The sequence below is a fragment of the Rhipicephalus microplus genome, chromosome 6 (assembly GCF_043290135.1).
Source record: "Rhipicephalus microplus isolate Deutch F79 chromosome 6, USDA_Rmic, whole genome shotgun sequence".
NCBI lineage: Eukaryota > Metazoa > Arthropoda > Arachnida > Ixodida > Ixodidae > Rhipicephalus > Rhipicephalus microplus.
This window is the reverse complement of record NC_134705.1, coordinates 84,095,448-84,378,512: the sequence shown is the minus strand read 5'-3', so window position 1 is coordinate 84,378,512 and position 283,065 is coordinate 84,095,448. Positions and strand designations below refer to the sequence as shown.

The 283,065-nt window shown below is 57.2% G+C and overlaps 1 protein-coding gene, 1 long non-coding RNA gene, 17 other non-coding genes and 14 pseudogenes across 20 annotated transcripts; 15 read left to right on the top strand and 18 right to left on the bottom strand.

The window, feature by feature from the left end:
- Window positions 1-355: 355 nt before the first annotated feature.
- LOC142766270 (U2 spliceosomal RNA) lies at window positions 356-538 on the bottom strand. Its single transcript, XR_012884453.1, has one exon. It is a non-coding gene; the product is annotated as a U2 spliceosomal RNA (small nuclear RNA).
- A 6,575-nt stretch (window positions 539-7,113) lies between these two features.
- On the bottom strand, window positions 7,114-8,759 carry LOC142765347 (uncharacterized). Its single transcript, XR_012884198.1, has 2 exons — window positions 8,698-8,759; window positions 7,114-8,401 (listed from the first exon to the last, which is right to left on the bottom strand). It is a non-coding gene; the product is annotated as an uncharacterized LOC142765347 (long non-coding RNA).
- Window positions 8,760-10,772: 2,013 nt separating this feature from the next.
- On the bottom strand, window positions 10,773-10,964 carry LOC142766195 (U2 spliceosomal RNA). The gene has a single exon (XR_012884433.1). It is a non-coding gene; the product is annotated as a U2 spliceosomal RNA (small nuclear RNA).
- Window positions 10,965-19,416: 8,452 nt separating this feature from the next.
- On the bottom strand, window positions 19,417-19,611 carry LOC142766379 (U2 spliceosomal RNA). Its single transcript, XR_012884509.1, has one exon. It is a non-coding gene; the product is annotated as a U2 spliceosomal RNA (small nuclear RNA).
- Window positions 19,612-28,626: 9,015 nt separating this feature from the next.
- On the bottom strand, window positions 28,627-28,799 carry LOC142766157 (U2 spliceosomal RNA; annotated as a pseudogene).
- Window positions 28,800-37,000: 8,201 nt separating this feature from the next.
- Window positions 37,001-37,175, bottom strand: LOC142766194 (U2 spliceosomal RNA; annotated as a pseudogene).
- Window positions 37,176-45,555: 8,380 nt separating this feature from the next.
- On the bottom strand, window positions 45,556-45,729 carry LOC142766151 (U2 spliceosomal RNA; annotated as a pseudogene).
- A 13,684-nt stretch (window positions 45,730-59,413) lies between these two features.
- On the bottom strand, window positions 59,414-59,588 carry LOC142766397 (U2 spliceosomal RNA; annotated as a pseudogene).
- Window positions 59,589-74,295: 14,707 nt separating this feature from the next.
- Window positions 74,296-74,468, bottom strand: LOC142766156 (U2 spliceosomal RNA; annotated as a pseudogene).
- An 8,194-nt stretch (window positions 74,469-82,662) lies between these two features.
- LOC142766269 (U2 spliceosomal RNA) lies at window positions 82,663-82,845 on the bottom strand. The gene has a single exon (XR_012884452.1). It is a non-coding gene; the product is annotated as a U2 spliceosomal RNA (small nuclear RNA).
- Window positions 82,846-89,850: 7,005 nt separating this feature from the next.
- Window positions 89,851-90,039, bottom strand: LOC142766252 (U2 spliceosomal RNA). Its single transcript, XR_012884441.1, has one exon. It is a non-coding gene; the product is annotated as a U2 spliceosomal RNA (small nuclear RNA).
- Window positions 90,040-101,387: 11,348 nt separating this feature from the next.
- On the bottom strand, window positions 101,388-101,578 carry LOC142766427 (U2 spliceosomal RNA). Its single transcript, XR_012884521.1, has one exon. It is a non-coding gene; the product is annotated as a U2 spliceosomal RNA (small nuclear RNA).
- Window positions 101,579-103,907: 2,329 nt separating this feature from the next.
- LOC119184442 (U2 spliceosomal RNA) lies at window positions 103,908-104,096 on the bottom strand. Its single transcript, XR_005111440.1, has one exon. It is a non-coding gene; the product is annotated as a U2 spliceosomal RNA (small nuclear RNA).
- Window positions 104,097-127,221: 23,125 nt separating this feature from the next.
- Window positions 127,222-127,403, bottom strand: LOC142766441 (U2 spliceosomal RNA; annotated as a pseudogene).
- Window positions 127,404-132,522: 5,119 nt separating this feature from the next.
- On the bottom strand, window positions 132,523-132,705 carry LOC142766268 (U2 spliceosomal RNA). The gene has a single exon (XR_012884451.1). It is a non-coding gene; the product is annotated as a U2 spliceosomal RNA (small nuclear RNA).
- Window positions 132,706-142,017: 9,312 nt separating this feature from the next.
- On the top strand, window positions 142,018-256,488 carry LOC142765346 (uncharacterized). 2 transcript variants are annotated; one of them, XM_075866124.1, is made up of 2 exons: window positions 142,018-142,200; window positions 256,025-256,488. In XM_075866124.1, exons 1-2 carry the CDS (start codon window positions 142,081-142,083, stop codon window positions 256,349-256,351), a joined length of 447 nt encoding a protein of 148 aa, XP_075722239.1. In that variant the 5' UTR covers window positions 142,018-142,080; the 3' UTR covers window positions 256,352-256,488. The 2 variants fall into 2 exon arrangements, with proteins under 2 accessions (XP_075722239.1, XP_075722240.1); XM_075866125.1 differs by lacking the exon at window positions 142,018-142,200 and adding an exon at window positions 170,935-171,439.
- On the top strand, window positions 142,194-142,378 carry LOC142766308 (U2 spliceosomal RNA). The gene has a single exon (XR_012884484.1). It is a non-coding gene; the product is annotated as a U2 spliceosomal RNA (small nuclear RNA).
- Window positions 151,077-151,245, top strand: LOC142766249 (U2 spliceosomal RNA; annotated as a pseudogene).
- On the top strand, window positions 159,941-160,109 carry LOC142766198 (U2 spliceosomal RNA; annotated as a pseudogene).
- Window positions 168,512-168,702, top strand: LOC142766532 (U2 spliceosomal RNA). The gene has a single exon (XR_012884572.1). It is a non-coding gene; the product is annotated as a U2 spliceosomal RNA (small nuclear RNA).
- On the top strand, window positions 177,072-177,249 carry LOC142766190 (U2 spliceosomal RNA; annotated as a pseudogene).
- Window positions 185,726-185,894, top strand: LOC142766200 (U2 spliceosomal RNA; annotated as a pseudogene).
- LOC142766561 (U2 spliceosomal RNA) lies at window positions 199,591-199,780 on the top strand. The gene has a single exon (XR_012884587.1). It is a non-coding gene; the product is annotated as a U2 spliceosomal RNA (small nuclear RNA).
- Window positions 206,418-206,601, top strand: LOC142766318 (U2 spliceosomal RNA). Its single transcript, XR_012884490.1, has one exon. It is a non-coding gene; the product is annotated as a U2 spliceosomal RNA (small nuclear RNA).
- On the top strand, window positions 213,729-213,918 carry LOC142766293 (U2 spliceosomal RNA). Its single transcript, XR_012884473.1, has one exon. It is a non-coding gene; the product is annotated as a U2 spliceosomal RNA (small nuclear RNA).
- On the top strand, window positions 222,477-222,667 carry LOC142766185 (U2 spliceosomal RNA). The gene has a single exon (XR_012884429.1). It is a non-coding gene; the product is annotated as a U2 spliceosomal RNA (small nuclear RNA).
- LOC142766350 (U2 spliceosomal RNA) lies at window positions 230,536-230,714 on the top strand (annotated as a pseudogene).
- Window positions 239,838-240,030, top strand: LOC142766133 (U2 spliceosomal RNA). The gene has a single exon (XR_012884422.1). It is a non-coding gene; the product is annotated as a U2 spliceosomal RNA (small nuclear RNA).
- On the top strand, window positions 246,507-246,734 carry LOC142766393 (U2 spliceosomal RNA; annotated as a pseudogene).
- Window positions 256,489-260,717: 4,229 nt separating the features above from the next.
- LOC142766283 (U2 spliceosomal RNA) lies at window positions 260,718-260,910 on the top strand. The gene has a single exon (XR_012884464.1). It is a non-coding gene; the product is annotated as a U2 spliceosomal RNA (small nuclear RNA).
- Window positions 260,911-262,717: 1,807 nt separating this feature from the next.
- LOC142766349 (U2 spliceosomal RNA) lies at window positions 262,718-262,896 on the bottom strand (annotated as a pseudogene).
- A 7,879-nt stretch (window positions 262,897-270,775) lies between these two features.
- On the bottom strand, window positions 270,776-270,954 carry LOC142766347 (U2 spliceosomal RNA; annotated as a pseudogene).
- A 7,872-nt stretch (window positions 270,955-278,826) lies between these two features.
- On the bottom strand, window positions 278,827-279,009 carry LOC142766457 (U2 spliceosomal RNA). Its single transcript, XR_012884529.1, has one exon. It is a non-coding gene; the product is annotated as a U2 spliceosomal RNA (small nuclear RNA).
- Between the last annotated feature and the right edge of the window lie 4,056 nt (window positions 279,010-283,065).

Genomic DNA, 283,065 nt, shown 5'->3' with positions numbered 1-283,065 from the left:
GTATACACACTTCTAGCTTTCCTCCGAAACAGTAATGATAATTTCCTCAATAGTTTTATTAATATGAGTAGGAACGTTAAAAAAAATAAGAAACTTGAGTATGTACGTGTGAACATAACAAAATAAAAGAGACCCTCCATATATGAAATACACACGGAAACATTTATTTTCCCAGAGCAATCGTAAGTGTAAACACAGCTAGCGCACTCCCTGCACGCGAATACCGCGTCAGCCGGGGCGGCGTGCCGCCACCGTCTCGGACACTCGACGCACCCAAGCCGTTTACCCCGGTATCATGGGTAAATCCGAACACTCCTTCTATCATTGAATTTATTGTCGAACTCACCCCGCAGGGGGTGAGTGGGCCGATCCCGGAGGTAGTGCAATACCGGGCCAACCCGTGGCGGAGGTGAAGCAAGCTTCAAGCACTCCGCCGCATCACAAAAATAAGTTTAATATCTTGGATCCAAATAGGATCCGTATCAGATATTAAGCTGATAAGAACAGAGTGCTTTTATTGATGTTCAATACAAGTCTTCTAGTGACTGTAAATGCACTCGTTTGTGATTTTGGTGAGACCAGGACCGACGGCAGGAAAGTGCCCCAGAACAGTGATGCCAGAAGATGAACCCTGTTAGACGTAGTCCAGGATCAAGAAAAGCACCAGGTAGGCTCCGGATGTGGTGTTTTCAGGAACACTGCGACCAGGGAACTCGTGCCGGACAGGAACCCATGTGTTGTGATTTGATGGTGGTGATCAGTTGATCAAGGAGGGGACCAGGCTTCGTAGTGGTAGATTACTGTCAGTTGCGGCCGTGGCCGACGTGGGTGTGGTAAACGGACCGAGACGCCGCCACCACCTCGCTGACGCAAAGTTTCTTCATCAGGCGCAGATAAGATCTGGAGCACAGTCGCCTTAGGACCTGGTCGTTGGCCGGATCCCAGGCGCCAAGTGTTCCAACGATGACCGCGGCCACCGTCACTCTCTGGTAGCGTCGGCGGAGGTAGGCAGCGACGGGTTCGTACTTGGCGAGCTTGTCGTTGCGGGCGTTCGAGAAGGCCTCTGGTGTATTTTCGAATGGACAAGCCACGTCAATCACCAAGGCCTCCTCGCCGCGCACAACGACCAGGTCAGGGCGTAGGCCAGTGTCGCCGACGAACCGGTTCTCGTAAGCCACCGTGAATTGACGGGTTGCTGCTGTACGTAGGCATTTGACCACCGCGTTGTGCCGCGCCTGATACATGGCACTGTGTGTCATGCAGTGGCACAACACATGCGGTAAAGTCTCACGTTGGTATCCGCAGACCCGGCAACGCTGATCGCGGTCGGCGGGACCCCACATGACCGAACCGTTGAGAGGTAGTAGGTTCAGACGCGCTCGGTGGATGAAGCGCCAGTCCGCGAAGTGTGTGAACGCTCCACTCCGCATGAAATGAGAACTGGCCCGATCCGCCGAGACGCAAGCCATGACCTTGCCTTGGTTGGATTGTGCATGTAGGGCGTTGTCGCGATCTGTGGCGAGTACATCTCGCAGAGACCGCATGACGCGGTTGCGATGTGAAGGCGGTAGGGTGACGTCGCCGCACGTGATGGTGACGTGGTCGGGGCTCAACGACCACGAGACGTGTAACCGCCGGGACGCCTTGCGGGCCTCCGTCCACACGGAACGAAGCTGTGTGGCAGGTGTGGACTGAACTCCTTGGAGGTCGCCGGACAGATAAGCCTCGAGTTCGAATCGGGTCGCCTCCCATCCGAGTCGTGTCGAGGCGATGCCATAGGCGTCGGAGAGTGCCAACTCGCGCAAGCACCGATCAGACGTCGTGAGGAGTTTAAATGCCGAGTCGACGCGGCAGATGTCGCTTAACTCGGCAGCCACAGGTATGGCAACTGCCCCGCCAGCAGAGCTCCCGTAGACGTAATGGGTGGACGCGTTGGTCGGCACGTAGAGGGTTCGTTTGACAAGTGGCCGTATAGCGTCGTCGAGACGGCGCCAGTCGGACTTGCCAAGTACCCCGCATCGCATTGCGAAGTTTAGGGCCGGGTACACGAAAGACTTCAGTGCATCGATGCGCTGCCAGGGGGCTAGTAGAGAGGAGAAGAGGGCCCTCGCTTGGCAGATGGCGTCGTCCACAGGTGAAGAACCGGTCCTAGCTGGAAGGCGGAAACCCACCGGGCGTCCCAAGAAACGCAGTGGCTCGGAGTTCTCGAGTGCTGAGACAGGGACGCCGGACACCTGGAATACGGTAGGACGCATTCCGACGGGGGTCATGCCACTCATATGCACAGTAGAGCACTTTGATGGATTTAAAGCTAGTCCAAGAGGACCAGCTAGGGATTCCACCGTGTCAATTCGCTGCTGTAGGAGGGAAGGGGAGTCGGCCAGCGGCGTGAGGTCGTCTGCGTATGCGAGAATTTTATGGTCGTCTTCATCGCCCTGTACGCCACGAATGATCGGGTCCACGACGAGGTTAAAAAGCAACCCCGATAGGGGGCAACCTTGGCGGAGACCTGATCGAATAGGTACCGGCTCTGTTACTCCTTCAGCTGCGACGATGAGGGTATTGTTATCGCGGTAGAGATCTGCGATTATCTCAGTGAATGTGTCTCCAGCACCAGCTCCCCGTAGAGCGTCGAAGAGGGCCTGATGGGGTACGGACCCGTAAGCATTGGTGAAATCCAGTAGTGCTGCACAGAAGTCCGGGCCACCAGCTCTTGCCACGTCGAACTTGTGCTGGAACACATAATTGAGCTCGAATACCCCATCGTGCGGTAGGAAGCCCTTTTGGCAATGGGAAAGAACTTGATGGTCCGTAATCCATTTTTGTAGTCGGGCTGCCAAGCACTTGGCGTATAGTTTTGAGGCTGTACTTCCAAGTGCTATCGGTCGCCAATTACCAGGAATCGAAGGGTCCCCTCTCTTGTGAATTAATATTGTCCTTGAGGTCCGCCATGAGTCAGGTGTTCGACGGTGGTGAATACAGGCGTTAAACAGTGCAGACAGGAATTTAGCTTCTGGGTCGACGGACTTCCAGTGTCGATAGGTGAGCCTGTCGGAGCCAGGAGATGTATTCTCTGATTTGCGAAGCCGGAGAAGGACCTCGTCTGCCGAGAAAGACGCCATATTCACAGGTTCGGGGGCCACAGGTCGTTGAAAGAGGGTTGTCGTGTCAGCTGTGCGGTGAGACCAGGTAGAGCCCCAATGATCCTGGAGTTCCTGAAGTGGTATGTCGCAGGACCGGGGAGGACCTTCCAGTATCAGTCGCACAGCACGACGACGATTCCGGCGGTATAATCGCTGGATGTCCGTAGCATTCTCGGGGTTGATCGAGCGTGGGGACCGACCAGGTACTACGGGAGGGAGACGAACAGCCTCCGTAGCTATGGTAACGACTTGTGTCCACGCCTGGTCACATATCGCCCAGGAATCCTGCGTTGGTGGATTACGCAGTGTGGAACGGAGTGATTGTACTTGCTGTGCAAGCAGAGCCGTGTTGTCTGGTGGCATGTCCATTGCCGGGTCATCCACTGGTACGTCAGGGGCGTCGTCATCGTTAACCGCCTCGTCAGGGTCATCGGTCCGTTCCGGGAGTGAAGATGAAGGGGAACTGGAACGAGAGGTCGATGAATCTGGAGAGATAGTCGGATGAGCTGACGTACCAGGCGTAACAGTTGTCTCGCCAGATGTGGATTGGTCGGGTGGCACGGGCGTTGGCGGTCCGGGATCCGAAGGTAGCGGTCGAGGCGTCGTATAACCGGAATTAGAAGTGGTTGCTGTGTTGTCCGGTGTGGAAGACGCTGTAGACCGTGAAGCCGACGGAGAACCGGTAGCCGAAGTGCTATAGACCGAACCCGTACTCGAGGATGGCGTCGATGTAGAAGACTTGCTTCCACGACGTCTTCGAGGCCGGGAAACGGTTTCTGTAACCTGTACTTCCTGTTGGACTCGGTGAGCTGCACCTGAAGGAGCTGGTCCGGGAGATGGTGTGGTCTCTGTGCCAGAGGAACTAGAGGGAGTCGCCGTAGGCTGCCGTGGCGGGCGAAGAGGTACAAATGGGGTGGACTCCTCTTGCGCATGCCGTGCCATGGTGTGCCGGGCCAAGGAGCGATCGCAATTGAAGCTCTTCGGGCAATATCGGCAGGGGTGGTAAGGCTCGTTCGAGGCAGGACCCGGGCAGTCGTGGCGGGCAGACAGTGAATTCAACCGGGCATCACAGGCGACGCACCGGTAGAGACGCCCCGTTGGCCGAACCCCGTGTTTCTGCTCCATGTGGGACCGCCACGCGGACAGTCGGAGCGAGACTGATGTGCGGGCTTGGCAGCCTGCGCAACAGGGATACGGACAACGAAGGATCCCAGGCACCGGCAGGTACACCGTCATGATGCCCTGGTGAATGACGGGCGGTCGGGAGCGAGGAGGGCCCGATGCTGCCGCTGAAACGCCAGTAGACGCGGGTGTGCCAGGACGAGGGCGCTGAGCCGGCGGGGGCGCCGGTGTGCTCGTCCCCGAAGGAGGAGCGGGACGCCGCCGACGGCTACCGGAACCCGGGAAGAGCGGCTCGACGGACACGGCAGGTGGCCGGCGGGGAGCAGACATGGCCAGGCAGGGACTTCTCCAGGTCCTCGAGGACGGACGTCCGGACAGGAAGGCCGGGGCGTCGGCGACGGCGAAATGGTCACGAAGACCGGGGTCCGTTAGTGTCACCAGCAGGCATTGGCGACCGGACCGGGAGTGGCAAGCAAGAAAAGGCTTGTAGACTCTCACCACTCCCGGAGGGCGTCTTCTCCCGCTGGCTTGACTGGAACGCCCGGTCGGTCAGTGTCCACGTCCCCGTGGCTTGATGTCCGGTCCTGTAGGCTCCGACGACGGCGGCGATGAAGTGGTCACGAGGACCGGGGCCCGTGGGTGTCGTCAGCAGGCATTGACGACCGGGCCGGGAGTGGCAGGCAAGAAAAGGCTCGTGGACTCTTACCACTCCCGGAGGGCGTCTGCTCCTGCTGGTGGGCCCGCCGCGTCGGTAGATGGCCGGAGACTCCTTCGAAGGTGCAGCAGGGCCGAGGAACCAGGTGGACCCAGGAACAGCGTAGCTCCGTGCGACCAGGGGGGGGGGGAACCTTCCAGGGCGGCCGGATCCCCGGGAGGGACCGTTCTCGACCTTTGGCTGTAAAGATCAAAGTGGGAGATCCACGTGTACACTTTGATCTTAGCCAAAAGGCCGAGAAGCGATGCAATTCATTAGCACGTAATTAAAATCCATTCTTTCACACCTCGTACTTAGTTCTGGCCAAAAGCCGGGCAAACAGTAGCAAAGCAATTCCGACGTCCACCCATGCACAACCAGCATTGTGCACCGACAGCGGCAGCGCTGGCTTCACGGCATTGCTTTTATCCCCAGTCCGCTTGAAGTTTCTAGTTTCGCTTACAAACATGTTAAAACTGAAACCTTCTTTTTCCCAGAGGTCGAAGCCACGCGTGCTTGCTTGCATGCGTACTCTCTATGCGCCCATGACGTCACACCAAATGCTTGCTGGCGAACATTATCAGGCATGTCGCGAGGGATGCTACAGCATTTGTTTTAAAAACTGATGCATAGTGTACATGTCCAACTCGAGCACCAAAGTCTGGAAGGAAGGAAAAAAAAATGACTGTGCAAAATGTGAATACGTCACCCATCCAACATGGCTTCTACGCCGGCTGCCCAAGCAACGCCTCTGCAACGACGCCCACAATCATCGGCAAAAAGGTGGTGCCTTTGGCTGCTTCAGCACGCTCAACATATGCCTTGCAAGTTCCGACGTGGCGGAACACCGCACCGAGGTCGACGAAGGTCCTGCCGTGAAAGGCAGACCCGGGAATGCGTGCGAAACGTCTACCGCGTGGGTTGTGAAGCCGGTGAATGAAGGATCATGTGGCAGAGGGTGACGGAACGTGAGTGTGCGACTTGACGCTGCGATGTCGTTCAAGCGTTCAACGGGCCGGCAGGTTCTGTCTGTCGTGGTCGAAAACGTCCGAGTTTTGCTGATTCCGAGGGGTAGGAGTGCTATGGTGGCGTGTACGAGGCGCTGGTGCGGCGCTCCGTCGATCGTGCCGGACGGACATGAGGCGGCCGAAGGCGGTCGTGAAGTGGTCGCGGAAATCAGTGGAGAAGTACTCGCCTGCGCTTTTCGTCGAAGACGCGCGACAGACGGTCTTCGGGAGACACGGGTGGTTGCACAAATGCGACCGTGCGTCAACGTGCAGCCATATTCGTGGATTATTTCGCCCCATTACGATAGCTTCGTCACTGCGCTCGCTGGTGTTGCTTGTTTTTGTTGACCTTCACTTGTGGCTCACACCCACTGTGGGGGATTGGCTGGTTTGTTGTTCTGCTTCTTCGACTTCTACATACTCGGCTTAGTGAAGCTGTGAGGAGTGACGAGTGGGTACGGAGGCAAAGCGCGCCCGGGGCGTGATCTCACGCGTCCTGGGGTCCACGTCGCTTCAGGTACGTGCGTGGTGCGTCCGAACGTCTAGTGCGCAATTTTCTTGGAACTTCCAGCAACTGGCAATTCCATTGAGGTGAGCGTGCGAGGATGTTCGTTGTAATTAACGAGAGCCAACGGTGGATGAGCTGGTATGAGATGGTGTTCAGAAATGAAGTGTTTGATCAACAAGGCGATGCCCGCCGTGGTGGTCTGATGGCCGTAAGGTACTCGGCTGCTGACCCGCAGGTGGTGGGATCGAATCCCGGCCGCGGCGGCTGCATTTCCCTGTGCTCAGATTAGGGTGCACGTGAAAGAACCCCAGGTGGTCGAAATTTTCCCATAATCATATGGTGGTTTTGGCATAGAGATATAAAAGGTGAAGAGCGGACACTCCCGTAGACCCCAGCGGCCCAATCGACCCTAGCACACCTGGTGGTTGGTGAGAGCAAGTGGCGTGCACTTCCTGTTTCGGTTTCACTGGCGCAAATTTTGAATTTTTATTTTTTTTATTTTTATTTCGATTAAGTTATTATAAAGAGAGATGCAGGTAGTGATAATTCACTACGATTTTATTCATCGCGCTTGTTCTTGTTCTTTTGTTCACTTGTTCTTTTGGAACAAGTGATCAATGTATATATCAGTCAAAGAGACAGAGTATCCGCAATGTTTTATTCAAAGGCAAGGTAGAGTCTGAGAATATAAAAAGCACAATATGACAAAGGTAGACAACAAATGCATCTCGCCTTACAAATAAATTGTAACAAATATTGTAACAAATACAGAGAGAACACAGACAACGCACACATTGCTAGAGTTGGCAGAAGCCGAGAAGCTGGTGAAGTATGACACACCGGGCCCGTGGGTAAGTAAGGATCTATGGCAAAAACACAGCGCACAATGCTGAAGAAGAAGGAAGAAGTGACATATACACAGCAATGAAGTCGCGAATCACGCCTGGGGTTAACCAAAATAATGCATAGAAAAAAAGAGTGCACAGAAACCACACGACACAATATAGCAGAAAGGCAAAGCTGCAGTGTGCTGGCTGTGCTTAAGAACAGCTAGCCCAAAATGAAAAAAAAAACAGACTTGATGCCTGCTTGTCCTCAGAAAGGTAGGGCTTTGCAGCTTGCTCACTACGTGAAAGACAAACTTTATGCTAAACACTGGCAGGTCTTGTGGCTCTTCTTATCATCAAAAACTTAAGATCCCAAGTGATTTGCGTCTGGGTGTTGCTGTGACGCTTGCGAGCTAAAATAGATTGTAGTCATCACTTATCCAGAATTGTGGACCTTAATTGTTGTTACGAGAGCGGTATTACAGGGCTAATAAACAGCAGAAGGAAACCACTTTGGCTCATTATTTTTCACAAAGGCTCTACATCGTACGTTATCACTCACAAGCTTTATAAAAATAAAATGGCAGCGTCCGCAGCCCCGTCAAACGCTACAAGTTTGGGTATTCTTTTGAAAATTTTGGTGGGTGAGATGAGGAGGTTGATGAGAAGCTAAAATACAAAAAGCGTGATAACGTGAACTGTGCCCACTTCATACTGTGTTCCTTACGCGCTCGAAGACATTTCAACAAGCGGTTTTGTTATCGATATATTACTTGAGCTGGAGAGATAAAGCATACACAGTGACCAAGCGACCCACAGTAAAGTGTACAGTTCGCCCGCATTTGCTACAAAAATACAGACAGGATACCCAACACTCTTTTTAAGGTTATGCAAATCACTTCGAGCGAATACACAGTGTCCCTACTCCTCATAGCGGGTAACCAAAACAATGTATGCAACGAATGAGTGGTTAGTTTGGTGAGGCTGTCTCCGCAGTCTTTTGATAGTTTTCCGCTGTGCTGCTACTTTGGCTTGCAGATGTTTAATGGTTTGCTTGTACTTCATTGATGGAGACATTGTCGCTGGCACACAGGAACGCACTGCAATAAACAAAAAAATGGATGTAAAAGCGAAGAACAACTAATCCCATACGAGCACTTTCCTCGCTCTTTCAGACCCAAGGTGCACAACTTTCTGTGGTGCAAAGTTTTCGATTCCACTGCCTAAAAACAAACCATTCACAATGTTGACAATGCACAAAAAAAATGAAAATCACTGAGAGCCCACCCTTACATTTTGTAAGTGCACACGTAGTGTCCTTTTGAGGATAGTTTCCTCAGAATGTCCTAAACATAAAATATCACATTAAAAACAGCTGCAATAAAAGCATAGTCACCATTTTCTCTAGGGCACTCAGACGTGGAGCTGTTGGCGGAGACATCTTCTGGAGGGTCTTGTTAAGCTTGTTCGGTGCCTTAGACAGTGCTGTCGGAACAATCTTGCGAGCGGCCTGCGGAACCAACAAACCCCTTTGAATGATTAGCTAATCGATGCACAATACAAAACCAGTGATACATCTCTGACCCATAAAACTCTGACTTACAAAGATATACGTCAAGACCACGTACAAAGATCTTCAGAAGTTTCCAGGCCGCTATCCCTTGTAATGCAATGGTATCGCGGCCTGGGAACTTTAGAACACCTTCGTGCGTACGCAGTATCAGCACAGTACATTGGGAAGAAAAATCGTAGTTAAAATTTGTGCGGTAAAAGTATATTGGAAACGTCAAAAAAATTTGTGGGCAGCTTGCACTAGTGGCACAAGGCTAGCGAAGAAACGAAGATAATGGCCACTTGGCTAGTCCAGATTTGCCTCCGGCACACCAAGAATTATTCGTGTTGCGAGCCTTCGGGAAACGTGTGAAGCATGCGAGGCCCAGCGAACGCTTCTCAATATTTTGCACCGAGCCACCGAGCCTATGACCTAGCTGCCCAGCTATGCTCAGCCTACAGACGCTCGCGTCCGTGGCAGACGCAGCACGCGTCGCTTCGGCTTGACGCCGTGCCGCCTTTGCTATACTGCATACGTTGCAAAATGTTCCCGTCTAGCCGCCGCATAGAGCCACAAACTTTCTTTTTAGCGAACCTCCCAGTCCTTACAAGCTTCAGAAAAAGGTTACAACTGCGTGAATGAGACGCCACGTAAGAAACAAACTCGCACACACGAAGCGCAACGTGTGTGTGTGCATCTTTCTATGTTTGTTTCATGGTGTCTTATTCGCACAGGTGTAACCGTTTTCTGAAAAAAAAAATGACCGAACAAGACCAACAACATGTCATTCAACAAGCTTCGCTTGAAAACGTGCCTCACCTGTTATCTCACGCACGAAAACACCGACGCAGCCGACGTTGTCGAAAGCGACGAAAGCTTCTCGCTGCCAGTCATGCATGGGCTTGTCGCTGGGTGGATGGTGTTTATGACAGTACGGCTGAAGAAAAATAATCACGTAAGGTGTGTTGAATAAATTGTTTTTATGTATAAAGAACATACCTAATTCGGGCGTATAATTATTATTTTGTGAAAACAATTTTGTTTCATTGATTATAACTGTTTTTTTTTGCGCTTGCGCCCTCTGACGTTTGATGAGAGCACTAGCTGGTTACGTAGTCGTGACGCACTTCCTGAGGCCAGGTTTCGCGGAGTGTCCTCTCTTGTCTTCTTCTTTCTCTATGGTTTTGGGACGTCAAACCCCAAAGGTCAGTGGACATAGGAAAAGCACATCGGGGCTTTGCCGCTCCACCGTACAGCAGGTGTGTGCGGAGTGGGTCCTGTGGCGTTCTTTGCGATTTTAATTTGTGATGGGGAATAGTGTAGATGCGTAGACGTGGCGAGAGCACGCGTCTTCAGGTTCAGACGCCGCGTGAAGATGTGAAATAAAAATGCCTTCGCTTGCCACTGCAACTGTAAACAGAAACACCAACCAAACCCCATTTTCTAGAGGCTTTTTTTATTTTTCGTTGCGAAACGGGTGAATTCGAAAAGCGGAAATAGCTTGGCACATACATACACACTTCTACACACATACATACATACACATCGCACATGCATACACATCGTATACACACTTCTAGCTTTCCTCCGAAACAGTAATGATAATTTCCTCAATAGTTTTATTAATATGAGTAGGAACGTTAAAAAAAATAAGAAACTTGAGTATGTACGTGTGAACATAACAAAATAAAAGAGACCCTCCATATATGAAATACACACGGAAACATTTATTTTCCCAGAGCAATCGTAAGTGTAAACACAGCTAGCGCACTCCCTGCACGCGAATACCGCGTCAGCCGGGGCGGCGTGCCGCCACCGTCTCGGACACTCGACGCACCCAAGCCGTTTACCCCGGTATCATGGGTAAATCCGAACACTCCTTCTATCATTGAATTTATTGTCGAACTCACCCCGCAGGGGGTGAGTGGGCCGATCCCGGAGGTAGTGCAATACCGGGCCAACCCGTGGCGGAGGTGAAGCAAGCTTCAAGCACTCCGCCGCATCACAAAAATAAGTTTAATACCTTGGATCCAAATAGGATCCGTATCAGATATTAAGCTGATAAGAACAGATACTACACAAAGAGAAGTTTATTTAACTTCGAACGGAATGTTACAGAGCATTTATATGCACTTACGAAAAAAAACTGCAAACAGGGGGCACACTGAATATATACAATTGTACATGTGCACAACCGGATACAAAAGAGTGTGTTATCTGCACCTATTTACAAACGTGAAGTTAAACTAATTAGGAAAAAAACACAAACGCATTTCAGCTGATATGTTTAACAAAAGGAATATGCAGGGGTGGGGGGGTGGGGGGGGGTCGCGTTGTATATACAAATTTACAGTCCTGTTTACATGAACAGAGATAAATACTAATGGGAATGCACGAAGCATATGTATCTATGCTTCCACAAAGTATGAAAAGCAGAATATATACAAAACATGAGGCGCTATATACATATATACAATAAACAACCACGCCTTGGTGTCAACAGACGGGGCCAGCGGCACAAACAGTGTCAAACAAAACTCGCTTCACCAGAGTGCTAATTACTTTGTGTGAACAGGCGCTTCAGTTGTGTGTCTGGGAAGAGGGGCGAGGGGGGGTCACCTTGGTTTTTGCTTGACATGTATCGTTCCTAAGTTGGTCGACTCCCAGGAAACCGAGAGCTGTTAGTAGCGTAGGATTGGGGCGACCAACTTGCCTTCTCTTAAGAAGAAGAATTTCGTGTGCCAGCGGCGGAGAAACATCTCCTCTCCGCTGGCCTCGAGTTCCCGGGAGAGGAGCTCCCACACCAGTCTTCTTATACGTGCGACGGCGGGTGGCGCCGCCCGAACTGGCCGTCTCCGCGCTTCCGCGAGTGAGCGGCGCTGCCACACAACGTAAAGGGTACAGGCGGTCACCAGTCGTGCGAACGCGCCTTTGTTGCGTCTGTGACCTGGTGGGGGGCGGATCCCAAAGGTGTGCGCTACCATGCGCCAGACAGGCCGCGCGGCCGAACACTCGAACAAGGCATGCTTCTGGGTTTCGGGTGCCCGGCAGTTTGGGCAGCGGTCGTTGGGTACAATGCCTAGTTTTTTTAAGCGACACCTAGTTGGGAGGACCTCCCACGCCCTCTTCCAGAGGAAGTCCTGTATATCTCAGGGTAGCAGGCTATGCAGCAGGGAGAGGTCGCGTTTAGCATGCCCCGCTCGTCGCCGGTCCTCATCACTGAGCTGGCTTGCCGTAAGTGCCTCCACTATGCGGGCCGGCTGCTCCGCGTCAGGGTCGTGGTTCGGCACTTCCTTGCGCAGCATGCGGGCTGTCGCTGCTAATGCCTTGTAAAAAGGCGACGGTGATTCGGCGTGCGGGCCGGGGTGTTGACCGGCATCCAGCCAACTGTTGCACGGGCCGCTCCAATAGAGTAGCAGGCCTCTCCCAACATAGTTGTCTGCTTGCGCCAGCTTGCGGGCCGTCTTCAAGGCAAGCACTTTGCCCGAGGTGAGCGCGTGCGGAAGGCCGATCCCCCCCTCTTTGGTTTCTAGCTGGAGGAGTGTTCGCTTGACTGGGGGCGGCGTCCGGCCCCACAGCAGTTCGTTTGCCATCATGCTGAGTCGGGCGGCCACCCGCGCTGGCATCACTGCTACCCTGCTCACATGAGAGGCCAAGACAAGCACTCTGGTCTTTATTGCGACAGCCTTTTCGCGCAGGGTCAAGTTGAACAGCGCTGCGCGCTCAGTGAGTAGTGCTGCCCTGTCGACGACCCGCGTCCATGTAGAATCGTCCACTCCTTCGCGTGAAAAGTATACCCCGAGGACCTTGACCGTGTAGACCGGTTCGATGTCTCCAATCGCTTCTGTAGGAAACGGGCCGAAAAGCAGTGCTCGGCTCTTTCTCTCATTCAATTCGGCTCCTGATGCCTTTGCGTAAAGCTGGAATACGCCACGGAAGCGGTCGAGGCTTCGTGCGTCCTTGAGAAAGAGAGAGATGTCGTCGGCAAACGCCAGGACTCTGATCTCTTCGGTACCGGTCATTGGCAGGCCCCGGATGCACTTGTCGCTGGCCAGGGTTGTCAGCAGGGGCTCAATAGAAAGTACAAACAGGGTTGGGCCCAAGGGGCACCCTTGCCTGATGCCTCTCGTGTACCGAAAGAAGTCCGTACTCCTGCCGTTCACCGCGACACAGCTTCGCAAATCGGAGTACAGGAGCTCGACGACAGCCACAAGCTCCCGCGGGAGCCCGAAACGGCGGAGCACTTCGAAGAGCCACATGTGTCTGACCCTGTCAAACGCCTTTGCTTGGTCAAGGGACAGGAAGGCACCCGTGACTCTCTTCTGGGCCGCGTATTCGAAGACGTCTCGTGTGGCTGTGAGGTTGGCGAACATAGACCGGCCAGGCACGGCGCAGGCTTGGTGGGGAGCAATCAAGTCTGGCAAGAAGGTCCTCAGTCTGGTGTTGAGTATGGACGCCACGATCTTGTAGTCTACATTGAGTAGAGAGATCGGGCGCCATGACGACAGTTCTCGTGGGGGTGCACCGTCCTTGAGGATGAGGGCTATGCGCCCCACGCTGAAGGAGTCGGGTTTCGTGTGCCGCTGGAGGACCATGTTGACCACGGCCAGGAGCGGGGCACACAAGACGTCAAAGAAAGTCATGTAGAAGCTGGCCGTCAGTCCGTCGGTGCCCGGAGCCGAGTTCGGTGGCATGGCTCGGATGGCTATGCGGAGTTCCTCCTCTGTTGCTGGACCACACAAGACTGTGCACTCATCCTCGGCGAGTCGAGGCAGATGCGAACACAGACCGTTCATGAGAGCTGCCTCTGGAGGGGGGCCGCAAGGGTCCGGCTCGCGGAAAATGGCCTCAAAGTAGTCGCGGCACTCCGCCTCTATCTCAACGGGGTCGGAGATGAGGCTACCGTCAGGGCGTTGCAATTCTGAGATCCGGAGAGAGCCGTTCCCACGTGCTTCGGTCAAGTCTGGTCCCGCTGGTTCCCCCGCAGTAGTCCCTTGGTCGCGTGGTTTGCGCACGTATTCCCGGAAGAGACGGTCGTGCTGAACTTGCAGCGAGTGGATGTAGTCGCGCATGCATGCCGTGAGGTTGTCCGCGCTCTGTACTATCCGCATTCGGCGGAGTATCTCATTCATTTGTTGCGTGATACGCTTCTTCCTCACGCTGCCTTCTACTTGCAGAAATGCTCGCCAACTCGCTTTCAAGTCATCCCATACAGCCGGGCTGGTGCAGGGGGTAGCCTCAATCGTCTCTTCCAGGTACGCGGATATTCTCGGGGCGCTCGTACGGTCTTGGATGAGCGCCGGATCAAGTCGCCAAGCTTCGTTGCTCAGGTGACGGCCAGGTGTCCCCCTCACCGTTGTTACCAACGGGAGGTGATCAGTTCTCTCCGAAAGCCCTTCGGGGAGGGCGAGGACTTCGCACGCCATGATAGAGTTGACGAGGCGTTCAGGGACGTAGGCCCGGTCGAGTCTGCTGGCCGTGGTCCGAGAGGTCCGAGTGGGGACGAACTCGTTGCCGTGTACGTGCACCCATGCGTCCGTGAGCCGCAGGTGCCGGAGGATCTTCACCAGCTCTTTGGCGTGGTAGGTCGAGCCCCCTTGGCCCGGGCCCCGGACGTCTCTTGTGGAGTCCACGACACAGTTAAAGTCGCCGAGAACCACGTGGGGGGCGGGCTCCAGCAGGTAGCCGTGCAGCTCCTTAAAGTACGGATTGGTGTCCGATCTAGTAACCGGCGCATAAGCGTTCACAAAGCGCACCTTGGACCCGTCGACGAAGACGTCGAGCACAAGTGTGCGCCCATTCGCTCCGAAAACACAATGCGACTTTCGCCGGAACCTGTCTGTGACGAACACGACACCAACGCCGCAAGCCCTCGCGGATGTTAGGGAAAAAAGCCGTCAACTTGGCAGTTGCGCCTGAATAAGGTAACATCGAGCGGGGAGCGGAAGTTGGTCTCCTGCAGAAAGAGGAGGTCGATGCCTTTAGATCGGGCGAACGTCACTACAGCGGTCTGTTTATTCCTGTCGCGAAAGCCGCGAATGTTTAAAGTGGCGAAGCGCAGCGTGGCCATGATCAGTCAGTTGGAGCGCATTGTCTCGCTTGAGGCGAGAAGGAATGCTGGAGGGCGAGATAACCAGGCGAGCTAGGCATCAGCGGAGCGCAGCGGAAGGGGAGCGAGGAGGATGCAGCACTAGAGGGGAAAGGGCCCATCCGGGCGAGAGTGGGACTGCGGGGGGCGAAGGGAGGCGGGAGAGCGGTGTGAGGGGGGGGGCGGGAGAGCGGAAGGCGACGAAGCCGTCGGAGCAGGCGCGCCGCTACTTTCTTCTGGTAGCCTTCTCGGGACTTAGGCGGCGGCTCCCGTTGCCCCCTCCCGCTTGCTCAAGCTTCTGGGACTTCGGGTGTGGCGGGACATCGCTGTCACTGCTTTTGCCAACCAGCTCCGATCTGCGCTGCCGGGCGTCCTTGCTAGAGGTCCTCTCGTCAGCCGCCCGCCTGTCATCGCCAGGGCGTCTTCGCGAGCGCGAGCGCGAGCGTGACCGCTGCTCGAGGCCAGGATGCGGGTGGCCCGCCTTTGCGTCGGATTTCCGGCTTAACCGTGTGGATTGAGCAGGGGAGGGGCAAGTCGAGGCGGTGTTGTTGCGCTCGACGTCCTCGGGCAGCACGTAGTACCCCTTGCTCGTTATGGGCAGTTCGTCCCGGGCGGAGTCGTGGGTACGCGCTTCCAGGTCCTCCGAAGTCACCAGTGCGAGCACGTTGGCCGGCGTTAACGGCACAGAGGGGAGAGGGCTTCCCTGTTCGGTGGCGTCAGTCGGCACCCTCTGTGCTGATGGCAGAGATTCGCAGTCGTCCTGGTCCGATGGGAGTTCCCGCGGTGAAGCGGAAGAGGACTGCGCCGAAGCTGTATGGGAGGGACTGGGCTCCGTTTCAGACGAGGCAGTAGTAACCTCCTCACTCGTCTCCCGCCCCTCTCTCTCGCTGACGAGTGAATCGGCCTCGCTGCTGCCTGTAGGCGGGTCGATGCTCGTGGGGTGGTCGCCTGCTTCTCTCACTGTCGCGCGGGGCGTGATCTTGGGCGTAAGCACCTGGAGGCGTGAGGCTGCCTTGTCTAACCGAGGCGATAAAGGGCCGCTAGGTTGGGCGGGGTTAGACGCGTGATCCGGAGCAGGGGGGAACCCGCGGGCGGCCGACGCGTACGATCGCCTTCGAAAACATTCCCTTGTCCCATGGTGACCCCCACAACGCTTACATTCACTAGTACAGCCCTCGGTGTCATGCCCGAACGTTCCGCATCTTTTGCAAAAGGGAGCGGAGCATGCCGTCGCCATGTGGCCCACTTCGCCGCATCGTGCGCAAACTCGCCTCATACCGCGATACTCGAACATTACGCGGTGCCCTGCGATGGTCGCGAAGTTTGGCACCGGTTTGCTCATTTCGATCTTTATGACCCTTACGCCGTTGAGTTTGTTTTGGCGTGTGGCCACAGTGGCGAACGATATGCCCCTCACTTTGCCGTACTGCGCAAGGGCGTTGCTAAGTACCTCGTCGGGCAAGTAGGCGGGGTACCGGTAGGCATTTACGTACGTAACCGGCGGCCCTACGGCCTCAACCGGTACGTTTTCGCCGTTAACCCGGAAGCCTTCCGCCACCATTAACCTTGTCGCCTGACTGGCGTTACGCGTGCAGACGAGGAACCTAGCCCCGCCCATGTGCTGTAAAACAAACACACTATCATTCCCAGACACTAGTTCTATGGCGTCGATTAGGTCATCTATCGAAACATCGCCATCAGGCGCCGTGAACATAAAGCAATTCTCCCTCACCGGGAGGTCAGATGTCGACGCCATTCTGGTACGCGTTGCCGCTGGCTGCCAGGTAGGCGTGGCTGGTAAGACTGGTATCGTGCAGGCTAGCTGCACACTGGTAGAACTGCGGCTCAGCCGAGGCGGGTGCCGCACGGATACAGGAGGCGCCGGGTGGGTAGCAGGAGGACTCCGGGACGGCAGGCGTTGACCGGGGGCCTTGCTTCACCAGGCATGGGATGGGTGGGCGCCGGACAGGGAGGTCCGAGGCTCGGGGCGGCGGTCGCACGTGCAGGACGGCGATGCCGCGTAAGCTAACTTTGGCGACTTGAACCCCGGGGTCGACGTCAGCGGGACGTGACCCTGGGTCTCGCGCGAGGCGCAAAGAAACGGCTAGCTCGACAATTGGTCTAGCCAAAAGGCCGAGAAGCGATGCAATTCATTAGCACGTAATTAAAATCCATTCTTTCACACCTCGTACTTAGTTCTGGCCAAAAGCCGGGCAAACAGTAGCAAAGCAATTCCGACGTCCACCCATGCACAACCAGCATTGTGCACCGACAGCGGCAGCGCTGGCTTCACGGCATTGCTTTTATCCCCAGTCCGCTTGAAGTTTCTAGTTTCGCTTACAAACATGTTAAAACTGAAACCTTCTTTTTCCCAGAGGTCGAAGCCACGCGTGCTTGCTTGCATGCGTACTCTCTATGCGCCCATGACGTCACACCAAATGCTTGCTGGCGAACATTATCAGGCATGTCGCGAGGGATGCTACAGCATTTGTTTTAAAAACTGATGCATAGTGTACATGTCCAACTCGAGCACCAAAGTCTGGAAGGAAGGAAAAAAAAAAATGACTGTGCAAAATGTGAATACGTCACCCATCCAACATGGCTTCTACGCCGGCTGCCCAAGCAACGCCTCTGCAACGACGCCCACAATCATCGGCAAAAAGGTGGTGTCTTTGGCTGCTTCAGCACGCTCAACATATGCCTTGCAAGTTCCGACGTGGCGGAACACCGCACCGAGGTCGACGAAGGTCCTGCCGTGAAAGGCAGACCCGGGAATGCGTGCGAAACGTCTACCGCGTGGGTTGTGAAGCCGGTGAATGAAGGATCATGTGGCAGAGGGTGACGGAACGTGAGTGTGCGACTTGACGCTGCGATGTCGTTCAAGCGTTCAACGGGCCGGCAGGTTCTGTCTGTCGTGGTCGAAAACGTCCGAGTTTTGCTGATTCCGAGGGGTAGGAGTGCTATGGTGGCGTGTACGAGGCGCTGGTGCGGCGCTCCGTCGATCGTGCCGGACGGACATGAGGCGGCCGAAGGCGGTCGTGAAGTGGTCGCGGAAATCAGTGGAGAAGTACTCGCCTGCGCTTTTCGTCGAAGACGCGCGACAGACGGTCTTCGGGAGACACGGGTGGTTGCACAAATGCGACCGTGCGTCAACGTGCAGCCATATTCGTGGATTATTTCGCCCCATTACGATAGCTTCGTCACTGCGCTCGCTGGTGTTGCTTGTTTTTGTTGACCTTCACTTGTGGCTCACACCCACTGTGGGGGATTGGCTGGTTTGTTGTTCTGCTTCTTCGACTTCTACATACTCGGCTTAGTGAAGCTGTGAGGAGTGACGAGTGGGTACGGAGGCAAAGCGCGCCCGGGGCGTGATCTCACGCGTCCTGGGGTCCACGTCGCTTCAGGTACGTGCGTGGTGCGTCCGAACGTCTAGTGCGCAATTTTCTTGGAACTTCCAGCAACTGGCAATTCCATTGAGGTGAGCGTGCGAGGATGTTCGTTGTAATTAACGAGAGCCAACGGTGGATGAGCTGGTATGAGATGGTGTTCAGAAATGAAGTGTTTGATCAACAAGGCGATGCCCGCCGTGGTGGTCTGATGGCCGTAAGGTACTCGGCTGCTGACCCGCAGGTGGTGGGATCGAATCCCGGCCGCGGCGGCTGCATTTCCCTGTGCTCAGATTAGGGTGCACGTGAAAGAACCCCAGGTGGTCGAAATTTTCCCATAATCATATGGTGGTTTTGGGACGTCAAACCCCAAAGGTCAGTGGACATAGGAAAAGCACATCGGGGCTTTGCCGCTCCACCGTACAGCAGGTGTGTGCGGAGTGGGTCCTGTGGCGTTCTTTGCGATTTTAATTTGTGATGGGGAATAGTGTAGATGCGTAGACGTGGCGAGAGCACGCGTCTTCAGGTTCAGACGCCGCGTGAAGATGTGAAATAAAAATGCCTTCGCTTGCCACTGCAACTGTAAACAGAAACACCAACCAAACCCCATTTTCTAGAGGCTTTTTTTATTTTTCGTTGCGAAACGGGTGAATTCGAAAAGCGGAAATAGCTTGGCACATACATACACACTTCTACACACATACATACATACACATCGCACATGCATACACATCGTATACACACTTCTAGCTTTCCTCCGAAACAGTAATGATAATTTCCTCAATAGTTTTATTAATATGAGTAGGAACGTTAAAAAAAATAAGAAACTTGAGTATGTACGTGTGAACATAACAAAATAAAAGAGACCCTCCATATATGAAATACACACGGAAACATTTATTTTCCCAGAGCAATCGTAAGTGTAAACACAGCTAGCGCACTCCCTGCACGCGAATACCGCGTCAGCCGGGGCGGCGTGCCGCCACCGTCTCGGACACTCGACGCACCCAAGCCGTTTACCCCGGTATCATGGGTAAATCCGAACACTCCTTCTATCATTGAATTTATTGTCGAACTCACCCCGCAGGGGGTGAGTGGGCCGATCCCGGAGGTAGTGCAATACCGGGCCAACCCGTGGCGGAGGTGAAGCAAGCTTCAAGCACTCCGCCGCATCACAAAAATAAGTTTAATATCTTGGATCCAAATAGGATCCGTATCAGATATTAAGCTGATAAGAACAGAGGTTTTCAAAAATGTCAGGAACATTTCTGACCGAAAAGGAAAAACTTGTTCTCATTTTTTGTTCCTTCAACCAGAAAGGAAGAAGGTGGTGTATCGTGAACTGTGTATAGAGAAGGTGAAAATAGGAAATAGCAGGGGAGAAAAAGTGAAAGGGGCGTGTGTCGTGTAGTATCACCTCTTATTTTTGCGATGTCTTTGGGAGGGTGACTTTGTCAGCACGTGGCCCAGCGAGTGACAGTCACTTTATGGCCACGTGTGCGCAGTACACTTCCCGAGAAGCTGCAATGGTCTCGCTCACTGCAAGCTTCTTAAGTAACCGGAGATATCTCCGGCTGCAGAGTTTTTTGAAAACTCTGTCATTTGCCGGGTCCCAGGAGCCAAGCATGCCGACGACGACTGCTTCGATCGTGACTCTCTGGTAGCGGCGGAGCAAGAAGTCCCGAACTGGTTCGTATTTTCGTTCCTTTTCCAGTCGGGCTGCCTCGAGTGCTTTGAGCCGGTTGTCAAAGGGGCAGGTCACATCCACGATGATCGCCTCTTCCCCCCTGGCGAGAACGAGGTCGGGGCGAAGGTTGGTGGTACCAACCGCTCTGTTCTCATGCGTGACCGTGTACTACACAAAGAGAAGTTTATTGAACTTCAAACTGAAAGGACAGGTACATTGACATGTGTTTTACAAAATAAACCAGCGGGAGAACATTGAATATATACAGGTGTACGCTTACACAAGCAAATACAAAACAGCGCGTTATCTATATACATATTTACAACTATAAAGTTAAACAAATCAAGAATGAAGGACAAACACATTTCAGCTATTATACTTTACAAAAGAATATGCAGGGGTAGGGGTGTCGCGTGTTATGTACATATTTACAGTCTTATTTACATGCACAGAAATAAATACTGATGGGCGAGCGCGCAGCATACACCTATGCTTTCACAAAGTATGAAAAAGGTATATACAAAAACATGTGGCGCTATATACATATGTACAATAGCCGAGCACCCCTTGGTGTCAGCAGGCGGGGCCAGCGGCACAACACAGCGTCAAAAAAAACTCATTTATCAGATTCCAAATTGCTTTGTGACAACAGGCGCTACAGTGGTGTATCTGGGGAGAGGGGCGAGGGGGGGTCACCTTAGTTTTAAACTGAACATGTATCGATCCTAAGTTGGTCGACTCCCCGGAAACCGAGAGCGGTTAGTAATGTAGAATTGGAGCGACCAACTTGCCTTCCCTCAAGAAGAAGAACTTCGTGTGCCAGCGGCGCAGGAACATCTCCTCTCCGCTGGCCTCGAGTTCGCACGAGAGAAGCTCCCACAGCAACCTTCTTATTCGCGTAACGGCAGGAGGGGCCGCCCGAACTGGCTTTCGCCGCGCTTCCGCGAGCGAGCGACGTTGCCACACCACGAAAAGGGTGCAGGCGGTCACGAGTCTCGCAAACGCTCCCTTGTTGCGTTTATGGCCTGGTGGGGGGCGAATCCCAAAGCAATGCGCTACCATGCGCCAGACAGGGCGTGCGGCCGAACATTCAAACAAGGCATGCCTTTGGGTTTCGGGCTCCCGACAGTTGGGGCAGCGGTCGTCGGGCACTATGCCTAGCCTCTTCAAGCGGTGCCTAGTGGGGAGGACCTCCCACGCTCTCTTCCAGAGAAAATCCTGGATTTCACTGGGGAGCAGGCTATGCAGTAGAGAGAGGTCGCGCCTAGCTCGCTCCGCTCGTTGCCGGTCCTCGTCACTGAGCTGGCTTGCCGTGAGTGCCTCAACAATTTGGGCCGGCTGCTCTGCGTCAGGGTCGCAATTCGGCGCTTCCTTGCGCAGCATGCGTGCCGTCGCTGCAGCTACCCTGTAAAAGGGCGAGGGTGATTCAGCGTGCGGGCCGGAGTGGCGATCGGCATCCAGCCAACTGTTAGACGGGCCGCTCCAATAGAACAGCAGGCCCCTCCCGACATAGTTGTTAGCTTGCGCCACCTTGCGAGCCGTCTTCAAAGCGAGCAGTTTGCTCAAGGTGAGTGCATGCGGGAGGCCCAGCCCCCCCTCTTTAACTTCCAACTGGAGAAGGGCTCGTTTGACGGGGGGTGGTGTCCTGCCCCATAGCAGGTCATTGGCTAGCATGCCGAGTCGAGTGGCCACCCGCGCCGGCATCACTGTCACCCTGCTGACGTATGAGGCCAAGGCAAGAACGCTTGTCTTGATTGCGACGGCCTTTTCACACAGGTTCAGGTTAAGCAGTGCTGCGCGCTCGGTGAGCTTTGCCGCCCTGTCGATGACCCTCGTCCATGCGGAAGCGTCGACGCCTTCTCGGGAAAAGTAGACGCCGAGGACCTTAACCGTGCTGACCGGTTCTATGTCGCCAATTGCTTCAGGAGGAAACGGACCGAAGAGCAGTGCTCGGCTCTTTCTCTCGTTCAGTTCGGCTCCTGACACCTTAGCGTATAGCTCAAATACGCTGCGGAAGCGGTCGAGGCTTCGCGCGTCCTTGAGAAAGAGCGATATATCGTCGGCAAACGCCAAGACTCTGATCTCCTCGGTACCGGTCATAGGCAGGCCTCGGATGCGTTCGTCGCTGGCCAGGGTTGCGAGCAGAGGCTCCATCGAGAGTACGAACAGGGTTGGGCCTAAGGGGCACCCTTGCCTAATGCCTCTCGTGTACCGGAAGAAAGCTGTTGTCGTGCCGTTCACCGCGACGCAACTTCGCAGGTCGGTGTACAGGAGTTCGATGGCAGCCACAAACTCCTGCGGGAGCCCAAATTGACGGAGCACTTCAAAGAGGTACATGTGCCTAACCCTGTCGAACGCCTTGGCTTGGTCCAGGGACAGGAAGGCACCCGTGACTCTTTTCTGGGTCGCGTATTCAAAAACATCTCTGGTGGCTGTGAGGTTGGCGAACATGGACCGGCCAGGCACGGCGCAGGCTTGGTGGGGAGCTATCAAGTCCGGCAAGAAGGTCCTAAGCCTGGTGTTGAGTATGGACGCCACGATCTTGTAGTCCACATTAAGTAGAGAGATCGGGCGCCATGATGACAGTTCACGTGGAGATGCGCCATCTTTGAGGATGAGGGCAATGCGTCCTTCGCTGAAAGAAGCCGGTTTTTCGCGCTGCTGGAGGACTAGGTTTACCATGGCCAAGAGCGGGACACGCACAACTTCAAAGAAGGTCATATAAAAGCCAGCTGTCAGACCATCAGTGCCCGGAGCCGAGTTCGGTGGCATGGCTCGGATGGCAGCACGAAGTTCCTCTTCTGTTGCTGCGCCGCACAGAACTGTGCCCTCATCTTCGGCGAGTCGCGGCAGGCGCGAACACAGACTGGCCATGAGTGTTGCCTCTGGGGGAGGGCCACAAGGGTCCGGCTCATGAAAAACGGCCTCGAAGTAGTTATGGAACTCCGCTTCGATCCCGGTGGCGTCTGTGATCAGGCTGCCGTCAGGCCGTTGCAACTCCGAGATTCGAAGGGAGCCGGTACCTCGCACCTCATTCAGGAGTAGGTCTGGTGCATCCCCCGCAGCGACTCGTGATTCACGTGCATTGCGCGCGTTTTCCCGGAAGAGGCGGTCGTGCTTAACCTGGAGCGAGTGGAGATAGTCGCGCATACAGGTCGTGAGGTGGTCCGCGCTCTGTACAATCCGCATCCGGCGGAGTAGCTCGTTCATTTCTTTTGTAATGCGCTTCTTCCTCACGCTGCCTTCTTCTTGCAGGAACGCTCTCCATCTCGCCTTCAAGTCGTCCCATACCGCAGGGCTGGTACAGGGGGTGGCCTCAATCGTCTCTTCCAGGAACGCGGATATTCTCAGGGCGCTCGTGCGGTCTTTGATAAGCGCCGGGTCGAGGCGCCAAACTTTGTTTCTTGGATGAGGGCCGGGCGTCCCCCTCACCGCTGTAACCAACGGGAGGTGGTCTGTTCTGTCCGCCAGCGCGTCGGGGAGCGTAAGGACTTCGCACGACGCAATAGAGCCGACGAGGCGCTCGGGGACGTAGGCTCGATCAAGTCTGCTGGCCGTTGTCCGCGAGGTTCGGGTGGGGGCGAACTCGTTTCCGTGCATGTGAACCCACGCGTCCGTGAGCCGCAGGTGTCGGAGGACCTTCACCAGCTCTTTGGCGTGGTAGGTTGAGCCGCCTTGACCCGGGCCCCGAACGTCTCTTGTGGAGTCCACGACGCAGTTGAAGTCCCCGAGAACCACGTGGGGAACGGGCTCCACCAGATAGCCATGCAGCTCCTTAAAGTAGGTGTTGGTGTCTGATCTGGTCACCGGCGCATAAACATTAACAAAGCGCACCTTGGACCCGTCGACGAAGACGTCGAGCACAAGCGTGCGCCCGTTCGCGCCAAAGACACAGTGAGACTTTTGCCGGAACCTGTTCGTGATGAATACGACTCCAACTCCGCAAGCCCTCGCACATGTTAATGAAAAAAAGCCGTCAACTTGGCAGTTGCGCCTGAAGGAAGTAACGTCGAGCGGGGAGCGGAAGTTGGTCTCCTGCAGAAAGAGGAGGTCGATACCCTTAGAACGGGCGAACGCCACAACAGCGGCTTGTTTGCTTTTGTCGCGAAAGCCACGGATGTTTAGTGTGGCGAACCGCAACATAGCCATGTTCCGGCAGTCGAAGCGCGGTGCCTCTCTTGGGGGGAGAAGGAACGATGAAAGGCGAGATAACTAGGCGAGTTCGGCATCAGCGGAGCGCGGGCGAAGGGGAGCGAGGAGGGTGCTGCATTAGAAGGGGAAAGGGCCCAGCCAGGTGAGTGGGCCAGCAGAGGGTGAGGGTAGCGGGAGAGCGGAAGGCGGCGAGGGTGTCGGAGCAGGCGCGCCGCTGCTTTCTTCAGGTGGCCTTCTCAGGGCTTCGGCGGCGGCTCCCGCTTGCCCCCACCGGCTCGTTCAAGCTTCTGCGACTTCGCGTGAGGCGGAGCATCACTGTCGCTGCTTTGGCCTACCGGCCCAGATCTGCGCTGCCGGGCGTCCTTGCTCGCGGTCCTCTCGCCCCCGTCCCGCTTGTCGTCACCAGGGCGTCTTCGCGAGCGTGAGCGTGACCGCTGCTCGAGGCCGTGGGGCGACTGGCCCGTCCTCGCATCAGATTTCCGGCTTAACCGTGTAGTTTGAGCGGGAGAGGGACAAGTCAGGGTTGGGTTCTTGCGCTCGCCATCCTCGGGGAGGACGTAGTACCCTTTGCTCTTGATGGGCAGTTCATCCTGAGCGGGGTCTCGGGTACGGGCCTCCAGGTCTTCAGAGGTGACTAGCGCTAACACGTTGGCCGGCGTTGGCGGGATGGAGAGGGGTGTCCTTCCCGGATCGGCGACGTTGTCGGCAGGCGCATTTTGCACTGGTGGTGAAATTTCGCAATCCACCTGGTCCGACGGCAGTGCCAGCGGTGAAGGAGGGGCGGACTGCGCGGAAGCAGTATCCGAGAGGCTGGCCTCTGTTTCGGAAGGCGTGGCGGTAACCTCCTCGCTCGTCTCGCTCTTCTCTCTCTCTCTGACAGGTGAATCCGCCTCGCTGCTGGTAGTAGGCGAGTCTGTGTTTATGGTGTCCTCGCTTCGCTCCCTTGCTGCCGTGCTGGGCTTGCACTTAGGCGTAAGCACCTGAAGCCGCGATTGTGGCTTCTCTGACCGGGGCGATAGTGAGCCACTAGGTGGGGCTAGGTTAGATGCGTGGTCGGAAGTCGAGGGGAACCCGCGGGCGGCCGACGCGTAGGATCGCCTTCGGAAGCATTCCCTCGTCCCGTGGTGACCCCCACAACGCTTACATTCGCTTGTACAGCCCTCGGTGTCATGCCCGAATGTTCCGCACCGTTTACAAAAAGGAGCGGAGCATGCCGTCGCCATGTGGCCCACTTCGCCGCAGCGTGCACAAACTCGCCTCATACCGCGGTACTCGAACATTACGCGGTGCCCTGCGATAGTCGCGAAGTTTGGCACCGGTTTGCTCATCTCAATCTTTATAACCCTTACGCCGTTGAGCTTGTTTTGGCGTGTGGCCACAGTGGCAAACGATATGCCCCTCACTTTGCCGTACTGAGCAAGGGCGTTGCTAAGTACCTCGTCGGACAAGTAGGCGGGGTACCGGTAGGCATTTACGTACGTGACCGGCGGCCCTACGGCCTCAACCGGTACGTTTTCGCCGTTAACCCGGAACCCTTCCGCCACCATTAACCTTGTCGCCTGACTGGCGTTACGCGTACAGACGAGGAACCTAGCCCCGCCCATGTGCTGAAGGACAAACACACTATCTTCCCCAGATACAAGTTCTACCGCATCGATAAGGTCATCGATGGATACGTCGCCTTCGGGCGCTGTAAACATAAAGCAATTCTCCCTCACCGGGAGGTCGGACGTCGACGCCATTCTGGTGCGCGTTGCCGCTGGCTGCCAGGAAGGCGTGGCTAGTTGAAACTGGTATCGTGCAGGCTAGCTGCACACTGGTAGTACTGCGGCTTAGCCGAGGCGGGGGCCGCACGGGTACAGGAGACGCCGGGTGGGTTGCAGGAGGACTCCGGGACGGCGGGCGTAGACCGGGGGCCTTGCTTCACCAGGCATAGGATGGGTGGGCGCCGGACAGGGAGGTCCGAAGCCCAGGGCGGCGGTCGCACGTGCGGGACGGCGATGCCGCGTAAACTGTCTTTGAAGACTTCAACCCCGGGGTCGACGTCGACGTGACGTGACCCTGGGTCTCGCGCGATGACGCAAAAGACGGCTAGCTCGACAATTGGTCTAGCCAAAAGGCCGAGAAGCGATGCAATTCATTAGCACGTAATTAAAATCCATTCTTTCACACCTCGTACTTAGTTCTGGCCAAAAGCCGGGCAAACAGTAGCAAAGCAATTCCGACGTCCACCCATGCACAACCAGCATTGTGCACCGACAGCGGCAGCGCTGGCTTCACGGCATTGCTTTTATCCCCAGTCCGCTTGAAGTTTCTAGTTTCGCTTACAAACATGTTAAAACTGAAACCTTCTTTTTCCCAGAGGTCGAAGCCACGCGTGCTTGCTTGCATGCGTACTCTCTATGCGCCCATGACGTCACACCAAATGCTTGCTGGCGAACATTATCAGGCATGTCGCGAGGGATGCTACAGCATTTGTTTTAAAAACTGATGCATAGTGTACATGTCCAACTCGAGCACCAAAGTCTGGAAGGAAGGAAAAAAAAATGACTGTGCAAAATGTGAATACGTCACCCATCCAACATGGCTTCTACGCCGGCTGCCCAAGCAACGCCTCTGCAACGACGCCCACAATCATCGGCAAAAAGGTGGTGCCTTTGGCTGCTTCAGCACGCTCAACATATGCCTTGCAAGTTCCGACGTGGCGGAACACCGCACCGAGGTCGACGAAGGTCCTGCCGTGAAAGGCAGACCCGGGAATGCGTGCGAAACGTCTACCGCGTGGGTTGTGAAGCCGGTGAATGAAGGATCATGTGGCAGAGGGTGACGGAACGTGAGTGTGCGACTTGACGCTGCGATGTCGTTCAAGCGTTCAACGGGCCGGCAGGTTCTGTCTGTCGTGGTCGAAAACGTCCGAGTTTTGCTGATTCCGAGGGGTAGGAGTGCTATGGTGGCGTGTACGAGGCGCTGGTGCGGCGCTCCGTCGATCGTGCCGGACGGACATGAGGCGGCCGAAGGCGGTCGTGAAGTGGTCGCGGAAATCAGTGGAGAAGTACTCGCCTGCGCTTTTCGTCGAAGACGCGCGACAGACGGTCTTCGGGAGACACGGGTGGTTGCACAAATGCGACCGTGCGTCAACGTGCAGCCATATTCGTGGATTATTTCGCCCCATTACGATAGCTTCGTCACTGCGCTCGCTGGTGTTGCTTGTTTTTGTTGACCTTCACTTGTGGCTCACACCCACTGTGGGGGATTGGCTGGTTTGTTGTTCTGCTTCTTCGACTTCTACATACTCGGCTTAGTGAAGCTGTGAGGAGTGACGAGTGGGTACGGAGGCAAAGCGCGCCCGGGGCGTGATCTCACGCGTCCTGGGGTCCACGTCGCTTCAGGTACGTGCGTGGTGCGTCCGAACGTCTAGTGCGCAATTTTCTTGGAACTTCCAGCAACTGGCAATTCCATTGAGGTGAGCGTGCGAGGATGTTCGTTGTAATTAACGAGAGCCAACGGTGGATGAGCTGGTATGAGATGGTGTTCAGAAATGAAGTGTTTGATCAACAAGGCGATGCCCGCCGTGGTGGTCTGATGGCCGTAAGGTACTCGGCTGCTGACCCGCAGGTGGTGGGATCGAATCCCGGCCGCGGCGGCTGCATTTCCCTGTGCTCAGATTAGGGTGCACGTGAAAGAACCCCAGGTGGTCGAAATTTTCCCATAATCATATGGTGGTTTTGGGACGTCAAACCCCAAAGGTCAGTGGACATAGGAAAAGCACATCGGGGCTTTGCCGCTCCACCGTACAGCAGGTGTGTGCGGAGTGGGTCCTGTGGCGTTCTTTGCGATTTTAATTTGTGATGGGGAATAGTGTAGATGCGTAGACGTGGCGAGAGCACGCGTCTTCAGGTTCAGACGCCGCGTGAAGATGTGAAATAAAAATGCCTTCGCTTGCCACTGCAACTGTAAACAGAAACACCAACCAAACCCCATTTTCTAGAGGCTTTTTTTATTTTTCGTTGCGAAACGGGTGAATTCGAAAAGCGGAAATAGCTTGGCACATACATACACACTTCTACACACATACATACATACACATCGCACATGCATACACATCGTATACACACTTCTAGCTTTCCTCCGAAACAGTAATGATAATTTCCTCAATAGTTTTATTAATATGAGTAGGAACGTTAAAAAAAATAAGAAACTTGAGTATGTACGTGTGAACATAACAAAATAAAAGAGACCCTCCATATATGAAATACACACGGAAACATTTATTTTCCCAGAGCAATCGTAAGTGTAAACACAGCTAGCGCACTCCCTGCACGCGAATACCGCGTCAGCCGGGGCGGCGTGCCGCCACCGTCTCGGACACTCGACGCACCCAAGCCGTTTACCCCGGTATCATGGGTAAATCCGAACACTCCTTCTATCATTGAATTTATTGTCGAACTCACCCCGCAGGGGGTGAGTGGGCCGATCCCGGAGGTAGTGCAATACCGGGCCAACCCGTGGCGGAGGTGAAGCAAGCTTCAAGCACTCCGCCGCATCACAAAAATAAGTTTAATATCTTGGATCCAAATAGGATCCGTATCAGATATTAAGCTGATAAGAACAGATACTACACAAGGAGAAGTTTATTCAACTCTCAACGCATGAAACAAAAAAAACAGTACAGTATGCACCGCCGGGTAATCGGCTGATAACTACATCAAATACATGAGTTACTTATAGCACAGAGAAAAAAAAAAAACAGAGTAACATTGAACAACGGATGTGTGTATATACAAAGGTGAGTAAACAAGGCGTACAGAGAAACGAAAAAAACACGCGGGCTATATACATATATACAATGCCGGAAAACAAGATGAGCAATGGATATCAGTTTCCCCACGAATGAATATAGACGCTGGGGGGGGGGGGGGGGGGTACACAGCAAGGTCTGAGTTACACCTCAAAAGATTGACACATGGGATGCATGTAGAACGCACAACTTAAACATAAGGTGTTGGAGCCGGAGGGGGGGGGGGGGGGTTAGAAGGGAGTGATTGGGGCGGCTAGCTTGCCGTCCCTGAGGAAGAAAAATTTCGTATGCCAGCGACGGAGGAACTTTTCCTCGCCGCTGGCTTCGAGTTCGGCCGATAAATAGGCCCACAGCAGCCTTCGGATCCTCGAGACTGCCGGAAACGCGGCTCGTACTGGTTTCCTGCGCGCTTCCGCAAGCGATCGCCTCTGCCATAAAACCAACACTGTGAAAATCACCACGAGTTGGGCGAAGGCGCCTTTGTTACGTTTGTGGTTGGGAGGGGTGCGGATGCCGAAGGAGTGGGCCACCATGCGCCACACGGGTTTCACCGCGACGCATTCAAACAACGCGTGCTCCTGCGTTTCCACGACGCGACAGTTGGGGCAGCTAGCATTCGGGACTATGCCTAATTTGTTAAGGCGCTGTCTTGTAGGTAGGACGTGCCAGGCCTTTTTAAGGAGCAAATCGTGCGCCTCGCGGGGGATGCCGCAACGGAGGGAGCCAAGTTCGCTCTGCGCGCGCTTGGCCCGTTTTCGGTCGGCATCGCTTAGCTGGTTCATCGTGATGGCCTCGACGATGCGTGCTGGCGGGTCTTCGTCTACGTCACAGCCGGGTAGTTCATTCCCCAACATGCGCATTGTTGCCGCTGCCGTTTTATAGTAGGGCGCGGGTGCTTCAGCAAAAGGACCGGTGTGTCGGCCAGCGTCCAGCCAGTCGTGCCTGGCACCGCTCCAGTAGAGGAGGAGGTTGTGGCCAACGTAATCGCTCGCGCGCGCGAGCGCTCGGGCGGTTTTAAGGGCTAGAATTCTGCCTGCGCTCTGTACATGTGGAAGGCCGAGACCCCCTTCGGATACTGCCAGGTGTAAGAGGTGTCTTTTTAAAGGTGGCGGTTTCCCTTCCCACAAGTACGCCGTGATGAGCTTGGACAGCTGGTTTATCGTCCTTGCGGGCATCACTGCTACTCGACTTGCGTACAAAGCAAGTGCGCAAATACTCGTTTTAACCGCCAGCGCTTTCTCGCGCAACGAGAGGTCTCGCAGGCCTGCACGCTCTGCCATTTGAGCGGCCCTTTCAAGGACGCGGGACCACGTTGACGGTGCGACTCCCTCGCTCGAAAAATATATCCCGAGTACCTTTACTGTGTTGACCGCTTGAAAGGTGCCGATGGCATGCGCAGGGAAATTGCCGAAGCGAAGGGCCCTGCACTTTTCCTCGTTCAGCTGCGCTCCGGACGCTGCCGCGTAGAATGCGAAGAGCTGACGAAAACGGTCGAGGCTACTGGCGTCCCTCACGAAAAGGGAGATGTCATCGGCATAACCAAGGATCTTTAGTTCCGCAGTTCCTGTGAGCGGGAGGCCCCGAATACGCGTGTCACCGGCTACGGACGTGAGCAGGGGCTCTATGGAAAGCACAAACAGGGTCGGGCCAAGTGGGCATCCCTGTCTGATCCCACGCGTGTACTGGAAGGTGTCCGTAGTGGAGCCGTTCACAACCACATGGCACCTGAGGTCCGAGTACAGGAGCTTGATGATGTTAACAAACCCTGCCGGGAGGCCAAACTCTCGGAGCGTTTCGAACAGGTAGGCGTGCCTGACCCGGTCGAAGGCCTTGGCCTGGTCGAGGGAAAGAAAAGCTCCTGATACTCTTTTCTCGGTGGCGTACTGAAAGGCGTCTCTAGTCATGTTCAGGTTGGCAAACAGTGATCTGCCCGGAACTGCGCAGGTTTGGTGCGGCGCGATGATGTCCGGCAGAAAGGTCTTTAAACGGCTGTTTAGAATAGAGGCGACAATCTTGTAATCCGCATTCAGTAGCGTGATAGGGCGCCATGACGTGGGGTCGTTCGGTGGTGAGCCTTCCTTAAGTATCAGGACCACGCGCCCCATGGCAAACGAGGCGGGTTTCGCGTGGCCTTCGAGAATGCTGTTGATTACGCCAAGTAGCGGCTCGCTCAGGATACTAAAAAAGGTCGCATAAAACCCTGCAGTGAGGCCATCCGCGCCGGGAGCTGAGTTCGGTGGCATAGACTGGATGGCGGCCCACAATTCCTGCATCGTCGCTGCGCCGCATAAGGTCGGGCATTCACCTTCATCGAGGTGTTTCAAGAATTGGTACAGTTCTGACCGGTGCGGTAGCTCCGATGAGGTCGTTATGGGCTCCGGTTCGCGGAAAGCGGTCTCGAAGTGGCGTCGAAAGGTCGCCTCGATCTCTGCTGGGTCTTCCGTGAGTGTGCCGTCTGGGCGCCTTACTTGTAGGATCCGTACTGAGCCGTTGCCGCTTACTTCGCGCAGGTCCTCTTCCCGGTGCCCCTCTGAGGTGGTTCGGAACGCGCACTTCTCGCCGGTGATGGCTCGTTGCAGTCGTGCATGCTGTACCTTAAGCGCGGCAAGATAGTCGCGAGTGCAGGAAGTGAGACACTCGGCGTTCTGGACGATGCGCATCCTGCGCAGCAGCTCGTTCATCTGAGCCGTAATGCGTTTTTTTCTCGCTCTGCCCTCTTGTTGTAAATGCGCCTTCCAGGTCGCCTTGAGGTCGTCCCAGACGGCCGGGGTCACTCGGGGGGTCGCTCTGATTGTGGCTTCAATGCGTTGCTGCATCAGGGGGGTGGAAACCGGGTCATTTAATAAAGCCGGGTCTAGGCGCCACGACGCGTTTGCTGGACTGGGGCCGGGCTTCCCGCGCACGGTTGTCACCAACGGGACGTGATCCGAAATGCCCGCCAAGGCAGGAGGCAACGGGAGCACCTCACACGCCTCAAGGGAAGGTAACAAAAGGTCAGGTAAGTAGGCGCGGTCGAGCCTACTGGCGGTGGTCCTCGACATGCGAGTGGGACCGAATGCGTTATCATGCTGGAGAACCCATGCATCCGAGAGTCGCAGTCGGCGAAGGAGTCTGACAAGGTCTTTCGCGTGGTAGGCTGAGCCTCCGCGACCTGGGCCCCTGATGTCCCTTGTAGTGTCGACGACACAGTTGAAGTCGCCGAGGACTACATGCGGGAGGGGCGCTTGCAAGGACTCGCCGAGCTCTCTAAAAAAGGTGTTCGTTTCCGTTCTCGTTGTTGGCGCGTACACATTAACGAGCCGTACTTTGCGACCGTCGATGAAGATGTCCAGGATTAGCGTACGGCCGTCGGCGCCAAACACGCAATGAGCCTTTTGCCTGAACCTTCCAGAGACGAAGACGACTCCGACCCCGCATGACTTGGCCCGCGTCAAGGAAAAGAAGGCATCGACCTGGCAAAGGTTCCGAAAAAGGGTGACATCGAGGAGGGAACGGAAATTCGCCTCTTGGACGAACAGCAGGTCAATGTCATGGAGCTTGGCCAAAGAGATGACGGCGGTTTGCTTCGTCTTATCGCGGAACCCGCGTACGTTCCAGGTGGCGAAACGCAGCCGGTCAGCCATAAAGCGGAGCTAGGAGGGGAGAGGGGGCGAGTTTACGAAAGGGTGAGTGCATGGCGCGCCAGGGGAAAGGGACACAGAGGGAGAAGGAAGGGAGCGCAGTGGGGGAAGGGCGCTGCCATCTGGGGTGGGGTCGGCGTACTAGGCGCTGGAATCGCCGGCTTGAGGGGGCGGGTCCCCTTCGCTTTCCGCGCGCTCGCCCAACTTCTGTGATTTCGCTTTCGGAGGGGCGTCGCTGTCGCTGCTCCTCGCGCCGAGCCCGGCCCGTCGCTGCTTCGTCTCTCCGCTCGTCGCTCGTTCTCTCGGATCGCTCTTAACACCCTCTCCTGTGCGTCGGCGCGAGCGCGAGCGCGAGCGTGTCCTCTGATCGCGGCCAGTCGCGGTCTGAGCTGTAATCGGGTCCCGGTTTCGGCAGAGGCTGGGCAACGCATGGTCAGAGGAGGGCGCAGGGAGGGGTATCAGGCTTGGTTGAGCGCGAACTTCAGGGAGCACGTAGTACCCGCGACTCACGATGGGCAAGTCCTCTCGGGCGGGGTCTTGGCTCCTTTCTTCCAAGTCCAGGGGAGTGACTGGAGCCAGCACGTTAGTGGGTGGGTTTGCGACAAGGAGGCTCGCTGCTTCTTGCTCAGAGGCACCAGTAAGGGCTTTAGGCGCGACAGAGGAACCCTGGCGGCCGGGCCCGCCTAGCGGGCGTGCGGGCTGCGTGGTGGGTGACGATTGTGCAGAGACCGTCTCGAGGTCACTGGTGTCTGTTTCAGACGACGTGGTGGCGACGTCGTCAACGCTTCCCGGCTTCTCCCCTTCGTTGGCAGACGAAGTGTCCGCACTGCTGCCTGTGGGCGGGCCAGTATTGCAGTTGCGGTCCTCGGGTGGGAGCCCCTTCCCAATGGTGCGAGGTGCAGTCCTTGGCGATAGCACCTGTAGGCGTGGGGCACTGGCGGCCTTCGATACGGCAGGGCCGCTTACATGTACAAGTGAGGGGGTGGTATCAGTCAGTGTGGGGAAACCGCGGGCGGCAGACGCGTAAGAGCGCCTCCGAAAACACTCGCGCGTCCCGTGGTGGCCGCCACAGCGTTTACATTCGGCCTCGCAGCCCTCCGTATCGTGGCCAAAAATGCCACACCGTCTGCAGTACGCGGCAGAACATGCGGTCGCCATGTGTCCGACCTCGCCGCAGCGGGCGCACACGCGACGCATCCCACGGTATTCACACATGACTTTGTGCCCCGCTATTGTCATGAAATTAGGAACAGGCCGGGACATTTCTATTTTGACTAGCCTCACACCATTTAGCTTAGTCTGGCGAGTCGCCAAGGTGGCGAAGGAAATGCTCTTAATTTTGCCGAAAGGGGCAAGAGCATTACTAAGGGCCTCATCAGACAAGAAAGCCGGGTAGCGGTAGACGTTCACGTACGTTACCGGCGGCCCGACTGCCTCTACCGGCACCTTCACCCCATTCACCGTGAAACCCTCCGCCACCATTAGGCTCGTCGCCTGACTAGCATTGCGAGTACACACAAGGAACTTTGCGCCCCCCATGTGCTGAAGCACGAATACACTATCATCACCAGCGGTTAATTCTACTGCATCAATCAGATCGTCAACAGAGACGTCGCCCTCGGGCGCGGAAAACATGAAACAATTCTCCCTCACCGGGAGCTCAACTGGCATGGCCATACTGGTGGGCGGATCCCGCAAGCCGCCGGGGGGGGCGAGGCTCTGGGACGACTCGTGACGTGCAGTCAAGCTGCACACTGGTAGGCAGCGGCTCAGCTGAGGCGGGGGCCGCTTGGGGTCTGGTGATGGCAGGGGTCGCCGCTAGGAGCTCCGGGGCAGCAGGGGCGGACCGGGGGCCTGGCTCGACCTGGCATGTAGAGGGTCTCCGGGCGGGAAGGCCCGAAACCCAAGGGTGGCAGCCGCGTGCACGAGGCTGCGGCGGCGAAGGGCTTGCACTGGTTCTGGGGCTCGAACTCCGAGAGGGCCCGGGGGCCGACGCCGACGTGACGTGACCCCGGGACTCGCGCGAGGGCTCGTAAAAAACAGCTAACTCGACACTTTGATCTTAGCCAAAAGGCCGAGAAGCGATGCAATTCATTAGCACGTAATTAAAATCCATTCTTTCACACCTCGTACTTAGTTCTGGCCAAAAGCCGGGCAAACAGTAGCAAAGCAATTCCGACGTCCACCCATGCACAACCAGCATTGTGCACCGACAGCGGCAGCGCTGGCTTCACGGCATTGCTTTTATCCCCAGTCCGCTTGAAGTTTCTAGTTTCGCTTACAAACATGTTAAAACTGAAACCTTCTTTTTCCCAGAGGTCGAAGCCACGCGTGCTTGCTTGCATGCGTACTCTCTATGCGCCCATGACGTCACACCAAATGCTTGCTGGCGAACATTATCAGGCATGTCGCGAGGGATGCTACAGCATTTGTTTTAAAAACTGATGCATAGTGTACATGTCCAACTCGAGCACCAAAGTCTGGAAGGAAGGAAAAAAAAAAATGACTGTGCAAAATGTGAATACGTCACCCATCCAACATGGCTTCTACGCCGGCTGCCCAAGCAACGCCTCTGCAACGACGCCCACAATCATCGGCAAAAAGGTGGTGCCTTTGGCTGCTTCAGCACGCTCAACATATGCCTTGCAAGTTCCGACGTGGCGGAACACCGCACCGAGGTCGACGAAGGTCCTGCCGTGAAAGGCAGACCCGGGAATGCGTGCGAAACGTCTACCGCGTGGGTTGTGAAGCCGGTGAATGAAGGATCATGTGGCAGAGGGTGACGGAACGTGAGTGTGCGACTTGACGCTGCGATGTCGTTCAAGCGTTCAACGGGCCGGCAGGTTCTGTCTGTCGTGGTCGAAAACGTCCGAGTTTTGCTGATTCCAAGGGGTAGGAGTGCTATGGTGGCGTGTACGAGGCGCTGGTGCGGCGCTCCGTCGATCGTGCCGGACGGACATGAGGCGGCCGAAGGCGGTCGTGAAGTGGTCGCGGAAATCAGTGGAGAAGTACTCGCCTGCGCTTTTCGTCGAAGACGCGCGACAGACGGTCTTCGGGAGACACGGGTGGTTGCACAAATGCGACCGTGCGTCAACGTGCAGCCATATTCGTGGATTATTTCGCCCCATTACGATAGCTTCGTCACTGCGCTCGCTGGTGTTGCTTGTTTTTGTTGACCTTCACTTGTGGCTCACACCCACTGTGGGGGATTGGCTGGTTTGTTGTTCTGCTTCTTCGACTTCTACATACTCGGCTTAGTGAAGCTGTGAGGAGTGACGAGTGGGTACGGAGGCAAAGCGCGCCCGGGGCGTGATCTCACGCGTCCTGGGGTCCACGTCGCTTCAGGTACGTGCGTGGTGCGTCCGAACGTCTAGTGCGCAATTTTCTTGGAACTTCCAGCAACTGGCAATTCCATTGAGGTGAGCGTGCGAGGATGTTCGTTGTAATTAACGAGAGCCAACGGTGGATGAGCTGGTATGAGATGGTGTTCAGAAATGAAGTGTTTGATCAACAAGGCGATGCCCGCCGTGGTGGTCTGATGGCCGTAAGGTACTCGGCTGCTGACCCGCAGGTGGTGGGATCGAATCCCGGCCGCGGCGGCTGCATTTCCCTGTGCTCAGATTAGGGTGCACGTGAAAGAACCCCAGGTGGTCGAAATTTTCCCATAATCATATGGTGGTTTTGGGACGTCAAACCCCAAAGGTCAGTGGACATAGGAAAAGCACATCGGGGCTTTGCCGCTCCACCGTACAGCAGGTGTGTGCGGAGTGGGTCCTGTGGCGTTCTTTGCGATTTTAATTTGTGATGGGGAATAGTGTAGATGCGTAGACGTGGCGAGAGCACGCGTCTTCAGGTTCAGACGCCGCGTGAAGATGTGAAATAAAAATGCCTTCGCTTGCCACTGCAACTGTAAACAGAAACACCAACCAAACCCCATTTTCTAGAGGCTTTTTTTATTTTTCGTTGCGAAACGGGTGAATTCGAAAAGCGGAAATAGCTTGGCACATACATACACACTTCTACACACATACATACATACACATCGCACATGCATACACATCGTATACACACTTCTAGCTTTCCTCCGAAACAGTAATGATAATTTCCTCAATAGTTTTATTAATATGAGTAGGAACGTTAAAAAAAATAAGAAACTTGAGTATGTACGTGTGAACATAACAAAATAAAAGAGACCCTCCATATATGAAATACACACGGAAACATTTATTTTCCCAGAGCAATCGTAAGTGTAAACACAGCTAGCGCACTCCCTGCACGCGAATACCGCGTCAGCCGGGGCGGCGTGCCGCCACCGTCTCGGGCACTCGACGCACCCAAGCCGTTTACCCCGGTATCATGGGTAAATCCGAACACTCCTTCTATCATTGAATTTATTGTCGAACTCACCCCGCAGGGGGTGAGTGGGCCGATCCCGGAGGTAGTGCAATACCGGGCCAACCCGTGGCAGAGGTGAAGCAAGCTTCAAGCACTCCGCCGCATCACAAAAATAAGTTTAATATCTTGGATCCAAATAGGATCCGTATCAGATATTAAGCTGATAAGAACAGATACTACATCAAAGAGAAGTTTATTTAACTTCAGACATAAAGGGCACTTTAGACCGGTTTTTACAGAATACTCAGCCACAGTTTGGCTGGGATCTTATGCACAAGTTGTGCGGAAACAAGTATAATCGTTCCGATGGTAGAACGAAAAAAAAGGGTAAAAGTGCATAAATGTCATCGTTTATACAAGAGTATACGTAGTCATGCAAACAGTTATGAATAAAAAGGCGTTTGAGAAGGCGCTGTTCACATGTGTCAAAAGCAAGCACTTAAATACACTATTCTTGATGTGCAAAAGGAACTGGAGAAAGGAACACGCAAATTATTTACATATGTACAAGGCGATGTGCTGTCACATGAACGTATATACATAAGACATGGGGGAAAGAAAACAAGAAAGGATTGTGCGTGCACTATCGTGCAGACATGTTTCAGGGCGTGTAGTATTTAGTGCGGTTGGAACGGCATGGAGGGGAGCCGGGGTTAGTAAGGAATTATTGGGGTGCGGAGCTTCGCATCTTTAACAAAAAAGAATTTGGTGTGCCAGCGGCGGAGGAACTTTTCCTCGCCACTGGCTTCAAGCTGTTCCGATAAGTAGCGCCATATCATGCGCCTGATTCTGGTGACGACCGGGTAAGCTGCCCTGACCGGCGAGCTGCGCGCCTCCGCAAGTGAGCGGCGCTGCCAGATAGCGAAGAGCGTACAAGCGACCACTAACTTTGCAAACGTGCCCTTGTTGCGCTTAAGGTGAGGAGGGGGGCGAATGCCAAAGGTGCGCTCAACGAGGCGCCAAACGGGTTTCGCCGCTGAGCATTGCTGTAGAGCGTGCGTTTGCGACTCGACTTCGCGGCAGTTGGGGCACTTGGCGTCCGGGACGATGCCAAATTTATGGAGTCGCTGTCTAGTCGGTAGGACTCCCCACGCTTTTTTCCAGAGGAAGTCGCGAACGGGCCTTGGCGAACTTCGGCCGAGTCTTGCTAGCGATCGCTTTGCAGCCTCTGCTTTACTCTTGTCGGCGTCGCTTAACTGGCTGAGCGTGAGAGCTTCGATCAGCCGCGCAGGTGGGTCTTCATCGACGTTGCCCGAGGGCGCTTCCTTGCTGAGCATTCGCATGGTAGCGGACGCCGCTTTATAGAACAGGGCGGGAGGTTCCGCCAGGGGTCCGGGGTGTCCGCTCGCACCCAACCAGGTGTTATTCGCGCCGCTCCAATAGAGTAGCAAGCGTCTCCCATAGTAGTCGCCCGCCTGGAAAAGGGAGCGGGCCGTCTTGAGGGCGAGAATTTTGGCGAGCGATTGCACGTGTGGGAGACCTAGCCCGCCCTCGCTCACAGCCAACTGCAGTAGGTGTCGGCGAACTGGCGGGGGCTTGCCATTCCACAGAAAGGCATTGATGATTTTGCTCAGCTGTGTTGCCGTTTTCGCTGGCATGACAGCAACACGGCTCGCGTAGGCTGCCAACGCACAGAGGCTCGTTTTTGCGGCGAGAGCCTTCTCGTGGAGCGTGAGGTCGTGAAGTAGGGCTCGCTCGATGAGCTGCTGCGCGCGTTGTAGCACTCTGGCCCACGTGGATGCGGCCACACCCTCACACGTGAAGTACACGCCCAGGACCTTAACGGTAGATACGGTCTGGATGTTACCAGCTGCTCCTGCTGGAAAACGGCCGAACAGCAGGGCTTTACTTTTTCCTTCATTGAGTTGAGCGCCGGACACCTCTGCGTAGCGGGCGAAGGTGCGGCGGAAGCGTTCGATGCTGCTTGGGGTTCTGACGAACAGGGAGACATCGTCGGCATAGGCCAGCACCTTAAGTTCATCAGTGCCCGTTAGTGGCAGACCTCTAAAGAGCTCGTCGCTGGCAAGTGTCGTGAGCAATGGCTCTATGGACAGGACAAAGAGTGTCGGGCCCAGCGGGCACCCCTGCCTTATTCCTCGGGTGTACATGAACTCGTCGGTCGTAGAGCCGTTCACCAGAACGCTGCACCTCAACTCCGAGTAGAGAAGCTTGATTACCTCAACAAAACCTTCTGGGAGGCCGAACTCGCCAAGCAGTCCGAAGAGGTAGCTGTGCCGCACTCTATCAAACGCTTTGGCTTGGTCCAGCGAAAAGAAAGCTCCCGAGACTTGTTTCCGTGAGGCATATTCGAAAACGTCCCTTGTCAGCGAGAGGTTCGCGAATATGGACCTGCCTGGGACGGCGCAAGACTGATGAGCAGCGATGATGTCCGGCAGGAACGGCTTGAGTCTGTTGTTAAGGATGGTCGCCACGATCTTATAGTCGGTGTTAAGTAGCGTGATCGGGCGCCAGGACGCTGGCTCGCACGGAGGGGCACCTTCCTTCAGAATCAGAACGATCCGCCCTGCACTGAAGGAGTTTGGCTTACTGTGCTGCGTTAGGACCTGGTTCACGAGTGCCAACAATGGGTCGCCCAAGACGTCGAAGAAGGTTGCGTAGAACGCTGCTGTGAGGCCGTCCGTTCCCGGAGCGGAATTCGGGGTCATACTTTTAACGGCGTAACGCAGTTCCTCCAACGACGCCTCGCCGCACAAGGTTACACACTCGTCCCCATCGAGGCGGCGCAACTTCGAGCACAGGTCCGACAGGAGGCCTGGTTCCGTCTCCGGCCCACGGGGTTGAGGCTCTTGAAATGCCGACTTGAAATGGTCACGAAAGATCGCTGTGATTTCCGCCGGGTCAACCGTAGTAGTTCCATCCGGGCGCCTAAGCTCCGTGATTTTCAGGGAAGCGTTCCCGTATGCCTCTCGCAGGTCAACTGTTGGGTCTTCTCCCTCAGACTGCTGGGTCGCCCCTGACCTCTGTGTCAACTCCTGGAGAAGCCTGTCATATCTCACTTGCAGGGAGTCCAAGTAATCCTGCGTGCAGGCGGTGAGGGTGTCAGCGCCTTCGATAATTCGCCTCCTGCGCAGGAGCTCGTTCATTTCACGAGTGATGCGGCGCTTCCGCTCTCTGCCTGTCTTTCGTAGGATATCTCCCCATGCCGACTTTAGGTCGTCCCAAGCTTCGGCGGTGACCCGGGGGACTCCTCTCACGGTCTCCACTATTGCACTTTTGACTTCTTGGAGACTAGCTGCGTCCTTCAAGAGCGCTGGATCCAGTCTCCAACATTCGTCCCCTGCTCGGGGCCCGGGTGAGCCTCTCACAGTCGTGATAACTGGAATATGGTCAGTCTTTTTATCCAATGAAGCCGGTAGGGTGGACATTGTGCAAGATATGACGGATGGGAGAAGGAAGTCAGGGACGTAAGCTCGGTCGATTCTGCTCGCGGTGGATCTTGACGACCGGGTTGGTGCGAAGGTGTCACCGTGGAGGTGAACCCAGGCGTCTGTTAGCCGCAGGTGCCGGAGGATCTTAACCAGCTCCTTGGCGTGGTATGTTGAGCCTCCTCTCCCTGGGCCGCGGATATCTCTTGTCGAGTCGACCACACAATTGAAATCACCAACCAGTACGTGAGGCAGGGTTTCGAGCAGGTGTTCGTGCAGTGCCTGAAAGAAGGCGTTCGTGTCCCTTCGTGTCACGGGAGCGTAGACGCTCACGAAGCGGACTCTCCTTCCATCCACGTAGATGTCTAGCAGGAGAGTACGTCCATTCGCACCAAAGATGCAGTGTGACTTCTGGCGGAACCGTCCCGATACGAAGATCACTCCAGTGCCACAAGACTTAGCGTTTGAGAGGGAAAAGAAACCATCAACAAAGCAGTCACGTCGAAACTGCGCCACATCTAAGGGGGACCGAAAATTTGTTTCTTGGATGAAAAGTAAGTCAATATTATTTTGCCGAGCGAAGGACAAAATGGAACGCTGCTTGTCCTTATTGCGGAAACCGCGAACATTCCACGTGGCAAATGTTAAAAGCGACATAAAAAAAAGACTTTATCGGCCAAAGGAAAAACAAAAAAAGAGAAGGGAAACACAGCGCGAGTAAACAAGGGGAGAGGGGGGGGGTGCTCCGTATCGGGACGGTCGTCGGCGATGCAAAGCCGGAAAGTGATGAAAGAAAAGAGTGTGCCTCAATGACGTCATATCGGCGGCCGCGAGCTTATCGGCGGCTATCATTTCGCGAACGCTGTTCAGCTCGGGCAGCTGTTCGATGTGCGGTCATGGCGTTAAAGGAAAAAAAGAAAGCTCGGGGGGGGGGGGGGTCTCGCCTGTCTTGGGCGCACTATTTAATCGACCGAAGCCGTGGGGGGGCCGTCACCAACCGAGCCCCTACGTAGCTTCTTGGGGTTCTTACGACGGGCAGCTTCGCTGTCGCTACTCCCTTCGGGGGGGATTGAGCGGCGTAAAAATCTCTCGGCGCTCTCTGCTCGCCCCGATTCCTCGAGGCTGGTGCCGGCCGCCGGCCTACGTCGCGAGCGTGAACGATGCCGCCTTTCGAGGCCACTTTTACTCTTGTTCTCAGAAGGGGTTCCGCTGCCTTTACTGATGTCGGCGTCTGACTTGAGGCTGGGCCTTGGGGCAGCCGCGGGGGGGTCGGACGGGAGTACGTAGTGGCCGCAGCTCTTAATGGGTGTGTCGTCGTAGTTCGCGTCGCTACTAGGCCCACGGGGGAGAGGTGGGAATTCGCGGTCCGTTACGCTTAGTGTCACTTGCTCCTCTTCGTAAGTTTCCCTGTCTTTCTCCGCCGAGTCCTGCTCCTCGCTAGCCGAGGTGTCCACTACCCAGGCGTCGCGCGACGAGTCAGGAGAGCTGGATTCCGAGCCGCTTCCCGTTGTGAAGTCGCCGAGTGCGACGGCGCTGGTAGATTCCTGCGCGCTGACAGAACACGCAGCGGAGGCTGAAGAGGGTCTCTGGTTGGTGTCGGAGGAGTCGCTGGCGCTTGTGGACTCGGCGGCATTTTTGAGGGTCGCATAACCGGGAGAGAGGGTGGGGGGCTTTGGTCGCAGGACCTGCAGATTCGGCGATGCGTGTCGGCCGTCGGGGGGGGCTGAGACGCGTGAGCGGGTGAGTCCGTCAGCTGTTCCGTGCTCGGCCAAGAGGCCACGTGCAGCCGCGACGTATGAGCGCCTGCGGAAGCAGTCACGCGTTCCGTGCTTGCCGCCGCACTTTTTACACTCGGCGTCGCACCCCTCCGTGCCGTGGCCGAAGGTGCCGCACCGCGTACAGTACGGGGTCCGGCAGGCTGAAGCCATGTGCCCCACCTCGCTACACCTTGCGCACACTCTCCGCATACCGCGGTACTCCAGCATGACTCGGTGCCCCGCAACAGTTAAGAAGTTGGGCACCGGTTTAGTCATTTCAATGCGAACTACGCGGACCCCATTAAGCTTAGTTTGGCGGTTGCTAACGGTCGCGAAAGCCACGCTCTTCACTTTGCCGTACTGAGAGAGTACACTAGTCAAGGGATCGTCGGGTAAGAAGGCAGGGTAACGGAAAACATTTACAAAAGTTACCGGAGGACCCACGGCCTCTACCGCGACTTTCTGGTCATTAACAGTGAAGCCCTCATTGACCAACAACTTGGTAGCTTGTGCCGCGTTGCGAGTGCATACCAGAAACCTAGATCCACCCATATGTTGCAGTACATGCACACTATCGTCTCCCGCTGTACGCTCAGCTGCGTCAATCAGGTCATCTAATGTTATGTCACCATCAGGCGCATTAAAAAAGAAACAGTGCTCCCTCACCGGGAGATTCATTTGTGCGGCCATTGCAGGGGGCGTAGCCGGTTGCTCCTCCGGGAAGAGGCGGGGGGGGCGTGTCTCGTGACTGGTGGTAGCGCAGCGGTCGCCGCGCACTGGTAGACAGGTTCAGCAGGCGCTTGGTCCTGGAACCGGAAGTGGTTGGGGTGTGGCGCAGCAGGGGCCTCCGGGCGGGTAGAAGGGAACCGGGCTCCGCTCGCCTCCAGGCATGGAGTGGTGGTCACCGGGCAGGGGTAGAACCCGCGACCCAGGAGCTGCGAGCGCCCGCGTAACAGGCACGGTAGCAGCAACGACTCTTTTTCGATGGTAGGGTCCCCGAGGGGTCAACGTCAGCGTGACGCGACCCCGGGACTCGCGCGTAGACTCGCAGAAGGAACGGCTAGCTCGGCCCTGATCCTCGCCAAAAGGCCGAGAAGCGATGCAATTCATTAGCACGTAATTAACATCCATTCTTTCACACCTCGTACTTAGTTCTGGCCAAAAGCCGGGCAAACAGTAGCAAAGCAATTCCGACGTCCACCCATGCACAACCAGCATTGTGCACCGACAGCGGCAGCGCTGGCTTCACGGCATTGCTTTTATCCCCAGTCCGCTTGAAGTTTCTAGTTTCGCTTACAAACATGTTAAAACTGAAACCTTCTTTTTCCCAGAGGTCGAAGCCACGCGTGCTTGCTTGCATGCGTACTCTCTATGCGACCATGACGTCACACCAAATGCTTGCTGGCGAACATTATCAGGCATGTCGCGAGGGATGCTACAGCATTTGTTTTAAAAACTGATGCATAGTGTACATGTCCAACTCGAGCACCAAAGTCTGGAAGGAAGGAAAAAAAAAAAAATGACTGTGCAAAATGTGAATACGTCACCCATCCAACATGGCTTCTACGCCGGCTGCCCAAGCAACGCCTCTGCAACGACGCCCACAATCATCGGCAAAAAGGTGGTGCCTTTGGCTGCTTCAGCACGCTCAACATATGCCTTGCAAGTTCCGACGTGGCGGAACACCGCACCGAGGTCGACGAAGGTCCTGCCGTGAAAGGCAGACCCGGGAATGCGTGCGAAACGTCTACCGCGTGGGTTGTGAAGCCGGTGAATGAAGGATCATGTGGCAGAGGGTGACGGAACGTGAGTGTGCGACTTGACGCTGCGATGTCGTTCAAGCGTTCAACGGGCCGGCAGGTTCTGTCTGTCGTGGTCGAAAACGTCCGAGTTTTGCTGATTCCGAGGGGTAGGAGTGCTATGGTGGCGTGTACGAGGCGCTGGTGCGGCGCTCCGTCGATCGTGCCGGACGGACATGAGGCGGCCGAAGGCGGTCGTGAAGTGGTCGCGGAAATCAGTGGAGAAGTACTCGCCTGCGCTTTTCGTCGAAGACGCGCGACAGACGGTCTTCGGGAGACACGGGTGGTTGCACAAATGCGACCGTGCGTCAACGTGCAGCCATATTCGTGGATTATTTCGCCCCATTACGATAGCTTCGTCACTGCGCTCGCTGGTGTTGCTTGTTTTTGTTGACCTTCACTTGTGGCTCACACCCACTGTGGGGGATTGGCTGGTTTGTTGTTCTGCTTCTTCGACTTCTACATACTCGGCTTAGTGAAGCTGTGAGGAGTGACGAGTGGGTACGGAGGCAAAGCGCGCCCGGGGCGTGATCTCACGCGTCCTGGGGTCCACGTCGCTTCAGGTACGTGCGTGGTGCGTCCGAACGTCTAGTGCGCAATTTTCTTGGAACTTCCAGCAACTGGCAATTCCATTGAGGTGAGCGTGCGAGGATGTTCGTTGTAATTAACGAGAGCCAACGGTGGATGAGCTGGTATGAGATGGTGTTCAGAAATGAAGTGTTTGATCAACAAGGCGATGCCCGCCGTGGTGGTCTGATGGCCGTAAGGTACTCGGCTGCTGACCCGCAGGTGGTGGGATCGAATCCCGGCCGCGGCGGCTGCATTTCCCTGTGCTCAGATTAGGGTGCACGTGAAAGAACCCCAGGTGGTCGAAATTTTCCCATAATCATATGGTGGTTTTGGGACGTCAAACCCCAAAGGTCAGTGGACATAGGAAAAGCACATCGGGGCTTTGCCGCTCCACCGTACAGCAGGTGTGTGCGGAGTGGGTCCTGTGGCGTTCTTTGCGATTTTAATTTGTGATGGGGAATAGTGTAGATGCGTAGACGTGGCGAGAGCACGCGTCTTCAGGTTCAGACGCCGCGTGAAGATGTGAAATAAAAATGCCTTCGCTTGCCACTGCAACTGTAAACAGAAACACCAACCAAACCCCATTTTCTAGAGGCTTTTTTTATTTTTCGTTGCGAAACGGGTGAATTCGAAAAGCGGAAATAGCTTGGCACATACATACACACTTCTACACACATACATACATACACATCGCACATGCATACACATCGTATACACACTTCTAGCTTTCCTCCGAAACAGTAATGATAATTTCCTCAATAGTTTTATTAATATGAGTAGGAACGTTAAAAAAAATAAGAAACTTGAGTATGTACGTGTGAACATAACAAAATAAAAGAGACCCTCCATATATGAAATACACACGGAAACATTTATTTTCCCAGAGCAATCGTAAGTGTAAACACAGCTAGCGCACTCCCTGCACGCGAATACCGCGTCAGCCGGGGCGGCGTGCCGCCACCGTCTCGGACACTCGACGCACCCAAGCCGTTTACCCCGGTATCATGGGTAAATCCGAACACTCCTTCTATCATTGAATTTATTGTCGAACTCACCCCGCAGGGGGTGAGTGGGCCGATCCCGGAGGTAGTGCAATACCGGGCCAACCCGTGGCGGAGGTGAAGCAAGCTTCAAGCACTCCGCCGCATCACAAAAATAAGTTTAATATCTTGGATCCAAATAGGATCCGTATCAGATATTAAGCTGATAAGAACAGATACTACACAAAGAGAATTTATTTGTCTCTCCACTCATAGAACATATTGCTGCAGTGTGAACACAATACACAGCCGACAGTTCGGCCGGTTACATGGCTGGTACAGGAAAACAAATTAGGACTTGGTTTAATAAACGGATTACAGAAACTTGCAGCTTGCAAGGGCGCCAAAATACACAAAAATACACTCTTTTCCCATTTAACAAAGTTTTTTTTTTTATTAAACAAAACACACACATATTGTAAGCACATTCCAAGCATTTGATCGTTCTCACTTGCACATACCCATCATCATCGTTCTCACTTGCACATACCCATCATCATCGTTCTCTCTCTTGGTGTGGTTCTGAGCCGAGCCAGACATCGCAGAATAAACGCTTCTGCTCGCCCTGCCTGCTCGCCGTACCTAGTCTGCCTGCGTCTTTCAGAGTGGTGGAGGTGCTGGGTAAGATCCCGACGTCCTCCTACGTTCATTTCCCACCTGGAGCTCCGATCTGGTCGCCGATTGCACCCAGCCACCCACACAGGTATGCAGACATCGGACCTAACGCCTAGCCCTAACGCTACAGCCCCTACGCCGGCGGCTGCCCGCTCTTCATCTACTGTCACCAGCCCTCAGCGCGAACCGCCCCTGTTCGCAGGTCTTCGCGGTGACGACGTCGAGGAATGGCTTGACCTTTACAACCGTGTGGGTTCAGCCAATCGATGGACCGAAGCAGAGAAACTGAGCTACCTTCCTTTCTATTTGACCAGCGTAGCCAAAACCTGGTATTTTAATCACGAAACTGACTTCGTTGATTGGTCGACCTTTGCCAACAAACTGCGACAAATATTCGGATGCTCATCGGGTCGTTCCGAAGCCGCGAAACAGAAGCTGGCTGTGCGTCTACAACTGGCACATGAGTCGTACACTTCGTATATCGAGGATGTTTTGGCCCTCTGTCGCCGTGCGAATAAAGACATGACGGAAGATGAGCGCGTTCGCCACATCCTTAAAGGAATCGGCCCAATCGCATTCAACGCCTTGGCTGTTGGCAATCCCGCTACGGTTAACGACGTCATTTCGACATGCCAACGCCTTGACCAGTTGCAGTCCCTTCGGCTTCAACAAGACAGTGATCCACGCCTGATGCCTCCCTCTGAATTAAAAACCCTTATCCGCACAATTATCCGGGAAGAACTTCGAGACCTTGAACAGCAGCGGTCCACTGTCGCCTCCGCTCCGTCTCCACCATTCGACCTGCGGAATCTTGTTAAGCAGGAGTTAGCGGCAATGGCGACACCGACATCCCCGGTCGCTCCGCCAGCACGCCCGATGCCCACATACGCCGATGTGACGCCAAGGTCGACACCGGCAGCACCGGTTGTTCAAACGGTAATGCCCACATATGCGGAGATCGCTGCGATTCCGCCTGCTCCCGGGGCATCTAGCTCTACGGATACTGCTAGTAGCCATTTGGCTGCTATGCGAGGTGGAATGACTGCTGCACCCTTGTATCCTCAGTGGCGTCAATCCCGTCCTGTTTGCTTTTACTGCGGTATACGAGGCCACATTTCTCGTTACTGCCGTCGCCGCCAGCAAGAGGAACGACGAGGCTATGCTGAGTTCGAACGAGACCGGTTCCGAAGACCAGATCTTTATGCTCCAGACACCTACCCGTCCGCGCAGTACCGGTCTCCGTCTCCTCCAGTGTCCCCTCGTCAACATCAGGAATACCGCTCCTCCAGACGACGCTCTCCATCGCCCTATCGCCGCTCCGCATCGCCACTTCGTCCAATCATCTCCCGTCCTGTTGACCAATCTTCGGAAAACTAAGGATTGCAGTTTTTGGAGGGAAAACTGCGTCCCGTCGACCAACAAAAATACCTCCTGTTCGCCCAGCTAATATGTTGTCAGTGACTATTGAAGGTATTCCTGTGCAAGCTCTCGTTGACACCGGTGCAACCACTTCTGTTTTGCGTAGTGACTTGTGCTCGCGCCTCCGTAAAGTCAGAACGCCCTATGTGGGACCTGTGTTGCGTGGGGCAAATAACGTGCTGATTCAACCTGACGGACAGTGTACGGCTCGTGTTTCTATTGATGGTATACGTCACCACATCGAGATGATTGTGTTGCCCACGTGCATTCATGAACTTATCCTTGGTTGGGACTTTCTGCATTCTGCTTCCGCTGTTATATCCTTTAAAGAGAACGTCATTCACATAACGGATACAACGGATGCGCCCATTCCAGTTTCATCACCCTCGATCTCCAACTTGGTCATTGTTGAAGACTGCGTCCTGCACCCTGGTCACGAACACGTGATAGCTGTCGCATCTACCCAAGTAACCGACGGTGATGCACTTGTGGCTCCTTCGTTTCGCTGCACCTCCCGTGGAATTCTCGTCGCCTCTTGCCTCCTCCGGTTTTCCTCTGGCTGCGCTTTTCTGCCCGTTTCTAACACAACTGCAGAATCTGTGCTGCTGCCCAAGGGAATGACAGTGGCAAAGATTGACTTCTCTCCATTGACCTCCATCGCGACACTCTGCCCGTCTTCGTCACCAGTACCAGCTCCAGGTTCACGTTCTTTCCCTTTTCGACCTGTCATTGGTTCAGACCTCACACCAAAACAGTCTGAAGCACTATTGGCCCTTTTGGCTAAGCACAAAGCCTGCTTTGATAGCTGTACCACAACACTGAGTCAGACTTCCGCGGCTGTACATCGCATTGAAACCGACGGTTCTCGTGTGATACGCCGTCGCCCATATCGGGTTTCGCAATCAGAGAGAGAAATAATTGAAAAAGAAGTGAACGAGATGCTATCGCGAAATATAATACGACCTTCTTCGAGTTCCTGGGCATCTCCAGTCGTTTTAGTTAAAAAGAAGGATGGCTCTGTTCGTTTTTGCATTGACTACCGCGCGTTAAATAAGATCACACGCAAGGACGTATATCCTATGCCTAGAATTGATGACGCTTTAGACACACTGCAAGGGGCGAACTATTTTTCGAGCCTTGACTTACGATCAGGCTACTGGCAAATCCCCATGAACGAGGCTGACAAAGAAAAAACTGCATTTGCCACACCGGACGGCCTTTATGAATTTAATGTAATGCCATTCGGCTTGTGCAACGCTCCAGCCACGTTTGAGCGAATGATTGATACTGTTCTTCGTGGCCTAAAATGGAAGACCTGCCTCTGTTACTTAGATGATATCGTTGTTTTTTCAAGTACCTTTGCCCAACATCTTCAACGATTAGACGAGGTGCTACAATGTCTCTCCAAGGCTGGCCTTCAGATAAATACAAAGAAGTGTACATTTGCCAGCAAAAGCATCAAAGTCCTCGGTCACGTCGTTTCCAAAGACGGAATCCAACCAGATCCCGAGAAGATCGCAGCTGTGCTACAGTTCCCTCGACCGTCCAACCAAAAGACGTTGCGCAGCTTTCTTGGTCTCGCGTCCTATTTTCGTCGCTTTATACGCAACTTTGCTACCTTAGCGGCTCCGCTAAATAAGTTATTGGCCACTGGTGCTCCTTTCTCATGGTCCAACGACTGCGAATCTGCATTTGAAATTTTGAAAGAACGCCTGACTTCCGGACCAGTGCTGCGCCACTTCGATGAGAGAGCGCCTACCATACTCCATACTGACGCAAGCGCACAAGGCATTGGAGCAGTCCTTCTGCAGCGTGATTCCACCTCTAAAGAGCAGGTTGTGGCCTACGCTAGCCGGACTCTGTCAACAGCTGAGCGGAATTACACCATCACGGAGCAGGAGTGCTTGGCTATCGTATGGTCGATACAGAAATTCCGCCCGTATCTCTACGGTCGGCACTTCACCATCATCACCGACCACCACGCACTCTGTTGGCTTTCATCAATGAAGAATATGTCAGGACGTCTTGCGCGCTGGATACTGCGCTTACAAGAGTACGACTTTACAGTTACGTACAAGTCTGGCAAATGTCATCATGATGCCGACGCGCTGTCCCGGTGCCCACTTTCGCTCTCTCGTGACAATACGTCCACCGCATCGCGTTCGAATGACTCTGACACCCAGCTTGCCTCACAACACGTATCGCTCGCATCGCTGGATCCAATGCAGCTAGCTTCGAACTCCGATTTACGTTCACTTCAGCTGGCAGATTCCTACTGTCGGTCTTTCATTGATCGCCTTCGCGGTGTCACTAAACCACCCAACAGCCGCTTGCGACGCCAGCTTCGACAATTTCGCCTTCAGGACGGTGTGCTTAAGCGCTACATTTACCATCCCACCGGTAACAAGTGGGTGCCAGTTCTTCCCCGCTGCCTTCGTCTTCGAGTTTTGGAAGCATTCCACGATGATATTGCTGCCGGTCATCTAGGCTTCCACAAGACCTACGATCGCATCAAGACGCGCTGCTTCTGGCCTGGCTTGTCCACAACGGTGGCCAAATACGTGGGCTCGTGCGCGTTGTGTCAGCACCGCAAGCGATCCACATCCCCGCCTGCTGGTTTCCTTCGGCCTCTTCCCTGTCCCACCACACCATTCGAATTTGTCGGAATAGACTTGTATGGTCCTTTGCCGTTGACACCTTCCGGTCACCGTTGGATCGTCACTGCAGTCGACCATCAAACAAGATACGCCGAGACTTCACCTCTTCATTCTGCTACCGCCACAGAAATCGCCAATTTTTTCTTGAACTCCATCGTCTTGCGCCACGGAGCCCCTCGCGTCCTTTTGAGTGACCGTGGCAAAGCCTTCCTTTCCAAGGTCCTGGATGAAGTCCTGCAGGCGTGCAATACAGTGCATAAAACCACTTCTACATACCATCCGCAAACGAATGGCCTTACCGAGCGCTTCCACCGAACACTCTCTGACATGATATCGATGTACTTGCATCCTGACCACAAAAATTGGGATAACATTTTACCGTTTGTCACCTTCGCATACAATACTGCGGTACAACGATCAACTGGCTACAGCCCGTTTTTTCTCGTGTACGGCCGATCTGCCTCCTCGGTCTTCGACACGGCATTTTTCTTTGCACCGGCTCCAAGCAGTACCTCGCTCCCAGAAGAGTTCGCAGCCCGAGTCACACAATGCCGTGAAATTGCTCGCAAAAACACGGAAGCAACCCAAAAGGAGAGAAAACATCGCTGTGATAAAAAACGACGCGACGTGGCCTTTAATGCTGGCGATAAGGTTTTACTATGGACCCCGGTTCGAGCGTCGGGCCTTTGCGAGAAATTTCTTCACCGGTATGTTGGCCCATACACCGTTGTACGACAGACATCTCCAGTTAACTACCTCGTCACCCCGCTTCAGTCTGTCACTGACCGCCGTCTGCGCAGCACGGAAATAGTTCACGTCTCACGCATGAAGCCTTTTGTTACTCGTTCGGCCGATCTCTGACTGGCGGCCAGGTTGGCCGCTTCGCAGAGGGGGGGGGAAATTGTAAGCACATTCCAAGCATTTGATCGTTCTCACTTGCACATACCCATCATCATCGTTCTCACTTGCACATACCCATCATCATCGTTCTCTCTCTTGGTGTGGTTCTGAGCCGAGCCAGACATCGCAGAATAAACGCTTCTGCTCGCCCTGCCTGCTCGCCGTACCTAGTCTGCCTGCGTCTTTCAATATATATAAAGCATCTATTTACGTATGTACAGATACACATGGAGTGTGCATAACTATATACAGGCGAAACAAAGGGCGCAGCCTGCGCTAAATGCTACGCACCGCTCAGACGCGTGTCCGCGCCACGTAAGTTGGGCCCCGTTAGCACTGGAGCAGGAAAGGGAGACGAGGCCTCATGAAGTATAAGGAAAGGGCCGGAATAGAGCGGGAAGTGGGGGGGGGGGGCGCAAGATGCGGCACAAAGGATAGAGAAAGGCGGGGAGGGGGGGGGGGCAGTTAATAGGGGATTATAGGGGCGACCAGCTTGCCATCTCTCAGGAAAAAGAATCTGGTGTGCCAGCGGCGAAGGAACGTTTCCTCGCCGCTGGCTTCAAGTTCCTCGGATAGGTGCGCCCACAGCAACCTCCTAATTTTGCTCATAGCGGGGTACGCCGCCCTCACAGGTTTTTTCTTCGCTTCTGCTAGAGATCGCCGTTGCCAAATCACGAAGAGGGTGATGGCAACGACGAGTCTCGCGAAGGGGCCTTTATTGCGCCTGTGATAAGGAGGGGAGCGAATGCCGAAGCAGCGCGCGGTTATGCGCCACACGGGTCGCGCGGCCACGCAGTCGAACAGAGCGTGTTTGAGGGTCTCTTGATGCTGGCAGTTTGGGCAACGGGCGTCGGGGACGATGCCGAGGCGGTGTAGCCTCTGCCGTGTGGGGAGGACTTCCCATGCCCGTTTCCAAATGAAGTCTTGCACTCCACGGGGGGCATAGCGGCCAAGCGCGGCAATTTCCCTCTTCGCTCGGTTCGCGCGGCACCTGTCGTCATCGTTGAGCTGGTTGGCTGTGAGTGTCTCGACCAGTCTTGCTGGCGGGTCTGACTCTATCTCGCAGCCAGGGGCTTCTCGGGTGAGCATGCGCATAGTCACCGCTGCCGCCCTGTAAAAGGGGGAGGGCGACTCGGCGAACGGACCGCGGTGACTGCCTGCATCGAGCCAGCTATTACGCACACTTGCCCAGTAGAGGAGCAGGTTCCTGCCGGCGTAAGCGCTCGCCTTCGCCAGTGTTCGGGCGGTCTTTAGAGCGAGGATTTTGCCGGTCGTCTGAACGTGGGGAAGGCCGAGTCCGCCATCGCTTGCTGGAAGTTGCAGGAGGTTACGCCTGACGGGTGGGGGCTTGCCATCCCACAAGAATGCCGAAATGAGCTTGTTTAGCTGGCTGGCGGTTCTGGAAGGCATGATGGCGACTCGGCAAACGTGGGAGGCGAGGGCACAAACGCTCGTCTTGGCCACAATAGCTTTGTCTCGCAAGGTGAGCTCGGTGAGTTTGGCTCGCTCTATGAGGATCTGTGCCCTGCTCAACACTCTCGACCACGTGGATGCCGCCACGCCCTCACAGGTGAAAAAGACCCCCAGCACCTTCACTGTCGTTACTAACTCAATCGGTGCGATGACCTCGGGAGGAAAGGGGCCGAAGAGTAAGGCCTTGCTCTTCGCTTCGTTTAGCGCCGCACCAGATGCAGCGGCGTAAGCGCTAAATACCTTGCGGAATTGTGCGAGGCTGCGCGTATCTCTCAGGAACAGGGAGATGTCGTCTGCGAAGGCAAGGATCTTCAGCTCTTCCTGGCCTGTTAGAGGCAGGCCCTTGATGAGGCCGTCACAGGCGACTGATGTGATTAGTGGCTCGATAGAGCAAACGAATAAGGTTGGGCCTAGGGGGCACCCTTGCCTAATTCCTCTGGTGTATGCGAAGGGGGTCGTTGTGGTGCCGTTGACGACTACGCAGCACTGCAGGTCCGTGTACAGTTGCGCTATGACCGTGACGAAGTCCGGCGGGAGACCAAACTCGCGTAGTACTTCCAGCATGTACGAGTGTCTCACCCTGTCAAACGCCTTCGCCTGATCGAGGGACAGGAAGGCCCCCGCGATGCATTTGTTGGAGGCGAACTCGAATACATCTCTCGTCAGGGTGAGGTTGGCGTACATTGAGCGCCCTGGGACGGCGCAGGACTGGTGCGGGGCGATCATGTCCGGCAGAAAGGTCTTAAGTCTGGTGTTCAAGATGGACGCCACGATCTTGTAATCTACGTTTAGTAGAGTGATCGGGCGCCATGATGACGGGTCGTTTGAGGGCGCGCCGTCTTTCAAGATCAGGACGATACGCCCCACACCAAAGGAGGCTGGCTTCGCTCGCTTCCCAATTACCGCGTTGACGATGTTGAGAAGAGGTTCGCCCAGGACCTCAAAAAACGTCATATAGAATCCCGCTGTCAGACCGTCTGCGCCCGGCGCTGCGTTTGGGGGCATCGATGCGATTGCCCGGCGGACTTCCTCGAGCGAAGCCGGGGCGCACAGGGTCACACACTCGTCAGCCTCCAAACGGTGCAGGTTCTGGCATAGGTTTCTAACAAGAGTCGGGTCTCGATGCGATTCCGCCAGGTCAGGTTCGGTGAACGCACGCCTGAAGTGGTCGAGAAACGCGGCCTCTACTTCAGCTGGGTCTGACGTGGTTGTACCGTTGGGCCGGAGCGCTTCCGTGATGCGCAAGGACCCGTTCCCGTTAATCTCGCGCAGGTCAACCTCCGGTTGGTCTCCCGAGGCGGCGCGTGCTGTACGGGCCTCCCGGGCGGTCGTTCGGAGAATTCGGTCGTGCTGGACCCGAAGCGAGTGAAGGTAGTCTCGGGTGCAAGCAGTAAGGGCGTCGGCGCTTTGAACGATGCGCATTCTTCGTAGAATTTCGTTCAAGCGGGCTGTGTTACGTTTTTTTCTTACGCTACCTTCCTGCTGCAGGAGGTCCCTCCACGTCGACTTCAGGTCGTCCCATGCCTCCGGGGACTCGCAGGGGGACGCTAGGATTGACGCCTCCAGACGGGCCTTCAAGCTGGTTACGCTTTCGTTATCTTCTAAGATCGCCGGGTCGAGGCGCCAAGCGGTGTCCCGCCGTCGAGGTCCCGGCTGCGCCCTCACTGTTATAACCACCGGGGCGTGGTCCGACAATTTCTCCAGGCTGGCTGGTAAAGCAATTACCTCGCACGAGGCAAGCAAAGGGAGCAATGCGTCGGGAAGGTAAATACGGTCCAGCCGGCTACCCGTGACTCTTGAGGTCCTCGTCGGCACGAAGGCGTCCCCGTGAAGGTGAACCCAGGCGTCCGACAGCTTGAGGTGGCGTAGGATCTTTATTAGCTCCCTAGCGTGGTATGCTGAACCGCCGCGCCCCGGGCCCCTGATGTCCCTCGTAGTGTCGATGACGCAGTTGAAATCACCGAGGACTACGTGGGGAAGGGGTTCAAGCAGGTATCCATGCAGTTCCCGATAGAAGCGGTTTGTATCGTTGCGCGTCACGGGTGCATAGAGATTGACGACGCGGAACTTCCGTCCATCGATGAAGATGTCGAGAAGGAGGATGCGTCCGTCAGCTCCAAAGGTGCAATGCGCCTTTTCCCGGCAACGGCCCGAAACGAAAACGACGCCTACGCCACACGCCTTTGCGTTCGTTAGGGAAAACAACCCCTCCATCTGGCAGGTGCGGCGGAATCGGGTGACGTCAAGCGGGGTCCGAAAGTTCGCTTCTTGGAGGAACAGCAGGTCGATGCCCTGGGATTTTGCTTGCGAAACCACCATGCTCTGCTTGACGCGATCGCGAAAGCCGCGCACGTTCCACGTGGCTATGCGGAGGGGGGGCATCGGTTATCGCAGCTGGGCACGAATTCGACAGTAAAGGAGCAGGCGAGGGGGCGAGCGCCAGCAGCTGCTCTGGAGAGGGGGAACATTAGCCACGAGAGCAAAGAGAGGAAGGGAGCGCGCCGCAAAGGGAAAGCGAGGAGGGCGGGCGGTGGCTGGCGAGGGTGTGGAGCGGCGCGGCGCGTTCTCAGAACTTGAAGGCAGGGGCTTAGGGGGGCAGTGCCCCTTTACCCCCGCTGCTTGCGTCGAGTTTCTTCGCTTTAGCTTGGGGCGGGGCGTCACTGTCGCTGCTCCGTCCCTCAGCCCCCGGTCGGCGCTGCCTTTGCTCCTTGCTGGCAGTTCGCTCTCGCCCGGCCTTCTTATCATCATCGCCATGCCGTCTGCGTGAACGTGAGCGAGCGCGTTGCTCGCGGCCTACGGGCTGGCTTGCCATCCCATCTCTCTCCCGGGCAGGGCGTGGCACTGTCGGGACGGAGGAGGGTGCGTTGGTGTAGCTCTTGTCACGTTCGTCAGGAAGGAAATAGTAGCCCCGGCTCACAATGGGCGCTTCACCGCGGGCGGGGTCTTGGGTTCCGTCCGCCAAGTCTTGGGTGGTTACCGGGGCGAGCACGTTGGCGGGAGTTGAACGGGAAGAGGAGGAGACCTCTCCTGTCTCAGTGGAAAGCTCCGCCTCTGTCTGCTCGGGCGTCGCAGGTTGGCTCTGGTCCCGCGCCGTCGGGGGGGCAGGCGAGGAAGAGGGGGGCGAAACCTCCGAATCTGTGGCGGAGTCACTCAGCTCTGCTCCCGAAGGTGCGGTGGAGACATCTTCTGTTCTTTCTGTTCGCTCTCCCTCATTGGCAGATGAAGTCGCCGTGCTGCTATCACCAGTGGGCGGGTCAGTGTCTGTGTCTTGGTCGCTGGGGAGGGTCTCCCTTGCGGTTGTACGGAGTGCAGGCTTAGGTGCCAATACTTGGAGGCGCGACTTCAGTTCTCCGAGCCGCGGGGAAGACGGGCCACTGGGCCGAGTCGTGTTTGACGCGAGGTCCGAGACCGAGGAGAGCCCCCGAGCGGCTGACGCGTATGAGCGCCTCCTGAAGCACTCCCTGGTCCCGTGGTGGCCGCCGCATCTCTGGCATTCGGCTTCGCAGCCCTCCGTCTCGTGGCCAAAGGTGCCACAGCGCTTGCAGTATGGGTTCTGGCACGCAGAGGCCATGTGTCCCGTCTCGCTACACCTCGCGCAAACACGCCGCATGCCCCTGTACTCAAACATTACGCGGTGCCCCGCGACAATCGCAAAGTTTGGCACTGGCTTTACCATTTCGATGCGTACAACACGCACGCCATTGAGTTTGTTTTGCCGGTTTGCGACCGTCGCGAAAGCCACGCTCTTCACTTTCCCGTACTGGGCCAGTGCGTTAACCAAGGGGTCCTCGGGGAGGTAGGCGGGGTAGCGAAACACATTCACAAACGTAATCGGAGGCCCTACTGCCTCCACTGCTACTTTCTCGTTACGCACAAGAAAACCTTCTTCCACCATTAATTTGGTGGCTTGAGCCGCAGTGCGCGTGCCCACTAGAAATCTCGCGCCTCCCATATGCTGGAGGACATGCACGCTATCCTCCCCAGCGGTACGCTCTACAGCATCAATTAAATCGTCTATGCAAAAATCGCCGTCAGGCACATTAAAGAAAAAACAATTCTCCCTCACCGGGAGGTTCGATTGAGTTGCCATGATGGGCACTGGTGGGGCGCTCCTCCACGAAAGACGAGGGGGGGCGTGACTGGTGGGTACGCAGGCGTGCTGCGTGCTAGTATGCGGGCTCAGCAGGTGCTGGGTCCGAGGTCTGGTGGCCAAGAGGTAGGCGACGGGACGGGAGGAGCCGGGGCAGCAGGCGGGTTCCGGGTCCGTGCGTCGCCAGGCATGGGGCGGGGGTCACCGAGCAGGAGGGCCCGGGACCGGGGGCCAAGGACTGCAGGCTGGAACGGCAGCTCCCGGGAGGCTGGAAGACTTCCTTGCAGCACGACGCGGGGGTCGACGTCGGCCTGACGTGACCCCAGGTCCGACCTGCGACTCGCGCGAAAAAAAGCAGCTAACTCGACAATTGGACTAGCCAAAAGGCCGAGAAGCGATGCAATTCATTAGCACGTAATTAAAATCCATTCTTTCACACCTCGTACTTAGTTCTGGCCAAAAGCCGGGCAAACAGTAGCAAAGCAATTCCGACGTCCACCCATGCACAACCAGCATTGTGCACCGACAGCGGCAGCGCTGGCTTCACGGCATTGCTTTTATCCCCAGTCCGCTTGAAGTTTCTAGTTTCGCTTACAAACATGTTAAAACTGAAACCTTCTTTTTCCCAGAGGTCGAAGCCACGCGTGCTTGCTTGCATGCGTACTCTCTATGCGCCCATGACGTCACACCAAATGCTTGCTGGCGAACATTATCAGGCATGTCGCGAGGGATGCTACAGCATTTGTTTTAAAAACTGATGCATAGTGTACATGTCCAACTCGAGCACCAAAGTCTGGAAGGAAGGAAAAAAAAAATGACTGTGCAAAATGTGAATACGTCACCCATCCAACATGGCTTCTACGCCGGCTGCCCAAGCAACGCCTCTGCAACGACGCCCACAATCATCGGCAAAAAGGTGGTGCCTTTGGCTGCTTCAGCACGCTCAACATATGCCTTGCAAGTTCCGACGTGGCGGAACACCGCACCGAGGTCGACGAAGGTCCTGCCGTGAAAGGCAGACCCGGGAATGCGTGCGAAACGTCTACCGCGTGGGTTGTGAAGCCGGTGAATGAAGGATCATGTGGCAGAGGGTGACGGAACGTGAGTGTGCGACTTGACGCTGCGATGTCGTTCAAGCGTTCAACGGGCCGGCAGGTTCTGTCTGTCGTGGTCGAAAACGTCCGAGTTTTGCTGATTCCGAGGGGTAGGAGTGCTATGGTGGCGTGTACGAGGCGCTGGTGCGGCGCTCCGTCGATCGTGCCGGACGGACATGAGGCGGCCGAAGGCGGTCGTGAAGTGGTCGCGGAAATCAGTGGAGAAGTACTCGCCTGCGCTTTTCGTCGAAGACGCGCGACAGACGGTCTTCGGGAGACACGGGTGGTTGCACAAATGCGACCGTGCGTCAACGTGCAGCCATATTCGTGGATTATTTCGCCCCATTACGATAGCTTCGTCACTGCGCTCGCTGGTGTTGCTTGTTTTTGTTGACCTTCACTTGTGGCTCACACCCACTGTGGGGGATTGGCTGGTTTGTTGTTCTGCTTCTTCGACTTCTACATACTCGGCTTAGTGAAGCTGTGAGGAGTGACGAGTGGGTACGGAGGCAAAGCGCGCCCGGGGCGTGATCTCACGCGTCCTGGGGTCCACGTCGCTTCAGGTACGTGCGTGGTGCGTCCGAACGTCTAGTGCGCAATTTTCTTGGAACTTCCAGCAACTGGCAATTCCATTGAGGTGAGCGTGCGAGGATGTTCGTTGTAATTAACGAGAGCCAACGGTGGATGAGCTGGTATGAGATGGTGTTCAGAAATGAAGTGTTTGATCAACAAGGCGATGCCCGCCGTGGTGGTCTGATGGCCGTAAGGTACTCGGCTGCTGACCCGCAGGTGGTGGGATCGAATCCCGGCCGCGGCGGCTGCATTTCCCTGTGCTCAGATTAGGGTGCACGTGAAAGAACCCCAGGTGGTCGAAATTTTCCCATAATCATATGGTGGTTTTGGGACGTCAAACCCCAAAGGTCAGTGGACATAGGAAAAGCACATCGGGGCTTTGCCGCTCCACCGTACAGCAGGTGTGTGCGGAGTGGGTCCTGTGGCGTTCTTTGCGATTTTAATTTGTGATGGGGAATAGTGTAGATGCGTAGACGTGGCGAGAGCACGCGTCTTCAGGTTCAGACGCCGCGTGAAGATGTGAAATAAAAATGCCTTCGCTTGCCACTGCAACTGTAAACAGAAACACCAACCAAACCCCATTTTCTAGAGGCTTTTTTTATTTTTCGTTGCGAAACGGGTGAATTCGAAAAGCGGAAATAGCTTGGCACATACATACACACTTCTACACACATACATACATACACATCGCACATGCATACACATCGTATACACACTTCTAGCTTTCCTCCGAAACAGTAATGATAATTTCCTCAATAGTTTTATTAATATGAGTAGGAACGTTAAAAAAAATAAGAAACTTGAGTATGTACGTGTGAACATAACAAAATAAAAGAGACCCTCCATATATGAAATACACACGGAAACATTTATTTTCCCAGAGCAATCGTAAGTGTAAACACAGCTAGCGCACTCCCTGCACGCGAATACCGCGTCAGCCGGGGCGGCGTGCCGCCACCGTCTCGGACACTCGACGCACCCAAGCCGTTTACCCCGGTATCATGGGTAAATCCGAACACTCCTTCTATCATTGAATTTATTGTCGAACTCACCCCGCAGGGGGTGAGTGGGCCGATCCCGGAGGTAGTGCAATACCGGGCCAACCCGTGGCGGAGGTGAAGCAAGCTTCAAGCACTCCGCCGCATCACAAAAATAAGTTTAATATCTTGGATCCAAATAGGATCCGTATCAGATATTAAGCTGATAAGAACAGAGTGAGGTTGTCAAAAGAGGCAGCACACAAGAGAGGAAGTAGAAGTCTCGGCCTTGCTGGCCCGATCAAAGGCCGCCCGGACCTCCGGGACCACCGGGCCAAACCAAGGGTGCGGCGCCCTACCGGCTGCCCCAGCGTCCACCCTTTCTCACCAAAGGGCTTGGCCAGTCGCCATGGCTTAGAGCCATGGTGGAGCTGCATTGGAGCAGGCCGGCAGAGCAGGGGCTGAGCCGCACGTCCACCCAGGGCCGGGGAACCCTGGGCTTAGTCGGGAAGGCCGCCTTGGGCGACCACCCGCCAGCTAAGCAAGCGACCCCAGAGCTTATAGCTCAATACAGCGGTGATAGCGGGGTGAGCCTTTTGCCCACCGCGGAGCGTCACTCCCCTGCTGCCACACCCCGAAGTGAGGCCACCAAGTGGATCCCGCAGGCATAACACCTTCGCGGGTCCAAAGACCCCAGACAGTCCTGCTGGAGAGGCCAGGTGGTCAGGGGTGGGTTTGGACCCACGCCCTGACCTCAGGACAGGGGAAGAACGTATAAGTTGCGGTGCAACTGCCCAGTCAGCTCCCGAAGGAACCCGGTTTGGATGCACCGCAAGCGTAAGAAGGAAGCGGGAAAAGAGAAGCGAGAGGAGAAAGAAAAAAAAGAATGAAAAGGGTTGTCCCCCCTCAAGGGGGGGCATCCAACCCCGGCCCAAAGGCCAAAAATGTAGTCCCGAGAGGTAGGACTACACAAGGAGAAGTTTATTCAACTCTCAACGCATGAAACAAAAAAAACAGTACAGTATGCACCGCCGGGTAATCGGCTGATAACTACATCAAATACATGAGTTACTTATAGCACAGAAAAAAAAAAGAGTAACATTGAACAACGGATGTGTGTATATACAAAGGTGAGTAAACAAGGCGTACAGAGAAACGAAAAAAACACGCGGGCTATATACATATATACAATGCCGGAAAACAAGATGAGCAATGGATATCAGTTTCCCCACGAATGAATATAGACGCTGGGGGGGGGGGGGGTACACAACAAGGTCTGAGTTACACCTCAAAAGATTGACACTTGGGATGCATGTAGAACGCACTACTTAAACATAAGGTGTTGGAGCAGGAGGGGGGGGGGGTTAGAAGGGAGTGATTGGGGCGGCTAACTTGCCGTCCCTGAGGAAGAAAAATTTCGTATGCCAGCGACGGAGGAACTTTTCCTCGCCGCTGGCTTCGAGTTCGGCCGATAAATAGGCCCACAGCAGCCTTCGGATCCTCGAGACTGCCGGGAACGCGGCTCGTACTGGTTTCCTGCGCGCTTCCGCAAGCGATCGCCTCTGCCATAAAACCAACACTGTGAAAATCACCACGAGTTGGGCGAAGGCGCCTTTGTTACGTTTGTGGTTGGGAGGGGTGCGGATGCCGAAGGAGTGGGCCACCATGCGCCACACGGGTTTCACCGCGACGCATTCAAACAACGCGTGCTCCTGCGTTTCCACGACGCGACAGTTGGGGCAGCTAGCATTCGGGACTATGCCTAATTTGTTAAGGCGCTGTCTTGTAGGTAGGACGTGCCAGGCCTTTTTAAGGAGCAAATCGTGCGCCTCGCGGGGGATGCCGCAACGGAGGGAGCCAAGTTCGCTCTGCGCGCGCTTGGCCCGTTTTCGGTCGGCATCGCTTAGCTGGTTCATCGTGATGGCCTCGACGATGCGTGCTGGCGGGTCTTCGTCTACGTCACAGCCGGGTAGTTCATTCCCCAACATGCGCATTGTTGCCGCTGCCGTTTTATAGTAGGGCGCGGGTGCTTCAGCAAAAGGACCGGTGTGTCGGCCAGCGTCCAGCCAGTCGTGCCTGGCACCGCTCCAGTAGAGGAGGAGGTTGTGGCCAACGTAATCGCTCGCGCGCGCGAGCGCTCGGGCGGTTTTAAGGGCTAGAATTCTGCCTGCGCTCTGTACATGTGGAAGGCCGAGACCCCCTTCGGATACTGCCAGGTGTAAGAGGTGTCTTTTTAAAGGTGGCGGTTTCCCTTCCCACAAGTACGCCGTGATGAGCTTGGACAGCTGGTTTATCGTCCTTGCGGGCATCACTGCTACTCGACTTGCGTACAAAGCAAGTGCGCAAATACTCGTTTTAACCGCCAGCGCTTTCTCGCGCAACGAGAGGTCTCGCAGGCCTGCACGCTCTGCCATTTGAGCGGCCCTTTCAAGGACGCGGGACCACGTTGACGGTGCGACTCCCTCGCTCGAAAAATATATCCCGAGTACCTTTACTGTGTTGACCGCTTGAAAGGTGCCGATGGCATGCGCAGGGAAATTGCCGAAGCGAAGGGCCCTGCACTTTTCCTCGTTCAGCTGCGCTCCGGACGCTGCCGCGTAGAATGCGAAGAGCTGACGAAAACGGTCGAGGCTACTGGCGTCCCTCACGAAAAGGGAGATGTCATCGGCATAACCAAGGATCTTTAGTTCCGCAGTTCCTGTGAGCGGGAGGCCCCGAATACGCGTGTCGCCGGCTACGGACGTGAGCAGGGGCTCTATGGAAAGCACAAACAGGGTCGGGCCAAGTGGGCATCCCTGTCTGATCCCACGCGTGTACTGGAAGGTGTCCGTAGTGGAGCCGTTCACAACCACATGGCACCTGAGGTCCGAGTAGAGGAGCTTGATGATGTTAACAAACCCTGCCGGGAGGCCAAACTCTCGGAGCGTTTCGAACAGGTAGGCGTGCCTGACCCGGTCGAACGCCTTGGCCTGGTCGAGGGAAAGAAAAGCTCCTGATACTCTTTTCTCGGTGGCGTACTGAAAGGCGTCTCTAGTCATGTTCAGGTTGGCAAACAGTGATCTGCCCGGAACTGCGCAGGTTTGGTGCGGCGCGATGATGTCCGGCAGAAAGGTCTTTAAACGGCTGTTTAGAATAGAGGCGACAATCTTGTAATCCGCATTCAGTAGCGTGATAGGGCGCCATGACGTGGGGTCGTTCGGTGGTGAGCCTTCCTTAAGTATCAGGACCACGCGCCCCATGGCAAACGAGGCGGGTTTCGCGTGGCCTTCGAGAATGCTGTTGATTACGCCAAGTAGCGGCTCGCTCAGGATACTAAAAAAAGGTCGCATAAAACCCTGCAGTGAGGCCATCCGCGCCGGGAGCTGAGTTCGGTGGCATAGACTGGATGGCGGCCCACAATTCCTGCATCGTCGCTGCGCCGCATAAGGTCGGGCATTCACCTTCATCGAGGTGTTTCAAGAATTGGTACAGTTCTGACCGGTGCGGTAGCTCCGATGAGGTCGTTATGGGCTCCGGTTCGCGGAAAGCGGTCTCGAAGTGGCGTCGAAAGGTCGCCTCGATCTCTGCTGGGTCTTCCGTGAGTGTGCCGTCTGGGCGCCTTACTTGTAGGATCCGTACTGAGCCGTTGCCGCTTACTTCGCGCAGGTCCTCTTCCCGGTGCCCCTCTGAGGTGGTTCGGAACGCGCACTTCTCGCCGGTGATGGCTCGTTGCAGTCGTGCATGCTGTACCTTAAGCGCGGCAAGATAGTCGCGAGTGCAGGAAGTGAGACACTCGGCGTTCTGGACGATGCGCATCCTGCGCAGCAGCTCGTTCATCTGAGCCGTAATGCGTTTTTTTCTCGCTCTGCCCTCTTGTTGTAAATGCGCCTTCCAGGTCGCCTTGAGGTCGTCCCAGACGGCCGGGGTCACTCGGGGGGTCGCTCTGATTGTGGCTTCAATGCGTTGCTGCATCAGGGGGGTGGAAACCGGGTCATTTAATAAAGCCGGATCTAGGCGCCACGACGCGTTTGCTGGACTGGGGCCGGGCTTCCCGCGCACGGTTGTCACCAACGGGACGTGATCCGAAATGCCCGCCAAGGCAGGAGGCAACGGGAGCACCTCACACGCCTCAAGGGAAGGTAACAAAAGGTCAGGTAAGTAGGCGCGGTCGAGCCTACTGGCGGTGGTCCTCGACATGCGAGTGGGACCGAATGCGTTATCATGCTGGAGAACCCATGCATCCGAGAGTCGCAGTCGGCGAAGGAGTCTGACAAGGTCTTTCGCGTGGTAGGCTGAGCCTCCGCGACCTGGGCCCCTGATGTCCCTTGTAGTGTCGACGACACAGTTGAAGTCGCCGAGGACTACATGCGGGAGGGGCGCTTGCAAGGACTCGCCGAGCTCTCTAAAAAAGGTGTTCGTTTCCGTTCTCGTTGTTGGCGCGTACACATTAACGAGCCGTACTTTGCGACCGTCGATGAAGATGTCCAGGATTAGCGTACGGCCGTCGGCGCCAAACACGCAATGAGCCTTTTGCCTGAACCTTCCAGAGACGAAGACGACACCGACCCCGCATGACTTGGCCCGCGTCAAGGAAAAGAAGGCATCGACCTGGCAAAGGTTCCGAAAAAGGGTGACATCGAGGAGGGAACGGAAATTCGCCTCTTGGACGAACAGCAGGTCAATGTCATGGAGCTTGGCCAAAGAGATGACGGCGGTTTGCTTCGTCTTATCGCGGAACCCGCGTACGTTCCAGGTGGCGAAACGCAGCCGGTCAGCCATAAAGCGGAGCTAGGAGGGGAGAGGGGGCGAGTTTACGAAAGGGTGAGTGCATGGCGCGCCAGGGGAAAGGGACACAGAGGGAGAAGGAAGGGAGCGCAGTGGGGGAAGGGCGCTGCCATCTGGGGTGGGGTCGGCGTACTAGGCGCTGGAATCGCCGGCTTGAGGGGGCGGGTCCCCTTCGCTTTCCGCGCGCTCGCCCAACTTCTGTGATTTCGCTTTCGGAGGGGCGTCGCTGTCGCTGCTCCTCGCGCCGAGCCCGGCCCGTCGCTGCTTCGTCTCTCCGCTCGTCGCTCGTTCTCTCGGATCGCTCTTAACACCCTCTCCTGTGCGTCGGCGCGAGCGCGAGCGGGAGCGTGTCCTCTGATCGCGGCCGGTCGCGGTCTGAGCTGTAATCGGGTCCCGGTTTCGGCAGAGACTGGGCAACGCATGGTCAGAGGAGGGCGCAGGGAGGGGTATCAGGCTTGGTTGAGCGCGGACTTCAGGGAGCACGTAGTACCCGCGACTCACGATGGGCAAGTCCTCTCGGGCGGGGTCTTGGCTCCTTTCTTCCAAGTCCAGGGGAGTGACTGGAGCCAGCACGTTAGTGGGTGGGTTTGCGACAAGGAGGCTCGCTGCTTCTTGCTCAGAGGCACCAGTAAGGGCTTTAGGCGCGACAGAGGAACCCTGGCGGCCGGGCCCGCCTAGCGGGCGTGCGGGCTGCGTGGTGGGTGACGATTGTGCAGAGACCGTCTCGAGGTCACTGGTGTCTGTTTCAGACGACGTGGTGGCGACGTCGTCAACGCTTCCCGGCTTCTCCCCTTCGTTGGCAGACGAAGTGTCCGCACTGCTGCCTGTGGGCGGGCCAGTATTGCAGTTGCGGTCCTCGGGTGGGAGCCCCTTCCCAATGGTGCGAGGTGCAGTCCTTGGCGATAGCACCTGTAGGCGTGGGGCACTGGCGGCCTTCGATACGGCAGGGCCGCTTACATGTACAAGTGAGGGGGTGGTATCAGTCAGTGTGGGGAAACCGCGGGCGGCAGACGCGTAAGAGCGCCTCCGAAAACACTCGCGCGTCCCGTGGTGGCCGCCACAGCGTTTACATTCGGCCTCGCAGCCCTCCGTATCGTGGCCAAAAATGCCACACCGTCTGCAGTACGCGGCAGAACATGCGGTCGCCATATGTCCGACCTCGCCGCAGCGGGCGCACACGCGACGCATCCCACGGTATTCACACATGACTTTGTGCCCCGCTATTGTCATGAAATTAGGAACAGGCCGGGACATTTCTATTTTGACTAGCCTCACACCATTTAGCTTAGTCTGGCGAGTCGCCAAGGTGGCGAAGGAAATGCTCTTAATTTTGCCGAAAGGGGCAAGAGCATTACTAAGGGCCTCATCAGACAAGAAAGCCGGGTAGCGGTAGACGTTCACGTACGTTACCGGCGGCCCGACTGCCTCTACCGGCACCTTCACCCCATTCACCGTGAAACCCTCCGCCACCATTAGGCTCGTCGCCTGACTAGCATTGCGAGTACACACAAGGAACTTTGCGCCCCCCATGTGCTGAAGCACGAATACACTATCATCACCAGCGGTTAATTCTACTGCATCAATCAGATCGTCAACAGAGACATCGCCCTCGGGCGCGGAAAACATGAAACAATTCTCCCTCACCGGGAGCTCAACTGGCATGGCCATACTGGTGGGCGGGTCCCGCAAGCCGCCGGGGGGGGCGAGGCTCTGGGACGACTCGTGACGTGCAGTCAAGCTGCACACTGGTAGGCAGCGGCTCAGCTGAGGCGGGGGCCGCTTGGGGTCTGGTGATGGCAGGGGTCGCCGCTAGGAGCTCCGGGGCAGCAGGGGCGGACCGGGGGCCTGGCTCGACCTGGCATGTAGAGGGTCTCCGGGCGGGAAGGCCCGAAACCCAAGGGTGGCAGCCGCGTGCACGAGGCTGCGGCGGCGAAGGGCTTGCACTGGTTCTGGGGCTCGAACTCCGAGAGGGCCCGGGGGCCGACGCCGACGTGACGTGACCCCGGGACTCGCGCGAGGGCTCGTAAAAAACAGCTAACTCGACATCAAAGAGAAGTTTATTCACTTCCAACTGAGTAAACAATCACATCATTATACGTACACAATACGCAGCCATATTTTGGCCGGATACAGTTCAAAAGGGGCGTAAATAAATACACATTCATTGACGTAAGAGACAAAACGCTTGATGAACTATATACACTATGTACAAACTTGCTATGCGCACATGCTTCTGTACGCCTGAATAAGCACTACACACACCACATATATACATGAATGGAACACACTAAGATATTTACATATTTACAGCGTTGCTTTCCCTTAGCTCTTGTAACAAAGAATTGAGGAAGAAAAGGAGGGGGGGGGGGGTTAATGGCTTATCAGGGGGGCGTGAAGCTTGCCCTCTCTTACAAAAAAGAATTTGGTATGCCAGCGTCGGAGGAAGCACTCCTCGCCGCTGGCCTCGAGTTCGCCCGATAGGTGAGCCCATAACAGCCGCCTTATGCGCGAGACGGTCGGGAACGCGGCTCGCACAGGCTTCCTGCGCGCCTCTGCTAATGAGCGCCTTTGCCAGATAGCCAGCAATGTGTAAACAAGCACCAGTTGGGCAAAGGCACCCTTGTTGCGCTTGTGGTAAGGAGGGGGCCGGATACCAAAGGAATGGGCTACCATCCGCCACACGGGTTTCACCGAGATACACTGAAAAAGCGCGTGATCCTGCGTTTCCACTGCGCGGCAGTTAGGGCAGCGTGCATCTGGGACAATTCCAAATTTGTTGAGGCGTTCTCTGGTGGGGAGCACAGCCCAGGCCTTTTTCACCAGAAAGTCGTGTGCATCACGGGGGGTGCCGCAGCGAAGCGAGTTCAGTTCGCGCCTCGCGCGCTCAGCGCGTTTCCGGTCCGAGTCGCTCAACTGTTCCAGCGTGATAGCTTCGACGATGCGCGCTGGCGGGTCCTCGTCCACGTCGCCGTCAGGCACTTCTTTTTGCAACATGCGCCACGTCGCAGATGCCGTTTTATAGAAGGGCGCAGGCTCCTCCGCAAAGGGTCCGGTGTGACGGCCTGCATCCAACCAGTCATGCCTCACTCCGCTCCAGTACAGTAGTAAGTTGCGACCCAAGTAATCGCTCGCGCGCACGAGCATGCGGGCGGTTTTCAGGGCCAGGACCCTACTTACGGTCAGAACATGCGGGAGACCGAGACCCCCTTCAGACGTTGCCAGTTGCAGCATGTTTTGTTTCACCGGTGGCGGTTTCCCGTCCCACATGTATGCGTTTATGAGCTTAGACAGCTGGCTTACTGCTCTTGCGGGCATCACCGCCACTCGGCTCGCATGCGAGGCTAGGGCGCAAATGCTTGTCTTGACCGCTACGGCTTTCTCTCTAAGCGTCAGGCCTCGCAGGTCTGCGCGCTCTGACACTTGTTCAGCCCTTTCGAGGACTCGGGACCACGTCGAGGCCGCAACTCCTTCACAGGAAAAGTATATACCAAGGACCTTCACTGTGCTCACCGCCTCGTAGTTGCCGATCGCGTGCGCCGGGAAATGGCCGAATAGGAGTGCCTTGCACTTTCCCTCGTTCAACTGCGCTCCTGATGCGAGGGCGTAGGATGCAAAGACCTGGCGAAAACGGTCGAGGCTACTAGGGTCCCTGACAAAAAGGGAGATGTCGTCGGCGTACGCGAGCACTTTCAAGTCCGCTGATCCTGTGAGGGGGAGGCCTCGGATGTGCGCATCGCTGGCAAGAGACGAGAGTAGCGGCTCTATCGAGAGTACAAAGAGGGTCGGGCCGAGTGGGCACCCCTGCCTTATCCCTCTTGTGTATTGGAAGGTAGCTGTCGTGGAGCCATTTACCACTACGTGGCATCTGAGATCAGAGTACAGGAGCTCGATCACTTGTACAAAACCTGGCGGGAGGCCGAACTCTCGAAGCGTTTCGAACAGGTAAGTGTGCCTAACTCTGTCGAAAGCTTTTGCTTGATCGAGGGAAAGAAAGGCTCCCGTGACTCTTTTCTCAGATGCGTATTGAAAGACGTCTCTTGTGACAGTCAGATTGGCAAACATTGACCTGCCCGGGACTGCGCAGGCCTGATGCGGACCAATGATGTCTGGCAAAAAGGACTTAAGCCGACTGTTTAGAATTGAAGCGACGATCTTATAATCGACGTTGAGCAGCGTGATTGGACGCCACGACGACGGCGTGTTCCGCGGTGCACCCTCTTTCAGAATAAGGACTACGCGCCCCATGCCAAAAGAGGCAGGTTTCGCGTGTCCTTCAAGGACCGTGTTGACGACTGCCAGGAGCGGTTCCTTCAGGGTCTCAAAAAAAGTGGCATAGAAGCCCGCGGTGAGGCCGTCCGCGCCGGGGGCCGAGTTCGGTGGCATTTGCTCGATCGCGGCCCTCAACTCCTCTAACGTGGCTGCGCCACACATGGTCGAGCCCTGATCTTCTTCCAGGCACTTTAGGGATTTGTACAACTCCGACAGGCACGCTGGCACCGAGAGGGTCGTCGTGGGGTCCGGCTCGCGGAACGCTGACTCAAAGTGCTGCAAGAAAGTCGCCTCGATCTCGGTCGGGTCCTTCGTGAGCGTACCGTCGGGGCGCATGACTTCCACTATGCGTACCGAGCCGTTTCCGCGTACTTCGCGCGGGGCGGCCTCTGACTGTTCATCGGAGGCGGCCCGAGTCGCACATCTTTCGCCGTTAGCCGCCCGAAGTAGTCTTTCGTACTGCACCTTAAGGGAGGAGAGGTAATCTCGTGTACAGGTGGTGAGGATGTCCGCACTCTGAATGATACGCATTCTGCGCAGTATCTCATTCATCTCGGACGTCATGCGCTTTCTTCTTTCACTACCTTCTTCTTGGAGAAGAGCCTTCCATGCCGCCTTGAGGTCGTCCCAGGTAGTCGGTGTTATGCGGGAGGTCGCTCTGATCGAGGCCTCTATGCGTGCCTGGATCTGTGGAACGGACACTGGATCCTTCAGTAGTGCCGAATCCAGGCGCCACGACATATCATTCGATTTGGGGCCAGGCTTTGCACGGACTGTGGTTAACAGTGGCGCGTGGTCAGAGAGACGAGTCAAAGCAGATGGTAGCGGGAGCACCTCACACGCTGCTAGGGAGGGCAGTAGGAACTCTGGTAAGTAGGCACGGTCGAGCCGGCTAGCGGTGGCCTTTGACACTCGGGTGGGGCCGAAATCGTCGTCGTGGAGGACGACCCATGCGTCGGAAAGTCGCAGGCAGCGGAGCACCCTGATGAGTTCTTTTGCGTGGTAGGCTGAGCCACCGCGACCCGGTCCCCGGATATCCCTCGTAGCGTCTACCACACAGTTGAAGTCTCCCAGGACCACATGCGGGAGGGGGGCTAGCAGGAACTCTCCAAGCTCCCTGAAGAAGGGATTGGTCTCCGATCTCGTGACAGGCGCGTACACGTTGACGAACCGGACTTTCTGCCCATCGATGAAAATATCGACTATCAACGTGCGGCCATCGGCCCCGAACGCGCAATGAGCCTTTTGTCTAAACCTCCCGGAGACAAAGACGACCCCGACCCCGCAGGACTTAGCCCTCGTCAAGGAAAAAAAAGCTTCGACCTGGCACAGGCTACGGAAGTGCGCGACGTCGAGGGGGGAACGGAAATTCGCCTCCTGGACGAACAGCAGGTCAATATCTTGGGAGCGGGCAAACGAAATGACCGCGGTTTGCTTCGTTTTGTCGCGGAGTCCGCGCACATTCCAGGTAGCGAAGCGGAGTTGGTCAGTCATTCGAGGGAACTAGAGGGCGAGCGGGGGGGGGGGGGGGGGGGGGGGGGGGGGCATCAGTGTGCGGGAGGTGGAGCGCTCAGCGAGGGGGGAACAGCAAACGGCGCGCTCGCCTGTGCTGCCATCTGTGGCTAGGTAAACAAAACGCCTCGCTGGCTTTACGCCTGCGCTGCCATCTGTTGCGAGGTAATCAAAACGCCTCGCTGGCTTTAGGGGGCGGTTCCCCTTTGCCGGCGGTGCTCTGGGCTAGCTTCTGCGTCTTCGCCCTCGGGGGGGCGTCACTGTCACTGCTCCTGGCGTCCGGCCCGGTTCGCCGCTGCCGCGCCTCTCTGCTTGTGGCTCTCCCCCTCGGATCCTTCTTATCATCCTCTCCTTGCCGTCGGCGCGAGCGAGAGCGTGCCCGCTCATCACGGCCTGGCGCTGGCTGTGACGCAAGCGGGTCCGGTTTACGACTCAAGTGGGGCGGCGCGTGATCAAGGGGGAGCCGGGAGGTGGGCGGCAGGTTTGATTGAGCGCCGTGGCGGTGGCGGTCATCCGGAAGCTCGTAGTACCCGCGGCTCACGATGGGCAGGTCGTCTCGTGTGGGGTCTTTAATGCCGTCATCTAAGTCCTGAGCGGACACTGGGGCGAGCATATTCACCGGCGCTTTTGAGATGGAGAGGGGAAGCTCATCCCTGTCAGTTGTTGCGGCAGTGTCTGAAGTGCTGTGACAGCCATCCTGGCCCGACAGGGGGGCGGACGGTGTAGAAGGAGCCGAGGGTGTCGAGACGGTTTCGAGGTCACTCGACTCTGTTTCTGATGACGTGGCGGCGGTGTCGTCATTCCTCTCGGGCCTCTCTTCCTCGTTGGCGGGTGAATTTGTCACAGGGACACTTGCGAGCAAGCTACTGTCCGTATCATGGTCTCGGCTGGGGGAAGCTGTCGGCGGCGTGCGAGCCGCGGTCCTGGGCGTCAAGACTTGCATGCGCGAGTGGAGTACGCCTGGCCTGGGTGCTGAGGGGCCGCTCGACTGCGCTAAGTTCGGCTCAAGGTTTGTCACTGAGGGGAAACCGCGTGCGGCGGACGCGTAGGTGCGCCTCCTAAAACAATCTCTCGTCCCGTGTTGCCCCCCACAACGCTTGCATTCGGCTGAGCAGCCCTCAGTGTCGTGCCCGAAAATTCCACATCGTTTGCAGTAAGGTGCGGAGCACGCGGTCGCCATATGGCCCACCTCGCTGCATCGTGCGCACACCCGCCTCATGCCTCGGTATTCGAACATGACACGGTGCCCCGCAATGGTCGCAAAGTTGGGCACCGGTTTGCTCATTTCGATTTTAACGACCCTGACGCCGTTTAACTTATTTTGACGGGAGGCCACAGTAGCAAACGAAATGCCCCGCACCTTACCATACTGCGCCAGGGCGTTGCCAAGTATCTCGTCGGGCATATAGGCTGGGTACCGGTAGGCGTTTACATACGTGACCGGCGGCCCTACGGCCTCAACCGGTACGCTTATGCCATTCACCCGGAAACCCTCAGCCACCATTAACTTAGTTGCCTGACTGGCGTTACGGGTGCATACGAGAAACTTGGCACCGCCCATATGCTGCAACACGAACACACTATCATCGCCTGCAACTACTTCGACTGCATCGATCAAGTCATCAAGAGAAACGTCGCCATCCGGCGCCGTAAACAGGAAACAGTTTTCTCTCACAGGTAAATCGGATGTGGCCGCCATTCTGAGGGCGTTGTCGCCGGTGGAAGGGGGCGTGACTGGTGGAAACTTGTGTCGTGCAGGCGCGCTGCACACTGGTAGTAGCGGCTCAGCCGAGGCGGGCGCCGCGCAGGATCAGGAGGCGGCCGGTAGGCAGCAGGGGGGCTCCGGGACGGCGGGCGTGGACCGGGGACCTTGCTCCTTCCGGCATGGAACAGGCGGGCACCGGGCGGGAAGGCCCGAAACCCAGGGGCAGCGGTCGCACGTCGGAGACGGCAACGCCACGCAGGCTATTCTTGGAGGCTTGAACCCCGGGGATGACGTCAGCGTGACGTGACCCCGGGTCCGACGTAGTGACTCGCGCGAGGCAACTGCTTACACGACCCTTGATCTTAGCCAAAAGGCCGAGAAGCGATGCAATTCATTAGCACGTAATTAAAATCCATTCTTTCACACCTCGTACTTAGTTCTGGCCAAAAGCCGGGCAAACAGTAGCAAAGCAATTCCGACGTCCACCCATGCACAACCAGCATTGTGCACCGACAGCGGCAGCGCTGGCTTCACGGCATTGCTTTTATCCCCAGTCCGCTTGAAGTTTCTAGTTTCGCTTACAAACATGTTAAAACTGAAACCTTCTTTTTCCCAGAGGTCGAAGCCACGCGTGCTTGCTTGCATGCGTACTCTCTATGCGCCCATGACGTCACACCAAATGCTTGCTGGCGAACATTATCAGGCATGTCGCGAGGGATGCTACAGCATTTGTTTTAAAAACTGATGCATAGTGTACATGTCCAACTCGAGCACCAAAGTCTGGAAGGAAGGAAAAAAAAAAATGACTGTGCAAAATGTGAATACGTCACCCATCCAACATGGCTTCTACGCCGGCTGCCCAAGCAACGCCTCTGCAACGACGCCCACAATCATCGGCAAAAAGGTGGTGCCTTTGGCTGCTTCAGCACGCTCAACATATGCCTTGCAAGTTCCGACGTGGCGGAACACCGCACCGAGGTCGACGAAGGTCCTGCCGTGAAAGGCAGACCCGGGAATGCGTGCGAAACGTCTACCGCGTGGGTTGTGAAGCCGGTGAATGAAGGATCATGTGGCAGAGGGTGACGGAACGTGAGTGTGCGACTTGACGCTGCGATGTCGTTCAAGCGTTCAACGGGCCGGCAGGTTCTGTCTGTCGTGGTCGAAAACGTCCGAGTTTTGCTGATTCCGAGGGGTAGGAGTGCTATGGTGGCGTGTACGAGGCGCTGGTGCGGCGCTCCGTCGATCGTGCCGGACGGACATGAGGCGGCCGAAGGCGGTCGTGAAGTGGTCGCGGAAATCAGTGGAGAAGTACTCGCCTGCGCTTTTCGTCGAAGACGCGCGACAGACGGTCTTCGGGAGACACGGGTGGTTGCACAAATGCGACCGTGCGTCAACGTGCAGCCATATTCGTGGATTATTTCGCCCCATTACGATAGCTTCGTCACTGCGCTCGCTGGTGTTGCTTGTTTTTGTTGACCTTCACTTGTGGCTCACACCCACTGTGGGGGATTGGCTGGTTTGTTGTTCTGCTTCTTCGACTTCTACATACTCGGCTTAGTGAAGCTGTGAGGAGTGACGAGTGGGTACGGAGGCAAAGCGCGCCCGGGGCGTGATCTCACGCGTCCTGGGGTCCACGTCGCTTCAGGTACGTGCGTGGTGCGTCCGAACGTCTAGTGCGCAATTTTCTTGGAACTTCCAGCAACTGGCAATTCCATTGAGGTGAGCGTGCGAGGATGTTCGTTGTAATTAACGAGAGCCAATGGTGGATGAGCTGGTATGAGATGGTGTTCAGAAATGAAGTGTTTGATCAACAAGGCGATGCCCGCCGTGGTGGTCTGATGGCCGTAAGGTACTCGGCTGCTGACCCGCAGGTGGTGGGATCGAATCCCGGCCGCGGCGGCTGCATTTCCCTGTGCTCAGATTAGGGTGCACGTGAAAGAACCCCAGGTGGTCGAAATTTTCCCATAATCATATGGTGGTTTTGGGACGTCAAACCCCAAAGTTCAGTGGACATAGGAAAAGCACATCGGGGCTTTGCCGCTCCACCGTACAGCAGGTGTGTGCGGAGTGGGTCCTGTGGCGTTCTTTGCGATTTTAATTTGTGATGGGGAATAGTGTAGATGCGTAGACGTGGCGAGAGCACGCGTCTTCAGGTTCAGACGCCGCGTGAAGATGTGAAATAAAAATGCCTTCGCTTGCCACTGCAACTGTAAACAGAAACACCAACCAAACCCCATTTTCTAGAGGCTTTTTTTATTTTTCGTTGCGAAACGGGTGAATTCGAAAAGCGGAAATAGCTTGGCACATACATACACACTTCTACACACATACATACATACACATCGCACATGCATACACATCGTATACACACTTCTAGCTTTCCTCCGAAACAGTAATGATAATTTCCTCAATAGTTTTATTAATATGAGTAGGAACGTTAAAAAAAATAAGAAACTTGAGTATGTACGTGTGAACATAACAAAATAAAAGAGACCCTCCATATATGAAATACACACGGAAACATTTATTTTCCCAGAGCAATCGTAAGTGTAAACACAGCTAGCGCACTCCCTGCACGCGAATACCGCGTCAGCCGGGGCGGCGTGCCGCCACCGTCTCGGACACTCGACGCACCCAAGCCGTTTACCCCGGTATCATGGGTAAATCCGAACACTCCTTCTATCATTGAATTTATTGTCGAACTCACCCCGCAGGGGGTGAGTGGGCCGATCCCGGAGGTAGTGCAATACCGGGCCAACCCGTGGCGGAGGTGAAGCAAGCTTCAAGCACTCCGCCGCATCACAAAAATAAGTTTAATATCTTGGATCCAAATAGGATCCGTATCAGATATTAAGCTGATAAGAACAGATACTACACAAGGAGAAGTTTATTCAACTCTCAACGCATGAAACAAAAAAAACAGTACAGTATGCACCGCCGGGTAATCGGCTGATAACTACATCAAATACATGAGTTACTTATAGCACAGAAAAAAAAAACAGAGTAACATTGAACAACGGATGTGTGTATATACAAAGGTGAGTAAACAAGGCGTACAGAGAAACGAAAAAAACACGCGGGCTATATACATATATACAATGCCGGAAAACAAGATGAGCAATGGATATCAGTTTCCCCACGAATGAATATAGACGCTGGGGGGGGGGGGGGGGTACACAACAAGGTCTGAGTTACACCTCAAAAGATTGACACTTGGGGATGCATGTAGAACGCACTACTTAAACATAAGGTGTTGGAGCAGGAGGGGGGGGGGGGTTAGAAGGGAGTGATTGGGGCGGCTAACTTGCCGTCCCTGAGGAAGAAAAATTTCGTATGCCAGCGACGGAGGAACTTTTCCTCGCCGCTGGCTTCGAGTTCGGCCGATAAATAGGCCCACAGCAGCCTTCGGATCCTCGAGACTGCCGGAAACGCGGCTCGTACTGGTTTCCTGCGCGCTTCCGCAAGCGATCGCCTCTGCCATAAAACCAACACTGTGAAAATCACCACGAGTTGGGCGAAGGCGCCTTTGTTACGTTTGTGGTTGGGAGGGGTGCGGATGCCGAAGGAGTGGGCCACCATGCGCCACACGGGTTTCACCGCGACGCATTCAAACAACGCGTGCTCCTGCGTTTCCACGACGCGACAGTTGGGGCAGCTAGCATTCGGGACTATGCCTAATTTGTTAAGGCGCTGTCTTGTAGGTAGGACGTGCCAGGCCTTTTTAAGGAGCAAATCGTGCGCCTCGCGGGGGATGCCGCAACGGAGGGAGCCAAGTTCGCTCTGCGCGCGCTTGGCCCGTTTTCGGTCGGCATCGCTTAGCTGGTTCATCGTGATGGCCTCGACGATGCGTGCTGGCGGGTCTTCGTCTACGTCACAGCCGGGTAGTTCATTCCCCAACATGCGCATTGTTGCCGCTGCCGTTTTATAGTAGGGCGCGGGTGCTTCAGCAAAAGGACCGGTGTGTCGGCCAGCGTCCAGCCAGTCGTGCCTGGCACCGCTCCAGTAGAGGAGGAGGTTGTGGCCAACGTAATCGCTCGCGCGCGCGAGCGCTCGGGCGGTTTTAAGGGCTAGAATTCTGCCTGCGCTCTGTACATGTGGAAGGCCGAGACCCCCTTCGGATACTGCCAGGTGTAAGAGGTGTCTTTTTAAAGGTGGCGGCTTCCCTTCCCACAAGTACGCCGTGATGAGCTTGGACAGCTGGTTTATCGTCCTTGCGGGCATCACTGCTACTCGACTTGCGTACAAAGCAAGTGCGCAAATACTCGTTTTAACCGCCAGCGCTTTCTCGCGCAACGAGAGGTCTCGCAGGCCTGCACGCTCTGCCATTTGAGCGGCCCTTTCAAGGACGCGGGACCACGTTGACGGTGCGACTCCCTCGCTCGAAAAATATATCCCGAGTACCTTTACTGTGTTGACCGCTTGAAAGGTGCCGATGGCATGCGCAGGGAAATTGCCGAAGCGAAGGGCCCTGCACTTTTCCTCGTTCAGCTGCGCTCCGGACGCTGCCGCGTAGAATGCGAAGAGCTGACGAAAACGGTCGAGGCTACTGGCGTCCCTCACGAAAAGGGAGATGTCATCGGCATAACCAAGGATCTTTAGTTCCGCAGTTCCTGTGAGCGGGAGGCCCCGAATACGCGTGTCACCGGCTACGGACGTGAGCAGGGGCTCTATGGAAAGCACAAACAGGGTCGGGCCAAGTGGGCATCCCTGTCTGATCCCACGCGTGTACTGGAAGGTGTCCGTAGTGGAGCCGTTCACAACCACATGGCACCTGAGGTCCGAGTAGAGGAGCTTGATGATGTTAACAAACCCTGCCGGGAGGCCAAACTCTCGGAGCGTTTCGAACAGGTAGGCGTGCCTGACCCGGTCGAAGGCCTTGGCCTGGTCGAGGGAAAGAAAAGCTCCTGATACTCTTTTCTCGGTGGCGTACTGAAAGGCGTCTCTAGTCATGTTCAGGTTGGCAAACAGTGATCTGCCCGGAACTGCGCAGGTTTGGTGCGGCGCGATGATGTCCGGCAGAAAGGTCTTTAAACGGCTGTTTAGAATAGAGGCGACAATCTTGTAATCCGCATTCAGTAGCGTGATAGGGCGCCATGACGTGGGGTCGTTCGGTGGTGAGCCTTCCTTAAGTATCAGGACCACGCGCCCCATGGCAAACGAGGCGGGTTTCGCGTGGCCTTCGAGAATGCTGTTGATTACGCCAAGTAGCGGCTCGCTCAGGATACTAAAAAAGGTCGCATAAAACCCTGCAGTGAGGCCATCCGCGCCGGGAGCTGAGTTCGGTGGCATAGACTGGATGGCGGCCCACAATTCCTGCATCGTCGCTGCGCCGCATAAGGTCGGGCATTCACCTTCATCGAGGTGTTTCAAGAATTGGTACAGTTCTGACCGGTGCGGTAGCTCCGATGAGGTCGTTATGGGCTCCGGTTCGCGGAAAGCGGTCTCGAAGTGGCGTCGAAAGGTCGCCTCGATCTCTGCTGGGTCTTCCGTGAGTGTGCCGTCTGGGCGCCTTACTTGTAGGATCCGTACTGAGCCGTTGCCGCTTACTTCGCGCAGGTCCTCTTCCCGGTGCCCCTCTGAGGTGGTTCGGAACGCGCACTTCTCGCCGGTGATGGCTCGTTGCAGTCGTGCATGCTGTACCTTAAGCGCGGCAAGATAGTCGCGAGTGCAGGAAGTGAGACACTCGGCGTTCTGGACGATGCGCATCCTGCGCAGCAGCTCATTCATCTGAGCCGTAATGCGTTTTTTTCTCGCTCTGCCCTCTTGTTGTAAATGCGCCTTCCAGGTCGCCTTGAGGTCGTCCCAGACGGCCGGGGTCACTCGGGGGGTCGCTCTGATTGTGGCTTCAATGCGTTGCTGCATCAGGGGGGTGGAAACCGGGTCATTTAATAAAGCCGGATCTAGGCGCCACGACGCGTTTGCTGGACTGGGGCCGGGCTTCCCGCGCACGGTTGTCACCAACGGGACGTGATCCGAAATGCCCGCCAAGGCAGGAGGCAACGGGAGCACCTCACATGCCTCAAGGGAAGGTAACAAAAGGTCAGGTAAGTAGGCGCGGTCGAGCCTACTGGCGGTGGTCCTCGACATGCGAGTGGGACCGAATGCGTTATCATGCTGGAGAACCCATGCATCCGAGAGTCGCAGTCGGCGAAGGAGTCTGACAAGGTCCTTCGCGTGGTAGGCTGAGCCTCCGCGACCTGGGCCCCTGATGTCCCTTGTAGTGTCGACGACACAGTTGAAGTCGCCGAGGACTACATGCGGGAGGGGCGCTTGCAAGGACTCGCCGAGCTCTCTAAAAAAGGTGTTCGTTTCCGTTCTCGTTGTTGGCGCGTACACATTAACGAGCCGTACTTTGCGACCGTCGATGAAGATGTCCAGGATTAGCGTACGGCCGTCGGCGCCAAACACGCAATGAGCCTTTTGCCTGAACCTTCCAGAGACGAAGACGACACCGACCCCGCATGACTTGGCCCGCGTCAAGGAAAAGAAGGCATCGACCTGGCAAAGGTTCCGAAAAAGGGTGACATCGAGGAGGGAACGGAAATTCGCCTCTTGGACGAACAGCAGGTCAATGTCATGGAGCTTGGCCAAAGAGATGACGGCGGTTTGCTTCGTCTTATCGCGGAACCCGCGTACGTTCCAGGTGGCGAAACGCAGCCGGTCAGCCATAAAGCGGAGCTAGGAGGGGAGAGGGGGCGAGTTTACGAAAGGGTGAGTGCATGGCGCGCCAGGGGAAAGGGACACAGAGGGAGAAGGAAGGGAGCGCAGTGGGGGAAGGGCGCTGCCATCTGGGGTGGGGTCGGCGTACTAGGCGCTGGAATCGCCGGCTTGAGGGGGCGGGTCCCCTTCGCTTTCCGCGCGCTCGCCCAACTTCTGTGATTTCGCTTTCGGAGGGGCGTCGCTGTCGCTGCTCCTCGCGCCGAGCCCGGCCCGTCGCTGCTTCGTCTCTCCGCTCGTCGCTCGTTCTCTCGGATCGCTCTTAACACCCTCTCCTGTGCGTCGGCGCGAGCGCGAGCGGGAGCGTGTCCTCTGATCGCGGCCAGTCGCGGTCTGAGCTGTAATCGGGTCCCGGTTTCGGCAGAGACTGGGCAACGCATGGTCAGAGGAGGGCGCAGGGAGGGGTATCAGGCTTGGTTGAGCGCGGACTTCAGGGAGCACGTAGTACCCGCGACTCACGATGGGCAAGTCCTCTCGGGCGGGGTCTTGGCTCCTTTCTTCCAAGTCCAGGGGAGTGACTGGAGCCAGCACGTTAGTGGGTGGGTTCGCGACAAGGAGGCTCGCTGCTTCTTGCTCAGAGGCACCAGTAAGGGCTTTAGGCGCGACAGAGGAACCCTGGCGGCCGGGCCCGCCTAGCGGGCGTGCGGGCTGCGTGGTGGGTGACGATTGTGCAGAGACCGTCTCGAGGTCACTGGTGTCTGTTTCAGACGACGTGGTGGCGACGTCGTCAACGCTTCCCGGCTTCTCCCCTTCGTTGGCAGACGAAGTGTCCGCACTGCTGCCTGTGGGCGGGCCAGTATTGCAGTTGCGGTCCTCGGGTGGGAGCCCCTTCCCAATGGTGCGAGGTGCAGTCCTTGGCGATAGCACCTGTAGGCGTGGGGCACTGGCGGCCTTCGATACGGCAGGGCCGCTTACATGTACAAGTGAGGGGGTGGTATCAGTCAGTGTGGGGAAACCGCGGGCGGCAGACGCGTAAGAGCGCCTCCGAAAACACTCGCGCGTCCCGTGGTGGCCGCCACAGCGTTTACATTCGGCCTCGCAGCCCTCCGTATCGTGGCCAAAAATGCCACACCGTCTGCAGTACGCGGCAGAACATGCGGTCGCCATATGTCCGACCTCGCCGCAGCGGGCGCACACGCGACGCATCCCACGGTATTCACACATGACTTTGTGCCCCGCTATTGTCATGAAATTAGGAACAGGCCGGGACATTTCTATTTTGACTAGCCTCACACCATTTAGCTTAGTCTGGCGAGTCGCCAAGGTGGCGAAGGAAATGCTCTTAATTTTGCCGAAAGGGGCAAGAGCATTACTAAGGGCCTCATCAGACAAGAAAGCCGGGTAGCGATAGACGTTCACGTACGTTACCGGCGGCCCGACTGCCTCTACCGGCACCTTCACCCCATTCACCGTGAAACCCTCCGCCACCATTAGGCTCGTCGCCTGACTAGCATTGCGAGTACACACAAGGAACTTTGCGCCCCCCATGTGCTGAAGCACGAATACACTATCATCACCAGCGGTTAATTCTACTGCATCAATCAGATCGTCAACAGAGACATCGCCCTCGGGCGCGGAAAACATGAAACAATTCTCCCTCACCGGGAGCTCAACTGGCATGGCCATACTGGTGGGCGGATCCCGCAAGCCGCCGGGGGGGGGCGAGGCTCTGGGACGACTCGTGACGTGCAGTCAAGCTGCACACTGGTAGGCAGCGGCTCAGCTGAGGCGGGGGCCGCTTGGGGTCTGGTGATGGCAGGGGTCGCCGCTAGGAGCTCCGGGGCAGCAGGGGCGGACCGGGGGCCTGGCTCGACCTGGCATGTAGAGGGTCTCCGGGCGGGAAGGCCCGAAACCCAAGGGTGGCAGCCGCGTGCACGAGGCTGCGGCGGCGAAGGGCTTGCACTGGTTCTGGGGCTCGAACTCCGAGAGGGCCCGGGGGCCGACGCCGACGTGACGTGACCCCGGGACTCGCGCGAGGGCTCGTAAAAAACAGCTAACTCGACACTTTGATCTTAGCCAAAAGGCCGAGAAGCGATGCAATTCATTAGCACGTAATTAAAATCCATTCTTTCACACCTCGTACTTAGTTCTGGCCAAAAGCCGGGCAAACAGTAGCAAAGCAATTCCGACGTCCACCCATGCACAACCAGCATTGTGCACCGACAGCGGCAGCGCTGGCTTCACGGCATTGCTTTTATCCCCAGTCCGCTTGAAGTTTCTAGTTTCGCTTACAAACATGTTAAAACTGAAACCTTCTTTTTCCCAGAGGTCGAAGCCACGCGTGCTTGCTTGCATGCGTACTCTCTATGCGCCCATGACGTCACACCAAATGCTTGCTGGCGAACATTATCAGGCATGTCGCGAGGGATGCTACAGCATTTGTTTTAAAAACTGATGCATAGTGTACATGTCCAACTCGAGCACCAAAGTCTGGAAGGAAGGAAAAAAAAAAATGACTGTGCAAAATGTGAATACGTCACCCATCCAACATGGCTTCTACGCCGGCTGCCCAAGCAACGCCTCTGCAACGACGCCCACAATCATCGGCAAAAAGGTGGTGCCTTTGGCTGCTTCAGCACGCTCAACATATGCCTTGCAAGTTCCGACGTGGCGGAACACCGCACCGAGGTCGACGAAGGTCCTGCCGTGAAAGGCAGACCCGGGAATGCGTGCGAAACGTCTACCGCGTGGGTTGTGAAGCCGGTGAATGAAGGATCATGTGGCAGAGGGTGACGGAACGTGAGTGTGCGACTTGACGCTGCGATGTCGTTCAAGCGTTCAACGGGCCGGCAGGTTCTGTCTGTCGTGGTCGAAAACGTCCGAGTTTTGCTGATTCCGAGGGGTAGGAGTGCTATGGTGGCGTGTACGAGGCGCTGGTGCGGCGCTCCGTCGATCGTGCCGGACGGACATGTGGCGGCCGAAGGCGGTCGTGAAGTGGTCGCGGAAATCAGTGGAGAAGTACTCGCCTGCGCTTTTCGTCGAAGACGCGCGACAGACGGTCTTCGGGAGACACGGGTGGTTGCACAAATGCGACCGTGCGTCAACGTGCAGCCATATTCGTGGATTATTTCGCCCCATTACGATAGCTTCGTCACTGCGCTCGCTGGTGTTGCTTGTTTTTGTTGACCTTCACTTGTGGCTCACACCCACTGTGGGGGATTGGCTGGTTTGTTGTTCTGCTTCTTCGACTTCTACATACTCGGCTTAGTGAAGCTGTGAGGAGTGACGAGTGGGTACGGAGGCAAAGCGCGCCCGGGGCGTGATCTCACGCGTCCTGGGGTCCACGTCGCTTCAGGTACGTGCGTGGTGCGTCCGAACGTCTAGTGCGCAATTTTCTTGGAACTTCCAGCAACTGGCAATTCCATTGAGGTGAGCGTGCGAGGATGTTCGTTGTAATTAACGAGAGCCAACGGTGGATGAGCTGGTATGAGATGGTGTTCAGAAATGAAGTGTTTGATCAACAAGGCGATGCCCGCCGTGGTGGTCTGATGGCCGTAAGGTACTCGGCTGCTGACCCGCAGGTGGTGGGATCGAATCCCGGCCGCGGCGGCTGCATTTCCCTGTGCTCAGATTAGGGTGCACGTGAAAGAACCCCAGGTGGTCGAAATTTTCCCATAATCATATGGTGGTTTTGGGACGTCAAACCCCAAAGGTCAGTGGACATAGGAAAAGCACATCGGGGCTTTGCCGCTCCACCGTACAGCAGGTGTGTGCGGAGTGGGTCCTGTGGCGTTCTTTGCGATTTTAATTTGTGATGGGGAATAGTGTAGATGCGTAGACGTGGCGAGAGCACGCGTCTTCAGGTTCAGACGCCGCGTGAAGATGTGAAATAAAAATGCCTTCGCTTGCCACTGCAACTGTAAACAGAAACACCAACCAAACCCCATTTTCTAGAGGCTTTTTTTATTTTTCGTTGCGAAACGGGTGAATTCGAAAAGCGGAAATAGCTTGGCACATACATACACACTTCTACACACATACATACATACACATCGCACATGCATACACATCGTATACACACTTCTAGCTTTCCTCCGAAACAGTAATGATAATTTCCTCAATAGTTTTATTAATATGAGTAGGAACGTTAAAAAAAATAAGAAACTTGAGTATGTACGTGTGAACATAACAAAATAAAAGAGACCCTCCATATATGAAATACACACGGAAACATTTATTTTCCCAGAGCAATCGTAAGTGTAAACACAGCTAGCGCACTCCCTGCACGCGAATACCGCGTCAGCCGGGGCGGCGTGCCGCCACCGTCTCGGACACTCGACGCACCCAAGCCGTTTACCCCGGTATCATGGGTAAATCCGAACACTCCTTCTATCATTGAATTTATTGTCGAACTCACCCCGCAGGGGGTGAGTGGGCCGATCCCGGAGGTAGTGCAATACCGGGCCAACCCGTGGCGGAGGTGAAGCAAGCTTCAAGCACTCCGCCGCATCACAAAAATAAGTTTAATATCTTGGATCCAAATAGGATCCGTATCAGATATTAAGCTGATAAGAACAGAGTGCTTTTATTGATGTTCAATACAAGTCTTCTAGTGACTGTAAATGCACTCGTTTGTGATTTTGGTGAGACCAGGACCGACGGCAGGAAAGTGCCCCAGAACAGTGATGCCAGAAGATGAACCCTGTTAGACGTAGTCCAGGATCAAGAAAAGCACCAGGTAGGCTCCGGATGTGGTGTTTTCAGGAACACTGCGACCAGGGAACTCGTGCCGGACAGGAACCCATGTGTTGTGATTTGATGGTGGTGATCAGTTGATCAAGGAGGGGACCAGGCTTCGTAGTGGTAGATTACTGTCAGTTGCGGCCGTGGCCGACGTGGGTGTGGTAAACGGACCGAGACGCCGCCACCACCTCGCTGACGCAAAGTTTCTTCATCAGGCGCAGATAAGATCTGGAGCACAGTCGCCTTAGGACCTGGTCGTTGGCCGGATCCCAGGCGCCAAGTGTTCCAACGATGACCGCGGCCACCGTCACTCTCTGGTAGCGTCGGCGGAGGTAGGCAGCGACGGGTTCGTACTTGGCGAGCTTGTCGTTGCGGGCGTTCGAGAAGGCCTCTGGTGTATTTTCGAATGGACAAGCCACGTCAATCACCAAGGCCTCCTCGCCGCGCACAACGACCAGGTCAGGGCGTAGGCCAGTGTCGCCGACGAACCGGTTCTCGTAAGCCACCGTGAATTGACGGGTTGCTGCTGTACGTAGGCGTTTGACCACCGCGTTGTGCCGCGCCTGATACATGGCACTGTGTGTCATGCAGTGGCACAACACATGCGGTAAAGTCTCACGTTGGTATCCGCAGACCCGGCAACGCTGATCGCGGTCGGCGGGACCCCACATGACCGAACCGTTGAGAGGTAGTAGGTTCAGACGCGCTCGGTGGATGAAGCGCCAGTCCGCGAAGTGTGTGAACGCTCCACTCCGCATGAAATGAGAACTGGCCCGATCCGCCGAGACGCAAGCCATGACCTTGCCTTGGTTGGATTGTGCATGTAGGGCGTTGTCGCGATCTGTGGCGAGTACATCTCGCAGAGACCGCATGACGCGGTTGCGATGTGAAGGCGGTAGGGTGACGTCGCCGCACGTGATGGTGACGTGGTCGGGGCTCAACGACCACGAGACGTGTAACCGCCGGGACGCCTTGCGGGCCTCCGTCCACACGGAACGAAGCTGTGTGGCAGGTGTGGACTGAACTCCTTGGAGGTCGCCGGACAGATAAGCCTCGAGTTCGAATCGGGTCGCCTCCCATCCGAGTCGTGTCGAGGCGATGCCATAGGCGTCGGAGAGTGCCAACTCGCGCAAGCACCGATCAGACGTCGTGAGGAGTTTAAATGCCGAGTCGACGCGGCAGATGTCGCTTAACTCGGCAGCCACAGGTATGGCAACTGCCCCGCCAGCAGAGCTCCCGTAGACGTAATGGGTGGACGCGTTGGTCGGCACGTAGAGGGTTCGTTTGACAAGTGGCCGTATAGCGTCGTCGAGACGGCGCCAGTCGGACTTGCCAAGTACCCCGCATCGCATTGCGAAGTTTAGGGCCGGGTACACGAAAGACTTCAGTGCATCGATGCGCTGCCAGGGGGCTAGTAGAGAGGAGAAGAGGGCCCTCGCTTGGCAGATGGCGTCGTCCACAGGTGAAGAACCGGTCCTAGCTGGAAGGCGGAAACCCACCGGGCGTCCCAAGAAACGCAGTGGCTCGGAGTTCTCGAGTGCTGAGACAGGGACGCCGGACACCTGGAATACGGTAGGACGCATTCCGACGGGGGTCATGCCACTCATATGCACAGTAGAGCACTTTGATGGATTTAAAGCTAGTCCAAGAGGACCAGCTAGGGATTCCACCGTGTCAATTCGCTGCTGTAGGAGGGAAGGGGAGTCGGCCAGCGGCGTGAGGTCGTCTGCGTATGCGAGAATTTTATGGTCGTCTTCATCGCCCTGTACGCCACGAATGATCGGGTCCACGACGAGGTTAAAAAGCAACCCCGATAGGGGGCAACCTTGGCGGAGACCTGATCGAATAGGTACCGGCTCTGTTACTCCTTCAGCTGCGACGATGAGGGTATTGTTATCGCGGTAGAGATCTGCGATTATCTCAGTGAATGTGTCTCCAGCACCAGCTCCCCGTAGAGCATCGAAGAGGGCCTGATGGGGTACGGACCCGTAAGCATTGGTGAAATCCAGTAGTGCTGCACAGAAGTCCGGGCCACCAGCTCTTGCCACGTCGAACTTGTGCTGGAACACATAATTGAGCTCGAATACCCCATCGTGCGGTAGGAAGCCCTTTTGGCAATGGGAAAGAACTTGATGGTCCGTAATCCATTTTTGTAGTCGGGCTGCCAAGCACTTGGCGTATAGTTTTGAGGCTGTACTTCCAAGTGCTATCGGTCGCCAATTACCAGGAATCGAAGGGTCCCCTCTCTTGTGAATTAATATTGTCCTTGAGGTCCGCCATGAGTCAGGTGTTCGACGGTGGTGAATACAGGCGTTAAACAGTGCAGACAGGAATTTAGCTTCTGGGTCGACGGACTTCCAGTGTCGATAGGTGAGCCTGTCGGAGCCAGGAGATGTATTCTCTGATTTGCGAAGCCGGAGAAGGACCTCGTCTGCCGAGAAAGACGCCATATTCACAGGTTCGGGGGCCACAGGTCGTTGAAAGAGGGTTGTCGTGTCAGCTGTGCGGTGAGACCAGGTAGAGCCCCAATGATCCTGGAGTTCCTGAAGTGGTATGTCGCAGGACCGGGGAGGACCTTCCAGTATCAGTCGCACAGCACGACGACGATTCCGGCGGTATAATCGCTGGATGTCCGTAGCATTCTCGGGGTTGATCGAGCGTGGGGACCGACCAGGTACTACGGGAGGGAGACGAACAGCCTCCGTAGCTATGGTAACGGCTTGTGTCCACGCCTGGTCACATATCGCCCAGGAATCCTGCGTTGGTGGATTACGCAGTGTGGAACGGAGTGATTGTACTTGCTGTGCAAGCAGAGCCGTGTTGTCTGGTGGCATGTCCATTGCCGGGTCATCCACTGGTACGTCAGGGGCGTCGTCATCGTTAACCGCCTCGTCAGGGTCATCGGTCCGTTCCGGGAGTGAAGATGAAGGGGAACTGGAACGAGAGGTCGATGAATCTGGAGAGATAGTCGGATGAGCTGACGTACCAGGCGTAACAGTTGTCTCGCCAGATGTGGATTGGTCGGGTGGCACGGGCGTTGGCGGTCCGGGATCCGAAGGTAGCGGTCGAGGCGTCGTATAACCGGAATTAGAAGTGGTTGCTGTGTTGTCCGGTGTGGAAGACGCTGTAGACCGTGAAGCCGACGGAGAACCGGTAGCCGAAGTGCTATAGACCGAACCCGTACTCGAGGATGGCGTCGATGTAGAAGACTTGCTTCCACGACGTCTTCGAGGCCGGGAAACGGTTTCTGTAACCTGTACTTCCTGTTGGACTCGGTGAGCTGCACCTGAAGGAGCTGGTCCGGGAGATGGTGTGGTCTCTGTGCCAGAGGAACTAGAGGGAGTCGCCGTAGGCTGCCGTGGCGGGCGAAGAGGTACAAATGGGGTGGACTCCTCTTGCGCATGCCGTGCCAAGGAGCGATCGCAATTGAAGCTCTTCGGGCAATATCGGCAGGGGTGGTAAGGCTCGTTCGAGGCAGGACCCGGGCAGTCGTGGCGGGCAGACAGTGAATTCAACCGGGCATCACAGGCGACGCACCGGTAGAGACGCCCCGTTGGCCGAACCCCGTGTTTCTGCTCCATGTGGGACCGCCACGCGGACAGTCGGAGCGAGACTGATGTGCGGGCTTGGCAGCCTGCGCAACAGGGATACGGACAACGAAGGATCCCAGGCACCGGCAGGTACACCGTCATGATGCCCTGGTGAATGACGGGCGGTCGGGAGCGAGGAGGGCCCGATGCTGCCGCTGAAACGCCAGTAGACGCGGGTGTGCCAGGACGAGGGCGCTGAGCCGGCGGGGGCGCCAGTGTGCTCGTCCCCGAAGGAGGAGCGGGACGCCGCCGACGGCTACCGGAACCCGGGAAGAGCGGCTCGACGGACACGGCAGGTGGCCGGCGGGGAGCAGACATGGCCAGGCAGGGACTTCTCCAGGTCCTCGAGGACGGACGTCCGGACAGGAAGGCCGGGGCGTCGGCGACGGCGAAGTGGTCACGAAGACCGGGGTCCGTTAGTGTCACCAGCAGGCATTGGCGACCGGACCGGGAGTGGCAAGCAAGAAAAGGCTTGTAGACTCTCACCACTCCCGGAGGGCGTCTTCTCCCGCTGGCTTGACTGGAACGCCCGGTCGGTCAGTGTCCACGTCCCCGTGGCTTGATGTCCGGTCCTGTAGGCTCCGACGACGGCGGCGATGAAGTGGTCACGAGGACCGGGGCCCGTGGGTGTCGTCAGCAGGCATTGACGACCGGGCCGGGAGTGGCAGGCAAGAAAAGGCTCGTGGACTCTTACCACTCCCGGAGGGCGTCTGCTCCTGCTGGTGGGCCCGCCGCGTCGGTAGATGGCCGGAGACTCCTTCGAAGGTGCAGCAGGGCCGAGGAACCAGGTGGACCCAGGAACAGCGTAGCTCCGTGCGACCAGGGGGGGGGAACCTTCCAGGGCGGCCGGATCCCCGGGAGGGACCGTTCTCGACCTTTGGCTGTAAAGATCAAAGTGGGAGATCCACGTGTACTACACTTTGATCTTAGCCAAAAGGCCGAGAAGCGATGCAATTCATTAGCACGTAATTAAAATCCATTCTTTCACACCTCGTACTTAGTTCTGGCCAAAAGCCGGGCAAACAGTAGCAAAGCAATTCCGACGTCCACCCATGCACAACCAGCATTGTGCACCGACAGCGGCAGCGCTGGCTTCACGGCATTGCTTTTATCCCCAGTCCGCTTGAAGTTTCTAGTTTCGCTTACAAACATGTTAAAACTGAAACCTTCTTTTTCCCAGAGGTCGAAGCCACGCGTGCTTGCTTGCATGCGTACTCTCTATGCGCCCATGACGTCACACCAAATGCTTGCTGGCGAACATTATCAGGCATGTCGCGAGGGATGCTACAGCATTTGTTTTAAAAACTGATGCATAGTGTACATGTCCAACTCGAGCACCAAAGTCTGGAAGGAAGGAAAAAAAAAAAAATGACTGTGCAAAATGTGAATACGTCACCCATCCAACATGGCTTCTACGCCGGCTGCCCAAGCAACGCCTCTGCAACGACGCCCACAATCATCGGCAAAAAGGTGGTGCCTTTGGCTGCTTCAGCACGCTCAACATATGCCTTGCAAGTTCCGACGTGGCGGAACACCGCACCGAGGTCGACGAAGGTCCTGCCGTGAAAGGCAGACCCGGGAATGCGTGCGAAACGTCTACCGCGTGGGTTGTGAAGCCGGTGAATGAAGGATCATGTGGCAGAGGGTGACGGAACGTGAGTGTGCGACTTGACGCTGCGATGTCGTTCAAGCGTTCAACGGGCCGGCAGGTTCTGTCTGTCGTGGTCGAAAACGTCCGAGTTTTGCTGATTCCGAGGGGTAGGAGTGCTATGGTGGCGTGTACGAGGCGCTGGTGCGGCGCTCCGTCGATCGTGCCGGACGGACATGAGGCGGCCGAAGGCGGTCGTGAAGTGGTCGCGGAAATCAGTGGAGAAGTACTCGCCTGCGCTTTTCGTCGAAGACGCGCGACAGACGGTCTTCGGGAGACACGGGTGGTTGCACAAATGCGACCGTGCGTCAACGTGCAGCCATATTCGTGGATTATTTCGCCCCATTACGATAGCTTCGTCACTGCGCTCGCTGGTGTTGCTTGTTTTTGTTGACCTTCACTTGTGGCTCACACCCACTGTGGGGGATTGGCTGGTTTGTTGTTCTGCTTCTTCGACTTCTACATACTCGGCTTAGTGAAGCTGTGAGGAGTGACGAGTGGGTACGGAGGCAAAGCGCGCCCGGGGCGTGATCTCACGCGTCCTGGGGTCCACGTCGCTTCAGGTACGTGCGTGGTGCGTCCGAACGTCTAGTGCGCAATTTTCTTGGAACTTCCAGCAACTGGCAATTCCATTGAGGTGAGCGTGCGAGGATGTTCGTTGTAATTAACGAGAGCCAACGGTGGATGAGCTGGTATGAGATGGTGTTCAGAAATGAAGTGTTTGATCAACAAGGCGATGCCCGCCGTGGTGGTCTGATGGCCGTAAGGTACTCGGCTGCTGACCCGCAGGTGGTGGGATCGAATCCCGGCCGCGGCGGCTGCATTTCCCTGTGCTCAGATTAGGGTGCACGTGAAAGAACCCCAGGTGGTCGAAATTTTCCCATAATCATATGGTGGTTTTGGGACGTCAAACCCCAAAGGTCAGTGGACATAGGAAAAGCACATCGGGGCTTTGCCACTCCACCGTACAGCAGGTGTGTGCGGAGTGGGTCCTGTGGCGTTCTTTGCGATTTTAATTTGTGATGGGGAAAAGTGTAGATGCGTAGACGTGGCGAGAGCACGCGTCTTCAGGTTCAGACGCCGCGTGAAGATGTGAAATAAAAATGCCTTCGCTTGCCACTGCAACTGTAAACAGAAACACCAACCAAACCCCATTTTCTAGAGGCTTTTTTTATTATTCGTTGCGAAACGGGTGAATTCGAAAAGCGGAAATAGCTTGGCACATACATACACACTTCTACACACATACATACATACACATCGCACATGCATACACATCGTATACACACTTCTAGCTTTCCTCCGAAACAGTAATGATAATTTCCTCAATAGTTTTATTAATATGAGTAGGAACGTTAAAAAAATAAGAAACTTGAGTATGTACGTGTGAACATAACAAAATAAAAGAGACCCTCCATATATGAAATACACACGGAAACATTTATTTTCCCAGAGCAATCGTAAGTGTAAACACAGCTAGCGCACTCCCTGCACGCGAATACCGCGTCAGCCGGGGCGGCGTGCCGCCACCGTCTCGGACACTCGACGCATCCAAGCCGTTTACCCCGGTATCATGGGTAAATCCGAACACTCCTTCTATCATTGAATTTATTGTCGAACTCACCCCGCAGGGGGTGAGTGGGCCGATCCCGGAGGTAGTGCAATACCGGGCCAACCCGTGGCGGAGGTGAAGCAAGCTTCAAGCACTCCGCCGCATCACAAAAATAAGTTTAATATCTTGGATCCAAATAGGATCCGTATCAGATATTAAGCTGATAAGAACAGATACATTTTATTGATGTTTCATGGGGCCGTAAGTGAATGAGTCCAATTATTGGACATAGCTTTTCCCGCGACATAATTGATGTTAGCGCGATAGCCAAAACATGAAATGGCGCTTTAGAATCGACACTTTCAGGTCACTTGCCAGGACGCACTTGGGGAGTTTGCACATGGTCGGGATCGAGTTCAACCAGATTATATAATGTTAATGCATTTGCATTGTTCTAGGGACGCGCACGCACACAGTTTAATTTGACTGCCGTAAGTGTTCGTGATATATGCCTCGTGATGCGGCAATCACTTCACTAACGCAGAGTTTCTTAAATAGGCGCAGATAGGGACGCGAACATATGCGGCGAAGCACACGGTCGTTCCTTGAGTCCCACGCGCCGAGGGCTCCCACGATGACGGCGTCCATGGTGACCCGCTGGTACCGGCGACGGAGAAACGCCACCACCGGCTCGTAATGAGCCAGCTTGGCGTTGCGGGCGTTCTCGAATGCATCCGGCGTATTCTCGAACGGGCACGTGACGTCGATGACAATTGCCTCTTCGCCACGCACCAGGACGAGATCCGGACGCAGGCCCGTGTCTCCGACGGCCTGGTTTTCGAAGGCCACCGTGAACTCGCGGGAGGCGGCGGTCCGGACACGGTTGACGATGGCGTCGTGGCGGGCCCGGTAGAGTGCACTGCGAGGCATGCAGTGGCACACCACATGCGGCAGCGTCTCCCTCAGGTATCCGCAGACGCGGCACCGCTGGTCCCTGTCCGGCGCGCCCCACATGCGAGCGCCGTTGAGTGGGAGCAGGTTCAGTCGGGCCCTGTGCACGAACCGCCAGTCCGCGAAGGTGGTGAAGGCGCCCGTCCGCATGAAGTGGGAACTGGCGCGATCAGCCGCCACGCAGGCCAGCACCTTCCCTTGGTTGGGGAGGTCGTGCAGGGCGCGGTCCCGTTGTCTGGCCAGTATCTCACGCAGCGTCCGCATGACGCGGCATCGGTGCTGCGGAGTTATCGTCGTGTCGCCACAGGTGAGCCGAACGCCGCCAGGATCCAGGGTCCAGGCGACGTTGTACTGGCGGGACGCCTTACGGGCATTCGTCCACACGGACCGCAACTGGTTGGCCGGGACCCGGAACCCGTCCTCAAGCGATCCGCCGAGGTACGACTCCAACTCGAAGCGGGTGACCTCCCAACCGAGGCGGGCAGTGGCGGTTGCATAGGCGTCTTCCAAGGCCATCTGCCGCAGCTCGGTGTCGGGGGACGTCAGGAGCTTGTAGGCCGAGTCGATGCGGCAGAGTTGGCTAAGCTCCGCCGCGACCGGGATCCCGACGGCACCACCAGGGGCGGAACCGTAGATATAGTTGGTGGCCGCGTTGGTCGGGAGGTAAAGCGTGCGCTTTACTAGCGGCCGAATGGCATCGTCCAGTCGGCGCCAGTCCGTCGTCGAAAGGACCCCGCACCTCATCGGGAAGTTGAGCGCCGGGTAGACGAAGGTCCGGAGGGCGTCCAGACGCTGCCACGGCGCCAACATCGATGACATGATCGCCCGGGCTTGGGCGATGGCGGACTCGACGGCGGAACCGGAGCCGGAGGGGATCCGGAAGCCGATGGGTCGTCCCAAGTACCGCTGCGGCTCGAAGTCGCGCAGTACCGAGATGGGAACGCCCGAGACTGTGAACTCCGTCGGGCGCATCCCCACAGGTGTCGATCCGACCATGTGGAAAGACGCGCACTTCGACGGGTTCAAGGACAGGCCCAGGGATGCGGCGAGGGTATCGATCCGGTTGATGCGCTGCTGGAGTCGGCGCGGGGTCGAGGCCAGGGGAGTCAGGTCGTCCGCGTAGGCAAGGATCTTGTGGTCGGAACCTTCACCCTGCACTGCGCGGATGACCGGGTCAATCACTAAGTTAAATAAAATTCCACTTAGTGGGCAACCCTGACGCAGCCCTGCCAGGATCGGGATCGGCTCGGTTGTTCCCTCAGCCGCCAGGATGCAGGTGGTGTTGTCCCTGTAAAGGTCGCCGATTACCTCCGTAAACACGGGGCCGGCGCCAGCACCGGTCAGGGCGTCGAGCAAAGCCCGGTGCGGGACGGATCCAAACGCGTTGTTGAAGTCCAAGAGCGCCGCACACAGGTCGGGGCCTCCCGACCGGGCGATGTCGAGCCTGCGTTGTAAGATGTAATTAAGCTCGAACACGCCGTCGTGCGGAAGGAAGCCCTTCTGGCACTTCGACAGCACGGCGTGCTCGATCATCCAGGCCTGGAGCCGGGCTGCAAGGCACTTAGCATAAAGCTTCGCAGCCGTGCAGCCAAGGGCTATGGGCCGCCAGTTGGACGGGACCTGGGGGTCTCCTCTCTTGAAAATGAGGACGGTTCTAGTTGTCCTCCAAGAGTCGGGCGTGCGTCTGTGGTGTAGACAGGCGTTGAAGAGCGCCGCCAGGAACCGTGCCTCCGGATCGACCGTTCGCCAATGGTGGTAGGTAAGACGGTCTGCTCCGGGGGCCGTGCTCTCGGTCTTGCGCAAACGCCCGAACACCTCGTCCGGTGAAAAGTTGGTCGTGTCTACTCCCACCGGGGCCGGTTCTCTTCCCATAAGAAGGGTAGAGTCGGCCTGGCGGGCCGACCACGTGCGTCCCCAATGGTCCTGCAGATCCTGGAGCGGGATGGCGCACGTCTGGGGTTGTCCCTCCAGGATTAGCCGAACCGCGCGTCGACGGTTGCGGCGGTACAGCCGCTGTATGTCGACCGCGTTCGTTGGGTCGGGCTGGTGGCGTTGGCGACCAGGACGCACCGGTGGGAGACGCACCGCCTCGACAGCCAAGGCGACGGCCCGCGTCCATGCTTCCTCGCATTGGGCCCATGACTCGTCGGTGGGCGGGTCCCGCAGCAAGGAGCGGAGCAGGCGTGCCTGGTCCTCGAGGAGGCGCGTGTGGTCCGGTGGCATCCGGAGGGTCGCGGGGTCGGATTCGGGTTGCTCCTGTACGTCGTCGGGATCCGCCACAGCCTCGTCCACGGACGCGGGTGGCGACGGGGAGGAGACCGGAGACACAGGGGGCCCGGGCAGAACGACCGGGGACGACCCGGCATCGAGCGGCGGCGAAGACACCGCGACGTCGTAGGAGATGGTGTCGTCGTCGTCGAGCAGAAACGCGGCGTCGCCAACGGGCGAAGCCGCCGACGAGCCGCGCGGGGCAGGAGACGCGCCATCTGACGACGACGAGGGCCCGAAGTCGTACGGTACCAGGACTTGCCTGGCGGACGACGGAGGTCTTTGTGGCGACGCAGGATCCGGCGACCGTGGTGACCCGAGAACGGGCGAGGCCACGGGAACGCCGGCAGGCGTCGGGACCCCTATCTGCGGCGTAGGTGAAGACGTGCTTCCGGCGTCACGCAAGGGCTGCTCGGAGGGGGCCGGGCTTGCGGCAGGTGATGGTGCCGGCGAACCGGGGACGGAGGCCGAGCCCACGGACGTTGACGAACCGCTGGACGACTGGTACACAAAGGCAGACGGTTCGCCGACCGACGCGGGCGAAGAGGCCCCCGATCTGGCGGCCGGAGAAGACGAGGGCCGCACCGGAGGTGAGGCGTCAGAGGGCGATAGGCCCCTGAGGCGTCGCGAAGCCCGGGGTGCTGCTGGCGGCGATGAGGAACCCGATCCGGACGATGACGTGTCAGATGATGATGAGCTGACGTGGCGCACACGCCGGGCAGGCGCGCGCTCGCGAGCGGCGCCGGACGGCCCAGCCTGGTCGACGTGGCATTGCAGGTGATTGGCCAGGCCGCGCTTGGTAGTAAACGTGGCGTCGCACACGCCACAGCGACGGCGAGGCGTCTCCGACGATGGCACGAGCGTGGCCCTTGCCAGGCAGTGGTGGTACGAGGGCCGGGACGTGAGCGGCGCGCCGCACACCGTGCACACGTAGATTCGTTCGCGCACGCGAATGCCGTGCTCGAACTCTACGTGGCGGCGCACCGACTGCGCGCGAGACGTCCAAGCGGCCCCGCTGTACCTCATACTGCAGTTGTCGACCGGGCACTGCAGCTCCGCCGGGGCCGGGAGATACACCCACAGAACGTCGCCGTCCAGGGTCGGCTGGCGTGGTTGCACCGGGGCAGAAGGGCGTGAGGACGCCGGTGCTTCGGAACCAGCCGGTCCCGACGAGGGCGACGCAGTCGACGCCGGCGATGAAGGGCCCGCCGCGGGAGAACCCGGAGTCCCGCGCCGAGGTCGCTGAGGAGGGGGTGGTGCCGGGGAGCCAGTAGGGGCAGCAGCGTGGCGCCGCCTGGCACGACGGCCCCTCGCGGAACCCCGGCGGGCAGGATCCATGGCGGCGGTCCCGGCAGGCAGCAGGACCGGACGGCAACAGCAAGGCCAGGCAGGACCAGGTGGGCCGGGCGGTGGACGACGACGGCGATGCGGTCACGAGGGTGACCGTGGCCCGATGACGTCGTCAGCAGGCGGTGACGACCGGGCCGGGCATGCAGCAGGCGGCAGGCGAAGAGCCAAGCAAGGAAATGAGCTGTAGACTCTCACCAACCGCCGTCCAGCATCCGGAGGTCGCCAGGGCCAGCCAGGACGTCCAAGGCCTCCAGGGTCAGCAGGTCCGCCACGTCCAAGGTCCGGAAAGGAAACTCAGCCAGTCAGCAGCAGCAGCAGCAGGTGCCCCTCCGCAAGGGCAGGCGCAGCCAGGAACGTCGTCGCCTTCCCGGGGTGGCCGAGTCCCCGGGAGGGGACGCCTCTCGACCTAGGCCAGAGGATCAAAGTGGGTCAGCTTATATTAAGCTGATAAGAACAGAATTTTTTATTATGCTTAGTACACAAACATCATACATGGTTATATAACAGAACAAGAAACGGTAATAAAAGGTGTATATAATAAAATCAGGTAACAAAAAGGCTAAAAAAGAGTTAGTGGTGTTAGTATGAATAAAAGCGTATAACAATAAAAAACGCGGTATCGCTTCTCGAATAAAAAACTATTTACAAAACGCCTATATGGCCACGATAAATGTCCGTAGAGGCAGCGATCGTGTCTGAAACGCAAAGTCTTTTCATGGTGCGCAGGTAGCTCCTGGAGCAGAACCTGCGGCAGACACGATCGTTGGCCGGATCCCACGAGCCGAGGCAGCCTACTACGATGGCATCGACGGAGACGCGCTGGAACCGCTGGAGGAGATGACGCTGTAGAGGGGCGTACTTCTCCTCCTTGACCCTCCGAGCCTCCTGGAACGCCTGCATGCGGTTGTCGAAGGGACAGCAGACGTCCAGGATCAGGGCTTCCTCACCACGGGCCAGGACAAGGTCGGGTCGCAAGCCGGGGACGCCGACCTGCTGGTTCTCCCCGATGACGGTGAACCGCTCCAGGGCCGCCTTCTTGAGGCGCGCAACGATGGCGTTGTGGCGCTCTGTCATGGCCCGGCTCTGCCGCATGCAGTGGCAGAGGACGTGCGGCAGGGTCTCCTCCCCGTACCCGCAGCGTCGGCACCTCTTGTCAGCTGCGGGCACCCACGTTCTTGTGCCGTTCAGGGGGAGGAGATTCAGCCGGGCTCGATGAATGAAGCGCCACTCCTTGAAGCGAGTGTAGCGGCCGGACCTCATGAAGTGGAAACTGGCGGGGTCCGCCGCTACACACGCCATCGCCTTGCCCTGGGACGGCTTCTCCTGGAGAGAACGGTCCCGGTCCTGGTTGAGGATGGCCCGAAGGATCTTGATCAGCTTGTTCCGGTTCCGCGCTGACACCGTGGCCTCTCCGCAGGTGATGCGGGCGCCCTGGTCCAGTAGCTCCCAGGCGACGGACAGGCGACGGGAGGCTTTGCGTGCCTCCGTCCAGACAGACTGCAGCTGGGTCGCAGTCTGCCGGAAGTCGCCCTCCGTTTCGCCTGAGAGGTAGGCCTCGGTGTCGTCCGTGTCCGCCGGTCGCCTCAGCCGCCTCGACACCACCCGGTTGAGCTCCTCCCTCGCTCGCTCCCGGACCTCCAGATCAGTCGACGACAGGAGCTTGAAGGCCCCGTCCACTCGGCAGATGTCGCTGAGCTCCGCCGCAAGAGGGATCCCTGCAGTGCCGGCATGTGCGCTCCCGTACACATACTCGTTTGACGCTCTGGCCGGCACGTACAGGGTCTTCTTGATCAGCGGGCGAAGCTCCTCGTCTAAGCGATGCCACTCTCCTTTGCTGGCAAGGCCCACCCGCATGGCGAAGTTGAGGGCTGGATATAGAAATGTTTTAATAGAATCCAGCCTCTGCCATGGGGTGAGCATGGAGGAGAGCAGCCGTCTGCCGAGATGGATGGCCTCGTCGACCGTTGTCTGGTCCGGTAGCACCCGAAACCCCACAGGACGCCCCAGGAACCGGTGCCCCTCGAAGTCCGCCAGTGCCGGGACCGGGACGCTCCCCACGGTGAAAGTGGTGGGCCGTGTGCCCACCGGGTAGCGCCCGGACAGGTGGAGGGTGCGGCACTTGGCAGGCTTCAGTCGCAGCCCGAGCGGGTCCGAAAGGGCCGTCACCACGTTGAGGCGGCGCTGCAAGGTGGCGGGATCCCCGGCGAGCAGCGTCAGATCATCGGCGTAGGCAAGGATGTTGTGTTGCCTATCGCCTCCCTGCACCGCTCTAATGATGGGGTCCACCACCAGGTTGAACAGCAGGCCGCTCAGGGGACAGCCTTGGCGTAGGCCCGCTCCGATGGCGATTGGCTCCGTGGTGCCGTCAGCTGCCACGACGCAGGTGGTGTTGGCGCGGTAGAGTTCCTCCACGATCTCCGCGAAGGGCTCCCCCGCGCCGGCGCCGCGGACAGCGTCGACGAGGGCCTCATGGGCGACCGAGCCGAAGGCGTTGGCGTAGTCGAGGAACCCCACGCACAGCTCCCCACCTCCCGTCCTGGCGTCGTCCAGGCGTCCCTGCAGCACGAAGTTGTGTTCGAACACCCCATCGTGCGGCAGGAAGCCCTTCTGACACCTGGACAGTACCGCATGGTCGCCCAACCACCGCTGCAGCCGCGTGGTGAGACACCCGGCATACAGTTTGGCGATCGTTCGACCAAGGGCAATGGGTCGCCAGTTTGTGGGGTCCTCGCGGTCGCCCTTCTTGTGAATGAGGATCGTCCTCGTCGACTTCCAGCTCCGGGGTGTGCGGCGATATTTGAGGCAGACGTTGAATACCGCCGCAAGGTACCGCCCTTCAGGGTCCACCTGCCTCCAGTGGTGGTAAGTGAGGCGGTCCTCTCCCGGAGCTGTACTCTCGCACCTTCGGAGCTTGGCTGCGACCTCGTCGTCCAAGAAGGGGCAGAGGTCCAGTTCCTCGTTGTTGGGGGCTCGCGTCCTGAGAATTGTTGTGTCCACTGCTGCCGCAGACCAGAGGCGGGTGTAGTAGCTTTGAAGCGTGCCTGGGTCAATGGGGCAGAGCTGCGAAGGGCCCTCCGCAATCAGCCGGACGGCCCGGCGCCGGTTCCTCCTGTAAAGAGCCTGTATCTGGGAGGGGTTATCGGGATTAATCTCGCGCCGAGGTGGTGTTTGGCGCGAGTCCCGATTGGGCAGCCTCAGGTGGTCAGTAATGGCTGCCTCTGCGCGGTCCAGGATGGTTTCGAACCGCGCCCACTCCTCCTCAGATACGGGCAACCGGCTTAGTGCCCGCAGCTCCGCCGTCATCTCAGCTAGGACCCAGGCACTCTCTGGTCCGGCGGTGTCGGCCATCTCCTCCTGGGTGCCGTATGTGCTGCCGCTGTGTCGGTTGACTCTGCGGGGTGTCATCGCCTCGGGAGAAGGTGGTGGTGGACTCCCGATGGCTCGCCCCGCAGTCTGCTCTGGAAGCTCCCCCTCTGCAGGACTGCAGTACTCGTCCGAGGGGGAACTCGGTCGTGCTGCCTGGTGGTCAGCTGGGCTGCCCGCCGCATCCTCGACGCCGCCCGGCAGGGGGGTAGGCAGGACCTCCTGTGGAGAGGGTCCTGCGGCGGCGCTTTGGGTGGGTGAAGCGGTGGCCCGCTGCTGCTGGTCCGTCTCGCCCGGTGAAGAGCCGGCGCCACTCTGCGAGGGAGAGGGGGCCACCACTGAGGGTGTCCCCGGAGTGGCGGCACGTCCGGGCGAGGCCTGCTGGTGGGGACTGGTGGAACCGGTGGCGCTGGTGGGCGGCTGTCGGGGCGGAGCACCTGCGGCGACGTTTTGCCTGGCCTGCTTCGCCTCCTCCCTCAAGTGCCACTGTTGATGGTTGTGAAGGCCCTTCCTTGCGGGAAAGGACCTTGGGGACTTATCGCATTGGTGCCGGAAACGCGGGGGAGGGGCGGCGGTGGGAACGTTGGCCAGGCATTTGTTGACATGGGCCATTGGTCTTTGGCCCAGGACGTCGCCGCATAACGAGCAGATGTAGGAGGTGCTCGTAATTCTGGCTCCGTGCTCCGCCTCCAGGTGCCGCTCCAGGGACTGCCGCCGAGAGGTCCATGTGGCCGGGTTGTAGGTGGCCCCGCAGCCGAGCTCGCAGCACTCGATGGCAGGAGGCACGGGGAAGTACACTACAAGTGTACTCCCGTCGCGCACTGGCTGGCGCTCCTGCCAAGGGGGGTCGCCGTCATCCTCGCTGGAGTCCAGGGTTGGACCCCCAGAGGCCATGACCCTATTGCCACGCTAGGCGTGAGGGCCAGGGGGCCTCGGCGAGGACAGGGTGGTCGACGGCGACCATGGCGGGGCCAGGGAGGCCCCCGAGTGCGGCTGCGGCAGGACCAGGACGGCAGGCGCAGCACCGGCAAGCAGCAGGCAGGACCAAGCAGCAGGCACGACCAGACGGCAGGGCAGCAGGTCCTGGGGCAGCAGGACCACGGCAGCAAAACCAGGGCAGCAACACCAGGGCAGCAGGCAGGCAGCAGGAGGCGGCCGAATCCGAGTAGCAGCAGTGGACGAGGGGTGGGTGGGAGCGAGGGAGAAAGACTCCGCTGTAACCGGGCGGGTATCCGGTTGCCTCTACGAAGATCAGGGAGTGCAGGGCGGTCAAGCCACCACTACACTTTGATCTTAGCCAAAAGGCCGAGAAGCGATACTACACTTTGATCTTAGCCAAAAGGCCGAGAAGCGATGCAATTCATTAGCACGTAATTAAAATCCATTCTTTCACACCTCGTACTTAGTTCTGGCCAAAAGCCGGGCAAACAGTAGCAAAGCAATTCCGACGTCCACCCATGCACAACCAGCATTGTGCACCGACAGCGGCAGCGCTGGCTTCACGGCATTGCTTTTATCCCCAGTCCGCTTGAAGTTTCTAGTTTCGCTTACAAACATGTTAAAACTGAAACCTTCTTTTTCCCAGAGGTCGAAGCCACGCGTGCTTGCTTGCATGCGTACTCTCTATGCGCCCATGACGTCACACCAAATGCTTGCTGGCGAACATTATCAGGCATGTCGCGAGGGATGCTACAGCATTTGTTTTAAAAACTGATGCATAGTGTACATGTCCAACTCGAGCACCAAAGTCTGGAAGGAAGGAAAAAAAAAAATGACTGTGCAAAATGTGAATACGTCACCCATCCAACATGGCTTCTACGCCGGCTGCCCAAGCAACGCCTCTGCAACGACGCCCACAATCATCGGCAAAAAGGTGGTGCCTTTGGCTGCTTCAGCACGCTCAACATATGCCTTGCAAGTTCCGACGTGGCGGAACACCGCACCGAGGTCGACGAAGGTCCTGCCGTGAAAGGCAGACCCGGGAATGCGTGCGAAACGTCTACCGCGTGGGTTGTGAAGCCGGTGAATGAAGGATCATGTGGCAGAGGGTGACGGAACGTGAGTGTGCGACTTGACGCTGCGATGTCGTTCAAGCGTTCAACGGGCCGGCAGGTTCTGTCTGTCGTGGTCGAAAACGTCCGAGTTTTGCTGATTCCGAGGGGTAGGAGTGCTATGGTGGCGTGTACGAGGCGCTGGTGCGGCGCTCCGTCGATCGTGCCGGACGGACATGAGGCGGCCGAAGGCGGTCGTGAAGTGGTCGCGGAAATCAGTGGAGAAGTACTCGCCGGCGCTTTTCGTCGAAGACGCGCGACAGACGGTCTTCGGGAGACACGGGTGGTTGCACAAATGCGACCGTGCGTCAACGTGCAGCCATATTCGTGGATTATTTCGCCCCATTACGATAGCTTCGTCACTGCGCTCGCTGGTGTTGCTTGTTTTTGTTGACCTTCACTTGTGGCTCACACCCACTGTGGGGGATTGGCTGGTTTGTTGTTCTGCTTCTTTGACTTCTACATACTCGGCTTAGTGAAGCTGTGAGGAGTGACGAGTGGGTACGGAGGCAAAGCGCGCCCGGGGCGTGATCTCACGCGTCCTGGGGTCCACGTCGCTTCAGGTACGTGCGTGGTGCGTCCGAACGTCTAGTGCGCAATTTTCTTGGAACTTCCAGCAACTGGCAATTCCATTGAGGTGAGCGTGCGAGGATGTTCGTTGTAATTAACGAGAGCCAACGGTGGATGAGCTGGTATGAGATGGTGTTCAGAAATGAAGTGTTTGATCAACAAGGCGATGCCCGCCGTGGTGGTCTGATGGCCGTAAGGTACTCGGCTGCTGACCCGCAGGTGGTGGGATCGAATCCCGGCCGCGGCGGCTGCATTTCCCTGTGCTCAGATTAGGGTGCACGTGAAAGAACCCCAGGTGGTCGAAATTTTCCCATAATCATATGGTGGTTTTGGGACGTCAAACCCCAAAGGTCAGTGGACATAGGAAAAGCACATCGGGGCTTTGCCGCTCCACCGTACAGCAGGTGTGTGCGGAGTGGGTCCTGTGGCGTTCTTTGCGATTTTAATTTGTGATGGGGAATAGTGTAGATGCGTAGACGTGGCGAGAGCACGCGTCTTCAGGTTCAGACGCCGCGTGAAGATGTGAAATAAAAATGCCTTCGCTTGCCACTGCAACTGTAAACAGAAACACCAACCAAACCCCATTTTCTAGAGGCTTTTTTTTATTTTTCGTTGCGAAACGGGTGAATTCGAAAAGCGGAAATAGCTTGGCACATACATACACACTTCTACACACATACATACATACACATCGCACATGCATACACATCGTATACACACTTCTAGCTTTCCTCCGAAACAGTAATGATAATTTCCTCAATAGTTTTATTAATATGAGTAGGAACGTTAAAAAAAATAAGAAACTTGAGTATGTACGTGTGAACATAACAAAATAAAAGAGACCCTCCATATATGAAATACACACGGAAACATTTATTTTCCCAGAGCAATCGTAAGTGTAAACACAGCTAGCGCACTCCCTGCACGCGAATACCGCGTCAGCCGGGGCGGCGTGCCGCCACCGTCTCGGACACTCGACGCACCCAAGCCGTTTACCCCGGTATCATGGGTAAATCCGAACACTCCTTCTATCATTGAATTTATTGTCGAACTCACCCCGCAGGGGGTGAGTGGGCCGATCCCGGAGGTAGTGCAATACCGGGCCAACCCGTGGCGGAGGTGAAGCAAGCTTCAAGCACTCCGCCGCATCACAAAAATAAGTTTAATATCTTGGATCCAAATAGGATCCGTATCAGATATTAAGCTGATAAGAACAGAACTACACTTTGATCTTAGCCAAAAGGCCGAGAAGCGATGCAATTCATTAGCACGTAATTAAAATCCATTCTTTCACACCTCGTACTTAGTTCTGGCCAAAAGCCGGGCAAACAGTAGCAAAGCAATTCCGACGTCCACCCATGCACAACCAGCATTGTGCACCGACAGCGGCAGCGCTGGCTTCACGGCATTGCTTTTATCCCCAGTCCGCTTGAAGTTTCTAGTTTCGCTTACAAACATGTTAAAACTGAAACCTTCTTTTTCCCAGAGGTCGAAGCCACGCGTGCTTGCTTGCATGCGTACTCTCTATGCGCCCATGACGTCACACCAAATGCTTGCTGGCGAACATTATCAGGCATGTCGCGAGGGATGCTACAGCATTTGTTTTAAAAACTGATGCATAGTGTACATGTCCAACTCGAGCACCAAAGTCTGGAAGGAAGGAAAAAAAAAATGACTGTGCAAAATGTGAATACGTCACCCATCCAACATGGCTTCTACGCCGGCTGCCCAAGCAACGCCTCTGCAACGACGCCCACAATCATCGGCAAAAAGGTGGTGCCTTTGGCTGCTTCAGCACGCTCAACATATGCCTTGCAAGTTCCGACGTGGCGGAACACCGCACCGAGGTCGACGAAGGTCCTGCCGTGAAAGGCAGACCCGGGAATGCGTGCGAAACGTCTACCGCGTGGGTTGTGAAGCCGGTGAATGAAGGATCATGTGGCAGAGGGTGACGGAACGTGAGTGTGCGACTTGACGCTGCGATGTCGTTCAAGCGTTCAACGGGCCGGCAGGTTCTGTCTGTCGTGGTCGAAAACGTCCGAGTTTTGCTGATTCCGAGGGGTAGGAGTGCTATGGTGGCGTGTACGAGGCACTGGTGCGGCGCTCCGTCGATCGTGCCGGACGGACATGAGGCGGCCGAAGGCGGTCGTGAAGTGGTCGCGGAAATCAGTGGAGAAGTACTCGCCTGCGCTTTTCGTCGAAGACGCGCGACAGACGGTCTTCGGGAGACACGGGTGGTTGCACAAATGCGACCGTGCGTCAACGTGCAGCCATATTCGTGGATTATTTCGCCCCATTACGATAGCTTCGTCACTGCGCTCGCTGGTGTTGCTTGTTTTTGTTGACCTTCACTTGTGGCTCACACCCACTGTGGGGGATTGGCTGGTTTGTTGTTCTGCTTCTTCGACTTCTACATACTCGGCTTAGTGAAGCTGTGAGGAGTGACGAGTGGGTACGGAGGCAAAGCGCGCCCGGGGCGTGATCTCACGCGTCCTGGGGTCCACGTCGCTTCAGGTACGTGCGTGGTGCGTCCGAACGTCTAGTGCGCAATTTTCTTGGAACTTCCAGCAACTGGCAATTCCATTGAGGTGAGCGTGCGAGGATGTTCGTTGTAATTAACGAGAGCCAACGGTGGATGAGCTGGTATGAGATGGTGTTCAGAAATGAAGTGTTTGATCAACAAGGCGATGCCCGCCGTGGTGGTCTGATGGCCGTAAGGTACTCGGCTGCTGACCCGCAGGTGGTGGGATCGAATCCCGGCCGCGGCGGCTGCATTTCCCTGTGCTCAGATTAGGGTGCACGTGAAAGAACCCCAGGTGGTCGAAATTTTCCCATAATCATATGGTGGTTTTGGGACGTCAAACCCCAAAGGTCAGTGGACATAGGAAAAGCACATCGGGGCTTTGCCGCTCCACCGTACAGCAGGTGTGTGCGGAGTGGGTCCTGTGGCGTTCTTTGCGATTTTAATTTGTGATGGGGAATAGTGTAGATGCGTAGACGTGGCGAGAGCACGCGTCTTCAGGTTCAGACGCCGCGTGAAGATGTGAAATAAAAATGCCTTCGCTTGCCACTGCAACTGTAAACAGAAACACCAACCAAACCCCATTTTCTAGAGGCTTTTTTTATTTTTCGTTGCGAAACGGGTGAATTCGAAAAGCGGAAATAGCTTGGCACATACATACACACTTCTACACACATACATACATACACATCGCACATGCATACACATCGTATACACACTTCTAGCTTTCCTCCGAAACAGTAATGATAATTTCCTCAATAGTTTTATTAATATGAGTAGGAACGTTAAAAAAAATAAGAAACTTGAGTATGTACGTGTGAACATAACAAAATAAAAGAGACCCTCCATATATGAAATACACACGGAAACATTTATTTTCCCAGAGCAATCGTAAGTGTAAACACAGCTAGCGCACTCCCTGCACGCGAATACCGCGTCAGCCGGGGCGGCGTGCCGCCACCGTCTCGGACACTCGACGCACCCAAGCCGTTTACCCCGGTATCATGGGTAAATCCGAACACTCCTTCTATCATTGAATTTATTGTCGAACTCACCCCGCAGGGGGTGAGTGGGCCGATCCCGGAGGTAGTGCAATACCGGGCCAACCCGTGGCGGAGGTGAAGCAAGCTTCAAGCACTCCGCCGCATCACAAAAATAAGTTTAATATCTTGGATCCAAATAGGATCCGTATCAGATATTAAGCTGATAAGAACAGATAGCTTTATTAATGTTTCTTGGGGCCGTAAGTGAATGAGTCCGACTATAAGACATGGCTTCTTCACCGCAACATAATTGAAGTTAGCGCAACATCCAAGACAGGAAATGGCGCGTAACAATCAACGCTTTCAGGACACTTAAAAGGACACACTTGGGGAGTTCGCACATGGTCGGGAACGAGTTCTTGCATATCATGCAATGATAATGCATTTGTATCATCCTAGGGACGCGCACGCAGAGTTTAATTCGACTGCCTTAAGTGTTCGTGATAAATGCCTCGTGATGCGGCAATCACTTCACTCACGCATAGTTTTTTAAATAGGCGCAAGTAGGGACGCGAACATATGCGTCGAAGCACACGGTCGTTCCTAGAGTCCCAAGCGCCGAGGGCTCCCACGATGACGGCGTCCATGGTGACCCGCTGGTACCGGCGACGGAGAAACGCCACTACCGGCTCGTAATGAGCCAGCTTGGCGTTACGGGCGTTCTCGAATGCATCCGGCGTATTCTCGAACGGGCACGTGACGTCGATGACAATAGCCTCTTCGCCACGCACCAGGACGAGATCCGGACGCAGGCCCGTGTCTCCGACGGCCTGGTTGTCGAAGGCCACCGTGAACTCACGGGAGGCGGCGGTCCGGACACGGTTGACGATGGCGTCGTGGCGGGCCCGGTAGAGCGCACTGCGGGGCATGCAGTGGCACACCACATGCGGCAGCGTCTCCCTCACGTACCCGCAGACGCGGCACCGCTGGTCCCTGTCCGGTGCGCCCCACATGCGAGCGCCGTTGAGTGGGAGCAGGTTCAGGCGGGCCCTGTGCACGAACCGCCAGTCCGCGAAGGTGGTGAAGGCGCCCGTCCGCATGAAATGGGAACTGGCGCGATCAGCCGCCACGCAGGCCAGCACCTTCCCCTGGTTGGGGAGGTCGTGCAGGGCGCGGTCCCGTTCTCTGGCCAGGATCTCACGCAGCGTTCGCATGACGCGACACCGGTGCTGCGGAGTTATCGTCGCGTCACCGCAGGTGAGCCGAACGCCGCCAGGATCCAGGGTCCAGGCGACGTTGTAGTGGCGGGACGCCTTGCGGGCATTCGTCCACACGGACCGCAACTGGTTGGCCGGGACCCGGAACCCGTCCTCAAGCGATCCCCCGAGGTAGGCCTCCAGCTCGAAGCGGGTAACCTCCCAACCGAGGCGGGCAGTGGCGGTTGCGTAGGCGTCATCCAAGGCCATCTGCCGCAACTCGGTGTCGGGGGACGTCAGGAGCTTGTAGGCCGAGTCGATGCGGCAGAGTTGGCTGAGCTCCGCCGCGACCGGGATCCCAACGGCACCACCAGGGGCGGAACCGTAGATATAGTTGGTGGCCGCGTTGGTGGGTAGGTAGAGCGTGCGCTTTACCAGCGGCCGGATGGCGTCGTCCAGTCGGCGCCAGTCCGTCGTCGAAAGTACCCCGCACCTCATCGGAAAGTTGAGCGCCGGGTAGACAAAGGTCCGGAGGGCGTCCAGACGCTGCCACGGCGCCAACATCGACGACATGATCGCCCGGGCCTGGGCGATGGCGGACTCGACGGCGGAACTGGAGCCGGAGGGGATCCGGAAGCCGATGGGTCGTCCGAGGTATCGCTGCGGCTCGAAGTCGCGCAGCACCGAAATGGTAACGCCCGAGACTCTAAACTCCGTCGGGCGCATCCCCACAGGTGTCGATCCGACCATGTGGAAAGACGCGCACTTCGACGGGTTTAAGGACAGGCCCAGGGACGCGGCGAGGGTCTCGATCCTGTCGATCCGCTGTTGTAACCTGCGCGGAGTCGAAGCCAGGGGAGTCAGGTCGTCCGCGTAGGCGAGGATCTTGTGGTCAGAGCCACCACCCTGCACTGCGCGGACGACCGGGTCAATCACCAAGTTGAATAAGATTCCACTTAGCGGGCAACCCTGACGCAGCCCTGCCAGGATCGGGATCGGTTCTGTAGCTCCCTCGGCCGCCAGGATGCAGGTGCTGTTATCTCTGTAGAGGTCGCCTATCACCTCCGTAAACACGGGGCCGGCGCCAGCACCGGTCAGGGCGTCGAGCAAGGCCTGGTGCGGGACGGAGCCGAACGCGTTGTTAAAGTCCAACAGCGCCGCACACAGGTCGGGGCCTCCCGACCGGGCGATGTCGAGCCTGCGTTGTAAGATATAGTTAAGCTCGAACACGCCGTCGTGCGGAAGGAAACCCTTCTGGCACTTCGAAAGCACGGCGTGTTCGATCATCCAGGCCTGTAGCCGGGCTGCAAGGCACTTGGCATAAAGCTTTGCTGCCGTGCAGCCAAGGGCTATGGGCCGCCAGTTGGACGGGACCTGGGGGTCTCCTCTCTTGAAAATGAGGACTGTTCGTGTCGTCCTCCAAGAGTCGGGCGTGCGTCTGTGGTGTAGACAGGCGTTGAAAAGCGCTGTCAGGAACCGTGCCTCCGGATCGACCGTTCGCCAGTGGTGGTAGGTAAGACGGTCTGCTCCGGGGGCCGTGTTCTCGGACTTGCGCAGACGCCCGAACACCTCGTCCGGTGAAAAGTTGCTCGTGTCTACTCCCGCCGGGGCCGGTTCTCTTCCCAGCAGAAGGGTCGAATCGGCCTGGCGGGCCGACCACGTGCGTCCCCAATGGTCTTGCAGATCCTGGAGCGGGATGGCGCACGTCTGGGGTGGTCCCTCCAGGATCAGCCGAATCGCGCGTCGACGGTTGCGGCGGTACAGCCGCTGTATGTCGACGGCGTTGGATGGGTCGGGCTGGCGGCGTTGACGACCAGGACGCACCGGTGGTAGACGCACCGCCTCGACAGCCAAGGCGACGGCCCGCGTCCATGCTTCCTCGCATTGGGCCCATGAGTCGTCGGAGGGCGGGTCCCGCAGCAAGGAGCGGAGCAGGCGTGCCTGGTCCTCGAGGAGGCGCGTGTGGTCCGGTGGCATCCGGAGGGTCGCGGAGTCGGACTCGGGTTGCTCCTGTACTTCGTCCGGCTCGTCTAGAACCGCCGCTGCCTCGTCCACGGACGCGGGTGGCGACGGGGAGGAGGCTGGAGATACCGGGGGCCCGGGCAGAACAACCGGGGACGACCCGGCATCGAGCGGCGGCGAAGACACCGCGACGTTGTAGGAGATGGTGTCGTCGTCGTCGTGTAGAAACGCGGCGTCGCCAACGGGCGAAGCCGCCGACGAGCCGCGCGGGGCAGGAGACGCGCCATTGGACGACGACGAGGGCCCGAAGTCGTACGGTACCAGGACTTGCCTGGCGGACGACGAGGGTCCTGGCGACGCAGGATCCGGCGACCGTGTTGACCCAGGGACGGGCGAGGCCACGGGAACGCCGGCAGGCGTCGGGACCCCTATCTGCGGCGTAGGTGAAGACGTGCCTCCGGCGTCACGCAAGGGCTGCTCGGAGGAGGCCGGGCTTGCGGCAGGTGATGGTGCCGGCGAACCGGGGACGGAGGCCGAGCCCACGGACGTCGACGAACCGCTGGACGACTGGTACACGAAGGCAGACGGTTCGCCGACCGACGCGGGCGAAGAGGCCCCCGATCTGGCGGCCGGAGAAGACGAGGGCCGCACCGGAGGTGAGGCGTCAGAGGGCGATAGGCCCCTGAGGCGTCGCGAAGCCCGGGGTGCTGCTGGCGGCGACGAGGAACCCGATCCGTACGATGACGTGTCAGACGATGATGAGCTGACGTGGCGCACACGCCGGGCAGGCGCGCGCTCGCGAGCGGCGCCGGACGGCCCAGCCTGGTCGACGTGGCATCGCAGGTGATTGGCCAGGCCGCGCTTGGTAGTAAACGTGGCGTCGCACACGCCACAGCGACGGCGAGGCGTCTCCGACGATGGCACGAGCGTGGCCCTTGCCAGGCAGTGGTGGTACGAGGGCCGGGACGTGAGCGGCGCGTCGCACACCGTGCACACGTAGATTCGTTCCCTCACACGAACACCGTGCTCGAACTCTACGTGGCGGCGCACCGACTGCGCGCGAGACGTCCAAGCGGCCCCGCTGTACCTCATACTGCAGTTGTCGACCGGGCACTGCAGCTCCGCCGGGGCCGGGAGATACACCCACAGAACGTCGCCGTCCAGGGCCGGCTGGCGTGGTTGCACCGGGGCAGAAGGGCGTGAGGACGCCGGTGCTTCGGAACCAGCCGGTCCCGACGAGGGCGACGCAGTCGACGCCGGCGATGAAGGGCCCGCCGCGGGAGAACCCGGAGTCCCGCGCCGAGGTCGCTGAGGAGGGGGTGGTGCCGGGGAGCCAGTAGGGGCAGCAGCGTGGCGCCGCCTGGCACGACGGCCCCTCGCGGAACCCGGGCGGGCAGGATCCATGGCGGCGGTCCCGGCAGGCAGCAGGACCGGACGGCAACAGCAGGGCCAGGCAGGACCAGGTGGGCCGGGCGGTGGGCGACGACGGCGGTGCGGTCACAAGGGTGACCGTGGCCCGATGACGTCGTCAGCAGGCGGTGACGACCGGGCCGGGCATGCAGCAGGCGGCAGGCGAAGAGCCAAGCAAGGAAATGAGCAGTAGACTCTCACCAACCGCCGTCCAGCATCCGGGGGTCGCCAGGGCCAGCCAGGACGTCCAAGGCCTCCGGGGTCAGCAGGTCCGCCACGTCGAAGGTCCGAGAAGGGGAAGCTCAGCCGGTCAGCAGCAGCAGCAGCAGGTGCCCCTCCGTAAGGGCAGGCGCAGCCAGGAACGTCGTCGCCTTCCCGGGGTGGCCGAGTCCCCGGGAGGGGACGCCTCTCGACCTAGGCCAGAGGATCAAAGTGGGTCAGCTTATATTAAGCTGATAAGAACAGATACATTTTTATTGATGTTTCATGGGGCCGTAGGTGATTGAGTCCAACTATTAGACATAGCTTTTTCCCGCGACATGATTGACGTTAGTGCGACAGCCAAAACAAGAAATGGCACGTTACAATCGACACTTTCAGGGCACTTGCAAAGACGCACTTTGGGGGGTTTTGCACATGGTCGGAAATGAGTTCTACCATACAATGCTAATGCATTTGCATTTTCCTAGGGACGCGCACGCACATAGTTTAGTTTGACTGCCGTAAGTGTTCGTGATATATGCCTCGTGATGCGGCAATCACTTCACTAATGCAGAGTTTCTTAAATAGGCGCAGATAGGGACGCGAACATATGCGCCGAAGCACACGATCGTTCCTTGAGTCCCACGCGCCGAGGGCTCCCACGATGACGGCGTCCATGGTGACCCGCTGGTACCGGCGACGGAGAAACGCCACCACCGGCTCGTAATGAGCCAGCTTGGCGTTGCGGGCGTTCTCGAATGCATCCGGCGTATTCTCGAACGGGCACGTGACGTCGATGACAATTGCCTCTTCGCCACGCACCAGGACGAGATCCGGACGCAGGCCCGTGTCTCCGACGGCCTGGTTTTCGAAGGCCACCGTGAACTCGCGGGAGGCGGCGGTCCGGACACGGTTGACGATGGCGTCGTGGCGGGCCCGGTAGAGTGCACTGCGAGGCATGCAGTGGCACACCACATGCGGCAGCGTCTCCCTCAGGTATCCGCAGACGCGGCACCGCTGGTCCCTGTCCGGCGCGCCCCACATGCGAGCGCCGTTGAGTGGGAGCAGGTTCAGTCGGGCCCTGTGTACGAACCGCCAGTCCGCGAAGGTGGTGAAGGCGCCCGTCCGCATGAAGTGGGAACTGGCGCGATCAGCCGCCACGCAGGCCAGCACCTTCCCTTGGTTGGGGAGGTCGTGCAGGGCGCGGTCCCGTTGTCTGGCCAGTATCTCACGCAGCGTCCGCATGACGCGGCATCGGTGCTGCGGAGTTATCGTCGCGTCGCCACAGGTGAGCCGAACGCCGCCAGGATCCAGGGTCCAGGCGACGTTGTACTGGCGGGACGCCTTACGGGCATTCGTCCACACGGACCGCAACTGGTTGGCCGGGACCCGGAACCCGTCCTCAAGCGATCCGCCGAGGTACGACTCCAACTCGAAGCGGGTGACCTCCCAACCGAGGCGGGCAGTGGCGGTTGCATAGGCGTCTTCCAAGGCCATCTGCCGCAGCTCGGTGTCGGGGGATGTCAGGAGCTTGTAGGCCGAGTCAATGCGGCAGAGTTGGCTAAGCTCCGCCGCGACCGGGATCCCGACGGCACCACCAGGGGCGGAACCGTAGATATAATTGGTGGCCGCGTTGGTCGGGAGGTAAAACGTGCGCTTTACCAGCGGCCGAATGGCATCGTCCAGTCGGCGCCAGTCCGTCGTCGAAAGGACCCCGCACCTCATCGGGAAGTTGAGCGCCGGGTAGACGAAGGTCCGGAGGGCGTCCAGACGCTGCCACGGCGCCAACATCGATGACATGATCGCCCGGGCTTGGGCGATGGCGGACTCGACGGCGGAACCGGAGCCGGAGGGGATCCGGAAGCCGATGGGTCGTCCCAAGTACCGCTGCGGCTCGAAGTCGCGCAGTACCGAGATGGGAACGCCCGAGACTGTGAACTCCGTCGGGCGCATCCCCACAGGTGTCGATCCGACCATGTGGAAAGACGCGCACTTCGACGGGTTCAAGGACAGGCCCAGGGATGCGGCGAGGGTCTCGATCCGGTTGATGCGCTGCTGGAGTCGGCGCGGGGTCGAGGCCAGGGGAGTCAGGTCGTCCGCGTAGGCAAGGATCTTGTGGTCGGAACCTTCACCCTGCACTGCGCGGATGACCGGGTCAATCACTAAGTTAAATAAAATTCCACTTAGTGGGCAACCCTGACGCAGCCCTGCCAGGATCGGGATCGGCTCGGTTGTTCCCTCGGCCGCCAGGATGCAGGTGGTGTTGTCCCTGTAAAGGTCGCCGATTACCTCCGTAAACACGGGGCCGGCGCCAGCACCAGTCAGGGCGTCGAGCAAAGCCCGGTGCGGGACGGATCCAAACGCGTTGTTGAAGTCCAACAGCGCCGCACACAGGTCGGGGCCTCCCGACCGGGCGATGTCGAGCCTGCGTTGTAAGATGTAGTTAAGCTCGAACACGCCGTCGTGCGGAAGGAAGCCCTTCTGGCACTTCGACAGCACGGCGTGCTCGATCATCCAGGCCTGGAGCCGGGCTGCAAGGCACTTAGCATAAAGCTTCGCAGCCGTGCAGCCAAGGGCTATGGGCCGCCAGTTGGACGGGACCTGGGGGTCTCCTCTCTTGAAAATGAGGACGGTTCTAGTTGTCCTCCAAGAGTCGGGCGTGCGTCTGTGGTGTAGACAGGCGTTGAAGAGCGCCGCCAGGAACCGTGCCTCCGGATCGACCGTTCGCCAATGGTGGTAGGTAAGACGGTCTGCTCCGGGGGCCGTGCTCTCGGACTTGCGCAAACGCCCGAACACCTCGTCCGGTGAGAAGTTGGTCGTATCTACTCCCGCCGGGGCCGGTTCTCTTCCCAGAAGAAGGGTAGAGTCGGCCTGGCGGGCCGACCACGTGCGTCCCCAATGGTCCTGCAGATCCTGAAGCGGGATGGCGCACGTCTGGGGTTGTCCCTCCAGGATCAATCGAACCGCGCGTCGACGGTTGCGGCGGTACAGCCGCTGTATGTCGAGCGCGTTCGTTGGGTCGGGCTGGCGGCGTTGGCGACCAGGACGCACCGGTGGGAGACGCACCGCCTCGACAGCCAAGGCGACGGCCCGCGTCCATGCTTCCTCGCATTGGGCCCATGACTCGTCGGTGGGCGGGTCCCGCAGCAAGGAGCGGAGCAGGCGTGCCTGGTCCTCGAGGAGGCGCGTGTGGTCCGGTGGCATCCGGAGGGTCGCGGGGTCGGACTCGGGTTGCTCCTGTACGTCGTCGGGATCCGCCGCGGCCTCGTCCACGGACGCGGGTGGCGACGGGGAGGAGGCCGGAGACACCGGGGACCCGGGCAGAACGACCGGGGACGACCCGGCATCGAGCGGCGGCGAAGACACCGCGACGTCGTAGGAGATGGTGTCGTCGTCGTCGAGCAGAAACGCGGCGTCGCCAACGGGCGAAGCCGCCGACGAGCCGCGCGGGGCAGGAGACGCGCCATCTGACGACGACGAGGGCCCGAAGTCGTATGGTACCAGGACTTGCCTGGCGGACGACGGAGGTCTTTGTGGCGACGCAGGATCCGGCGACCGTGGTGACCCGAGAACGGGCGAGGCCACGGGAACGCCGGCAGGCGTCGGGACCCCTATCTGCGGCGTAGGTGAAGACGTGCCTCCGGCGTCACGCAAGGGCTGCTCGGAGGGGGCCGGGCTTGCGGCAGGTGATGGTGCCGGCGAACCGGGGACAGAGGCCGAGCCCACGGACGTCGACGAACCGCTGGACGACAGGTACTCAAAGGCAGACGGTTCGCCGATCGACGCGGGCGAAGAGGCCCCCGACCTGGCGGCCGGAGACGACGGGGGCCGCACCGGAGATGCGGCGTCAGAGGGCGATAGGCCCCTGAGGCGTCGCGAAGCCCGGGGTGCTGCTGGCGGCGACGAGGAACCCGATCCGGACGATGACGTGTCAGACGATGATGAGCTGACGTGGCGCACACGCCGGGCAGGCGCGCGCTCACGAGCGGCGCCGGACGGCCCAGCCTGGTCGACGTGGCACCGCAGGTGATTGGCCAGGCCGCGCTTGGTAGTAAACGTGGCGTCGCACACGCCACAGCGACGGCGAGGCGTCTCCGTCGATGGCACGAGCGTGGCCCTTGCCAGGCAGTGGTGGTACGAGGGCCTGGACGTCAGCGGCGCGCCGCACACCGTGCACACGTAGATTCGTTCCCTCACACGAACGCCGTGCTCGAACTCTACGTGGCGGCGCACCGACTGCGCGCGAGACGTCCAAGCGGCCCCGTTGTACCTCATACTGCAGTTGTCGACCGGGCACTGCAGCTCCGCCGGGGCCGGGAGATACACCCACAGAACGTCGCCGTTCAGGGCCGGCTGGCGTGGTTGCACCGGGGCAGAAGGGCGTGAGGACGCCGGTGCTTCGGAACCAGCCGGTCCCGACGAGGGCGACGCAGTCGACGCCGGCGATGAAGGGCCCGCCGCGGGAGAACCAGGAGTCCCGCGCCGAGGTCGCCGTGGAGGGGGTGGTGCCGGGGAGCTAGTAGGGGCAGCAGCGTGGCGCCGCCTACCACGACGGCCCCTCGCGGAACTCGGGCGGGCAGGATCCATGGCGGCGGTCCCGGCAGGCAGCAGGACCGGACGGCAACAGCAGGGCCAGGCAGGACCAGGCGGGCCGGGCGGTGGGCGACGACGGCGATGCGGTCACAAGGGTGACCGTGACCCGATGACGTCGTCAGCAGGCGGTGACGACCGGGCCGGGCATGCAGCAGGCGGCAGGCGAAGAGCCAAGCAAGGAAATGAGCAGTAGACTCTCACCAACCGCCGTCCAGCACCCGGGGGTCGCCAGGGCCAGCGAGGACGTCCAAGGCCTCCGGGGTCAGCAGGTCCGCCACGTCCAAGGTCCGGGAACGGGAAGCTCAGCCGGTTAGCAGCAGCAGCAGCAGGTGCCCCTCCGCAAGGGCAGGCGCAGCCAGGAACGTCGTCGCCTTCCCGGGGTGGCCGAGTCCCCGGGAGGGGACGCCTCTCGACCTAGGCCAGAGGATCAAAGTGGGTCAGCTTATATTAAGCTGATAAGAACAGAGTGCTTTTATTGATGTTCAATACAAGTCTTCTAGTGACTGTAAATGCACTCGTTTGTGATTTTGGTGAGACCAGGACCGACGGCAGGAAAGTGCCCCAGAACAGTGATGCCAGAAGTTGAACCCTGTTAGACGTAGTCCAGGATCAAGAAAAGCACCAGGTAGGCTCCGGATGTGGTGTTTTCAGGAACACTGCGACCAGGGAACTCGTGCCGGACAGGAACCCATGTGTTGTGATTTGATGGTGGTGATCAGTTGATCAAGGAGGGGACCAGGCTTCGTAGTGGTAGATTACTGTCAGTTGCGGCCGTGGCCGACGTGGGTGTGGTAAACGGACCGAGACGCCGCCACCACCTCGCTGACGCAAAGTTTCTTCATCAGGCGCAGATAAGATCTGGAGCACAGTCGCCTCAGGACTTGGTCGTTGGCCGGATCCCAGGCGCCAAGTGTTCCAACGATGACCGCGGCCACCGTCACTCTCTGGTAGCGTCGGCGGAGGTAGGCAGCGACGGGTTCGTACTTGGCGAGCTTGTCGTTGCGGGCGTTCGAGAAGGCCTCTGGTGTATTTTCGAATGGACAAGCCACGTCAATCACCAAGGCCTCCTCGCCGCGCACAATGACCAGGTCAGGGCGTAGGCCAGTGTCGCCGACGAACCGGTTCTCGTAAGCCACCGTGAATTGACGGGTTGCTGCTGTACGTAGGCGTTTGACCACCGCGTTGTGCCGCGCCTGATACATGGCACTGTGTGTCATGCAGTGGCACAACACATGCGGTAAAGTCTCACGTTGGTATCCGCAGACCCGGCAACGCTGATCGCGGTCGGCGGGACCCCACATGACCGAACCGTTGAGAGGTAGTAGGTTCAGACGCGCTCGGTGGATGAAGCGCCAGTCCGCGAAGTGTGTGAACGCTCCACTCCGCATGAAATGAGAACTGGCCCGATCCGCCGAGACGCAAGCCATGACCTTGCCTTGGTTGGATTGTGCATGTAGGGCGTTGTCGCGATCTGTGGCGAGTACATCTCGCAGAGACCGCATGACGCGGTTGCGATGTGAAGGCGGTAGGGTGACGTCGCCGCACGTGATGGTGACGTGGTCGGGGCTCAACGACCACGAGACGTGTAACCGCCGGGACGCCTTGCGGGCCTCCGTCCACACGGAACGAAGCTGTGTGGCAGGTGTGGACTGAACTCCTTGGAGGTCGCCGGACAGATAAGCCTCGAGTTCGAATCGGGTCGCCTCCCATCCGAGTCGTGTCGAGGCGATGTCATAGGCGTCGGAGAGTGCCAACTCGCGCAAGCACCGATCAGACGTCGTGAGGAGTTTGAATGCCGAGTCGACGCGGCAGATGTCGCTTAACTCGGCAGCCACAGGTATGGCAACTGCCCCGCCAGCAGAGCTCCCGTAGACGTAATGGGTGGACGCGTTGGTCGGCACGTAGAGGGTTCGTTTGACAAGTGGCCGTATAGCGTCGTCGAGACGGCGCCAGTCGGACTTGCCAAGTACCCCGCATCGCATTGCGAAATTTAGGGCCGGGTACACGAAAGACTTCAGTGCATCGATGCGCTGCCAGGGGGCTAGTAGAGAGGAGAAGAGGGCCCTCGCTTGGCAGATGGCGTCGTCCACAGGTGAAGAACCGGTCCTAGCTGGAAGGCGGAAACCCACCGGGCGTCCCAAGAAACGCAGTGGCTCGGAGTTCTCGAGTGCTGAGACAGGGACGCCGGACACCTGGAATACGGTAGGACTGTGATGCGATGGTGAGGCGACTGGTGCGCGTAATTGTGAATGATTGAAAAGTGCGCGAAATTAAAGGATGGCCGAGTGCACGTGCTGGGTCGCCTGAACAACGACGACGCCGAGGACCGGTACACGTGAGAGCGTGGAGCGCAAGCATCCAAGACCATAAAGCAAACAAGGGCCAATGGCTGATCACCACGGAGTTTTGAAAGGCCAATCGGGACGAGACAAGTGTGCCCCAGAGGAAGCCAATCCTGAAGGGCAAAAGAGCTAGGAGTTCGAGGTGAACGAGGCAAGAGGAAGGTCACAGCTGGGAGCTGAAGACAGGCAGTCGGGTGGCAGACCTGAGCCTTCTGGACTTCACCCGGTCTGGACCTCCGGACAACGCCTTCCAAGGACGGCGAGCTGCCTCAACGGTCGAGACCAAGGCCTGCAGATTCCGGTGCGGGTGCAGCAACGGCAGTTCGGGTCACGGGCCTGAGCCTTGCAACCAGCCACCTCATCGGGCGAATCTGGGCCGCCACAGGCATCACCGAGCGAGTCCCGTTCCATCGTCGCCGCCAGCGAGCATCGGTACACGCCGTCGCCACCATTACAGCAGCAACGTTTTGGTGAGATCGAACTTGCTCTCTTCCCTGCACCGCCGAATCACCGCGTCAGAACTGCATCATGTAGCTGTGACTTTCCGTCGGCAGTTTCGGGACTTTAGATGTTTGTTTTCCTTCTAAATCCCGCTTTTAGCCAGCTACTCATTTCTTGTAGTTTGTGTTTGAGTTTTGCTTCAGTTCTGCAGTAAATGTTTAGGTGTTGTTTGTTAAGCAAACGGCTTTGTCCTTATTAGAAAACTCTCCGGGGCTCAACCAGGAGAAACAAATCAGCAACAAGAACCCGCATCACAAACTGGCGTCCGCAGCGACAGGACAAAGCCGTTGGTTTGACACCTTCATTTATTGACGCGGTTGACATCATGTCGAATATGCGAGAGCTAATGGCCTTGGCGGATCGCATGGGAATTGATGGGGCGGATTTTAAAGCATGGTACGAGGAGAAGGAGGCACGAGCACGAGAGGAACGGGCTGCGGAACGAGAAGCTCGAAAGGAACAGTTGGAACGGGAGACGCAGGCCAAGAAGGAGCAGCTTGAGCTCGAGACGCGCGAAAAAGAAAAACAGCTCGAACTGGAGACACGCGCAAAGAAGGAGCAGCTGGAATTAGAGAACCAAAACCTGCAACTGCGTCTTAGACTTGCCGAAGCTGAGAATAGCCGTGTAGAGACAAGAACTGTTGACTCAGCACCAGGCTCAACACAAGAAAGGAGTGTTTCATGCAGCGTGAATCCTCATAAGTTGATACCGGGATTTAATGAAAGCCGGGACGACTTGGACGCCTATTTAAAAAGGTTCGAGAGAGTCGCCATCGGTCAAGAATGGCCTAGGGACAAATGGGCCACAGCTTTAAGTTTATGTTTGAGCGGAGAAGCCTTAAAGGTGTTTGGAAGACTTTCGCCGGAGGATTCACTCGATTATGATAAAGCCAAGTTGGCGTTGCTCCAGCGTTTCCGTTTTACGGCCGAAGGGTATCGGGAAAAGTTCCGACAAAGCAAGCCACAGGACGGCGAAACAGGCAAGCAGTACGCAACTAGGCTACTGAGTTTTTTCGATCGTTGGGTCGAAATGTCGAGGACCGGAAAAGAATATTCGGCTCTTCGTAACTTGATAGTTACAGAACAGTTCTTAAGAAACTGTCATCACCGTTTGGCACTTTTCCTGCGAGAAAAGAACTTCAACAAGCTAGAGGACATGGCCGAGGCCTCAGATAACTTTTTAGAAGCTCAGAGGCAAGTCAACCTGTTAGTTTTCCGAGAAAAAGTGGAATCTAAAAGCAATACGGAAAAAAGTGGTAGTTACTCGGAGAGAGGAGCAGTACGTTGTTTTGTATGTGGCAAAATGGGTCACAGGGCATCGGAGTGCCGATCAAGGTCAAAACAACCTTTCTGTGGATATTGTCAGAAGGCGGGGCATGATTCCAAAACTTGCTCAAAGAAGAACGGTTCAGCCAACAAGACGTCATGTCTTTTGTCGCCAGAGGAGCACTCAACGGAAGTGAAGCTTTCACCGGACAAAGAAGAGGACATGGCGGGCGCCGTGAATACTCACCCGAAGTTTGCCACACACAAAATGCCCGTGTTACAGGGCCGAATCTTTGGCCGAACCGTCTCAGTGTTGCGGGATACGGGTAGCAATACACTGGTGGTGCGTCGTTCTCTGGTACCCGATGAAGCCCTCATAGGTACTACCGCTACGCTATTCTTAGCCGATGGCAGTAGCATCATCGTTCCTGAGGCGGAGGTGGAAATTCATTCACCTTATTTTTCTGGTACATCTATTGTCAAATGCATGACAAACCCACTCTACGACCTTATCGTCGGAAATGTACCAGGTTCACGTGAAGTCCATGACCCCGATACCAAGTGGGAGGAAAGGATTCCTGTAAAAACCTACCCCAACTATATAGCGAGTGGAAAAGGAGCAGATAGAGAGGATGGTACCCTGAAGTCTTCAGTGGTTGGTATCAAAATCCGAGAGCAACGGTCAATCTCATCTGAAATCGATGTACCCACCTTGAAGACGACCCGAAAGGATCTTAGTGCCGCTCAAAAACAGGACAAGACCCTAGATTCTTGCAGGAGTAAAGTAGGTCAAGGGCTACAGGGAGGATCAAAGTCCTATTCGTTCGAGATAGAAAAGGGGCTGCTATACCGCTATTATCACCTACCATCTGGTAAGGTGATTCAACAAGTAGTAGTGCCCCAAAGATTGCGCAGCCAAGTGCTTACTTTGGCGCACGAAACCCTGATGTCGGGGCATCAAGGAATAAAAAGAACGATTGATCGTGTTCTACAATCATTTTACTGGCCAGGAGTTCAAGAGGCAGTGAGGAGATACGTGCGCTCTTGTGACGCATGCCAACGAACCTACCCCAAGAGCAGAGTTGGTAAGGCACCACTAGGTCGAATGCCTTTGATAGACACCCCATTCGAAAGAGTGGCAGTGGACATTATCGGGCCTTTAAAGCCAATATCACACATGGGTAATCGATATATACTAACACTAGTGGACTTCGCTACTAGATACCCAGATGCAATAGCCCTGCCATCCATCGATTCAGCCACAGTAGCCGAGGCACTGGTAGAGATGTTTTCTCGAATCGGGTTCCCGCGTGAGGTACTTTGTGATCAGGCATCATGCTTTACATCGGAGCTAATGAGAGAGGTCAATGACTTGTTGGCGATCAAGCATCTCAGCTCCACACCCTATCATCCCATGTGTAATGGCTTAGTGGAGAGATTTAATGGCACACTAAAGCAAATGTTGCGTAAATTGTGCCAAGAGGAGCCCAAGACATGGGACCGACTATTAGCCCCACTCCTGTTTGCGTACCGGGAAGTCCCGCAAGCCAGCTTGGGATTTTCGCCTTTTGAGCTGATCTACGGTAGAAATGTTCGAGGACCTCTCAGTCTACTTAAAGAATTATGGACCGGAGACAATCAAAGCGAGGAAGTGAAGACAACATATGGGTATGTCCTGGATCTCAGAGATCGCCTAGAAAAAACATTGCAGTTGGCACAAGAAAATCTGTCACGAGCTAAAACAACGCAGAAGAAATACTATGACCGGGGAAGTCGGATGCGTCGGCTAAAGGTTGGAGACCGCGCCCTCGTACTACTTCCCACGACGGAAAACAAGCTTATGATGCATTGGAAAGGACCTTTCAGGGTCACAGGAAAGAAGGGTGACTCTGACTACTGGCTGGATATGGGACATACTACCAAGCTGTTCCATATAAACATGTTAAAACGCTACGAAGAGCGTCCTCCAGAAATATCACCCCAGTCCGCATCTTTCATTGTAGTGGAAGAGGAAGAGACAGACACGCCAGTGCCTACCTTTAAAGCTACTGAGGGCTTTGGTACTGAAGCTATCAAGCTTGGTCCTAACCTCAGGAATAGACAAAGGGAAGAAATTGACGAGCTCCTAGCCACCCATAAAGACGTCTTTTCCGAAGTCCCCGGCAAGACAAACTTGTTAGAGTGTCGTCTTAAACTGACAACGTCCGAGCCTATCAACACTCCACAATATCCGTTACCATTCGCAATGAAAGAGGTAGTTGAGAAAGAAGTCGGAGAAATGCTGCGACTCGGAGTGATTGAAAGGTCCGACTCACCTTACAACTCACCATTGGTGCTGGTGAAGAAGCCCGATAAGAGTTACCGTACTTGCATCGACTTCCGTCGCATCAATGATGTGTTGGTCTCCGACGCAGAACCAATTCCGAGAACGGATGTATTGTTTACAGAGATCGGCACCAGAAAATTCTTCTCCAAGTTTGACCTTACGAAAGGATACTGGCAGGTGCCCTTGGACAAAGAATCCCGGCTAAAAACGGCATTCTCCACCCAATCGGGACACTACCATTTCCTCTATATGCCATTCGGTATCAAAACAGCGTCCGCAGTGTTTACCCGGCTAATGAGACGTCTCCTTCAGGGCATCCCGAACGTCGTTCATTATATCGATGATGTTCTCGTCGCTACGACAACCTGGGAGGAACACATGCAGACTCTGAGTGAACTGATGAATAGGATTCGAGAAGCAGGACTCAAAATTAAGCCCCAGAAATCGGAGATTGGAATGAAGTCGATTGTGTTCCTGGGTCATCGACTGGGAGATGGAACAATTCAGCCGGTAGAGGACACGATCATAAAAATCGCCAAAGCCCCATTACCCACTACGAAGAAACAACTACGTTCGTTTCTTGGCTTGGCAGGATATTATCGTGATCTAATCCCTCACTACGCTGAGAAGGCACGGCCTCTGACAGAGATGACAAAGAAAAGGGAGAGTAACAAGATCAATTGGAATATTGAAGGGCAGACAGCTTTCGAAACACTAAAGCAAGCTCTGGCGTCTGGACCTATTTTAAAGGCTCCGGATCTCAAACGTGGATTTGTACTCCGCAGTGACGCCTCCGATTCTTGCATCGGTGCAGTCCTTATGCAAGAGCACGACGGTGTTTTATACCCGGTAAAATACGCCAGTCGTCAGCTACTGCCTCGAGAACAGAACTACTCAACAATCGAGCGGGAGTGTCTCGCGTTGGTGTGGGCAGTGGAAAAGTTCCACATATTTTTGTATGGGACATATTTCACGGTTCAAACAGATCACCAACCGTTGCAGTACTTATCTCGAGCAAACCACCTCAACAGCAGAGTTCTGCGGTGGAGTTTAGTACTGCAAGAGTACAACTTTCACGTAGAACATATAAAGGGATCCGAGAATGTTGGAGCCGACTACATGAGTAGGTTGCAGTGAATATGTTCTGTGTGTTATTATTACAAGGTTATGCTTGTGTGGTGGACTGTTACTGGAGTTAATGACTGTATTTGTACTGTTCTTAGTTGCTGCCAAAAACTTTTCTTATTGTTGTTGGTTGAATGTTACGTTCTGTGGACTCGGTGTTTCGACGTGAGACATGTCAACGAAGAAGCAGTGTGGTGCCATCGGTGTGTTGTGATAGCTTGTGTGGTGCGCATCGAACGACAGTTTTTCAACGGGAAAAACTTCTTCGAAAGGGGGCCATTGTGATGCGATGGTGATGCGACTGGTGCGCGTAATTGTGAATGATTGAAAAGTGCGCGAAATTAAAGGATGGCCGAGTGCACGTGCTGGGTCGCCTGAACAACGACGACGCCGAGGACCGGTACACGTGAGAGCGTGGAGCGCAAGCATCCAAGACCATAAAGCAAACAAGGGCCAATGGCTGATCACCACGGAGTTTTGAAAGGCCAATCGGGACGAGACAAGTGTGCCCCAGAGGAAGCCAATCCTGAAGGGCAAAAGAGCTAGGAGTTCGAGGTGAACGAGGCAAGAGGAAGGTCACAGCTGGGAGCTGAAGACAGGCAGTCGGGTGGCAGACCTGAGCCTTCTGGACTTCACCCGGTCTGGACCTCCGGACAACGCCTTCCAAGGACGGCGAGCTGCCTCAACGGTCGAGACCAAGGCCTGCAGATTCCGGTGCGGGTGCAGCAACGGCAGTTCGGGTCACGGGCCTGAGCCTTGCAACCAGCCACCTCATCGGGCGAATCTGGGCCGCCACAGGCATCACCGAGCGAGTCCCGTTCCATCGTCGCCGCCAGCGAGCATCGGTACACGCCGTCGCCACCATTACAGCAGCAACGTTTTGGTGAGATCGAACTTGCTCTCTTCCCTGCACCGCCGAATCACCGCGTCAGAACTGCATCATGTAGCTGTGACTTTCCGTCGGCAGTTTCGGGACTTTAGATGTTTGTTTTCCTTCTAAATCCCGCTTTTAGCCAGCTACTCATTTCTTGTAGTTTGTGTTTGAGTTTTGCTTCAGTTCTGCAGTAAATGTTTAGGTGTTGTTTGTTAAGCAAACGGCTTTGTCCTTATTAGAAAACTCTCCGGGGCTCAACCAGGAGAAACAAATCAGCAACAAGAACCCGCATCACAAGGACGCATTCCGACGGGGGTCATGCCACTCATATGCACAGTAGAGCACTTTGATGGATTTAAAGCTAGTCCAAGAGGACCAGCTAGGGACTCCACCCTGTCAATTCGCTGCTGTAGGAGGGAAGGGTAGTCGGCCAGCGGCGTGAGGTCGTCTGCGTATGCGAGAATTTTATGGTCGTCTTCATCGCCCTGTACGCCACGAATGATCGGGTCCACGACGAGGTTAAAAAGCAACCCCGATAGGGGGCAACCTTGGCGGAGACCTGATCGAATAGGTACCGGCTCTGTTACTCCTTCAGCTGCGACGATGAGGGTATTGTTATCGCGGTAGAGATCTGCGATTATCTCAGTGAATGTGTCTCCAGCACCAGCTCCCCGTAGAGCGTCGAAGAGGGCCTGATGGGGTACGGACCCGTAAGCATTGGTGAAATCCAGTAGTGCTGCACAGAAGTCCGGGCCACCAGCTCTTGCCGCGTCGAACTTGTGCTGGAACACATAATTGAGCTCGAATACCCCATCGTGCGGGAGGAAGCCCTTTTGGCAATGGGAAAGAACTTGATGGTCCGTAATCCATTTTTGTAGTCGGGCTGCCAAGCACTTGGCGTATAGTTTTGAGGCTGTACTTCCAAGTGCTATCGGTCGCCAATTACCAGGAATCGAAGGGTCCCCTCTCTTGTGAATTAATATTGTCCTTGAGGTCCGCCATGAGTCAGGTGTTCGACGGTGGTGAATACAGGCGTTAAACAGTGCAGACAGGAATTTAGCTTCTGGGTCGACGGACTTCCAGTGTCGATAGGTGAGCCTGTCGGAGCCAGGAGATGTATTCTCTGATTTGCGAAGCCGGAGAAGGACCTCGTCTGCCGAGAAAGACGCCATATTCACAGGTTCGGGGGCCAGAGGTCGTTGAAAGAGGGTTGTCGTGTCAGCTGTGCGGTGAGACCAGGTAGAGCCCCAATGATCCTGGAGTTCCTGAAGTGGTATGTCGCAGGACCGGGGAGGACCTTCCAGTATCAGTCGCACAGCACGACGACGATTCCGGCGGTATAATCGCTGGATGTCCGTAGCGTTCTCGGGGTTGATCGAGCGTGGGGACCGACCAGGTACTACGGAAGGGAGACGAACAGCCTCCGTAGCTATGGTAACGGCTTGTGTCCACGCCTGGTCACATATCGCCCAGGAATCCTGCGTTGGTGGATTACGCAGTGTGGAACGGAGTGATTGTACTTGCTGTGCAAGCAGAGCCGTGTTGTCTGGTGGCATGTCCATTGCCGGGTCATCCACTGGTACGTCAGGGGCGTCGTCATCGTTAACCGCCTCGTCAGGGTCATCGGTCCGTTCCGGGAGTGAAGATGAAGGGGAACTCGAACGAGAGGTCGATGAATCTGGAGAGATAGTCGGATGAGCTGACGTACCAGGCGTAACAGTTGTCTCGCCAGATGTGGATTGGTCGGGTGGCACGGGCGTTGGCGGTCCGGGATCCGAAGGTAGCGATCGAGGCGTCGTATAACCGGAATTAGAAGTGGTTGCTGTGTTGTCCGGTGTGGAAGACGCTGTAGACCGTGAAGCCGACGGAGAACCGGTAGCCGAAGTGCTATAGACCGAACCCGTACTCGAGGATGGCGTCGATGTAGAAGACTTGCCTCCACGACGTCTTCGAGGCCGGGAAACGGTTTCTGTAACCTGTACTTCCTGTTGGACTCGGTGAGCTGTACCTGAAGGAGCTGGTCCGGGAGATGGTGTGCTCTCTGTGCCAGAGGAATTAGAGGGAGTCGCCGTAGGCTGCCGTGGCGGGCGAAGAGGTACAAATGGAGTGGATTCCTCTTGCGCATGCCGCGCCATAGTGTGCCGGGCCAAGGAGCGATCGCAATTGAAGCTCTTCGGGCAATATCGGCAGGGGTGGTAAGGCTCGTTCGAGGCAGGACCCGGGCAGTCGTGGCGGGCAGACAGCGAATTCAACCGGGCATCACAGGCGACGCACCGGTAGAGACGCCCCGTTGGCCGAACCCCGTGTTTCTGCTCCATGTGGGACCGCCACGCGGACAGTCGGAGCGAGACTGATGTGCGGGCTTGGCAGCCTGCGCAACAGGGATACGGACAACGAAGGATCCCAGGCACCGGCAGGTACACCGTCATGATGCCCTGGTGAATGACGGGCGGTCGGGAGCGAGGAGGGCCCGATGCTGCCGCTGAAACGCCAGTAGACGCGGGTGTGCCAGGACGAGGCCGCTGGGCCGGCGGGGGCGCCGGTGTGCTCGTCCCCGAAGGAGGAGCGGGACGCCGCCGACGGCTACCGGAACCCGGGAAGAGCGGCTCGACGGATACGGCAGGTGGCCGGCGGGGAGCAGACATGGCCAGGCAGGGACTTCTCCAGGTCCTCGAGGACGGACGTCCGGACAGGAAGGCCGGGGCGTCGGCGAAGTGGTCACGAAGACCGGGGTCCGTTAGTGTCACCAGCAGGCATTGGCGACCGGACCGGGAGTGGCAAGCAAGAAAAGGCTTGTAGACTCTCACCACTCCCGGAGGGCGTCTTCTCCCGCTGGCTTGACTGGAACGCCCGGTCGGTCGGTGTCCACGTCCCCGTGGCTTGATGTCCGGTCCGGTAGGCTCCGACGACGGCGGCGATGAAGTGGTCACGAGGACCGGGGCCCGTGGGTGTCGTCCGCAGGCATTGACGACCGGGCCGGGAGTGGCAGGCAAGAAAAGGCTCGTGGACTCTTACCACTCCCGGAGGGCGTCTGCTCCTGCTGGTGGGCCCGCCGCGTCGGTAGATGGCCGGAGACTCCTTCGAAGGTGCAGCAGGGCCGAGGAACCAGGTGGACCCAGGAACAGCGTAGCTCCGTGCGACCAGGGGGGGGACCTTCCAGGGCGGTCGGCTCCCCGGGAGGGACCGTTCTCGACCTTTGGCTGTAAAGATCAAAGTGGGAGATCCACGTGTACTACACTTTGATCTTAGCCAAAAGGCCGAGAAGCGATGCAATTCATTAGCACGTAATTAAAATCCATTCTTTCACACCTCGTACTTAGTTCTGGCCAAAAGCCGGGCAAACAGTAGCAAAGCAATTCCGACGTCCACCCATGCACAACCAGCATTGTGCACCGACAGCGGCAGCGCTGGCTTCACGGCATTGCTTTTATCCCCAGTCCGCTTGAAGTTTCTAGTTTCGCTTACAAACATGTTAAAACTGAAACCTTCTTTTTCCCAGAGGTCGAAGCCACGCGTGCTTGCTTGCATGCGTACTCTCTATGCGCCCATGACGTCACACCAAATGCTTGCTGGCGAACATTATCAGGCATGTCGCGAGGGATGCTACAGCATTTGTTTTAAAAACTGATGCATAGTGTACATGTCCAACTCGAGCACCAAAGTCTGGAAGGAAGGAAAAAAAAAAATGACTGTGCAAAATGTGAATACGTCACCCATCCAACATGGCTTCTACGCCGGCTGCCCAAGCAACGCCTCTGCAACGACGCCCACAATCATCGGCAAAAAGGTGGTGCCTTTGGCTGCTTCAGCACGCTCAACATATGCCTTGCAAGTTCCGACGTGGCGGAACACCGCACCGAGGTCGACGAAGGTCCTGCCGTGAAAGGCAGACCCGGGAATGCGTGCGAAACGTCTACCGCGTGGGTTGTGAAGCCGGTGAATGAAGGATCATGTGGCAGAGGGTGACGGAACGTGAGTGTGCGACTTGACGCTGCGATGTCGTTCAAGCGTTCAACGGGCCGGCAGGTTCTGTCTGTCGTGGTCGAAAACGTCCGAGTTTTGCTGATTCCGAGGGGTAGGAGTGCTATGGTGGCGTGTACGAGGCGCTGGTGCGGCGCTCCGTCGATCGTGCCGGACGGACATGAGGCGGCCGAAGGCGGTCGTGAAGTGGTCGCGGAAATCAGTGGAGAAGTACTCGCCTGCGCTTTTCGTCGAAGACGCGCGACAGACGGTCTTCGGGAGACACGGGTGGTTGCACAAATGCGACCGTGCGTCAACGTGCAGCCATATTCGTGGATTATTTCGCCCCATTACGATAGCTTCGTCACTGCGCTCGCTGGTGTTGCTTGTTTTTGTTGACCTTCACTTGTGGCTCACACCCACTGTGGGGGATTGGCTGGTTTGTTGTTCTGCTTCTTCGACTTCTACATACTCGGCTTAGTGAAGCTGTGAGGAGTGACGAGTGGGTACGGAGGCAAAGCGCGCCCGGGGCGTGATCTCACGCGTCCTGGGGTCCACGTCGCTTCAGGTACGTGCGTGGTGCGTCCGAACGTCTAGTGCGCAATTTTCTTGGAACTTCCAGCAACTGGCAATTCCATTGAGGTGAGCGTGCGAGGATGTTCGTTGTAATTAACGAGAGCCAACGGTGGATGAGCTGGTATGAGATGGTGTTCAGAAATGAAGTGTTTGATCAACAAGGCGATGCCCGCCGTGGTGGTCTGATGGCCGTAAGGTACTCGGCTGCTGACCCGCAGGTGGTGGGATCGAATCCCGGCCGCGGCGGCTGCATTTCCCTGTGCTCAGATTAGGGTGCACGTGAAAGAACCCCAGGTGGTCGAAATTTTCCCATAATCATATGGTGGTTTTGGGACGTCAAACCCCAAAGGTCAGTGGACATAGGAAAAGCACATCGGGGCTTTGCCGCTCCACCGTACAGCAGGTGTGTGCGGAGTGGGTCCTGTGGCGTTCTTTGCGATTTTAATTTGTGATGGGGAATAGTGTAGATGCGTAGACGTGGCGAGAGCACGCGTCTTCAGGTTCAGACGCCGCGTGAAGATGTGAAATAAAAATGCCTTCGCTTGCCACTGCAACTGTAAACAGAAACACCAACCAAACCCCATTTTCTAGAGGCTTTTTTTATTTTTCGTTGCGAAACGGGTGAATTCAAAAAGCGGAAATAGCTTGGCACATACATACACACTTCTACACACATACATACATACACATCGCACATGCATACACATCGTATACACACTTCTAGCTTTCCTCCGAAACAGTAATGATAATTTCCTCAATAGTTTTATTAATATGAGTAGGAACGTTAAAAAAAATAAGAAACTTGAGTATGTACGTGTGAACATAACAAAATAAAAGAGACCCTCCATATATGAAATACACACGGAAACATTTATTTTCCCAGAGCAATCGTAAGTGTAAACACAGCTAGCGCACTCCCTGCACGCGAATACCGCGTCAGCCGGGGCGGCGTGCCGCCACCGTCTCGGACACTCGACGCACCCAAGCCGTTTACCCCGGTATCATGGGTAAATCCGAACACTCCTTCTATCATTGAATTTATTGTCGAACTCACCCCGCAGGGGGTGAGTGGGCCGATCCCGGAGGTAGTGCAATACCGGGCCAACCCGTGGCGGAGGTGAAGCAAGCTTCAAGCACTCCGCCGCATCACAAAAATAAGTTTAATATCTTGGATCCAAATAGGATCCGTATCAGATATTAAGCTGATAAGAACAGAATTTTTTATTATGCTTAGTACACAAACATCATACATGGTTATATAACAGAACAAGAAACGGTAATAAAAGGTGTATATAATAAAATCAGGTAACAAAAAGGCTAAAAAAGAGTTAGTGGTGTTAGTATGAATAAAAGCGTACAACAATAAAAAACGCGGTATCGCTTCTCGAATAAAAAACTATTTACAAAACGCCTATATGGCCACGATAAATGTCCGTAGAGGCAGCGATCGTGTCTGAAACGCAAAGTCTTTTCATGGTGCGCAGGTAGCTCCTGGAGCAGAACCTGCGGCAGACACGATCGTTGGCCGGATCCCACGAGCCGAGGCAGCCTACGACGATGGCGTCGACGGAGACGCGCTGGAACCGCTGGAGGAGATGACGCTGTAGAGGGGCGTACTTCTCCTCCTTGACCCTCCGAGCCTCCTGGAACGCCTGCATGCGGTTGTCGAAGGGACAGCAGACGTCCAGGATCAGGGCTTCCTCACCACGGGCCAGGACGAGGTCGGGTCGCAAGCCGGGGACGCCGACCTGCTGGTTCTCCCCGATGACGGTGAACCGCTCCAGGGCCGCCTTCTTGAGGCGCGCAACGATGGCGTTGTGGCGCTCTGTCATGGCCCGGCTCTGCCGCATGCAGTGGCAGAGGACGTGCGGCAGGGTCTCCTCCCCGTACCCGCAGCGTCGGCACCTCTTGTCAGCTGCGGGCACCCACGTTCTTGTGCCGTTCAGGGGGAGGAGATTCAGCCGGGCTCGATGAATGAAGCGCCACTCCTTGAAGCGAGTGTAGCGGCCGGACCTCATGAAGTGGAAACTGGCGGGGTCCGCCGCTACACACGCCATCGCTTTGCCCTGGGACGGCTTCTCCTGGAGAGAACGGTCCCGGTCCTGGTTGAGGATGGCCCGAAGGATCTTGATCAGCTTGTTCCGGTTCCGCGCTGACACCGTGGCCTCTCCGCAGGTGATGCGGGCGCCCTGGTCCAGTAGCTCCCAGACGACGGACAGGCGACGGGAGGCTTTGCGTGCCTCCGTCCAGACAGACTGCAGCTGGGTCGCAGTCTGCCGGAAGTCGCCCTCCGTTTCGCCTGAGAGGTAGGCCTCGGTGTCGTCCGTGTCCGCCGGTCGCCTCAGCCGCCTCGACACCACCCGGTTGAGCTCCTCCCTCGCTCGCTCCCGGACCTCCAGATCAGTCGACGACAGGAGCTTGAAGGCCCCGTCCACTCGGCAGATGTCGCTGAGCTCCGCCGCAAGAGGGATCCCTGCAGTGCCGGCATGTGCGCTCCCGTACACATACTCGTTTGACGCTCTGGCCGGCACGTACAGGGTCTTCTTGATCAGCGGGCGAAGCTCCTCGTCCAAGCGATGCCACTCTCCTTTGCTGGCAAGGCCCACCCGCATGGCGAAGTTGAGGGCTGGATATAGAAATGTTTTAATAGAATCCAGCCTCTGCCATGGGGTGAGCATGGAGGAGAGCAGCCGTCTGCCGAGATGGATGGCCTCGTCGACCGTTGTCTGGTCCGGTAGCACCCGAAACCCCACAGGACGCCCCAGGAACCGGTGCCCCTCGAAGTCCGCCAGTGCCGGGACCGGGACGCTCCCCACGGTCAAAGTGGTGGGCCGTGTGCCCACCGGGTAGCGCCCGGACAGGTGGAGGGTGCGGCACTTGGCAGGCTTCAGTCGCAGCCCGAGCGGGTCCGAAAGGGCCGTCACCACGTTGAGGCGGCGCTGCAAGGTGGCGGGATCCCCGGCGAGCAGCGTCAGATCATCGGCGTAGGCAAGGATGTTGTGTTGCCTATCGCCTCCCTGCACCGCTCTAATGATGGGGTCCACCACCAGGTTGAACAGCAGGCCGCTCAGGGGACAGCCTTGGCGTAGGCCCGCTCCGATGGCGATTGGCTCTGTGGTGCCGTCAGCTGCCACGACGCAGGTGGTGTTGGCGCGGTAGAGTTCCTCCACGATCTCCGCGAAGGGCTCCCCCGCGCCGGCGCCGCGGACAGCGTCGACGAGGGCCTCATGGGCGACCGAGCCGAAGGCGTTGGCGTAGTCGAGGAACCCCACGCACAGCTCCCCACCTCCCGTCCTGGCGTCGTCCAGGCGTCCCTGCAGCACGAAGTTGTGTTCGAACACCCCATCGTGCGGCAGGAAGCCCTTCTGACACCTGGACAGTACCGCATGGTCGCCCAACCACCGCTGCAGCCGCGTGGTGAGACACCCGGCATACAGTTTGGCGATCGTTCGACCAAGGGCAATGGGTCGCCAGTTTGTGGGGTCCTCGCGGTCGCCCTTCTTGTGAATGAGGATCGTCCTCGTCGACTTCCAGCTCCGGGGTGTGCGGCGATATTTGAGGCAGACGTTGAATACCGCCGCAAGGTACCGCCCTTCAGGGTCCACCTGCCTCCAGTGGTGGTAAGTGAGGCGGTCCTCTCCCGGAGCTGTACTCTCGCACCTTCGGAGCTTGGCTGCGACCTCGTCGTCCAAGAAGGGGCAGAGGTCCAGTTCCTCGTTGGTGGGGGCTCGCGTCCTGAGAATTGTTGTGTCCACTGCTGCCGGAGACCAGAGGCGGGTGTAGTAGCTTTGAAGCGTGCCTGGGTCAATGGGGCAGAGCTGCGAAGGGCCCTCCGCAATCAGCCGGATGGCCCGGCGCCGGTTCCTCCTGTAAAGAGCCTGTATCTGGGAGGGGTTATCGGGATTAATCTCGCGCCGAGGTGGTGTTTGGCGCGAGTCCCGATTGGGCAGCCTCAGGTGGTCAGTAATGGCTGCCTCTGCGCGGCAGCCATTACTGACCACACTTTGATCTTAGCCAAAAGGCCGAGAAGCGATGCAATTCATTAGCACGTAATTAAAATCCATTCTTTCACACCTCGTACTTAGTTCTGGCCAAAAGCCGGGCAAACAGTAGCAAAGCAATTCCGACGTCCACCCATGCACAACCAGCATTGTGCACCGACAGCGGCAGCGCTGGCTTCACGGCATTGCTTTTATCCCCAGTCCGCTTGAAGTTTCTAGTTTCGCTTACAAACATGTTAAAACTGAAACCTTCTTTTTCCCAGAGGTTGAAGCCACGCGTGCTTGCTTGCATGCGTACTCTCTATGCGCCCATGACGTCACACCAAATGCTTGCTGGCGAACATTATCAGGCATGTCGCGAGGGATGCTACAGCATTTGTTTTAAAAACTGATGCATAGTGTACATGTCCAACTCGAGCACCAAAGTCTGGAAGGAAGGAAAAAAAAAAATGACTGTGCAAAATGTGAATACGTCACCCATCCAACATGGCTTCTACGCCGGCTGCCCAAGCAACGCCTCTGCAACGACGCCCACAATCATCGGCAAAAAGGTGGTGCCTTTGGCTGCTTCAGCACGCTCAACATATGCCTTGCAAGTTCCGACGTGGCGGAACACCGCACCGAGGTCGACGAAGGTCCTGCCGTGAAAGGCAGACCCGGGAATGCGTGCGAAACGTCTACCGCGTGGGTTGTGAAGCCGGTGAATGAAGGATCATGTGGCAGAGGGTGACGGAACGTGAGTGTGCGACTTGACGCTGCGATGTCGTTCAAGCGTTCAACGGGCCGGCAGGTTCTGTCTGTCGTGGTCGAAAACGTCCGAGTTTTGCTGATTCCGAGGGGTAGGAGTGCTATGGTGGCGTGTACGAGGCGCTGGTGCGGCGCTCCGTCGATCGTGCCGGACGGACATGAGGCGGCCGAAGGCGGTCGTGAAGTGGTCGCGGAAATCAGTGGAGAAGTACTCGCCTGCGCTTTTCGTCGAAGACGCGCGACAGACGGTCTTCGGGAGACACGGGTGGTTGCACAAATGCGACCGTGCGTCAACGTGCAGCCATATTCGTGGATTATTTCGCCCCATTACGATAGCTTCGTCACTGCGCTCGCTGGTGTTGCTTGTTTTTGTTGACCTTCACTTGTGGCTCACACCCACTGTGGGGGATTGGCTGGTTTGTTGTTCTGCTTCTTCGACTTCTACATACTCGGCTTAGTGAAGCTGTGAGGAGTGACGAGTGGGTACGGAGGCAAAGCGCGCCCGGGGCGTGATCTCACGCGTCCTGGGGTCCACGTCGCTTCAGGTACGTGCATGGTGCGTCCGAACGTCTAGTGCGCAATTTTCTTGGAACTTCCAGCAACTGGCAATTCCATTGAGGTGAGCGTGCGAGGATGTTCGTTGTAATTAACGAGAGCCAACGGTGGATGAGCTGGTATGAGATGGTGTTCAGAAATGAAGTGTTTGATCAACAAGGCGATGCCCGCCGTGGTGGTCTGATGGCCGTAAGGTACTCGGCTGCTGACCCGCAGGTGGTGGGATCGAATCCCGGCCGCGGCGGCTGCATTTCCCTGTGCTCAGATTAGGGTGCATGTGAAAGAACCCCAGGTGGTCGAAATTTTCCCATAATCATATGGTGGTTTTGGGACGTCAAACCCCAAAGGTCAGTGGACATAGGAAAAGCACATCGGGGCTTTGCCGCTCCACCGTACAGCAGGTGTGTGCGGAGTGGGTCCTGTGGCGTTCTTTGCGATTTTAATTTGTGATGGGGAATAGTGTAGATGCGTAGACGTGGCGAGAGCACGCGTCTTCAGGTTCAGACGCCGCGTGAAGATGTGAAATAAAAATGCCTTCGCTTGCCACTGCAACTGTAAACAGAAACACCAACCAAACCCCATTTTCTAGAGGCTTTTTTTATTTTTCGTTGCGAAACGGGTGAATTCGAAAAGCGGAAATAGCTTGGCACATACATACACACTTCTACACACATACATACATGCACATCGCACATGCATACACATCGTATACACACTTCTAGCTTTCCTCCGAAACAGTAATGATAATTTCCTCAATAGTTTTATTAATATGAGTAGGAACGTTAAAAAAAATAAGAAACTTGAGTATGTACGTGTGAACATAACAAAATAAAAGAGACCCTCCATATATGAAATACACACGGAAACATTTATTTTCCCAGAGCAATCGTAAGTGTAAACACAGCTAGCGCACTCCCTGCACGCGAATACCGCGTCAGCCGGGGCGGCGTGCCGCCACCGTCTCGGACACTCGACGCACCCAAGCCGTTTACCCCGGTATCATGGGTAAATCCGAACACTCCTTCTATCATTGAATTTATTGTCGAACTCACCCCGCAGGGGGTGAGTGGGCCGATCCCGGAGGTAGTGCAATACCGGGCCAACCCGTGGCGGAGGTGAAGCAAGCTTCAAGCACTCCGCCGCATCACAAAAATAAGTTTAATATCTTGGATCCAAATAGGATCCGTATCAGATATTAAGCTGATAAGAACAGAGTGCTTTTATTGATGTTCAATACAAGTCTTCTAGTGACTGTAAATGCACTCGTTTGTGATTTTGGTGAGACCAGGACCGACGGCAGGAAAGTGCCCCAGAACAGTGATGCCAGAAGTTGAACCCTGTTAGACGTAGTCCAGGATCAAGAAAAGCACCAGGTAGGCTCCGGATGTGGTGTTTTCAGGAACACTGCGACCAGGGAACTCGTGCCGGACAGGAACCCATGTGTTGTGATTTGATGGTGGTGATCAGTTGATCAAGGAGGGGACCAGGCTTCGTAGTGGTAGATTACTGTCAGTTGCGGCCGTGGCCGACGTGGGTGTGGTAAACGGACCGAGACGCCGCCACCACCTCGCTGACGCAAAGTTTCTTCATCAGGCGCAGATAAGATCTGGAGCACAGTCGCCTCAGGACTTGGTCGTTGGCCGGATCCCAGGCGCCAAGTGTTCCAACGATGACCGCGGCCACCGTCACTCTCTGGTAGCGTCGGCGGAGGTAGGCAGCGACGGGTTCGTACTTGGCGAGCTTGTCGTTGCGGGCGTTCGAGAAGGCCTCTGGTGTATTTTCGAATGGACAAGCCACGTCAATCACCAAGGCCTCCTCGCCGCGCACAACGACCAGGTCAGGGCGTAGGTCAGTGTCGCCGACGAACCGGTTCTCGTAAGCCACCGTGAATTGACGGGTTGCTGCTGTACGTAGGCGTTTGACCACCGCGTTGTGCCGCGCCTGATACATGGCACTGTGTGTCATGCAGTGGCACAACACATGCGGTAAAGTCTCACGTTGGTATCCGCAGACCCGGCAACGCTGATCGCGGTCGGCGGGACCCCACATGACCGAACCGTTGAGAGGTAGTAGGTTCAGACGCGCTCGGTGGATGAAGCGCCAGTCCGCGAAGTGTGTGAACGCTCCACTCCGCATGAAATGAGAACTGGCCCGATCCGCCGAGACGCAAGCCATGACCTTGCCTTGGTTGGATTGTGCATGTAGGGCGTTGTCGCGATCTGTGGCGAGTACATCTCGCAGAGACCGCATGACGCGGTTGCGATGTGAAGGCGGTAGGGTGACGTCGCCGCACGTGATGGTGACGTGGTCGGGGCTCAACGACCACGAGACGTGTAACCGCCGGGACGCCTTGCGGGCCTCCGTCCACACGGAACGAAGCTGTGTGGCAGGTGTGGACTGAACTCCTTGGAGGTCGCCGGACAGATAAGCCTCGAGTTCGAATCGGGTCGCCTCCCATCCGAGTCGTGTCGAGGCGATGTCATAGGCGTCGGAGAGTGCCAACTCGCGCAAGCACCGATCAGACGTCGTGAGGAGTTTGAATGCCGAGTCGACGCGGCAGATGTCGCTTAACTCGGCAGCCACAGGTATGGCAACTGCCCCGCCAGCAGAGCTCCCGTAGACGTAATGGGTGGACGTGTTGGTCGGCACGTAGAGGGTTCGTTTGACAAGTGGCCGTATAGCGTCGTCGAGACGGCGCCAGTCGGACTTGCCAAGTACCCCGCATCGCATTGCGAAATTTAGGGCCGGGTACACGAAAGACTTCAGTGCATCGATGCGCTGCCAGGGGGCTAGTAGAGAGGAGAAGAGGGCCCTCGCTTGGCAGATGGCGTCGTCCACAGGTGAAGAACCGGTCCTAGCTGGAAGGCGGAAACCCACCGGGCGTCCCAAGAAACGCAGTGGCTCGGAGTTCTCGAGTGCTGAGACAGGGACGCCGGACACCTGGAATACGGTAGGACGCATTCCGACGGGGGTCATGCCACTCATATGCACAGTAGAGCACTTTGATGGATTTAAAGCTAGTCCAAGAGGACCAGCTAGGGACTCCACCCTGTCAATTCGCTGCTGTAGGAGGGAAGGGGAGTCGGCCAGCGGCGTGAGGTCGTCTGCGTATGCGAGAATTTTATGGTCGTCTTCATCGCCCTGTACGCCACGAATGATCGGGTCCACGACGAGGTTAAAAAGCAACCCCGATAGGGGGCAACCTTGGCGGAGACCTGATCGAATAGGTACCGGCTCTGTTACTCCTTCAGCTGCGACGATGAGGGTATTGTTATCGCGGTAGAGATCTGCGATTATCTCAGTGAATGTGTCTCCAGCACCAGCTCCCCGTAGAGCGTCGAAGAGGGCCTGATGGGGTACGGACCCGTAAGCATTGGTGAAATCCAGTAGTGCTGCACAGAAGTCCGGGCCACCAGCTCTTGCCGCGTCGAACTTGTGCTGGAACACATAATTGAGCTCGAATACCCCATCGTGCGGGAGGAAGCCCTTTTGGCAATGGGAAAGAACTTGATGGTCCGTAATCCATTTTTGTAGTCGGGCTGCCAAGCACTTGGCGTATAGTTTTGAGGCTGTACTTCCAAGTGCTATCGGTCGCCAATTACCAGGAATCGAAGGGTCCCCTCTCTTGTGAATTAATATTGTCCTTGAGGTCCGCCATGAGTCAGGTGTTCGACGGTGGTGAATACAGGCGTTAAACAGTGCAGACAGGAATTTAGCTTCTGGGTCGACGGACTTCCAGTGTCGATAGGTGAGCCTGTCGGAGCCAGGAGATGTATTCTCTGATTTGCGAAGCCGGAGAAGGACCTCGTCTGCCGAGAAAGACGCCATATTCACAGGTTCGGGGGCCAGAGGTCGTTGAAAGAGGGTTGTCGTGTCAGCTGTGCGGTGAGACCAGGTAGAGCCCCAATGATCCTGGAGTTCCTGAAGTGGTATGTCGCAGGACCGGGGAGGACCTTCCAGTATCAGTCGCACAGCACGACGACGATTCCGGCGGTATAATCGCTGGATGTCCGTAGCGTTCTCGGGGTTGATCGAGCGTGGGGACCGACCAGGTACTACGGGAGGGAGACGAACAGCCTCCGTAGCTATGGTAACGGCTTGTGTCCACGCCTGGTCACATATCGCCCAGGAATCCTGCGTTGGTGGATTACGCAGTGTGGAACGGAGTGATTGTACTTGCTGTGCAAGCAGAGCCGTGTTGTCTGGTGGCATGTCCATTGCCGGGTCATCCACTGGTACGTCAGGGGCGTCGTCATCGTTAACCGCCTCGTCAGGGTCATCGGTCCGTTCCGGGAGTGAAGATGAAGGGGAACTCGAACGAGAGGTCGATGAATCTGGAGAGATAGTCGGATGAGCTGACGTACCAGGCGTAACAGTTGTCTCGCCAGATGTGGATTGGTCGGGTGGCACGGGCGTTGGCGGTCCGGGATCCGAAGGTAGCGGTCGAGGCGTCGTATAACCGGAATTAGAAGTGGTTGCTGTGTTGTCCGGTGTGGAAGACGCTGTAGACCGTGAAGCCGACGGAGAACCGGTAGCCGAAGTGCTATAGACCGAACCCGTACTCGAGGATGGCGTCGATGTAGAAGACTTGCCTCCACGACGTCTTCGAGGCCGGGAAACGGTTTCTGTAACCTGTACTTCCTGTTGGACTCGGTGAGCTGTACCTGAAGGAGCTGGTCCGGGAGATGGTGTGCTCTCTGTGCCAGAGGAATTAGAGGGAGTCGCCGTAGGCTGCCGTGGCGGGCGAAGAGGTACAAATGGAGTGGATTCCTCTTGCGCATGCCGCGCCATAGTGTGCCGGGCCAAGGAGCGATCGCAATTGAAGCTCTTCGGGCAATATCGGCAGGGGTGGTAAGGCTCGTTCGAGGCAGGACCCGGGCAGTCGTGGCGGGCAGACAGCGAATTCAACCGGGCATCACAGGCGACGCACCGGTAGAGACGCCCCGTTGGCCGAACCCCGTGTTTCTGCTCCATGTGGGACCGCCACGCGGACAGTCGGAGCGAGACTGATGTGCGGGCTTGGCAGCCTGCGCAACAGGGATACGGACAACGAAGGATCCCAGGCACCGGCAGGTACACCGTCATGATGCCCTGGTGAATGACGGGCGGTCGGGAGCGAGGAGGGCCCGATGCTGCCGCTGAAACGCCAGTAGACGCGGGTGTGCCAGGACGAGGCCGCTGGGCCGGCGGGGGCGCCGGTGTGCTCGTCCCCGAAGGAGGAGCGGGACGCCGCCGACGGCTACCGGAACCCGGGAAGAGCGGCTCGACGGATACGGCAGGTGGCCGGCGGGGAGCAGACATGGCCAGGCAGGGACTTCTCCAGGTCCTCGAGGACGGACGTCCGGACAGGAAGGCCGGGGCGTGGGCGACGGCGAAGTGGTCACGAAGACCGGGGTCCGTTAGTGTCACCAGCAGGCATTGGCGACCGGACCGGGAGTGGCAAGCAAGAAAAGGCTTGTAGACTCTCACCACTCCCGGAGGGCGTCTTCTCCCGCTGGCTTGACTGGAACGCCCGGTCGGTCGGTGTCCACGTCCCCGTGGCTTGATGTCCGGTCCGGTAGGCTCCGACGACGGCGGCGATGAAGTGGTCACGAGGACCGGGGCCCGTGGGTGTCGTCAGCAGGCATTGACGACCGGGCCGGGAGTGGCAGGCAAGAAAAGGCTCGTGGACTCTTACCACTCCCGGAGGGCGTCTGCTCCTGCTGGTGGGCCCGCCGCGTCGGTAGATGGCCGGAGACTCCTTCGAAGGTGCAGCAGGGCCGAGGAACCAGGTGGACCCAGGAACAGCGTAGCTCCGTGCGACCAGGGGGGGGACCTTCTAGGGCGGTCGGCTCCCCGGGAGGGACCGTTCTCGACCTTTGGCTGTAAAGATCAAAGTGGGAGATCCACGTGTACTACACTTTGATCTTAGCCAAAAGGCCGAGAAGCGATCGCTTCTCGGCCTTTTGGCTAAGATCAAAGTGTAGTACACGTGGATCTCCCACTTTGATCTTTACAGCCAAAGGTCGAGAACGGTCCCTCCCGGGGAGCCGGCCGCCCTGGAAGGTCCCCCCCCCCTGGTCGCACGGAGCTACGCTGTTCCTGGGTCCACCTGGTTCCTCGGCCCTGCTGCACCTTCGAAGGAGTCTCCGGCCGTCTACCGACGCGGCGGGCCCACCAGCAGGAGCAGACGCCCTCCGGGAGTGGTGAGAGTCCACGAGCCTTTTCTTGCCTGCCACTCCCGGCCCGGTCGTCAATGCCTGCTGACGACACCCACGGGCCCCGGTCCTCGTGACCACTTCATCGCCGCCGTCGTCGGAGCCTACCGGACCGGACATCAAGCCACGGGGACGTGGACACCGACCGACCGGGCGTTCCAGTCAAGCCAGCGGGAGAAGACGCCCTCCGGGAGTGGTGAGAGTCTACAAGCCTTTTCTTGCCTGCCACTCCCGGTCCGGTCGCCAATGCCTGCTGGTGACACCAGCGGACCCCGGTCTTCGTGACCACTTCGCCGACGTCGTCGCCACCACCCCGGCCTTCCTGCCCGGACGTCCGTCCACGAGGACCTGGAGAAGTCCCTGCCTGGCCATGCCTACCCCCCGCCGGCCACCTGCTGTGTCCGTCGAGCCGCTCTTCCTGGGTTCCGGTAGCCGTCGGCGGCGTCCCGCTCCCCCTTCGGGGACGAGCACACCGGCGCCCCCGCCGGCCCAGCGGCCTCGTCCTGGCACACCCGCGTCTACTGGCGTTTCAGCGGCAGCATCGGGCCCTCCTCGCTCCCGACCGCCCGTCATTTACCGGGGCATCATGACAGTGTACCTGCCGGTGCCAGGGCTCCTTCGTTGTCCTTATCCCTGTTGCGCGGGCTGCCAAGCCCGCACATCAGTCTCGCTCCGACTGTCCGCGTGGCGGTCCCACATGGAGCAGAAACACGGGGTTCGGCCAACGGAGCGGCTCTACCGGTGCGTCACCTGTGATGCCCGGTTGAATTCGCTGTCCGCCCGCCACGACTGCCCAGGTCCTGCCTCGAACGAGCCTTACCACCCCTGCCGGTATTGCCCGAAGAGCTTCAATTGCGAACGCTCCTTGGCCCGGCACACCATGGCACGGCATGCGCAAGAGGAGTCCACTCCATTTGTACCTCTTCGCCCCCCACGGCAGCCTACGGCGACTACCTCCAGTTCCTCTGGCACAGAGACCACACCACGCTCCGGCCCAGCTCCTTCCGGTACAACTTGCCGAGCAGTACCAGCACCACAGACCCGAGCAACCGTTTCCCAGTCTCGAAGACGTCGTGGAGGCCATTCTTCCACATCGACGCCATCTTCCTGTACCGGGTCGGCCTCCAGCACTTCGGCAACCGGTTCTCCGTCGGTGTCAAGTTCCGAGGCGTCTACTATGCCAGGCCACTCCTCCCCAACTTCTGGCTCCGGCTCTTCTACGCCTCGGCAATCGCCTTCGGGTCCCGGAACGCCACCGTCCGTGCCACCAGATCCTGGTCCCCAGTCCACGACTGGCGAGGTCTCATCCACGCCCGGCTCGTCTTCTCGTCGCCGTACCGGTCCCGGCTCCACGTCGTCGGCTTCAAGGGCTTCCTCACGGATGTCCACGGGGCTTACCGACGTCTCCGGTACCGACGACTCCGACGACGCATCGGCCAACGAGCCGGTGGACGAACAGAGTGTCCCAGCTGCCGGCATCGTCGTCGACCGCCGCCCTCTGTCGACCAATTCCCGCTCCTCCTCATCCCCTTCCCTTTCCGAGCGGTTGGAAGACACTGGCGCAGATGAAGCCGACGACGGTGCACACGACACTCCTGTCGAAGCACCGACGATGGAGATGCCACCGGACCGCACCATGCTGCTTGCGGAGCAGGTCCGCGTCTTGCGAGCCACGCTCCGTTCAGCACCAACGCCAGACTCATGGGCGACGTGTGAGCAGGCGTGGTCTCAGGCTGTTGCTCTGGCCGCGGAGGCTGTCCGCCTCCCCCCGTCAACACCGGGACGCCCTGCTCGAGACGTCAACCCTGACAACGCCACGCAGATCCAGCGTCTCTACCGCAGGAACCGCCGACGTGCCGTGCGCCTGATCATGGAGGGTCCCACACGGTCCTGTACCATCCCCATACCAGACATCCAGGACCATTGGGCCTCCACCTGGTCACCTCGCACGGCAGACACCTCAGCGCTGTTCCAGCGGCCCGCGGCCCCTGTCCCGGTCGACACGGCGTCCTTCTCAGCGGACGAGGTTCTCCTCCGGCTTCGGAAGTCGGAGAATACGGCTCCCGGTCCTGACAGACTGACGTACCACCACTGGAGGTCCGTCGACCCGGAGGCCCGCTTCCTGTCCGCCCTTTTCAACGCCTGCGTCCACCACCGTCGCACCCCGGACTCATGGCGAACGTCGCGTACGGTACTCATATACAAGAAAGGTGATCCCTCTGTCCCGGGCAACTGGCGCCCCATTGCACTCGGCAGTACTGCCTCTAAGTTATACGCCAAGTGCCTTGCGTCGCGCCTACAAGCCTGGATCATGGATCACCAGGTCTTGTCAAAGTGCCAGAAAGGTTTCCTCCCGTATGATGGCGTTTTCGAACTGAATTACATCTTTCAGCACCGCATGGACGCAGCCAGAGCTGGTGGCACGGAGTTTTGCGCGGCCCTTTTGGACTTCGCAAACGCCTACGGGTCCGTGCCTCACCGAGCCCTCCTGGACGCCCTCCGTGGTTCCGGTGCTGGGGATACATTCACCGCCCTCATCGAGGACCTGTACCGTGATAACCAAACTGTCATCGTTGCTGCAGAGGGCACGACAGATCCGGTCGCCATCCACTCGGGTCTACGCCAGGGCTGCCCGCTCAGCGGGTTGCTCTTCAACCTGGTCATAGACCCTGTGATTCGAGGCGTCCAAGGCACGGGCGACGACCACAACATCCTCGCCTATGCCGACGACCTGACGCCCCTGGCCGACTGTCCTGCTCTTCTCCAGCAACGCATCGACATGGTCGAGGCGCTATCAACACCGCTCGGGCTATCTCTCAACCCGAGCAAGTGTACGACTTTGCACCTCAGTGGCGTCACCCCCGTCGGAATGCGGCCAACCGTGTTCCGGGTCTCCGGCGTCCCGGTAACAGTTTTGAGCGACTCCGAGCCGCTCCGCTACCTCGGACGCCCGGTGGGTTTCCGCCTTCCACAGAGGGCGGGAGCCAATGTCATTGACGACGCCATACGCAACGCCACGGCAATTTTTTCGTCCCTTCTAGCCCCCTGGCAGCGTATTGACGCCCTCAAGACATTTGTGTTCCCCGCCCTCAACTTCTCCATGAGGTGCGGCGCCCTGACTAAAACAGATTGGCACCGGTTGGACCTTGCCATCAGGCCCATGGTCAAGCGAACACTCTACCTACCGGTGAACGCCTCGACGAACTACGTCTACGGGAGCGCCTCCGGAGGAGCAGTAGCGATACCGGTGGCAGCGGAGTTATACGACATCTGTCGTATCGACTCCGCTTTCAAGCTCCTGACGACTTCAGACCAGTCGTTGCGGGATCTCGCCCTGTCCGACGCTTACGAGATCGCCTCCACCCGCCTCGGATGGGAGGCTACCCGTTTCGAGTTGGAGGCGTACCTCTCTGGCGACCAACAGGTCGTCCACTCAAGGCCGGCAACCCAGCTGCGCAGCGTGTGGACCGAGGCCCGTAAGGCGTCCCGAAGGCTACAAGTCTCGTGGTCCCTGCGGCCGGACCACGTCACCATCACCTGCGGCGACGCGACGCTACCTTCAACACAGCGGAACCGGGTAATGCGGACGCTACGAGATGTGCTGGCCCACGTCAGGGACAACGCCCTCCATGACCAACCGAACCAGGGAAAGGTGATGGCCTGCGTCTCGGCGGATCGTGCGAGCTCCCATTTCATCTCCACGGGAGCGTTCACGCACTTCGCCGACTGGCGGTTTATCCACCGGGCGCGCCTCAACCTACTACCCCTGAATGGCGCCGTCATGTGGGGCCCTACTGACCGTGACCAGCGTTGCCGGGTCTGCGGCTACGCGAGGGAGACGCTACCGCACGTGCTTTGCCACTGCATGACGCACAGCGCCATGTCTCAGGCACGGCACAACGCGGTGGTCTCGCGCCTTCGCACGGCCGCTGCCCGCGACTACACCGTAGCGTACGAGAACCGGCCGGTCGGCGACACCGGACTGCGTCCTGACCTTGTCCTGGTTCGCGGGGAGGAGGCCCTGGTGATCGACGTGGCTTGCCCGTTCGAGAACACACCGGAGGCCTTTACCAACACGCGAAACGACAAGGTCGCACGCTACCAACCCGTCGCCGACTACCTGCGTCGCCGCTACCAGAGAGTAACGGTGGCCGCCGTCATCGTCGGGGCTCTCGGCGCTTGGGACCCGGCCAACGACCGCGTCCTTCAGCGTCTGTGCTCCCGCACCTACCTGCGTCTGTTAAAGAAACTCTGCGTGAGCGAGGTGGTGGCAGCGTCCCGCGCCATATACCACGCGCACGTGGGACATGGACGCAGCTAGACGACCGATGACCAAGACAAGACCCACTGTCTACGTCGCTACATCGCCTACCACCTGCCAAGTACCCTGGGTAAGCCGCTGCAGTCCCGAAGGTTCCTGCGATGAACAACACCCTGGCGTCCTTGTATCACCATCCGTGTCCGGTTTCCAACTGGCTCTCCCGGTGCAATGTCCAGGAACAATACGATGTCGTCCGGCTAATTCAAGACAACCTATGCATTGTCAGTAACATAATAAAATTTACACTCTGTTCTTATCAGCTTAATATCTGATACGGATCCTATTTGGATCCAAGATATTAAACTTATTTTTGTGATGCGGCGGAGTGCTTGAAGCTTGCTTCACCTCCGCCACGGGTTGGCCCGGTATTGCACTACCTCCGGGATCGGCCCACTCACCCCCTGCGGGGTGAGTTCGACAATAAATTCAATGATAGAAGGAGTGTTCGGATTTACCCATGATACCGGGGTAAACGGCTTGGGTGCGTCGAGTGTCCGAGACGGTGGCGGCACGCCGCCCCGGCTGACGCGGTATTCGCGTGCAGGGAGTGCGCTAGCTGTGTTTACACTTACGATTGCTCTGGGAAAATAAATGTTTCCGTGTGTATTTCATATATGGAGGGTCTCTTTTATTTTGTTATGTTCACACGTACATACTCAAGTTTCTTATTTTTTTTAACGTTCCTACTCATATTAATAAAACTATTGAGGAAATTATCATTACTGTTTCGGAGGAAAGCTAGAAGTGTGTATACGATGTGTATGCATGTGCGATGTGTATGTATGTATGTGTGTAGAAGTGTGTATGTATGTGCCAAGCTATTTCCGCTTTTCGAATTCACCCGTTTCGCAACGAAAAATAAAAAAAGCCTCTAGAAAATGGGGTTTGGTTGGTGTTTCTGTTTACAGTTGCAGTGGCAAGCGAAGGCATTTTTATTTCACATCTTCACGCGGCGTCTGAACCTGAAGACGCGTGCTCTCGCCACGTCTACGCATCTACACTATTCCCCATCACAAATTAAAATCGCAAAGAACGCCACAGGACCCACTCCGCACACACCTGCTGTACGGTGGAGCGGCAAAGCCCCGATGTGCTTTTCCTATGTCCACTGACCTTTGGGGTTTGACGTCCCAAAACCACCATATGATTATGGGAAAATTTCGACCACCTGGGGTTCTTTCACGTGCACCCTAATCTGAGCACAGGGAAATGCAGCCGCCGCGGCCGGGATTCGATCCCACCACCTGCGGGTCAGCAGCCGAGTACCTTACGGCCATCAGACCACCACGGCGGGCATCGCCTTGTTGATCAAACACTTCATTTCTGAACACCATCTCATACCAGCTCATCCACCGTTGGCTCTCGTTAATTACAACGAACATCCTCGCACGCTCACCTCAATGGAATTGCCAGTTGCTGGAAGTTCCAAGAAAATTGCGCACTAGACGTTCGGACGCACCACGCACGTACCTGAAGCGACGTGGACCCCAGGACGCGTGAGATCACGCCCCGGGCGCGCTTTGCCTCCGTACCCACTCGTCACTCCTCACAGCTTCACTAAGCCGAGTATGTAGAAGTCGAAGAAGCAGAACAACAAACCAGCCAATCCCCCACAGTGGGTGTGAGCCACAAGTGAAGGTCAACAAAAACAAGCAACACCAGCGAGCGCAGTGACGAAGCTATCGTAATGGGGCGAAATAATCCACGAATATGGCTGCACGTTGACGCACGGTCGCATTTGTGCAACCACCCGTGTCTCCCGAAGACCGTCTGTCGCGCGTCTTCGACGAAAAGCGCAGGCGAGTACTTCTCCACTGATTTCCGCGACCACTTCACGACCGCCTTCGGCCGCCTCATGTCCGTCCGGCACGATCGACGGAGCGCCGCACCAGCGCCTCGTACACGCCACCATAGCACTCCTACCCCTCGGAATCAGCAAAACTCGGACGTTTTCGACCACGACAGACAGAACCTGCCGGCCCGTTGAACGCTTGAACGACATCGCAGCGTCAAGTCGCACACTCACGTTCCGTCACCCTCTGCCACATGATCCTTCATTCACCGGCTTCACAACCCACGCGGTAGACGTTTCGCACGCATTCCCGGGTCTGCCTTTCACGGCAGGACCTTCGTCGACCTCGGTGCGGTGTTCCGCCACGTCGGAACTTGCAAGGCATATGTTGAGCGTGCTGAAGCAGCCAAAGGCACCACCTTTTTGCCGATGATTGTGGGCGTCGTTGCAGAGGCGTTGCTTGGGCAGCCGGCGTAGAAGCCATGTTGGATGGGTGACGTATTCACATTTTGCACAGTCATTTTTTTTTTCCTTCCTTCCAGACTTTGGTGCTCGAGTTGGACATGTACACTATGCATCAGTTTTTAAAACAAATGCTGTAGCATCCCTCGCGACATGCCTGATAATGTTCGCCAGCAAGCATTTGGTGTGACGTCATGGGCGCATAGAGAGTACGCATGCAAGCAAGCACGCGTGGCTTCGACCTCTGGGAAAAAGAAGGTTTCAGTTTTAACATGTTTGTAAGCGAAACTAGAAACTTCAAGCGGACTGGGGATAAAAGCAATGCCGTGAAGCCAGCGCTGCCGCTGTCGGTGCACAATGCTGGTTGTGCATGGGTGGACGTCGGAATTGCTTTGCTACTGTTTGCCCGGCTTTTGGCCAGAACTAAGTACGAGGTGTGAAAGAATGGATTTTAATTACGTGCTAATGAATTGCATCGCTTCTCGGCCTTTTGGCTAAGATCAAAGTGTCGAGCTAGCTGTTTTCTACGAGTCACCCTGCGAGACCTGGGGTCACGTCACGCTGACGTCGGCCCCCGGCCCCTCTGAAGACCGAAGAAAGAAGACGCCCCGTAGCAGCGCTGCTCCGTTCCGCGCGCGTCTGCCGCTCCTGGGTTCCCGGCTCCCGCCTGGTGCCCCCTGATGCCTGCAGCCGCTTGGACCCGGACAACGCCTGCTGCCCCGGAGTCCCCCTGCCGTCTTCGCGGCGCCTACCTACCTCTACTGAGCGGTCCTCGCCTCGGCTGAGCCGCCCACTCTACTAGAGTGCAGCCCGTCTGCACATTACAAGTTTCCACAAGTCTCGCCCTCCTGGGACCAGCGTCCTCAAGAATGGCGACCCCAATGGAGCTCCCAGCCCGGGAGAACTGTTTTTTGTTCACCGCGCCGGAAGGCGACGTAAGCATAGACAATTTGATTGACGCTGTTGAATTGACTGCCGGTGACGATAGCGTTTATGTGTTGCAGCACATGGGCGGTGCCAAGTTTCTCGTTTGTACCCGGAACGCTAGCCAGGCGACGAAGTTAATGGTTGCGGAAGGCTTCCGCGTGAACGACCAGCACGTGCCGGTTGAGGCCGTCGGGCCACCGGTCACGTTTGTTAACGTTTACCGGTACCCTGTGTACATGTCCGACGAGACGCTTGGCAACGCCCTTGCGCAGTACGGCAAAATTAAGGGCATTTCTTTTGCCCCTGTAACAACGAGGTTTAATAAGCTTAGCGGTGTTCGAGTTGTAAAAATTGAGATGAGTCGACCGGTGCCCAACTTCATCACCATCGCGGGCCACCGAGTAATGTTTGAGTACCGCGGGATGCGCCGTGTTTGCGCGCGCTGCGGCGAGGTCGGGCACATGGCCACCGCGTGCACGGCCGCGTTTTGCAAGCGTTGTGGCGTCTTCGGCCACGACACGGAGGGCTGCACAGCCGAGTGTACGCGTTGCGGGGGTCGTCACGGGACGCGCGAGTGTTTCCGCAGGCGCTCCTACGCGGCCGCTGCCCGCGGTTCGTCAGTGCTGACAGTCACCAACGCAGCACTTAGTCAGCCATCCGGCGCCCCTTCGCCGAGGTCGGGAGAGACCACTTCGCGTCTACAGGTCCTCACGCCGAAGATCACGCCCCGCACGACCGCAAGGGGCTCTCTCTCTTGGCGTCGCGACGGGGAATCAGATTCAAGCGCAAGCGGCAGCGCGGCGTCTTCGGATGTTAAGGAAGAGACGCGCGGAGCGTCTGCCTCCGTTAGTTCGGCGTCGGCGTCCTCTGGCGCAGAAACGACTGATACCGAGACGGGCCGGACGCGATCGGCGTCCCTTACAACACCCGCAAGTGTATCGGGCACCGAGGACTGGCCGCCTTTGCATACATTAGAAGACGCGTCCCCGGCGTCTCCCGAGCAAGAGGAGACGAGCCACCCCATCTCCGACGCGCCGGCCAACGTGCTGGCCCCTGTCTTGGCACAGGATTTGGGTGGGCTCCCGCAAGCCCCGGCCCGTGATGACAGGCCCATCGTCAGCCGCGGGCACTACGCACTGCCCGAGGTTGATGACCACGCGTCGTCAGATCGTTCCACCGAGCGGGACGCGCCCCGCAAGGGCCGGCGACCGGACCCGCCCGCGGTTCACCCGTCGCCTGGCCGCGAGCGGAGATCTCGCTCGCGCTCGCGTCGTCGCCGCGGAGACGGGGCTGGTCGCGATTCGGGCGCGCGGGCCTCGAGTCGCGACAAGGGCCGCGAGCCGAGGTCTCGCTCGCGTCGACGTCACGGAGACGGGCCGCACCACGACTCCCGTGAGGGTTCCCCCGCTCGTGAGGCGAGGCAGCGGCGGACCGGGCTAGAAGTTAGAAGCAGTGACAGCGACGCCCCGCCGAAAGCGAAGACCCCGAGGTTGGGTAATAACGCCGCGTCCAAGGGGGATCCCCCCGCGGATGGCGGTGAAACAAGCGAGTAGGCCGCCGGCGTCTCGGCGCGTGCGGCGTCGGGGTGGGGTGGGGGGGTTGCTTGCGCGCCTCGGACGCGCCGCGCCTCTCCGCCTGGAGTGTGAGCAGACGCTATTCGCGTTCTCGGTGCCGGGCATATTTTTCTGATTCCGCCTGGCTTCCCTCTATGTTTTACAGCGGCGCAGCTCGCGTCGTCTGCTCCTACTTAGTTTGTTTCTTTCCTTCTGGTTCACCTTTCCGTCTCCTCGCCAGCAGCGATGCGCCGCCTCCTCTCTCTACTCTACCTCGCCTCCCCTCCTCCTCTCCTCGCGGCCCGGGGGCCCTTCTCACCCGCGCGCCCGGCGGCGGCGGTCTGCTCTGCGCGCTCTCGCTTCGTTCGGTCGTTCCCTCCCGAGCTACCCTCTGCGACTCCCAGTTGAGGTTGTACAAGGCTGCTTGCTCCTTCATTAAGGCATGCGCTTCTCAGCTCTTGCGCCCTGTTGCCATCATGACAGGGCCCATCTCCTCCTTCCCATTACCCATTTTATTCCGCTATGCCTCACCTTAAAATAGCTTCTTGGAATGTCAGGGGTTTCCGGGATAGGGCAAAACAGGAAAGCGTCCTAGCGTTTGCCCTGTCCCTGGGGATCGATGTGCTATTCCTTCAGGAGACGAATTTTCGATCGCCGCTGGACGTCGCCACCTTCAAGAGAACCTTCCGGGTCGACGCCTTCTTCTCACTCACAAACGCGAGGGCATGTGGGGTGGGGGCCATCTTCATTACGGGCCGCTTCCGGCAGAAAGCTTTTTGCACATTCGGCGCAAACGGCCGCACTCTTTTGTTAGATTTATTTGTTAATGGGAAGCGGTGCCGCTTTGTCAACGTTTACGCCCCGGTGACGCGTACGCAAACTAATAACTTCTTCCAAGAATTACTCCAGATGCTCTCAGAACCACTCCCACACATTCTCCTGGGAGACTTCAATTGCGTAATAGACTCGCACAGGGACGTCAGGGGGCCGGGCCGCGGAGCTTCCACTTACCATGCGAAGGAGCTCGTGGCGCTCTTAAGGCACCTATCCCTCACGGATGTCTGGATTCACGTCCATGGCGATCTTTTCGCACCCACGCGCTCCTCACAGTTCACCGCCTCTCGTATCGATCGGACCTACCTGCCCGACTTCCTCCTTTCCTCAGTGGAGGCATGCGAGGTCCTGCCCCTCCCTGCCACTCTCGCAAACCGATCCGACCACCTCCCACTTGTCACCACAATAAGGTGCCGCCCCGGAATTCTCAGTGGCAACCATGGCTGGCGGCTTGACGCGGCTTTGCTCCTCGACAAGGATAGCGTCGAACGAATCAGAGAGCGCATTCAGGCCTCAGTTTACGAAGTCTCAGATGTAACCCCAGAATCATGGGAAGCACTGAAAGCAGAGTGGAGGACCATTCTCCAGGACGAGGGAAAAGCCCGAAAGCGCAGGATCACAGACAGACTGAATGAGACCCTACGCAGGATCCGTATCATCAGGGGGGCGGACACCCTGACGGACTGTACGCGGGGCTACCTCGCTGCTCTGGAGGCCGAACATACCCGGCTACTCCAACAACGTGCGCGGAGGCCACCCAAAGACCAGGCCGAAGCAGACCCAAATGGGGTGACCGGGAACGGCCGTGTCCACATCACGCGGGTTCAGCGCCCGGACAACTCCTTCGCCACTGACCCAGATGACATTGGCATGACCTTCCGGAACTACTTTGCAGACCTCTTTCGAAACACAGTCTGCGCCGGCACCCCAGACGGGGAGCATCTGTATGAAGAGCTCTGTCGTAACCTTGCGCGCCTCGAGCAGGACGAAGCTGAAATGTTGGGCGGTGATGCAACAGCGGAAGAAGTAAGGACTACCATCAAGAACATGCCACCGAACTCCGCTCCTGGCACAGACGGACTCACAGCTTCCTTCTACTCCACCTTTTGGAATGAACTGGAGAACGTCCTCGTGCTGATGGTAAACATGGTGGTCACCCATCACCGGAAACCTCCATCCTTCGGCGAAGGGAGGATCGTCCTCCTCCTCAAGGAGGGCGCCCAGCAGGAGGAGCTTTCGGCGTGGCGGCCGGTCACCCTTCTGAACACTGACTACAAGGTGGTGGCTTCCCTGCTAAACAACCGCATGAAACCATTGCTACAGACTATAGTTTCAACACAACAGACCTGCGCAGTGCCGGGCCGATCAATTTTCGCCAACTTGACGGTCACGCGGGATGCCTTCGAATATTTGACTGCCAAATCTTTGTCGGGCGCCTTCATATCGCTCGACCAAGCGAAGGCCTTCGATCGAGTTGGGCATGAGTACATGCTCGAAGTCCTGCGCCGTTTCGGTTTCCCCCGCACACTTTGTGGAAAGCATCGCCCTACTGTACAGAGATCTCACGTGCCACGTAGTCGTAAATGGCGCCTCATCGACTAACTTCGCGTACGAGAGAGGTATCCGCCAGGGATGCCCACTTGGGCCCACCCTCTTCATACTCTCGCTCGAGCCGCTGCTGACAAGAATCATGAACAACGACCGCATTAGGGGCTTCCCACTAACGGGGGAGGCCACAATCAAAGTGCTCGCCTATGCGGACGATGTTTCGTTGTTTGTCCGTGACCCGGCAAGCTTACAGGCTTTCTGGGAGACGTTCGCACCCTACGCGGACGCCTCAGGCGCGCTCCTTAACATGGAGAAAAGCAAGGCCATCGCCTTTGGCGCCTTCCCCCGAGAGGCCCTGGGTGAGCTGCGCGCAGTGGACACCGTCAAGGTACTGGGCATCTACTTCTTTGGTGGCGGCGTGGCGGAAAAAACCTGGCAGCGAGCGTTGGAACGCGCACAAGTGGCGATAGAGCGCCTCAGCCCAAAAGGCATGTCTTTGCGCGAAAAAGCCCTGGCAGTGACAACCACCATTTGCGCCTTTGCGTATTACGCCAGTCGAGTCGCCGTGATGCCCGCTAAGACAGCTACAAGGCTGATGAAAATGATCGGTGCCTTCCTATGGGATGGCAAGCCCGCGCCCATACGCCGCACCCTCCTACACCTTTCGACGGACGAGGGTGGCCTCGGATTATCACACCCGCCCACTACTAGCAAAGTGCTCGCATTAAAAACGGCTAGGGCATTGTTCCAAACACCCGGATACGTAGGGAGGGACATCATGCGCTACTGGTGCAGCACAAACGCTGCCTTCCTGGATGCGGAGCGCCCCCTCACTCCGCTTGCGGAAGCTCCCTCGAGCTTTTACAAGGGCGCCGCAAACACTATGCGGATGCTTGTGAAAGACGCCTCCGAATGTGATATTGATAAAACCCCACCCGCTCGCATCGCGGAGGACATTGCGCGGCACCAGTTGACGCAGGAAGAATGCAGGCAGTCCCAAAAATGGCAACAAAACGCGCGCAGAGATGGGCGGAGAATGCCCAAACCGGTAGCAGACTTCTCGTGGAGGAAGAATTGGGACGTCCTACCAACTCGCCAGCGCCTACACAGGCTGGGCATCGTACCTTCCGCCCGCTGTCCCAATTGCCCCTCCATCGAAACCCTTACACACGCCCTGCACAAGTGCCCCGCAGCTAAGCCGGTGTGGCGGATAGTGGCGAGAGAGTTTCGCATCCGCCCTCCTCCAGCCCTCGCCAGGAACAGAGGCGCATTCGCCAAACTGGTGGTAGCGTGCACACTGTTCGTGCTTTGGAACCGGCGCTGCCTAGCCGAAGCTAGGCACAAACCAGTACGGGCAGCCTTCCCCGCGGTAGCCAAGATACGCTTGATGTTGTGGCACTATCTGTCAGAGGACCTCGAAACCAGCGGCGAGGAAAAATTCCTTCGCCGATGGCACACGAGGTTCTTCGTACTACAAAATGGCAAGCTGCGCCTCCCCATCACCCCCTTCTAACCCTCTTCCACCAAACTGCCGCTCGGTATGGTGTTGACCCCTTAACCCACGTTTCTACTTTAAACTAGTATCTTCGTTTTTATTGTCCGCGTGCTTGTTTCACCCCTTGAGATTGTATAACCCTCTGTGTTTTGCAAGAGTCTTTTTTGTTTAGCCACAATACACACTGTGCTTGTGCAATTTCTCAACACATGTGTAGGCAACTGTGTGTTTGATCCCATGTTTCTGTATCATTATTATTATTATAATTATTTTTTTTCTCTTAAATGAATGCACATGTTATTCTTGCATGGTAAACACCTCTTGAAATGGTGTATAAGGCTGTAACCTGGAAAATGTACTTTGCTGCTACTGCGTGATTTCAACCCATGTCGCGGTACCTCTCATGTTATTTTGTGACCCTGAGCCTATTGTCCATTTGTGTTGTAGCCCCTCGGTGGAGGGCAACGTGTGACTCGTTAATAAAATTTCCCTTTGTGTAGTATCTGTTCTTATCAGCTTAATATCTGATACGGATCCTATTTGGATCCAAGATATTAAACTTATTTTTGTGATGCAGCGGAGTGCTTGAAGCTTGCTTCACCTCCGCCACGGGTTGGCCCGGTATTGCACTACCTCCGGGATCGGCCCACTCACCCCCTGCGGGGTGAGTTCGACAATAAATTCAATGATAGAAGGAGTGTTCGGATTTACCCATGATACCGGGGTAAACGGCTTGGGTGCGTCGAGTGTCCGAGACGGTGGCGGCACGCCGCCCCGGCTGACGCGGTATTCGCGTGCAGGGAGTGCGCTAGCTGTGTTTACACTTACGATTGCTCTGGGAAAATAAATGTTTCCGTGTGTATTTCATATATGGAGGGTCTCTTTTATTTTGTTATGTTCACACGTACATACTCAAGTTTCTTATTTTTTTTAACGTTCCTACTCATATTAATAAAACTATTGAGGAAATTATCATTACTGTTTCGGAGGAAAGCTAGAAGTGTGTATACGATGTGTATGCATGTGCGATGTGTATGTATGTATGTGTGTAGAAGTGTGTATGTATGTGCCAAGCTATTTCCGCTTTTCGAATTCACCCGTTTCGCAACGAAAAATAAAAAAAGCCTCTAGAAAATGGGGTTTGGTTGGTGTTTCTGTTTACAGTTGCAGTGGCAAGCGAAGGCATTTTTATTTCACATCTTCACGCGGCGTCTGAACCTGAAGACGCGTGCTCTCGCCACGTCTACGCATCTACACTATTCCCCATCACAAATTAAAATCGCAAAGAACGCCACAGGACCCACTCCGCACACACCTGCTGTACGGTGGAGCGGCAAAGCCCCGATGTGCTTTTCCTATGTCCACTGACCTTTGGGGTTTGACGTCCCAAAACCACCATATGATTATGGGAAAATTTCGACCACCTGGGGTTCTTTCACGTGCACCCTAATCTGAGCACAGGGAAATGCAGCCGCCGCGGCCGGGATTCGATCCCACCACCTGCGGGTCAGCAGCCGAGTACCTTACGGCCATCAGACCACCACGGCGGGCATCGCCTTGTTGATCAAACACTTCATTTCTGAACACCATCTCATACCAGCTCATCCACCGTTGGCTCTCGTTAATTACAACGAACATCCTCGCACGCTCACCTCAATGGAATTGCCAGTTGCTGGAAGTTCCAAGAAAATTGCGCACTAGACGTTCGGACGCACCACGCACGTACCTGAAGCGACGTGGACCCCAGGACGCGTGAGATCACGCCCCGGGCGCGCTTTGCCTCCGTACCCACTCGTCACTCCTCACAGCTTCACTAAGCCGAGTATGTAGAAGTCGAAGAAGCAGAACAACAAACCAGCCAATCCCCCACAGTGGGTGTGAGCCACAAGTGAAGGTCAACAAAAACAAGCAACACCAGCGAGCGCAGTGACGAAGCTATCGTAATGGGGCGAAATAATCCACGAATATGGCTGCACGTTGACGCACGGTCGCATTTGTGCAACCACCCGTGTCTCCCGAAGACCGTCTGTCGCGCGTCTTCGACGAAAAGCGCAGGCGAGTACTTCTCCACTGATTTCCGCGACCACTTCACGACCGCCTTCGGCCGCCTCATGTCCGTCCGGCACGATCGACGGAGCGCCGCACCAGCGCCTCGTACACGCCACCATAGCACTCCTACCCCTCGGAATCAGCAAAACTCGGACGTTTTCGACCACGACAGACAGAACCTGCCGGCCCGTTGAACGCTTGAACGACATCGCAGCGTCAAGTCGCACACTCACGTTCCGTCACCCTCTGCCACATGATCCTTCATTCACCGGCTTCACAACCCACGCGGTAGACGTTTCGCACGCATTCCCGGGTCTGCCTTTCACGGCAGGACCTTCGTCGACCTCGGTGCGGTGTTCCGCCACGTCGGAACTTGCAAGGCATATGTTGAGCGTGCTGAAGCAGCCAAAGGCACCACCTTTTTGCCGATGATTGTGGGCGTCGTTGCAGAGGCGTTGCTTGGGCAGCCGGCGTAGAAGCCATGTTGGATGGGTGACGTATTCACATTTTGCACAGTCATTTTTTTTTTCCTTCCTTCCAGACTTTGGTGCTCGAGTTGGACATGTACACTATGCATCAGTTTTTAAAACAAATGCTGTAGCATCCCTCGCGACATGCCTGATAATGTTCGCCAGCAAGCATTTGGTGTGACGTCATGGGCGCATAGAGAGTACGCATGCAAGCAAGCACGCGTGGCTTCGACCTCTGGGAAAAAGAAGGTTTCAGTTTTAACATGTTTGTAAGCGAAACTAGAAACTTCAAGCGGACTGGGGATAAAAGCAATGCCGTGAAGCCAGCGCTGCCGCTGTCGGTGCACAATGCTGGTTGTGCATGGGTGGACGTCGGAATTGCTTTGCTACTGTTTGCCCGGCTTTTGGCCAGAACTAAGTACGAGGTGTGAAAGAATGGATTTTAATTACGTGCTAATGAATTGCATCGCTTCTCGGCCTTTTGGCTAAGATCAAAGTGTCGAGCTAGCTGTTTTCTACGAGTCACCCTGCGAGACCTGGGGTCACGTCACGCTGACGTCGGCCCCCGGCCCCTCGGAAGACCGAAGAAAGAAGACGCCCCGTAGCAGCGCTGCTCCGTTCCGCGCGCGTCTGCCGCTCCTGGGTTCCCGGCTCCCGCCTGGTGCCCCCTGATGCCTGCAGCCGCTTGGACCCGGACAACGCCTGCTGCCCCGGAGTCCCCCTGCCGTCTTCGCGGCGCCTACCTACCTCTACTGAGCGGTCCTCGCCTCGGCTGAGCCGCCCACTCTACTAGAGTGCAGCCCGTCTGCACATTACAAGTTTCCACAAGTCTCGCCCTCCTGGGACCAGCGTCCTCAAGAATGGCGACCCCAATGGAGCTCCCAGCCCGGGAGAACTGTTTTTTGTTCACCGCGCCGGAAGGCGACGTAAGCATAGACAATTTGATTGACGCTGTTGAATTGACTGCCGGTGACGATAGCGTTTATGTGTTGCAGCACATGGGCGGTGCCAAGTTTCTCGTTTGTACCCGGAACGCTAGCCAGGCGACGAAGTTAATGGTTGCGGAAGGCTTCCGCGTGAACGACCAGCACGTGCCGGTTGAGGCCGTCGGGCCACCGGTCACGTTTGTTAACGTTTACCGGTACCCTGTGTACATGTCCGACGAGACGCTTGGCAACGCCCTTGCGCAGTACGGCAAAATTAAGGGCATTTCTTTTGCCCCTGTAACAACGAGGTTTAATAAGCTTAGCGGTGTTCGAGTTGTAAAAATTGAGATGAGTCGACCGGTGCCCAACTTCATCACCATCGCGGGCCACCGAGTAATGTTTGAGTACCGCGGGATGCGCCGTGTTTGCGCGCGCTGCGGCGAGGTCGGGCACATGGCCACCGCGTGCACGGCCGCGTTTTGCAAGCGTTGTGGCGTCTTCGGCCACGACACGGAGGGCTGCACAGCCGAGTGTACGCGTTGCGGGGGTCGTCACGGGACGCGCGAGTGTTTCCGCAGGCGCTCCTACGCGGCCGCTGCCCGCGGTTCGTCAGTGCTGACAGTCACCAACGCAGCACTTAGTCAGCCATCCGGCGCCCCTTCGCCGAGGTCGGGAGAGACCACTTCGCGTCTACAGGTCCTCACGCCGAAGATCACGCCCCGCACGACCGCAAGGGGCTCTCTCTCTTGGCGTCGCGACGGGGAATCAGATTCAAGCGCAAGCGGCAGCGCGGCGTCTTCGGATGTTAAGGAAGAGACGCGCGGAGCGTCTGCCTCCGTTAGTTCGGCGTCGGCGTCCTCTGGCGCAGAAACGACTGATACCGAGACGGGCCGGACGCGATCGGCGTCCCTTACAACACCCGCAAGTGTATCGGGCACCGAGGACTGGCCGCCTTTGCCTACCTTAGAAGACGCGTCCCCGGCGTCTCCCGAGCAAGAGGAGACGAGCCACCCCATCTCCGACGCGCCGGCCAACGTGCTGGCCCCTGTCTTGGCACAGGATTTGGGTGGGCTCCCGCAAGCCCCGGCCCGTGATGACAGGCCCATCGTCAGCCGCGGGCACTACGCACTGCCCGAGGTTGATGACCACGCGTCGTCAGATCGTTCCACCGAGCGGGACGCGCCCCGCAAGGGCCGGCGACCGGACCCGCCCGCGGTTCACCCGTCGCCTGGCCGCGAGCGGAGATCTCGCTCGCGCTCGCGTCGTCGCCGCGGAGACGGGGCTGGTCGCGATTCGGGCGCGCGGGCCTCGAGTCGCGACAAGGGCCGCGAGCCGAGGTCTCGCTCGCGTCGACGTCACGGAGACGGGCCGCACCACGACTCCCGTGAGGGTTCCCCCGCTCGTGAGGCGAGGCAGCGGCGGACCGGGCTAGAAGTTAGAAGCAGTGACAGCGACGCCCCGCCGAAAGCGAAGACCCCGAGGTTGGGTAATAACGCCGCGTCCAAGGGGGATCCCCCCGCGGATGGCGGTGAAACAAGCGAGTAGGCCGCCGGCGTCTCGGCGCGTGCGGCGTCGGGGTGGGGGGGGGGGGGTTGCTTGCGCGCCTCGGACGCGCCGCGCCTCTCCGCCTGGAGTGTGAGCAGACGCTATTCGCGTTCTCGGTGCCGGGCATATTTTTCTGATTCCGCCTGGCTTCCCTCTATGTTTTACGGCCGCGCAGCTCGCGTCGTCTGCTCCTACTTAGTTTGTTTCTTTCCTTCTGGTTCACCTTTCCGTCTCCTCGCCAGCAGCGATGCGCCGCCTCCTCTCTCTACTCTACCTCGCCTCCCCTCCTCCTCTCCTCGCGGCCCGGGGGCCCTTCTCGCCCGCGCGCCCGGCGGCGGTCTGCTCTGCGCGCTCTCGCTTCGTTCGGTCGTTCCCTCCCGAGCTACACTCTGCGACTCCCAGTTGAGGTTGTACAAGGCTGCTTGCTCCTTCAGTAAGGCATGCGCTTCTCAGCTCTTGCGCCCTGTTGCCATCATGACAGGGCCCATCTCCTCCTTCCCATTACCCATTTTATTCCGCTATGCCTCACCTTAAAATAGCTTCTTGGAATGTCAGGGGTTTCCGGGATAGGGCAAAACAGGAAAGCGTCCTAGCGTTTGCCCTGTCCCTGGGGATCGATGTGCTATTCCTTCAGGAGACGAATTTTCGATCGCCGCTGGACGTCGCCACCTTCAAGAGAACCTTCCGGGTCGACGCCTTCTTCTCACTCACAAACGCGAGGGCATGTGGGGTGGGGGCCATCTTCATTACGGGCCGCTTCCGGCAGAAAGCTTTTTGCACATTCGGCGCAAACGGCCGCACTCTTTTGTTAGATTTATTTGTTAATGGGAAGCGGTGCCGCTTTGTCAACGTTTACGCCCCGGTGACGCGTACGCAAACTAATAACTTCTTCCAAGAATTACTCCAGATGCTCTCAGAACCACTCCCACACATTCTCCTGGGAGACTTCAATTGCGTAATAGACTCGCACAGGGACGTCAGGGGGCCGGGCCGCGGAGCTTCCACTTACCATGCGAAGGAGCTCGTGGCGCTCTTAAGGCACCTATCCCTCACGGATGCCTGGATTCACGTCCATGGCGATCTTTTCGCACCCACGCGCTCCTCACAGTTCACCGCCTCTCGTATCGACCGGACCTACCTGCCCGACTTCCTCCTTTCCTCAGTGGAGGCATGCGAGGTCCTGCCCCTCCCTGCCACTCTCGCAAACCGATCCGACCACCTCCCACTTGTCACCACAATAAGGTGCCGCCCCGGAATTCTCAGTGGCAACCATGGCTGGCGGCTTGACGCGGCTTTGCTCCTCGACGAGGATAGCGTCGAACGAATCAGAGAGCGCATTCAGGCCTCAGTTTACGAAGTCTCAGATGTAACCCCAGAATCATGGGAAGCACTGAAAGCAGAGTGGAGGACCATTCTCCAGGACGAGGGAAAAGCCCGAAAGCGCAGGATCACAGACAGACTGAATGAGACCCTACGCAGGATCCGTATCATCAGGGGGGCGGACACCCTGACGGACTGTACGCGGGGCTACCTCGCTGCTCTGGAGGCCGAACATACCCGGCTACTCCAACAACGTGCGCGGAGGCCACCCAAAGACCAGGCCGAAGCAGACCCAAATGGGGTGACCGGGAACGGCCGTGTCCACATCACGCGGGTTCAGCGCCCGGACAACTCCTTCGCCACTGACCCAGATGACATTGGCATGACCTTCCGGAACTACTTTGCAGACCTCTTTCGAAACACAGTCTGCGCCGGCACCCCAGACGGGGAGCATCTGTATGAAGAGCTCTGTCGTAACCTTGCGCGCCTCGAGCAGGACGAAGCTGAAATGTTGGGCGGTGATGCAACAGCGGAAGAAGTAAGGACTACCATCAAGAACATGCCACCGAACTCCGCTCCTGGCACAGACGGACTCACAGCTTCCTTCTATTCCACCTTTTGGAATGAACTGGAGAACGTCCTCGTGCTGATGGTAAACATGGTGGTCACCCATCACCGGAAACCTCCATCCTTCGGCGTAGGGAGGATCGTCCTCCTCCTCAAGGAGGGCGCCCAGCAGGAGGAGCTTTCGGCGTGGCGGCCGGTCACCCTTCTGAATACTGACTACAAGGTGGTGGCTTCCCTGCTAAACAACCGCATGAAACCATTGCTACAGACTATAGTTTCAACACAACAGACCTGCGCAGTGCCGGGCCGATCAATTTTCGCCAACTTGACGGTCACGCGGGATGCCTTCGAATATTTGACTGCCAAATCTTTGTCGGGCGCCTTCATATCGCTCGACCAAGCGAAGGCCTTCGATCGAGTTGGGCATGAGTACATGCTCGAAGTCCTGCGCCGTTTCGGTTTCCCCGCACACTTTGTGGAAAGCATCGCCCTACTGTACAGAGATCTCACGTGCCACGTAGTCGTAAATGGCGCCTCATCGACTAACTTCGCGTACGAGAGAGGTATCCGCCAGGGATGCCCACTTGGGCCCACCCTCTTCATACTCTCGCTCGAGCCGCTGCTGACAAGAATCATGAACAACGACCGCATTAGGGGCTTCCCACTAACGGGGGAGGCCACAATCAAAGTGCTCGCCTATGCGGACGATGTTTCGTTGTTTGTCCGTGACCCGGCAAGCTTACAGGCTTTCTGGGAGACGTTCGCACCCTACGCGGACGCCTCAGGCGCGCTCCTTAACATGGAGAAAAGCAAGGCCATCGCCTTTGGCGCCTTCCCCCGAGAGGCCCTGGGTGAGCTGCGCGCAGTGGACACCGTCAAGGTACTGGGCATCTACTTCTTTGGTGGCGGCGTGGCGGAAAAAACCTGGCAGCGAGCGTTGGAACGCGCACAAGTGGCGATAGAGCGCCTCAGCCCAAAAGGCATGTCTTTGCGCGAAAAAGCCCTGGCAGTGACAACCACCATTTGCGCCTTTGCGTATTACGCCAGTCGAGTCGCCGTGATGCCCGCTAAGACAGCTACAAGGCTGATGAAAATGATCGGTGCCTTCCTATGGGATGGCAAGCCCGCGCCCATACGCCGCACCCTCCTACACCTTTCGACGGACGAGGGTGGCCTCGGATTATCACACCCGCCCACTACTAGCAAAGTGCTCGCATTAAAAACGGCTAGGGCATTGTTCCAAACACCCGGATACGTAGGGAGGGACATCATGCGCTACTGGTGCAGCACAAACGCTGCCTTCCTGGATGCGGAGCGCCCCCTCACTCCGCTTGCGGAAGCTCCCTCGAGCTTTTACAAGGGCGCCGCAAACACTATGCGGATGCTTGTGAAAGACGCCTCCGAATGTGATATTGATAAAACCCCACCCGCTCGCATCGCGGAGGACATTGCGCGGCACCAGTTGACGCAGGAAGAATGCAGGCAGTCCCAAAAATGGCAACAAAACGCGCGCAGAGATGGGCGGAGAATGCCCAAACCGGTAGCAGACTTCTCGTGGAGGAAGAATTGGGACGTCCTACCAACTCGCCAGCGCCTACACAGGCTGGGCATCGTACCTTCCGCCCGCTGTCCCAATTGCCCCTCCATCGAAACCCTTACACACGCCCTGCACAAGTGCCCCGCAGCTAAGCCGGTGTGGCGGATAGTGGCGAGAGAGTTTCGCATCCGCCCTCCTCCAGCCCTCGCCAGGAACAGAGGCGCATTCGCCAAACTGGTGGTAGCGTGCACACTGTTCGTGCTTTGGAACCGGCGCTGCCTAGCCGAAGCTAGGCACAAACCAGTACGGGCAGCCTTCCCCGCGGTAGCCAAGATACGCTTGATGTTGTGGCACTATCTGTCAGAGGACCTCGAAACCAGCGGCGAGGAAAAATTCCTTCGCCGATGGCACACGAGGTTCTTCGTACTACAAAATGGCAAGCTGCGCCTCCCCATCACCCCCTTCTAACCCTCTTCCACCAAACTGCCGCTCGGTATGGTGTTGACCCCTTAACCCACGTTTCTACTTTAAACTAGTATCTTCGTTTTTATTGTCCGCGTGCTTGTTTCACCCCTTGAGATTGTATAACCCTCTGTGTTTTGCAAGAGTCTTTTTTGTTTAGCCACAATACACACTGTGCTTGTGCAATTTCTCAACACATGTGTAGGCAACTGTGTGTTTGATCCCATGTTTCTGTATCATTATTATTATTATAATTATTTTTTTTCTCTTAAATGAATGCACATGTTAATCTTGCATGGTAAACACCTCTTGAAATGGTGTATAAGGCTGTAACCTGGAAAATGTACTTTGCTGCTACTGCGTGATTTCAACCCATGTCGCGGTACCTCTCATGTTATTTTGTGACCCTGAGCCTATTGTCCATTTGTGTTGTAGCCCCTCGGTGGAGGGCAACGTGTGACTCGTTAATAAAATTTCCCTTTGTGTAGTATCTGTTCTTATCAGCTTAATATCTGATACGGATCCTATTTGGATCCAAGATATTAAACTTATTTTTGTGATGCGGCGGAGTGCTTGAAGCTTGCTTCACCTCCGCCACGGGTTGGCCCGGTATTGCACTACCTCCGGGATCGGCCCACTCACCCCCTGCGGGGTGAGTTCGACAATAAATTCAATGATAGAAGGAGTGTTCGGATTTACCCATGATACCGGGGTAAACGGCTTGGGTGCGTCGAGTGTCCGAGACGGTGGCGGCACGCCGCCCCGGCTGACGCGGTATTCGCGTGCAGGGAGTGCGCTAGCTGTGTTTACACTTACGATTGCTCTGGGAAAATAAATGTTTCCGTGTGTATTTCATATATGGAGGGTCTCTTTTATTTTGTTATGTTCACACGTACATACTCAAGTTTCTTATTTTTTTTAACGTTCCTACTCATATTAATAAAACTATTGAGGAAATTATCATTACTGTTTCGGAGGAAAGCTAGAAGTGTGTATACGATGTGTATGCATGTGCGATGTGTATGTATGTATGTGTGTAGAAGTGTGTATGTATGTGCCAAGCTATTTCCGCTTTTCGAATTCACCCGTTTCGCAACGAAAAATAAAAAAAGCCTCTAGAAAATGGGGTTTGGTTGGTGTTTCTGTTTACAGTTGCAGTGGCAAGCGAAGGCATTTTTATTTCACATCTTCACGCGGCGTCTGAACCTGAAGACGCGTGCTCTCGCCACGTCTACGCATCTACACTATTCCCCATCACAAATTAAAATCGCAAAGAACGCCACAGGACCCACTCCGCACACACCTGCTGTACGGTGGAGCGGCAAAGCCCCGATGTGCTTTTCCTATGTCCACTGACCTTTGGGGTTTGACGTCCCAAAACCACCATATGATTATGGGAAAATTTCGACCACCTGGGGTTCTTTCACGTGCACCCTAATCTGAGCACAGGGAAATGCAGCCGCCGCGGCCGGGATTCGATCCCACCACCTGCGGGTCAGCAGCCGAGTACCTTACGGCCATCAGACCACCACGGCGGGCATCGCCTTGTTGATCAAACACTTCATTTCTGAACACCATCTCATACCAGCTCATCCACCGTTGGCTCTCGTTAATTACAACGAACATCCTCGCACGCTCACCTCAATGGAATTGCCAGTTGCTGGAAGTTCCAAGAAAATTGCGCACTAGACGTTCGGACGCACCACGCACGTACCTGAAGCGACGTGGACCCCAGGACGCGTGAGATCACGCCCCGGGCGCGCTTTGCCTCCGTACCCACTCGTCACTCCTCACAGCTTCACTAAGCCGAGTATGTAGAAGTCGAAGAAGCAGAACAACAAACCAGCCAATCCCCCACAGTGGGTGTGAGCCACAAGTGAAGGTCAACAAAAACAAGCAACACCAGCGAGCGCAGTGACGAAGCTATCGTAATGGGGCGAAATAATCCACGAATATGGCTGCACGTTGACGCACGGTCGCATTTGTGCAACCACCCGTGTCTCCCGAAGACCGTCTGTCGCGCGTCTTCGACGAAAAGCGCAGGCGAGTACTTCTCCACTGATTTCCGCGACCACTTCACGACCGCCTTCGGCCGCCTCATGTCCGTCCGGCACGATCGACGGAGCGCCGCACCAGCGCCTCGTACACGCCACCATAGCACTCCTACCCCTCGGAATCAGCAAAACTCGGACGTTTTCGACCACGACAGACAGAACCTGCCGGCCCGTTGAACGCTTGAACGACATCGCAGCGTCAAGTCGCACACTCACGTTCCGTCACCCTCTGCCACATGATCCTTCATTCACCGGCTTCACAACCCACGCGGTAGACGTTTCGCACGCATTCCCGGGTCTGCCTTTCACGGCAGGACCTTCGTCGACCTCGGTGCGGTGTTCCGCCACGTCGGAACTTGCAAGGCATATGTTGAGCGTGCTGAAGCAGCCAAAGGCACCACCTTTTTGCCGATGATTGTGGGCGTCGTTGCAGAGGCGTTGCTTGGGCAGCCGGCGTAGAAGCCATGTTGGATGGGTGACGTATTCACATTTTGCACAGTCATTTTTTTTTTTTCCTTCCTTCCAGACTTTGGTGCTCGAGTTGGACATGTACACTATGCATCAGTTTTTAAAACAAATGCTGTAGCATCCCTCGCGACATGCCTGATAATGTTCGCCAGCAAGCATTTGGTGTGACGTCATGGGCGCATAGAGAGTACGCATGCAAGCAAGCACGCGTGGCTTCGACCTCTGGGAAAAAGAAGGTTTCAGTTTTAACATGTTTGTAAGCGAAACTAGAAACTTCAAGCGGACTGGGGATAAAAGCAATGCCGTGAAGCCAGCGCTGCCGCTGTCGGTGCACAATGCTGGTTGTGCATGGGTGGACGTCGGAATTGCTTTGCTACTGTTTGCCCGGCTTTTGGCCAGAACTAAGTACGAGGTGTGAAAGAATGGATTTTAATTACGTGCTAATGAATTGCATCGCTTCTCGGCCTTTCGGCTAGACCAATTGTCGAGCTAGCCGTTTCTTTGCGCCTCGCGCGAGACCCAGGGTCACGTCCCGCTGACGTCGACCCCGGGGTTCAAGTCGCCAAAGTTAGCTTACGCGGCATCGCCGTCCCGCACGTGCGACCGCCGCCCTGGGCTTCGGACCTCCCTGTCCGGCGCCCACCCGTCCTATGCCTGGTGAAGCAAGGCCCCCGGTCTTCGCCTGCCGTCCCGGAGTCCTCCTGCAACCCACCCGGCGTCTCCTGTACCCGTGCGGCCCCCGCCTCGGCTAAGCCGCAGTCCTACCAGTGTGCAGCTAGCCTGCACGAGACCAGTTTATACCAGCCACGCCTTCCTGGCAGCCAGCGGCAACGCGCACCAGAATGGCGTCGACGTCCGACCTCCCGGTGAGGGAGAATTGCTTTATGTTTACAGCGCCCGAAGGCGACGTATCCATCGATGACCTTATCGATGCGGTAGAACTTGTATCTGGGGAAGATAGTGTGTTTGTCCTTCAGCACATGGGCGGGGCTAGGTTCCTCGTCTGTACGCGTAACGCCAGTCAGGCGACAAGGTTAATGGTGGCGGAAGGGTTCCGGGTTAACGGCGAAAATGTACCGGTTGAGGCCGTAGGGCCGCCGGTCACGTACGTAAATGCCTACCGGTACCCCGCCTACTTGTCCGACGAGGTACTTAGCAACGCCCTTGCTCAGTACGGCAAAGTGAGGGGCATATCGTTCGCCACTGTGGCCACACGCCAAAACAAGCTCAACGGCGTAAGGGTTATAAAGATTGAGATGAGCAAACCGGTGCCAAACTTCGCGACTATCGCAGGGCACCGCGTAATGTTCGAGTACCGCGGTATGAGGCGAGTTTGCGCACGCTGCGGCGAAGTGGGCCACATGGCGACGGCATGCTCCGCTCCTTTTTGTAAACGGTGCGGAACTTTCGGGCACGACACTGAGGGCTGTACAAGCGAATGTAAGCGTTGTGGGGGTCACCACGGGACGAGGGAATGTTTCAGAAGGCGATCTTACGCGTCGGCCGCCCGCGGTTTCCCCTCGACTTCCGACCACGCCTCTAACCTAGCCCCACCTAGTGGCTCTTTATCGCCCCGGTCTGATAAGCCACAATCGCGCCTCCAGGTGCTTGCGCCTAAGACCAAGCCCAACACGGCAGCGAGGGAGCGAAGCGACGACACCACGAACACTGACTCGCCTACACGCAGCAGCGAGGCGGATTCACCTGCCAGCGAGAGAGAGAAGAGCGAGACGAGCGAGGAGGTTACCACCGCGCCTTCCGAAACAGAGACCAGCTTCTCGGATACTGCTTCCGCGCAGTCCGCCCCTCCTTCACCGCTGGCACTCCCGTCGGGCCAGGTGGACCGCGCATTTTCGCCACCAGTACAAAATGCGCCCGCCGATGACGTCACTGAACTGGAAAGGGCCCCTTCCCCTATCCTGCCAACGCCGGCCAACGTGTTAGCGCTAGTCACCTCTGAAGACCTGGAGGCACGTCCCCGAGACACTGCTCAAGATGAACTGCCCATTAAGAGCAAGGGGTTCTACGTGCTGCCCGAGGACGGCGAGCGCAACGACACCCCCCCGACTTGCCCTTCCCCCGCTCAACCTAAACGGTCAAGCCGGAAATCTGACGTAAAGGCGGGCCAGCCGCACTCTGGCCTCGAGCAGCGGTCACGCTCGCGCTCGCGCTCGCGAAGACGCCCTGGCGACGACAGGCGGGATGGGAGCGAGAGGACCGCGAGCAAGGACGCCCGGCAGCGCAGATCAGGGACGGTGGGCCAAAGCAGCGACAGCGATTCTCCGCCTCACGCGAAGTCCCAGAAGCTTGAACAAAAGCCGGTGGGGGCAAATGGGAGCCGCCGCCGAAGTCCTGAGAAGGCTACCTGAAGAAAGAAGCGGCGCGCCTGCTCCGACGGCCTCGCTGCCTTCCGCTCTCCCGCTTCCCCTCACCCTCTGCCGTTGGCTCACCTGGCTGGGCCCCTTCCCCTTTTTAGCGCAGCACCCTCCTCGCTCCCCTTCGTCCGCGCTCCGCTGATGCCCAACTCGCCTTGTTATCTTGCCCTTCACCCTTCCTCCTCCCCCCCGAGCGAGACACGGCGCTCACTCTGAAGGATCATGGCCATGCTGCGATTCGCCACATTAAACATTCGCGGCTTTCGTGACAGAAACAAACAAGCTGCTGTAGTGACGTTTGCCCGATCTAAGGGCATCGACCTCCTCTTTCTGCAGGAGACCAACTTCCGCTCCCCGCTCGATGTTACCTTATTCAGGCGCAACTGCCAAGTTGACGGCTTTTTTTCTTTAACATCCGCGAGGGCTTGCGGCGTTGGTGTCGTGTTCGTCACGGACAGGTTCCGGCGAAAGTCGCATTGTGTTTTTGGGGCGAATGGGCGCACGCTTGTGCTCGACGTCTTCGTCGACGGGTCCAAGGTGCGCTTTGTGAACGTTTATGCGCTGGTGACCAGATCAGAAACTAACACCTTCTTTAAGGAGCTGCACGACAATCTGGTGGAGCCCGTACCCCACGTGGTTCTCGGGGACTTCAACTGCGTCGTGGACTCCACAAGAGACGTCCGGGGCCTAGGTCAAGGCGGTTCAACCTACCACGCCAAAGAGCTGGTGAAGATCCTCCGACACCTTCGGCTCACGGACGCGTGGGTTCACCTGCACGGAAATGAATTCGCCCCCACTCGAACCTCGCGGACAACGGCCAGCAGGCTTGACCGAGCCTACGTCCCCGAGCGCCTCGTCGGCTCTCTTGCGTCGTGCGAAGTCCTCACCCTCCCCAACGGGCTGGCGGACAGAACTGACCACCTCCCGTTGGTTACAACGGTGAGAGGGACGCCCGGCCCTAATGCAGGAAACGAAACTTGGCGCCTCGACCCAGCGCTCATCAAAGACCGCACGAGCGCCCTGAGAATATCAGCGTTCCTGGAGGAGACGATTGAGGCCACCCCCTGTACCAGCCCCGCGGTTTGGGACGACTTGAAGGCGAGATGGAGAGCGTTCCTGCAGGAAGAAGGCAGCGTGAGGAAGAAGCGCATCACAAAAGCGATGAATGAGCTACTCCGCCGCATGCGGATTGTACAGAGCGCGGACCACCTCACGGCCTGTATGCGCGACTATCTCCACTCGCTGCAAGTTCAGCATGACCGTCTCTTCCGGGAAAACGCGCGCAACGCACGTGATGCACGCGTCGCATCGGGGGACGCACCAGACATTGACATGAACGAGGCGCGAGGTACCGGCTCCCTTCGAATCTCAGAGGTGCAACGGCCTGACGGCAGCCTGATCACCGACCCCACCGAGATCGAAGCGGAGTTCCACGACTACTTCGAGGCCGTTTTTTATGAACCGGAGTCTTGTGGCCCACCCCCCGAGGCAACTCTCATGGCCAATCTGTGTTCGCGCCTGCCTCGGCTCGCCGAAGACGAGTGCATAGTGTTGCGCGGCGCAGTATCGGAAGAAGAACTCCGCGCTGCCATCCAAGCCATGCCGCCGAACTCGGCTCCGGGCACTGACGGCCTAACAGCTGGCTTTTATGCGGCTTTCTTTGAAGTTCTGCGTGCCCCACTCCTGGCCATGGTCAACCTGGTCCTTCAGAAGCATGTGAAACCTGACTCATTCAGCGAAGGGCGCATTGCCCTCATTCTCAAGGACGGTGCAGCACCACGCGAACTGTCGTCATGGCGCCCGATCTCTCTACTTAATGTAGACAACAAGATCGTGGCGTCCATACTCAACTCCAGGCTGCGGACTTTCTTGCCGGACCTGATCGCTCCCCACCAAGCTTGTGCTGTGCCTGGCCGGTCTATGTTTGCCAATCTTACAGCCACACGAGACGTCTTTGAATATGCGACGCAGAAAAGAGTCACGGGTGCCTTTCTGTCCCTTGACCAAGCAAAGGCGTTCGATAGGGTCAGACACACGTACCTCTTCGAAGTGCTCCGCCGATTCGGGCTCCCGCAGGAGTTTGTGGCTGTCATCGAGCTACTGTACTCCAACTTGCGAAGCTGTGTCGCGGTGAACGGCCGGACTACAGCCTTTTTTCGGTACACGAGAGGCATCAGGCAAGGGTGCCCTTTGGGACCAACCTTGTTTGTACTTTCCATCGAGCCCCTGCTGACAACTCTGGCCAGCGACGAACGCATCCGGGGCCTGCCAATGACCGGTACCGAAGAGATAAGAGTCCTGGCGTTTGCCGACGACATATCGCTCTTCCTCAAGGACGTGCGAAGCCTCGATCGCTTCCGCGGCGTATTCCAGCTATACGCTGAGGCATCAGGAGCCAAACTGAATGAGAGGAAGAGCCGAGCACTGCTTTTCGGCACGTTTCCCGCAGAAGCTATTGGCGACAAAGAACCGGTCAGCACGGTCAAGGTTCTTGGAGTGTACTTTTCCCGCGAAGGAGTGGACGTTTCTACTTGGGCGCGGGTCGTCGACAGGGCTGCACGGCTAGCCGAGCGCGCAGCGCTGTTCAACCTAACCCTGCGCGAAAAGGCGGTAGCAACAAAAACCAGCGTGCTTGCCTTGGCCTCTCACGTGAGCAGGGTAGCAGTGATGCCGGCGCGAGTGGCCACTCGACTCGGCATGATAGCAAACGAACTGCTATGGGGCCGGACGCCACCCCCTGTCAAACGAATGCTCCTCCAGTTGGAAGTTAAAGAGGGGGGGCTCGGTCTCCCGCACGCACCCACCTTGAGCAAACTGCTCGCCTTGAAAACGGCTCGCAAGGTGGCGCGAGAAGACAACTATGTCGGGAGAGGCCTGCTGTTCTATTGGAGCGGCCCGTCTAACAGTTGGCTGGATGCCGGTCGCCACTCTGGCCCGCACGCTGAATCACCCTCGCCCTTTTACAGGGTAGCTGCAGCGACGGCACGCATGCTGCGCAAGGAAGCGCCGAATTGCGACCCTGACGCAGAGCAGCCGGCCCGAATTGTTGAGGCACTCACGGCAAGCCAGCTCAGCGACGAGGACCGGCAGCGGGCGGAGCGAGCAAGGCGCGACCTCTCTCTCCTGCAGAGCCTGCTACCCTGCGAAATTCAGGATTTTCTTTGGAAGAAGGCGTGGGAGGTCCTCCCCACCAGACACCGCTTGAAGCGGCTAGGCATTGTGCCTGACGACCGCTGCCCAAACTGCCGGGAGTCAGAAACACAAAAGCACGCCTTACTGGAATGTTCGTCCGCGCGGCCTGTCTGGCGTATGGTGGCGCATTGCTTTGGGATCCGTCCCCCACCAGGCCACAAACGCAACAAGGGAGCGTTTGCGCGGCTTGTGACCGCCTGCACTCTTTTCGTAGTGTGGCAACGTCGCTCGCTCGCGGAAGCGCGGCGACAGCCAGTTCGGGCTGCGCCACCTGCCGTCGCACGTATAAGAAGGCTGGTGTGGGAGCTCCTCTCCCGGGAACTCGAGGCCAGCGGAGAGGAGATGTTTCTCCGCCGCTGGCACACGAAATTCTTCTTCTTAAGAGAAGGCAAGTTGGTCGCCCCAATCCTAGGCTACTAACAGCTATCGGTTTTCTGGGAGTCGACCAACTTAGGAAAGACACATGTCAAGGGAAAAAAAAAAACCCAAGGTGACCCCCCTCGCCCCTCTCCCCAGACACACCACTGAAGCGCCTGTTCAAACAAAGTAATTCGCACTCTGGTGAAGCAAGTTCTGTTTGACACTGTTTGTGCCGCTGGCCCAGTCTGTTGACACCAAGGCGTGGTTGGTTATTGTACATATGTATATAGCGCCTCATGTTTTGTATATATCCTCCTTTTCATACTTTGTTGAAGCATTGATACATATGCTTTGTGCATTCCCATCAGTATTTATCTCTGTATATACAACGCGACCCCCCCCCCCTGCATATTCCCTTTTGTTAAACATAGCAGCTGAAATATGTTTGTGTTTTTCCTGATTAGTTTAATTTTATGCTTGTAAATAGGTATAGATAACACGCTCCTTTGTATTTGGTTGTGCTAATGTATAATCGCATATATTCAGTGTGCCCTCTGTTTGTAGTTTTCTTGTAAATGCATATGAATGTCTGTATCATTTGTACGAAGTTCAATAAACTTCTCTTTGTGTAGTATCTGTTCTTATCAGCTTAATATCTGATACGGATCCTATTTGGATCCAAGATATTAAACTTATTTTTGTGATGCGGCGGAGTGCTTGAAGCTTGCTTCACCTCCGCCACGGGTTGGCCCGGTATTGCACTACCTCCGGGATCGGCCCACTCACCCCCTGCGGGGTGAGTTCGACAATAAATTCAATGATAGAAGGAGTGTTCGGATTTACCCATGATACCGGGGTAAACGGCTTGGGTGCGTCGAGTGTCCGAGACGGTGGCGGCACGCCGCCCCGGCTGACGCGGTATTCGCGTGCAGGGAGTGCGCTAGCTGTGTTTACACTTACGATTGCTCTGGGAAAATAAATGTTTCCGTGTGTATTTCATATATGGAGGGTCTCTTTTATTTTGTTATGTTCACACGTACATACTCAAGTTTCTTATTTTTTTTAACGTTCCTACTCATATTAATAAAACTATTGAGGAAATTATCATTACTGTTTCGGAGGAAAGCTAGAAGTGTGTATACGATGTGTATGCATGTGCGATGTGTATGTATGTATGTGTGTAGAAGTGTGTATGTATGTGCCAAGCTATTTCCGCTTTTCGAATTCACCCGTTTCGCAACGAAAAATAAAAAAAGCCTCTAGAAAATGGGGTTTGGTTGGTGTTTCTGTTTACAGTTGCAGTGGCAAGCGAAGGCATTTTTATTTCACATCTTCACGCGGCGTCTGAACCTGAAGACGCGTGCTCTCGCCACGTCTACGCATCTACACTATTCCCCATCACAAATTAAAATCGCAAAGAACGCCACAGGACCCACTCCGCACACACCTGCTGTACGGTGGAGCGGCAAAGCCCCGATGTGCTTTTCCTATGTCCACTGACCTTTGGGGTTTGACGTCCCAAAACCACCATATGATTATGGGAAAATTTCGACCACCTGGGGTTCTTTCACGTGCACCCTAATCTGAGCACAGGGAAATGCAGCCGCCGCGGCCGGGATTCGATCCCACCACCTGCGGGTCAGCAGCCGAGTACCTTACGGCCATCAGACCACCACGGCGGGCATCGCCTTGTTGATCAAACACTTCATTTCTGAACACCATCTCATACCAGCTCATCCACCGTTGGCTCTCGTTAATTACAACGAACATCCTCGCACGCTCACCTCAATGGAATTGCCAGTTGCTGGAAGTTCCAAGAAAATTGCGCACTAGACGTTCGGACGCACCACGCACGTACCTGAAGCGACGTGGACCCCAGGACGCGTGAGATCACGCCCCGGGCGCGCTTTGCCTCCGTACCCACTCGTCACTCCTCACAGCTTCACTAAGCCGAGTATGTAGAAGTCGAAGAAGCAGAACAACAAACCAGCCAATCCCCCACAGTGGGTGTGAGCCACAAGTGAAGGTCAACAAAAACAAGCAACACCAGCGAGCGCAGTGACGAAGCTATCGTAATGGGGCGAAATAATCCACGAATATGGCTGCACGTTGACGCACGGTCGCATTTGTGCAACCACCCGTGTCTCCCGAAGACCGTCTGTCGCGCGTCTTCGACGAAAAGCGCAGGCGAGTACTTCTCCACTGATTTCCGCGACCACTTCACGACCGCCTTCGGCCGCCTCATGTCCGTCCGGCACGATCGACGGAGCGCCGCACCAGCGCCTCGTACACGCCACCATAGCACTCCTACCCCTCGGAATCAGCAAAACTCGGACGTTTTCGACCACGACAGACAGAACCTGCCGGCCCGTTGAACGCTTGAACGACATCGCAGCGTCAAGTCGCACACTCACGTTCCGTCACCCTCTGCCACATGATCCTTCATTCACCGGCTTCACAACCCACGCGGTAGACGTTTCGCACGCATTCCCGGGTCTGCCTTTCACGGCAGGACCTTCGTCGACCTCGGTGCGGTGTTCCGCCACGTCGGAACTTGCAAGGCATATGTTGAGCGTGCTGAAGCAGCCAAAGGCACCACCTTTTTGCCGATGATTGTGGGCGTCGTTGCAGAGGCGTTGCTTGGGCAGCCGGCGTAGAAGCCATGTTGGATGGGTGACGTATTCACATTTTGCACAGTCATTTTTTTTTTCCTTCCTTCCAGACTTTGGTGCTCGAGTTGGACATGTACACTATGCATCAGTTTTTAAAACAAATGCTGTAGCATCCCTCGCGACATGCCTGATAATGTTCGCCAGCAAGCATTTGGTGTGACGTCATGGGCGCATAGAGAGTACGCATGCAAGCAAGCACGCGTGGCTTCGACCTCTGGGAAAAAGAAGGTTTCAGTTTTAACATGTTTGTAAGCGAAACTAGAAACTTCAAGCGGACTGGGGATAAAAGCAATGCCGTGAAGCCAGCGCTGCCGCTGTCGGTGCACAATGCTGGTTGTGCATGGGTGGACGTCGGAATTGCTTTGCTACTGTTTGCCCGGCTTTTGGCCAGAACTAAGTACGAGGTGTGAAAGAATGGATTTTAATTACGTGCTAATGAATTGCATCGCTTCTCGGCCTTTTGGCTAAGATCAAAGGTCGAGGTAGCTGTTTCTTCACACGAGTCGCAAGTCGGACCCGGGGTCACGTCAAGCCGACGTCGACCCCCGGACCCCCCCTGCAAAGGAGTCACCCAGCCGCCCGGAGCGCTGCCGTTCCAGCCTGCAGCCCCCGGCTTCCGGTCCCGGGCCTTCCTGCTCGGCGACCCCCGCCCCATGCCTGGTGACGCACGGACCCGGATCCTGCCTGCTGCCCCGGACCTCTCCGTTCCGTTGCCTACCACCTCGCTACCGGATATCGGACCCAGCGCCTGCTGAGCCCGTCTACTAGTACGCAGCACTCCTGCGTTCCCACCAGTCACGCGCCCTTGCGTGTCCACCAGTGCCCAATATGGCTGCTCAAACAAACCTCCCGGTGAGGGAGAACTGTTTTTTCTTCAATGTGCCTGACGGTGATTTTTGTTTTGATGACCTAATTGATGCTGTTGAGCATACTGCGGGGGAAGATAGTGTGCATGTCCTCCAGCATATGGGAGGGGCGAGATTTCTTGTGTGCACGCGCACTGCTGCTCAAGCCACCAAATTAATGGTAGAGGCAGGTTTCATGGTTCGTGATGAAAAAGTAGCAGTGGAGGCAGTGGGGCCCCCGATTACGTTTGTCAATGTGTTCCGCTACCCTGCCTATCTACCCGAAGACCCCTTGGTTAATACGCTAGCCCAGTACGGGAAGGTGAAGAGCGTGGCGTTCGCGACGGTCGCAAATCGCCAAAACAAACTGAATGGCGTGCGTGTTGTGCGCATAGAAATGGTAAAACCAGTCCCCAACTCTGCGACCGTCGCCGGACACCGCGTAATGTTTGAGTACAGGGGCATGCGGCGGGTTTGCGCGAGATGTAGCGAGACGGGACACATGGCCTCTGCGTGCCAAACCCCGTTTTGTAAACGCTGTGGCACTTTTGGCCACGAGACAGAGGGGTGCGAAGCCGAATGCTTGAGATGCGGCGGCCACCACGGGACCAAGGAGTGTTTTAGGAGGCGCTCATACGCGTCAGCCGCCCGAGGGCTTTCCGCGGTCTCGAACCTCGCGTCACACCCGACACGGGGCAGTGGCCCGTCATCCCCCAGGCCCGGAGAACAGAAGTCGCGGTTACAAGTGTTGTCACCGAAGCCTAAGCCCAGCACGGCGGCAAGGGAGTCCCTCCCCAGCGACCATGACACTGAGACCGACCTTCCCACTGGGAGTAGCAGTACGGCGACCTCATCCACCAATGAGGGAGAGCAAACTGGGAGGACAGAAGACGTCTCCACCACGTCTTCGGGAACAGAGTCGAGTGGCTCCGCCACAGATCCGGTGCTTTCGCCCCCCCCCCTCCTCGCCTGCCCCTCCGACGGCGCGGGACCAGAGCCAACCTGCGACGCCCGAGCAGACAGAGGCGGAGCTTTCTACCGAGACAGGAGAGGACTCCTCCTCCTCTCGCTCAACTCCCGCCAACGTGCTCGCCCCCGTAACCACCCAAGACTTGGAGGACGGAACCCAAGTCCCGGCCCGGGGAGAAGCGCCCATCGTGAGCCGAGGCTTCTACCTCCTTCCCGACGAGCGTGACGCCAGCTACTCCAACGCACTTTCCTCAGCGCTGACAGCGCCACGCCGGGAGAGAGATGCGACAGCAGGCCAGCCCGCGGGCCACGAGCAACGCGCGCGCTCACGTTCACGCCGACGGCACGGCGAAGATAAGAAGGAGGGTGTGCGAGAGAGAACGGCCAGCAAGGAGCTAAAGCAGCGCCGACCGGGGGTTGAAGGACGGAGCAGCGACAGCGACGCCCCGCCCCATGCAAAAACAAAGAAATTCGACTCGAGCAGCGGGGGCAAAGGGGCATCGGCCCCCTAAGCCATCGCCTTCAAGTTCCGAGCACGCGCTGCGCCGCGCCGCACCCTCGCCAGCCGTCTGGCCCCCCCACACCTCCCCTCTCGGCGCGCCTCTCCTCCTCCTCTCGGCTCTCGTCGATAATGCTCCCCTCTCCAGAGCAGCTGCTGGCGCTCGCTCCCTCACCCGCTCTGTTGCTGTTGGATTCGTGCCCTGCCGCGATAACCGATGCCCCCCCTCCGCATAGCCACGTGGAATGTGCGCGGCTTTCGGGACCGCGTCAAGCAGAGCACGGTGATTACGTACGCGAAATCCCAGGGCATCGACCTGCTGTTTATTCAAGAAGCGAATTTTCGGACCCCGCTTGACGTCACCCGATTCCGCCGCACTTGCCAGGTGGAGGGGTTATTTTCTTTAACGAATGCAAAGGCGTGTGGCGTCGGCGTCGTTTTCGTTTCGGGCCGTTGCCGGGAAAAGGCGCATTGCACCTTTGGAGCTGACGGACGCATCCTCCTCCTTGACATTTTCATCGATGGACGGAAGCTCCGCGTTGTCAACCTCTACGCTCCCGTGACGCGCAATGATACGAACCGCTTCTTCCGGGAATTGCACGATTACCTGCTCGAACCCCTTCCCCACGTAGTCCTCGGTGACTTCAACTGCGTCATCGACACTACGAGGGACATCAGGGGCCCGGGGCGAGGCGGCTCAGCATACCACGCTAGGGAGCTAATAAAGATCCTACGCCACCTCAAGCTGTCGGACGCCTGGGTTCACCTTCACGGGGACGCCTTCGTGCCGACGAGGACCTCGAGAGTCACGGGTAGCCGGCTGGACCGTATATACCTTCCCGACGCATTGCTCCCTTCGCTTGCCTCGTGCGAGGTAATTGCGTTACCGGCCAGCCTGGAGAAATTGTCGGACCACGCCCCGGTGGTTATAACTGTGAGGGTGCAGCCGGGACCTCGACGGCGGGACACCGCTTGGCGCCTCGACCCGGCGATCCTTGTAGATAACGAAAGCGTCAGCAGCTTGAAGGCCCGTCTGGAGGCATCAATCTTAGCTTCCCCCTGCGAGTCCCCGGAGGCATGGGACGACCTGAAGTCGACGTGGAGGGACCTCCTGCAGCAGGAAGGTAGCGCAAGGAAAAAACGCAACACAGCCCGCTTGAACGAAATTCTACGAAGAATGCGCATCGTTCAAAGCGCCGACGCCCTTACTGCGTGCACCCGTGACTACCTTCACTCGCTTCAGGTCCAGCACGACCGAATTCTCAGAACGTCCGCCCGGGAAGCCCGTAGAGCACGCGCCGTCTCGGGAGACCTGCCGGAGGTTGACCTACGCGAGATCAACGGGAATGGGTCCGTGCGCATCACGGAAGCTCTCCGCCCTGATGGCACAACTACGTCAGACCCAGCTGAAATAGAGGCCGCGTTTTTCGACCACTTCAGGCTAGCTTTCAGCGAACCTGACCCGGCGGAATCGCACCCAGACCCGGCCCTTATTAGAGAGCTATGCCGGAAGCTGCAACGTTTGGAAGCTGACGAGTGTGTGACCCTGTGCGCCCCGGCCTCGCTTGACGAAGTCCGCCGGGCAGTCGCGTCGATGCCTCCCAACGCAGCACCGGGCACAGACGGCCTGACGGCGGGGTTCTATATGACGTTTTTTGATGTCCTGGGCTACCCTCTTCTCAAGGTCGTCAACATGGTAATTGGGAAGCGTGCCAAGCCAGCCTCCTTCGGTGCGGGGCGCATCGTCCTGATCCTGAAAGACGGCGCGCCCTCAAACGACCCGTCATCATGGCGCCCGATCACTCTGCTAAACGTGGACTACAAGATCGTGGCGTCCATCTTGAACTCAAGGCTGAAGATCTTCCTGCCTGACATGATCGCCCCGCACCAGTCCTGCGCCGTCCCAGGGCGCTCAATGTACGCCAATCTCACCCTGACAAGAGATGTATTCGAGTTCGCCTCCTGCAAACGCATCGCGGGGGCCTTCCTGTCCCTCGATCAGGCGAAGGCTTTTGACAGGGTGAGACACTCGTACCTGCTGGACGTGCTACGCGAGTTTGGCCTCCCGCCAGACTTTGTCGAAGTCATAGCGTTGATATACACGGATCTGCAGTGCTGCGTAGTGGTTAACGGCACCAGGACGACCCCCTTTGCTTACACTAGAGGGATCAGGCAAGGGTGCCCCCTAGGCCCAACCCTATTCGTCTGCTCAATCGAGCCACTGATCACCTCGGTCGCCTGTGACGGCCTCATTAAGGGCCTGCCTCTAACAGGCCAGGAGGAGCTTAAAGTCCTTGCCTTCGCAGACGATATCTCTCTCTTCCTGAGAGACGCACGCAGCCTCGCCCGATTCCGCCAGGTATTTAGCGCCTACGCAGCGGTATCTGGAGCAGCACTAAACGAAGCGAAGAGCAAGGCTTTACTCTTCGGCCCTTTTCCTGCCGAGGTCGTCGAGCCGATTGTGGCAGTATCGACGGTGAAGGTACTGGGGGTCCTGTTCACCTGCGAGGGCGTGGCGGCATCCACGTGGTCGAGAGTACTGAGCAGGGCACAGCTCTTCATAGAGCGAGCCAAACTCCACGAGCTCACGTTGCGAGATAAGGCCATTGCGGTTAAGACGAGCGTGTGCGCCCTCGCCTCCCACGTTTCCCGCATCGCCGTCATGCCCTCAAGAATCGCCAGCGCCCTTAACAAAGGCATCACCGCGTTCATGTGGGAAGGCAAGCCCCCACCCGTCAGGCGTCACCTTTTGCAGCTCTCTCCATGCGATGGTGGTCTCGGGCTTCCCCACGCACAGACCACGGGCAAAATCCTGGCTCTTAAGACTGCCCGAACCCTGGCGAAGGCAAGCGCGTATGCCGGCAGGAACCTGCTTCTTTATTGGGCAAGCGTGCGTAACAGCTGGCTGGACGCAGGCAGTTACCGCGGTCCGTTCGCTGAGTCTCCCTCCCCCTTCTACAGGGCGGCAGAGGCGACAATGCGTATGCTCACCCGCGAAGCCCCTGGCTGCGAGATAGACTCAGACCCGCCAGCCAGACTGATCGAGACCCTCACAGCCAACCAGCTCCACGATGAAGACAGGCGCCGGGCGAAGCGAGCGACACGGGAAATTGCCGCACTCGGCCACGACGCCCCCCGTGAGGTGCAAGACTTCATATGGAAACGTGCATGGGAAGTCCTCCCCACGCGGCAGAGACTGCACCGCCTCGGCATCGTCCCCGACGCCCGTTGCCCGAACTGCCAGCACCAAGAGACCCTCAAACACGCTCTGTTCGACTGCGTGGCCGCGCGACCCGTGTGGCGCTTGACCGCGCGCTCCTTCGGCATTCGCCCCCCTCCTTATCACAGGCGCAACAATGGCCGCTTCGCGAAACTCGTCGTCGCCATCACCCTTTTCGTGATCTGGCAACGGCGATCACTGGCCGAAGCGAAGAAGAGGCCTGTGAGGGCGGCGTATCCCGCCATGAGTAAAATCAGGAGGCTGCTGTGGGCGCACCTCTCCGAGCAACTTGAAGCCAGCGGCGAAGAAACGTTCCTCCGCCGTTGGCACACCAGGTTTTTTTTCTTGAGGGACGGCAAACTGGTCGCCCCGATAATTGTTTACTAATGGGCCCCTCCCTGCCTCTTTAGTGTTTTTTGCGCCGCAACTCGCCCCTCCCCCCCCCCCTTTTTTTTTCTGCGTCCCGGCACTATGAAGCCGCTTCTCGCACCCGCTGTTTAGCGCCGTCAGGCACAACTTTCACGGCGCGTAGGGACGCCGCAGAGGCGCATCACACGTAACTCCGGGCGCGTCACAATGTCACGCGATACGCAGCGCCTGACGGCGTGTTATTAACCGCGGTCTTACCCAATGCGACCGCGCGGTCAAATGTGTCTTGTACATATTTGTATATAATTGTTTGTATATATAGCAATGCATATTCTAAGTTCCTATGTATTGTATATATGTATATAGCTGCTCATATCCGTCTTTGTTTCTTTAATTTCAAATTGTTCACATAAGCAACTGAGCACTCCCTTGTTTTGATGACGTCCTTTAGTGTTGTTCGTTTCTTTCTTTTGTGATCATAACCCCGTTCATTTATGTTCCCCTTAAGTCACCCCTGTAACCAGCCCAATTGTCGGCTGAGTATTGTGTTGATCAGTGTTTTCTTGATTTGTCAAGAGATCAATAAATTCTCTTTGTGTGTGTAGTATCTGTTCTTATCAGCTTAATATCTGATACGGATCCTATTTGGATCCAAGATATTAAACTTATTTTTGTGATGCGGCGGAGTGCTTGAAGCTTGCTTCACCTCCGCCACGGGTTGGCCCGGTATTGCACTACCTCCGGGATCGGCCCACTCACCCCCTGCGGGGTGAGTTCGACAATAAATTCAATGATAGAAGGAGTGTTCGGATTTACCCATGATACCGGGGTAAACGGCTTGGGTGCGTCGAGTGTCCGAGACGGTGGCGGCACGCCGCCCCGGCTGACGCGGTATTCGCGTGCAGGGAGTGCGCTAGCTGTGTTTACACTTACGATTGCTCTGGGAAAATAAATGTTTCCGTGTGTATTTCATATATGGAGGGTCTCTTTTATTTTGTTATGTTCACACGTACATACTCAAGTTTCTTATTTTTTTTAACGTTCCTACTCATATTAATAAAACTATTGAGGAAATTATCATTACTGTTTCGGAGGAAAGCTAGAAGTGTGTATACGATGTGTATGCATGTGCGATGTGTATGTATGTATGTGTGTAGAAGTGTGTATGTATGTGCCAAGCTATTTCCGCTTTTCGAATTCACCCGTTTCGCAACGAAAAATAAAAAAAGCCTCTAGAAAATGGGGTTTGGTTGGTGTTTCTGTTTACAGTTGCAGTGGCAAGCGAAGGCATTTTTATTTCACATCTTCACGCGGCGTCTGAACCTGAAGACGCGTGCTCTCGCCACGTCTACGCATCTACACTATTCCCCATCACAAATTAAAATCGCAAAGAACGCCACAGGACCCACTCCGCACACACCTGCTGTACGGTGGAGCGGCAAAGCCCCGATGTGCTTTTCCTATGTCCACTGACCTTTGGGGTTTGACGTCCCAAAACCACCATATGATTATGGGAAAATTTCGACCACCTGGGGTTCTTTCACGTGCACCCTAATCTGAGCACAGGGAAATGCAGCCGCCGCGGCCGGGATTCGATCCCACCACCTGCGGGTCAGCAGCCGAGTACCTTACGGCCATCAGACCACCACGGCGGGCATCGCCTTGTTGATCAAACACTTCATTTCTGAACACCATCTCATACCAGCTCATCCACCGTTGGCTCTCGTTAATTACAACGAACATCCTCGCACGCTCACCTCAATGGAATTGCCAGTTGCTGGAAGTTCCAAGAAAATTGCGCACTAGACGTTCGGACGCACCACGCACGTACCTGAAGCGACGTGGACCCCAGGACGCGTGAGATCACGCCCCGGGCGCGCTTTGCCTCCGTACCCACTCGTCACTCCTCACAGCTTCACTAAGCCGAGTATGTAGAAGTCGAAGAAGCAGAACAACAAACCAGCCAATCCCCCACAGTGGGTGTGAGCCACAAGTGAAGGTCAACAAAAACAAGCAACACCAGCGAGCGCAGTGACGAAGCTATCGTAATGGGGCGAAATAATCCACGAATATGGCTGCACGTTGACGCACGGTCGCATTTGTGCAACCACCCGTGTCTCCCGAAGACCGTCTGTCGCGCGTCTTCGACGAAAAGCGCAGGCGAGTACTTCTCCACTGATTTCCGCGACCACTTCACGACCGCCTTCGGCCGCCTCATGTCCGTCCGGCACGATCGACGGAGCGCCGCACCAGCGCCTCGTACACGCCACCATAGCACTCCTACCCCTCGGAATCAGCAAAACTCGGACGTTTTCGACCACGACAGACAGAACCTGCCGGCCCGTTGAACGCTTGAACGACATCGCAGCGTCAAGTCGCACACTCACGTTCCGTCACCCTCTGCCACATGATCCTTCATTCACCGGCTTCACAACCCACGCGGTAGACGTTTCGCACGCATTCCCGGGTCTGCCTTTCACGGCAGGACCTTCGTCGACCTCGGTGCGGTGTTCCGCCACGTCGGAACTTGCAAGGCATATGTTGAGCGTGCTGAAGCAGCCAAAGGCACCACCTTTTTGCCGATGATTGTGGGCGTCGTTGCAGAGGCGTTGCTTGGGCAGCCGGCGTAGAAGCCATGTTGGATGGGTGACGTATTCACATTTTGCACAGTCATTTTTTTTTTCCTTCCTTCCAGACTTTGGTGCTCGAGTTGGACATGTACACTATGCATCAGTTTTTAAAACAAATGCTGTAGCATCCCTCGCGACATGCCTGATAATGTTCGCCAGCAAGCATTTGGTGTGACGTCATGGGCGCATAGAGAGTACGCATGCAAGCAAGCACGCGTGGCTTCGACCTCTGGGAAAAAGAAGGTTTCAGTTTTAACATGTTTGTAAGCGAAACTAGAAACTTCAAGCGGACTGGGGATAAAAGCAATGCCGTGAAGCCAGCGCTGCCGCTGTCGGTGCACAATGCTGGTTGTGCATGGGTGGACGTCGGAATTGCTTTGCTACTGTTTGCCCGGCTTTTGGCCAGAACTAAGTACGAGGTGTGAAAGAATGGATTTTAATTACGTGCTAATGAATTGCATCGCTTCTCGGCCTTTTGGCTAGACCAATTGTCGAGCTAGCCGTTTCTTTGCGCCCCGCGCGAGACCCAGGGTCACGTCCCGCCGACGTCGACCCCGGGGTTCAAGTCGCCAAAGTTAGTTTACGCGGCATCGCCGTCCTGCACGTGCGACCGCCGCCCCGAGCCTCGGACCTCCCTGTCCGGCGCCCACCCATCCCATGCCTGGTGAAGCAAGGCCCCCGGTCTACGCCTGCCGTCCCGGAGTCCTCCTGCTACCCACCCGGCGCCTCCTGTATCCGTGCGGCACCCGCCTCGGCTGAGCCGCAGTCCTACCAGTGTGCAGCTAGCCTGCACGATACTAGTCTCAACTAGCCACGCCTTCCTGGCAGCCAGCGGCAACGCGCACCAGAATGGCGTCAACGTCTGACCTCCCGGTGAGGGAATTGCTTTATGTTCACGGCGCCCGAAGGCGACGTATCGATAGATGATCTAATTGATGCCATAGAACTAGTGACTGGGGATGACAGTGTATTTGTTCTACAGCACATGGGCGGGGCTAGGTTTCTCGTCTGTACGCGCAACGCCAGTCAGGCGACAAGGTTAATGGTGGCGGAAGGCTTCCGTGTTAATGGCGAAAACGTACCGGTTGAGGCCGTAGGGCCGCCGGTCACGTACGTAAATGCCTACCGGTACCCCGCCTACTTGTCTGACGAGGTACTTAGCAACGCCCTAGCTCAGTATGGCAAAGTGAGGGGCATATCGTTTGCCACTGTGGCCACTCGTCAAAACAAGCTCAACGGGGTAAGAGTTATTAAGATTGAGATGAGCAAACCGGTGCCAAACTTTGCGACCATCGCAGGGCACCGCGTAATGTTCGAGTATCGCGGCATGAGGCGAGTTTGTGCACGATGCGGCGAAGTGGGCCACATGGCGACGGTATGCTCCGCTCCTTTTTGTAAACGGTGCGGAACTTTTGGCCATGACACCGAGGGCTGTACTAGTGAATGTAAGCGTTGTGGGGGTCACCACGGGACGAGGGAATGTTTTCGAAGGCGATCATACGCGTCGGCCGCCCGCGGGTTCCCCCCTGCTCCGGATCACGCGTCTAGCCCCGGCCAACCTGGCGGCTCTTTGTCGCCTCGCTTAGACAAGGCATCCCCACGCCTCCAGGTGCTTACGCCCAAGATCACGCCCCGTGCGACAGTGAGAGACGCAGGCGAGCACCCCACGAACATCGACCCGCCTACAGGCAGCAGCGAGGCCGATTCACTCGCCAGCGAGAGAGAGGGGCGGGAGGCGAGTGAGGAGGTTACTACTGCCTCTTCTGAGACGGAGCCCAGTCCCTCCGATACAGCTTCGGCGCAGTCCTCCTCCGCTTCACCGCAGGCACTCCCATCGGACCAGGACGACTGCGAATCTCTGCCATCAGCACAGAGGGTGCCGGCTGACGCCACCGAACGGGGAAGCGCTCTCCCCTCTGTGCCGTTAACACCGGCCAATGTGCTCGCACTGGTGACTTCGGAGGACCTGGAAGCGCGTACCCATGACTCCGCCCGGGACGAACTGCCCATAACGAGCAAGGGGTACTACGTGCTGCCCGAGGACGTCGAGCGCAACAACACCGCCTCGACTTTTCCTCCCCTGCTCAATTCAGTCGGTTAAGCCGGAAATCCGACGCAAAGGCGGGCCAGCCGCATCCTGGCCTCGAGCAGCGGTCACGCTCGCGCTCGCGCTCGCGAAGACGCCCTGACGATGAGAGACGGGCGGCTGACGAGAGGACTTCTAGCAAGGACGCCCGGCAGCGCAGATCAGAGCTGGTTGGCCGAAGCAGCGACAGCGATGTCCCGCCACACCCGAAGTCCCAGAAGCTTGAGCAAGCGGGAGGGGGCAACGGGAGCCGCCGCCCAAGTCCCGAGAAGGCTACCAGAAGAAAGTAGCGGCGCGCCTGCTGCGACGGCTTCGTCGCCTTCCGCTCTCCTGCCTTCCCCTCACACTCCGCTCTCCCGCCTCCCCTCGCCCTCCGCTGTCCCGCTCTTACCTGGCTGGGCCCTTTCCCCTCCAATGCAGCACCCTCCTCGCTCCCCTTCGCCCGCGCTCCGCTGATGCCGAACTCGCCTGGTTATCGCGCCCTTCACCCTTCCTCCTCCCCCCAAGCGAGATACGGCGCTCCAACTGACGGATTATGGCCACGCTGCGGTTCGCGACCTTAAACATTCGCGGCTTTCGCGACAGAAATAAACAGGCTGCTGTGGTGACGTTCGCCCGATCTAAGGGCATCGACCTCCTCTTTCTTCAGGAGACCAATTTCCGCTCCCCGCTTGATGTTACCTTATTCAGGCGCAACTGCCAAGTTGACGGCTTTTTTTCTTTAACATCCGCGAGGGCTTGCGGTGTTGGTGTCGTGTTCGTCACGGACAGGTTCCGACGAAAGTCGCATTGTATTTTTGGAGCGAACGGGCGCACGCTTGTGCTCGACGTCTTCGTCGACGGGTCCAGGGTGCGCTTTGTTAACGTTTATGCGCCGGTGACCAGATCGGACACAAATACCTACTTTAAGGAGCTGCACGGCTACCTGCTGGAGCCCGTCCCCTATGTCGTTCTCGGAGACTTTAACTGTGTCGTGGACTCCACAAGAGACATCCGGGGCCCGGGTCAAGGGGGCTCGACCTACCACGCCAAAGAGCTGGTGAAGATCCTCCGGCACCTGCGGCTCACGGACGCATGGGTACACGCACACGGCAACGAGTTCGTCCCCACTCGAACCTCGCGGACCACGGCCAGCAGACTCGACCGAGCCTACGTCCCCGAACGCCTTGTCCAATCCATCATGGAGTGCGAAGTCCTCGCCCTCCCCGAAGGGCTCTCGGACAGAACGGATCACCTCCCGTTGGTAACAATGGTGAGGGGGACACCTGGCCATAACCAGAGAAACGAAGCCTGGCGCCTCGATCCGGCACTCATCCAAGATCGTACGAGTGCTCCGAGAATATCCGCGTATTTGGAAGAGACGATTGAGGCTACCCCCTGCACTAGCCCGGCTGTATGGGACGACTTGAAAGCGAGATGGAGAACATTCCTGCAAGAAGAAGGCAGCGTGAGGAAGAAGCGCATCACAAGACAAATGAACGAGATACTCCGCCGCATGCGGATAGTACAGAGCGCGGACAACCTCACGGCATGCACGCGCGACTTCCTCCACTCGCTGCAAGTTCAGCACGATCGTCTCTTCCGGGAATACGTGTGCAACCCACGCGAACAAGGGACCCCTGTGGGGGAACCAGCGGGACCAGCTTTAACTGAAGCACGAGGAAACGGATCCCTGCGAATCGTAGAGGTGCAACGTCCCGATGGCAGCCTCACCTCGGACCCCACCGAGATCGAAACGGTGTTTCGAGAATACTTTGAGACCGTCTTCCGCGAGCCGGACTCGTGCGGCCCTTCTCCAGAGGCAACTCTCATGGACAGTCTGTGTTCGCACCTGCCTCGACTTGCCGAGGACGAGTGCACAGTCTTGTGCGGCGCAGCAACGGAGGAGGAACTCCGCACAGCCATCCGAGCCATGCCGCCGAATTCGGCTCCGGGTACTGATGGCCTCACGGCCAGTTTCTACGTGATCTTCTTCGATGTCCTGTGTGCCCCACTCCTGGCCATGGTAAACGCGGTCCTTCAGCAGCACATAAAACCTGACTCTTTTAGCACAGGGCGCATCGCCCTTATCCTCAAGGACGGTGCACCTTCAAGCGAACTGTCATCATGGCGCCCGATCTCCCTACTCAATGTAGACTACAAGATCGTGGCGTCCATACTCGACACCAGACTGAGGACTTTCTTGCCAGATCTGATTGCCCCCCACCAGGCCTGCGCCGTGCCAGGCCGATCTATGTTTGCAAATCTTACGGCCACCAGAGACGTCTTCGAATACGCGGTCCTGAAGAGAGTCACGGGCGCCTTCCTGTTTCTCGACCAAGCCAAGGCGTTTGACAGGGTTAGGCACACGTACCTCTTTGAAGTGCTTCGCCGATTCGGGCTCCCGCAGGAGTTTGTGGCTGCCATCGAGCTCCTGTACTCTTACCTGCGCAGTTGCGTCGCGGTGAACGGCAGGACGACGGCCTTTTTTCGGTACACGAGAGGCATCAGGCAAGGGTGCCCCTTGGGCCCAACGTTGTTCGCGCTCTCGATCGAGCCCCTACTGACAACCTTGGCCAGCGACGAGTGCATCAGAGGCCTGCCAATGACCGGTACCGAAGAGATCAGAGTCTTGGCGTTTGCCGATGACATATCCCTCTTCGTCAAGGACGCGCGAAGCCTTGACCGCTTTCGCAGCGTATTCAAGCTGTACGCCAAGACGTCAGGAGCCGAGCTAAACGAGAGGAAAAGCCGAGCCCTGCTCTTCGGTCCGTTTCCTCCTGAAGCGTTGGGCGATATAGAACCGGTCAGCACTGTAAAAGTCCTCGGTGTCTATTTTACCCGAGAAGGCATCGACGCTTCAACCTGGGCGCGCGTCATAGACAGGGCTGCACAGCTTACCGAGCGCGCAAAACTGCTCAGCATGACCCTTCATCAAAAGGCTGTGGCTATGAAGACAAGCGTTTTTGCTTTGGCCTCCTATGTGAGCAGGGTGACGGTGATGCCGGCGCGGGTGGCTACTCGACTCGGCATGTTAGCGAATGAACTTCTGTGGGGCAGGACGCCACCCCCTGTAAAACGAACCCTCCTCCAGCTGGAGGTGAAGCAGGGAGGACTAGGCCTTCCGCACGCGCTCACCTCGAGCAAAGTGCTCGCTTTGAAGACGGCTCGCAAGGTGGCGCAAGCAGGCGACTATGTCGGGAGAGGCCTGCTGCTCTATTTGAGCGGCCCGACAAACAGTTGGCTGGATGCCGGTCGACACTCTGGCCCGCACGCCGAATCGCCCTCGCTCTTTTACAAGGCGGCAGCAGCGACGGCACGCATGCTGCGCAAGGAACTACCGAATTGCGACCCCGACGCGGAGCAGCCGGCCCGCATAGTGGAGGCACTCACGGCAAGCCAGCTGAGCGACGAGGACCGGCAACGAGCGGAGCAGGCTAGGCGCGACCTTTCCCTGCTGCATAGCCTGCTGCCAGCTGAAATTCAGGATTTTCTTTGGAAGAAGGCGTGGGAGGTCCTCCCCACCAGACACCGCTTGAAGCGGCTAGGCATTGTGCCCGACGACCGTTGCCCAAACTGCCGGGAACCAGAAACGCAAAAGCACGCCTTGCTTGAATGTTCGTCCGCTCGGCCTGTCTGGCGTATGGTTGCGCACCGCTTTGGAATCCGCCCCCCACCAGGTCATAAACGCAACAAGGGAGCGTTTGCACGGCTCGTGACCGCCTGCACCCTTTTTGTAGTGTGGCAACGTCGCTCGCTCGCGGAAGCGCGGCGACAGCCGGTTCGGGCGGCGCCCCCAGCCGTCGCGCATATAAGAAGGCTAGTGTGGGAGCTCCTCTCCCGGGAACTCGAGGCCAGCGGAGAGGAGATGTTTCTCCGCCGCTGGCACACGAAATTCTTCTTCGTGAGAGAGGGCAAGCTGGTCGCACCAATCGTCAGCTACTAACCGCTCTCGGTTTTGGGCGTCGCTACACTCAAGAGCGACACGTATGTGGCTCCCAAACATGGTGACCCCCCCTCGCCACTCTCCCCAGACACACCATTCTAACGCCTGTGTTCATGAAGAGATTTGTATCCTGGTGATGAAGCTTTCGTGACGTTGTGTAGCGCCGCTGGCCCCGCTGGTAGGCATCAAGACATTGCTGTTCACTGTATTTATGTAAATAACCCCCCCCTGTTTCTGCCACAGAGCTTTGTTAAGTGTATGAGTATATACACTGAGAATTCCTTTTGGTACCCGCCTCTCAGTTTGATGCTTGTAAATATATTACGCATGTATATATGTATATAGATACTGCACCTTCTCCTACCCTCCACCACCCCGTATACCACTTATGTTCAACACACCCATTCAAGGTGCTTTCTTTCCCAATTAATTTACGCTCACGATTGTAAACATGTACATAGGTTACGCATCACATTTGTATTCCGTCCGCGTAAGTGTGCACCTGTGTACATATAACGCGTCACGAAACTGTATATGCATTTTCTGTGTAGAACATATCAATGTATCTGTTGTTTTCGTCTGGAGTTAAATAAACTTCCCTTTGTGTAGTATCTGTTCTTATCAGCTTAATATCTGATACGGATCCTATTTGGATCCAAGATATTAAACTTATTTTTGTGATGCGGCGGAGTGCTTGAAGCTTGCTTCACCTCCGCCACGGGTTGGCCCGGTATTGCACTACCTCCGGGATCGGCCCACTCACCCCCTGCGGGGTGAGTTCGACAATAAATTCAATGATAGAAGGAGTGTTCGGATTTACCCATGATACCGGGGTAAACGGCTTGGGTGCGTCGAGTGTCCGAGACGGTGGCGGCACGCCGCCCCGGCTGACGCGGTATTCGCGTGCAGGGAGTGCGCTAGCTGTGTTTACACTTACGATTGCTCTGGGAAAATAAATGTTTCCGTGTGTATTTCATATATGGAGGGTCTCTTTTATTTTGTTATGTTCACACGTACAAACTCAAGTTTCTTATTTTTTTTAACGTTCCTACTCATATTAATAAAACTATTGAGGAAATTATCATTACTGTTTCGGAGGAAAGCTAGAAGTGTGTATACGATGTGTATGCATGTGCGATGTGTATGTATGTATGTGTGTAGAAGTGTGTATGTATGTGCCAAGCTATTTCCGCTTTTCGAATTCACCCGTTTCGCAACGAAAAATAAAAAAAGCCTCTAGAAAATGGGGTTTGGTTGGTGTTTCTGTTTACAGTTGCAGTGGCAAGCGAAGGCATTTTTATTTCACATCTTCACGCGGCGTCTGAACCTGAAGACGCGTGCTCTCGCCACGTCTACGCATCTACACTATTCCCCATCACAAATTAAAATCGCAAAGAACGCCACAGGACCCACTCCGCACACACCTGCTGTACGGTGGAGCGGCAAAGCCCCGATGTGCTTTTCCTATGTCCACTGACCTTTGGGGTTTGACGTCCCAAAACCACCATATGATTATGGGAAAATTTCGACCACCTGGGGTTCTTTCACGTGCACCCTAATCTGAGCACAGGGAAATGCAGCCGCCGCGGCCGGGATTCGATCCCACCACCTGCGGGTCAGCAGCCGAGTACCTTACGGCCATCAGACCACCACGGCGGGCATCGCCTTGTTGATCAAACACTTCATTTCTGAACACCATCTCATACCAGCTCATCCACCGTTGGCTCTCGTTAATTACAACGAACATCCTCGCACGCTCACCTCAATGGAATTGCCAGTTGCTGGAAGTTCCAAGAAAATTGCGCACTAGACGTTCGGACGCACCACGCACGTACCTGAAGCGACGTGGACCCCAGGACGCGTGAGATCACGCCCCGGGCGCGCTTTGCCTCCGTACCCACTCGTCACTCCTCACAGCTTCACTAAGCCGAGTATGTAGAAGTCGAAGAAGCAGAACAACAAACCAGCCAATCCCCCACAGTGGGTGTGAGCCACAAGTGAAGGTCAACAAAAACAAGCAACACCAGCGAGCGCAGTGACGAAGCTATCGTAATGGGGCGAAATAATCCACGAATATGGCTGCACGTTGACGCACGGTCGCATTTGTGCAACCACCCGTGTCTCCCGAAGACCGTCTGTCGCGCGTCTTCGACGAAAAGCGCAGGCGAGTACTTCTCCACTGATTTCCGCGACCACTTCACGACCGCCTTCGGCCGCCTCATGTCCGTCCGGCACGATCGACGGAGCGCCGCACCAGCGCCTCGTACACGCCACCATAGCACTCCTACCCCTCGGAATCAGCAAAACTCGGACGTTTTCGACCACGACAGACAGAACCTGCCGGCCCGTTGAACGCTTGAACGACATCGCAGCGTCAAGTCGCACACTCACGTTCCGTCACCCTCTGCCACATGATCCTTCATTCACCGGCTTCACAACCCACGCGGTAGACGTTTCGCACGCATTCCCGGGTCTGCCTTTCACGGCAGGACCTTCGTCGACCTCGGTGCGGTGTTCCGCCACGTCGGAACTTGCAAGGCATATGTTGAGCGTGCTGAAGCAGCCAAAGGCACCACCTTTTTGCCGATGATTGTGGGCGTCGTTGCAGAGGCGTTGCTTGGGCAGCCGGCGTAGAAGCCATGTTGGATGGGTGACGTATTCACATTTTGCACAGTCATTTTTTTTTTTCCTTCCTTCCAGACTTTGGTGCTCGAGTTGGACATGTACACTATGCATCAGTTTTTAAAACAAATGCTGTAGCATCCCTCGCGACATGCCTGATAATGTTCGCCAGCAAGCATTTGGTGTGACGTCATGGGCGCATAGAGAGTACGCATGCAAGCAAGCACGCGTGGCTTCGACCTCTGGGAAAAAGAAGGTTTCAGTTTTAACATGTTTGTAAGCGAAACTAGAAACTTCAAGCGGACTGGGGATAAAAGCAATGCCGTGAAGCCAGCGCTGCCGCTGTCGGTGCACAATGCTGGTTGTGCATGGGTGGACGTCGGAATTGCTTTGCTACTGTTTGCCCGGCTTTTGGCCAGAACTAAGTACGAGGTGTGAAAGAATGGATTTTAATTACGTGCTAATGAATTGCATCGCTTCTCGGCCTTTTGGCTAGACCAATTGTCGAGCTAGCCGTTTCTTTGCGCCTCGCGCGAGACCCAGGGTCACGTCCCGCTGACGTCGACCCCGGGGTTCAAGTCGCCAAAGTTAGCTTACGCGGCATCGCCGTCCCGCACGTGCGACCGCCGCCCTGGGCTTCGGACCTCCCTGTCCGGCGCCCACCCGTCCTATGCCTGGTGAAGCAAGGCCCCCGGTCTTCGCCTGCCGTCCCGGAGTCCTCCTGCAACCCACCCGGCGTCTCCTGTACCCGTGCGGCCCCCGCCTCGGCTAAGCCGCAGTCCTACCAGTGTGCAGCTAGCCTGCACGAGACCAGTTTATACCAGCCACGCCTTCCTGGCAGCCAGCGGCAACGCGCACCAGAATGGCGTCGACGTCCGACCTCCCGGTGAGGGAGAATTGCTTTATGTTTACAGCGCCCGAAGGCGACGTATCCATCGATGACCTTATCGATGCGGTAGAACTTGTATCTGGGGAAGATAGTGTGTTTGTCCTTCAGCACATGGGCGGGGCTAGGTTCCTCGTCTGTACGCGTAACGCCAGTCAGGCGACAAGGTTAATGGTGGCGGAAGGGTTCCGGGTTAACGGCGAAAACGTACCGGTTGAGGCCGTAGGGCCGCCGGTCACGTACGTAAATGCCTACCGGTACCCCGCCTACTTGTCCGACGAGGTACTTAGCAACGCCCTTGCTCAGTACGGCAAAGTGAGGGGCATATCGTTCGCCACTGTGGCCACACGCCAAAACAAGCTCAACGGCGTAAGGGTTATAAAGATTGAGATGAGCAAACCGGTGCCAAACTTCGCGACTATCGCAGGGCACCGCGTAATGTTCGAGTACCGCGGTATGAGGCGAGTTTGCGCACGCTGCGGCGAAGTGGGCCACATGGCGACGGCATGCTCCGCTCCTTTTTGTAAACGGTGCGGAACTTTCGGGCACGACACTGAGGGCTGTACAAGCGAATGTAAGCGTTGTGGGGGTCACCACGGGACGAGGGAATGTTTCAGAAGGCGATCTTACGCGTCGGCCGCCCGCGGTTTCCCCTCGACTTCCGACCACGCCTCTAACCTAGCCCCACCTAGTGGCTCTTTATCGCCCCGGTCTGATAAGCCACAATCGCGCCTCCAGGTGCTTGCGCCTAAGACCAAGCCCAACACGGCAGCGAGGGAGCGAAGCGACGACACCACGAACACTGACTCGCCTACACGCAGCAGCGAGGCGGATTCACCTGCCAGCGAGAGAGAGAAGAGCGAGACGAGCGAGGAGGTTACCACCGCGCCTTCCGAAACAGAGACCAGCTTCTCGGGTACTGCTTCCGCGCAGTCCGCCCCTCCTTCACCGCTGGCACTCCCGTCGGGCCAGGTGGACCGCGCATTTTCGCCACCAGTACAAAATGCGCCCGCCGATGACGTCACTGAACTGGAAAGGGCCCCTTCCCCTATCCTGCCAACGCCGGCCAACGTGTTAGCGCTAGTCACCTCTGAAGACCTGGAGGCACGTCCCCGAGACACTGCTCAAGATGAACTGCCCATTAAGAGCAAGGGGTTCTACGTGCTGCCCGAGGACGGCGAGCGCAACGACACCCCCCCGACTTGCCCTTCCCCCGCTCAACCTAAACGGTCAAGCAGGAATTCCGATGCAAAGGCGGACCAGCCGCGCCCTGGCCTCGAACAGCGGTCGCGCTCGCGCTCGCGAAGACGCCCTGGCGACGACAGGCGTGCGGCTGACGAGGGGACCGCTAGCAAGGATGCCCGGCAGCGCAGATCGGGGCCGGTTGGCCAAAGCAGCGATAGCGACGCTCCGCCACATGCGAAGTCCCAGAAGCTTGAGCAAGCGGGTGGGGGCAAACGGGAGCTGCCGCCCAAGTCCTGAGAAGGCTTTTCGAAAAACGAAGCGGCGCGCCCGCTTCGACGGCTTCGCCGCCTTCCGCTCTCCCGCCTCGCCTCGCATCCGCTCTCCCACTTCCTTCGTCCCCCGCAATCTCTCTCTCACCCAGATGGGCCCTTTCCCCTCTAGTGCAGCATCCTCCTCGCTCCCTTTCGCACGCGCTCCGCTGATGCCTAGCTCGCCTGGTTATCTCGCCCTTCAGCTTTCCTTCTCGCCTCAAGCGAGACAAGGCGCTCCAACTGACGGATCATGGCCACGCTGCGGTTCGCCACTTTAAACATACGCGGCTTTCGCGACAGGAATAAACAGACCGCTGTAGTGACGTTCGCCCGGTCTAAGGGCATCGACCTCCTCTTTCTGCAGGAGACCAACTTCCGCTCCCCGCTCGATGTTACCTTATTCAGGCGCAACTGCCAAGTTGACGGCTTTTTTTCTCTAACATCCGCGAGGGCTTGCGGCGTTGGTGTCGTGTTCGTCACAGACAGGTTCCGGCGAAAGTCGCATTGTGTTTTCGGAGCGAATGGGCGCACACTTGTGCTCGACGTCTTCGTCGACGGGTCCAAGGTGCGCTTTGTGAACGTTTATGCGCCGGTTACCAGATCGGACACCAATCCGTACTTTAAGGAGCTGCACGGCTACCTGCTGGAGCCCGCCCCTCACGTGGTTCTCGGCGACTTTAACTGTGTCGTGGACTCCACAAGAGACGTCCGGGGCCCGGGCCAAGGGGGCTCGACCTACCACGCCAAAGAGCTGGTGAAGATCCTCCGGCACCTGCGGCTCACAGACGCATGGGTACACGCACACGGCAACGAGTTCGTCCCCACTCGGACCTCTCGGACCACGGCCAGCAGACTCGACCGAGCTTACGTCCCTGAACGCCTTGTCCACTCCATCGTGGCGTGCGAAGTCCTCGCTCTCCCTGAAGGACTGGCGAAGAGAACTGACCACCTCCCGTTGGTAACAACAGTGAGGGGGACACCTGGCCATCACCCAAGAAATGAAGCTTGGCGACTCGATCCGGCGCTCCTCCAAGACCGTACGAGCGCCCCGAGAATATCCGCGTACCTGGAAGAGACGATTGAGGCTACCCCCTGCACCAGCCCGGATGTATGGGACGACTTGAAAGCGAGATGGAGAGCATTCCTGCAAGAAGAAGGCAGCGTGAGGAAGAAGCGTATCACAGAACAAATGAATGAGATACTCCGCCGAATGCGGATAGTACAGAGCGCGGACAACCTCACGGCATGCACGCGCGACTACCTCCACTCGCTCCAAGTTCAGCACGACCGCCTCTTCCGGGAATACGCGCGCAACCCACGCGAACAAGGGACTACTGCGGGGGAACCAGCGGGGCTAGACTTGACCGAAGCACGCGGGAACGGCTCCCTCCGCATCTTAGAATTGCAACGCCCTGATGGTAGCCTCATCTCCGACCCCTCTGAGATCGAGGCGGAGTGCCATAATTACTTTGAGGCCATTTTCCGTGAGCCGAACTCTTGCGGTCCCCCTCCAGAGGCAGCTCTCATGAACGGTCTCTGTTCGCAATTGCCTCGACTTGCCGAAGATGAGTGCACAGTCTTGTGTGGTGCAGCAACGGAGGAGGAACTCCGCATAGCCATCCGAGCCATGCCACCGAACTCAGCTCCGGGCACCGACGGCCTGACGGCCAGTTTCTACACGACGTTCTTTGACGTCTTGTGCGCCCCACTCCTAGCTGTGGTCAACATGGTCCTCCAGCGGCACACGAAACCCGACTCCTTCAGCGCGGGGCGCATAGCCCTCATCCTCAAGGACGGTGCACCCCCACGAGAACTGTCGTCATGGCGCCCGATCTCTCTACTCAATGTAGATTACAAGATCGTGGCGTCCATACTTAACACCAGGCTGAGGACCTTCTTGCCAGACTTGATAGCTCCCCACCAAGCCTGCGCCGTGCCTGGCCGGTCTATGTTCGCCAACCTCACAGCCACACGAGACGTTTTCGAATACGCGGCCCAGAAGAGAGTCACGGGTGCCTTCCTGTCCCTCGACCAAGCAAAGGCGTTCGACAGGGTCAGACACACGTACCTCTTCGAAGTGCTCCGCCGTTTCGGGCTCCCGCAGGAGTTTGTGGCTGTCGTTGAGCTTCTTTACTCTGATTTGCGAAGCTGTGTCGCGGTGAACGGCACGTCTACGGACTTCTTTCGGTACACGAGAGGCATCAGGCAAGGGTGCCCCTTGGGCCCAACCCTGTTTGTACTTTCCATTGAGCCCCTGCTGACAACCCTGGCCAGCGACAAGTGCATCCGGGGCCTGCCAATGACCGGTACCGAAGAGATCAGAGTCCTGGCGTTTGCAGATGACATCTCTCTCTTTCTAAAGGACGCGCGAAGCCTCGACCGCTTCCGTGGCGTATTCCAGCTTTACGCAAAGGCATCAGGAGCCGAATTGAATGAGAGAAAGAGCCGAGCACTGCTTTTCGGCTCGTTTCCTACAGAAGCGATTGGCGACATCGAACCGGTCTACACGGTCAAGGTCCTCGGTGTATACTTTTCACGCGAAGGAGTGGACGATTCTACATGGACGCGGGTCGTCGACAGGGCAGCACTACTCACTGAGCGCGCAGCGCTGTTCAACTTGACCCTGCGCGAAAAGGCTGTCGCATTAAAGACCAGAGTGCTTGCCTTGGCCTCTCATGTGAGCAGGGTAGCAGTGATGCCAGCGCGGGTGGCTGCCCGACTCGGCATGATGGCAAACGAACTGCTGTGGGGCCGGACGCCGCCCCCAGTCAAGCGAACACTCCTCCAGCTAGAAACCAAAGAGGGGGGGATCGGCCTTCCGCACGCACTCACCTCGGGCAAAGTGCTTGCCTTGAAGACGGCCCGCAAGCTGGCGCAAGCAGACAACTATGTTGGGAGAGGCCTGCTACTCTATTGGAGCGGCCCGTGCAACAGTTGGCTGGATGCCGGTCAACACCCCGGCCCGCACGCCGAATCGCCGTCGCCTTTTTACAAGGCATTAGCAGCGACAGCCCGCATGCTGCGCAAGGAAGTGCCGAACCACGACCCTGACGCGGAGCAGCCGGCCCGCATAGTGGAGGCACTTACGGCAAGCCAGCTCAGTGATGAGGACCGGCGACGAGCGGGGCATGCTAAACGCAACCTCTCCCTGCTGCATAGCCTGCTACCCTGCGATATCCAGGACTTTCTCTGGAAGAGGGCGTGGGAGGTCCTCCCAACTAGGTGTCGCTTAAAAAAACTAGGCATTGTACCCGACGACCGCTGCCCAAACTGCCGGGCACCCGAAACCCAGAAGCATGCCTTGTTCGAGTGTTCGGCCGCGCGGCCTGTCTGGCGCATGGTAGCGCACACCTTTGGGATCCGCCCCCCACCAGGTCACAGACGCAACAAAGGCGCGTTCGCACGGCTGGTGACCGCCTGTACCCTTTTCGTTGTGTGGCAGCGCCGCTCACTCGCGGAAGCGCGGAGACGGCCAGTTCGGGCGGCGCCACCCGCCGTCGCACGTATTAGAAGACTGGTGTGGGAGCTCCTCTCCCGGGAACTCGAGGCCAGCGGAGAGGAGATGTTTCTCCGCCGCTGGCACACGAAATTCTTCTTCTTGAGAGAGGGCAAGCTGGTCGCTCCGATCGTTAATTACTAACCGCTCTCGGTTTCGGGCGTCTTTCAACTCGAGGGCGACACATATGCGGCTCCCAACCATCATGGTGACCCCCCCTCGCCGCTCTCCCCAGATACACCACTGAAGCGCCTGTCTACATAAAGTGATTTGAACTCTGGTGAAGCGAGTTTTTTTTCGATACCGTGTTGTGCCGCTGGCCCCGTCTGCCGACACCAAAGGGTGGCCGGTTATTGTACATATTGTGAGACGACGTCAGGTACGAAGGAGCGACCGTTTTATTGTCAACCCAGACGCGCGAGCCAGCAACCGAACAAGCAGCGAGCCGCTACGATGATGATGATCACGGTGCTTTGTATGCGCAGGTGAAAGTGAAAATGATGAGCAACACAATCAGCGCTCACACTATTTCCCCCCTACACGAAAGCGGTCTGCAAGACGTTCATTTAGTAAGTGTATGAGCGCTGGATATAAGGTTTCAGGCGAGACACATGGACGATCTCGGTCCCGCGACGACGGCGATCAGAAGCCGAAGTAACCGGCGCGACGCGATAATTTACGGCCGATGTTCGTTCAAGCACGGTGTAAGGACCCAGGTATCTGTGAATGAATTTTTCACAGAGGCCGGGTGTGCGAATAGGTGTCCAGAGGAGCACTTCGTCGCCTGGGTAGAATGACACAACTCGACGTGTCGCATCACAACGAACTTTTCGCTGGGCCTGAATGGTAGAGGTGTTGGCGCGGGCGATTGTGCGGCAGTGGTTGACACGGGCAGCGAATTCTTCCGGAAGGGACGCAGATGGGACAGAAGGCGTGGACAAAAAGCTGGTGTCTAGAACAAAAGATGGTGCACGGCCATACACAAGAAAAAACGGGCTGTAACTTGTAGTGCGTTGTATGGCAGTGTTATAGGCAAACGTGACGAAAGGTAGTATTGTGTCCCAGTTCTTGTGATCGGGTTGGACATACATAGAGATCATGTCTGACAAAGTTCTATGAAAACGCTCAGTAAGACCATTGGTTAACGGATGATATGCCGAGGTGGTCTTATGGATTGTGTCAGAGGCCTGTAAAACTTCAGCGAGCACACGAGAAAGAAATGTCTTGCCACGGTCACTCAGGAGAACACGAGGGGCGCCGTGGCGCAGGATAATGGCACGCAGAACAAAGTCGGCTACTTCGCTGGCAGCTCCAGTAGGAAGAGCTGCCGTCTCAGCGTAGCGAGTAAGATGGTCTACGGCAGTCACAATCCAGCGGTGACCGGCGGCGGTAAGCGGAAGGGGTCCGTATAAGTCTATGCCGACGAACTCGAAGGGAGCGGATGGGCACGGGAGAGGCTGTAGAGGGCCGGCGGGAAGAGATGTCGAACGTTTTCGGTGCTGACATGATGAACAGGAAGTGACGTACCTGGAAACACTAGTGGAGAGGCCAGGCCAGAAGCAGCGAGTCTTAATGCGATCGTAGGTTTTATGAAAACCCAAGTGGCCAGCCGTCGAGTCGTCATGAAAGGCTTCTAAGACTTGGAGTCGAAGTGAGCGAGGTATGACCGGGACCCATCGGCTACCGAGAGGATGGTAAGTTTGTCGAAGTAGCGTTCCGTCATGAAGTTTGAAACGCGTGAGTTGTCGTCGCAAGCGGCTGTTGGGAGCACGAGATGAGCCGGTGAGCCGATCGATGATTGTACGGCAGTATGTGTCTGCACGTTGGAGCGAGGTGAGGTCTGCGGATTGAAGGAAGTCATCCGGTGCAGTGGGCTCGATGGGACTAAGACTGGTCATCGGCGTGGTCTCTTGGCTGGGAGGTGCTGCGCAGCAGGTAGATGCGTCATGATTTTGCAACAGCGGACAGCGTGACAAAGCGTCGGCATCTTGGTGTTTGCGGCCCGACCGGTATGTGACACTGTAGTCATACTCCTGCAGTCGGAGCACCCAACGACCGAGGCGTCCTGACAAGTTTTTTAATGATGACAACCAACAGAGCGCATGATGATCCGTGACGATCGTGAAGCGGCGGCCATACAAATAGGGGCGAAATTTTTGCACGGACCATACGATAGCGAGACATTCCTGTTCAGTGATGCTGTAATTGCGTTCCGCTGGGGAGAGAGTACGGCTCGCGTAAGCCACGACTTGCTCTTGTGAAGCCTGGTCACGCTGCAGCAGAACAGCGCCGATTCCGTGCCCACTTGCGTCAGTGTGTAATATAGTAGGGGCTGTGGGATCAAAATGGCGAAGAACTGGCCCTGACGTGAGGCATCGCTTCAGGGTCTGGAAAGCAGCTTCACAGTCATCTGTCCAAAGAAATGATGCACTTGTGGTCAGGAGTTTGTGAAGAGGAGCCGCGATAGTGGCAAAATCACGGACAAAACGGCGGAAGTAAGAGGCTAAGCCGAGGAAGCTGCGAAGGTCTTTGAGCGTGGTGGGCTTAGGAAAGTGCAGCACAGCGGCCACTTTGTCGGGATCAGGTTCGATGCCAAGCTTGCTGACAACGTGGCCTAACACTTTGATGCTGCGGCTCGCAAACCGACACTTCTTGGTATTTAGCTGGAGACCGGCTTTGGCTAGACATGTGAGCACCTCGTCTAGACGTTCTAGGTGTTGCGAGAAGCTGGATGAAAAGATGACGATGTCATCCAGGTAACAAAGACAGGTCTTCCATTTTAGGCCACGCAGCACCGTATCGATCATCCGCTCAAATGTGGCTGGGGCATTGCAGAGCCCAAAAGGCATCACATTGAATTCGAAGAGACCATCAGGAGTAGCAAACGCTGTCTTCTCTTTATCAGACTCATGCATCGGGATCTGCCAATACCCAGATCGTAGGTCGAGACTTGAGAAATATTCTGCACCCTGTAAGGTGTCAAGTGCATCGTCAATTCGAGGCATAGGATATACATCCTTGCGCGTAATTTTGTTTAGTGCCCTGTAATCAACGCAAAATCGCACTGATCCGTCCCTTTTCTTAACTAGGACAACAGGAGAAGACCAAGGGCTTGTGGAAGGTCTGATAACGTTGCGTGCGAGCATGTCATTGACTTGTTCCTCGATGACCTTGCGTTCTGAAGACGACACGCGGTAAGGGCGACGGCGGATAATACGAGAACCGTCTGTGGCGATGTGATGAGAGGTCACCGTAGTTTGACCTAAGCCATCCGAACAAACGTCAAAACAAGTCTTGTGTTTTGTTAAAAGGGCCATTAAGTCTTTAGTTTGCGTTGGAGTGAGATATGGACTCAAAGTGGCTTTAAGCGCATTAGATGAGCCTCCTGGTGGCGTACACTTAGCGACTGACGGCGGAGACGATACAGTGACGACACATACCGGTGCTATGTCGATAAGGCTGGCAACAGTGGACCCCTCTGGCAGTAGTTGTGGCTCTGTTGTCGTGTTGTAGGCGGTGAGACTGGCATGACCACGCGAAAACCGCACTAGACAACATGCGATGGCGATTCCTCGGAAAATGCAGCGCTGATCGGGGACAACCACTGCGTCACCGTCAATGGTATCGCTGGATCTAATGGTGAGGATACGTTCTTGGGCCGGGGGCAGTACAAAGTCTGCAGCTGCAACAAGGTGAGGCGACGAAAAATCGTAAGCACTAGAATTTTCAGTGTCCGTAATGCGAATAACGGGCGGACCACACGAAATGACAGCGGAAGCGGCTGACAGGAAGTCCCAGCCCAATATAATCGGATGAGCACATGAAGAAAGCACAGCCAATTGTATATGGTGACGAATTCCGTCGATCAGAACACGAACAGTGCATTGTCCAATAGGGTAAATTCTATTTTCATTAGCACCACATAACACCGGACCAACATATGGAGTTTGCACTTTTCGTAGACGATGACATAGTTCGCGATCAATGACCGAAATGGCTGCTCCAGTGTCCACGAGTGCGTCAACCGAAATGCCTTCTACACAAACAATTAGTAAATTTGCAGGGCGCGCAGGAGGAATTGGGACAATTCGACGACAGGCAGTTTCTCCTCCAAAAACTGCAGCTGCTAGTTTTCCGAGTGGCTGTCGAGGGGCGTCAGGGCAGAACGTAAAGGCGAAGTAGTACGGCGGAAGGGCGATGGTGAACGACGGCGGGGTGAGCGGGAAGAACGAGGTTCACCGTGGGACAAAGGAGGCGAAGGCGAACGTCGTGACGAGGGAATGTAGGTTCCTGGAACGTAGGGGTCAGACCTCGCAGCCCGGTCACTCTCGTACGAAGAATAACCTCGTCGTTCATCTTGCTGGCGCCGACGGCAAAAGCGGGAGATATGTCCTCTTATGCCACAGTAGTAACAGACGGGGCGCGTAGGGCGCCAGGCAGGGAAGTGTGGTTGTGGTGGTGCCTTGGCTGCCATCGCAGCCAAATGGTCGTATACGACGTCCGTAGTTACAGGTGGAGTAGGTGGAGGAGGCCGTGACACGACTTCGGCATACGTAGGCACATGTAAGGGCACAGGAGGCGGGGCACGTGCGACGCTCGTCATCGACGCCAATTCGTCCTTTATAATTTCCCGCAGGTTAGGAGGGGGTGAGCGGGCAGGTGAAGTCGGTGCGCTGGCAGGAACAAGGCTGTGAAGTTCCTCTCTCACTATGGTGCGAATTAGAGCTCGCAGCTCATGCTCGCCAGTAAGACGAGTGTCATAGGAGGCGTGTGGAAGGCGCATTGAGTAAAGTGCGTCCAGGCGCTGGCAGGTGGTAATAATGTCCTGAACTGTTGTCGGGCTCTGCATGACAAGAGCATTAAAGGCGACGGAGTTGATGCCTTTCATTACTTGCCGAATACGATCGGCCTCCGGCATGTCCTTTTGGGCGCGGCGGCAGAGGGCCAGAACGTCTTCAATGTACGATGTGTACGATTCGTCAGGCCCCTGGATGCGGGTAGCGAGCTTCTGTTTAGCTACCTCAGAGCGTCCTGTAGAAGTGCCGAATATTTGACGCAGCTGCACCGTGAATGCTGACCAATCAGGAAAGTCGCGTTCGTGGTTATGATACCACGTCTTAGCAACCTCCTTCAGATAAAAGGGTACATAGCGCAGCTTATGTGCCTCATCCCAGTAATTGCAAGCACTGGTACGGTCGTAACTGTCCAGCCATTCTTCTACGTCCTCACCGCGAAGGCCAGAAAACACTGGAGGGTCTCGTTGCGAGGTACTCACGGTGTGGTGAGGCCCAGCAGGCTGAGCGGGTGGTGCGAAGAAGGCGGTAGGGGGTGGGTCGTTTTGCGCCATCACTGTTGGCAAGCACAGCCGTCGACCTGATCGGAGCTCCAGGGGTGACCGGTAGTGCACGAGGACTTGGGAATCACAGCACGCTCCACCACTTGTGAGACGACGTCAGGTACGAAGGAGCGACCGTTTTATTGTCAACCCAGACGCGCGAGCCAGCAACCGAACAAGCAGCGAGCCGCTACGATGATGATGATCACGGTGCTTTGTATGCGCAGGTGAAAGTGAAAATGATGAGCAACACAATCAGCGCTCACAATATGTATATAGCGCCTCATGTTTTTGTAAATATCCTCCTTTTCGTTCTTTGTAGAAGCATAGGTATATATGCTGTGTGTTCTCTCATTTGTATTTATCTCCGTTCATGTAAATAGGACTGCAAATATGTACATACAACGCGATACCCCCCCCCCACCCCTGCATATTCCTTTTGTAAAACATAGCAGTTGAACTGTGTTTGTGTTTTTTTTCCCTGAGTTGTTTTTTTGTGCTTGTAAATAGGTATAAATAACATGCTCCTTTGTATCGGGTTGTGCGATTGTATAACTGTATATATATTCAGTGTGCCCACTGTTTGTAGTTTTTTCTGTAAATGCATGTTAATACCCTGTAACTTTTTGTTTGAAGTTCAATAAACTTCTCTTTGTGTAGTATCTGTTCTTATCAGCTTAATATCTGATACGGATCCTATTTGGATCCAAGATATTAAACTTATTTTTGTGATGCGGCGGAGTGCTTGAAGCTTGCTTCACCTCCGCCACGGGTTGGCCCGGTATTGCACTACCTCCGGGATCGGCCCACTCACCCCCTGCGGGGTGAGTTCGACAATAAATTCAATGATAGAAGGAGTGTTCGGATTTACCCATGATACCGGGGTAAACGGCTTGGGTGCGTCGAGTGTCCGAGACGGTGGCGGCACGCCGCCCCGGCTGACGCGGTATTCGCGTGCAGGGAGTGCGCTAGCTGTGTTTACACTTACGATTGCTCTGGGAAAATAAATGTTTCCGTGTGTATTTCATATATGGAGGGTCTCTTTTATTTTGTTATGTTCACACGTACATACTCAAGTTTCTTATTTTTTTTAACGTTCCTACTCATATTAATAAAACTATTGAGGAAATTATTATTACTGTTTCGGAGGAAAGCTAGAAGTGTGTATACGATGTGTATGCATGTGCGATGTGTATGTATGTATGTGTGTAGAAGTGTGTATGTATGTGCCAAGCTATTTCCGCTTTTCGAATTCACCCGTTTCGCAACGAAAAATAAAAAAAGCCTCTAGAAAATGGGGTTTGGTTGGTGTTTCTGTTTACAGTTGCAGTGGCAAGCGAAGGCATTTTTATTTCACATCTTCACGCGGCGTCTGAACCTGAAGACGCGTGCTCTCGCCACGTCTACGCATCTACACTATTCCCCATCACAAATTAAAATCGCAAAGAACGCCACAGGACCCACTCCGCACACACCTGCTGTACGGTGGAGCGGCAAAGCCCCGATGTGCTTTTCCTATGTCCACTGACCTTTGGGGTTTGACGTCCCAAAACCACCATATGATTATGGGAAAATTTCGACCACCTGGGGTTCTTTCACGTGCACCCTAATCTGAGCACAGGGAAATGCAGCCGCCGCGGCCGGGATTCGATCCCACCACCTGCGGGTCAGCAGCCGAGTACCTTACGGCCATCAGACCACCACGGCGGGCATCGCCTTGTTGATCAAACACTTCATTTCTGAACACCATCTCATACCAGCTCATCCACCGTTGGCTCTCGTTAATTACAACGAACATCCTCGCACGCTCACCTCAATGGAATTGCCAGTTGCTGGAAGTTCCAAGAAAATTGCGCACTAGACGTTCGGACGCACCACGCACGTACCTGAAGCGACGTGGACCCCAGGACGCGTGAGATCACGCCCCGGGCGCGCTTTGCCTCCGTACCCACTCGTCACTCCTCACAGCTTCACTAAGCCGAGTATGTAGAAGTCGAAGAAGCAGAACAACAAACCAGCCAATCCCCCACAGTGGGTGTGAGCCACAAGTGAAGGTCAACAAAAACAAGCAACACCAGCGAGCGCAGTGACGAAGCTATCGTAATGGGGCGAAATAATCCACGAATATGGCTGCACGTTGACGCACGGTCGCATTTGTGCAACCACCCGTGTCTCCCGAAGACCGTCTGTCGCGCGTCTTCGACGAAAAGCGCAGGCGAGTACTTCTCCACTGATTTCCGCGACCACTTCACGACCGCCTTCGGCCGCCTCATGTCCGTCCGGCACGATCGACGGAGCGCCGCACCAGCGCCTCGTACACGCCACCATAGCACTCCTACCCCTCGGAATCAGCAAAACTCGGACGTTTTCGACCACGACAGACAGAACCTGCCGGCCCGTTGAACGCTTGAACGACATCGCAGCGTCAAGTCGCACACTCACGTTCCGTCACCCTCTGCCACATGATCCTTCATTCACCGGCTTCACAACCCACGCGGTAGACGTTTCGCACGCATTCCCGGGTCTGCCTTTCACGGCAGGACCTTCGTCGACCTCGGTGCGGTGTTCCGCCACGTCGGAACTTGCAAGGCATATGTTGAGCGTGCTGAAGCAGCCAAAGGCACCACCTTTTTGCCGATGATTGTGGGCGTCGTTGCAGAGGCGTTGCTTGGGCAGCCGGCGTAGAAGCCATGTTGGATGGGTGACGTATTCACATTTTGCACAGTCATTTTTTTTTTTCCTTCCTTCCAGACTTTGGTGCTCGAGTTGGACATGTACACTATGCATCAGTTTTTAAAACAAATGCTGTAGCATCCCTCGCGACATGCCTGATAATGTTCGCCAGCAAGCATTTGGTGTGACGTCATGGGCGCATAGAGAGTACGCATGCAAGCAAGCACGCGTGGCTTCGACCTCTGGGAAAAAGAAGGTTTCAGTTTTAACATGTTTGTAAGCGAAACTAGAAACTTCAAGCGGACTGGGGATAAAAGCAATGCCGTGAAGCCAGCGCTGCCGCTGTCGGTGCACAATGCTGGTTGTGCATGGGTGGACGTCGGAATTGCTTTGCTACTGTTTGCCCGGCTTTTGGCCAGAACTAAGTACGAGGTGTGAAAGAATGGATTTTAATTACGTGCTAATGAATTGCATCGCTTCTCGGCCTTTTGGCTAAGATCAAAGTGTAGTGGTGGCTTGACCGCCCTGCACTCCCTGATCTTCGTAGAGGCAACCGGATACCCGCCCGGTTACAGCGGAGTCTTTCTCCCTCGCTCCCACCCACCCCTTGTCCACTGCTGCTACTCGGATTCGGCCGCCTCCTGCTGCCTGCCTGCTGCCCTGGTGTTGCTGCCCTGGTTTTGCTGCCGTGGTCCTGCTGCCCCAGGACCTGCTGCCCTGCCGTCTGGTCGTGCCTGCTGCTTGGTCCTGCCTGCTGCTTGCCGGTGCTGCGCCTGCCGTCCTGGTCCTGCCGCAGCCGCACTCGGGGGCCTCCCTGGCCCCGCCATGGTCGCTGTCGACCACCCTGTCCTCGCCGAGGCCCCCTGGCCCTCACGCCTAGCGTGGCAATAGGGTCATGGCCTCCGGGGGTCCAACCCTGGACTCCAGCGAGGATGACGGCGACCCCCCTTGGCAGGAGCGCCAGCCAGTGCGCGACGGGAGTACACTTGTAGTGTACTTCCCCGTGCCTCCTGCCATCGAGTGCTGCGAGCTCGGCTGCGGGGCCACCTACAACCCGGCCACATGGACCTCTCGGCGGCAGTCCCTGGAGCGGCACCTGGAGGCGGAGCACGGAGCCAGAATTACGAGCACCTCCTACATCTGCTCGTTATGCGGCGACGTCCTGGGCCAAAGACCAATGGCCCATGTCAACAAATGCCTGGCCAACGTTCCCACCGCCGCCCCTCCCCCGCGTTTCCGGCACCAATGCGATAAGTGCCCAAGGTCCTTCCCCGCAAGGAAGGGCCTTCACAACCATCAACAGTGGCACTTGAGGGAGGAGGCGAAGCAGGCCAGGCAAAACGTCGCCGCAGGTGCTCCGCCCCGACAGCCGCCCACCAGCGCCACCGGTTCCACCAGTCCCCACCAGCAGGCCTCGCCCGGACGTGCCGCCACTCCGGGGACACCCTCAGTGGTGGCCCCCTCTCCCTCGCAGAGTGGCGCCGGCTCTTCACCGGGCGAGACGGACCAGCAGCAGCGGGCCACCGCTTCACCCACCCAAAGCGCCGCCGCAGGACCCTCTCCACAGGAGGTCCTGCCTACCCCCCTGCCAGGCGGCGTCGAGGATGCGGCGGGCAGCCCAGCTGACCACCAGGCAGCACGACCGAGTTCCCCCTCGGACGAGTACTGCAGTCCTGCAGAGGGGGAGCTTCCAGAGCAGACTGCGGGGCGAGCCATCGGGAGTCCACCACCACCTTCTCCCGAGGCGATGACACCCCGCAGAGTCAACCGACACAGCGGCAGCACATACGGCACCCAGGAGGAGATGGCCGACACCGCCGGACCAGAGAGTGCCTGGGTCCTAGCTGAGATGACGGCGGAGCTGCGGGCACTAAGCCGGTTGCCCGTATCTGAGGAGGAGTGGGCGCGGTTCGAAACCATCCTGGACCGCGCAGAGGCAGCCATTACTGACCACCTGAGGCTGCCCAATCGGGACTCGCGCCAAACACCACCTCGGCGCGAGATTAATCCCGATAACCCCTCCCAGATACAGGCTCTTTACAGGAGGAACCGGCGCCGGGCCGTCCGGCTAATTGCGGAGGGCCCTTCGCAGCTCTGCCCCATTGACCCAGGCACGCTTCAAAGCTACTACACCCGCCTCTGGTCTCCGGCAGCAGTGGACACAACAATTCTCAGGACGCGAGCCCCCACCAACGAGGAACTGGACCTCTGCCCCTTCTTGGACGACGAGGTCGCAGCCAAGCTCCGAAGGTGCGAGAGTACAGCTCCGGGAGAGGACCGCCTCACTTACCACCACTGGAGGCAGGTGGACCCTGAAGGGCGGTACCTTGCGGCGGTATTCAACGTCTGCCTCAAATATCGCCGCACACCCCGGAGCTGGAAGTCGACGAGGACGATCCTCATTCACAAGAAGGGCGACCGCGAGGACCCCACAAACTGGCGACCCATTGCCCTTGGTCGAACGATCGCCAAACTGTATGCCGGGTGTCTCACCACGCGGCTGCAGCGGTGGTTGGGCGACCATGCGGTACTGTCCAGGTGTCAGAAGGGCTTCCTGCCGCACGATGGGGTGTTCGAACACAACTTCGTGCTGCAGGGACGCCTGGACGACGCCAGGACGGGAGGTGGGGAGCTGTGCGTGGGGTTCCTCGACTACGCCAACGCCTTCGGCTCGGTCGCCCATGAGGCCCTCATCGACGCTGTCCGCGGCGCCGGCGCGGGGGAGCCCTTCGCGGAGATCGTGGAGGAACTCTACCGCGCCAACACCACCTGCGTCGTGGCAGCTGACGGCACCACGGAGCCAATCGCCATCGGAGCGGGCCTACGCCAAGGCTGTCCCCTGAGCGGCCTGCTGTTCAACCTGGTGGTGGACCCCATCATTAGAGCGGTGCAGGGAGGCGATAGGCAACACAACATCCTTGCCTACGCCGATGATCTGACGCTGCTCGCCGGGGATCCCGCCACCTTGCAGCGCCGCCTCAACGTGGTGACGGCCCTTTCGGACCCGCTCGGGCTGCGACTGAAGCCTGCCAAGTGCCGCACCCTCCACCTGTCCGGGCGCTACCCGGTGGGCACACGGCCCACCACTTTCACCGTGGGGAGCGTCCCGGTCCCGGCACTGGCGGACTTCGAGGGGCACCGGTTCCTGGGGCGTCCTGTGGGGTTTCGGGTGCTACCGGACCAGACAACGGTCGACGAGGCCATCCATCTCGGCAGACGGCTGCTCTCCTCCATGCTCACCCCATGGCAGAGGCTGGATTCTATTAAAACATTTCTATATCCAGCCCTCAACTTCGCCATGCGGGTGGGCCTTGCCAGCAAAGGAGAGTGGCATCGCTTGGACGAGGAGCTTCGCCCGCTGATCAAGAAGACCCTGTACGTGCCGGCCAGAGCGTCAAACGAGTATGTGTACGGGAGCGCACATGCCGGCACTGCAGGGATCCCTCTTGCGGCGGAGCTCAGCGACATCTGCCGAGTGGACGGGGCCTTCAAGCTCCTGTCGTCGACTGATCTGGAGGTCCGGGAGCGAGCGAGGGAGGAGCTCAACCGGGTGGTGTCGAGGCGGCTGAGGCGACCGGCGGACACGGACGACACCGAGGCCTACCTCTCAGGCGAAACGGAGGGCGACTTCCGGCAGACTGCGACCCAGCTGCAGTCTGTCTGGACGGAGGCACGCAAAGCCTCCCGTCGCCTGTCCGTCGCCTGGGAGCTACTGGACCAGGGCGCCCGCATCACCTGCGGAGAGGCCACGGTGTCAGCGCGGAACCGGAACAAGCTGATCAAGATCCTTCGGGCCATCCTCAACCAGGACCGGGACCGTTCTCTCCAGGAGAAGCCGTCCCAGGGCAAGGCGATGGCGTGTGTAGCGGCGGACCCCGCCAGTTTCCACTTCATGAGGTCCGGCCGCTACACTCGCTTCAAGGAGTGGCGCTTCATTCATCGAGCCCGGCTGAATCTCCTCCCCCTGAACGGCACAAGAACGTGGGTGCCCGCAGCTGACAAGAGGTGCCGACGCTGCGGGTACGGGGAGGAGACCCTGCCGCACGTCCTCTGCCACTGCATGCGGCAGAGCCGGGCCATGACGGAGCGCCACAACGCCATCGTTGCGCGCCTCAAGAAGGCGGCCCTGGAGCGGTTCACCGTCATCGGGGAGAACCAGCAGGTCGGCGTCCCCGGCTTGCGACCCGACCTCGTCCTGGCCCGTGGTGAGGAAGCCCTGATCCTGGACGTCTGCTGTCCCTTCGACAACCGCATGCAGGCGTTCCAGGAGGCTCGGAGGGTCAAGGAGGAGAAGTACGCCCCTCTACAGCGTCATCTCCTCCAGCGGTTCCAGCGCGTCTCCGTCGACGCCATCGTCGTAGGCTGCCTCGGCTCATGGGATCCGGCCAACGATCGTGTCTGCCGCAGGTTCTGCTCCAGGAGCTACCTGCGGACCATGAAAAGACTTTGCGTTTCAGACACGATCGCCGCCTCTACGGACATTTATCGTGGCCATATAGGCGTTTTGTAAATAGTTTTTTATTCGAGAAGCGATACCGCGTTTTTTATTGTTATACGCTTTTATTCATACTAACACCACTAACTCTTTTTTAGCCTTTTTGTTACCTGATTTTATTATATACACCTTTTATTACCGTTTCTTGTTCTGTTATATAACCATGTATGATGTTTGTGTACTAAGTATAATAAAAAAATTCTGTTCTTTAACCCTTTCGTTACCAGATTTTAACTTATACACTTATACAAAGTTTCCTTTTGAGTTTTTTCCTAACCATTATGATGTTTTTGTACGTAAAAATTGAATAAAAAGTCTGTTCTTATCAGCTTAATATCTGATACGGATCCTATTTGGATCCAAGATATTAAACTTATTTTTGTGATGCGGCGGAGTGCTTGAAGCTTGCTTCACCTCCGCCACGGGTTGGCCCGGTATTGCACTACCTCCGGGATCGGCCCACTCACCCCCTGCGGGGTGAGTTCGACAATAAATTCAATGATAGAAGGAGTGTTCGGATTTACCCATGATACCGGGGTAAACGGCTTGGGTGCGTCGAGTGTCCGAGACGGTGGCGGCACGCCGCCCCGGCTGACGCGGTATTCGCGTGCAGGGAGTGCGCTAGCTGTGTTTACACTTACGATTGCTCTGGGAAAATAAATGTTTCCGTGTGTATTTCATATATGGAGGGTCTCTTTTATTTTGTTATGTTCACACGTACATACTCAAGTTTCTTATTTTTTTTAACGTTCCTACTCATATTAATAAAACTATTGAGGAAATTATCATTACTGTTTCGGAGGAAAGCTAGAAGTGTGTATACGATGTGTATGCATGTGCGATGTGTATGTATGTATGTGTGTAGAAGTGTGTATGTATGTGCCAAGCTATTTCCGCTTTTCGAATTCACCCGTTTCGCAACGAAAAATAAAAAAAGCCTCTAGAAAATGGGGTTTGGTTGGTGTTTCTGTTTACAGTTGCAGTGGCAAGCGAAGGCATTTTTATTTCACATCTTCACGCGGCGTCTGAACCTGAAGACGCGTGCTCTCGCCACGTCTACGCATCTACACTATTCCCCATCACAAATTAAAATCGCAAAGAACGCCACAGGACCCACTCCGCACACACCTGCTGTACGGTGGAGCGGCAAAGCCCCGATGTGCTTTTCCTATGTCCACTGACCTTTGGGGTTTGACGTCCCAAAACCACCATATGATTATGGGAAAATTTCGACCACCTGGGGTTCTTTCACGTGCACCCTAATCTGAGCACAGGGAAATGCAGCCGCCGCGGCCGGGATTCGATCCCACCACCTGCGGGTCAGCAGCCGAGTACCTTACGGCCATCAGACCACCACGGCGGGCATCGCCTTGTTGATCAAACACTTCATTTCTGAACACCATCTCATACCAGCTCATCCACCGTTGGCTCTCGTTAATTACAACGAACATCCTCGCACGCTCACCTCAATGGAATTGCCAGTTGCTGGAAGTTCCAAGAAAATTGCGCACTAGACGTTCGGACGCACCACGCACGTACCTGAAGCGACGTGGACCCCAGGACGCGTGAGATCACGCCCCGGGCGCGCTTTGCCTCCGTACCCACTCGTCACTCCTCACAGCTTCACTAAGCCGAGTATGTAGAAGTCGAAGAAGCAGAACAACAAACCAGCCAATCCCCCACAGTGGGTGTGAGCCACAAGTGAAGGTCAACAAAAACAAGCAACACCAGCGAGCGCAGTGACGAAGCTATCGTAATGGGGCGAAATAATCCACGAATATGGCTGCACGTTGACGCACGGTCGCATTTGTGCAACCACCCGTGTCTCCCGAAGACCGTCTGTCGCGCGTCTTCGACGAAAAGCGCAGGCGAGTACTTCTCCACTGATTTCCGCGACCACTTCACGACCGCCTTCGGCCGCCTCATGTCCGTCCGGCACGATCGACGGAGCGCCGCACCAGCGCCTCGTACACGCCACCATAGCACTCCTACCCCTCGGAATCAGCAAAACTCGGACGTTTTCGACCACGACAGACAGAACCTGCCGGCCCGTTGAACGCTTGAACGACATCGCAGCGTCAAGTCGCACACTCACGTTCCGTCACCCTCTGCCACATGATCCTTCATTCACCGGCTTCACAACCCACGCGGTAGACGTTTCGCACGCATTCCCGGGTCTGCCTTTCACGGCAGGACCTTCGTCGACCTCGGTGCGGTGTTCCGCCACGTCGGAACTTGCAAGGCATATGTTGAGCGTGCTGAAGCAGCCAAAGGCACCACCTTTTTGCCGATGATTGTGGGCGTCGTTGCAGAGGCGTTGCTTGGGCAGCCGGCGTAGAAGCCATGTTGGATGGGTGACGTATTCACATTTTGCACAGTCATTTTTTTTTTCCTTCCTTCCAGACTTTGGTGCTCGAGTTGGACATGTACACTATGCATCAGTTTTTAAAACAAATGCTGTAGCATCCCTCGCGACATGCCTGATAATGTTCGCCAGCAAGCATTTGGTGTGACGTCATGGGCACATAGAGAGTACGCATGCAAGCAAGCACGCGTGGCTTCGACCTCTGGGAAAAAGAAGGTTTCAGTTTTAACATGTTTGTAAGCGAAACTAGAAACTTCAAGCGGACTGGGGATAAAAGCAATGCCGTGAAGCCAGCGCTGCCGCTGTCGGTGCACAATGCTGGTTGTGCATGGGTGGACGTCGGAATTGCTTTGCTACTGTTTGCCCGGCTTTTGGCCAGAACTAAGTACGAGGTGTGAAAGAATGGATTTTAATTACGTGCTAATGAATTGCATCGCTTCTCGGCCTTTTGGCTAAGATCAAAGTGTAGTACACGTGGATCTCCCACTTTGATCTTTACAGCCAAAGGTCGAGAACGGTCCCTCCCGGGGAGCCGGCCGCCCTGGAAGGTCCCCCCCCCCTGGTCGCACGGAGCTACGCTGTTCCTGGGTCCACCTGGTTCCTCGGCCCTGCTGCACCTTCGAAGGAGTCTCCGGCCATCTACCGACGCGGCGGGCCCACCAGCAGGAGCAGACGCCCTCCGGGAGTGGTAAGAGTCCACGAGCCTTTTCTTGCCTGCCACTCCCGGCCCGGTCGTCAATGCCTGCTGACGACATCCACGGGCCCCGGTCCTCGTGACCACTTCATCGCCGCCGTCGTCGGAGCCTACCGGACCGGACATCAAGCCACGGGGACGTGGACTTCGACCGACCGGGCGTCCCAGTCAAGCCAGCGGGAGAAGACGCCCTCCGGGAGTGGTGAGAGTCTACAAGCCTTTTCTTGCCTGCCACTCCCGGTCCGGTCGCCAATGCCTGCTGGTGACACCAGCGGACCCCGGTCTTCGTGACTACTTCGCCGACGTCGTCGCCGTCGCCCCGGCCTTCCTGCCCGGACGTCCGTCCACGAGGACCTGGAGAAGTCCCTGCCTGGCCATGCCTACCCCCCGCCGGCCACCTGCCGTGTCCGTCGAGCCGCTCTTCCTGGGTTCCGGTAGCCGTCGGCGGCGTCCCGCTCCCCCTTCGGGGACGAGCACACCGGCGCCCCCGCCGGCCCAGCGGCCTCGTCCTGGCACACCCGCGTCTACTGGCGTTTCAGCGGCAGCATCGGGCCCTCCTCGCTCCCGACCGCCCATCATTTACCGGGGCATCATGACAGTGTACCTGCCGGTGCCAGGGCTCCTTCGTTGTCCTTATCCCTGTTGCGCGGGCTGCCAAGCCCGCACATCAGTCTCGCTCCGACTGTCCGCGTGGCGGTCCCACATGGAGCAGAAACACGGGGTTCGGCCAACGGAGCGGCTCTACCGGTGCGTCGCCTGTGATGCCCGGTTGAATTCGCTGTCCGCCCGCCACGATTGCCCGGGTCCTGCCTCGAACGAGCCTTACCACCCCTGCCGGTATTGCCCGAAGAGCTTCAATTGCGAACGCTCCTTGGCCCGGCACACCATGGCACGGCATGCGCAAGAGGAGTCCACTCCATTTGTACCTCTTCGCCCCCCACGGCAGCCTACGGCGACTACCTCCAGTTCCTCTGGCACAGAAACCACACCACGCTCCGGCCCAGCTCCTTCCGGTACAACTTGCCGAGCAGTACCAGCACCACAGACCCGAGCAACCGTTTCCCGGTCTCGAAGACGTCGTGGAGGCCATTCCTCCACATCGACGCCATCTTCCAGTACCGGGTCGGCCTCCAGCACTTCGGCAACCGGTTCTCCGTCGGTGTCAAGTTCCGAGACGTCTACTATGCCAGGCCACTCCTCTCCAACTTCTGGCTCCGGCTCTTCTACGCCTCGGCAATCGCCTTCGGGTCCCGGAACGCCACCGTCCGTGCCACCAGATCCTGGTCCCCAGTCCACGACTGGCGAGGTCTCATCCACGCCCGGCTCGTCTTCTCGTCGCCGTACCGGTCCCGGCTCCACGTCGTCGGCTTCAAGGGCTTCCTCACGGATGTCCACGGAGCTTGCCGACGTCTCCGGTACCGACGACTCCGACGACGCATCGGCCAACGAGCCGGTGGACGAACAGAGTGTCCCAGCTGCCGGCATCGTCGTCGACCGCCGCCCTCTGTCGACCAATTCCCGCTCCTCCTCATCCCCTTCCCTTTCCGAGCGGTTGGAAGACACTGGCGTGGATGAAGTCGACGACGGTGCACACGACACTCCTGTCGAAGCACCGACGATGGAGATGCCAACGGACCGCACCATGCTGCTTGCGGAGCAGGTCCGCGTCTTGCGAGCCACGCTCCGTTCAGCCCCAACGCCAGAATCATGGGCGACGTGTGAGCAGGCATGGTCTCAGGCTGTTGCTCTGGCTGCGGAAGCTGTCCGCCTCCCTCCGGCAACACCGGGACGCCCTGCTCGAGACGTCAACCCCGACAACGCGACAGAGATCCAGCGTCTCTACCGCAGGAACCGCCGACGTGCCGTGCGCCTGATCATGGAGGGTCCCACACGGTCCTGTACCATACCTATACGAGACATCCAGGACCATTGGGCCTCCACTTGGTCACCTCGCACGGCAGACACGTCAGCGTTGTTTCAACGACCAGCGGCTCCTGTTCCGGTCAACACGGCGTCGTTCTCGGCGGACGAAGTTCTCCTCCGGCTTCGGAAGTCGGAGAACACGGCTCCCGGACCCGACAGACTGACGTACCAACACTGGAGGTCCGTCGACCCGGAGGCCCGCTTCCTGTCCTCCCTGTTCAACGCCTGTGTTCACCACCGTCGCACCCCGGACTCATGGCGAACGTCACGCACGGTTCTCATCTACAAGAAAGGTGATCCCTCTGTTCCGGGCAACTGGCGCCCCATCGCACTCGGCTGTACTGCCTCCAAGCTGTACGCCAAGTGTCTTGCGTCGCGCCTGCAAGCCTGGATCATGGATCACCAGGTCTTGTCAAGGTGCCAAAAAGGTTTCCTCCCTTATGACGGCGTTTTCGAGCTGAATTATATCTTTCAGCACCGCATGGACGCAGCCAGAGCTGGTGGCACGGAGTTTTGCGCAGCCCTCCTGGACTTCGCAAACGCCTACGGGTCCGTGCCTCACCAAGCCCTCCTGGATGCCCTCCGTGGTTCCGGTGCTGGGGAGACGTTCACCGCCCTCATCGAGGACCTCTACCGTGACAACCAAACTGTCATCGTTGCTGCAGAGGGCACGACAGATCCGGTCGTTATCCACTCGGGTCTACGCCAGGGCTGCCCGCTCAGCGGGTTGCTCTTCAACCTGGTCATAGACCCCGTAGTTCGAGGCGTCCAAGGCACGGGCGACGACCACAACATCCTCGCCTATGCCGACGACCTGACGCCCCTGGCCGACTGTCCTGCTCTTCTCCAACAACGCATCGACACGGTCGAGGCGCTATCAACACCGCTCGGGCTATCTCTCAACCCGGGCAAGTGTACGACCTTGCACCTCAGCGGCGTCACCCCCGTCGGAATGCGGCCAACCGTGTTCCGGGTCTCCGGCGTCCCGGTAACGGCCTTGAGCGACTCCGAGCCGCTCCGCTACCTCGGACGCCCGGTGGGTTTCCGCCTTCCACAGCGAGCGGGGACCAATGTCATTGAGGACGCCATTCGCAACGCCACGGCAATTTTTTCGTCCCTCCTAGCCCCCTGGCAGCGTATTGACGCCCTCAAGACATTTGTGTTCCCTGCTCTGAACTTTTCCATGAGGTGCGGCGCCCTGACTAAAACAGATTGGCACCGGTTGGACCTTGCCATCAGGCCCATGGTCAAGCGAACACTCTACCTACCGGTGAACGCCTCGACGAACTACGTCTACGGGAGCGCCTCCGGAGGAGCAGTAGCGATACCGGTGGCAGCGGAGTTATACGACATCTGTCGTATCGACTCCGCTTTCAAGCTCCTGACGACTTCAGATCAGTCGTTGCGGGATCTCGCCCTGTCCGACGCTTACGAGATCGCCTCCACCCGCCTCGGATGGGAGGCTACCCGTTTCGAGTTGGAGGCGTACCTCTCTGGCGACCGACAGGTCGTCCACTCAAGGCCGGCAACCCAGCTGCGCAGCGTGTGGACCGAGGCCCGTAAGGCGTCCCGAAGACTACAAGTCTCGTGGTCCCTGCGGCCCGACAACGTTACCATCACCTGCGGCGACGCGACGCTACCTTCAACACAGCGGAACCGGGTAATGCGAACGCTACGAGATGTGCTGGCCCACGTCAGGGACAACGCCCTCCATGACCAACCGAACCAGGGAAAGGTGATGGCCTGCGTCTCGGCGGATCGTGCGAGCTCCCATTTCATCTCCACGGGAGCGTTCACACACTTCGCCGACTGGCGGTTTATCCACCGGGCGCGCCTCAACCTGCTACCCCTGAATGGCGCCGTCATGTGGGGCCCTACTGACCGAGACCAGCGTTGCCGGGTCTGCGGCTACGCGAGGGAGACGCTACCGCACGTGCTTTGCCACTGCATGACGCACAGCGCCATGTCTCAGGCACGGCACAACGCGGTGGTCTCGCGCCTTCGCACGGCCGCTGCCCGCGACTACACCGTAGCGTACGAGAACCGGCCGGTCGGCGACACCGGACTGCGTCCTGACCTTGTCCTGGTTCGCGGGGAGGAGGCCCTGGTGATCGACGTGGCTTGCCCGTTCGAGAACACACCGGAGGCCTTTACCAACACGCGAAACGACAAGGTCGCACGCTACCAACCCGTCGCCGACTACCTGCGTCGCCGCTACCAGAGAGTAACGGTGGCCGCCGTCATCGTCGGGGCTCTCGGCGCTTGGGACCCGGCCAACGACCGCGTCCTCCAGCGCCTGTGCTCCCGCAGCTACCTGCGTCTCATGAAGAAACTCTGCGTGAGCGAGGTGGTGGCAGCGTCCCGCGCCATCTACCACGCGCACGTGGGACATGGACGCAGCTAGACGACCGATGACCAAGACAAGACCCACCGTCTACGTCGCCACATCGCCCACCACCTGCCAGGTGCCCTGACTAAGCCGCTGCTGTTCCGGCGGTTCCTGTGATGACCTACATCCTGGCGTCCCTGGTACCACCATCCGCGTCCACTTCCAACTGGCTATCCCGGTGCTATGTCCAGGAACAATACGATGTCGTCCGGCTTATTCCAGACATCCCATGCATTGTCTGTAACATAATAAAATTTACACTCTGTTCTTATCAGCTTAATATCTGATACGGATCCTATTTGGATCCAAGATATTAAACTTATTTTTGTGATGCGGCGGAGTGCTTGAAGCTTGCTTCACCTCCGCCACGGGTTGGCCCGGTATTGCACTACCTCCGGGATCGGCCCACTCACCCCCTGCGGGGTGAGTTCGACAATAAATTCAATGATAGAAGGAGTGTTCGGATTTACCCATGATACCGGGGTAAACGGCTTGGGTGCGTCGAGTGTCCGAGACGGTGGCGGCACGCCGCCCCGGCTGACGCGGTATTCGCGTGCAGGGAGTGCGCTAGCTGTGTTTACACTTACGATTGCTCTGGGAAAATAAATGTTTCCGTGTGTATTTCATATATGGAGGGTCTCTTTTATTTTGTTATGTTCACACGTACATACTCAAGTTTCTTATTTTTTTTAACGTTCCTACTCATATTAATAAAACTATTGAGGAAATTATCATTACTGTTTCGGAGGAAAGCTAGAAGTGTGTATACGATGTGTATGCATGTGCGATGTGTATGTATGTATGTGTGTAGAAGTGTGTATGTATGTGCCAAGCTATTTCCGCTTTTCGAATTCACCCGTTTCGCAACGAAAAATAAAAAAGCCTCTAGAAAATGGGGTTTGGTTGGTGTTTCTGTTTACAGTTGCAGTGGCAAGCGAAGGCATTTTTATTTCACATCTTCACGCGGCGTCTGAACCTGAAGACGCGTGCTCTCGCCACGTCTACGCATCTACACTATTCCCCATCACAAATTAAAATCGCAAAGAACGCCACAGGACCCACTCCGCACACACCTGCTGTACGGTGGAGCGGCAAAGCCCCGATGTGCTTTTCCTATGTCCACTGACCTTTGGGGTTTGACGTCCCAAAACCACCATATGATTATGGGAAAATTTCGACCACCTGGGGTTCTTTCACGTGCACCCTAATCTGAGCACAGGGAAATGCAGCCGCCGCGGCCGGGATTCGATCCCACCACCTGCGGGTCAGCAGCCGAGTACCTTACGGCCATCAGACCACCACGGCGGGCATCGCCTTGTTGATCAAACACTTCATTTCTGAACACCATCTCATACCAGCTCATCCACCGTTGGCTCTCGTTAATTACAACGAACATCCTCGCACGCTCACCTCAATGGAATTGCCAGTTGCTGGAAGTTCCAAGAAAATTGCGCACTAGACGTTCGGACGCACCACGCACGTACCTGAAGCGACGTGGACCCCAGGACGCGTGAGATCACGCCCCGGGCGCGCTTTGCCTCCGTACCCACTCGTCACTCCTCACAGCTTCACTAAGCCGAGTATGTAGAAGTCGAAGAAGCAGAACAACAAACCAGCCAATCCCCCACAGTGGGTGTGAGCCACAAGTGAAGGTCAACAAAAACAAGCAACACCAGCGAGCGCAGTGACGAAGCTATCGTAATGGGGCGAAATAATCCACGAATATGGCTGCACGTTGACGCACGGTCGCATTTGTGCAACCACCCGTGTCTCCCGAAGACCGTCTGTCGCGCGTCTTCGACGAAAAGCGCAGGCGAGTACTTCTCCACTGATTTCCGCGACCACTTCACGACCGCCTTCGGCCGCCTCATGTCCGTCCGGCACGATCGACGGAGCGCCGCACCAGCGCCTCGTACACGCCACCATAGCACTCCTACCCCTCGGAATCAGCAAAACTCGGACGTTTTCGACCACGACAGACAGAACCTGCCGGCCCGTTGAACGCTTGAACGACATCGCAGCGTCAAGTCGCACACTCACGTTCCGTCACCCTCTGCCACATGATCCTTCATTCACCGGCTTCACAACCCACGCGGTAGACGTTTCGCACGCATTCCCGGGTCTGCCTTTCACGGCAGGACCTTCGTCGACCTCGGTGCGGTGTTCCGCCACGTCGGAACTTGCAAGGCATATGTTGAGCGTGCTGAAGCAGCCAAAGGCACCACCTTTTTGCCGATGATTGTGGGCGTCGTTGCAGAGGCGTTGCTTGGGCAGCCGGCGTAGAAGCCATGTTGGATGGGTGACGTATTCACATTTTGCACAGTCATTTTTTTTTTTCCTTCCTTCCAGACTTTGGTGCTCGAGTTGGACATGTACACTATGCATCAGTTTTTAAAACAAATGCTGTAGCATCCCTCGCGACATGCCTGATAATGTTCGCCAGCAAGCATTTGGTGTGACGTCATGGGCGCATAGAGAGTACGCATGCAAGCAAGCACGCGTGGCTTCGACCTCTGGGAAAAAGAAGGTTTCAGTTTTAACATGTTTGTAAGCGAAACTAGAAACTTCAAGCGGACTGGGGATAAAAGCAATGCCGTGAAGCCAGCGCTGCCGCTGTCGGTGCACAATGCTGGTTGTGCATGGGTGGACGTCGGAATTGCTTTGCTACTGTTTGCCCGGCTTTTGGCCAGAACTAAGTACGAGGTGTGAAAGAATGGATTTTAATTACGTGCTAATGAATTGCATCGCTTCTCGGCCTTTTGGCTAGACCAATTGTCGAGCTAGCCGTTTCTTTGCGCCCCGCGCGAGACCCAGGGTCACGTCCCGCCGACGTCGACCCCGGGGTTCAAGTCGCCAAAGTTAGTTTACGCGGCATCGCCGTCCTGCACGTGCGACCGCCGCCCCGAGCCTCGGACCTCCCTGTCCGGCGCCCACCCATCCCATGCCTGGTGAAGCAAGGCCCCCGGTCTACGCCTGCCGTCCCGGAGTCCTCCTGCTACCCACCCGGCGCCTCCTGTATCCGTGCGGCACCCGCCTCGGCTGAGCCGCAGTTCTACCAGTGTGCAGCTAGCCTGCACGATACCAGTTTCAACTAGCCACGCCTTCCTGGCAGCCAGCGGCAACGCTCACCAGAATGGCGTCAACGTCTGACCTCCCGGTGAGGGAGAATTGCTTCATGTTCACGGCGCCCGAAGGCGACGTATCGATAGATGACCTAATCGACGCGATAGAACTAGTGTCTGGGGATGACAGTGTAATAATACTGATTGTTGGCCTAGTTGGCCTAGTTGCCGCCTGTGCTTGTCGTTTGAGTGTTCCTTTTCTTGTGTGTGTCTCTTTTGCGGCCAAATCATGCCATTAAGATGACAGTGTATTTGTTCTACAGCACATGGGCGGGGCTAGGTTCCTCGTCTGTACGCGCAACGCCAGTCAGGCGACAAGGTTAATGGTGGCGGAAGGCTTCCGTGTTAATGGCGAAAACGTACCGGTTGAGGCCGTAGGGCCGCCGGTCACGTACGTAAATGCCTACCGGTACCCCGCCTACTTGTCTGACGAGGTACTTAGCAACGCCCTAGCTCAGTATGGCAAAGTGAGGGGCATATCGTTTGCCACTGTGGCCACTCGCCAAAACAAGCTCAACGGTGTAAGGGTAATTAAGATCGAAATGAGCAAACCGGTGCCAAACTTTGCGACCATCGCTGGGCACCGCGTAATGTTCGAGTATCGCGGCATGAGGCGAGTTTGCGCACGATGCGGCGAAGTGGGCCACATGGCAACGGCATGCTCCGCTCCTTTTTGTAAACGGTGCGGAACTTTTGGCCATGACACCGAGGGCTGTACTAGTGAATGTAAGCGTTGTGGGGGTCACCACGGGACGAGGGAGTGTTTTAGAAGGCGATCCTACGCGTCGGCCGCCCGCGGTTTCCCCTCGACTTCCGACCACGCCTCTGACCTAGCCCCACCTAGCGGCTCTTTATCGCCCCGGTCAGAAAAGCCACAATCGCGACTTCAGGTGCTTGCGCCTAAGTCCAAGCCCAGCACGGCAGCAAGGGAGCGAAGCGACGACACCACAAACACAGACTCCCCTACTACCAGCAGCGAGGCGGATTCACCTGCCAGCGAGAGAGAGAAGAGCGAGACGAGCGAGGAGGTTACCACCGCCCCTTCCGAAACAGAGGCCAGCTTCTCGGATACTGCTTCCGCGCAGTCCGCCCCCCCTTCACCGCTGGCACCCCTGTCGGACCAAGTGAGCCACGCAATTTCGTCACCGGTAAAAAAGGCGCCTGCCGATGACGTCATTGAACAGGGAAGGGCCCTCTCCTCCATCCCGCCAACGCCGGCCAACGTGCTAGCACTAGTTACCTCCGAAGACCTGGAGGCCCATCCCCGAGACCCCGCTCAGGACGAACTCCCCATCAAGAGCAAAGGGTACTACGTGCTACCTGAGGATGGCGAGCGCAAGAACCCCACCCCGACTTGTTCCTCCCCCGCCCCAACGGCACGGTTAAGCAGGAAGTCTGAAGTGAGGACGGGCCAGTCTCCCCACGGCCTCGAGCAGCGGTCACGCTCACGCTCGCGAAGACGCCCTGGCGACGACAAGCGCGACGTAGACGAGAGGACCGCTAGCAAGGACGCCCGGCAGCGCAGATCAAAACTGGTAGGGCAAAGCAGTGACAGTGACGCCCCGCCCCACGCGAAGTCCCAGAAGCTTGAGCAAGCGGGTGGGGGCAAACGGGATCCCCCGCCCAAGTCCTGAGAAGGCTACGCCCAGAACGAAGCGGCGCGCCTGTCCCGAGGGCTTCGCCACCTTCCCCCTCTCCCGCCTCGCCTCGCACTCCGCTCGCCCACCCCCCCACCCTCCGTTGTCCCACTCTCACCTGGCTGGGCCCTCTCCCCGATGGCGCAGCATCCTCCTCGCTCCTCCTCGCCCGCGCTCCGCTGATGCACAGCCCGCTGTGTTATCTCGCCCTTCAGCATTCCTTCTCGCCCCAAGCGAGACACCGCGCTCCAACTGACGGATCATGGCCACGCTGCGGTTCGCCACATTAAACATTCGCGGCTTTCGCGACAGGAACAAACAGACCGCTGTAGTGACGTTCGCCCGAAGTAAGGGCATCGACCTCCTCTTTTTGCAGGAGACCAACTTCCGCTCCCCGCTTGATGTTACCTTATTCAGGCGCAACTGCCAAGTTGACGGCTTTTTTTCTTTAACATCCGCGAGGGCTTGCGGCGTTGGTGTCGTGTTCGTCACGGACAGATTCCGGCGAAAGTCGCATTGTGTTTTTGGAGCGAATGGGCGCACGCTTGTGCTCGACGTTTTCGTCGACGGGTCCAAGGTGCGCTTCGTGAACGTTTATGCGCCGGTGACCAGATCGGACACAAATACCTACTTCAAGGAGCTGCACGGCCACCTGCTGGAGCCCGTCCCTTATGTCGTTCTCGGAGACTTTAACTGTGTCGTGGACTCCACAAGAGACATCCGGGGCCCAGGCCAAGGGGGCTCGACCTACCATGCCAAAGAGCTGGTGAAGATCCTCCGGCACCTGCGGCTCACGGACGCATGGGTACACGCACACGGCAACGAGTTCGTCCCCACTCGGACCTCGCGGACCACGGCCAGCAGACTCGACCGAGCCTACGTCCCCGAACGCCTTGTCCAATCCATCATGGCGTGCGAAGTCCTCGCCCTCCCCGAAGGGCTCTCGGACAGAACGGATCATCTCCCGTTGGTAACAACGGTGAGGGGGACACCTGGCCATCACCAGAGAAATGAAGCCTGGCGCCTCGATCCGGCACTCATCCAAGACCGCACGAGTGCTCCGAGAATATCCGCGTATTTGGAGGAGACGATTGAGGCTACCCCCTGCACTAGCCCGGCTGTATGGGACGACTTGAAAGCGAGATGGAGAGCATTCCTGCAAGAAGAAGGCAGCCTGAGGAAGAAGCGCATCACAAGACAAATGAACGAGATACTCCGCCGCATGCGGATAGTACAGAGCGCGGACAACCTCACGGCATGCACGCGCGACTACCTCCACTCGCTTCAAGTTCAGCACGATCGCCTCTTCCGGGAATACGCGCGCAACCCACGCGAACAAAGGACCCCTGTGGGGGAACCAGCGGGACCAGCTTTAACTGAAGCACGTGGAAACGGCTCCCTGCGAATAGTAGAGGTGCAACGTCCTGATGGCAGCCTCACTTCGGACCCCGCCGAGATCGAAACGGTGTTTCGAAACTACTTTGAGACTGTCTTCCACGAGCCGGATTCATGCGGCCCTTTTCCAGAGGCAACTCTCATGGACAGTCTGTGTGCGCACCTGCCCCGACTCGCTGAAGACGAGTGCACAGTCTTGTGTGGCGCAGCAACGGAGGAGGAACTCCGCACAGCCATCCGAGCCATGCCGCCGAACTCGGCTCCTGGTACTGACGGCCTCACGGCCAGTTTCTACATGACCTTTTTCGATGTTCTGTGTGCCCCGCTCCTGGCCATGGTTAACTTCGTCCTTCAGCAGCACATAAAACCCGACTCTTTCAGCGCGGGGCGCATCGCCCTTATCCTCAAGGACGGTGCACCTCCATGTGAACTGTCATCATGGCGCCCGATCTCCCTACTTAATGTAGACTACAAGATCGTGGCGTCCATACTTAACACCAGACTGAGGACCTTCCTGCCAGATTTGATAGCCCCCCACCAGGCCTGTGCCGTGCCTGGCCGATCTATGTTCGCCAATCTTACGGCCACTAGAGACGTTTTCGAATACGCGGCCCTAAAGAGAGTCACGGGTGCCTTCCTGTCCCTCGACCAAGCCAAGGCCTTTGACAGGGTTAGGCACACGTACCTCTTTGAAGTGCTTCGCCGGTTCGGGCTCCCGCAGGAGTTGGTTACTGTCATCGAGCTCCTGTACTCTGACCTGCGCAGCTGCGTCGCGGTGAACGGCAGGACGACGGCCTTTTTTCGGTACACGAGAGGCATTAGGCAAGGGTGCCCCTTGGGCCCAACGCTGTTCGCACTCTCGATCGAGCCCCTGCTGACAACTTTGGCCAGCGACGAGTGCATCCGAGGCCTGCCAATGACCGGTACCGAAGAGATAAGAGTCCTGGCGTTTGCAGACGACATATCTCTCTTCATCAAGGACGCGCGAAGCCTCGACCGCTTCCGCTGTGTATTCAAGCTGTACGCTGAGGCGTCAGGAGCCGAGCTAAATGAGAGGAAGAGCCGAGCCCTGCTCTTCGGCCCGTTTCCTCCTGAAGCGCTGGGCGACATAGAACTGGTCAGCACGGTCAAGGTCCTCGGCGTCTATTTTACCCGGGAAGGCGTCGACACTTCAACATGGGCGCGCGTCATCGACAGGGCTGCACAGCTCACAGAGCGTGCAAAACTGCTCAACTTGAGCCTGCGTGAGAAGGCTGTTGCAATGAAGACAAGCGTCCTTGCCTTGGCCTCCTACGTGAGCAGGGTGACGGTCATGCCGGCGCGGGTTGCCACTCAACTCGGCATGTTAGCCAATGAACTGCTGTGGGGCAGGACACCACCCCCTGTCAAACGAGCCCTCCTCCAGCTGGAGGTTAAGCAGGGAGGACTAGGCCTTCCGCACGCGCTCACCTCGAGCAAAGTGCTCGCCTTGAAGACGGCTCGCAAGGTGGCGCGAGCAGGCGACTATGTCGGGAGAGGCCTGCTGCTATATTGGAGCGGCCCGTCAAACAGTTGGCTGGATGCCGGTCAACACTCCGGCCCACACGCCGAATCGCCCTCGCCCTTTTACAAGGCGGCAGCAGCGACGGCACGCATGCTGCGCAAGGAAGTGCCGAATTGTGACCCCGACGCGGAGCACCCGGCCCGCATAGTGGAGGCACTTACGGCAGGCCAGCTGAGCGACGAGGACCGGCGACGAGCGGAGCAAGCTAGGCGCGACCTTTCCCTGTTGCATACCCTGCTACCCTGCGAAATTCAAGATTTTCTTTGGAAGAAGGCGTGGGAGGTCCTCCCCACTAGACACCGCTTAAAGAGGCTAGGCATTGTGCCCGACGACCGCTGCCCAAACTGCCGGGAGCCGGAAACACAAAAGCACGCCTTGCTTGAATGTTTGTCCGCGCGGCCTGTCTGGCGCATGGTGGCGCACTGCTTTGGGATCCGCCCCCCACCAGGTCACAAACGCAACAAGGGAGCGTTTGCGCGGCTTGTGACCGCCTGCACTCTTTTTGTAGTGTGGCAACGTCGCTCGCTCGCGGAAGCGCGGCGACAGCCAGTTCGGGCGGCGCCACCTGCCGTCGCACGTATAAGAAGGCTGGTGTGGGAGCTCCTCTCCCGGGAACTCGAGGCCAGCGGAGAGGAGATGTGTCTCCGCCGCTGGCACACGAAATTCTATTTCTTGAGAGAAGGCAGGCTGGTCGCTCCGATTGTGAACTACTAACCGCACTCGGTTTTGGACGTCGCTCAACTCAAGAGTGACACATATGTGGCTACCGACCATGGTGACCCCCCCTCGCCCCTCTCCCCAGACACACCCGTGATCATGAAGTTTTTTTTACCCTGGTGACGAACCTGTCTTGTTTTGATATTGTGTAGTGCGACTGGCGCCACTCGTAGGCATCAAGGCGTCGCTGTTCATTGTATATATGTAAATAAACCCCCCACCTGTTTTCTTTCATAAATCTTCGTTAAGTGTATGAGTATATACGCTGAGAATTCTATTTTTGTACCCTCATATATTTTGATGCTTGTTAGTGTCATTACGCATGTACATATGTATATAGATATCGCGTCTTCCCCTACCCCCCCCCCCCCACCACTCTCTATATCACTTATGTTAAACACACCGGTCCAAAGGTGTTTTCTTCCCCAAATACCTGACATTCATGAGTGTAAAGATGTACATAGGTTACGCTTTGCATTTGTAATTTCTTCATGTAAATGTGTACCTGTGTATATATAACGTGTTTTCGAAACTGTATATGCATATCAATGTACCTGTTTTCGTCTGAAGTTCAATAAACTTCTCTTTGTGTAGTATCTGTTCTTATCAGCTTAATATCTGATACGGATCCTATTTGGATCCAAGATATTAAACTTATTTTTGTGATGCGGCGGAGTGCTTGAAGCTTGCTTCACCTCCGCCACGGGTTGGCCCGGTATTGCACTACCTCCGGGATCGGCCCACTCACCCCCTGCGGGGTGAGTTCGACAATAAATTCAATGATAGAAGGAGTGTTCGGATTTACCCATGATACCGGGGTAAACGGCTTGGGTGCGTCGAGTGTCCGAGACGGTGGCGGCACGCCGCCCCGGCTGACGCGGTATTCGCGTGCAGGGAGTGCGCTAGCTGTGTTTACACTTACGATTGCTCTGGGAAAATAAATGTTTCCGTGTGTATTTCATATATGGAGGGTCTCTTTTATTTTGTTATGTTCACACGTACATACTCAAGTTTCTTATTTTTTTTAACGTTCCTACTCATATTAATAAAACTATTGAGGAAATTATCATTACTGTTTCGGAGGAAAGCTAGAAGTGTGTATACGATGTGTATGCATGTGCGATGTGTATGTATGTATGTGTGTAGAAGTGTGTATGTATGTGCCAAGCTATTTCCGCTTTTCGAATTCACCCGTTTCGCAACGAAAAATAAAAAAAGCCTCTAGAAAATGGGGTTTGGTTGGTGTTTCTGTTTACAGTTGCAGTGGCAAGCGAAGGCATTTTTATTTCACATCTTCACGCGGCGTCTGAACCTGAAGACGCGTGCTCTCGCCACGTCTACGCATCTACACTATTCCCCATCACAAATTAAAATCGCAAAGAACGCCACAGGACCCACTCCGCACACACCTGCTGTACGGTGGAGCGGCAAAGCCCCGATGTGCTTTTCCTATGTCCACTGACCTTTGGGGTTTGACGTCCCAAAACCACCATATGATTATGGGAAAATTTCGACCACCTGGGGTTCTTTCACGTGCACCCTAATCTGAGCACAGGGAAATGCAGCCGCCGCGGCCGGGATTCGATCCCACCACCTGCGGGTCAGCAGCCGAGTACCTTACGGCCATCAGACCACCACGGCGGGCATCGCCTTGTTGATCAAACACTTCATTTCTGAACACCATCTCATACCAGCTCATCCACCGTTGGCTCTCGTTAATTACAACGAACATCCTCGCACGCTCACCTCAATGGAATTGCCAGTTGCTGGAAGTTCCAAGAAAATTGCGCACTAGACGTTCGGACGCACCACGCACGTACCTGAAGCGACGTGGACCCCAGGACGCGTGAGATCACGCCCCGGGCGCGCTTTGCCTCCGTACCCACTCGTCACTCCTCACAGCTTCACTAAGCCGAGTATGTAGAAGTCGAAGAAGCAGAACAACAAACCAGCCAATCCCCCACAGTGGGTGTGAGCCACAAGTGAAGGTCAACAAAAACAAGCAACACCAGCGAGCGCAGTGACGAAGCTATCGTAATGGGGCGAAATAATCCACGAATATGGCTGCACGTTGACGCACGGTCGCATTTGTGCAACCACCCGTGTCTCCCGAAGACCGTCTGTCGCGCGTCTTCGACGAAAAGCGCAGGCGAGTACTTCTCCACTGATTTCCGCGACCACTTCACGACCGCCTTCGGCCGCCTCATGTCCGTCCGGCACGATCGACGGAGCGCCGCACCAGCGCCTCGTACACGCCACCATAGCACTCCTACCCCTCGGAATCAGCAAAACTCGGACGTTTTCGACCACGACAGACAGAACCTGCCGGCCCGTTGAACGCTTGAACGACATCGCAGCGTCAAGTCGCACACTCACGTTCCGTCACCCTCTGCCACATGATCCTTCATTCACCGGCTTCACAACCCACGCGGTAGACGTTTCGCACGCATTCCCGGGTCTGCCTTTCACGGCAGGACCTTCGTCGACCTCGGTGCGGTGTTCCGCCACGTCGGAACTTGCAAGGCATATGTTGAGCGTGCTGAAGCAGCCAAAGGCACCACCTTTTTGCCGATGATTGTGGGCGTCGTTGCAGAGGCGTTGCTTGGGCAGCCGGCGTAGAAGCCATGTTGGATGGGTGACGTATTCACATTTTGCACAGTCATTTTTTTTTTTCCTTCCTTCCAGACTTTGGTGCTCGAGTTGGACATGTACACTATGCATCAGTTTTTAAAACAAATGCTGTAGCATCCCTCGCGACATGCCTGATAATGTTCGCCAGCAAGCATTTGGTGTGACGTCATGGGCGCATAGAGAGTACGCATGCAAGCAAGCACGCGTGGCTTCGACCTCTGGGAAAAAGAAGGTTTCAGTTTTAACATGTTTGTAAGCGAAACTAGAAACTTCAAGCGGACTGGGGATAAAAGCAATGCCGTGAAGCCAGCGCTGCCGCTGTCGGTGCACAATGCTGGTTGTGCATGGGTGGACGTCGGAATTGCTTTGCTACTGTTTGCCCGGCTTTTGGCCAGAACTAAGTACGAGGTGTGAAAGAATGGATTTTAATTACGTGCTAATGAATTGCATCGCTTCTCGGCCTTTTGGCTAAGATCAAAGTGTAGTGTTGGCTTGTCCATCCTACTCCTGCTCTTTGTAGAAGCAATCGACCACCCGCCCGGTTAGTGCGGTGTCTTTCTCTGTCTCTTCTTGTGTTGTTGTTGTGTGCATGCCTTAGCTTGTTCGAGCGACCAGCAACGACTGCCTGCGGATTCTTGGACCCCCCTGCTGACACTTGGTTCCTGCTGCCCTGGATTTCTGGCTCTGGTCATTGGTGAGATGCTAGTTCTTTAAAACACCTCTTTTTTGCCTGTCTTTTCCGCCCCCCTTTGGGGGGGTGGGTTCTCGTGCTCGGCGAGACGGGCTGCTCCAACCGGCCTTGCCGGCAGCTTCCCGTCTGAAAAGCACCCTTTTTCTTGTGTATTAGTTGGCTCAGCGGCCCTTGCATCATCTGCCCAAGTGATGTAAGATAGCGCAAGCCTTCCTTGCACGCTCTTTTTTTTTTTTTCTTTCTTTCGGAGCACGCCTCTACTCTGGACACCAGCGAGCGCCGCTGGTGACCACGTGGAAGCAGCATCTCCGCTCTCTCCTCTTTCTTCACTTTTCTCTCTCTTTTTTTTTCTTTTCTTCTCTCCTCTCTTCTACTTTCCGTCCACGTGGCCCGCGCTAAGGCTCCCCTCCCGCTCCCACTGTTGCCAGCTACACTAACAATGTAGCCAGGCGACTTTCTCTCTACTCTTGCACGCTCCTTTTTTTTTTTTTCCGGAAGCGCCGCTGCTGACACGTGTCAGTAGAGGGCACGCTCAACCGGGTTCTCCTGCCTTCCCTTTTTTTTTTTTTTCTTCTTCTCTTCTCTCATTCGCTCTCTTTCCTCTGTCTTCTTTACTAATTCCTTCTGGTACCCTCCTCTCTGCTGAGGCGGTCAGTACTCTCTCTGCCTTCTTGGGGCTGCCAGCTGCACTCACCATGTAGCGGGTAGCCCGCGACTCTCACTGGTGCGCACGCCGTGGTTTTTTTTTTTCTTTCTCTTCATTTTCTTTTTCTTCCTCTTCCTCTCTCGGCGAGCGCACCCCTCTTCTCTCTTCTCCCCCGACTAGGGGGAGGAGGTCACACAATCCCTCCTTTTCTTCCCCTTTGTCTTAGGTCGCCAGCTACACTTAAACATGGGTTGACGATCACCCCCCACCCCCACCCCCCCTTTTTTTTTTCCTTCTCTTCTTTCTCTATCTCCTCTCCATCTTTCTACTTCTCATTCAAGTGTACAGTGCCGTCTTTTATTGAAGTGTTTTTTCTCAAGATGCCTAAGTGTTCTCACAATGATGTACATCCTGCCGTGATAATCCTGTTTTCTTTAGAAGTGTTCGCCCACCAGTAGGTGATGTCCGAGGAGGTAGGTCCCCCGAATACAGGGGAGACCGGGACGCCCACTACACCGAGGCCGCGAGATGCCCAAAACCAACCCCAGCTAGGCAAGGAGGGACAGACCCTTGATGTCTTTTTCCCAATCCCACACAGCTTCACCTGCCCCATAGACAAATGTGGGGTACGGTACTCCGGGATCAGCTGGACAAGCAGGCGACAAAGCTTGGTGCGGCATCTACTAGACGAGCATGAGCTCAAAGTGAAGGTGGCATACACCTGTACCCTATGCTCCACGACCGGCCTTGGGCTGCATCCCACACTCCACTCCTGCATCGCAAGAGGTAGACACGAGCTGTCGCCCCTCGACCTCAACAGGCACAAGTGTCCACAATGCCCTGCCACCATGACAACAAGGAAGGGACTGGACAACCACATGCGCAAACACAAAAGACAGGAAGCACAGCACATGAACGAGGGACCAACGACTTCAAGGACTTCGAGGGCGGCACCTACTGCAACTCCGACTGGCCGACCCCCCCGCGCTGCTGCCGGCAACCAAGCCACACGGACAATGACCCTTCGATCGTCACAGAGCTCCAACTCAACGACGTCAACGGGATCATCACCAAGCGAGGACAGCACGACACTGAGCGCAACGCCGGACTCTCCAGCACCAACAGAGCTGGCACTCACACCTTCCTCCCCCCTTCTAGGTGACTTGCAGGAAATCCCTGACCGGGTTTCGGCAACTACGGGCACCCCATCGCCCACGCCTAGCGAGGCCGCCACCGCGAGGATCAGGTCTTCATGTGCCTCTCTGTTCTCACAGGTTGGAAATGCATCCTCCATCACGCCGAGTCTCAGGCAACATGAGTCACCGCACAGCGACACGGACCACGACAACCCACGGCGTTCCCGGCCACCATCACCGGACCGGGCCCTTACCCCTCTCCCTCCTCTCTTAGGCAGCACAGCTTGCTCTCCAAGCCAGAGCTCCAGGGATGCGACAATTCCATCAGCAACCAGCGAGGAGCAGTCACCACCAGAAGGGTCACGGTTTTCGTCCCGTCTCCAGCAGGATCCAGACACAGCCCGCGCTACTCAGAGGACCAGCCAGCAAGGAGCACCACAACAAAGCTTGGCAACAGCACAGGAGGACCTTCAAGCAAGTCCATCAGCCAGGAGTACCACCCACAGCGTCGACTCCCCCACACATCCAGCATCATCCGAGGGACTTTCGATAGACGACGCAGGCGGCGAATCACAGGACCCCGCCCCGCAGACAGTGAACCCCGGCGAGATCACCCTCTCCGGGCCAATCGACGACACAAGCGTACTCGCAGAACACAGCCAGCGAATCCGGCAACTGCTTCGGGAGCCCGCCACTGCTGAGCGCTGGGACGACTTCCTCTCCATCCTGGAGGAGGCCGTATCGGCGGTGAGGAAGGAGGCGAAAATTCCAGACAACCCTGCCGGTGGGAAACCCCGCGTCCCGACCAACCCGAACAACGCCCAGCAGATACAGAGCCTGTATCGTCGCAACCGCCGTCGGGCTGTTCGTATCATCGTACAGGGCGAAACCAAACTCTGCGAGATTCCGCTGGACAGACTGGAGCAACACTTTGCTGAAACATGGGCGCCGAAGGAAGGGAACACCCACCTGCTCCTTAACAAGGCTCGCCCAGACGACATGACAGAGATCTGCCGTGTTTTCGCATCTTCGCAGATGCGAAAACACGGCCCCCGGCAGTGACAGGATCACCTACCGCCATTGGAAAGAACATGATCCTGAAGGTCTCTTTCTCTCCGCAGCATTCAACGTGTGCCTCCAGTACAAGCAAGTGCCCGACGCCTGGAAGGAAACGAGGACCATCCTCATCCACAAGAAGGGTGATCCGAGTGAGGTCACGAATTGGAGACCCATTGCCCTTGGGAACACCATCTCCAAGCTGTATGCGGGTTGCCTAGCTTCCCGCATGCAGCAGTGGGTGTGTGACCATGACGTGCTCTCGAGGTGTCAGAAGGGGTTCCTGCCGCACGACGGCGTGTTTGAACACAACTTCGTGCTGCAGGAGCGCCTGGACGCCGCGCGGGCCGGCGGTGGTGACCTTTGCGTGGCCTTTCTCGACTTCGCCAACGCATTTGGCTCAGTTCCGCACAACGCACTAATCGATTCTCTTCGTGGTGCAGGTGCAGGAGAGGACTTCTGCGCAATCATCGCAGACCTCTACCGAGACAACGCCACCCGGATTGTCGCCGAAGCTGGGACAACGGCCCCAGTCACAATCTCCGCCGGAATTAGACAGGGCTGCCCACTGAGCGGCCTGCTCTTCAACTTGGTGCTCGATCCAGTCATTCGGGCGGTCCAAGGAGGTGAGAGGCAGCACAATGTGCTGGCTTACGCCGATGATTTGACCCCCTTGGCGGACAGCCCCAAGAAACTGCAGGACCGCATCAACGTCGTGGCGGCTCTCGCGGGCCAGCTGGGACTTCGGCTGAACCCCAAGAAGTGCAGAAGCCTGCACCTCTCTGGTAGGACTCCCGTAGGCACTAGGGACACGAAATTCTTCGTCGACGGAGAAGAGATCCCTCGCATCAGTGACTACGAGAGTCAATCTTTTCTAGGACGCCCCGTCGGGTTCAGCCTTCTCCAAGACCGCTCTAAGGTCGATGAGGCGATCTCCGTCGGCCGCACCCTGCTCGAGTCCATGCTTGCCCCATGGCAGCGAATTGATGCACTGAAAACTTTTGTCTTTCCAGCACTCAACTTCGCCATGCGGTGCGGACAAGTGGGCAAGGCGGAATGGGCCCGCCTAGACGACGCACTCCGGCCCCTGATAAAGAAAACTCTTTATCTTCCAGGTAACGCTGCAAACAACTACCTCTACGGCAGCGCAGCGGCCGGAGCAGCTGGAATCCCCCTCGCCGCAGACACAAGTGACGCCTGCCGCGTGGACAACGCCTTCAAGCTTCTGACCTCAGCCGATCGCGAGGTCCGGGAACTTGCCTTCGAAGCGCTAACCAAAATTGTCTCCAAGCGCATTCGCAGGCAGGCCACCAACGAGGAGCTCGCCTGCTACCCCAGCGGCGAAACGGAGGGCATTTTCCAGGCACGGCCGACACAACTGCAGTCCGTCTGGACCGAGGCTCGGAAGGCTTCCCGCAGGCTACACGTCACCTGGGAAATTTTCGAAGACGGGGGGACCAGCATCACGTGTGACGGAGAGGAAACTCTCACGTCAAAGAAACGACGAAAAGTGGTGAAAACGCTGCGCTTCCGAATGATGCGGGCACGCGATCGCTTCCTTCAAGAAATGCCCAATCAAGGGAAGGCAATGGAATGCGTCGCCGCAGACCCGAGCAGCTCCCACTTCATGCGCTCCGGCAAATTCACCCGCTTTTGCGACTGGCGCTTCATTCACAGGGCACGCCTGAACCTCCTACCTGTGAATGGAGCCAACCCATGGACCACCTCCGCCGACAAACGGTGCCGTGTGTGCGGTTACGCAGTGGAAACGCTGCCACATGTCCTGGGTCACTGCATGCGCCACAGCATGGCCTACACCAGTCGTCACAACAAGATTGTGGCGAGGGTGAAACAAGCCGCCAGCAAGAAGTTCACGGTCACGCATGAGAACAGAGCGGTTGGTACCACCAACCTTCGCCCCGACCTCGTTCTCGCCAGGGGGGAAGAGGCGATCATCGTGGACGTGACCTGCCCCTTTGACAACCGGCTCAAAGCACTCGAGGCAGCCCGACTGGAAAAGGAACGAAAATACGAACCAGTTCGGGACTTCTTGCTCCGCCGCTACCAGAGAGTCACGATCGAAGCAGTCGTCGTCGGCATGCTTGGCTCCTGGGACCCGGCAAATGACAGAGTTTTTAAAAAACTCTGCAGCCGGAGATATCTCCGGTTACTTAAGAAGCTTGCAGTGAGCGAGACCATTGCAGCTTCTCGGGAAGTGTACTGCGCACACGTGGCCATAAAGTGACTGTCACTCGCTGGGCCACGTGCTGACAAAGTCACCCTCCCAAAGACATCGCAAAAATAAGAGGTGATACTACACGACACACGCCCCTTTCACTTTTTCTCCCCTGCTATTTCCTATTTTCACCTTCTCTATACACAGTTCACGATACACCACCTTCTTCCTTTCTGGTTGAAGGAACAAAAAATGAGAACAAGTTTTTCCTTTTCGGTCAGAAATGTTCCTAACATTTTTGAAAACCTCTGTTCTTATCAGCTTAATATCTGATACGGATCCTATTTGGATCCAAGATATTAAACTTATTTTTGTGATGCGGCGGAGTGCTTGAAGCTTGCTTCACCTCCGCCACGGGTTGGCCCGGTATTGCACTACCTCCGGGATCGGCCCACTCACCCCCTGCGGGGTGAGTTCGACAATAAATTCAATGATAGAAGGAGTGTTCGGATTTACCCATGATACCGGGGTAAACGGCTTGGGTGCGTCGAGTGTCCGAGACGGTGGCGGCACGCCGCCCCGGCTGACGCGGTATTCGCGTGCAGGGAGTGCGCTAGCTGTGTTTACACTTACGATTGCTCTGGGAAAATAAATGTTTCCGTGTGTATTTCATATATGGAGGGTCTCTTTTATTTTGTTATGTTCACACGTACATACTCAAGTTTCTTATTTTTTTTAACGTTCCTACTCATATTAATAAAACTATTGAGGAAATTATCATTACTGTTTCGGAGGAAAGCTAGAAGTGTGTATACGATGTGTATGCATGTGCGATGTGTATGTATGTATGTGTGTAGAAGTGTGTATGTATGTGCCAAGCTATTTCCGCTTTTCGAATTCACCCGTTTCGCAACGAAAAATAAAAAAAAGCCTCTAGAAAATGGGGTTTGGTTGGTGTTTCTGTTTACAGTTGCAGTGGCAAGCGAAGGCATTTTTATTTCACATCTTCACGCGGCGTCTGAACCTGAAGACGCGTGCTCTCGCCACGTCTACGCATCTACACTATTCCCCATCACAAATTAAAATCGCAAAGAACGCCACAGGACCCACTCCGCACACACCTGCTGTACGGTGGAGCGGCAAAGCCCCGATGTGCTTTTCCTATGTCCACTGACCTTTGGGGTTTGACGTCCCAAAACCACCATATGATTATGGGAAAATTTCGACCACCTGGGGTTCTTTCACGTGCACCCTAATCTGAGCACAGGGAAATGCAGCCGCCGCGGCCGGGATTCGATCCCACCACCTGCGGGTCAGCAGCCGAGTACCTTACGGCCATCAGACCACCACGGCGGGCATCGCCTTGTTGATCAAACACTTCATTTCTGAACACCATCTCATACCAGCTCATCCACCGTTGGCTCTCGTTAATTACAACGAACATCCTCGCACGCTCACCTCAATGGAATTGCCAGTTGCTGGAAGTTCCAAGAAAATTGCGCACTAGACGTTCGGACGCACCACGCACGTACCTGAAGCGACGTGGACCCCAGGACGCGTGAGATCACGCCCCGGGCGCGCTTTGCCTCCGTACCCACTCGTCACTCCTCACAGCTTCACTAAGCCGAGTATGTAGAAGTCGAAGAAGCAGAACAACAAACCAGCCAATCCCCCACAGTGGGTGTGAGCCACAAGTGAAGGTCAACAAAAACAAGCAACACCAGCGAGCGCAGTGACGAAGCTATCGTAATGGGGCGAAATAATCCACGAATATGGCTGCACGTTGACGCACGGTCGCATTTGTGCAACCACCCGTGTCTCCCGAAGACCGTCTGTCGCGCGTCTTCGACGAAAAGCGCAGGCGAGTACTTCTCCACTGATTTCCGCGACCACTTCACGACCGCCTTCGGCCGCCTCATGTCCGTCCGGCACGATCGACGGAGCGCCGCACCAGCGCCTCGTACACGCCACCATAGCACTCCTACCCCTCGGAATCAGCAAAACTCGGACGTTTTCGACCACGACAGACAGAACCTGCCGGCCCGTTGAACGCTTGAACGACATCGCAGCGTCAAGTCGCACACTCACGTTCCGTCACCCTCTGCCACATGATCCTTCATTCACCGGCTTCACAACCCACGCGGTAGACGTTTCGCACGCATTCCCGGGTCTGCCTTTCACGGCAGGACCTTCGTCGACCTCGGTGCGGTGTTCCGCCACGTCGGAACTTGCAAGGCATATGTTGAGCGTGCTGAAGCAGCCAAAGGCACCACCTTTTTGCCGATGATTGTGGGCGTCGTTGCAGAGGCGTTGCTTGGGCAGCCGGCGTAGAAGCCATGTTGGATGGGTGACGTATTCACATTTTGCACAGTCATTTTTTTTTTTCCTTCCTTCCAGACTTTGGTGCTCGAGTTGGACATGTACACTATGCATCAGTTTTTAAAACAAATGCTGTAGCATCCCTCGCGACATGCCTGATAATGTTCGCCAGCAAGCATTTGGTGTGACGTCATGGGCGCATAGAGAGTACGCATGCAAGCAAGCACGCGTGGCTTCGACCTCTGGGAAAAAGAAGGTTTCAGTTTTAACATGTTTGTAAGCGAAACTAGAAACTTCAAGCGGACTGGGGATAAAAGCAATGCCGTGAAGCCAGCGCTGCCGCTGTCGGTGCACAATGCTGGTTGTGCATGGGTGGACGTCGGAATTGCTTTGCTACTGTTTGCCCGGCTTTTGGCCAGAACTAAGTACGAGGTGTGAAAGAATGGATTTTAATTACGTGCTAATGAATTGCATCGCTTCTCGGCCTTTTGGCTAAGATCAAAGTGTCGAGCTAGCTGTTTTCTACGAGTCACCCTGCGAGACCTGGGGTCACGTCACGCTGACGTCGGCCCCCGGCCCCTCTGAAGACCGAAGAAAGAAGACGCCCCGTAGCAGCGCTGCTCCGTTCCGCGCGCGTCTGCCGCTCCTGGGTTCCCGGCTCCCGCCTGGTGCCCCCTGATGCCTGCAGCCGCTTGGACCCGGACAACGCCTGCTGCCCCGGAGTCCCCCTGCCGTCTTCGCGGCGCCTACCTACCTCTACTGAGCGGTCTTCGCCTCGGCTGAGCCGCCCACTCTACTAGAGTGCAGCCCGTCTGCACATTACAAGTTTCCACAAGTCTCGCCCTCCTGGGACCAGCGTCCTCAAGAATGGCGACCCCAATGGAGCTCCCAGCCCGGGAGAACTGTTTTTTGTTCACCGCGCCGGAAGGCGACGTAAGCATAGATAATTTGATTGATGCTGTTGAATTGACTGCCGGTGACGATAGTGTTTATGTGTTGCAGCACATGGGCGGTGCCAGGTTTCTCGTTTGTACCCGGAACGCTAGCCAGGCGACGAAGTTAATGGTTGCGGAAGGTTTCCGCGTGAACGACCAGCACGTGCCGGTTGAGGCCGTCGGGCCACCGGTCACGTTTGTTAACGTTTACCGGTACCCCGTGTACATGTCCGACGAGACGCTTGGCAACGCCCTTGCGCAGTACGGCAAAATTAAGGGCATTTCCTTTGCCCCTGTAACAACGAGGTTTAATAAGCTTAGCGGTGTTCGAGTTGTTAAAATTGAGATGAGTCGACCGGTGCCCAACTTCATCACCATCGCGGGCCACCGAGTAATGTTTGAGTACCGCGGGATACGCCGTGTGTGCGCGCGCTGCGGCGAGGTCGGGCACATGGCGACCGCGTGCACGGCCGCGTTTTGCAAGCGTTGTGGCGTCTTCGGCCACGACACAGAGGGCTGCACAGCCGAGTGTACGCGTTGCGGGGGCCGTCACGGGACGCGCGAGTGTTTTCGCAGGCGCTCCTACGCGGCCGCTGCCCGCGGTTCGTCGGTGCTGACAGTCGCCAACGCAGCACTTAGCCAGTCTTCCGGTGCCCCTTCGCCGAGGTCGGGTGAGACCACTTCGCGTCTACAGGTCCTCACGCCGAAGATCACGCCCCGCACGACCACAAGGGGCCCTCTCTCTTGGCGTCGCGACGGGGAATCAGTCTCAAGCGCAAGCGGCAGTGCGGCGTCTTCGGGTGCCAAGGAAGAGACGCGCGGAGCGTCTGCCTCCGTTAGCTCGGCGTCGGCGTCCTCTGGCGCAGAAACAACCGATACCGAGACGGGCCCGACGCGATCGGCGTCCATTACAACACCCGCGAGCCTATCGGGCGCCGAGGACTGGCCGCCTTTGGCTACCTTAGAGGACGCGTCTCCGGCGCCTCCTGAGCAAGAGGAGACGAGCCACCCCGTCTCCGACGCGCCGGCCAACGTGCTGGCCCCTGTCTCGGCACAGGATTTGGAGGCGCCTCAGCAAGCCCTGGCCAGGGATGACAGGCCTATTGTGAGCCGCGGGCACTATGCCCTGCCTGAGGACGAGGACCACGCGCCGTCAGACCCTTCCCCCGAGCAGGTTGTGCCCCGCGAGAGCCGGCGACCGGACCCGCCCGTGGTTCGCCCGGCGTCTGGCCGCGAGCGGAGATCTCGCTCGCGCTCGCGTCGTCGCCGCGGTGACGGGGCCGGTCGCGATTCGGGCGTACGGGCCTCAAGTCGTGACAGGGGCCGCGAGCCGAGGTCTCGCTCGCGTCGCCGTCACGGAGACGAGCCGCAGCGCAACTCCCGTGAGGGTTCCCCCACTCGCGAGGCGAGGCAGCGGCGGACCGGGCTAGGGATTGGAAGCAGTGACAGCGACGCCCCGCCGAAGGCGAAGACCCCGAGGTTGGGTAACAACGCCGCGTCCAAGGGGGACCCCCCCGCGGATGGTGGTGAGACGATCGAGTAGTCCGCAGGCGTCTCGGCGCCCTGCGGCGTCGGGGTGGGGTGGAAGGGGGGTTGCTTGCGCGCCTCCGACGCGCCGCGCCTTTCCGCCTGGAGTGTGAGCAGACGCGTTTCGCGTCCTCTGTGCCGGGAGTGGTTTTTTTCCATTTTACTGATTCCACCTGGCTTCCCTCTGTGTTTTGCGGCGACGCAGCTCGCGTCGTCTGCTCCTACTTAGCTTGGTACATTCTTTCTGGCTCACTCTGTTCTGTTTGTTTTTCGCTGCGACACAGCTCGCGCTGATGGCGTCGTCTGCTTTTCATCTGTGGCCGGGCCTGTCGCCTTCGGGTTCTCTGTATGCGCTGCTCCGCGCCCTCGCTGGCTGCGCTGCACTAAGCTCACGGGCGGCGGCATACATAAAAATGAGGTCACGAACTCGCAGCTGCTCTGGGCTCGCGCGGCGGCGGCATGCATAGGGTGGGGTCGCGGGCCCGTTCCGCTTTGCCTTGCGCGGCCGTGCGCCGCTTCACGCCGCCTCCTCTCCCGCGGGTCGTTTGTTGGCACTCCTCTGGCCGCGCTCGCTTTCGTCTCGCTCCGTCCGCTCTCCCACGTGGTTTTCAACGATGCATCAAGAGGCGCGCTCGCTTCTGCGTCGCCCGTTCGCTCCGGATTGCTTTCCGCGCGCGCCCCGCCCGGCGCGCCCGGGCCTGCTGCGCTCCCGGCGCGGTTTCTCGGGTCGTGTCTCATGTTAGCTAAGAAGGCTACCCGAAGAACAAAGCGGCGCGCCTGCTCCGACGGCCGCGCCGCATTCCGCTCTCCCGCCTTCTCTCACCCTCTGCTGTCCCGCTCGCCTGGCTGGGCACCTTCCACTCTTTAGTGCAGCACTCTTCTCGCCCCTTTGGCGCGCGCTCCACTGATGCCCAACTCTCCTAGTTATCGCGCCTTTCATCGTTCCTTCTCCCCCCGAGAGAGGCACCGCGCTCCGACTGACGGAACATGGCTGCGCTGCGGTTCGCCACGCTAAATATTCGCGGCTTTCGCGATAGGGGCAAACAAGCAGCCGTATTGTCGTTCGCCCGTTCCAAAGGCATTGATCTCCTCTTTCTCCAGGAGACCAACTTTCGCTCCCCGCTCGACGTAATCAGCTTTAAGCACAACTGCCAAGCCGAAGGTTTTTTTTCTCTAACATGTGCGAGGGCTTGTGGCGTTGGGGTCGTATTTGTGACGGGCAGGTTCCGACAGAAGTCCCACTGTGTCTTCGGTGCAAACGGGCGTACACTTGTGCTCGACGTCTTCGTTGACGGGTCAAAGGTGCGCTTCGTTAACGTTTACGCACCGGTGACGAGGTCGGACACCAGCAATTATTTTAAGGAGCTGCATGGCTACCTGGTGGAGTCCGTTCCCCACGTGGTTCTCGGGGACTTCAATTGCGTCGTGGACTCTATAAGAGACGTCCGGGGCCCGGGTCAAGGCGGCTCAACTTACCACGCCAAAGAGCTGGTCAGGATCCTCCGACACCTGCGGCTCACGGACGCCTGGGTACACGTACATGGAAACGAGTTCGCCCCCACCCGAACCTCGCGAACAACGGCCAGCAGGCTTGACCGAGCCTACGTCCCCGAGCGCCTCGTCGGTTCTATTGTGGCGTGCGAAGTCCTCACCCTCCCCGACCGGCTGGCGGACAGAACCGACCACCTCCCGTTGGTTACAACGGTGAGGGGGACGCCCGGCCCTCATCCAGGAAATGAAGCTTGGCGCCTCGACCCGGCGCTCATAAAAGACAGCACGAGCGCCCTCAGAATATCCGCGTTCCTGGAGGAGACGATTGAGGCCTCCCCCTGTACCAGCCCCGCCGAATGGGACGACTTGAAGGCGAGATGGAGAGCGTTCCTGCAAGAAGAAGGCAGCGTGAGGAAGAAACGCATCACAAAAGAGATGAACGAGCTACTCCGCCGGATGCGGATTGTACAGAGTGCAGACCTCCTCACGACTTGTACACGCGACTATCTTCACTCGCTTCAAGTCCAGCATGAACGCCTCTTCCGGGAAATCGCGTGCAACGCACGTGAATCCCGAGTCGCTGCGGGGGACGCGCCAGATCTGAACATGAATGACGTGCGTGGTACCGGTTCCCTTCGAATCTCGGAGGTGCAAAGGCCTGACGGCAGTTTGATCACCGACCCCACCGAGATCGAAGCGGAGTTCCATAACTACTTCGAGGCCTTTTTTCACGAGCCGGACCCTAGTGGCCCACTCCCAGAGGCGGCTCTCATGGCCAATCTGTGTTCGCGACTGCCCCGACTCGCCGAAGATGAGGGCACGGTTCTGTGCGGCCCAGCAACGGAAGAGGAACTCCGCGCTGCCATCCGAGCCATGCCGCCTGACTCGGCTCCAGGCACTGATGGCCTGACAGCCGGCTTTTACGCGACTTTCTTTGAAGTTTTGCGAGCCCCGCTGCTGGCCATGGTCAACCTGGTCCTCGAGAACCATGTGAAACCGGATTCATTCAGCGAAGGGCGCATCACCCTCATTCTCAAGGACGGCGCATCCCCGCGCGAGCTGTCGTCATGGCGCCCGATCTCTCTACTCAATGTAGACTATAAGATCGTGGCGTCCATATTGAACACCAGGCTAAGAACCTTCTTGCCGGACTTGATAGCCCCCCACCAAGCCTGCGCCGTGCCTGGCCGGTCAATGTTCGCCAACCTCACCGCCACCAGAGATGTTTTTGAATACGCGACCCAGAAAAGAGTCACGGGTGCCTTCCTGTCTCTCGACCAAGCCAAGGCGTTCGACAGGGTGAGGCACACGTATCTCTTTGAAGTGCTCCGTCAGTTCGGGCTCCCGCAGGAGTTTGTGGCTGCCATCGAGCTTCTGTACACCAACCTGCGTAGTTGCGTCGCGGTGAACGGCACGACCACTGCCTTCTTCCGGTACACGAGAGGCATTAGGCAAGGGTGCCCCTTAGGTCCAACCCTGTTTGTCCTCTCGATAGAGCCTCTGCTCACAACTCTGGCTAGCGACGAACGCATTCGAGGCCTGCCAATGACCGGTACCGAGGAGATTAAAGTCCTGGCGTTTGCCGACGACATATCTCTGTTTCTCAAGGACGCACGAAGTCTCGACCGCTTCCGCAGCGTATTTGAACTATACGCTAAGGTGTCGGGAGCCCAACTGAACGAGAGAAAGAGCCGAGCACTGCTCTTCGGTCCGTTCCCTACTGAAGCAATAGGCGACATAGTACCGGTCTCCACCGTTAAGGTCCTCGGCGTCTACTTTAACCGAGAAGGCGTCGACGTTTCCACATGGACAAGGGTCATCGACAGGGCTGCACAGCTCACCGAGCGCGCTGCACTGCTCAACTTGACCCTGCGTGAAAAGGCCGTCGCAATCAAGACTAGTGTTCTTGCCTTGGCCTCCTACGTGAGCAGGGTGTCAGCGATGCCGGCGCGGATGGCCACACGACTCGGCACGTTAGCCAACGACCTACTATGGGGCAGGACACCACCCCCTGTCAAACGAACCCTCCTCCAGTTGGAAGTTAAAGAAGGGGGGCTGGGCCTCCCGCACGCACTCACCTTGAGCAAACTGCTCGCCTTGAAAACGGCTCGCAAGGTGGCGCAAGCAGAAAACTATGTCGGGAGAGGCTTGCTGCACTATTGGAGCGGCCCGTCGAACAGTTGGCTTGATGCCGGCCGACACACTGGCCCGCACGCTGAATCGCCCTCGCCCTTTTACAGGGTAGCAGCGGCGACGGCACGCATGCTGCGCAAGGAAGCGCCGAATTGTGATCCCGACGCGGAGCAGCCGGCCCGCATAGTGGAGGCACTCACCGCAAGCCAGCTCAGCGACGAGGACAAGCAACGAGCAGAGAAAGCTAAGCGCGACCTCTCACTGCTTCATAGCTTGCTACCCTGCGATATCCAGGATTTTCTCTGGAAGAGGGCATGGGAGGTCCTCCCTACTAGGTGCCGCCTGAAGAAACTAGGTATTGTGCCCGACGACGCCTGCCCAAATTGCAGGGAACCAGAAACACAGAAGCACGCCTTGCTGGAGTGTTCAGCTGCGCGGCCAGTCTGGCGCATGGTAGCGCACACCTTTGGGATCCGCCCCCCACCAGGTCACGGACGCAACAGGGGCGCGTTTGCGCGGCTTGTTACCGCCTGTACCCTTTTTGTTGTGTGGCAGCGCCGCTCCCTCGCGGAAGCGCGACGACCGCCAGTTCGGGCAGCACCACCGGCCGTTACGCGTATTAGAAGGCTGGTGTGGGAGATCCTCTCCCGAGAACTCGAGGCCAGCGGTGAGGAGATGTTCCTTCGCCGCTGGCACACGAAATTTTTCTTCATAAGAGAGGGCAAGTTGGCTGCTCCAATTTTGCACTACTAACACTTCTCGACTCCCGAGGAGTCCCCAACTCAGGAGCAATCGCATGTTTAGTCCCAAACGAAGGTGACCCCCCCCCCCACCCCGCTCCCCAGATCCACCTCCATCCACCTCCGTAGCACCGGTTTTCATATAGTCACTTGCTTGACACTGTGTTGTTGCCGCTGGCCCCGCCCGTCGACACTAGAGCGCAGCTGGTTATTGTACATACGTACATAGCATCCCGTTCACATCTGTGTGCGTGTTTTTTTTTTTTTTTTTGACAAAGTGTAACACACTTTTCTTTGTGTAGTGTATGTGCCCTTTTTGATTAGTTCGCCTTTATGGTTGCAATATGTATAAGGATAATGCGCTCTTTTGTATCTACTTGTATATATTCATTGTGCCCCGGTTTGTTTATTTTGTAAAACGCATATACATGTCCTGCCATCTTTGTTTGAAGTCAAATAAACTTCTCTTTGTGTAGTATCTGTTCTTATCAGCTTAATATCTGATACGGATCCTATTTGGATCCAAGATATTAAACTTATTTTTGTGATGCGGCGGAGTGCTTGAAGCTTGCTTCACCTCCGCCACGGGTTGGCCCGGTATTGCACTACCTCCGGGATCGGCCCACTCACCCCCTGCGGGGTGAGTTCGACAATAAATTCAATGATAGAAGGAGTGTTCGGATTTACCCATGATACCGGGGTAAACGGCTTGGGTGCGTCGAGTGTCCGAGACGGTGGCGGCACGCCGCCCCGGCTGACGCGGTATTCGCGTGCAGGGAGTGCGCTAGCTGTGTTTACACTTACGATTGCTCTGGGAAAATAAATGTTTCCGTGTGTATTTCATATATGGAGGGTCTCTTTTATTTTGTTATGTTCACACGTACATACTCAAGTTTCTTATTTTTTTTAACGTTCCTACTCATATTAATAAAACTATTGAGGAAATTATCATTACTGTTTCGGAGGAAAGCTAGAAGTGTGTATACGATGTGTATGCATGTGCGATGTGTATGTATGTATGTGTGTAGAAGTGTGTATGTATGTGCCAAGCTATTTCCGCTTTTCGAATTCACCCGTTTCGCAACGAAAAATAAAAAAAGCCTCTAGAAAATGGGGTTTGGTTGGTGTTTCTGTTTACAGTTGCAGTGGCAAGCGAAGGCATTTTTATTTCACATCTTCACGCGGCGTCTGAACCTGAAGACGCGTGCTCTCGCCACGTCTACGCATCTACACTATTCCCCATCACAAATTAAAATCGCAAAGAACGCCACAGGACCCACTCCGCACACACCTGCTGTACGGTGGAGCGGCAAAGCCCCGATGTGCTTTTCCTATGTCCACTGACCTTTGGGGTTTGACGTCCCAAAACCACCATATGATTATGGGAAAATTTCGACCACCTGGGGTTCTTTCACGTGCACCCTAATCTGAGCACAGGGAAATGCAGCCGCCGCGGCCGGGATTCGATCCCACCACCTGCGGGTCAGCAGCCGAGTACCTTACGGCCATCAGACCACCACGGCGGGCATCGCCTTGTTGATCAAACACTTCATTTCTGAACACCATCTCATACCAGCTCATCCACCGTTGGCTCTCGTTAATTACAACGAACATCCTCGCACGCTCACCTCAATGGAATTGCCAGTTGCTGGAAGTTCCAAGAAAATTGCGCACTAGACGTTCGGACGCACCACGCACGTACCTGAAGCGACGTGGACCCCAGGACGCGTGAGATCACGCCCCGGGCGCGCTTTGCCTCCGTACCCACTCGTCACTCCTCACAGCTTCACTAAGCCGAGTATGTAGAAGTCGAAGAAGCAGAACAACAAACCAGCCAATCCCCCACAGTGGGTGTGAGCCACAAGTGAAGGTCAACAAAAACAAGCAACACCAGCGAGCGCAGTGACGAAGCTATCGTAATGGGGCGAAATAATCCACGAATATGGCTGCACGTTGACGCACGGTCGCATTTGTGCAACCACCCGTGTCTCCCGAAGACCGTCTGTCGCGCGTCTTCGACGAAAAGCGCAGGCGAGTACTTCTCCACTGATTTCCGCGACCACTTCACGACCGCCTTCGGCCGCCTCATGTCCGTCCGGCACGATCGACGGAGCGCCGCACCAGCGCCTCGTACACGCCACCATAGCACTCCTACCCCTCGGAATCAGCAAAACTCGGACGTTTTCGACCACGACAGACAGAACCTGCCGGCCCGTTGAACGCTTGAACGACATCGCAGCGTCAAGTCGCACACTCACGTTCCGTCACCCTCTGCCACATGATCCTTCATTCACCGGCTTCACAACCCACGCGGTAGACGTTTCGCACGCATTCCCGGGTCTGCCTTTCACGGCAGGACCTTCGTCGACCTCGGTGCGGTGTTCCGCCACGTCGGAACTTGCAAGGCATATGTTGAGCGTGCTGAAGCAGCCAAAGGCACCACCTTTTTGCCGATGATTGTGGGCGTCGTTGCAGAGGCGTTGCTTGGGCAGCCGGCGTAGAAGCCATGTTGGATGGGTGACGTATTCACATTTTGCACAGTCATTTTTTTTTTCCTTCCTTCCAGACTTTGGTGCTCGAGTTGGACATGTACACTATGCATCAGTTTTTAAAACAAATGCTGTAGCATCCCTCGCGACATGCCTGATAATGTTCGCCAGCAAGCATTTGGTGTGACGTCATGGGCGCATAGAGAGTACGCATGCAAGCAAGAACGCGTGGCTTCGACCTCTGGGAAAAAGAAGGTTTCAGTTTTAACATGTTTGTAAGCGAAACTAGAAACTTCAAGCGGACTGGGGATAAAAGCAATGCCGTGAAGCCAGCGCTGCCGCTGTCGGTGCACAATGCTGGTTGTGCATGGGTGGACGTCGGAATTGCTTTGCTACTGTTTGCCCGGCTTTTGGCCAGAACTAAGTACGAGGTGTGAAAGAATGGATTTTAATTACGTGCTAATGAATTGCATCGCTTCTCGGCCTTTTGGCTAAGATCAAAGTGTAGTGGTGGCTTGACCGCCCTGCACTCCCTGATCTTCGTAGAGGCAACCGGATACCCGCCCGGTTACAGCGGAGTCTTTCTCCCTCGCTCCCACCCACCCCTTGTCCACTGCTGCTACTCGGATTCGGCCGCCTCCTGCTGCCTGCCTGCTGCCCTGGTGTTGCTGCCCTGGTTTTGCTGCCGTGGTCCTGCTGCCCCAGGACCTGCTGCCCTGCCGTCTGGTCGTGCCTGCTGCTTGGTCCTGCCTGCTGCTTGCCGGTGCTGCGCCTGCCGTCCTGGTCCTGCCGCAGCCGCACTCGGGGGCCTCCCTGGCCCCGCCATGGTCGCCGTCGACCACCCTGTCCTCGCCGAGGCCCCCTGGCCCTCACGCCTAGCGTGGCAATAGGGTCATGGCCTCCGGGGGTCCAACCCTGGACTCCAGCGAGGATGACGGCGACCCCCCTTGGCAGGAGCGCCAGCCAGTGCGCGACGGGAGTACACTTGTAGTGTACTTCCCCGTGCCTCCTGCCATCGAGTGCTGCGAGCTCGGCTGCGGGGCCACCTACAACCCGGCCACATGGACCTCTCGGCGGCAGTCCCTGGAGCGGCACCTGGAGGCGGAGCACGGAGCCAGAATTACGAGCACCTCCTACATCTGCTCGTTATGCGGCGACGTCCTGGGCCAAAGGCCAATGGCCCATGTCAACAAATGCCTGGCTAACGTTCCCACCGCCGCCCCTCCCCCGCGTTTCCGGCACCAATGCGATAAGTGCCCAAGGTCCTTCCCCGCAAGGAAGGGCCTTCACAACCATCAACAGTGGCACTTGAGGGAGGAGGCGAAGCAGGCCAGGCAAAACGTCGCCGCAGGTGCTCCGCCCCGACAGCCGCCCACCAGCGCCACCGGTTCCACCAGTCCCCACCAGCAGGCCTCGCCCGGACGTGCCGCCACTCCGGGGACACCCCCAGTGGTGGCCCCCTCTCCCTCGCAGAGTGGCGCCGGCTCTTCACCGGGCGAGACGGACCAGCAGCAGCGGGCCACCGCTTCACCCACCCAAAGCGCCGCCGCAGGACCCTCTCCACAGGAGGTCCTGCCTACCCCCCTGCCAGGCGGCGTCGAGGATGTGGCGGGCAGCCCAGCTGACCACCAGGCAGCACGACCGAGTTCCCCCTCGGACGAGTACTGCAGTCCTGCAGAGGGGGAGCTTCCAGAGCAGACTGCGGGGCGAGCCATCGGGAGTCCACCACCACCTTCTCCCGACGCGATGACACCCCGCAGAGTCAACCGACACAGCGGCAGCACATACGGCACCCAGGAGGAGATGGCCGACACCGCCGGACCAGAGAGTGCCTGGGTCCTAGCTGAGATGACTGCGGAGCTGCGGGCACTAAGCCGGTTGCCCGTATCTGAGGAGGAGTGGGCGCGGTTCGAAACCATCCTGGACCGCGCAGAGGCAGCCATTACTGACCACCTGAGGCTGCCCAATCGGGACTCGCGCCAAACACCACCTCGGCGCGAGATTAATCCCGATAACCCCTCCCAGATACAGGCTCTTTACAGGAGGAACCGGCGCCGTGCCGTCCGCCTGATTGCGGAGGGCCCTTCGCAGCTCTGCCCCATTGACCCAGGCACGCTTCAAAGCTACTACGCCCGCCTCTGGTCGCCGGCAGCAGTGGACACTACAATCCTAAGGACGCGAGCCCCCACCAACGAGGAACTGGACCTCTGCCCCTTCTTGGACGACGAGGTCGCAGCCAAGCTCCGAAGGTGCGAGAGTACAGCTCCGGGAGAGGACCGCCTCACTTACCACCACTGGAGGCAGGTGGACCCTGAAGGGCGGTACCTCGCGGCGGTATTCAACGTCTGCCTCAAATACCGCCGCACACCCCGGAGCTGGAAGTCGACGAGGACGATCCTCATTCACAAGAAAGGCGACCGCGAGGACCCCACAAACTGGCGACCCATTGCCCTTGGTCGAACGATCGCCAAACTGTATGCCGGGTGTCTCACCACGCGGCTGCAGCGGTGGTTGGGCGACCATGCGGTACTGTCCAGGTGTCAGAAGGGCTTCCTGCCGCACGATGGGGTGTTCGAACACAACTTCGTGCTGCAGGGACGCCTGGACGACGCCAGGACGGGAGGTGGGGAGCTGTGCGTGGGGTTCCTCGACTACGCCAACGCCTTCGGCTCGGTCGCCCATGAGGCCCTCGTCGACGCTGTCCGCGGCGCCGGCGCGGGGGAGCCCTTCGCGGAGATCGTGGAGGAACTCTACCGCGCCAACACCACCTGCGTCGTGGCAGCTGACGGCACCACGGAGCCAATTGCCATCGGAGCGGGCCTACGCCAAGGCTGTCCCCTGAGCGGCCTGCTGTTCAACCTGGTGGTGGACCCCATCATCAGAGCGGTGCAGGGAGGCGATAGGCAACACAACATCCTTGCCTACGCCGATGATCTGACGCTGCTCGCCGGGGATCCCGCCACCTTGCAGCGCCGCCTCAACGTGGTGACGGCCCTTTCGGACCCGCTCGGGCTGCGACTGAAGCCTGCCAAGTGCCGCACCCTCCACCTGTCCGGGCGCTACCCGGTGGGCACACGGCCCACCACTTTCACCGTGGGGAGCGTCCCGGTCCCGGCACTGGCGGACTTCGAGGGGCACCGGTTCCTGGGGCGTCCTGTGGGGTTTCGGGTGCTACCGGACCAGACAACGGTCGACGAGGCCGTCCATCTCGGCAGACGGCTGCTCTCCTCCATGCTCACCCCATGGCAGAGGCTGGATTCTATTAAAACATTTCTATATCCAGCCCTCAACTTCGCCATGCGGGTGGGCCTTGCCAGCAAAGGAGAGTGGCATCGCTTGGACGAGGAGCTTCGCCCGCTGATCAAGAAGACCCTGTATGTGCCGGCCAGAGCGTCAAATGAGTATGTGTACGGGAGCGCACCTGCCGGCACTGCAGGGATCCCTCTTGCGGCGGAGCTCAGCGACATCTGCCGGGTGGACGGGGCCTTCAAGCTCCTGTCGTCGACTGATCTGGAGGTCCGGGAGCGAGCGAGGGAGGAGCTCAACCGGGTGGTGTCGAGGCGGCTGAGGCGACCGGCGGACACGGACGACACCGAGGCCTACCTCTCAGGCGAAACGGAGGGCGACTTCCGGCAGACTGCGACCCAGCTGCAGTCTGTCTGGACGGAGGCACGCAAAGCCTCCCGTCGCCTGTCCGTCGCCTGGGAGCTACTGGACCAGGGCGCCCGCATCACCTGCGGAGAGGCCACGGTGTCAGCGCGGAACCGAAACAAGCTCATCAAGATCCTTCGGGCCATCCTCAACCAGGACCGGGACCGTTCTCTCCAGGAGAAGCCGTCCCAGGGCAAGGCGATGGCATGTGTAGCGGCGGACCCCGCCAGTTTCCACTTCATGAGGTCCGGCCGCTACACTCGCTTCAAGGAGTGGCGCTTCATTCATCGAGCCCGGCTGAATCTCCTCCCCCTGAACGGCACAAGAACGTGGGTGCCCGCAGCTGACAAAAGGTGCCGACGCTGCGGGTACGGGGAGGAGACCCTGCCGCACGTCCTCTGCCACTGCATGCGGCAGAGCCGGGCCATGACAGAGCGCCACAACGCCATCGTTGCGCGCCTCAAGAAGGCGGCCCTGGAGCGGTTCACCGTCATCGGGGAGAACCAGCAGGTCGGCGTCCCCGGCTTGCGACCCGACCTCGTCCTGGCCCGTGGTGAGGAAGCCCTGATCCTGGACGTCTGCTGTCCCTTCGACAACCGTATGCAGGCGTTCCAGGAGGCTCGGAGGGTCAAGGAGGAGAAGTACGCCCCTCTACAGCGTCATCTCCTCCAGCGGTTCCAGCGCGTCTCCGTCGACGCCATCGTCGTAGGCTGCCTCGGCTCGTGGGATCCGGCCAACGATCGTGTCTGCCGCAGGTTCTGCTCCAGGAGCTACCTGCGGACCATGAAAAGACTTTGCGTTTCAGACACGATCGCTGCCTCTACGGACATTTATCGTGGCCATATAGGCGTTTTGTAAATAGTTTTTTAATCGAGAAGCGATACCGCGTTTTTTATTGTTATACGCTTTTATTCATACTAACACCACTAACTCTTTTTTAGCCTTTTTGTTACCTGATTTTATTTATACACCTTTTATTGCCGTTCTTTGTTATGTTATATAACCATGTATGATGTTTGTGTACTAAGTATAATAAAAAAATTCTGTTCTTATCAGCTTAATATCTGATACGGATCCTATTTGGATCCAAGATATTAAACTTATTTTTGTGATGCGGCGGAGTGCTTGAAGCTTGCTTCACCTCCGCCACGGGTTGGCCCGGTATTGCACTACCTCCGGGATCGGCCCACTCACCCCCTGCGGGGTGAGTTCGACAATAAATTCAATGATAGAAGGAGTGTTCGGATTTACCCATGATACCGGGGTAAACGGCTTGGGTGCGTCGAGTGTCCGAGACGGTGGCGGCACGCCGCCCCGGCTGACGCGGTATTCGCGTGCAGGGAGTGCGCTAGCTGTGTTTACACTTACGATTGCTCTGGGAAAATAAATGTTTCCGTGTGTATTTCATATATGGAGGGTCTCTTTTATTTTGTTATGTTCACACGTACATACTCAAGTTTCTTACTTTTTTTAACGTTCCTACTCATATTAATAAAACTATTGAGGAAATTATCATTACTGTTTCGGAGGAAAGCTAGAAGTGTGTATACGATGTGTATGCATGTGCGATGTGTATATATGTATGTGTGTAGAAGTGTGTATGTATGTGCCAAGCTATTTCCGCTTTTCGAATTCACCCGTTTCGCAACGAAAAATAAAAAAAGCCTCTAGAAAATGGGGTTTGGTTGGTGTTTCTGTTTACAGTTGCAGTGGCAAGCGAAGGCATTTTTATTTCACATCTTCACGCGGCGTCTGAACCTGAAGACGCGTGCTCTCGCCACGTCTACGCATCTACACTATTCCCCATCACAAATTAAAATCGCAAAGAACGCCACAGGACCCACTCCGCACACACCTGCTGTACGGTGGAGCGGCAAAGCCCCGATGTGCTTTTCCTATGTCCACTGACCTTTGGGGTTTGACGTCCCAAAACCACCATATGATTATGGGAAAATTTCGACCACCTGGGGTTCTTTCACGTGCACCCTAATCTGAGCACAGGGAAATGCAGCCGCCGCGGCCGGGATTCGATCCCACCACCTGCGGGTCAGCAGCCGAGTACCTTACGGCCATCAGACCACCACGGCGGGCATCGCCTTGTTGATCAAACACTTCATTTCTGAACACCATCTCATACCAGCTCATCCACCGTTGGCTCTCGTTAATTACAACGAACATCCTCGCACGCTCACCTCAATGGAATTGCCAGTTGCTGGAAGTTCCAAGAAAATTGCGCACTAGACGTTCGGACGCACCACGCACGTACCTGAAGCGACGTGGACCCCAGGACGCGTGAGATCACGCCCCGGGCGCGCTTTGCCTCCGTACCCACTCGTCACTCCTCACAGCTTCACTAAGCCGAGTATGTAGAAGTCGAAGAAGCAGAACAACAAACCAGCCAATCCCCCACAGTGGGTGTGAGCCACAAGTGAAGGTCAACAAAAACAAGCAACACCAGCGAGCGCAGTGACGAAGCTATCGTAATGGGGCGAAATAATCCACGAATATGGCTGCACGTTGACGCACGGTCGCATTTGTGCAACCACCCGTGTCTCCCGAAGACCGTCTGTCGCGCGTCTTCGACGAAAAGCGCAGGCGAGTACTTCTCCACTGATTTCCGCGACCACTTCACGACCGCCTTCGGCCGCCTCATGTCCGTCCGGCACGATCGACGGAGCGCCGCACCAGCGCCTCGTACACGCCACCATAGCACTCCTACCCCTCGGAATCAGCAAAACTCGGACGTTTTCGACCACGACAGACAGAACCTGCCGGCCCGTTGAACGCTTGAACGACATCGCAGCGTCAAGTCGCACACTCACGTTCCGTCACCCTCTGCCACATGATCCTTCATTCACCGGCTTCACAACCCACGCGGTAGACGTTTCGCACGCATTCCCGGGTCTGCCTTTCACGGCAGGACCTTCGTCGACCTCGGTGCGGTGTTCCGCCACGTCGGAACTTGCAAGGCATATGTTGAGCGTGCTGAAGCAGCCAAAGGCACCACCTTTTTGCCGATGATTGTGGGCGTCGTTGCAGAGGCGTTGCTTGGGCAGCCGGCGTAGAAGCCATGTTGGATAGGTGACGTATTCACATTTTGCACAGTCATTTTTTTTTTTTCCTTCCTTCCAGACTTTGGTGCTCGAGTTGGACATGTACACTATGCATCAGTTTTTAAAACAAATGCTGTAGCATCCCTCGCGACATGCCTGATAATGTTCGCCAGCAAGCATTTGGTGTGACGTCATGGGCGCATAGAGAGTACGCATGCAAGCAAGCACGCGTGGCTTCGACCTCTGGGAAAAAGAAGGTTTCAGTTTTAACATGTTTGTAAGCGAAACTAGAAACTTCAAGCGGACTGGGGATAAAAGCAATGCCGTGAAGCCAGCGCTGCCGCTGTCGGTGCACAATGCTGGTTGTGCATGGGTGGACGTCGGAATTGCTTTGCTACTGTTTGCCCGGCTTTTGGCCAGAACTAAGTACGAGGTGTGAAAGAATGGATTTTAATTACGTGCTAATGAATTGCATCGCTTCTCGGCCTTTTGGCTAAGATCAAAGTGTCGAGCTAGCTGTTTTCTACGAGTCACCCTGCGAGACCTGGGGTCACGTCACGCTGACGTCGGCCCCCGGCCCCTCTGAAGACCGAAGAAAGAAGACGCCCCGTAGCAGCGCTGCTCCGTTCCGCGCGCGTCTGCCGCTCCTGGGTTCCCGGCTCCCGCCTGGTGCCCCCTGATGCCTGCAGCCGCTTGGACCCGGACAACGCCTGCTGCCCCGGAGTCCCCCTGCCGTCTTCGCGGCGCCTACCTACCTCTACTGAGCGGTCTTCGCCTCGGCTGAGCCGCCCACTCTACTAGAGTGCAGCCCGTCTGCACATTACAAGTTTCCACAAGTCTCGCCCTCCTGGGACCAGCGTCCTCAAGAATGGCGACCCCAATGGAGCTCCCAGCCCGGGAGAACTGTTTTTTGTTCACCGCGCCGGAAGGCGACGTAAGCATAGATAATTTGATTGATGCTGTTGAATTGACTGCCGGTGACGATAGTGTTTATGTGTTGCAGCACATGGGCGGTGCCAGGTTTCTCGTTTGTACCCGGAACGCTAGCCAGGCGACGAAGTTAATGGTTGCGGAAGGTTTCCGCGTGAACGACCAGCACGTGCCGGTTGAGGCCGTCGGGCCACCGGTCACGTTTGTTAACGTTTACCGGTACCCCGTGTACATGTCCGACGAGACGCTTGGCAACGCCCTTGCGCAGTACGGCAAAATTAAGGGCATTTCCTTTGCCCCTGTAACAACGAGGTTTAATAAGCTTAGCGGTGTTCGAGTTGTTAAAATTGAGATGAGTCGACCGGTGCCCAACTTCATCACCATCGCGGGCCACCGAGTAATGTTTGAGTACCGCGGGATGCGCCGTGTGTGCGCGCGCTGCGGCGAGGTCGGGCACATGGCGACCGCGTGCACGGCCGCGTTTTGCAAGCGTTGTGGCGTCTTCGGCCACGACACAGAGGGCTGCACAGCCGAGTGTACGCGTTGCGGGGGCCGTCACGGGACGCGCGAGTGTTTTCGCAGGCGCTCCTACGCGGCCGCTGCCCGCGGTTCGTCGGTGCTGACAGTCGCCAACGCAGCACTTAGCCAGTCTTCCGGTGGTCCTTCGCCGAGGTCGGGTGAGACCACTTCGCGTCTACAGGTCCTCACGCCGAAGATCACGCCCCGCACGACCACAAGGGGCCCTCTCTCTTGGCGTCGCGACGGGGAATCAGTCTCAAGCGCAAGCGGCAGTGCGGCGTCTTCGGGTGCCAAGGAAGAGACGCGCGGAGCGTCTGCCTCCGTTAGCTCGGCGTCGGCGTCCTCTGGCGCAGAAACAACCGATACCGAGACGGGCCCGACGCGATCGGCGTCCATTACAACACCCGCGAGCCTATCGGGCGCCGAGGACTGGCCGCCTTTGGCTACCTTAGAGGACGCGTCTCCGGCGCCTCCTGAGCAAGAGGAGACGAGCCACCCCGTCTCCGACGCGCCGGCCAACGTGCTGGCCCCTGTCTCGGCACAGGATTTGGAGGCGCCTCAGCAAGCCCTGGCCAGGGATGACAGGCCTATTGTGAGCCGCGGGCACTATGCCCTGCCTGAGGACGAGGACCACGCGCCGTCAGACCCTTCCCCCGAGCAGGTTGTGCCCCGCGAGAGCCGGCGACCGGACCCGCCCGTGGTTCGCCCGGCGTCTGGCCGCGAGCGGAGATCTCGCTCGCGCTCGCGTCGTCGCCGCGGTGACGGGGCCGGTCGCGATTCGGGCGTACGGGCCTCAAGTCGTGACAGGGGCCGCGAGCCGAGGTCTCGCTCGCGTCGCCGTCACGGAGACGAGCCGCAGCGCAACTCCCGTGAGGGTTTCCCCACTCGCGAGGCGAGGCAGCGGCGGACCGGGCTAGGGATTGGAAGCAGTGACAGCGACGCCCCGCCGAAGGCGAAGACCCCGAGGTTGGGTAACAACGCCGCGTCCAAGGGGGACCCCCCCGCGGATGGTGGTGAGAGTAGTCCGCAGGCGTCTCGGCGCCCTGCGGCGTCGGGGTGGGGTGGAAGGGGGGTTGCTTGCGCGCCTCCGACGCGCCGCGCCTTTCCGCCTGGAGTGTGAGCAGACGCGTTTCGCGTCCTCTGTGCCGGGAGTGGTTTTTTTCCATTTTACTGATTCCACCTGGCTTCCCTCTGTGTTTTGCGGCGACGCAGCTCGCGTCGTCTGCTCCTACTTAGCTTGGTACATTCTTTCTGGCTCACTCTGTTCTGTTTGTTTTTCGCTGCGACACAGCTCGCGCTGATGGCGTCGTCTGCTTTTCATCTGTGGCCGGGCCTGTCGCCTTCGGGTTCTCTGTATGCGCTGCTCCGCGCCCTCGCTGGCTGCGCTGCACTAAGCTCACGGGCGGCGGCATACATAAAAATGAGGTCACGAACTCGCAGCTGCTCTGGGCTCGCGCGGCGGCGGCATGCATAGGGTGGGGTCGCGGGCCCGTTCCGCTTTGCCTTGCGCGGCCGTGCGCCGCTTCACGCCGCCTCCTCTCCCGCGGGTCGTTTGTTGGCACTCCTCTGGCCGCGCTCGCTTTCGTCTCGCTCCGTCCGCTCTCCCACGTGGTTTTCAACGATGCATCAAGAGGCGCGCTCGCTTCTGCGTCGCCCGTTCGCTCCGGATTGCTTTCCGCGCGCGCCCGGCGCGCCCGGGCCTGCTGCGCTCCCGGCGCGGTTTCTCGGGTCGTGTCTCATGTTAGCTAAGAAGGCTACCCGAAGAACAAAGCGGCGCGCCTGCTCCGACGGCCGCGCCGCATTCCGCTCTCCCGCCTTCTCTCACCCTCTGCTGTCCCGCTCGCCTGGCTGGGCACCTTCCACTCTTTAGTGCAGCACTCTTCTCGCCCCTTTGGCGCGCGCTCCACTGATGCCCAACTCTCCTAGTTATCGCGCCTTTCATCGTTCCTTCTCCCCCCGAGAGAGGCACCGCGCTCCGACTGACGGAACATGGCTGCGCTGCGGTTCGCCACGCTAAATATTCGCGGCTTTCGCGATAGGGGCAAACAAGCAGCCGTATTGTCGTTCGCCCGTTCCAAAGGCATTGATCTCCTCTTTCTCCAGGAGACCAACTTTCGCTCCCCGCTCGACGTAATCAGCTTTAAGCACAACTGCCAAGCCGAAGGTTTTTTTTCTCTAACATGTGCGAGGGCTTGTGGCGTTGGGGTCGTATTTGTGACGGGCAGGTTCCGACAGAAGTCCCACTGTGTCTTCGGTGCAAACGGGCGTACACTTGTGCTCGACGTCTTCGTTGACGGGTCAAAGGTGCGCTTCGTTAACGTTTACGCACCGGTGACGAGGTCGGACACCAGCAATTATTTTAAGGAGCTGCATGGCTACCTGGTGGAGTCCGTTCCCCACGTGGTTCTCGGGGACTTCAATTGCGTCGTGGACTCTATAAGAGACGTCCGGGGCCCGGGTCAAGGCGGCTCAACTTACCACGCCAAAGAGCTGGTCAGGATCCTCCGACACCTGCGGCTCACGGACGCCTGGGTACACGTACATGGAAACGAGTTCGCCCCCACCCGAACCTCGCGAACAACGGCCAGCAGGCTTGACCGAGCCTACGTCCCCGAGCGCCTCGTCGGTTCTATTGTGGCGTGCGAAGTCCTCACCCTCCCCGACCGGCTGGCGGACAGAACCGACCACCTCCCGTTGGTTACAACGGTGAGGGGGACGCCCGGCCCTCATCCAGGAAATGAAGCTTGGCGCCTCGACCCGGCGCTCATAAAAGACAGCACGAGCGCCCTCAGAATATCCGCGTTCCTGGAGGAGACGATTGAGGCCTCCCCCTGTACCAGCCCCGCCGAATGGGACGACTTGAAGGCGAGATGGAGAGCGTTCCTGCAAGAAGAAGGCAGCGTGAGGAAGAAACGCATCACAAAAGAGATGAACGAGCTACTCCGCCGGATGCGGATTGTACAGAGTGCAGACCTCCTCACGACTTGTACACGCGACTATCTTCACTCGCTTCAAGTCCAGCATGAACGCCTCTTCCGGGAAATCGCGTGCAACGCACGTGAATCCCGAGTCGCTGCGGGGGACGCGCCAGATCTGAACATGAATGACGTGCGTGGTACCGGTTCCCTTCGAATCTCGGAGGTGCAAAGGCCTGACGGCAGTTTGATCACCGACCCCACCGAGATCGAAGCGGAGTTCCATAACTACTTCGAGGCCTTTTTTTCACGAGCCGGACCCTAGTGGCCCACTCCCAGAGGCGGCTCTCATGGCCAATCTGTGTTCGCGACTGCCCCGACTCGCCGAAGATGAGGGCACGGTTCTGTGCGGCCCAGCAACGGAAGAGGAACTCCGCGCTGCCATCCGAGCCATGCCGCCTGACTCGGCTCCAGGCACTGATGGCCTGACAGCCGGCTTTTACGCGACTTTCTTTGAAGTTTTGCGAGCCCCGCTGCTGGCCATGGTCAACCTGGTCCTCGAGAACCATGTGAAACCGGATTCATTCAGCGAAGGGCGCATCACCCTCATTCTCAAGGACGGCGCATCCCCGCGCGAGCTGTCGTCATGGCGCCCGATCTCTCTACTCAATGTAGACTATAAGATCGTGGCGTCCATATTGAACACCAGGCTAAGAACCTTCTTGCCGGACTTGATAGCCCCCCACCAAGCCTGCGCCGTGCCTGGCCGGTCAATGTTCGCCAACCTCACCGCCACCAGAGATGTTTTTGAATACGCGACCCAGAAAAGAGTCACGGGTGCCTTCCTGTCTCTCGACCAAGCCAAGGCGTTCGACAGGGCGAGGCACACGTATCTCTTTGAAGTGCTCCGTCAGTTCGGGCTCCCGCAGGAGTTTGTGGCTGCCATCGAGCTTCTGTACACCAACCTGCGTAGTTGCGTCGCGGTGAACGGCACGACCACTGCCTTCTTCCGGTACACGAGAGGCATTAGGCAAGGGTGCCCCTTAGGTCCAACCCTGTTTGTCCTCTCGATAGAGCCTCTGCTCACAACTCTGGCTAGCGACGAACGCATTCGAGGCCTGCCAATGACCGGTACCGAGGAGATTAAAGTCCTGGCGTTTGCCGACGACATATCTCTGTTTCTCAAGGACGCACGAAGTCTCGACCGCTTCCGCAGCGTATTTGAACTATACGCTAAGGTGTCGGGAGCCCAACTGAACGAGAGAAAGAGCCGAGCACTGCTCTTCGGTCCGTTCCCTACTGAAGCAATAGGCGACATAGTACCGGTCTCCACCGTTAAGGTCCTCGGCGTCTACTTTAACCGAGAAGGCGTCGACGTTTCCACATGGACAAGGGTCATCGACAGGGCTGCACAGCTCACCGAGCGCGCTGCACTGCTCAACTTGACCCTGCGTGAAAAGGCCGTCGCAATCAAGACTAGTGTTCTTGCCTTGGCCTCCTACGTGAGCAGGGTGTCAGCGATGCCGGCGCGGATGGCCACACGACTCGGCACGTTAGCCAACGACCTACTATGGGGCAGGACACCACCCCCTGTCAAACGAACCCTCCTCCAGTTGGAAGTTAAAGAAGGGGGGCTGGGCCTCCCGCACGCACTCACCTTGAGCAAACTGCTCGCCTTGAAAACGGCTCGCAAGGTGGCGCAAGCAGAAAACTATGTCGGGAGAGGCTTGCTGCACTATTGGAGCGGCCCGTCGAACAGTTGGCTCGATGCCGGCCGACACACTGGCCCGCACGCTGAATCGCCCTCGCCCTTTTACAGGGTAGCAGCGGCGACGGCACGCATGCTGCGCAAGGAAGCGCCGAATTGTGATCCCGACGCGGAGCAGCCGGCCCGCATAGTGGAGGCACTCACCGCAAGCCAGCTCAGCGACGAGGACAAGCAACGAGCAGAGAAAGCTAAGCGCGACCTCTCACTGCTTCATAGCTCGCTACCCTGCGATATCCAGGATTTTCTCTGGAAGAGGGCATGGGAGGTCCTCCCTACTAGGTGCCGCCTGAAGAAACTAGGTATTGTGCCCGACGACGCCTGCCCAAATTGCAGGGAACCAGAAACACAGAAGCACGCCTTGCTGGAGTGTTCAGCTGCGCGGCCAGTCTGGCGCATGGTAGCGCACACCTTTGGGATCCGCCCCCCACCAGGTCACGGACGCAACAGGGGCGCGTTTGCGCGACTTGTTACCGCCTGTACCCTTTTTGTTGTGTGGCAGCGCCGCTCCCTCGCGGAAGCGCGACGACAGCCAGTTCGGGCAGCACCACCGGCCGTTACGCGTATTAGAAGGCTGGTGTGGGAGATCCTCTCCCGAGAACTCGAGGCCAGCGGTGAGGAGATGTTCCTTCGCCGCTGGCACACGAAATTTTTCTTCATGAGAGAGGGCAAGTTGGCTGCTCCAATTTTGCACTACTAACACCTTTCGACTCCCGAGGAGTCCCCAACTCAGGAGCAATCGCATGTTTAGTCCCAAACGAAGGTGACCCCCCCCCCCACCCCGCTGCCCAGATCCACCTCCATCCACCTCCGTAGCACCGGTTTTCATATAGTCACTTGCTTGACACTGTGTTGTTGCCGCTGGCCACGCCCGTCGACACTAGGGCGTAGCTGGTTATTGTACACACGTATATAGCATCCCGTTTACATCTGTGTGCGTGTTTTTTCCTGATTAGTTTAACTCCATCTTTGTAACAAGCTCCCTTGTATTTGCTTGTGTAAATGTACACTTGTATGTTCTCATTGCGCGGGTTTTTTTTTTTTTTTTTTTTTTTTAGGATGAAGTTCAACACACTTCTCTTTGCGTAGTGTGAATAGTTTGCCTTTATGGTTGCAATATGTATAAGGATAATGCGCTCTTTTGTATCTACTTGTATATATTCATTGTGCCCCGGTTTGTTTATTTTGTAAAACGCATATACATGTCTTGCCATCTTTGTTTGAAGTCAAATAAACTTCTCTTTGTGTAGTATCTGTTCTTATCAGCTTAATATAAGCTGCCCACTTTGATCCTCTGGCCTAGGTCGAGAGGCGTCCCCTCCCGGGGACTCGGCCACCCCGGGAAGGCGACGACGTTCCTGGCTGCGCCTGCCCTTTCGGAGGGGCACCTGCTGCTGCTGCTGCTGACCGGCTGAGCTTCCCGTTCTCGGACCTTCGACGTGGCGGACCTGCTGACCCTGGAGGCCTTGGACGTCCTGGCTGGCCCTGGCGACCTCCGGATGCTGGACGGCGGTTGGTGAGAGTCTACAGCTCATTTCATTGCTTGGCTCTTCGCCTGCCGCCTGCTGCATGCCCGGCCCGGTCGTCACCGCCTGCTGACGACGTCATCGGGCCACGGTCACCATCGTGACCGCACCGCCGTCATCGCCCACCGCCCGGCCCACCTGGTCCTGCCTGGCCCTGCTGTTGCCGTCCGGTCCTGCTGCCTGCCGGGACCGCCGCCATGGATCCTGCCCGCCCGAGTTCCGCGAGGGGCCGTCGTGCCAGGCGGCGTCACGCTGCTGCCCCTACTGGCTCCCCGGCACCACCCCCTCCTCAGCGACCTCGGCGCGGGACTCCGGGTTCTCCCACGGCGGGCCCTTCATCGCCGGCGTCGACTGCGTCGCCCTCGTCGGGACCGGCTGGTTCCGAAGCACCGGCGTCCTCACGCCCTTCTGCTCCGGTGCAACCACGCCAGCCGGCCCTGGACGGCGACGTTCTGTGGGTGTATCTCCCGGCCCCGGCGGAGCTGCAGTGCCCGGTCGACAACTGCAGTATGAGGTACAGCGGGGCCGCTTGGACGTCTCGCGCGCAGTCGGTGCGCCGCCACGTGGAGTTCGAGCACGGCGTTCGCGTGCGCGAGCGAATCTACGTGTGCACGGTGTGCGACGCGCCGCTCACGTCCCGGCCCTCGTACCACCGCTGCCTGGCAAGGGCCACGCTCGTGCCATCGACGGAGACGCCTCGCCGTCGCTGTGGCGTGTGTGACGCCACGTTTACTACCAAGCGCGGCCTGGCCAATCACCTGCGATGCCACGTCGACCAGGCTGGGCCGTCCGGCGCCGCTCGCGAGCGCGCGCCTGCCCGGCGTGTGCGCCACGTCAGCACATCATCGTCTGACACGTCATCGTCCGGATCGGGTTCCTCGTCGCCGCCAGCAGCACCCCGGGCTTCGCGACGCCTCAGGGGCCTATCGCCCTCTGACGCCTCACCTCCGGTGCGGCCCTCGTCTTCTCCGGCCGCCAGATCGAGGGCCTCTTCGCCCGCGTCGGTCGGCGAACCGTCTGCCTTCGAGTACCTGTCGTCCAGCGGTTCGTCGACGTCCGTGGGCTCGGCCTCCGTCCCCGGTTCGCCGGCACCATCACCCGCCGCAAGCCCGGCCCCCTCCGAGCAACCCTTGCGTGACGCCGGACGCACGTCTTCAACTACGCCGCAGATAGGGGTCCCGACGCCTGCCGGCGTTCCCGTGGACTCGCCCGTCCCCGGGTCACCACGGTCGCCGGATCTTGCGTCGCCAGGACCCTCGTCGTACACCAGGCAAGCCCTGGTCCCTTACGACTTCGGGCCATCGTCGTCGTCGAATGGCGTGTCTCCCGCCCCGCGCGGCTCGTCGGCGGCTTCGGCCGTTGGCGATGTCGCGTTTCTACTCGACGACGACGGCACGATCTCTTACGACGTCGCGGTGTCCTCGCCGCCGCTCGATGCCGGGTCGTCCCCGGTCGTTCTGCCCGGGTCCCCGGTGTCTCCTGCCTCCTCCCCGTCGCCACCCGCGTCCGTGGACGAGGCCGCGGCGGATCCCGACGAAGTACAAGAGCATACCGAAACCGACTCCACGACCCTCCAGATGCCACCGGACCACACGCGCCTCCTCGAGGACCAGGCACGCCTGCTCCGCTCCTTGCTGCGGGACCCGCCCACGAACGAGTCATGGGCCCAATGCGAGGAAGCATGGACGCGGGCCGTCGCCTTGGCTGTCGAGGCGGTGCGTCTACCACCGGTGCGTCCTGGTCGCCAACGCCGCCAGCCCGACCCGTCGAACGCGGTCGACATACAGCGGATGTACCGCCGCAACCGTCGACGCGCGGTTCGGCTGATCCTGGAGGGACCACCCCAGACATGCGCCATCCCGCTACAAGACCTGCAGGATCACTGGGGGCACACGTGGTCGGCCCGCCAAGCCGACTCCACCCTGCTTCTCGGACGCGATCCGGCTCCGGCGGGCGTCGACACGTCGAACTTTTCGACCGACGAGGTGTACGGGCGCCTGCGCAAGTCAGAGAGCACGGCTCCCGGGGCAGACCGTCTAACCTATCACCACTGGCGAACGGTCGATCCGGAAGCACGGTTCCTGACAGCGTTGTTCAACGCCTGCCTCCACCACCGCCGAACGCCGGATTCCTGGAGGACGACGCGGACCGTCCTCATCTTCAAGAGGGGGGATCCGCAAGTCCCGTCAAACTGGCGGCCTATAGCCCTCGGCTGCACGGCAGCAAAGCTTTACGCTAAGTGCCTTGCAGCCCGGCTCCAGGCCTGGATGATCGAACACGCCGTCTTGTCTAAGTGCCAGAAGGGCTTCCTTCCGCACGACGGCGTGTTCGAACTTAACTACATCTTACAACGCAGGCTCGACATCGCCCGATCGGGAGGCCCCGACCTGTGTGCGGCGCTGTTGGACTTCCACAACGCGTTCGGCTCAGTCCCGCACCAGGCTTTGCTCGACGCCCTGCAAGGTGCTGGCGCCGGCTCCGTGTTTACGGAGTTGATCGGCGACCTCTACCGGGATAACAGCACCTGTATCCTGGCGGCCGAGGGAACCACCGAGCCGATCCCGATCATGGCAGGGCTGCGTCAGGGTTGTCCACTAAGCGGAATCCTATTTAACTTAGTGATCGACCCGGTCATCCGCGCAGTGCAGGGTGGTGGCTCCGACCACAAAATCCTCGCCTACGCGGACGACCTGACTCCCCTGGCCTCGACTCCGCGCCGACTCCAGCAGCGCATCGACCGGATCGAGACCCTCGCCGCGTCCCTGGGCCTGTCCCTGAACCCGTCCAAGTGCGCGTCCTTCCACATGGTCGGATCGACACCTGTGGGGATGCGCCAGACGGAGTTCCGAGTTTCGGGCGTCCCTATCTCGGTACTGCGCGACTTCGAGCCGCAGCGGTACCTGGGACGTCCGATTGGCTTTCGGATCCCCTCCGGCTCCGGTTCCGTCGTCGAGTCCGCCCTCGCCCAAGCCCGGGCGATCATGTCATCGATGTTGGCGCCGTGGCAGCGTCTGGATGCCCTCCGGACCTTTGTCTACCCGGCGCTCAACTTTCCGATGAGGTGCGGGGTCCTTTCGACGACGGACTGGCGCCGACTGGACGACGCCATTCGGCCGCTGGTAAAGCGGACGCTTTACCTTCCCACCAACGCGGCGACAAATTACCTATACGGATCCGCCTCCTGTGGTGCCGTCGGGATCCCCGTTGCGGCGGAGCTCAGCGACCTCTGCCGCATCGACTCCGCCTTCAAGCTTTTGACGTCCCCCGACACCGAGTTGCGGCAGATGGCCTTGGAAGACGCTTATGCAACCGCCACTGCCCGGCTCGGTTGGGAGGTGACCCGCTTCGAGCTGGAGTCATACCTCGGGGGGTCGCTTGAAGACGGGTTCCGGGTCCCGGCCACCCAGCTGCGATCCGTCTGGACCAACGCCCGGAAAGCGTCACGCCGCTACAATGTCGCCTGGACCCTGGATCCTGGCGGCGTTCGGCTCACCTGCGGCGACGCCACGATCACACCACAGCACCGGTGCCGCGTAATGCGCACGCTCCGAGAGGTGCTGGCCACCTAACGGGACCAGGCCCTGCACAACCTCCCCAACCAGGGCAAGGTGCTGGCCTGCGTGGCGGCTGATCGCGCCAGTTCCCATTTCATGCGGACGGGCGCCTTCACCTCCTTCGCAGACTGGCGGTTTGTGCATAGGGCCCGCCTCAACCTCCTGCCCCTCAACGGCGCTCGCATGTGGGGCGCACCGGACAGGGACCAGCGGTGCCGCGTCTGCGGGTACCTGAGGGAGACACTGCCGCATGTGGTGTGCCACTGCATGCCTCGCAGTGCGCTCTACCAGGCCCGCCACAACGCCATCGTCGACCGAGTCCGGACTGCCGCCTCCCGCGAGTTCACGGTGGCCTTCGAGAACCAGGCCGTCGGAGACACGGGCCTGCGTCCGGATCTCGTCCTGGTGCGTGGCGAAGAGGCTATCGTCATCGACGTCACGTGCCCGTTCGAGAACACGCCGGACGCCTTTGAGAACGCCCGTAACGCCAAGCTGGCTCACTACGAGCCGGTGGCGGCGTTTCTCCGGCGCCGGTATCAACGGGTCACCGTCCACGCCGTCATCGTGGGTGCCCTCGGCGCGTGGGACTCAGCGAACGACCGCGTACTTCGTCGCATTTGTTCGCGTGCCTACTTACGCCTCTTTAAGAAGCTTTGCGTAAGTGAGGTGATCGCTGCGTCACGCAAGATCTACCAAGAACACTTGCGTGAAAGCCACTGACTGCCTCGCGTCCACATGTGACTGTGCATGTGAAGCTTACATAGGTGTGCGTGCTTGCCCCTAACCATATCCTGTCTTGCCACGCGATGTTATCTATTGTTACGCGACGCGCGCATTTTTCACCTGCGTTGTGCCATGTCAACGTGGTTAACTTCGTCGCGAGAACTTTTTCACGCAAGTCATGTCTAAAAGTCGGATTCATTTACCTATGGCCCCATGAAACATGAATAAAGCTATCTGTTCTTATCAGCTTAATATCTGATACGGATCCTATTTGGATCCAAGATATTAAACTTATTTTTGTGATGCGGCGGAGTGCTTGAAGCTTGCTTCACCTCCGCCACGGGTTGGCCCGGTATTGCACTACCTCCGGGATCGGCCCACTCACCCCCTGCGGGGTGAGTTCGACAATAAATTCAATGATAGAAGGAGTGTTCGGATTTACCCATGATACCGGGGTAAACGGCTTGGGTGCGTCGAGTGTCCGAGACGGTGGCGGCACGCCGCCCCGGCTGACGCGGTATTCGCGTGCAGGGAGTGCGCTAGCTGTGTTTACACTTACGATTGCTCTGGGAAAATAAATGTTTCCGTGTGTATTTCATATATGGAGGGTCTCTTTTATTTTGTTATGTTCACACGTACATACTCAAGTTTCTTATTTTTTTTTAACGTTCCTACTCATATTAATAAAACTATTGAGGAAATTATCATTACTGTTTCGGAGGAAAGCTAGAAGTGTGTATACGATGTGTATGCATGTGCGATGTGTATGTATGTATGTGTGTAGAAGTGTGTATGTATGTGCCAAGCTATTTCCGCTTTTCGAATTCACCCGTTTCGCAACGAAAAATAAAAAAAGCCTCTAGAAAATGGGGTTTGGTTGGTGTTTCTGTTTACAGTTGCAGTGGCAAGCGAAGGCATTTTTATTTCACATCTTCACGCGGCGTCTGAACCTGAAGACGCGTGCTCTCGCCACGTCTACGCATCTACACTATTCCCCATCACAAATTAAAATCGCAAAGAACGCCACAGGACCCACTCCGCACACACCTGCTGTACGGTGGAGCGGCAAAGCCCCGATGTGCTTTTCCTATGTCCACTGACCTTTGGGGTTTGACGTCCCAAAACCACCATATGATTATGGGAAAATTTCGACCACCTGGGGTTCTTTCACGTGCACCCTAATCTGAGCACAGGGAAATGCAGCCGCCGCGGCCGGGATTCGATCCCACCACCTGCGGGTCAGCAGCCGAGTACCTTACGGCCATCAGACCACCACGGCGGGCATCGCCTTGTTGATCAAACACTTCATTTCTGAACACCATCTCATACCAGCTCATCCACCGTTGGCTCTCGTTAATTACAACGAACATCCTCGCACGCTCACCTCAATGGAATTGCCAGTTGCTGGAAGTTCCAAGAAAATTGCGCACTAGACGTTCGGACGCACCACGCACGTACCTGAAGCGACGTGGACCCCAGGACGCGTGAGATCACGCCCCGGGCGCGCTTTGCCTCCGTACCCACTCGTCACTCCTCACAGCTTCACTAAGCCGAGTATGTAGAAGTCGAAGAAGCAGAACAACAAACCAGCCAATCCCCCACAGTGGGTGTGAGCCACAAGTGAAGGTCAACAAAAACAAGCAACACCAGCGAGCGCAGTGACGAAGCTATCGTAATGGGGCGAAATAATCCACGAATATGGCTGCACGTTGACGCACGGTCGCATTTGTGCAACCACCCGTGTCTCCCGAAGACCGTCTGTCGCGCGTCTTCGACGAAAAGCGCAGGCGAGTACTTCTCCACTGATTTCCGCGACCACTTCACGACCGCCTTCGGCCGCCTCATGTCCGTCCGGCACGATCGACGGAGCGCCGCACCAGCGCCTCGTACACGCCACCATAGCACTCCTACCCCTCGGAATCAGCAAAACTCGGACGTTTTCGACCACGACAGACAGAACCTGCCGGCCCGTTGAACGCTTGAACGACATCGCAGCGTCAAGTCGCACACTCACGTTCCGTCACCCTCTGCCACAGCTAGCGCACTCCCTGCACACGAATACCGCGTCAGCCGGGGCGGCGTGCCGCCACCGTCTCGGACACTCGACGCACCCAAGCCGTTTACCCCGGTATCATGGGTAAATCCGAACACTCCTTCTATCATTGAATTTATTGTCGAACTCACCCCGCAGGGGGTGAGTGGGCCGATCCCGGAGGTAGTGCAATACCGGGCCAACCCGTGGCGGAGGTGAAGCAAGCTTCAAGCACTCCGCCGCATCACAAAAATAAGTTTAATATCTTGGATCCAAATAGGATCCGTATCAGATATTAAGCTGATAAGAACAGAGGTTTTCAAAAATGTTAGGAACATTTCTGACCGAAAAGGAAAAACTTGTTCTCATTTTTTGTTCCTTCAACCAGAAAGGAAGAAGGTGGTGTATCGTGAACTGTGTATAGAGAAGGTGAAGATAGGAAATAGCAGGGGAGAAAAAGTGAAAGGGGCGTGTGTCGCGTAGTATCACCTCTTATTTTTGCGATGTCTTTGGGAGGGTGACTTTGTCAGCACGTGGCCCAGCGAGTGACAGTCACTTTATGGCCACGTGTGCGCAGTACACTTCCCGAGAAGCTGCAATGGTCTCGCTCACTGCAAGCTTCTTAAGTAACCGGAGATATTTCCGGCTGCAGAGTTTTTTGAAAACTCTGTCATTTGCCGGGTCCCAGGAGCCAAGCATGCCGACGACGACTGCTTCGATCGTGACTCTCTGGTAGCGGCGGAGCAAGAAGTCCCGAACTGGTTCGTATTTTCGTTCCTTTTCCAGTCGGGCTGCCTCGAGTGCTTTGAGCCGGTTGTCAAAGGGGCAGGTCACGTCCACGATGATCGCCTCTTCCCCCCTGGCGAGAACGAGGTCGGGGCGAAGGTTGGTGGTACCAACCGCTCTGTTCTCATGCGTGACCGTGAACTTCTTGCTGGCGGCTTGTTTCACCCTCGCCACAATCTTGTTGTGACGACTGGTGTAGGCCATGCTGTGGCGCATGCAGTGACCCAGGACGTGTGGCAGCGTTTCCACTGCGTAACCGCACACACGGCACCGTTTGTCGGCGGAGGTGGTCCATGGGTTGGCTCCATTCACAGGTAGGAGGTTCAGGCGTGCCCTGTGAATGAAGCGCCAGTCGCAAAAGCGGGTGAATTTGCCGGAGCGCATGAAGTGGGAGCTGCTCGGGTCTGCGGCGACGCATTCCATTGCCTTCCCTTGATTGGGCATTTCTTGAAGGAAGCGATCGCGTGCCCGCATCATTCTTAAGCGCAGCGTTTTCACCACTTTTCGTCGTTTCTTTGACGTGAGAGTTTCCTCTCCGTCACACGTGATGCTGGTCCCCCCGTCCTCGAAAATTTCCCAGGTGACGTGTAGCCTGCGGGAAGCCTTCCGAGCCTCGGTCCAGACGGACTGCAGTTGTGTCGGCCGTGCCTGGAAAATGCCCTCCGTTTCGCCGCTGAGGTAGCAGGCGAGCTCCTCGTTGGTGGCCTGCCTGCGAATGCGCTTGGAGACAATTTTGGTTAGCGCTTCGAAGGCAAGTTCCCGGACCTCGAGATCGGCCGAGGTCAGAAGCTTGAAGGCGTTGTCCACGCGGCAGGCGTCACTTGTGTCTGCGGCGAGGGGGATTCCAGCTGCTCCGGCCGCTGCGCTGCCGTAGAGGTAGTTGTTTGCAGCGTTACCTGGAAGATAAAGAGTTTTCTTTATCAGGGGCCGGAGTGCGTCGTCTAGGCGGGCCCATTCCGCCTTGCCCACTTGTCCGCACCGCATGGCGAAGTTGAGTGCTGGAAAGACAAAAGTTTTCAGTGCATCAATTCGCTGCCATGGGGCAAGCATGGACTCGAGCAGGGTGCGGCCGACGGAGATCGCCTCATCGACCTTAGAGCGGTCTTGGAGAAGGCTGAACCCGACGGGGCGTCCTAGAAAAGATTGACTCTCGTAGTCACTGATGCGAGGGATCTCTTCTCCGTCGACGAAGAATTTCGTGTCCCTAGTGCCTACGGGAGTCCTACCAGAGAGGTGCAGGCTTCTGCACTTCTTGGGGTTCAGCCGAAGTCCCAGCTGGCCCGCGAGAGCCGCCACGACGTTGATGCGGTCCTGCAGTTTCTTGGGGCTGTCCGCCAAGGGGGTCAAATCATCGGCGTAAGCCAGCACATTGTGCTGCCTCTCACCTCCTTGGACCGCCCGAATGACTGGATCGAGCACCAAGTTGAAGAGCAGGCCGCTCAGTGGGCAGCCCTGTCTAATTCCGGCGGAGATTGTGACTGGGGCCGTTGTCCCAGCTTCGGCGACAATCCGGGTGGCGTTGTCTCGGTAGAGGTCTGCGATGATTGCGCAGAAGTCCTCTCCTGCACCTGCACCACGAAGAGAATCGATTAGTGCGTTGTGCGGAACTGAGCCAAATGCGTTGGCGAAGTCGAGAAAGGCCACGCAAAGGTCACCACCGCCGGCCCGCGCGGCGTCCAGGCGCTCCTGCAGCACGAAGTTGTGTTCAAACACGCCGTCGTGCGGCAGGAACCCCTTTTGACACCTCGAGAGCACGTCATGGTCACACACCCACTGCTGCATGCGGGAAGCTAGGCAACCCGCATACAGCTTGGAGATGGTGTTCCCAAGGGCAATGGGTCTCCAATTCGTGACCTCACTCGGATCACCCTTCTTGTGGATTAGGATGGTCCTCGTTTCCTTCCAGGCGTCGGGCACTTGCTTGAAATGGAGGCACACGTTGAATGCTGCGGATAGAAAGAGACCATCAGGATCATGTTCTTTCCAATGACGGTAGGTGATCCTGTCACTGCCGGGGGCCGTGTTTTCGCATCTGCGAAGACGGGCCGCCACCTCGTCGCTGGTGAATCGGGCGAGGCAGATCTCTGTCATGTCGTCCGGGCGAGCCTTGTTAAGGAGCAGGTGGGTGTTCCCTTCCTTCGGCGCCCATGTTTCAGCAAAGTGTTGCTCCAGTTTGTCGAGCGGAATCTCGCAGAGTTTTGTTTCGCCCTGTACGATGACACGAACAGCCCGACGGCGGTTGCGACGATACAGGCTCTGTATCTGCTGGGCGTTGTTCGGGTTGGTCGGGACGCGGGGTTTTCCACCGGCAGGGTTGTCTGGAATTTTCGCCTCCCTCCTCACCGCCGATACGGCCTCCCCCAGGATGGAGAGGAAGTCGTCCCAGCGCTCAGCAGTGGCGGGCTCCCGAAGCAGTTGCCGGATTCGCTGGGTCTGCTCTGCGAGTACGCTTGTGTCGTCGATTGGCCCGGAGAGGGTGATCTCGCCGGGGTTCACTGTCTGTGGGGCGGGGTCCTGTGACTCGCCGCCTGCGTCGTCTATCGAAAGTCCCTCGGGTAACGTTGGGGGTGTGGGGGAGTCGACGCTGTGGCTGACACTCCTGGCTGATGGACTTGGTTGAGGGTTCCCTTGTGCCGTGTCCAAGCTGTGCTGCGGTGCTCCTTGTTGACTGGTCCTCTGAGTAGCGCGGGCTGTGTCTGGATCCTGCTGGAGACGGGACGAAAACCGTGACCCTTCTGGTGGTGACTCCTCCTCGCTGGTTGCTGATGGAATTGTCGCATCCCTGGAGCTCTGGCTTGGAGAGCAAGCTGTGCTGCCTAAGAGAGGAGGGAGAGGGGTAAGGGCCCGGTCCGGTGATGGTGGCCGGGAACGCCGTGGGTTGTCGTGGTCCGTGTCGCTGTGCGGTGACTCATGTTGCCTGGGACTCGGCGTGATGGAGGATGCATTTCCAACCTGTGAGAACAGAGAGGCACATGAAGACCTGCTCCTGGCTGTGGCGGCCTCGCTAGGCGTGGGCGATGGGGTGCCCGTAGTTGCCGAAACCCGGTCAGGGATTTCCTGCAAGTCACCTAGAAGGGGGGAGGAAGGTGTGAGTGCCAGCTCTGTTGGTGCTGGAGAGTCCGGCGTTGCGCTCAGTGTCGTGCTGTCCTCGCTTGGTGATGATCCCGTTGACGTCGTTGAGTTGGAGCTCTGTGACGATCGAAGGGTCATTGTCCGTGTGGCTTGGTTGCCGGCAGCAGCGCGGGGGGGTCGGCCAGTCGGAGTTGCAGTAGGTGCCGCCCTCGAAGTCCTTGAGGTCGTTGGTCCCTCGTTCATGTGCTCTGCTTCCTGTCTTTTGTGTTTGCGCATGTGGTTGTCCAGTCCCTTCCTTGTTGTCATGGTGGCAGGGCATTGTGGACACTTGTGCCTGTTGAGGTCGAGGGGCGACAGCTCGTGTCTACCTCTTGCGATGCAGGAGTGGAGTGTGGGATGCAGCCCAAGGCCGGTCGTGGAGCATAGGGTACAGGTGTATGCCACCTTTACTTTGAGCTCATGCTCATCTAGTAGATGCCGCACCAAGCTTTGTCGCCTGCTTGTCCAGCTGATCCCGGAGTACCGTACCCCACATTTGTCTATGGGGCAGGTGAAGCTGTGTGGGATTGGGAAAAAGACATCAAGGGTCTGTCCCTCCTTGCCTAGCTGGGGTTGGTTTTGGGCATCTCGCGGCCTCGGTGCAGTGGGCGTCCCGGTCTCCCCTGTATTCGGGGGACCTACCTCCTCGGACATCACCTACTGGTGGGCGAACACTTCTAAAGAAAACAGGATTATCACGGCCGGATGTACATCATTGTGAGAACACTTAGGCATCTTGAGAAAAATCACTTCAATAAAAGACGGCACTGTACACTTGAATGAGAAGTAGAAAGATGGAGAGGAGATAGAGAAAGAAGAGAAGGAAAAAAAAAAAAAAAAGGTGGGGGTGGGGGGTGATCGTCAACCCATGTTTAAGTGTAGCTGACGACCTAAGACAAAGGGGAAGAAAAGGAGGGAGTGTGTGACCTCCTCCCCCTGGTCGGGGGAGAAGAGAGAAGAGGGGTGCGCTCGCCGAGAGAGGAAGAGGAAGAAAAAGAAAATGAAGAGAGAAAAAAAAAACCACGGCGTGCGCACCAGTGAGAGTCGCGGGCTACCCGCTACATGGTGAGTGCAGCTGGCAGCCCCAAGAAGGCAGAGAGAGTACTGACCGCCTCAGCAGAGAGGAGGGTACCAGAAGGAATTAGTAAAGAAGACAGAGGAAAGAGAGCGAGTGAGAGAAGAGAAAAGGAAAAAAAAAGGGAAGGCAGGAGAACCCGGTTGAGCGTGCCCTCTACTGACACGTGTCAGCAGAGGCGCTTCCGGAAAAAAAAAAAAAGGAGCGTGCAAGAGTAGAGAGAAAGTCGCCTGGCTACATTGTTAGTGTAGCTGGCAACAGTGGGAGCGGGAGGGGAGCCTTAGCGCGGGCCACGTGGACGGAAAGTAGAAGAGAGGAAAAAAAAAGAGAGAGAGAGAAAAGTGAAGAAAGAGGAGAGAGCGGAGACGCTGCTTCCACGTGGTCACCAGCGGCGCTCGCTGGTGTCCAGAGTAGAGGCGCGCTCCGAAAGAAAAAAAAAAAAAAAAGAGGCGTGCAAGGAAGGCTTGCGCTATCTTACATCACTTGGGCAGATGATGCAAGGGCCGCTGAGCCAACTAATACACAAGAAAAAGGGTGCTTTTCAGACGGGAAGCTGCCGGCAAGGCCGGTTGGAGCAGCCCGTCTCGCCGAGCACGAGAACCCACCCCCCCAAAGGGGGGCGGAAAAGAAAGGCAAAAAAGAAGTGTTTTAAAGAACTAGCATCTCACCAATGACCAGAGCCAGAAATCCAGGGCAGCAGGAACCAAGTGTCAGCAGGGGGGTCCAAGAATCCGCAGGCAGTCGTTGCTGGTCGCTCGAACAAGCTAAGAAGGCATGCACACAACAACAACACAAGAAGAGACAGAGAAAGACACCGCACTAACCAGGCGGGTGGTCGATTGCTTCTACAAAGAGCAGGAGTAGGATGGACAAGCCAACACTACACTTTGATCTTAGCCAAAAGGCCGAGAAGCGAAGCAATTCATTAGCACGTAATTAAAATCCATTCTTTCACACCTCGTACTTAGTTCTGGCCAAAAGCCGGGCAAACAGTAGCAAAGCAATTCCGACGTCCACCCATGCACAACCAGCATTGTGCACCGACAGCGGCAGCGCTGGCTTCACGGCATTGCTTTTATCCCCAGTCCGCTTGAAGTTTCTAGTTTCGCTTACAAACATGTTAAAACTGAAACCTTCTTTTTCCCAGAGGTCGAAGCCACGCGTGCTTGCTTGCATGCGTACTCTCTATGCGCCCATGACGTCACACCAAATGCTTGCTGGCGAACATTATCAGGCATGTCGCGAGGGATGCTACAGCATTTGTTTTAAAAACTGATGCATAGTGTACATGTCCAACTCGAGCACCAAAGTCTGGAAGGAAGGAAAAAAAAAAATGACTGTGCAAAATGTGAATACGTCACCCATCCAACATGGCTTCTACGCCGGCTGCCCAAGCAACGCCTCTGCAACGACGCCCACAATCATCGGCAAAAAGGTGGTGCCTTTGGCTGCTTCAGCACGCTCAACATATGCCTTGCAAGTTCCGACGTGGCGGAACACCGCACCGAGGTCGACGAAGGTCCTGCCGTGAAAGGCAGACCCGGGAATGCGTGCGAAACGTCTACCGCGTGGGTTGTGAAGCCGGTGAATGAAGGATCATGTGGCAGAGGGTGACGGAACGTGAGTGTGCGACTTGACGCTGCGATGTCGTTCAAGCGTTCAACGGGCCGGCAGGTTCTGTCTGTCGTGGTCGAAAACGTCCGAGTTTTGCTGATTCCGAGGGGTAGGAGTGCTATGGTGGCGTGTACGAGGCGCTGGTGCGGCGCTCCGTCGATCGTGCCGGACGGACATGAGGCGGCCGAAGGCGGTCGTGAAGTGGTCGCGGAAATCAGTGGAGAAGTACTCGCCTGCGCTTTTCGTCGAAGACGCGCGACAGACGGTCTTCGGGAGACACGGGTGGTTGCACAAATGCGACCGTGCGTCAACGTGCAGCCATATTCGTGGATTATTTCGCCCCATTACGATAGCTTCGTCACTGCGCTCGCTGGTGTTGCTTGTTTTTGTTGACCTTCACTTGTGGCTCACACCCACTGTGGGGGATTGGCTGGTTTGTTGTTCTGCTTCTTCGACTTCTACATACTCGGCTTAGTGAAGCTGTGAGGAGTGACGAGTGGGTACGGAGGCAAAGCGCGCCCGGGGCGTGATCTCACGCGTCCTGGGGTCCACGTCGCTTCAGGTACGTGCGTGGTGCGTCCGAACGTCTAGTGCGCAATTTTCTTGGAACTTCCAGCAACTGGCAATTCCATTGAGGTGAGCGTGCGAGGATGTTCGTTGTAATTAACGAGAGCCAACGGTGGATGAGCTGGTATGAGATGGTGTTCAGAAATGAAGTGTTTGATCAACAAGGCGATGCCCGCCGTGGTGGTCTGATGGCCGTAAGGTACTCGGCTGCTGACCCGCAGGTGGTGGGATCGAATCCCGGCCGCGGCGGCTGCATTTCCCTGTGCTCAGATTAGGGTGCACGTGAAAGAACCCCAGGTGGTCGAAATTTTCCCATAACCATATGGTGGTTTTGGGACGTCAAACCCCAAAGGTCAGTGGACATAGGAAAAGCACATCGGGGCTTTGCCGCTCCACCGTACAGCAGGTGTGTGCGGAGTGTGTCCTGTGGCGTTCTTTGCGATTTTAATTTGTGATGGGGAATAGTGTAGATGCGTAGACGTGGCGTGAGCACGCGTCTTCAGGTTCAGACGCCGCGTGAAGATGTGAAATAAAAATGCCTTCGCTTGCCACTGCAACTGTAAACAGAAACACCAACCAAACCCCATTTTCTAGAGGCTTTTTTTATTTTTCGTTGCGAAACGGGTGAATTCGAAAAGCGGAAATAGCTTGGCACATACATACACACTTCTACACACATACATACATACACATCGCACATGCATACACATCGTATACACACTTCTAGCTTTCCTCCGAAACAGTAATGATAATTTCCTCAATAGTTTTATTAATATGAGTAGGAACGTTAAAAAAAATAAGAAACTTGAGTATGTACGTGTGAACATAACAAAATAAAAGAGACCCTCCATATATGAAATACACACGGAAACATTTATTTTCCCAGAGCAATCGTAAGTGTAAACACAGCTAGCGCACTCCCTGCACGCGAATACCGCGTCATCCGGGGCGGCGTGCCGCCACCGTCTCGGACACTCGACGCACCCAAGCCGTTTACCCCGGTATCATGGGTAAATCCGAACACTCCTTCTATCATTGAATTTATTGTCGAACTCACCCCGCAGGGGGTGAGTGGGCCGATCCCGGAGGTAGTGCAATACCGGGCCAACCCGTGGCGGAGGTGAAGCAAGCTTCAAGCACTCCGCCGCATCACAAAAATAAGTTTAATATCTTGGATCCAAATAGGATCCGTATCAGATATTAAGCTGATAAGAACAGAGGTTTTCAAAAATGTTAGGAACATTTCTGACCGGAAAGGAAAAACTTGTTCTCATTTTTTGTTCCTTCAACCAGAAAGGAAGAAGGTGGTGTATCGTGAACTGTGTAGAAAGAGAGAAGGTGAAATAGGAAATAGCAGGGGAGAAAAAGTGAAAGGGGCGTGTGCTGTGTAGTGTCGCCTCTTATTTTTGCGATGTCTTTGGGAGGGTGACTTTGTCATCACGTGGCCCAGCGAGTGACAGTCACTTTATGGCCACGTGCGCGCAGTACACTTCCCGAGAAGCTGCAATGGTCTCGCTCACTGCAAGCTTCTTAAGTAACCGGAGATACCTCCGGCTGCAGAGTTTTTTGAAAACTCCGTCATTTGCCGGGTCCCAGGAGCCAAGCATGCCGACGACGACTGCCTCGATCGTGACTCTCTGGTAGCGGCGGAGCAAGAAGTCCCGAACTGGTTCGTATTTCCGTTCCTTTTCCAGTCGGGCTGCCTCGAGTGCTTTGAGCCGGTTGTCAAAGGGGCAGGTCACGTCCACGATGATCGCCTCTTCCCCCCTGGCGAGAACGAGGTCGGGGCGAAGGTTGGTGGTACCAACCGCTCTGTTCTCATGCGTGACCGTGAACTTCTTGCTGGCGGCTTGTTTCACCCTCGCCACAATCTTGTTGTGACGACTGGTGTAGGCCATGCTGTGGCGCATGCAGTGACCCAGGACGTGTGGCAGCGTTTCCACTGCGTAACCGCACACACGGCACCGTTTGTCGGCGGAAGTGGTCCATGGGTTGGCTCCATTCACAGGTAGGAGGTTCAGGCGTGCCCTGTGAATGAAGCGCCAGTCGCAAAAGCGGGTTAATTTGCCGGAGCGCATGAAGTGGGAGCTGCTCGGGTCTGCGGCGACGCATTCCATTGCCTTCCCTTGATTGGGCATTTCTTGAAGGAAGCGATCGCGTGCCCGCATCATTCTTAAGCGCAGCGTTTTCACCACTTTTCGTCGTTTCTTTGACGTGAGAGTTTCCTCTCCGTCACACGTGATGCTGGTCCCCCCGTCCTCGAAAATTTCCCAGGTGACGTGTAGCCTGCGGGAAGCCTTCCGAGCCTCGGTCCAGACGGACTGCAGTTGTGTCGGCCGTGCCTGGAAAATGCCCTCCGTTTCGCCGCTGAGGTAGCAGGCGAGCTCCTCGTTGGTGGCCTGCCTGCGAATGCGCTTGGAGACAATTTTGGTTAGCGCTTCGAAGGCAAGTTCCCGGACCTCGAGATCGGCCGAGGTCAGAAGCTTGAAGGCGTTGTCCACGCGGCAGGCGTCACTTGTGTCTGCGGCGAGGGGGATTCCAGCTGCTCCGGCCGCTGCGCTGCCGTAGAGGTAGTTGTTTGCAGCGTTACCTGGAAGATAAAGAGTTTTCTTTATCAGGGGCCGGAGTGCGTCGTCTAGGCGGGCCCATTCCGCCTTGCCCACTTGTCCGCACCGCATGGCGAAGTTGAGTGCTGGAAAGACAAAAGTTTTCAGTGCATCAATTCGCTGCCATGGGGCAAGCATGGACTCGAGCAGGGTGCGGCCGACGGAGATCGCCTCATCGACCTTAGAGCGGTCTTGGAGAAGGCTGAACCCGACGGGGCGTCCTAGAAAAGATTGACTCTCGTAGTCACTGATGCGAGGGATCTCTTCTCCGTCGACGAAGAATTTCGTGTCCCTAGTGCCTACGGGAGTCCTACCAGAGAGGTGCAGGCTTCTGCACTTCTTGGGGTTCAGCCGAAGTCCCAGCTGGCCCGCGAGAGCCGCCACGACGTTGATGCGGTCCTGCAGTTTCTTGGGGCTGTCCGCCAAGGGGGTCAAATCATCGGCGTAAGCCAGCACATTGTGCTGCCTCTCACCTCCTTGGACCGCCCGAATGACTGGATCGAGCACCAAGTTGAAGAGCAGGCCGCTCAGTGGGCAGCCCTGTCTAATTCCGGCGGAGATTGTGACTGGGGCCGTTGTCCCAGCTTCGGCGACAATCCGGGTGGCGTTGTCTCGGTAGAGGTCTGCGATGATTGCGCAGAAGTCCTCTCCTGCACCTGCACCACGAAGAGAATCGATTAGTGCGTTGTGCGGAACTGAGCCAAATGCGTTGGCGAAGTCGAGAAAGGCCACGCAAAGGTCACCACCGCCGGCCCGCGCGGCGTCCAGGCGCTCCTGCAGCACGAAGTTGTGTTCAAACACGCCGTCGTGCGGCAGGAACCCCTTTTGACACCTCGAGAGCACGTCATGGTCACACACCCACTGCTGCATGCGGGAAGCTAGGCAACCCGCATACAGCTTGGAGATGGTGTTCCCAAGGGCAATGGGTCTCCAATTCGTGACCTCACTCGGATCACCCTTCTTGTGGATTAGGATGGTCCTCGTTTCCTTCCAGGCGTCGGGCACTTGCTTGAAATGGAGGCACACGTTGAATGCTGCGGATAGAAAGAGACCATCAGGATCATGTTCTTTCCAATGACGGTAGGTGATCCTGTCACTGCCGGGGGCCGTGTTTTCGCATCTGCGAAGACGGGCCGCCACCTCGTCGCTGGTGAATCGGGCGAGGCAGATCTCTGTCATGTCGTCCGGGCGAGCCTTGTTAAGGAGCAGGTGGGTGTTCCCTTCCTTCGGCGCCCATGTTTCAGCAAAGTGTTGCTCCAGTTTGTCGAGCGGAATCTCGCAGAGTTTTGTTTCGCCCTGTACGATGACACGAACAGCCCGACGGCGGTTGCGACGATACAGGCTCTGTATCTGCTGGGCGTTGTTCGGGTTGGTCGGGACGCGGGGTTTTCCACCGGCAGGGTTGTCTGGAATTTTCGCCTCCCTCCTCACCGCCGATACGGCCTCCCCCAGGATGGAGAGGAAGTCGTCCCAGCGCTCAGCAGTGGCGGGCTCCCGAAGCAGTTGCCGGATTCGCTGGGTCTGCTCTGCGAGTACGCTTGTGTCGTCGATTGGCCCGGAGAGGGTGATCTCGCCGGGGTTCACTGTCTGTGGGGCGGGGTCCTGTGACTCGCCGCCTGCGTCGTCTATCGAAAGTCCCTCGGGTAACGTTGGGGGTGTGGGGGAGTCGACGCTGTGGCTGACACTCCTGGCTGATGGACTTGGTTGAGGGTTCCCTTGTGCCGTGTCCAAGCTGTGCTGCGGTGCTCCTTGTTGACTGGTCCTCTGAGTAGCGCGGGCTGTGTCTGGATCCTGCTGGAGACGGGACGAAAACCGTGACCCTTCTGGTGGTGACTCCTCCTCGCTGGTTGCTGATGGAATTGTCGCATCCCTGGAGCTCTGGCTTGGAGAGCAAGCTGTGCTGCCTAAGAGAGGAGGGAGAGGGGTAAGGGCCCGGTCCGGTGATGGTGGCCGGGAACGCCGTGGGTTGTCGTGGTCCGTGTCGCTGTGCGGTGACTCATGTTGCCTGGGACTCGGCGTGATGGAGGATGCATTTCCAACCTGTGAGAACAGAGAGGCACATGAAGACCTGCTCCTCGCTGTGGCGGCCTCGCTAGGCGTGGGCGATGGGGTGCCCGTAGTTGCCGAAACCCGGTCAGGGATTTCCTGCAAGTCACCTAGAAGGGGGGAGGAAGGTGTGAGTGCCAGCTCTGTTGGTGCTGGAGAGTCCGGCGTTGCGCTCAGTGTCGTGCTGTCCTCGCTTGGTGATGATCCCGTTGACGTCGTTGAGTTGGAGCTCTGTGACGATCGAAGGGTCATTGTCCGTGTGGCTTGGTTGCCGGCAGCAGCGCGGGGGGGTCGGCCAGTCGGAGTTGCAGTAGGTGCCGCCCTCGAAGTCCTTGAAGTCGTTGGTCCCTCGTTCATGTGCTGTGCTTCCTGTCTTTTGTGTTTGCGCATGTGGTTGTCCAGTCCCTTCCTTGTTGTCATGGTGGCAGGGCATTGTGGACACTTGTGCCTGTTGAGGTCGAGGGGCGACAGCTCGTGTCTACCTCTTGCGATGCAGGAGTGGAGTGTGGGATGCAGCCCAAGGCCGGTCGTGGAGCATAGGGTACAGGTGTATGCCACCTTTACTTTGAGCTCATGCTCATCTAGTAGATGCCGCACCAAGCTTTGTCGCCTGCTTGTCCAGCTGATCCCGGAGTACCGTACCCCACATTTGTCTATGGGGCAGGTGAAGCTGTGTGGGATTGGGAAAAAGACATCAAGGGTCTGTCCCTCCTTGCCTAGCTGGGGTTGGTTTTGGGCATCTCGCGGCCTCGGTGCAGTGGGCGTCCCGGTCTCCCCTGTATTCGGGGGACCTACCTCCTCGGACATCACCTACTGGTGGGCGAACACTTCTAAAGAAAACAGGATTATCACGGCCGGATGTACATCATTGTGAGAACACTTAGGCATCTTGAGAAAAAACACTTCAATAAAAGACGGCACTGTACACTTGAATGAGAAGTAGAAAGATGGAGAGGAGATAGAGAAAGAAGAGAAGGAAAAAAAAAAGGGGGGTGGGGGTGGGGGGTGATCGTCAACCCATGTTTAAGTGTAGCTGACGACCTAAGACAAAGGGGAAGAAAAGGAGGGAGTGTGTGACCTCCTCCCCCTAGTCGGGGGAGAAGAGAGAAGAGGGGTGCGCTCGCCGAGAGAGGAAGAGGAAGAAAAAGAAAATGAAGAGAGGAAAAAAAAAAACCACGGCGTGCGCACCAGTGAGAGTCGCGGGCTACCCGCTACATGGTGAGTGCAGCTGGCAGCCCCAAGAAGGCAGAGAGAGTACTGACCGCCTCAGCAGAGAGGAGGGTACCAGAAGGAATTAGTAAAGAAGACAGAGGAAAGAGAGCGAGTGAGAGAAGAAAAAAAAACAAAAGGGAAGGCAGGAGAACCCGGTTGAGCGTGCCCTCTACTGACACGTGTCAGCAGAGGCGCTTCCGGAAAAAAAAAAAAAAAAGGAGCGTGCAAGAGTAGAGAGAAAGTCGCCTGGCTACATTGTTAGTGTAGCTGGCAACAGTGGGAGCGGGAGGGGAGCCTTAGCGCGGGCCACGTGAACGGAAAGGAGAAGAGAGGAAAAAAAAGAGAGGGAAAAGTGAAGAAAGAGGAGAGAGCGGAGACGCTGCTTCCACGTGGTCACCAGCGGCGCTCGCTGGTGTCCAGAGTAGAGGCGCGCTCCGAAAGAAAAAAAAAAAGCGTGCAAGGAAGGCTTGCGCTATCTTACATCACTTGGGCAGATGATGCAAGGGCCGCTGAGCCAACTAATACACAAGAAAAAGGGTGCTTTTCAGACGGGAAGCTGCCGGCAAGGCCGGTTGGAGCAGCCCGTCTCGCCGAGCACGAGAACCCACCCCCCCAAAGGGGGGCGGAAAAGAAAGGCAAAAAAGAAGTGTTTTAAAGAACTAGCATCTCACCAATGACCAGAGCCAGAAATCCAGGGCAGCAGGAACCAAGTGTCAGCAGGGGGGTCCAAGAATCCGCAGGCAGTCGTTGCTGGTCGCTCGAACAAGCTAAGAAGGCATGCACACAACAACAACACAAGAAGAGACAGAGAAAGACACCGCACTAACCGGGCGGGTGGTCGATTGCTTCTACAAAGAGCAGGAGTAGGATGGACAAGCCAACACTACACTTTGATCTTAGCCAAAAGGCCGAGAAGCGATGCAATTCATTAGCACGTAATTAAAATCCATTCTTTCACACCTCGTACTTAGTTCTGGCCAAAAGCCGGGCAAACAGTAGCAAAGCAATTCCGACGTCCACCCATGCACAACCAGCATTGTGCACCGACAGCGGCAGCGCTGGCTTCACGGCATTGCTTTTATCCCCAGTCCGCTTGAAGTTTCTAGTTTCGCTTACAAACATGTTAAAACTGAAACCTTCTTTTTCCCAGAGGTCGAAGCCACGCGTGCTTGCTTGCATGCGTACTCTCTATGCGCCCATGACGTCACACCAAATGCTTGCTGGCGAACATTATCAGGCATGTCGCGAGGGATGCTACAGCATTTGTTTTAAAAACTGATGCATAGTGTACATGTCCAACTCGAGCACCAAAGTCTGGAAGGAAGGAAAAAAAAAAAAAATGACTGTGCAAAATGTGAATACGTCACCCATCCAACATGGCTTCTACGCCGGCTGCCCAAGCAACGCCTCTGCAACGACGCCCACAATCATCGGCAAAAAGGTGGTGCCTTTGGCTGCTTCAGCACGCTCAACATATGCCTTGCAAGTTCCGACGTGGCGGAACACCGCACCGAGGTCGACGAAGGTCCTGCCGTGAAAGGCAGACCCGGGAATGCGTGCGAAACGTCTACCGCGTGGGTTGTGAAGCCGGTGAATGAAGGATCATGTGGCAGAGGGTGACGGAACGTGAGTGTGCGACTTGACGCTGCGATGTCGTTCAAGCGTTCAACGGGCCGGCAGGTTCTGTCTGTCGTGGTCGAAAACGTCCGAGTTTTGCTGATTCCGAGGGGTAGGAGTGCTATGGTGGCGTGTACGAGGCGCTGGTGCGGCGCTCCGTCGATCGTGCCGGACGGACATGAGGCGGCCGAAGGCGGTCGTGAAGTGGTCGCGGAAATCAGTGGAGAAGTACTCGCCTGCGCTTTTCGTCGAAGACGCGCGACAGACGGTCTTCGGGAGACACGGGTGGTTGCACAAATGCGACCGTGCGTCAACGTGCAGCCATATTCGTGGATTATTTCGCCCCATTACGATAGCTTCGTCACTGCGCTCGCTGGTGTTGCTTGTTTTTGTTGACCTTCACTTGTGGCTCACACCCACTGTGGGGGATTGGCTGGTTTGTTGTTCTGCTTCTTCGACTTCTACATACTCGGCTTAGTGAAGCTGTGAGGAGTGACGAGTGGGTACGGAGGCAAAGCGCGCCCGGGGCGTGATCTCACGCGTCCTGGGGTCCACGTCGCTTCAGGTACGTGCGTGGTGCGTCCGAACGTCTAGTGCGCAATTTTCTTGGAACTTCCAGCAACTGGCAATTCCATTGAGGTGAGCGTGCGAGGATGTTCGTTGTAATTAACGAGAGCCAACGGTGGATGAGCTGGTATGAGATGGTGTTCAGAAATGAAGTGTTTGATCAACAAGGCGATGCCCGCCGTGGTGGTCTGATGGCCGTAAGGTACTCGGCTGCTGACCCGCAGGTGGTGGGATCGAATCCCGGCCGCGGCGGCTGCATTTCCCTGTGCTCAGATTAGGGTGCACGTGAAAGAACCCCAGGTGGTCGAAATTTTCCCATAATCATATGGTGGTTTTGGGACGTCAAACCCCAAAGGTCAGTGGACATAGGAAAAGCACATCGGGGCTTTGCCGCTCCACCGTACAGCAGGTGTGTGCGGAGTGGGTCCTGTGGCGTTCTTTGCGATTTTAATTTGTGATGGGGAATAGTGTAGATGCGTAGACGTGGCGAGAGCACGCGTCTTCAGGTTCAGACGCCGCGTGAAGATGTGAAATAAAAATGCCTTCGCTTGCCACTGCAACTGTAAACAGAAACACCAACCAAACCCCATTTTCTAGAGGCTTTTTTTATTTTTCGTTGCGAAACGGGTGAATTCGAAAAGCGGAAATAGCTTGGCACATACATACACACTTCTACACACATACATACATACACATCGCACATGCATACACATCGTATACACACTTCTAGCTTTCCTCCGAAACAGTAATGATAATTTCCTCAATAGTTTTATTAATATGAGTAGGAACGTTAAAAAAAATAAGAAACTTGAGTATGTACGTGTGAACATAACAAAATAAAAGAGACCCTCCATATATGAAATACACACGGAAACATTTATTTTCCCAGAGCAATCGTAAGTGTAAACACAGCTAGCGCACTCCCTGCACGCGAATACCGCGTCACCCGGGGCGGCGTGCCGCCACCGTCTCGGACACTCGACGCACCCAAGCCGTTTACCCCGGTATCATGGGTAAATCCGAACACTCCTTCTATCATTGAATTTATTGTCGAACTCACCCCGCAGGGGGTGAGTGGGCCGATCCCGGAGGTAGTGCAATACCGGGCCAACCCGTGGCGGAGGTGAAGCAAGCTTCAAGCACTCCGCCGCATCACAAAAATAAGTTTAATATCTTGGATCCAAATAGGATCCGTATCAGATATTAAGCTGATAAGAACAGAATTTTTTTATTATGCTTAGTACACAAACATCATACATGGTTATATAACAGAACAAGAAACGGTAATAAAAGGTGTATATATTAAAATCAGGTAACAAAAAGGCTAAAAAAGAGTTAGTGGTGCTAGTATTAATAAAAGCGTATAACAATAAAAAACGCGGTATCGCTTCTCGAATAAAAAACTATTTACAAAACGCCTATATGGCCACGATAAATGTCCGTAGAGGCAGCGATCGTGTCTGAAACGCAAAGTCTTTTCATGGTGCGCAGGTAGCTCCTGGAGCAGAACCTGCGGCAGACACGATCGTTGGCCGGATCCCACGAGCCGAGGCAGCCTACGACGATGGCGTCGACGGAGACGCGCTGGAACCGCTGGAGGAGATGACGCTGTAGAGGGGCGTACTTCTCCTCCTTGACCCTCCGAGCCTCCTGGAACGCCTGCATGCGGTTGTCGAAGGGACAGCAGACGTCCAGGATCAGGGCTTCCTCACCACGGGCCAGGACGAGGTCGGGTCGCAAGCCGGGGACGCCGACCTGCTGGTTCTCCCCGATGACGGTGAACCGCTCCAGGGCCGCCTTCTTGAGGCGCGCAACGATGGCGTTGTGGCGCTCTGTCATGGCCCGGCTCTGCCGCATGCAGTGGCAGAGGACGTGCGGCAGGGTCTCCTCCCCGTACCCGCAGCGTCGGCACCTCTTGTCAGCTGCGGGCACCCACGTTCTTGTGCCGTTCAGGGGGAGGAGATTCAGCCGGGCTCGATGAATGAAGCGCCACTCCTTGAAGCGAGTGTAGCGGCCGGACCTCATGAAGTGGAAACTGGCGGGGTCCGCCGCTACACACGCCATCGCCTTGCCCTGGGACGGCTTCTCCTGGAGAGAACGGTCCCGGTCCTGGTTGAGGATGGCCCGAAGGATCTTGATCATCTTGTTCCGGGTCCGCGCTGACACCGTGGCCTCTCCGCAGGTGATGCGGGCGCCCTGGTCCAGTAGCTCCCAGGCGACGGACAGGCGACGGGAGGCTTTGCGTGCCTCCGTCCAGACAGACTGCAGCTGGGTCGCAGTCTGCCGGAAGTCGCCCTCCGTTTCGCCTGAGAGGTAGGCCTCGGTGTCGTCCGTGTCCGCCGGTCGCCTCAGCCGCCTCGACACCACCCGGTTGAGCTCCTCCCTCGCTCGCTCCCGGACCTCCAGATCAGTCGACGACAGGAGCTTGAAGGCCCCGTCCACTCGGCAGATGTCGCTGAGCTCCGCCGCAAGAGGGATCCCTGCAGTGCCGGCATGTGCGCTCCCGTACACATACTCGTTTGACGCTCTGGCCGGCACGTACAGGGTCTTCTTGATCAGCGGGCGAAGCTCCTCGTCCAAGCGATGCCACTCTCCTTTGCTGGCAAGGCCCACCCGCATGGCGAAGTTGAGGGCTGGATATAGAAATGTTTTAATAGAATCCAGCCTCTGCCATGGGGTGAGCATGGAGGAGAGCAGCCGTCTGCCGAGATGGATGGCCTCGTCGACCGTTGTCTGGTCCGGTAGCACCCGAAACCCCACAGGACGCCCCAGGAACCGGTGCCCCTCGAAGTCCGCCAGTGCCGGGACCGGGACGCTCCCCACGGTGAAAGTGGTGGGCCGTGTGCCCACCGGGTAGCGCCCGGACAGGTGGAGGGTGCGGCACTTGGCAGGCTTCAGTCGCAGCCCGAGCGGGTCCGAAAGGGCCGTCACCACGTTGAGGCGGCGCTGCAAGGTGGCGGGATCCCCGGCGAGCAGCGTCAGATCATCGGCGTAGGCAAGGATGTTGTGTTGCCTATCTCCTCCCTGCACCGCTCTAATGATGGGGTCCACCACCAGGTTGAACAGCAGGCCGCTCAGGGGACAGCCTTGGCGTAGGCCCGCTCCGATGGCGATTGGCTCCGTGGTGCCGTCAGCTGCCACGACGCAGGTGGTGTTGGCGCGGTAGAGTTCCTCCACGATCTCCGCGAAGGGCTCCCCCGCGCCGGCGCCGCGGACAGCGTCGACGAGGGCCTCATGGGCGACCGAGCCGAAGGCGTTGGCGTAGTCGAGGAACCCCACGCACAGCTCCCCACCTCCCGTCCTGGCGTCGTCCAGGCGTCCCTGCAGCACGAAGTTGTGTTCGAACACCCCATCGTGCGGCAGGAAGCCCTTCTGACACCTGGACAGTACCGCATGGTCGCCCAACCACCGCTGCAGCCGCGTGGTGAGACACCCGGCATACAGTTTGGCGATCGTTCGACCAAGGGCAATGGGTCGCCAGTTTGTGGGGTCCTCGCGGTCGCCCTTCTTGTGAATGAGGATCGTCCTCGTCGACTTCCAGCTCCGGGGTGTGCGGCGATATTTGAGGCAGACGTTGAATACCGCCGCAAGGTACCGCCCTTCAGGGTCCACCTGCCTCCAGTGGTGGTAAGTGAGGCGGTCCTCTCCCGGAGCTGTACTCTCGCACCTTCGGAGCTTGGCTGCGACCTCGTCGTCCAAGAAGGGGCAGAGGTCCAGTTCCTCGTTGGTGGGGGCTCGCGTCCTGAGAATTGTTGTGTCCACTGCTGCCGGAGACCAGAGGCGGGTGTAGTAGCTTTGAAGCGTGCCTGGATCAATGGGGCAGAGCTGCGAAGGGCCCTCCGCAATCAGCCGGACGGCCCGGCGCCGGTTCCTCCTGTAAAGAGCCTGTATCTGGGAGGGGTTATCGGGATTAATCTCGCGCCGAGGTGGTGTTTGGCGCGAGTCCCGATTGGGCAGCCTCAGGTGGTCAGTAATGGCTGCCTCTGCGCGGTCCAGGATGCTTTCGAACCGCGCCCACTCCTCCTCAGATACGGGCAACCGGCTTAGTGCCCGCAGCTCCGCCGTCATCTCAGCTAGGACCCAGGCACTCTCTGGTCCGGCGGTGTCGGCCATCTCCTCCTGGGTGCCGTATGTGCTGCCGCTGTGTCGGTTGACTCTGCGGGGTGTCATCGCCTCGGGAGAAGGTGGTGGTGGACTCCCGATGGCTCGCCCCGCAGTCTGCTCTGGAAGCTCCCCCTCTGCAGGACTGCAGTACTCGTCCGAGGGGGAACTCGGTCGTGCTGCCTGGTGGTCAGCTGGGCTGCCCGCCGCATCCTCGACGCCGCCTGGCAGGGGGGTAGGCAGGACCTCCTGTGGAGAGGGTCCTGCGGCGGCGCTTTGGGTGGGTGAAGCGGTGGCCCGCTGCTGCTGGTCCGTCTCGCCCGGTGAAGAGCCGGCGCCACTCTGCGAGGGAGAGGGGGCCACCACTGAGGGTGTCCCCGGAGTGGCGGCACGTCCGGGCGAGGCCTGCTGGTGGGGACTGGTGGAACCGGTGGCGCTGGTGGGCGGCTGTCGGGGCGGAGCACCTGCGGCGACGTTTTGCCTGGCCTGCTTCGCCTCCTCCCTCAAGTGCCACTGTTGATGGTTGTGAAGGCCCTTCCTTGCGGGGAAGGACCTTGGGCACTTATCGCATTGGTGCCGGAAACGCGGGGGAGGGGCGGCGGTGGGAACGTTGGCCAGGCATTTGTTGACATGGGCCATTGGTCTTTGGCCCAGGACGTCGCCGCATAACGAGCAGATGTAGGAGGTGCTCGTAATTCTGGCTCCGTGCTCCGCCTCCAGGTGCCGCTCCAGGGACTGCCGCCGAGAGGTCCATGTGGCCGGGTTGTAGGTGGCCCCGCAGCCGAGCTCGCAGCACTCGATGGCAGGAGGCACGGGGAAGTACACTACAAGTGTACTCCCGTCGCGCACTGGCTGGCGCTCCTGCCAAGGGGGGTCGCCGTCATCCTCGCTGGAGTCCAGGGTTGGACCCCCGGAGGCCATGACCCTATTGCCACGCTAGGCGTGAGGGCCAGGGGGCCTCGGCGAGGACAGGGTGGTCGACGGCGACCATGGCGGGGCCAGGGAGGCCCCCGAGTGCGGCTGCGGCAGGACCAGGACGGCAGGCGCAGCACCGGCAAGCAGCAGGCAGGACCAAGCAGCAGGCACGACCAGACGGCAGGGCAGCAGGTCCTGGGGCAGCAGGACCACGGCAGCAAAACCAGGGCAGCAACACCAGGGCAGCAGGCAGGCAGCAGGAGGCGGCCGAATCCGAGTAGCAGCAGTGGAC

Bases quoted from the DNA above. Each gene is read 5' to 3' on its own strand.
- LOC142765346 (XM_075866124.1), top strand. From the start codon at position 142,081: ATGAACAACACCCTGGCGTCCTTGTATCACCATCCGTGTCCGGTTTCC. The intron at 142,201-256,024 runs GTCAGTAACATA...CCTCTGGCCTAG, and splicing joins TTCAAGACAACCTATGCATT to GTCGAGAGGCGTCCCCTCCC.